The 266,335-nt window shown below is 42.4% G+C and overlaps 3 protein-coding genes and 2 pseudogenes across 9 annotated transcripts; 1 reads left to right on the top strand and 4 right to left on the bottom strand.

Moving 5' to 3' along the window:
• The first annotated feature begins 1,522 nt into the window (after positions 1 to 1,522).
• WWC2 (WW and C2 domain containing 2) lies at positions 1,523 to 218,700 on the top strand. Of its 7 annotated transcripts, none has more exons than XM_073341736.1 (23): positions 1,523 to 2,271; positions 74,037 to 74,146; positions 103,789 to 103,992; positions 105,754 to 105,830; positions 109,794 to 109,873; positions 117,560 to 117,689; positions 119,465 to 119,611; positions 120,897 to 120,970; positions 126,420 to 126,662; positions 134,488 to 134,577; positions 135,416 to 136,038; positions 143,748 to 143,871; positions 151,082 to 151,162; positions 151,250 to 151,336; positions 154,123 to 154,315; positions 156,956 to 157,120; positions 157,949 to 158,061; positions 163,732 to 163,930; positions 165,512 to 165,676; positions 169,348 to 169,440; positions 171,119 to 171,361; positions 206,856 to 206,983; positions 218,609 to 218,700. In XM_073341736.1, exons 1-23 carry the CDS (start codon positions 2,141 to 2,143, stop codon positions 218,673 to 218,675), a joined length of 3,567 nt encoding a protein of 1,188 aa, XP_073197837.1. In that variant the 5' UTR covers positions 1,523 to 2,140; the 3' UTR covers positions 218,676 to 218,700. The 7 variants fall into 7 exon arrangements, with proteins under 7 accessions (XP_073197837.1, XP_073197839.1, XP_073197836.1 ...); XM_073341738.1 differs by lacking the exon at positions 218,609 to 218,700 and adding an exon at positions 207,447 to 207,514; XM_073341735.1 differs by lacking the exons at positions 206,856 to 206,983; positions 218,609 to 218,700 and adding exons at positions 181,653 to 181,780; positions 190,181 to 192,988.
• Positions 194,403 to 194,941, bottom strand: LOC140910779 (claudin-22-like; annotated as a pseudogene).
• On the bottom strand, positions 196,439 to 197,107 carry LOC140909986 (claudin-22-like). Its single transcript, XM_073340083.1, has one exon. The coding sequence runs from the start codon at positions 197,105 to 197,107 to the stop codon at positions 196,439 to 196,441; it is 669 nt and encodes a 222-aa protein (XP_073196184.1).
• Positions 218,701 to 222,829: 4,129 nt separating the features above from the next.
• Positions 222,830 to 223,368, bottom strand: LOC140910978 (claudin-22-like; annotated as a pseudogene).
• Positions 223,369 to 224,865: 1,497 nt separating this feature from the next.
• LOC140909987 (claudin-22-like) lies at positions 224,866 to 225,534 on the bottom strand. The gene has a single exon (XM_073340084.1). The coding sequence runs from the start codon at positions 225,532 to 225,534 to the stop codon at positions 224,866 to 224,868; it is 669 nt and encodes a 222-aa protein (XP_073196185.1).
• Positions 225,535 to 266,335: the final 40,801 nt, after the last annotated feature.

Consider the following 266,335-nt stretch of genomic DNA (forward strand, 5'->3'; position numbering starts at 1 on the left):
TTGCCACTGCACATTGAGTGAATGTTTTCAGAGAACTACCCACAATGACTGACTCCAAGGTCTCTTTCTTGAGTGGTAACAGCTAATTTAGACCCCATCATTTTATATGTATAGTTGGGATTGTTTTCCAATGTGCATTACTTTGAATTTATCAACATTGAATTTCTATATACTATACACTGAAATGTAAGTACAATATTTATATTCCAATTGATTTATTTTATAATCCTATGCTAAAAATTAGAATGTAAGTAATATTTCAGTAATAGTGTGCCGTGACACTTTTGTATTTTGATGTCTGATTTTGTAAGCAAGTGGTTTTTAAGGGAGGTGAAACTTGGGGGTACGTGAGACAAATCAGACACCTGAAAGGGGTGCAGTAGCCTGGAAAGATTGAGAGCCTCTGGATAAGATGTTCCAAGTGCCAGAGCAGGACAAAAAGTGGGGGAAACTGAGACAATCGTTGCAGCAGTGCCCCAGGCAGCCAGGAGGGGGCGTACTGGGGCAGCAACTTTGCCACACATTTATTATAAAATAGAAGAAATTGGTGATACTGATTTTAGCAGTGAATGTCTGATACTGTGTTTATAACTTCATACAATCCCGCACCAACCACCTTAAAATTTTTAGGTTGCAAAGCTAAACGCTCAAAAGTCAGGAAACTCCTGGATTCAGGTTGTCTCTGCATCGTCACATGCGGTTTCTTCCACACAGCCCCTGGCCTTATTCAGAGTATAGGCTTGATGATTAAGAGAGATCGGGGTTGCAATGTTGCCCAGTTTTGTGATATCTGAGAATTTATTTACATCCCCAGCTACTGGAGACGATTCACTCGGAGAGCATCTCAGCTTACTGGTTTCCACGATATGCATCTGATGAAGTGAGCTGTAGCTCAGGAAAGCTTATGCTCAAATAAATTGGTTAGTCTCTAAGGTGCCACAAGTCCTCCTTTTCTTTTAACGAATACAGACTAACAGGGCTGTTACTCTGAAATCTGAACTCAGCTGACTGGTGTGTTTAAATGAAAGTTCCTGGCCGTTATGGCTGTGGAGGAAAGCTCGAAAACAAAAGCTGAGTGCAACCTCAAGGTTCAGCAACCTGCAGCCAAATAAAGGGAACCCAATATTTAAAAATAAAATAAAACCGATCTGTTTTAAGAGTCATATCTCAGGGTTTCGGGGGGCCTGGGGCACGACTTTCTGACCATTTGAGGTTGGCAACAGCGGGTTGCGGGTCACTAAGGACGGAGGCCGTTGTCTGCGGCGGGCCCTGAGGCGCAAAGACGAGCGGCAGCCCCGTACGGTGCATGCTAGGCACGCCCCCTCCGTGCCCGGGGCCAGCGCCGAGAGCGCGGGAAGGGCACAGTCCTTCCACCAGCCCCGGGGGGAGGGAGGATTCTCCGCTGGCCGCTTCCACCCGCGACGCAGCTCAGCCCGGGCCCACTTAGCTTAGGGGCGCCCAAAGGAGGGCTGGGGGTCAGGGCTACGTGCCGGCTCTCCGGAGGGGGGGGGGGGGGCGCGGTGACCCTTCCACGCTTCCCCGTGTGCTGCTCAGTTGGGAAGCAGCGCCGGGGCGGGGAAGCCCTTCCAGCTCCTGCCTCCCGCTCTCCTTCCCCCTTTCTGCAGCCCTCTCCTTCTTCTCGCCTGCTGCTGCGGGCCCCACCGCGCCGATCGCCCCTTCCCCCTCTCGGCGGGGTCTGTCAGGCCCGGGTCGCCCCCCCCCCCCTCCCGCGCGCTTGCTGTGGGCGGCGGCAGCGGCAGGGTTAAGGCTGAGGAATGCGGCGGCGGCGGCGGCGAGGAATGTGCATGCAGATGAGATGGATGTTAATCTCATGCTAATGAGCGGCGGCGACTGCTGCCCGGGGCTGAGCCGGGCTCCCCCGTTCCGAACCCAGACAGCGGCGGGGCTCAGCCCGGGACCTTGCCCTGGTGGTGCTGCTGCAGCAGGCGGCGGCAGCCTAGACATGGTGGATTGAACCGGAGGAGGGTTTCCTGAGCGATTGCACGAGACTCTCTACTCCCCCCCGCCCCAGGCCCGGCTCCGGACCCCCCCGCCGCCGTCCCCCGGCTCTACTGGGGGCTTTTCCCGCTTCCCTTCTTTCTTCCTGGCCCTATGGAGCAGCTACCCCCGGCGCCCGACCATGCCTAGGAAAGAGGGGAATGGGCAGCTCCCCTTACCCGATGGCTGGGAGGAGGCGAGGGATTACGACGGTAAAGTCTTCTACATTGACCACAACACCAAGCAGACCAGCTGGATCGACCCCCGGGACAGGTGGGCGCGGACGGAGGGAGGGGAGGACCGCAGGGGATGGGATGGGGGCAAGGGCAGGCGTGGGGGAGACCCGGCAGCCGCAGTGTGAACCCGGCTGAGAAGCGGCAGCCGGAGCCCTTCCTGGGGGGAGGCGGGAGGGTCCCTTCCCGTTATATAATGGGAGAGACAAAGAGGGGGGCAGCCCCGTGGCAGGGGATGAGGGTGGGGATGTGCTGGGACTGGGGGGAGTCCTGCTCTCGCTCAGATGGGAAGCGGACTGAAGAGGAGTGGGGAAGGGAGAGCGCCTTGGAAACTGAGGCAACCCCCCCACAAACAAACGCTGGAAAGGGGGTGGGGTGGAGGGCGTGTGCCTGTTTATCAAGGGAATCAGCCTGATCCTGTTGGCAGTTCAGTATTTATTGTGTCTCTATTTTGTGATTTTTTTTTGTGACCCCCCACCCTTAATCTTATTAAAAACTAGCTTTCATGCTCTTTATGGTTAATCTATGCAGCCTGTGTGTGTTTATATAGTTGTAGTCTTATGAAATCTTTCCTTAATGTAGTCTGATATTGGGGACCCATAGATCCCAGGAAAGAAGGAGATTTAAAGATAGAAAGTAGTTAGGATTTACTTGCCTGTCCTGTACCAACTTTTATAACAGTCTTTCCAGAGACAACCCAGAGAAGCAAATGCTAGGCGTCCCGCTGACTCCTGAGTATGGTGTACTTGGGTCTGAATCCCTCAGTTTGTGAAAGTGCAGGGCTGTGGCATTTAACTCTCCTTTACTGTGAAACCTTATATCAGGAAACTGCCTGTCTCTTTGCCCCAAGCTCCATGAACTTGCCTGATATTCATAGCCCAAAATATAGTTTTTATTTCTTCTTGTGAAGAAGCTAAGGCTGCAAGAGCTCTACAGGCCTCATCTATTAAGTAGGCCTCAGCCAGGCTAAATCCTTTCAGTCCCCCACCTAGAGACTGGGATGTTCCCTGCATTTTTCAGTCCTATGTATTTAAACAAGAGCCACAAAAGACAAAACTTGGGGGTGGGGGAAGTAAAACCAACTCAGACCCTTCTAAGGCACCAACTACTTTATGTAAATCTTTCAGTTTTGAAGAGGCTTTTACTTTATAAAACACTTTTTAAACCTGAGATCTGTTTTAATTTGTGGCCTAAAAAGTTCAGAAATAAAGATTATTCTTTACTTTGTGCATAGTGCAAGCTATAGTATTCTTGTTAAGCCTATTGTAATCCAATGATCAAAAACTTATAAGTGACATTATAAATTTATGGCACAAACCATGATGAATTATCCATGAAGGTCTCGGTTTATATTTCCCTGCAGAAGTTAGAAAAGGCAGTTGTGATGAAGCTAGCTAGTGTCAGAGCCTTGCTGCTTGTTAGATGCATAGTGAAAGTTTTGACAAGCATCATACACAGTCAGACCTACTTTCCTGATATACATGATATTGGAATTAAGTGTTCTAACACTGGTAGCCCTGTTGTTTGACTTCTTTGCACTTTGAAACATCTTAAATATATTGTAAATGTCAGTAACATGGTGGTGGTCACAGGACAGTGATATTTGTTGGAGCTGTTTAAATATTTAGCTTCTGCAGATGTTTTGGTAAATATTTTTGACTTCTGATAGTTAAAATGGAGAGTTTTTCAATGTTCCTTGAAATTAGTGTTTTCAGTTCAGTTTTGTTCTAGATTTGTGTTTACAAAACAGATGACAAGAAAATAGCGTAAAGTAAATAGAAAGTAAAATTATGATTGCGCTTATCTATCTTGCCTTCTGAACAAATTAACACTTTCAAACAAAAGAAACATTTGACACTTATTGTGGATTCTATTGTCCTTAAAATGTTCAGTCATATTTATTCTGTATGTGTGTGATTGGTCTCCTAGTACATTTGAGTCTTTACTCCAATTACTACAGAGGTTTTTGTTTTTTTTTAAATATGAACTAGGAGAATTACACTTTGTATTTCTCTCATCATGCAGGTATTAGTATAAATTAATTGCTTGATTTTTTTTTTTTTTTGAGGCGAGAGGATTTAAAACACAATCAAGCTCTGGGCTAGATGTATTTTCTTTAATGAGGACTAATGGAGTGAAGTCCTTGTTAAACAGTGTAGGAGACAGTGTTTGGAGTAACTCCATTAACTCTTGTCAATCTTGTTTCTTACTGTTACAAAACAAACAGAAAGAGGTATGTTGCACGAGGCACTTGAGATAATCCATAAAATAGTGGCTATGGCTCAGCTGAAACTGAATTACCTGCACGGAAAAGAGGCTGATTGTCCATGTATGATAAAATTTTAGTATCTACACATACAATCAATATTTAGATTGCTGACTAGATTTGGAATAGTAGAAATAACTTTTTTGAAATGCCTGTGATTAGTTAACTGTGGGCTACATTATGTTGAAAATATAAGTATATTAGAAAAATGCACGTTGATATCCCATACAGGACAGAATAGATAGCTGTCAGAGGAACTAGAAAGTGAGCCTTCAGGTTTTTGTCAATACAGCAATGTCTGGGTTCTGAATGATCTTGGAATGTATCTAAAACTGTCAAGATGAAGTGTTGAGGTACTGTGGTGATGGTGTACTGGAGAGTCTGAGACTGACTTGACAACATACTTGTATCTATTCAGCTAGTTATTTTCAACTTTTATTTTATTCAGTTCCCTGATGTAAATCATAACAGTTGCATAATGTACTTTTGGAATACACTAATACAGGGATTCTCAAATTATTTCATAACTTTGACTAAATCTTAATAAGATACTGTCTTGTGGGCAGCTTCCTTCCCATTTGCAATTCTATAACAGCCCCATGGAAACCACAGCAATTGCTTAAAGGTAAAAGCAATATTTGGAAAAAATTTAATAGATTTTTAGCTTCTTTGAACTTGATTCAGCAGATGAGAATAGTGGGGGATCCAGCATCTTGTGACTAGGCGGCTCTCTGGACCATCAGCTAATGCTCCCTGGATCACAGTTTGGGAAACTCTTTATTAACAGAGAAAAGACTAGATGTATGAAGCTTCTTTTTGTGTGGAAACTGACCTGGCAATTGAAAATGTTGATGATCCTTCAAAGCTTTGGTGAAACTTGCTTGCATAGGAATATATGAAACTTATAGTACCAAATTTGTGCTAAGCACATTAGACACTCCTAGGACAAGATCCCTGCCCCCCCAAAAGTTTCCAATTTAAAGCCATGTTGCTGAGTATATGGATCAGGCCTGCTGATATAGTGATTGTACTCTACACTACAAAGAAGAAGACCTGGAGTCGATTCATGGACTGGGGCTCAGTTTTGCTCACCTTGCCTGCGTGAGTAATCCTGTTGATTTTAATGGTGCTCATATTTGTCGGTGAGAATGATTTGGCCCCTGTTTTTTGTACTCTCTAAGTCCATGCATGCTGGAAGTGCTGTAGAGGTACTGTAATACACTCAGCTGCTAAGGGGTTTGGAGTGCTTTGCATTGCTTGGCAGCGACCCCCTCCAAACGCTTCAGGAGCTGTGTTGACTGGGCTAAAGGAGACTGGTGGCTTAAAAAGCAGGGCCTCTAAGGTATGGACTGTACAGAGAAGAGAAACTGAGTTGAATTCAAACAGGAATGCAAAGAGGCTGGAGATATTTTTAGTGTTTAAATCTACAGACTTGACTCCCTTACCTATACTTTTGCTGTTTTGCTAAGCTACAGCAGACTGAAAACTGACAAGTTTTGTCAGTTCCACTGCTGCTATTTAGAACCAATTAGGCAACAGTGAAATAAACACAAACCATGTCAGTTTCACTCTGCCTCAGCTTGGAAAGATATGAAAAGCTGCAGAGACCAGCTGTTGACTGGAGAGGAAGACCAAAGTAAGAGGTGGGAGAGGGATAGAAGAACGCACATTTCCCTCCTTGTCCCTTTGTATTAGTTAAGAGACTGAGGCAAGGGCAGAGTAGAATAGCCTAGAGTAGAAGAGAAGGAAACGGTGAAAATATGCTTCTCTTCTGCAGCAGCCAACAGATGTTGGAAGGGCTTCACATTTATTAGACACCTCATTGGAGGCTAGCATGAATGGTGGTGCTGCAATCAGGGTTTAGAAACAGAAGCTAGATAGGAATCTCAGCTCCCTCCAGTTTCCGGAAATTGGATGGTGCTGGATTTCTCGCCAGGGCAGTGGGTCTCCTTGTGTTTTGTGTTGGCTTCTGGGCAGCTAAGTGTCAGATAAATTTTGTATACCCTTGTAATGACTGCCAGTCACCTATAATAGATATCCTTCTAGTCATTTCCATATCATAAAATCTGCTGTCACAGTTGGCCCTGATAGACACACTTATCAACAACCTCAGCAGAGTTTCAGGGAATGAATTAGCATGGGACTGAACTCCCCCTTCCTTCTTTTCTTTGCCTCTTGTAGAGCTGGTAAAATGTATCTCTAGAGAATTTACAGATTACTTTATCAAAGCAGTGATAGATTTATCGTGTTGTGGTGTTTGCCTTTAGAGACTGCCCTAGAAATACCCTGTCTGAATAACCAAAACAAGGGTTTGAAAAATTTACCAGACAGCTAGTAGCTAGAGGACTAAACCTGCTAGTTAGAGGTAGGTGTGAAATATAGTTATCTTGTGAACCTCTGAAGTGGAGAAGAAGTCCAGTTCGCCTTGCTACTTCCAGCTTCTAGGGTGGAGAGGGTACTGGGATTTTTACTGGGGATCCCCACATCCTCCAATGGTGCCGTTCTGGCTAGGAGACACTGTGGACATTAAAAGCTCTATTCCCTCCCCTTATGGAAGGGACAAGGAGCTTTATTATTTCTTGTATTACCTAGAGGCCCTTATTGTAGACCAGGACCCCATTGTGTCAGGTGCGCTACAAACATAGAACAAAAAGACGATCCCTGCCCCAATCTTTTTGTCTCTTCTCCATCCCTCTGGAGATTCCTGGTTGCTATCCTATGAATAGCAGGGGGCATAGAAGGGACAGGAGATGGGGAGACTTGAATCTGCAGCTGCTTGAGGAGTGGAGCTTGCTGCTCAGACATATGTTGCAGGAAGGCTGGGAAGGAGGCATGATTAGAGATGGAAGGGGAGGCAGGGGCATAGAGGAAGCTGGGGTACAGTGCAGGCAAGGGCTTTTGGGGAAGATCCAAGTATGGACCCCAGGCAAGAGAGCTAGTTGGATAGCGGGCAGCATCAGAGGACAGAAGTAACTAGTGGATCTGCTCTTCACAGAACTAAACAATGTTGTCACAGATAAATAAAATGACTTTCTGTTCACATGTGAAGAGTTCAGTATCTGAGGTGCTATGAAAATGTATTTGCATGTGAAACTTGGGGGTTGTGGTAGTAATTTTTTTTTTTAGCTGCAAGGCCTGAAATTTTTTTAAAAAGTGTAAGTTTTAACTTTGACTAAAAAAAAGATGGAAAGTTCAGTTATCTTTTGAAGAGTTGTGGTGTAACATTTGGAGACTAATTGAGTCATTAAACTATGAAATATAGGGATTTTAATACTGTGTTAAGTACAGATCTCAACATGACCTTAACCATGGAGTCACTAGAGTAACTCTATTAAATAAATCCTCTGTATAGTAAGGTACAAATTACCTTTTCTGTTCTGGTAGTGAAGAGGAGGAGTATGCAGCAGATCATCTGACACACCAAGTTGTACAACTTTTCTATAAACAATTCCACTAAGACAGATCATTTGGCATCTATGCCTGTTAGTGTAGTTCCTGACTTGCTTTGGTTTACATGCTAGCACTCCATCTTCCTTTACTCTCACCCCAAATAACTAGGTTCCATCTGTTCCTGCATAGCCTCTCCTGTTCATGACCAGTGTAGTGTGCTCCTTGTGAAACTCCCTGGTTCCTCACTCTGGTTTCAGTGGTAGTTTGGGAATTCCTTTCTCTGTCTGATTGCAGGGTTTTTCTTTAAAATAAACATGCCTGGTGCAGGAATTGAATCCACAATAAAATGCTAAAGGTCCCTGAACTCCTGGCACCAGACCTTCAGCTGCGTATCCTGCCTTCTGCAGGATTATGAAATGGAATGCAAGGCAGAATTCTAATATTATGTGGTGTATGGTACTATGATAGCATCAGCAAGTATGGCAGAACAGCAGTGTTTGTGTTTTTTAACAAAATTCAGACTTGTTCCATATGTGTGGTATAGACACTTCTAAAATAAAATATTGACTTTTTTTTAACTATAATTGAAATGCTATGGTGACTCTTGCCTAGGAGTGTTACCCTTATATCTTTAGGGATGATAGAACTCAACTTTTCTCTGATCAAAACAGCTAAAGTTGACTAATCAAAAGATGCTGGAGTAAGTCCACTTATGTATGCAAGGTAAATATATTCTAGTGGCTAGGGCAGAGGATTGTCAGGGTTCTATCCCTGGCCCTACCACTGACTTCCTATGTGACTTTGAGCAAGTTATGTCAAAAAGTAATTGCACGATTTAAAAAAAGAAATAGAATACCATTCATTTTAGTATTTTTGAATGTTTTTTCTATATTTTCAAATATATTGATTTCAATTACAACACAGAATACCAAGTGTACAGTGCTCACTTTATATTTATTTTTGATTACGAGTATTTGCACTGTAAAAAAAACAAATACATTTTTCAATTCACCTAATAAAGACATTGCATTACAGTACTTTTATTCATTAAAGTTGCACTTACAAATGTAGAATTGTGTACAAAAAAAATGCATTCAAAAATAAAACAACATAAAGCTTCAGAGCTTGCAAGTCCACTCAGTCCTACTTCTTGTTCAGCCAATCGCTCGATAACAATCCAAAGCAGTGTGGACTGACGCCTGTTCATTTACATTATCTGAGTCAGATGCCACCAGCAGAAGGTTGATTTTTCTTTTTTTGGTGGTTTGGGTTCTGTAGTTTCCACATCAAAGTATTGCTCTTTTAAGACTTCTGAAAGCATGCTCCAAACTTCATCCCTCTCAGATTTTGGAAGGCACTTCAGATTCTTAAACCTTAGGTCCAGAGCTGTAGCTATCTTTAGAAATCTCACATTGGTACCTTTTTTGCATTTTGTGAAATCTGCACTGAAAGTGTTCTTAAAATGAACAACGTGTGCTGGGTCATCATCTGAGACTGCTATAACATGAAATATATGGCAGAATGCGGATAAAACAGAGAGGGGATGTACAATTCTCCCCCAAGAAGTTCAGTCAGAAATTTAATTATCACATTATTTTTTTAACAATCCTCAGCATGGAAGCATATCTTCTGGAATGGTGGCTGAAGCATGAAGGGGCATATGAATGTTTAGCATATCTGGCACGTAAATATCTTGCAATGCCAGCCACAGAATCATAGAATCATAGAATCATAGAATATCAGGGTTGGAAGGGACCCCAGAAGGTCATCTAGTCCAACCCCCTGCTCAAAGCAGGACCAATTCCCAGTTAAATCATCCCAGCCAGGGCTTTGTCAAGCCTGACCTTAAAAACCTCTAAGGAAGGAGATTCTACCACCTCCCTAGGTAACGCATTCCAGTGTTTCACCACCCTCTTAGTGAAAAAGTTTTTCCTAATATCCAATCTAAACCTCCCCCACTGCAACTTGAGACCATTACTCCTCGTTCTGTCATCTGCTACCATTGAGAACAGTCTAGAGCCATCCTCTTTGGAACCCCCTTTCAGGTAGTTGAAAGCAGCTATCAAATCCCCCCTCATTCTTCTCTTCTGCAGGCTAAACAATCCCAGCTCCCTCAGCCTCTCCTCATAACTCATGTGTTCCAGTCCCCTAATCATTTTTGTTGCCCTTCGCTGGACTCTCTCCAATTTATCCACATCCTTCTTGAAGTGTGGGGCCCAAAACTGGACACAGTACTCCAGATGAGGCCTCACCAATGTCGAATAGAGGGGAACGATCACGTCCCTCGATCTGCTCGCTATGCCCCTACTTATACATCCCAAAATGCCATTGGCCTTCTTGGCAACAAGGGCACACTGCTGACTCATATCCAGCTTCTCGTCCACTGTCACCCCTAGGTCCTTTTCTGCAGAACTGCTGCCTAGCCATTCGGTCCCTAGTCTGTAGCTGTGCATTGGGTTCTTCCGTCCTAAGTGCAGGACCCTGCACTTATCCTTATTGAACCTCATCAGATTCCTTTTGGCCCAATCTTCCAATTGGTCTAGGTCCTTCTGTATCCTATCCCTCCCCTCCAGCGTATCTACCACTCCTCCCAGTTTAGTATCATCCGCAAATTTGCTGAGAGTGCAATCCACACCATCTTCCAGATCATTTATGAAGATATTGAATAAAACTGGCCCCAGGACCGACCCTTGGGGCACTCCACTTGATACCGGCTGCCAACTAGACATGGAGCCATTGATCACTACCCGTTGAGCCCGACAATTTAGCCAGCTTTCTACCCACCTTATAGTGCATTCATCCAGCCCATACTTCCTTAACTTGCTGACAAGAATACTATGGGAGACCGTGTCAAAAGCTTTGCTAAAGTCAAGAAACAATACATCCACTGCTTTCCCTTCATCCACAGAACCAGTAATCTCATCATAAAAGGCGATTAGATTAGTCAGGCATGACCTTCCTTTGGTGAATCCATGCTGGCTGTTCCTGATCACTTTCCTCTCATGCAAGTGCTTCAGGATTGATTCTTTGAGGACCTGCTCCATGATTTTTCCAGGGACTGAGGTGAGGCTGACTGGCCTGTAGTTCCCAGGATCTTCCTTCTTCCCTTTTTTAAAGATTGGCACTACATTAGCCTTTTTCCAGTCATCCGGGACTTCCCCGGTTCGCCACGAGTTTTCAAAGATAATGGCCAGTGGCTCTGCAATCACAGCCGCCAATTCCTTCAGCACTCTCGGATGCAACTCGTCCGGCCCCATGGACTTGTGCACGTCCAGCTTTTCTAAATAGTCCCTAACCGCCTCTATCTCCACAGAGGGCTGGCCATCTCTTCCGCATTTTGTGATGCCCAGCGCAGCAGTCTGGGAGCTGACCTTGTTAGTGAAGACAGAGGCAAAAAAAGCATTGAGTACATTAGCTTTTTCCACATCCTCTGTCACTAGGTTGCCTCCCTCATTCAGTAAGGGGCCCACACATTCCTTGGCTTTCTTCTTGTTGCCAACATACCTGAAGAAACCCTTCTTGTTACTCTTGACATCTCTGGCTAGCTGCAGCTCCAGGTGCGATTTGGCCCTCCTGATAACATTCCTACATGCCCGAGCAATATTTTTATACTCTTCCCTGGTCATATGTCCAACCTTCCACTTCTTGTAAGCTTCTTTTTTATGTTTAAGATCCGCTAGGATTTCACCATTAAGCCAAGTTGGTCGCCTGCCATATTTACTATTCTTTCGACTCATCGGGATGGTTTGTCCCTGTAACCTCAACAGGGATTCCTTGAAATACAGCCAGCTCTCCTGGACTCCTTTCCCCTTCAAGTTAGTCCCCCAGGGGATCCTGGCCATCCGTTCCCTGAGGGAGTCGAAGTCTGCTTTCCTGAAGTCCAGGGTCCGTATCCTGCTGCTTACCTTTGTTCCCTGCGTCAGGATCCTGAACTCAACCAACTCATGGTCACTGCCTCCCAGATTCCCATCCACTTTTGCTTCCCCCACTAATTCTACCCGGTTTGTGAGCAGCAGGTCAAGAAAAGCACCCCCCCTAGTTGGCTCCTCTAGCACGTGCGCCAGGAAATTGTCCCCTACGCTTTCCAAAAACTTCCTGGATTGTCTATGCACCGCTGTATTGCTCTCCCAGCAGATATCAGGAAAATTGAAGTCACCCATGAGAATCAGGGCATGCGATCTAGTAGCTTCCGTGAGCTGCCGGAAGAAAGCCTCATCCACCTCATCCCCCTGGTCCGGTGGTCTATAGCAGACTCCCACCACTACATCACTCTTGTTGCACACACTTCTAAACTTAATCCAGAGACACTCAGGTTTTTCTGCAGTTTCGTACCGGAGCTCTGAGCAGTCATACTGCTCCCTTACATACAGTGCTACTCCCCCACCTTTTCTGCCCTGCCTGTCCTTCCTGAACAGTTTATAACCATCCATGACAGTACTCCAGTCATATGAGTGCCATGCAAATGCCTGTTCTCACTTTCTGATGATATTGTAAATAAGAAGAGGGCAGCATTATCTCCCTTAATGTAAACTAACTTGTTTGTCTTAGCGGTTGGCTGAACAAGAAGTAAGACTGAGTGAACTTGTAGGCTCTGAAGCTTTACATTGTTTTGTTTTTGAGTACAGTTATGTAACAAAAAAAAAATCTACATTTGTAAGTTGCACTTTGATGACTGGGGTTGTACTACAGTACTTGTATGAGGTGAATTGAAAAATACTATTTCTTCTGTTTCATTTTTGCAGTGCAAATATTTGTAAGCAAACATAATATGCACTTTGATTTCAATTACAACACAGAATATGATATATATGAAATGTAGAAAATCATCCAAAATATTTAATACATTTCAATTAGTATTCTATTGTTTAACAGTGTGGTTAATCAAGAGCCCAATTCAGAAATATAAATTACAATTATTAATAGCTGTGTATAATGTCTGTTTAAAGTTGACATCAATAAGAGATGTGAGTCTGATTTTCATAAACAGGGTTTTCAAACAAATATTGATATCATAGCAAGAGAGTAAGGCCCTGGCAATGTGGTTTGTACAGGTGGGCCTCTATGCACATGCAGTATGCCTCCACAAGGCTAGCAGGGTTCTGCCTGTGCCAATTAGACTGCATGATCATGGCCCAAATTATGTAGGGCTCAACTCAAGGGATATTGAGTTTGGTTTTCATATTACACAGGTTCAGTAGGAAGAAGTTCATTTGTGAAAAATGTTTTACTAAGCAAGGAGTGTGAAATAGTTGGGACTGGATGAAATGTAACTTTCTGTGATGGAGGGAGTGGTACCTCTAATGAACTTACAGATTTTGAATAAAGGGTTTTATAACTAATAAACTAGTTTTATAACCATTGATAACAACAGAACACAGCCTCGCAGAGGGAGTGTACTGCATTTTTATTTGAGGTGCATGAAGTATGAAACGTCCTTATTGAAAACAAACATGCCGTTTAGTTCACAGTTTGCTGTTACCCAAAGTTGTTAAAGGAGAAATCCATAAGTCATGTGTCATTCCTTTTTGTTAAATGTGTGTTATCAATTGCGTTTTGATCTAATTTTTAAAACATTTCACTTGCTACCACAGATTGTATTATGTGCTCTATGCTAGGCACTTCTTTGTTTATACACATTCTTACTTAGTACAAGATCCAGTAGCTTGATTTAAAACACTTTTTTTTTTAAAGATATGACAAAAATGCACTGACTCATGAATATTGAGGAATCTTTGGATTATAGAAGTAGTTTTTCAGGATATAATGAGTGGATGTGGATGCATAATTACTACATTACTGTGTTTTTTTTTTTTATATTTAGACATTTTAAAAAGAAATGTTTAGGCTTTGAGCCTGTGTCGAGAGCATGGGCTTTTGCTTATGCCTGTGTGATTCTCAATACAGTTTTAGGTTCTGAGATGACAAAAACCAAACAACCCCAGGGTGCCTAGACTTGCCTGTGGACATAGTGCAGTCAATGTTTTTCAAGACCAGTTTTGTTTCTCATCCAACACGTCTGACAACTCCAAAAATCAATCCTCTTCAAACTCCATTCTGGTTGTACCTCCTCTATTGTATTTCCGTTAATCCTGTAAAGCACCTTTGGGTACAGTTTGTAGGATCTGGGCCTTATTTTCCTGCGACCATTCATACAGACCACTTGATCATGTATATGCAAAAAGAAAAGGAGTACTTGTGGCACATTAGAGACTAACAAATTTATTTGAGCATAAGCTTTTGTGAGCTACAGCTCACTTCATCGGATGCACGAAAACTTATACTCAAATAAATTTGTTGGTCTCTAAGGTGTCACAAGTACTCCTTTTCTTTTTGCGAATACAGACTAACACGGCTGCTACTCTGAAACTTGATCATGTATGTAACTTAACTCACACAAGTTCTTCCATAGAAGTCAATGAGACTACTTATGTGAGTAAATTATGCACATGCTTTAATGTTTGCAGGATCAGGCCTAACTTGTATTGTATTTTTAATTGTTTATGCAGATTAGACACTTTTGTATAAAAAAATTATTTTCTCTAACAAGAGAGAGTGGCTTGATGGTGAAAGATTAGACATGTTCAGATCTTCAGAGGTTTGACTCAAGATTTCAGCTTTGTAAAGTAAATGAATGAGTTAAATTTACTGAGTATGAATGCGGAACTCAGATGAGAATCCAAAAACTGAGGTCCTTCCTGGTTGTTCTGCATGAACATTAGATTTAAACTTTTTTATTAAAGCCAATGTTAAAATTGTCTCCTACACAGGTTAAGAAAGAGTGTCAGTACATCTGGGTATAGTGCTTAAATTTGTACAAAGGTTGGTTTGAAAGTCATAAAATACATAGAGTACAAAATCAGCAACATTCCAAATTAAGGTTAATAAATTTAACTACTAAGGTACTCTGTAAGTACAAGGGCTTGCCCTGGTGTCCTTGAACAGAAGTGCCCCCCAATCCTCCCTCTCCTTATGTTGTTGTTAAGTGTATCAAATGACTTCCTCTTGCCCCAATGTGACTGCCTCCAACAGTGATGTTTATATGGCTTGTGAAGTGAGCTTAGATCCATTGGGATGGAAAGCGCTTCCTGAATACATTTTACACCACTGTAACTGAAGCAAATGACTGCACACAAGGCTATGTGAATTAGGTAACAATCTGGCATGAAGTGAAGACCTTTTTAACCTCTGTATTGCGAGCATTGCAAAGTATAAAATGAACTGTTTATACATTTACAGTTGTCCTAGTGAATGGTGGAATGTTGTGGAAATAATCATATGACATGTTTACAGAACATTCCTCACATAGTATTCAAATGATTAGAGAAATTATGCGATGCAGCCAAGCATTGAGTCGTTCTAGTCAGATGTGATTTACTATTGTGGTAAGTGAGAGATGATACATAGCAGCTCAGATTTAATAATTTTATTAAGATAATGTTGAAATAAGAAACGGTACAGAGTTCAAGCATAGAAGTTTCTGGTTGTTAGGGGATAAGGTACAGATTATCAAGGGGTGTAAAATTCGATTTAGGAGCTGGTGGAGTAAGGATCACATAATAATCTGCAATCTCCCCGACTGGGGGAAAAGTTTAACCGGTCAGAGTACAGACATTGAGATATGGGGTAAGTTATCCACACAACGGCTATGTTCAGTATGCGGAGTATAGTGAGTGGATACGATGGTGGGGATGGGTCTACCCTCATTTGGTGGGGTTTAATGTTCAATGGGTTTATGGTTCCAGTTCATACGGTCCGATGGGGAAGGCCTCTCAGTCTCTTTCCCATAGTGTGTGCACAATGTCGTACCGGCTCACTCCTCCTGGTACTGTCGGTGGCCGGTAATGTGCTCGATGTAGATGTCCCTGGACCATCGGATGGTGTCCGAGACCATGAGGCGCCGCATCAGCCATGCATAGCGTCTACCAATCCCGCAGGTGTGCAGCACACGCTCGTTGCAGGGGTCCCAAGCGCCCAGGGCTCCGACGATCAGGGCTTCCAGCTGCACCTCGTAGCCCTTTGCTCTCAGGGTGTCGGCCAGAGGGGCGTATTTTTCCAGTTTCCGAGCTCGGGCTTCTCGGAAGCCCGGGGTCCTGTTCTCGAAGGGGACCGTGATGTCGATGAGGATGATCTTTTTCTGGGTTTCGTTGGTGACAACCACGTTGGGTTGCAGCGGGCTGTCAGTACCGGGGATGGCGCAGTTCACGGCGACCTCCCCCAGGCACGGTGAGATGGCTTTCACCAGGCAGTTCTGGATGGCGTTGTGGCGCAGCTGCCAGGCTCTGGAGTGGGGCTTGCAGCTGCACAGGACGTGGGGCAGGGTCTCATTGGAGTAGCCGCACTTCCTGCAATGCTTATCTCTGTTCCCGTGGCGGACGGCTCCGTTGAGCGGGACGCAGTTGAGCCGGGCGCGGTGGATGAACCGCCAGTCGGCGAAGCGGGTGAAGCCGCCCCCGGCGAGGAAGTGGTTGCTGGCGTCCCACTTGCTGGTCAGTTCGAAGGCTTTTCCCTGGTCCAGCTTATGCTTCAGGGCTTCTATGTACAGTGAGTGGGTGGCTGCCTTCAGGGTCCTCTCCAGTAGGCCCCTGGTGCTCGGGGTGACGATGGTGTTGCCCTCAGACCTGATCTGTGGCACCAGGACTCCCAGCTCCTGGCGCTCCTCGCACCACTCCCAGCGGCAGCCAATGCGCTTCCCCAGGTGGTGCGTGGCATTGCGGGCGCGGGACCACAGTGAAGCGATGTCGCCCACATCTTGGCCAAATTCGCCATCCAGGGAACTGCTCAGGAAGCTGGCGGTGTCTTGGCTGAAGGGGGCTCTACCGATCCGCTTTTGTGTTGCGTCATGGAGGGCTTTTGCTGCGATGCTCCTTACCATGGCGTCGGGACACGTCAGCAGGCGGAAGACGTGGGTGGTCACCATGATGTCACACAGGTCACCCATGCGGGGGACATTGGCACCATCATGCCTGTGGGTGATATAGACCAGCTCGTTGCTGGCTCTCTGGGGAAGGAATAACCACTTCTTCACCAGCTGACGGATGATCTTGTCTGCCTTGTTGAGGGGTACCTTTGCCACAGCGGATCCCCTCAGGACGAATGAGATGCGGGGGATCAGGAAGGTGTTCAGGGCGTTTATCTTTTGCCACGGTGCTAGCAGTGAGGTGTCGATCTTGGCGGCATCCTGTAGGATCTCTTGGGTGTCTGTCAGACACGGAAACCCGTCGGTGTGCCGAGGTGTCGGTAGGCCTGCCCCTCTGCCGGGGGATGACGGGCTCGCCCTGGATCTGGAATTCTGTCTCCTGCACGGAGTCCCTTTTGCTGCCATCTATGTGGAGGGATGTGCACTTCTTTGCATTGAAGCGGAGCCCCATCCAGTCGGCAACTCGACTGGTGGCATCTAGCATACGCTGGAGGTTCTCTGGGTTGTCTGTGGTCAGGACCAGGTCATCCGTGTAAGCCAGGATGCTCACCCTCTCACTGTGGAGGTTGAAGCCGTCTGCACCCTTGGAAATCGCTCGCAGCAACGGCTCCATGGTGAGGTTAAAGATGATGGGGCTGAGGGGACAGCCCTGCTTAACTCCGCTCCGGATCGGGATCTCAGCGGTCTCCCCTTCGACCGAGCGAATGGTGGTGCTGCATCCCTCGTACATCTCTTGAATCACACGGCAGAAGTTGTTCTTTGTGCCCAGGGCCCCAATAAATCTTAATCCACCTCTGCCTACGCTACGGGTACTACAGCAGTACAGCTGCATCTATGCCACTGTAGTGTAAATACTTGCTACAGCAATGGAAGGGTTTTTTCTATTTCTGTAGTAAATCCACCCCCTCTGAGGCAGTAGGTAGCTAGGTTGACCTAGTGGTGTCTGTACTGGGGCTTAGGTTGTCTTAAAGTCATACCCTTGAGAGATGCAGTTTTTACACCCCTGAGTCACATAGCTAGGTTGACCTAAGTTTTAGCTGTAGATCAGGCCTTAGGTTATCTGCTGAGACTGCCAACCATAATGTAATTGTAATGGTGTGTTTTGAGGCTTGGATGCTTGTCAGTTAGGAAGTGGGTAAACTATCTGCTTGTTTTTATGGTGGTCTCCAAACAGTTTTGGATAATGACTTTTGGTTGGAAAGGTGGATTTGAACCTGTGATCTAGAGAGACTGTTCCAGATCCTATTACTAATGCCTTAAACCAGTGCTACTCAAAGTGCTGGTCCGCGGACCGGTGCTGATCCGCGAGCCATCGGCTGTCGGTCTGCATGCACATTGGAAAAAAAAATTGCCGGTCCCCCACATCAGATAGCTTGAGAAGCACTGCCTTAAACAATTCAGTCCACCTGGGAATAGGCTTTCTGTCTGAATGAGTTTGCAGTATCATAGATAACAGCAGTTCATTTTAGTAGTGTGGCATGGTATTTTTGTCATATCCATAGATGTGTGTTAAAACCGAAGTGGGGAGGGGATTGCTGAGCTGGAGTGGATTTTTTTTTTCTGTCTGTCTGTCTCTTTCTGTCTTTCTTTCAAGAAGTGATAGAATATATTCAGAAAGTCTGCTTGGTGATTGTCTGAAGGTTTTTATGCACCTGGGCATCCTTAGTGTGCCACAGACCTGAAATGAAGTTGAATAGAGTCAATATCATGAAATTTAATTTATGATGATATGCCACTTGTGTACTGACAGACTAAGGTAGTGTAAAGCTAAGCTCTGGTTTTAAATAACACCAAATGCAAACAGTGTTAGAAAGGTACTTGCATAGAATGTACTGTTGAAATAATGGTCAATTAGTATCTGTGCTGGGTGTTTCGATGATAGATGAAATGTCAAATATCCAGAAACAATATCCATTGTGCAATAAGGGCAGCTATTGAACAGAAAATGTTTTAATTAGAGAGAATCATCTTTAGTCTATTCAGGAGTTATTAATGTTAAAAAGTTGTTTGTTTTTTGCTGACTTCTCTTGAAGATATTATAATAAAGGTGAAAGTACGTCTATGTGGCATATCTTTCAGGAATATGGCTCTATTGGCAGACTTGGGTCAGTCTGCAAAAAGTCAGTTAGCTCTTGTGTGATCAAGTGTCAACCTCAAATCTCACCACTCTTGTATACAAATGCAAAGCTCTTCTTCAACCTTGACTTCCCAAGTAACACAGTCTACCATCTTAATAAATTAAGAAAACACAATTTTACCATAGGGAGGGGAATAAGGTAAACAGCATATGATAGATGTTAACCATCTGTTTTTCTCATTGGAAGGCTTTCTGAAAACACAAGCTAAGACCCTGAATGGAAAAAAATACAGTAGGCATAAGAGACTTAATTGTGATATTTGGAATTGTTCATTTAGCAATTTATGGACCAAGTGAAATCCTGTTAGGACTTTCAGAGCTTGAGGCTGAAAAAACATTTTCTCTTTAACTTTATTTTGGTTGCAGGTTAATTAAATTGACTGATTAAAAAAATAAACAGTGAGTGATCCATTTGGGAAGTGTCCATTTAAAACTGCTTTTAGGCAGGATGAGAGCAAAAGAGAAATTTTGTTTGGAAATCTCTTTCAATGAGTCAGTTACCTTGCTTCAGCCAACTAAACTTTGTAAGGTGGAAATTTTGGGGGAGTATAATATCTGCCATAACATGTTGAAATTGAGCATTGGAAAGGTTTCAGATCACTATTGAACAGGTTAACAGAGTGTACCATGTAGGTAGCATTTCAGTCTGGCCACAATCCCTGGAAATTGTACAGAGGTATACAGAAGAAAATGCAGCCTAAAAGAGGCCATGGAAGAGGGAATTGCCAGAGGGACTTCATATACAGTGTGCCCTGTGTAAAATGATGGCAGCTGATCACTAGCTAACTTCTAATGTGAAGAAATGGGCTTTGGGAGAGGAATCCCAAAAGACGCTTCTCTTCTGTATGAATTAAACAACTTCAAATAATGGTGACCTACACAGGCGCGGGAAGTAGGGATGCAGGGGGGTGCTGAAGCACCCCTTAGATTTTATGCGGGGTGCTGACTGTGCATGTGGGGTCCCAGCTCCCAGTCCTGCTCCGAGCTGCGCCTGCTGGCTCCACGCCCAGGGGTACATGTGGGGTCCCAACTGCCAGCTCTGCCTCAGCTTTGGTGGTGGTGGTGGGGAGGGAGGCAGCACGAAAAGTTTGGGGATAGTTTTTGCTGGCTCTCAGCACCCTCACTATAAAAAGTGTTCCAGCACCACTGGTGAGCTCTGATAGCTGTGAGGGAGCAGCATGTTCACTATAGCTTTCCCGTTTTAAAATCTGCAAGCAGTTATGTGGGCCCAGTGTCTCCACCTGTTGCTGGACTGCTCTCACTGGATCATTTTGAGCACTGGCAATGTGTTTGGTATTTCACAACACATAGAAGACATGGCTGTTGCTCGAAGAATCTTAGTCTTCAGAGCTGATAGGGAAGTCATACATAGCACTTGGTGACCAAGAAGTAGAAAGGTCACGTAACAGAGCAGCATTTAAACAAAATTAAAAGTAGTACTTATGCTGGTGACACGCTAAAGGCATATTGGATGCCTTTCTGGGAAAACTCTTTAAATGAGAGCGTGCCAAAAAGAGTATCAGTTTGGCTCTCAAAGTTCATGCTGTGAACATAGTGAAATGCAAAATGCAACTGCAAAATGCAATGTTTGACTTCTTTTAATCAGACATGCAGCTTATGATGATGCTCTATTAAAACCAACTTCTCTACAAAACAAGCTCTTGTTTAATTAGAAGCTGGCTAGCCATTTTAAAATCTTCAGTATAGGGAAAGGAAGGTTGTCCCAGTGGTTACGACTTGGGGAACATCTGTTTTGCCACAGGCTTCCTATATGACTGTAGGCAAGTCATTGAATATTTGTGTTTTAGTTCCCATCCGTAAAGTGGGGATGATAACCCTGCTTTACAGGGGTGTGATGGGTGGGGCAGGTAGGTACAAATATGTAAGATATTTTGCCACTGTGCCCAAGCTAAGTTGCAAATGGGAAATGAGGTGGTTTTTTTGTGAACCAGCTGACTCTCAAAATGGAACTGTACCTATTTTGGGTCAAAAAAATCTGGTGGAGAAACACATGGGTTATGATCACTGATGAGTTAAGGAGTCTGTCTGTATACAGTGTATGAATTCTGGTTGACATTATGAAGTTGCTATATCATGGAATGTTTTTATGTGGACATGGCAGCCACCATTTGCTTGTGTCTGCCAGACTAGGGACAATAGTTGATCATTAAACTTTAAATAGTCAACTGTTCAGATGGAAACACCCTGGGTCAATGGATTGACTAAAGATGGGAGAAGCTTGTCCGTTCAATTAATGTGCACTGAGGGAGAGTGGAAAATCCTCAGTAGCAGAGTCCAGGTGTTGGTAGGGGGAGAAATTCACAGAGCAAGAGTCAGGAAGCTTTGGGCAGGAGAGAGGCATGTTTTCATAGCAGGGAGTTTGGTTAAACCAGGGAACCAGCTAAAGTAAGAGAAGGTTAGTTGGCTGAGGGAGGTGCTGTGAGCTGCAGAGAACTATTCCCAAGCCCAAAAAACTCTCCAGAGTGGCAGGGAAAATGCCTACACCCGTGTTTATTTTGTCTAGATCTATCTGTGTATCTTTCATGATAAGTAAAGGGTAATGGTTTTACAGTCCTGTGCAAAGTATCTGTTCGCTTTCATTGTCTTGTGCCCCTGAAGAGTTTAAACAATAAATTCAGAGTGGTGGGAGGAGGTATATTGTAAGCTGCAGAAAGGAAAGTCTAAGGGGCCAGCACTAGTATCAGGGGCTGAGCAATTGGACTTCTGGGTCCCAGCTCTCAGAAGTAGGTGCTAGACAGGATCTACACCCTTGGAATGTGTCTAGAGATCCTAGCCAGGGACAGTGCCTGGAGCCTGATCAGATTCGAGGCTTAAAGAGCACACAGGGTCCATTGAGCTGAGTCCCAAACACAACAGCCTGGAGAGTGTCCAGCCATAGGGGGAGCTCGCACGTGTGTGCACGTGAGAGAGAACATAGCTTTGTTCTGGCACAGGAGAGCCTGGTAAACTGTAATCCACATTCTTCAGTCTGTTCAAGAGTTAATCTGTGAAAGAAGCATGATAGGCAGCTTGTCTGTCAGTGGTGGTTCCAGCTGCCAGGGCTCTGTGGCATGCAAGTGACATATCAACGCCATGACAGAGGGAAAAGAATTTATCCGGTATTGTTTTCAGCAGGGAGCAATCTGCAGAATGATGAGGGGAAGGATAGTCTTGTGGGCAGGTGTTGGATTGGGACTCAGTTTTGGGTTCAGTTCCTAATTTTACCATCAGCTTCTTTTGTGACCTTTGTACAAATAATTTACTCATCTGTAATATAAGGACTATATCCCCCCCTGCACACATGCATGCACACACACAATCTCTCACCCTTTGTCAGGCTCATAGTCATAGATTTTAAGTGTTTTGGGGCAGGGACTGTCTCTTACTATGTGTTTGTACAGCACCATGCATACGAGGGCCCCAACCTTGGTTGGTGCTTCTTGGTGCTCCTGTAATGTTACTACAGTATTAAATATTTATTAAACCTATGATGGGGATTTCCTGGTGAGACCACATTTCTAGGTGATCCGTCCTTTCAGCGTTGACGCTCATAGAAGCCGTAGACCAAATGTCACGGATAGGCTTGCTGATTAATTCCAGAAAAGAAATATTGGCGGTGAAAGAATACCAAAGAAACTTGTGTTCCAGTCTATGATGAAGATAACTTACTTGGATACCTCTATTGGTAACCTGTTTCTGGGGAAAAGACATTTAGCTGATGCTCTGGTAACCGCAAATATGAATGTGGCAAGTTAGTGCTGTTTCTCAGTGAGTCTCCTGTTCTATGTACAGGAGACAGTGAAAGTTCTTGCAAACCTAGGTTTCATCGAATCCTCGTAGAGCAGCATTCTCTTTGAGAGGCAAGTAAAATTAACTATGCCATCCTTGCTATGTAGAGATTGAAAATTATTATATTCATTCCGATTGTGATGATGCTATAGTTGGGACTCAAAAGGGAAGTTCTTTACAATACAAATAAAAGATGCTATTCCTGTGTACTTTGCTTATTAGGTTTGGTAAACTATGTGGTGGTGGTTTGTATTGCGATAACATATATGGATCCCAGCCATGGATCAGGACCCCCTTGTGCTAGGCACTGTACAGTTAGTAATTTGATTATTTATAATAACATGTCCTTCAAGTATGAAGGCACTCAAAGAAACAAGGGAACAATAAAATACACAATTAATGAATGGGGAGAAAAAACCATAAGACTAGCTTGTAAAGAAAATTAAATTAATACATGACCACACTGGAATTGGTACTCCATTCAACCAGATGGAATTAAATGAAAGATTGCTTTATATTTGGGACAGTTTTGCTGGGTCTGAAAGGGGATTGTGATGTCTAGAGTTGGATGAGTCCTGAGAGGGATGAAAATGCAAATAAAATCAGATGAACATAGTGGAAGCACAGAATGGAGAACTTTATATGTAGAAATGATTTAAACCTCTCAAAATAAGTAATCATTTAAATCCAATATAGTAAATAGTGATATGAGATATAGTGCCTAGCAGAGAAGGAGAAAAATATATATTCTGCTGCATTTTGAACTGTCTTTGCAAGAAATCAGTAGAATCAGTCAGGAAGAGCAGCTAAGAATGGCAACTGAAGTAGATGAATGAAATGAATTATTTCTTCCGGTTAGATTTGTTGGAAATTACTGTACGTGTATATGCATACCAATTAAATTTCCATTGCCTTCACTATTTTTCTTTAATCTATGACTCTTCCCTCCTCTCCACCCCCCATCAGCAGTTCTGTGTTTTGGGTTAGTAGGGGATCTTTTTGGTATTGTGATGGGGCAAGGCCAGATGGCTATGGAAAAGTAGTGGGAGATAGATAGATTAGCTCCAGGCTAAACAAATCCCTGGTACCAGGATAAGTGAAATGGAACTGCTCCAGGTCAATTAAGACACCTGGGGCCAATTAAGAACTTTCCAGAAGGCAGGGAGAAGGCTAGGTTGATTGGGACACCTGAAGCCAATCAGGGGCTGGCTGAAGCTAGTTAAAAGCATCCCAGTTAGTCAGGTGGGTGTGCATGTCAGGAGCTGTGGGAGGAAGTTGTGCTGTTGGAGAGGCTGAGTAGTACATACTATATCAGGCAAAAGGAAGGAGGTACCCTGAGGTAAGGGTGAAGTGGAGCTTGAGGAAGTGAGGGCTGCTGTGGGGGAAGTAGCCCAGGGAATTGTACATGTTATGTTTCTAAAAGGTCAGCTACATAGCTGATACTATTAGGGTCCCTGGGCTGGAGCCCGAAGTAGAAGGTGGGCCCAGGCTCCCCCCCCACCTTTGCCCCCGATTAATCACTGAGACTGGGAGACAACAGAGACTGTGCAAGGAAGGAAAACTTCTCCTCACCTCCCTCTCTGGCTTATGATGAAAATGGCTCAGTAGATTGTGACCCTTGTCTCTAGAGAGAGAAGGGTTACGTGGAGGGTCACAGTGAGCCTCTGAGGCTAGCGCAATCCGCCAGGAAACACGGGACCCACGGAGGCAAGGACAGAGCTTTGTCACAGTATATAACCAGAATTTGCTCCCTTCGTGGCATTAGTTAAAAACACTGGGGCAAGTTAATCCCTTCTGAATCTAGATGGACCTTGGGAGTTGCAGTGGGATGAATCTGGGATGCTGTGTTGTATGTTAGCCTGTAACTCGGCAAGTGCATTTTGTACAAGGGGATAGTGAGGGTTTGCATGATAAAATTGGTGTTAGAATTACAGGATAGCTGATCAATTTTAGTTCAACAGTTTGTAATCCATTTCCATATAATAATGAAGATCTTAACTTTTTAACTGTGTTAAATACCAAGATAAAATTCTCTTTACTAAAGGATTCTCTTCTTACAACCAAAGAAGATACAGAGTGCTGAGCCTTTTAAGCTTCATGATGATCATGGTCTTCCAATTATGTATATCCTAGTGTTGTCTGATTATCAGATATTTTTCAGCTTCAAGTTCCATTATGGGATTTTTTACGTTCTAAAGAATTAAATCCATTTTACACTTTGGCTATCCCCACTAACGCTAATATAATCCAAGTTTTGTAATAACGGTATTATGAACCCTGCTTTTGAAGGGTAGTAATAATATGTATCTGGCAAACATTGCAACAAGAGTATATGATTTTATATATAATTAAAATTTGATTGAGTTCTTGGTTCTGTATATAAAATCTAAATTTTGTGTTGGTTTGGTTCTTGTGCAATCTCTTAGTTGAAAAAGAAAAATGAACACTTGCAAAATGCTGAATACAGTTTCTGGCTCCCATTAGCTTAACCCTTGGGACTGAAGCATTCCAAGCATAGTTGTGGTGGGGTATTGCAAGACTGGGTAGGGGAGAAGTTGAAAGTTGGGGCCTACATCATAGAGGGCTCTAAAAGATAATAAGCAGTATGTTGAATTTCACCCTGAAATAAAGCAGTCACTGTAAAGCACAAAGCAGGAGTGATCTATTTAAAATGTGAACTAATAGCTGCTGTGGTAGTGGGTAATGCTACTGAAAGCCACAAGCTGGCCATCCAGTTTAACTTAAGGGGCATTCTTCTGCTTTTTGCAGGCTTTTGTAAAAAGAAAAGGAGTACTTGTGGCACCTTAGAGACTAACAAATTTATTAGAGCATAAGCTTTCGTGAGCTACAGCTCACTTCATCGGATGCATACAGTGGAAAATATAGTGGGGAGATTTTATATACTCAGAGAACATGAAACAATGGGTGTTACCAAACAGACTGTAACAAGAGTGATCAGGAAAGGTGAACTATTACCAGCAGGAGAGCTGGGGGGGGTGGGGGGGAGGAGACAGGACGCGGGGGACGGACACCTTTTGTAGGGATAATCAAGGTGGGCCATTTCTAGCACTTTACAAGAACAGTAGGAGAGGAAATAAACAAGGGGAAATAGTTTTACTTTGTGTAATGACACATCCATTCCCAGTCTTTAGTCAAGCCTAAGTTAATTGTATCCAGTTTGCAAATTAATACCGATTCAGCAGTCTCTTGTTGGAGTCTGTTTTTGAAGTTTTTTTGGTGAAGAATTGCCACTTTTAGGTCTGTAATCGAATGACCAAAGAGATTGAAGTGTTCTCCGACTGGTTTTTGAATGTTATAATTCTTGACGTCTGATTTGTGTCCATTTATTTTTTTACGTAGAGACTGTCCAGTTTGGCCAACGTACATGGCAGAGGGGCATTGCTGGCACATGATAGCATATATCACATTGGTAGATGCACAGGTGAACGAGCCTCTGATAGTGTGGCTGATGTGATTAGGTCCTATGATAGTGTCCCCTGAATAGATATGGGGACACAGTTGGCAGTGGGCTTTGTTGCAGGCTTTTGTGTGACCATTGCTTCTAATCTGGATTTTACCTGTGGCTAAACTAGGGATTTTATATTTAAGATTTTTAGGGGAAAAAACCACTCACAAATCCCAAAGCTGTAGTGACCACAGTTGAGCATGATCAACAACTGTGTTTGACTGATATATCCATGTTTTTAGCTGATACTGCAATGGCTAGAGGCATGGTGATGCTTGTGTACCAAGAGAGGTTTCAAAAATTAAGTTTCAATTAGCCTTGACAGTAATTGGCAAGGAGAACCTGACTGAAGTTTTCAAATTTATGAAGGGCAGTGTGAAAACTGATTATTTACACGACAAGGTAAATAATCACAAGGACAAGGAGATGCTTGCTGAAATGGAAAAGGTAGTAAAATTAGCCTTCATTAAAGGAAATAATGTTTATAGTCAGTGTGTGGAATTCATCATTGCAGGAGGTTATCAAGGCAAATACTTTTTAAGGTGGATTTAACAACAACAACAACAAAAAAAGCCTTGATGACTTTGACCATTAATGTTTTTCCTTATTGTATCTATGCTAAGACAATCTAACCTTATATTTTATGGTATAAGGAGATTGCCCTCTGGATGACTGAAGAAATTCACCTTCCCCACAAATATAAGCCTGTACAATTGCCTAGATGCATTTTTTAGATTTTTTTACCTCCCTTCAAAGCAATCCGATGTTGGTTACTGCTGGAAATAGACAGACAAGTGGTCTCAGCTGGTATAATAAACATTCATAGTAATGTATTGTTAGGATGACTAACATGGTATCAACATGAACCACTAATATATTGGAATGAAAGGTGCTCAGTCTTAAACAAATACTTACCGTCTTTGCTCAGTTTGGTACTGAAACGTCCATTATCTCTGCGCGGTGCACAGCCCCACGTAGTAATAGTTTGACAAGATGTGAAAAATACCACTTTATCTAACTGAAACATTTAAGAACTTTGTTTATTACTTAATTTGCCTTTTCTTGGACACATTGGCTAATTTCCCTAATCTTATAAAAGAAAAAGTAATAGTACCTTCCTTGACCACCAGGAGAAAGAAAGAAAGGCTTTACATCTCATGCAGTAAACAGCATCTTCAGTAATACAGGGACCACTAACACCATGATGAGGTTCAGTAATGGCTCGTAAGAAGGAATGCTACCTCTCACATTGCCTTCACCATTCTCTGAAACACCTTCTCCTTGAGGTCTCTCATTTGGTTATTGACCAGCCTGATCATGCTCAGCTTACAAGATTTAAAGAAATTTTTAATTTAAATATTTAAAGGGGTTAGTCAAAATAATAATTTTCTAACTGTCCTTTACTATAACTAAGGATATGATTCCATCATACGGGTCATGTATTTTGTGACTTTCTGGGACCTCTGTGATTACTTCTGGGGCAGGACTGGAGTGGTGGCCAGCCCTGGTGCAGTGGCTGGGGTTGGATCAGCCCCAATGGGGCTGGAGCAGCTGCAAGCCCCAGCAGCGTTCTGTTTGTCGTCCTCCCTCCTCCCCCAAGTTTATTTTTAGTAGAAGTGAGGGACAGCTTGAGGGTTTCTGTGAATTTTTGTTTATTGCCTGCAAACTGTCCCTGACTTTTACTAAAAATACCTGTGTCAAAGTTCCTCTCCCACCCTGAACTCTAGGGTACAGATGTGGGGACCTGCATGAAAAACTCCTAAGCTTACTTTTACCAGCTTAGGTTAAAACTTCCCCAAGGTACAAATTAATTTTATCTTTTGTCCTTGGAATAACCACTGCCACTACCAAACTCTAACTGGGTAACGTAGTTTGGACACGTCTTTCCCCCCAAAATCCTCCCAACCCTTGCACCCCACTTCCTGGGAAAGGTTTGGTAAAAATCCTCACCAATTTGCATAGGTGACCACAGACCCAAACCCTTGGATCTGAGAACAATGAAAAAGCATTCAGTTTTCTTACAAGAAGACTTTTAATAGAAATAGAAGTAAGTAAGAGTAAAGGAATCACCCCTGTAAAATCAGGATGGTAGGTACCTTACAGGGTAATTAGATTCAAAACATAGAGAATCCCTCTAGGCAAAACCTTAAGTTACAAAAAAGTCACACAGACAGAAATAGTCATTCTATTCAGCACAATTCTTTTCTCAGCCATTTAAAGAAATCCTAATCTAACGTATACTTAGCTAGATTACTTACTAAAAGTTCTAAGACTCCATTCCTGTTCTATCCCTGGCAAAAACAGCATACCAACAGACACAGACCCTTTGTTTCTCTCCCTCCTCCCAGCTTTTGAAAGTATCTTGTCTCCTCATTGGTCATTTTGGTCAGGTGCCAGCGAGGTTACCTTTAGCTTCTTAACCTTTTACAGGTGAGAGGATTTTTCCTCTGGCCAGGAGGGATTTTAAAGGGGTTTACCCTTCCCTTTACATTTATGACATCCTGTCACAGAATCTTAAAGTTAACTATAATGTAAGGACCATTCCATTTTAAAACATAATATTGGAAGTAAACATGAGGCAGGAAGAGAGAGGAGTTGGGGGAGAACTTAAATAGCCATAGCCAACAGGTCTTGTAAAAAAGAAATCTGAAGAGAAGCAAAGCCATAATTTTATGAATTTCCATATCATTTGTGATTGGTTCTAGAGAAAATGGTTACTACAACACTATATTTCAGTGCTCAGTGTTGTATTGAGAGAAATTTCTTTCAGGGAAGAAAAATCTCATGGTGTAATTTGATAAATAACAATCCAGAGATACCATTCAGCAAATACCGATCAGTAAAAAGTAACAAGGAAGTTTACTCAAAAACATTTTAGTAATTTAGAAAATATTTAATACAGAGAACTCTGAGAATTGCTGTACTCAATATGTTTCCCAGAATATGGAAAATTGATTCCATAGTAAAGAAGCACATTCCATCCCATCTGCCCCTCCTGTTTGTTTTCCTCTGTGCCCATCTATTTTCCATCTGGCATTCCTTCACTAGTCCTGTGCAGATTGCTTTTGAGCTAAAATTTCTCATGCTTGATCTCAACCCAAAGATGACTTGGGGGAAAAAAAAAAGTTCAGATAAGCTAATTTTGAGTTCTGCAGCAGTTAAAGGTGAAAGCATTTCTGATTTTGAAATATCCAATCTTAGATTTTGTTTGGGATTTTGGGGGGCAGCCGATAACTGCGGCTTCATTTTAGGACTTGTTTATGTGCCTAGCCTTCAAAGCGGAAACCTACCTTTAAAAGCTTGCAAAGGTGATGAATCGGATCTTTGCATCTTCTAATCTTGATACGGATGCATTCGAAGGTATGACAAACCTTTCCGCTTTTCATTCCCAGGAGTGGAGGGGAGAAGTGGTGACCATCTTCAGTGTATACCTTATAAATTACTCTAGTCTCCCTTGGTATCCTGCTGTTAATTGATTTATCTTGTTAGACTGACCTCACACTTGGTAAAGCAACCCCCATCCTTTCACGTAATTATACCTTCTCCTGTATTTTCACTCCATGCATCTGATGAAGTGGGTTCTAACCCATGAAAGCTTATACCCAAATAAATTTGTTAGTGTCTAAGGTACCACAAGGACTGCTCATTATTTTTGCTGATACAGATTAACACAGCTACCACTCTAAAACCTATTCACCTTGTAGGTTCTCGTGCTTCAAGTCACCTTTGCCAACTGCTAAAAACTGCCCAAATCTTCCTTTTCCTACATCCGAGTGATTCCTCTAAAGCAGTGGTTCCCAAACTTGTTCCGCCGCTTGTGCAGGGAAAGCCCCTGGCGGGCTGGGCCGGTTTGTTTAGCTGCTGTGACCGCAGGTTTGGCTGATCGCGGCTTCCGGTGGCCGCGGTTCGCTGCTCCAGGCCAATGGGAGCTGCTGGAAGTACGTCCCTCGGCCCGTGCCGCTTCCAGCAGCTCCCATTAGCCTGGAGCAGCGAACCGTGGCCACTGGGAGCCGCGATCGGCCAAACCTGCGGACACGGCAGGTAAACAAACCAGCCCGGCCTGCCAGGGGCTTTCCCTGCACAAGCAGCGGAACAGGTTTGGGAACCACTGCTGTAATGTAAGCAAATGTTGTAAATTTCCGTGTGTGAAATCCAGCTATAGCTGGAGATTGTCCGAACGCCTGCTGACCTTCTGGATGATGACGATTATGATCCCTTTCTCTTGCCCTCTCCTTATAGCAAATTTTATGTCTACACTGCAGTTAACCCACCACTGGCCTGTAACTCAGGTTTGCAGGGCTCAGTCTAAGGCGCTCTTTAACTGTGGTGTAGATGTTCGGGCTGGAGATGCCACCCTGGGACCCTCTCACCTTGCAGGGTCCTAGAGCCTAGACTGCAGCCTGAGCCTGAATGCCTACACCACAGTTACACAGCCCTTTAGCCCAAGTCCTTTAGCCCAAGTCAGCTGGCACGGGCCAATCATGGGTTTTTAATTGCGGTGTAGACATACTCTTAGTGTCATTCCACAAGGTATAACTAGTTTCAGCACTTTCAAGGTGGACCAAGGCAGGATGCTGTCCTAAGGAATCTGAAGACTAAAGGGTGAAGCAATCAGACAACTCTTCATTTTATCACCAAGGGCACTGAAGGCTGTTGTCTGGACCTTTTAGGATGTTTCTTGGAGACCTAAGGGTTAGAGGTCCTCTTTGCTATATGATCTGATCTTATGTGGGTGTCTATCACTCTACCCTTCACCCAGTCAATTTTTTTTGGGCAGGGGTCATTGTCTTCCTCCAATATACTTCCTATTGCTTGGAGTTTTCCTGAACAGCATTTTGAAATTCATCTGATTCTTATTAGTTTCACTGGTGCCCACTTCTTCTATTCAGAAGTTTGTGAAACCTGACAAGACCCTGTTCAGTGTTACCGTATGGCAGTCTGGGGAAATCTCTGAGCAGCAGTACAGAAACTGGCCCTTTCTCTCTGAAGATGTAGGAAGACAACAGTGCATCAGTTTACCCTTAGTGTACATTTGAAAGTGTCTCCCATCCATAAGGGATATTTTTATTAAAGCTTTAGATTTTGCTTATGTTGATAGCATTTACCTGGCAAAGATTTCTGTTGCCACATAGGAGTGGCTCTTTCGAGCCCTGCATTTAGGTGCTAAATTAATTTATGGTGGAGCAATAAGGTTAATGTTCCTGGTTTTTTCTTACTAAATTAGTGTAGTCATAACATGAAAAACATTTTATCTGTCTTTTCCAAACTCAGAACTCTTGGAAGGGACTGCATTTTAAAACCTGATGTCCAGCAGTTCTCCCCTGAAAGTGCTCAGGAGTAGAAGACTGAGTATAACTCTTCTGAATGGCATCTTGCTGTACTCAATAAATCATAGCAGTTCCTGTCCAACAATCCAGTTGTTTTAAACAAGTAAGTGTGAAGAGCACCTAACTTAATTCCATCCCCCAGCTTCAAAAATTATGTCATAAATGGTGAGCCAATTTATGAAAGACTGATATGTTTGGTAATGAGCAAAGTGGAATTTCTTGTGGAATAGCTGTTTTCACCGTCTCCCGTTTAGATTCTAAACTTACGTTTGTGCAAAGGTCTTGGCTTTTCATTGCTTAGCAATCTAGCTTCTAGTCACAAGGCACAGAGTACTCCAAAGTGCTCTACCCTGGGGTTCCAGATTTGTATATAGGGGCCTGATGATATTTTTTAAATATCATCTTTAAAATTACTATTCAGAGAGGAGAGATCTGCAGAGGTTCTTGTCTTTTATGAAGTCTCAAGTTTTAAAATGCTTTTCCTCATTATTCCTGTGACAAGTTCAATATGAAAGATTGATTCAGGTTTTTTATTATTTTTTTTAATATTACTCTACTTTTCTACATACGCTCTGTCTGGATGACACTAATAAATATTGGAGAAATAGTTCTGTGACATGAAATTTGGTCTCCTAACTGAGTTTGGTGAATTCCACTTAAAATAAAGTTTTTGTATTTGGTTTTCATTTCTTACTGACATTTGTGGACTGCAGGTTGCATACTTGATTGGATGGATGTGTTCTGTCTTGAAGTTGTCATGCATTTAAATTACCTGAGGCTGTCAATTTATAGTAGTCTCTTTGAACCCTACTTGTCATATGGCACAATTAGATTTTAAGAAGCTCTTGCAGTGATGAATAATAGGAATATTTTCAATTTTGCAGCTAGAAAATGTGAAGTATTTCAAGTTATGATATATTGCATTTAGAGATGCTTCTGTTTTAAACGTAACTGTATGCTTATAATAGATGTATCTTCTGCTATTCCTCCTTGTGGAATGTTGTTGTTCATTGTATATTCTGTTAAACTGGTTACTGCTTTCATTTGGGCTGTTTTATTTATAAGGGAACACATGCCTTCTGGGGAGCACTTCCACCATGATCCGTAGGAGTTATACTTACATACTGTATATAGTACTGTATTAATATGTTTGTATATTCATGTTGCACTAGTGCCCCAAAATGTGCTATAGTAGAACCTCAGATTTACAAACACCAGAGTTGCGAACTGACCTGTCAACCACACACCTCATTGGGAACTAGAAGTGTGTGGTCAGACAGCAGTAGATACACACCCTCCCAAAAGGCAAATACAATACTGTGTTAAATGTAAACTACTAAAAAAATTAAGGGGAAGCTTAAAAAAAAAATTTGTCAAGGTAAGGAAACTGTTTCTATGCTTGTTTAAATTAAGATGGTTCAAAGCAAGCTTTTTCTTCTACGTAGTAAAGTTTCAAAGCTGCGTTAAGTCAAAGTTCATCTGTAAACTCTGAAAGAATAACCATAACGTTTTGTTCAGAGTTACGATCATTTCAGAGTGACAACTTCCATTTCTGAGGAGTTCATGACTCTGAGGTTCTACTGTTTCTGCTTTTCAGATGCAGCGGTGGACATAGTCCTCGGCCCTAAGTATGAACAATCTAAAAAGACAATGGTAAATTAAAGTGGTATAAGCAAACTGATTGGGGTAATAGGTAAAGCTGGTCAGAAAACTCTCAACACAATGAAATTAGACAAAATAGGCTATTTCATCACATCCAAAATGTTTTGCTCAAATGTAGCTGTTTCAATAAAGTTTTGTCAAGAAGATTTTTTTTTTTTTTTTTTTTTGAGAGAGAGAGAGAGAGAGAGAGAAACTGACCCACAGTCTGGAGCCTGGTGGTTAGGACCCTGTCCTGAAATGTGGGAGACCCGTGTCCAAATCCTGCTCTGCCTGATCACTGGGCAGACCTGGGGATGAAGAAAAACTCTGCTTTGAATAAGGCAGAGCTAGGACTTGAGCCTGGGTCTCCCACATCCTAGACCTGGGCCCTAAACACCAGGACATTTAGATAGAGGCAGAAAAGCTTACGTTTCGATCTGATAACTGACATTTCAACAACTCCGTTTTCTCAAAAACTCCTGAAAGGTCTTACTTTTGTAGCAATGTGGAATAAAAATATGTCAAAACCTCAAAAGTTGCTGAGAAATGGCATTGTAGTTTTCCAGACAGCTCTCGTGATGTGCTTCTCTGACTAGTTACAGATCATTGCTTAGCTTATCACAATAAATGCCTCATAACTTTAACCACAGCAACTGCTAATTTCAGTTTCGGTGTCCTCCGTGTTCTCCCCTCCCCACATTGGATCCTTCCTTTTGAATAAATGAATTCACAAGACAGATTAAATAAGTAGACAACGGTAGGGTCATGGAAAAAGTGGGTCTGCAGGAAGGAATTAAAGAGGGTAGTGGCTTTGTGGTCCCCCTCAGGGAATTCTATGTGTATGAATATTGTGGAATAAACACAGAGGTGGTTAAGGGTGACTAGGTGTGGGAGAACACACAATTTTTCATTGTGTTAATGTCCACATTCCGATGGGTCTTTAGCCTGCTTGTAGCTTGAGGCCAGTATCTGACTTGTCAGTTACTGGCAGCTGGAGAATTCAAAGGGAAGGCAGTTCCTGCCAGTTTTATTCTGCCTCCATACCGGCAGCCAAGTTCAACAAGACCTCCCGGCTGTAGAGCTCTTCTGATGAAAATTTCAGACTAACAGTTGAGTTTAGGGATTTGGCCACCTGAATTCCAGCTTTGTCCTGCGGCTACTTTTGTGTTTTGGGACTTTATTTTTCCTCTTCAATTCTGCTCTCTCCTTCAGTGGTGCTATGGTGACTGGTACCTCTCTGCAGCTGCTTGAGGAGCAAGCAAGACTGAAGAAGATATGAGGGGTGAGGGTAGGAACAAGATCTCCTGCTTCAATCCCCTTCAAGTATCTTAATGGGGAGTTTGACCTCTTCTATAGGCAGAATGTAGGTTGTGCCCCCGCCGCCCCCCCCAGCAGGTCATTCCAGGCTTGGCTTTTCTTTGACCTCCTTCCATAGGCGGAAAAAGAGGCAGGCAGGATTGCTCTGCTACCACATGGAGCCACCATTCCTTCTCCATAAGGCAAATCTCACCTGTCCCCCTGGAGTCTGCAGCCACTTCTCCAGACTGTGGAGCTCGGCCATCTCCACACCTCTACTATGTCTTGGGGCACACCTGGGGGACATTTGAGATAGCTCAAACATTATTGGGGCCAGAGAATGCAGGAAGACTTATCCCCTCTGCTTCCACTGGGCCTCCAAGGAGGTGCGAGACGGATTTTTCAGTGAGTGTTTTGAAGCTGTGCTCAGAATGTCTGGTTAAAAGAAAGAAAGCACCAGGCTAATGTCCCTAGCTGCCACTGCAGGTCACCATGCTCCACCAACCAGATTAATGTCCTCAGCTGCCAGTGAGTGTCACCAAGCACCACTGCTTCCTTCCACTTCTCCCAGCAGCTGGTTGTGGAGAGGGGAGAGCAGCCCAGCACAGGAGAACAAGTAGGCCATAAAGGGCCTCTCAGCCCATTGTTCGTTGCTTTTGAGCCCCCTCAGTGTCAGTTATATAAGGCCATAAACTTCCTCATTGTGCACTTATCCAAATCCAACCAGATATCACTATCAAAGGTAGATGTGGTAATTTCCCCTGGTGCCTGTGGACTCCATGCTTCCTACAAGAGGAGATTTTTTTTTTTTTTTTTTTGCCTATGTGGTTGGAATGCTGGAGGCACAAAACATGTCCGGACAATGTCTCTCACACTTCATGGTTGTGTTGCATAATATGTGATGATGCTGAGTTGCAGCGATGTGAAGTCAAGAAATAAGTAGTACAGTAAATTGTCAAGACGTCGCATGACAATGAATTTGTGGCTGCTTTGGAGCCATTGGATGAGTTCTCTTGTTCTTCAAGGTGGTATATCTGTTTGTTAAAGGAGCCTGTATACCAAATCAGAAGCCTGGCTCATGATATCAGTTTATGACGATGAAACAACTTTAACCCAGACAATGTAGCAGTGTATAAAGAAAGAGAATATGACAGGGCAGTGCTCTTTGTGTGTCCTTGGCGTATAGCAGTGATATCAGTAAGGGGTGGAGCTTAAGACCCTCTTTTGAATTTCTCCGGAAAGGTAGAGGTAAGGCACAACTATTTTTTATTTAAAAATGTATTTGAGAACAGAGGTTTTGACAAAAATAAAGCAGAAGTAGATCTTCATGGACCATGAGTCACGGGCTGAAAGTCAACAAACTCGAGTCACGTTTAAGAAACAACTTAAACTACTACTTTTTCTGTTTGTTTCAAAGCTCTGCTTTTATTCTGTTTAATTATGAAAGTGCTGGGCAGCTTGGCACAAATAAACACAGTTCACTGAGAACTGGAAATTTTAAGTGATTTCAACTTGCAAATGTGTATTGCTTTTGGAATCCTGTGGTGAAATAATTGTTTTTTCATTGCAAAGATCATTCAAAACTATTTTTTCCCTTTTAAACTTAAAAAAAAAAAACTGACAGAAAAGCAGATTTCGCTTTCTAACTGATTTTAAATCAGTCCTTCTTCAGTTCAAAGACAACATTTCAAAACTCCTTTTAAGATTTATTTTTCTCCCCTCTCGCTAGTTATATCTGCTAAGCCAGAAAATTCTTGCTTCTCTTCAACATGCAAGAGAATTCCCAGAGTCTAAAACAAGGAAAACAGAATTATGTCGGAGTGTAGATAATTGTAGTGTCTCTTCTTTCCTGCACCTCTCCTCTTGCAAAGGTTCTAAAATAGAATGATAGCCACATTTGAGCTCATTCCCAGACACTCAAAAGTAAGTTCATCCACCACTACCAGTTTGCAGGCAGTCTGTTCCCTCATTAGGCCAAATTCTGTGTCCATATACGTATGTTTAACTCCCACTTAAGCTATTGTGCCTTATATCCAGGAGTAGAATAAGGCTCCAGGAACCAGATTTTCAAGTGTATTTAGGTATGTAAAGATACAGGTGCCTAGTAGGATTTTTTTTTAAAGCACCTTAACAGATTAGGCCCCTAACTCCAATTAATTTAAATGGGAGATAGATGCTTATCTGTATCTTTAAACAAATAAATACCTTTGAAAATCTGACCCTGGATGACTAACCCCAGCAAGGGGAAAATCTGAAGCCAAGCCTCTCTGTATGTAAAGCCTGATCTTTTAAAGGCTTGAACACAGCATGAAGTAAACTGTTTCCCAAAGGAAGGAGGCATATAGCATAGAAAACTGGAGAAGGTAATACTAGCTAAAGTGTGTTAATTTTGTATTACTGCACTATGTACAGAATATTTATGTAGCTAGTAATATGCTTTCATTGAGATTTGTACAGAAACATTATACAGGTTATTTTATGATAGAGGTCTGTATCTGGGGCATCTCATAAGTAAATCTTCACTAGTTAGCTTAAAAGAATAATAAATGGCAAATGGAGACAATCATCTTTTGCCAAGGCAAGTGTTATCACATATTTCAAGTGTATACAAGCTCATATTTTGGTCTTGCATTGCTCAAACTGAATGGGAACTGTACTCTTAGACAAATACTCAGTGATCTTACCAAATAATCCTTTAAAACATGTAGTTTATAAGAAATTCTAGAAGTATGTGAAATTGCAGCTTTTCAGTCTTCTGAAACCTTGCTTTAATGGCATCGTGTCTCATCCAGTACAGAAAATATGTACAGTGTGTGAGATTACTGTTCAATCAATGCTTTATGCTTAGGCACCATGTTTTTGTAAAAGTGCCTCTGTTTAAATTAAGGCAGCATTGTAGCTTTCAGTGCTATCAGCAATTACTTTACTAAGGTCTAAGACTGTGAACTTTTAAAGGAGAGAAGTTCTGGCTTGAAGCAACAGCCTAGTCCAACTTAAAGCCGCTGAAATCCTGAAGCCTCTCACAGGTAGACTTAATGTTTCTTCAACTTGACTTCAATTAGCTCAGCAATCGTCATCAGTTAGCTGAAGTTAATGGCAAAGCTTCCATTGACTTTAGTGGTGCAGGGTGAGGACCGAAGTTTTACGTGCCCTCAACTCTCATTCTAGAGGTGTTCAGTCCTCTCAGGATCGTGCTCTTTGGCATAAATTTTGACTCTCAGGAATTCAAATGGCCATTAGAATGATCTGCTACAGTAACTGACTGAGAAGCTGTTGCCATTCTTTATATTGCAGCAGAAAATGCATGTTCTCAAAATTCTTCCCGTCATATAACCTTCGCTTTGTAACAATTAAAGGTTGTTGTCCACCTGCCTCTGGTTGTTTTAAAAAAAAATTATGATAATAATAAAAAAAAAAATCTAGAATCGGGGTGAGATCAAAAGCACATTTTTTTGGCCACCATGAGTTTAGCCTGGACATCCACAAGGAGATACCTGAAAGATAGAATAAGATGCAAGATTGGATGATGAAGAAACAAGAAGAGAAACAGATTTGTCAGGTGTCTGTGTAAAGGTGGTGTGTACTGCCATGCTTCTGGATAAGAGCACCTAGGAACAGTCTTTGGAGAGAGAAGAGCAGGGGTTCAAGGCAGGAGCTTTTGGGAACGTTCTATGAAGGTATCTGGAGTACAGGAGTATACACCAAGTGAGACTCTGAAGATGCAATTAGAGAGGTAGGAGGAGGACCGTGAAAAGATATTGAAAGAGCAATGAAAGACAGTGGAGGACAAGGGAGTTTTTGACTCAAACTGTTGAAAGATCAAGGAAACGAAAAAGACTTAGGCTATATCTACACTGTGCACCTTACAACGGAGCAGCTGTGCTGCTACAGCTCTGCTTTTATAAGGTTCGCAGTGTAGCCGCTCTTTGTGATCATCAGGAAAGCTCTCTCCTGCTTAAAATAAAACCACCCCCAACAAAGAGTGGTAGCTTCATCAAAAGCACTATCCACGCCGGTGCTTTTCGTTGTTAAAACTTTTGTTGTTCAGTGGTGTGGTTTTTTCACACCCCTGAGTGACAAAAATTTTAATGATGAAAGTTAGATGTAGCCTTAATGTATTTTTGATGCAGATAAAGCTAAATTCTAATTTTGTACCAAATTAGTTTTTCATAGTAATATTAAAAATAATAGTAAAATTTAATATTAAACATTAATATTGGCTATTTATTAGCTCTAAATGGGGTTAACAACATAAATTCAGAGATGTCAGTTTAAAAAGAATAGCTTGTATTAAATTAGAAACCCTTGTGGGGGCTGGCCTGGGGGCCCCTGCCCCCCCTTCCCCGGATGTTCCTCTGTGCCCTTATAGGGGTGTGCCCCACAGTTTAGGGGACCACTGCTCTAATGTGTCACTGTTTCAGTATCTCCTTTAAATGAATAAATGTTGTCCATAGTAGGGGATACAATCTTAAGGATACTTCCTAACAGGCTCAGTTTTCTGATGTCGTCATCATCATCGGCAACTGTCAATCCAAACTGGATCATGGTATACACATAAGAGGCCTAATCAGGTGCCTGATGAATCAGCTTATGGTTGATAAGCCTAATTTGAGAGCGACATAGCTTGTTACAAATTTCACAGTTCCATGTGTTGTCTGAGTTAGAGTCCAAGGTTACAGCATGCTGTTTTTTTCTTTCTCGCTTTGCTTCCATCTTATGGATCAAAACCACTTCACGTTGAGCTGCACCCAAAGTTCCAGATAATCCCTCCAAATTGAATGGCATTCTGTATGCTTCTCCCAGCTTTCTACATTCAACAGCAATGACTTCATATGATGTTTGCACACATTGTGGTACCACTAAAAGGGCCACCCCACTTTCTAGAGCTATCCTGAATCTCGCTATACAAAATATTCTTGTCGATATGTTCTTCTCCCATTCTCCTGACATCACTGAACCATCGCAACCTCCTCTTCTCGTTATTGATTTTGAAGAGTGTCAGTCCTGTGCGCCCCAGCACCTCTGTGTTTGGTATTTTTGTCTTCCCACTTTATTTTCAGGATCTTATGTAAGCCTCTCATGTGGAAACTGTTCAGTCTCCTGATGTGCCTAGCATATGTAGTCCAGGTTTCTGAACCATAAAGCAGGAATGACCGCACACAAATCTTGTAGATTTGTATCTTCACCTTAGTTGATAGTTTGCTGTTATTTCATGCACGTTTCTGTAATAGCCTGAAATTCTTAGCTGCTTTTCTAATTCTATTAGTCATTTCAGTCTGAAGATCAAGATTCCTGCTGATCGTAGAACACAAGTAGCAAAACATGTTGATGACGCCAAGAGATTTACCCTCCCGAGTGACATCAGGCACAGGTTCTTCCACCCCTAGGTACCTGATCACCGCCTTCTTGAAACTAATTGTCAGTCCAAAGCTCTTGCATAAAGCAGAAAATCTACCCAAGAGATTTTTGCAGGGAAGATTCCCTATAGGCAACCAAGGCTGCATTATCTGCAAACAGGAAATCTCTCAGAACCAGCTCTTTCACCTTGGTTTTCCCTCTAAACTTTGCGATGTTTTCCCAGAATACCAGGCCAGTTCTCAAAACTACATCCAACTCTTGTATTGAAGTTGCCAAGTCACCATTATAATCATCTAAGTTCTAAGAGTTTTCTCAATCTCTTCTTCAAGTTGATGGTAGAAAACATTCTTGTCTTCATCGCTAGCTTGACGGGTAGGCACATATACACTAAACGCTATGAATCCGTTCTGGGTGTGCACCCTGAGCGTCATGAGTCTAATAAATACAGCAGTGGGGCTTTCACAAGAAGATAGTAAGCGGTTTCTAATAGCAAAGCCTACTTTTCTCTCCTTTCTCCTGCTGGCTTCCCATGCCAGAATATAGCATAATCATTCTCTTGGATAGAAACTGTATCTAAGAGCTGAGTTTCTTATAATGCAGCAATGTCAATTCCAAGTTTAACCAATTCATAGTTTTAGTAATGCCGTTTTCCATAAATTAGAGTCTGAATCGAATCCAGGAGTCGAAGTCCGAACATTCCAACATAAAAGTCACTTTATTTCATTTCAGCCAGGATGGGTTGGATTGGAGCATGGCGCTTTTGGCCCACCTTTTCTAGGGCCTACTTAAAGAGGCAAGCAGGCCACTCCTGAAAAGGATTGCTTAGATGTCTTGGTAGCTGCCTCAGGTTCCTTATGTCTCTTATGGAATTGTGCAACCATCACACCAAGACCTTTGACGCGTACACCTAATCAAGAGCATGGAAGAGTGGAGGCTGCCCTAGATCTACTGTCCGCCCTTTTAGATCATTGAGACAGGGTTCTAAGACCAGACCGAGTCCAGATGTTCAGTACCTCAAAGGTTGTAGCTTCTGTCAGGCAGCAACAGATTAGAGCTGCTGCTGATAGCGAGGACACATTTCTGTCAGGGTGATGTCCCTTAGCTTTATTCCAACCAAGGAATACCCACAAGGCAGTGGGAGCTAGGGTTTTGAGGTGCCCTATATATGCCTTACTCTGAAGGTTGCAACATTGTGGTATTTTATAGGAGCTACCCTGCCACGTTGCCATCAGGCTCTCTAGTTGGATGCAGTTTACCAGGAGGTATGTAATGTAGGAATAAAGTCACATTCTTTGCCACAGGAAAGCATTGAAAATCGGTTTCATCCATGTGAATTAACTTCTATAGTTTGGAGATGTTGTGGGGATAATTAGCCTAAACATCAACTTCAGGTAAGGAATATTAAACTAACTCATTTGTAAATATATTGTAGCTAAGGCTACGATTTAATCACAGATATTTTTAGTGTAAGTCAGACAGGTCACGGGCAAGAAACAAAAAATCACAGCCCATGACCTGTCCATGACTTATACCATAAATTGAACCGTGGCGGGGGAGCCCAGAGGGGCCCGCAGCATGAGTTGCAGGGGGGGGGCAACCGCGGTGTGTGTGTGGAATTTTAAAATTCAAAAAGTCATGAGCTGCAGAGGGAGCAACCCCGGAGGGGGAGGGGGGTGGGCTGCTGCCACTCCAGTTGCCTCAGGACCACTGCTGGGAGCTGTCAAACTGTGGTTGTTCCCACCAGCCCCAGGAACACTGCTCAGGTGGTCCCCAGGGCCAGCCGCATTGGCCCACTCCTCAGGTGGTCCCTGGGGCCAGCTGCCCATGGCCACCAGAGCAGCGGCTGATGTGGCTGGCCCCAGGGCCGGGGCCATTCTAGCAGTAGCTGGCTGTGGGGAAACCTGAGTAGCTGGCTCCAGAGCTGCTCCAGCAGTGGCTGGTGTGGCTGTCTGCAAGGCCGACTGAACAGCTAGCCCCGGAGCAAGTCAGCTCTGGTGTCAGCCTCACTGGCCGCTGCAGAAGTCACAGGGGTCATAGGAAGTCATGGAGTCCTAATTAGAGAACCTACTTTACATGCACACTGAAATTTTGATTTCCAACATTTTCTAAATAAAATTTTTTTTTGGGTGCTACTTTGCATCATCACACAGTCAAGATGGCAGCATCCTGTTTAGCTATCTCATTGTTTTTAATATACTTAATTTTACATGTTTTAGTTAATGTCTTGTCTTAGTCATTACTGTGAGGATCAGTGCAGCTTTTGGAAAACACTCCAGAGTTGAAGTATACTTTATTTTGTTATGACCAGAATTGCAGCTGGTATGATTACTTTTCTATTACCAAGGCATAACAGCATCAGTAAAGGAAGGAGTGGCAAATTTAACTCTGTATTCCCTTGCATTTTTGTAGGCTCTTAAAAGAAAAAAGTGAGGGCACACAAACAGTTATCTATGTATGCATGGCAAATTTGTTATCTTTCTCCAGTCAAGAACAGAAAATTAGTGAATCATGTTCCATAGCTGAACTTGTGATCGTATCCAATGGTGAAACTGTCATATTTCTAGAATTACTGAGTCAGAGAAACATAGGGCTGGAAGAGACCTCAAAGTCGTCAGGTCCAGCCCCTTCACACCGTGACAGATGTTTTTCCAGTCTGTTTTTAAATACCCTTAATAATGGGGATTCCACAAACTTCTGGGAAGCCTGTTCATCACTGTGAATTAATTTCTATAGTTTGGAGAGGTTGGGGTTAATCAGCCTAAATATTATTAACTATAGTTATTAGCACAAATGTTCTAAGTATGTCTAACCTAAATGTGCCTTGCTGCTAATTTAAGCCCATTACTACTTGTCGTACCTCCGGTGGCCATGGAGAACAATTGGTCACTGTCTCCTTTATAACAGCCCTTAACATAATTGAAGAATAGCCATTCCCCTCCTTAGTTGTCTTTTCTCAAGACTAAACGTGCCCAGTGTTTTAACTTTTCCTCATAGGTCAGATTTTCTAAGCCTTTTATAATTTGGTCTCTTCGGGACTCTCTCCAATTTATCCACATCTTTCTTGAAGTGTTACACCCAGAACTGGATAGTACTCCAGTACTCAGAGTAACAGCCGTGTTAGTCTGTATTCGCAAAAAGAAAAGGAGTACTTGTGGCACCTTAAAGACTAACCAATTTATTTGAGCATAAGCTTTCGTGAGCTACAGCTCACTTCATTGGATGCATACTGTGGAAAGTACAGAAGATCTTTTTATACACACAAACCATGAAAAAATGGGTGTTTACTGGTAAACACCCAGTTTTTCCGATGAAGTGAGCTGTAGCTCATGAAAGCTTATGCTCAAATAAATTGGTTAGTCTCTAAGGTGCCACAAGTACTCCTTTTCTTTTTACTCCAGTACTGAGGCATCACCAATGCCAAGTAGTATGGAATAATTACCTCCCATATCCTACATATGAACACTCCAGTTAATATACCCCAGAATATTAGATTGGTTGCAGGTGCGTCATATTGTTAACTCATATTGTTAACTCACTCATTCCATTTGTGATCCATTATAACACCCAGATCCTTTTCAGCAGTACTATCACGGATGCTGAACTATCTGACGTTTCTTTCTGTTATTGTCTTAATATGTCTTATTGCCTTAGAGATTATGCACAGCATCTTGATACAAGTGAAAGATGCTATATGAATTAACTTCTTTATTAGTATGGTGGATTATTCTTTTGAATAAGAAATCAAAACAAGATTCTTTTGGCCCTCTTCTTTTGACTAACTTGTTGGAAGTTAAAGTGTCCCATTGCACTTTATCTATGATTGTTTGTGATGTAAAGGCTTAATGTTTGCAATTTGTTTGTATATGGAATCAAATTATGTAAGAAGATATGCATGGAGGGTGGTTCATTTTCAACATGGTAGTAGTCCTAGATGAAATGAAATTGGCACTGCTTCAGTTCTGGCCAGGCTATGCAAAATAATTATATATGAGGAGATCCAATAAATCACAACTAGCAGCCACAACTTTAGATGTCATGAAAGGATCTGTTCTTGACTTCAGTGGAAGCAGGTGAGGGCTCAAGGAGCTATTTTTTTAATCTCCATAGCAGAAGTGTGATTCCTGTGTATCATAGTTTCGACTAGAGCATGTTTAGAAGGCTTTTCTTTTTTCCATTGAATTTTATTTACAAAAATGAACAGGATTCTAGTGTTATCTGCTCTGTAACAGTTTATAAATCAAATATTGCCAGCGCAGCTGTAAGATTAGGAAGGATAAGAACATAACAGTGGCCATTCTGGATCTGACCAATGGTCCGTCTAGCCCAGTATCCTGTCCTGCGACAGTGGTCGGTACCAGTTTCTGGAAATTAGAGGTTTAGGGACACCCAGAGCATGGGGTTGCATCCCTGACATTATTGGCTAATAGCTGTTAATGGACCTATCCTCCATGAACTTATCTAATTCTTTTTTGAACCCCGTTATGCTTTTTGCCTTCACAACATCCGCTGGCAATGAGTTCCACCGGCTAACTTCCTTGTGTTTGTTTTAAATCTGCTGCCTTTTAATGTCACTGGGTGATGCCTGCTTCTTGCGTTATATGAAGGGGTAAATAACATTTACTTTCTCTGCACCATTCATGATTTTATAGACTTCCATCATGTCCCTACTTAGTCATCTCTTTTCTAAACTGAACAGTCCCAGTCCTTTTAATTGCCATACCCCTAATGTTCCATGCCCCTAATCATTGTTGTTGCCCTTCTCTGTACTTTTTCCAATTCTAACATCTTTTCTTTCTTTTTTTTTTTTTTTGAGCTTGGACAAATGGTGGCTGGCTGACAGGACAAATACTGTATCTGAAAATGTTTGAATTAATACGTTTGCATATAATAGTGAATATGCAAAAAAACCCCTAAAAGAATCCTAACCCCTTGTGCCCCCTCCCCCCCCCAATGAAAAAGAACTACATGGGTTACTGCACTGAAGGACTTGATCACTTTCACTAACAGGTCTTGTAGGCAACTGATCATTACAATGCTACTTTATATTAAATAGTCATTTACATAAGCTTTATTTTCTTGGGGGTAAGCACTTGCAAGCTAGCAAATGCTCTATATTTTAGTTTTCAACTCTATTAGGAAAAATAAAACCTAGTTTTTTAGAAAACTCACTTGAGTTATGTGTTTTGGTGAAGTATTATGTTCACGAATGGGAGAGATTAATGGTCCTGGTTACAGATAAGCATAATGGTCAGAGCCATTTTCAAACAGCTTCTTGCACAGCAATGCTAATGTACTTCAATCCTTTCCAGATATAATCTCCCCCTGTGATTACTTGTATGGCACTTGTTTGCATAGAAATGTCCTGTATTGTACTTTTCCAATTTGTACCTTTTAGCAGCACATTCTGTGCGAGACACTGACCAATTGTGAACAGCCATGTACTGCTTTTGGTGCTGTAAAGATGAATAATGATCCTGACTGCAACAGGATCATACTATTCGAACATTAAAGCCTAGTCTACACTTAAAATGTATACCAGTGTGGTTATGTTGGTCAGGGGTGTGAAAAAACCACTTCCTTAGAGACATGGCTATGGCAACAAAACCCCCAGAGTTGATACAGCTACGCGAACAGAACTGTTTGAGGTGGTGTTCCTATACTGGAACTCCTGTCGATGTCTGGTGCGTCTATACTAAGTGACTATGCTGGAGTAACTATGCTGATATAAGCTCTGGAGTGTAGATTCAGCCTTGAGCCGCTTCTGAGCAAAAACACAATCTGCTAAACTCATTTTATTTGAGAGATTTGAGCCTGGCTTGCACAGTTTGGTGCCATATCACGTTTTTTGGAGCTAATGTAAAACAGACAGCATGTTTTTCTGTATAAAACAGCAGCTGATTTTTTCTTTTTTGATTGCTACATACTGAAGTTTTAATTTCAGATGTGACAAGGCATATCAAACTGTAGCTCTGCTTATTAATTTTAACGTGTGGAAGATTGGACCTGGCAGCCAGGATTATTCCTGAATTCTGTTCTTGCTTCTTGGCCACAGACTTATTGTGTGAGCTTTTTTAAAACCTATATTTTGGGAGGCAGGAACTGTCTTCCTCTGTTCGTAAAGCGTCAGAAACGGTTTTGAGTACTTCTGCAATATAAATGAGTGGTCTTTGGTCACTTGCCCAACTTTTCAAATTTAGGTGACTAATGTTAGGCATCTAAGGGCTTGTTTACACTGGCAAGTTTTGTCGCCAAAACTGGCTTTTGGTGACAAAACAGCGATAGCGTACGCGCTGCAATGTGACTTTTTCAAAAAGAAACCCCAAAACCACCTAGTTTTGGTGACAAAAAACTTCCACCCCTGCGAGAAACTTTTGTCTTTTTCCCTCCCTTTATTGTCGACAAACATGCAGTGTAGACACCACAGGGTTTTTTTCAATTTTATTGGCCTCCAGAAAGTATCCCACAATTCCCATGCTGCTGCTCTGGTCAACAGTTCGAACTCCGCTGCCCTGCAGCCAACCTGCTCCTCCCCCCCCCCCCTTTGCAAACCCCAGGAATTTTAAATCTCATTTCCTGTTTGCTGGCTTCCCCGTGGAGCTTCCCAGGTGGCTTCCCAGGTCAGCATGGCTGGCTATCGCACCGAACGCTCTCCCGCTTCGACCACCGCTGAATTGTTGGGGGCGGGAGAGGGATAGCTCAGTGGTTTGAGCTTTGGCCTGCTAAACCCAGGGTTGTGAGTTCAATCCTTGAGGGGGCCATTTAGGGATCTGGGGCAAAAATTGGGGATTGGTTCTGCTTTGAGCAGGGGGTTGGACTAGATGACCTCCTGAGGTCCCTTCCAACCCTGATATTCTCTTATTCTGATCAGTGTATGGGGAGAGGGGTCTGTTCAGTTGCAGCTGCGAGTGACCCGTAGGAATTGGGACACATATGGGCAAATTTCTCAAGGCTTGTGCGAAAAGGGCTATGATCGGGACATGCAGCAGTGCAGAGCGAAGATAAAGGAGCTGAGGCAGGCATACCATAAGGTGCGGGAGGTGAACCATCGCTCTGGTACTGAACCTAAGACCTGCCGCTTCTATAAAGAGCTGAATGCTATCCTCAGTGGTGACCCCGCCTCCATCGCCGATTGCCCCGTGGATACTTTGGAGACAGCAGAAAGAGGGGGTAACCCGCAGGCTGAAATTCTGGATGAAGAGGTCGAGCCAGAAGAGGATGTGGAACTCCCAGCGGGGTCGCCCAGTGGGGCTGGCAGCCAGGAACTTTTCTCCACTCCAGAAGTGCTCAGCGGGGAACAGGAAGCAGATGAGATGCCTGGTAATTTGCTGTGGCTTGTGTAGGGAATTGAAAAGTGGGAGGCAGTCAGTGTTTTCTGTGAGCTGGACATTGCCCTGTGTAGCTAATCTGCATGGCCAAGCAGGGTGTTAATGGACATCGAGACCTGCAGGGAATTCTCCAGAAAAAGGCTCTGGAAAGTTTCCAAGAGGTACTTGTTAATCCTCTGCCGCGAATTCCAAGGGATTACAGCCTTGTTAGTTCCTTAGTTGTAGGAAACTGCACCATGCCATTTATCAATCACTGGTGCTGGGACCAAGTGACACATAGCTGAGGGATTGTCTACACTTACATTTTATAGCGCTCTAACTTGCTGGCTCAGGGGTGTGAAAAATCACCCCCATGAGCACAGCAAGTCTGAGCGCTTTAAAGCGCTAGTGTAGACAGGCTCCTATTCCAGCGCTCGGAGCTAATTCCCTCATGGAGGTGGATTACAAGGAGCACTGGGAGAGCTGTCTCCCAACGCTTGCGTGCGACCACACTCGCACTTCAAAGCGCTGCCACGGGAGCGCTCCTGCGACAGTGCTTTGAAGTTTCCAGTGTAGCCATGCTCTGAGCTGCATATAGACTGGGTTGAAAGCCGCAAGCATTCAGCAGCTGTGCCGTGGTTTCTCTGGTCATCCTCAGCAGCAAGATGTCAGTCAGCAGGTTGGCCACCTGTGGAAAAAGTGTGGGATAATTTTAGAATGACTTCCCTGCAAAGCTGCCCTGCAAGCCGTGACCTTTTTGTCCATATGCACAACCGCCTTCCCCCAGCTCCCGACTCTCACCATGACTGGGGTGCTTGCAGAGCTGTGTGCCTGCCTAGAGTCTGAGAGAAAGTGATTTTTACTAGAAAAAGGCCCTTTTTACTAAAATGTTTCAATCATTTGCTGGAATGTAACAATCCCCCTTGTGTTTAGCACAGACCTTGGGGAACACACCACACACCCCCACGGACTGGCTTCAGCAGATAAGGAAGAACCCTAGGCGCAGCAAAGAAGACCTGTTCCGGGAGGTGCTGCAGCGTGATGAGAGAGAGACCAGGGCACGGAAAGAGTGCTGGGAAGCCGAAAGGGAGGACAGAAAAGAGAGTGCTGCTTTTGCTAGGCAAGCGACGGAGCAGATGATAAAAGTGATGGAGGATCAGACGGAGCTGCTCAAGCCTTTGACACGCAGCTGCAGACTGAGCAGATCCGTGGTCGGCCTCCACTGCACCACATGCACGTGCACAATTCTTTGCCAACCCCACCCCCCTCTATGCCCACACATTCCTTTTCACGGCCCTCCTGAGCCTCCCCATCACTCCACCCCCTCTCACAGCTTGCACAATGATCGCTGGAGCTACACACAGTTGTGAGGTTTTACCCTTTTTTAACAATAAATAAAGGCTAAGGTATTTAATGGTACAGCGTTTTTATTCTGTGTTCTACAGAAGCGTACAGCAATCAATTCACTCTTGGGAACAGGCTTCTAAATCATTGTGTTGCATGGATCTTGGACCCCAAAATTGTACACAGATGCACCAGGGAAGCAGCTCCAAAGCAGACGTGTTACTGCCCTCATTGTCAAAGTGGTTCCTCAAAGCCTCTCTGATGTTAATAGCAGCCCTGTGGGCTCCTCTGACAGCCCTAGCATCTGGCTGTTCAAACTGTGCAGCCAATCGCTCTGCCTCAGTGCTCCACACCTGAGCAAATTTTTCACCCTTAGATTCACACAGATTATGCAAGGTGCAGCACATGGCTATGACCACGGGAATATTATCCTCTGTTAGGTCTAGCCTGCCATTTAAACATCTCCAGTGAGCTTTCAAACGGCCAAGGGCACATTTGACTACCATGCGGTACCTGCTCAGCCTGTTGTTAAAACACTCCTTGTTGCTGTCCAGGTGCCCTGTGTAAGGTTTCATGAGCAGGGGCTGTAAGGGGTAAGCCGGATCTCCCAGGATTATTATGCGCATTTCCACATCCCCCACTGTGAACTTGTGGTCTGGAAAGAAAGTCCCCGCCTGCAGCTTTCTGTACAGGCCTCTGTTTCTGAAGATGTGTGCGTCATGCACCTTTCCAGACCAGCCTGCACTGATGTCCGTGAAACGCCCCCGGTGATCCACAAGTGTCTGCAACACCATGGAGAAGTATCCCTTCCTATTTATGTATTCAGAGGCAAGGTGGTCTGGCACTAAAATTGGAATGTGTGCCATCAATCGCTCCGCCACAGTTAGGGAAACCCATCTCTGCAAAGCTATCTACTATTTCATGCACATTTCCCAGAGTCACGGTCCTATGCAGCAGGATACGATTTATTGCTGTACATGCTTGGAGTAATATAGTCCCAACAGTGGACTTTCCTACTCCAAATTGATTTGCGGCTGACCGGTAGCAGTCTGAATTCGCCAGCTTCCACACAGTGATTACAACGCGCTTCTCTACCGAAAGGGCAGCTCTCAATCTGCCATCCTTGCACCGCAGGTCAGGGGGCAGCTAAGCACGTAGTTCCATGAAGGTTGTTTCATGCAGCCTAAAGTTCCATACCCACTGGTCGTCATCCCACACCTGCATGACAATGCGATCCCACCAAACCAATGTTTCCCTCGTCCAAAAGTGACGGTCTACTGTATGCAGCTTCTCTGTGAATGCAGAAAGTGCTGACAACTTGCTGCCATCCATATCACGCTCGGGTGCCTGCGATTCATCCTCTGCGAGTAACTGTTGCCATGCGCAATGTCCTCACGACAGCTAACCGCACATAGGAGATAAGTGTGGGATCCATCCTCTCTTACTGCAGATGCTGGCACACACTACAAAAGACTGACAGCTGGAAAAACGGCGCGAAAGGAAGCCAGAAAGCATTGGAGGGCTGGAACACAAAGTGGTGCACGATGGTACACTTTGCACATCCCAGGATGCGCCACGCTCTATTTCCACATTCCCGCAACACCTAGCCAGGCACTATGGGATACATACCCCCAGTCCATTGCTCTCATTGACAAAGGTGCCCTGAAAGTGGACATGATCTGTCGACAGAGGGAGCAAATGTTGACATGCTTTGGTGACTTTGCTTTTCTCAATTTTTCCTTGTCAACGTTAGTTTCGTTGACAAAACTTGCCAATGTAGACAAGCCCTGAGTAAGTGGCCTGACTTTCAGAGGTTCTGAGTGCCCCCTGCTCCCACTGAAATAATTTACCCACTCTGAAAATCTCTTTACTTTTAGATGCCTACATATGTTTCTATGTGCCTAACTTTAGGCAACTAAGCTTGAAAATGTGGGCCTTAACCTCTTTCTGTTTTTTCCATCTGTAAAATGATGGTGGCGGTGATTGATTACCTACCTCAGAGGGGTATTATGAAGGTTAACATTTTGTACAATTCTTTGAAGATTTGAAGTGCTGCTACTGATTTTATTAGACTGTTGATAACGGTATTGGTGTACTATGTTTCATAAAGCCATTTTTCTTTACACTGGGCTATGTTTGCCTTCTAAGCCAGTGGTACCAGCTACTGGTAAACTATAAGCAAAAAGATGTGATCATGCATTTTTTTATATGTGAGAGTGTGGGCACCAGAATTGTGTATATACAAGAATCTAGAGAGCTAGGGGTTAGCAAAGCCTTAAAGAAGGAAGTCGTAATAGTGAAGGTGCAAAAGGAATGAAGGTATGAATGGTGACTGCCATGCAGTTGGACTTGAGACAGTGGCATCCATATAGTGTTACCAATGTCATGATAGATTTAGAAAGATAATATGCTCATGTCTTGTGGTCTAGACTTGCCACAGTGATGAGCCTCTATGATAGGTTTGCATAGCACTATTCTCAGCTTCCCATTTATTTATGCGCACACTAACCTGGAACAGAATTGAGTTGCTCCAAACACCAGTTTTGTGACTGGGGGCAGTACCAGGTTTACCATGGTGCCAGTGGCACCATGGCACCGGGCCCAGAGTCAGGAGGGGCCCCAGCCAGCCCGATCCCCTGGCTCGGAGCTGCCCTTACCCCCACTCTGCCCCCTCCCCTGTTCTGCCCCAGCCCCACCCCTGCTCACCAGAACCGCCCCGCACCTCTTGAGCTGGTGGCCATGGCATCCACCTGTAGGGTTTCAGGCTCCACTCCGGCCACAGCAGCCATCAGGTGACCCAGGTGAGCCCAGCTAGCCTAGGGCTGGTGGGTACGTGGCGGTTTAGGGGGAGGAGAAGCCCTGACCCCGGCAGGAGCTGCGCTGCAGGGAGGAGGAGGAGAAGCCCTGACCTCGGCAGGACCTGTGCTGGAGGGGAGGAGGAGAAGCCCTGACCCTGGCAGGAGCTGCGGCGCTGAAGCCCCCAGCTGCCCTAGTGCAGAGCTGGCCTGAGCCCCTCTATCTCCTGTTTTCCCCCTGCGTGGAGCTGGCTCTCATTCTCAGGCTGTGGAGAAATTCAGCCCAAATCTACCAACCTTGGTATGTTCATTTCCCTCATCGTGACACAGCCATGGATGGATTTACTCTAGGAGGCAGGGTCAGCATTAGCCCCATTTGGCAGGTGGGATCTAGGGCTGGGGATCTAGGGTGGGATCCGGAGGTGAAGTGACTTTCCCAAGGCTAAGCAGGGAGTCTGTGGCAGAGCAGAGAACCAAACCCAGAACACCTGGCCCCCAGGCCTGTTCCTTAACCACACCCTGGCAAAACCAAAAGTCAGCACTTATGATGGGATGGGGAAGAGAAGGGGATAGGGCAGGGGTCTCAAACACGTGGCCTGTGGGGCTATTTCCTGTGGCCTGCCAAGCAGCCCGCCCCTGGCCTACATGCAGGCCAGGGGTGGGCAAACTATAGCCCATGGGCTGCATCCAGCCTGCGGGATTGCCCCCCGTGGCTCTGCCAGCCCTGCGCCGCTCCCTGAAGTGGCTGGAACAATGTCCTTGCAGCAGGGGGGGAGGGCAGAGGGCTCAGTGCGTTGCCATGGCTTCCAGGCACCGTCTCCCGCATCTCCCATTGGCCGGGAACGCACCCCTCACCCCTCCTGCACCCCAACCCCCTGCCCTGAGCCCCCTGCCGCACCCCTCCTGCACCTCCTGGGGGCGGAGTTGGGGTGGGGACTTTGGGGAAGGGGTGGGAGGAGGCGGCGCAGGGGTGGGGCCTCATGGAAGGGGTGGAGTGGGGGCAGGGGCAGGGCCAGGGGAAGCGAGGGGGGTGGTGTTAGTGATGTGGCCCTCAGGCCAATGCACTAGTCCTCATGTGGCCCTCGTGGTCACTGAGTTTGAGACCCCTGGGATAGGGGAAGTGGGGGCCCAGCATGCGGATCCCCTTGGCAGCAGCTGGGGCTCCCCTGTTAAGCAGGCCCATCAAACCCTCACCCTGACAAGCCCCACCTCCTCTGCAGCTGTACCACCCTGATGAGCCCCCCCCAGATGCCCTCCCCACTGAGCCCCAACCACCTACACCTGGACTCCCACGTAAATGAACTCCACTTCCCCTGCCCAGAGACCCTCCCCCCGCGAGCTCCAACCACTTTCACTTGGCACCGCTGCAGACTCCCATTGCCCCTGCACCTGGAACCTCGCTGTGTATCCAGATCCCCCACTGAGCTACCCTCACCCAGACTACCCTACACAGAACCCTCTTACCCCCATCTGGATCCCCCCACACTAAGTCCCTCTGAACTTGGATCCTGCTGCCAGGCGGAGCCTCCCTGCCCCCATCTGGTGTGCCTGGCGCAAAAGGAGCAAGGGCCCCAGGATGTTTCTGTGGCAGGCGTGGCCCTTGTGCTATGTCAGGGCCAGGTTCAGCCTCACTGCCAAGTCCCGGGGGCAGGGGAGGCTACAGGGTATTCTCCCACCGCAGTGGCCTGTGCTCCCCACTGCCATGGTGGAGCTTCCACATGTATTCATTGTAAAGTAAATAAAATTGCAGACTTTTAAAATATTATGCACAGCATTTGATGCAGAATTCCCTCAGGAATATGGGGCGCTGTACAGCTGTGATGGTGGGACTATGAAGGGAGTGCTGGACAGTAGGGGATCTGTGGGTGAGGGAGCTGGGCAGGGGGTGTGGTGGGAGGTCAGCGGGAGGGGTCTCTGGGCAGGCGGCTCTGACATAGCAGGTCCAGGGGCATTGGGCATAGGGATCCATGGGGGAAGTCTCTGGGTGAGGGGGTGCTGGGCATAAGGGCAGGGCACTGGGCAGGGGGGCAGTGTGGAAGGGGCATGCTGGCAGCACAGGGCTGGGTGGGCCAGTATGTGTCTAGCAGTTGTTGGTTTGTAAACAGTGCCCTTGTTCTGGGCTGAGTGGGGCCACTCCCACTGCGCTGCGCCTCATTGCCCCTAACCGGCCCCTTGCTTTGTGGACCGCCCCCCATCACATGCCCTATTTCCCTAATGGGGGCCCACAAATATGTTTGGCTCCGTGCCCACAAAAAGTTAATCTGGCCCTGATTGGGGGTTGGGGTAGTCCGTGCTCTGAGTAAAAGAGTATGGAATTGCTTGGGTGGAGAGAGCAGACACTGGCTAGTACAAAGGATGTTTCAGTCTGACAAGCTGGTATCGTTGGCTGAAAAAGTTGGGGAGCAATTATTCTCAGTGTGTGTAATATATATTCTCTCCAATAAAATAACTGTTTAATTTTGAATGTTTATGTTCTAAATACATTGACTTGATGGATATATAAACTTTTTCACGGGTTCAATGACTTGTTTCTGCTCCTGAAGTGAAAGTTTACAAGAGAGAGTTAAGCAGCTGGGAACTAGGAATAATTTGGGGAAAGTACTCCTACTTTGAGTAATTGTCATGCCAAGTGTTGCTCATTAAAGAGGAACTCTTGATCAGTGATTGGTATGTTGAGAATAAAAAAGGGTTTATAATCTTTATAACCACCCCCTTCTGAATTCCATCCTGATAACAGCAGAAAAACACATTTGACCAACAAATTGTTAAATCAGCTTGGACAGCAGGGTTGAGTGGTGGAATGAGCAAGAGAAATGTAATTCAATATAGTGTCCTTGCCTAAACAAATTAAAGAATATGTGCAGTGTTCCTTTTAGTCACTAAGAGTACCAATGCTTGCTTTGCTGTATTAGTTAAAGCTTTTGAAGGAGAGGGTGTGTGTGTTTGAACTCTCAGTGAACACTTGGATATTTACTGTTAGATAATTGTTGCATACCTCAAACTTTATTACCAATGGGAGTAAATCCCATCTAAGACTTAAATTCAATTAATATTGCAAGTAAAGAATGTAAAAACATTGGAGGTGCTAGAGGGACTCAATACTGAAATCAGCGGAAACAATACTGTTTTTAATAGGGTGTATGAATGTTACGGATCGGTCTTGAACTGCACATAGAAAAGCATTTTCATTTTACCTAATGCACTGAAAGATGGAATTTTAAATATTCAAGGAATCTGATTCTGTGTGTGTGGAGGTGGGGTTAACAAATCCAAATTGGCACACTCTTATATTACAACAACCACAACAAGTTTTCAGATGTGTGGTTTTAAAGTACTTTGAGATTTCAGTATTAGTGATTTTTAGCTTAATGTTAGACTTTTATGTGGAGTGACTATCTTTGATAAGAAGTTATTTGTTAAACTATAAAAGTTTTTTATGTCTGTTTTCTGTGTTTTTCACTAGTCCTCAAGTCAGCCTGATATTTCCAGGACATTTCACTTTAGTGGGTGGTCTGATGGACTCTGCAAAAGTGTAGTTTCTCTAGAGATTGCTGCTCTTACATGCAATTGCAGGTGAAGTAGTTTGAAGGAACCCCTTGTGTTATCTAGTCTAAGGGTTGTCCAACTTTTTGTGGTTATATCTTAATACAAAGATTGTCTCCAACTCGCTGTCTCATGGACTTAGTCTTTGCAATCACACAAAATCCATGTGCCAACTATATTTTCCATTTAAGCAATTCATAATGTAGTTTTAGTTGTCTTTAATGCAGTTTAGCGGCTGGAAATGGGGAGAACCAGCACCATGTGACCTGCCAGGTCTCTGATGACCACCAGCAAGGACTTGCTGAACCACTTCTTGGGAACCTCTGATCTAGTCCATCCATCTGCTGCACAGGAGGAGAACTGGGCTATATGCCACGTAGTATAGAAACATGTATTAAGAAATGTTGGGAAACAAGTGATTGGCAGTCTAGGCCCCTCAAGAGCCAATCCTACTGCTGCCACTGAAGTACTGTGAGTCTGATCCAAAGACTTCCTTTGGCTTCAGTGGGGCCCTCTGTTAAGGCTGAATGTGACCTTGGACAGTTCACGTAAGTTCTTTCTTACCTGTTTTAAAATGATTATACTTCATTACAGTAGTTCACAGGAGTATTCCTGGAATTAAATGTTTGTAAAGCTCTTTGAGATGCTAATATGGGTGGGACTCTTCAAAGGTGCTTGGCATTGACCTAGGTCATTTTCCATTGAAATCAGTGTTAAAATTCCCATTGACTTCAGTGGGAGCAGGGTTAGATGAACAATGAGTGCTTTTGAAAATGCCACTTACAAATATTATTTACTATAGTGGAAGCTTCAGGGGAGGGGAATTCTGCACATGAAATTTTGAATAATTTTCTGTGGATGTTGAGGTGAGCAGGATGAATTGTAGAAATGGTATATAAAGTCACAAAAAGGGAAGAAAAAGGAAGAGTGAAAGGTTCTAACTCTCATGTGTGATGGTGGTGGTTTTCAAATCAGGTTCCTATTCAGATGTTCTGTTTGGGTTAAAAGTACACTCAGACATATCTTTTCTCCAGTTCCAAAATTAAACTTGGAAGGAAAAAAAATAAAATTTTCTCTGTCTACAACTTTGAAACTGGAGAAAAAGTATGTCTGAGTGTACTTTTAACCCAAACAGAACATCTGAATAGGAACCTGAATTGAAAACCACCGTCATATTTATACAACAAAGGGCTGCCCAAACTGCTGCTGCTGCCAGAGCCACCGTTTCCTCCCCTTCACCGTATGTTTGGTGGCTAAATATTCCTTGGATCAGTGTCTAAACCAATTTTAAACATCAGTACATGCTCTATGGAGATATAGAAGAGGTTCAGAATGTGAACAGTACATTAAAGAAAAAAAGCAAATGTTCAAAGATAATGGCCAGTGTCTCCAAACCCGGCTGCCTAAAATTTAGGCTCCTGGGTAAAAGTGATCTGATTTCCCGTATAGCGATTCTATAGGAACTTCAGGTGCTATCTTTGGAAAACCCAGGTTCCTCTTATTTTTCCTCTTTCCCAGCAATCATTCAGAGCAATGAAACTTCTTCCTCTGCTACATGTGAACTGAGCTGGAAGAAAATTGCTTTTTAGTCAACAATACAACCAGGGGAAAGATGCTATATTTTAAAATACACTAGTACAATACATTTAAATCAATAATATTAAAGCCAGATTTTAGAAGTTTTCACACATAATTACTGCATTTACATGTGCAGTCGCAGTTGTTGTGCAGGTCCAGCTTATTTCCCAGAGCAAATGCAGTGGATATCATCAGCCTGGTCTGTTCTCTAGATGTCAGGAAAGTCACTTTTATTATTTACTTTCTGAAAACATATAAGGTACAGTATTTTCCCTCTAAGCTGTCGAACTTTTCAAAATATTGGGATAAAAGACTTGATCCCTATAATAAGCTTGTCATTTATGATTATTTCCCTTTCTAAAGCCTCTCATGCAGTATTTCCACTGTAATGTCACTTTGTCCCTCATTATTTGTTGCATCATGTCTGAAATAAGGTTGTAAGCTCTTTGGAACAGACTTTCTCTTATTTGCCTTTGAAATGCCTAACATTCTTGAGCTGTTCAAATAATGCTGCTTGCAAAATCCAGTTGTCTCTGCCTTTGTGTTAAAGGCCTTAAAACCAATACTTCAGTATTCTTTATTTCTCAGTGAAATAGCTGCCCAGCACACAAGAGCAACCCTGTAATAAACAGTGCCTAAAACAAGAAGGAAGGAAGGAAAATTGGTAAGACAAACATTTCCATGTTTAGTTTACAGGTAGTGATTGAACAGAGAGAGGAGAGTTGCAGGGGAGGGAGGGAGGAAGAGAGGATTTAAAAAAAAATATGGAAGTACTTCAACAATAACACATGGACTAATTAAAGTTAGGAATATGTTTTCTTAAAACTTTAATGTACTTAAAGATGATAGTTTCTGTGTTTATCAACATGCACAACTATATTTTAAAATAACCTATAATAGCACCCAACATAATGGCCTTTTTATAATTCTGCTGCTTCTTCGTTTCCTCTGGAAAGCTCAAAGGTCATATCATTTGGTTTATTGCCATGGAATGATCCTTGCACAGGGAATGAGTATCAGACATTCCTAACATTCCATGTGTCTAATATTAAGGTTTTACACGCTAGTGCAGGGCCTACTGCTGTGTGAAAGAAAAATGCAGGAGAAAACTGTCATAGCACCAAAAAGCCCCATAATACGCTTTCAAAATATTCTGCATTGAACATGGTGCCATAGAGTGGCATGCACTACAGTACCCCAGTTTTTTATAGTATAGCATACCTGTGTGAGAAACTGAAAATGCTACTTTGTAACTCTTTTTCTTTCTGCATTTAGTTACTTGATATTTCCAACATTGTGAGCTGATGGAATGATGTTGCAGAAAATATTGCTGCATTCAGCAGGGCCTTTTCTCCAGGGACGATGATTAAACTAAATTAGTTTTCTGCTTACAACATAAGCAGGAACTTGTCAGCATGCAGTTCAACCTAGTCCCATTGACCTGTAGGTGTGGATCTCTTCCTTACCAAAGGTTTCAGAGTAGCAGCCGTGTTAGTCTGTATCCACAAAAAGAAAAGGAGGACTTGTGGCACCTTAGAGACTAACAAATTTATTTGAGCATCAGGTTTCGTGAGCTACAGCTCACTTCATCGGATGCATTCGATGAAGTGAGCTGTAGCTCATGAAAGCTTATGCTCAAATAAATTCCTTAGTCTCTAAGGTGCCACAAGTACTCCTTTTCTTTTTACTTGCTTAGTGTGTGCTACCATTAAAATGAATGGAGGCCATAATGTTCTGCAGAGATATCTTATGTGAAACTGGAACATGCTTATTGTTTTTTAATGGACAAAATTCTTTACACCATAAAACACATGGCCTGAATGAAGTACCTACTTGAATGATGAGATGAATAGTAAATTTTGAATTAAGCAAGTTTTGGAAAGAACATTTTCTGTAATAAGGCTGAAAACAACTTTGTCCAATTGATGCTAGCAGTTAAATCCTGTTCAAAACTGACTCAAGCGGACCAGTTATTGAAAAACATTTGGAGGAATGGGACATCATTTTCTACTGTAGACAGAAACTGAATGTTCAAATAAACCACTCTCCAATGAGACACAGTCAGTTCTGTTGCCAGTTATGACTGTTCAGGAATGTGTGTAGTCTGGTACAATGCGTGCAGTTCTATGTAGGTCAGCATTAAGCAATAATACAGTGATACTGCCATTTCACATGGCAATACTGAGGTACCAGTGGCTGAACAGAGTTCTCTAGATGAGAACTAAAGACCCCAATTCAGCAAACCGCCCCGTTCAGCATAGTACCAAGTTGGGGCTTAAATTCCCGAGAAGAGGCACTTATGTAGAGTAAGAAACTAACAGAGCAGATAAATAATCCCTCTCTCTTCTCCCATTTCAAAATCCCATCACGTATCCAGTCTCAAGACTGCAAATGCTCCTTCCCTAAACCTTGTTGCTTGTTTTCAAACCTAGTTTAGAAAAAAATATCCATTAAATAGAGTGAAACTAGTCACCTCTTTGGTTGCTTCTTCTCCCTGACACTTTTTTTAGTTGATGGTGACAACAATACTAGGTGGCTCAGAGCTGTGCTTAAAACTTTTAAGAGGAAGAAATATTTTTTCCAGCTTCAATCACATTTTCTAAAATGGGATTCAACATAGTCTGAACTTCCCTCTAAGTTGCGCGGCCACGCAGGCGGGGAGAGGTGCCTCTCGCCCAGCCCTAACCCTGGAGCTGCCGTGGCCGGCGAGAGGCACCTCTCTCCCAGCCCCAGCCCCAGGGCAGCCTGCACCCCAAACCTCTTATCCCCAGCCCCGCCACAGAGCCTGCACTTCCAGCCGGAGCCCTCACCCCCCTGCACCCCAGCCCTTAGCCCCCTCCTGTACCCCTCATCCCCAGTCCTACCCCAGAGCCCGCAACCTCAGCCAGAGCCCCTGTGTTGTACCAATAAAATAAAAACCAGCAGGATCTTATTAAAGGGAAAAAGGCAAAATACCACATTTATTGTGAATACAGAAAGGATCATAGTAAGCAGTTAGTTATAGTTATAACATTCCATTCAATCTCAAATTTATTCTCACATTCATTCATTCATACAAACATACACACACACACACACACACAGGTTCTGCAAGGTTGTTATCATAGTTACCAGCCTTAGAGTTGCTCATGCCAAGTCACTGGCCAGGTGGCCTGGACATGAGGAGGGAGCAGGGCCTTGTCAGATGCTCATCTGATGCTCCTGGAAGTTGGTTTGCAGAATCAGACCCCAAAGTTCTCACTTTTTAGAGTCTATTTTTATAGGAATTTCTTCCTATGCCAGTCTATGGGAATTGCTTCATCATGCTGTTGCTGAATCAATCAGCAGATAGCACATTCCTGACGGCTCCAAGATGTTATCTTGTTCTTTGGTTCTCCCATTCTTGAGGCTGTTGGGTGGATTCCAGTCTGCCCTCCGGGTGGGGTCCTCTGGTTATTTCCACTTGACACCTTCTTCAGCCGATGGACACTGGATTCTTAGGCTGGCACCTCCCTGATCATTCAGTTATTATCCACACCAAGCATCCATCCACATACATCCTCTATCTCTATTTTAATCACAATGGTTAATACAACAAAAGGGTGGGGAGTCTCTGGGTGCTGTTTCTGTTGTTAGAGTATTGCTTTGAGTCTCTCTCTCTTGTGAATTGCTTTGAGAACAGACTCTGTCTTAGAATGTACTAACACAGTTAGCAGCTTGCAAGTTTCACACATAGAGGGAGAGAAACAATACCAAAAACCAAGAGACCTCTTAATTAGTAATACCCTGGAATTTAAACTCTGGGGAATCAAACTCATTTGTGATTTTAATACAGAACTTCTTTAATATGATCCAACATAATCCCCCTTTTGACACTAAGATTTATAATCGTCAGTGTCACTTTCTATGTAACCTATTCAAGAGAAAGTACTGTGAGTTTGTGATTCCAATTCATGCCACATACATGATCCTAGTGATGTATCTTTACTATAAGGTTCTGGGGCAACAGGCAAGGTGAGGCACACCCACTTTTGAGGAGTCCATTCGGTACAACCTCTAGTGTCCAATAGCTTCCCTCCCTCCCCAGCCCACTGGCTCAAGGTCCAGGGTAGCCAAAAGGATCCCATGTGTAATATGGGGAGTGGGTTAACCTTCAATACCTTTGCCTCCAGGGACTGTTGGTGTGCAATTTTGACAACAATTTCTCCCATTAATAAGTCTGCTTTACAATAGTGGAAACATATTGCATCCATTCATATTGATAAGTGTCAACAATGATCTCTTTCTTTTTTAACAAATGCATCAAACCCTTAATATTTCCCAATATGACCCAGAACATTTTGTGTTCCAAAGTAGCTAGTGCAAGTATCTGCATTTCAGTGCATCCCATAGCTATGGCTGTGTAGTTTCCTATTTCTAATATTTTTTTTTTTTCTTATGGATAAGCCATGTGGTAGTATTAAGCCATTACTAAAGATTCCATTGGCCGTTTAGGTTACCCAGACCAATTTGGACCAAGTCTACATTGGCATGTACTTGTTTTTGTATCAGGCTGTCCTGTAGCTGGGACAGAAAGCTTAATTTATTTTTAAGTTCCTGCAGGTCTTCAGTATTTTTTTTTTTAAACACACAACAGTGCTAGCAACAACACAAAACACAAGACAAAACATAGAACACAGAACACAGAACACAATTTCTATTGTGACAGTAGATTCATGGTATTGGGTTGCTTTTCAGCTGGCATCAGCTTTTCCTGATTTTCTGAAAGACAAAAAGGACATGTTTCTACCCCTTTTGGGGTGGCAGATTATTGCTTAAAATATTTCTTTTACAAATACCCTTGCTGATTGCAGGCAAAACAGAGAAATTGCCCCCATATTTTCCTGTTTTTGTTCTATAGGCAGGCCAGGTTTCAAAGGCTTTTATCTTTTAAGGGTTATGGGGAAATTATCCCACTGTTTAGTCATTAAATCCCTGAGTTTTCCTTCTTATACAGCAGACCAAGTTTATAATGTTTTTCCTGCTGTGTTAAGCTTTAAGTTTTATTTACAGGTAATAACTGAGAAGCATCATTACCATACGACCTTAAAGGATTTTTTGTTACAGGGATACTTATTATCATTATTATCCCATGCCTTTTATTTAGACAATTTGTTTGCTGACCAGGTATGTCCTTTATCTGCAGCTCCTTTGTGCTGCTAGTTCTTTCCTTCCTTTATCATTTAGGTCATTTGCATTTTCACAGAAACTTCCTGCTTTTGGATTTAAAGCCATCAGCAGCTCAGAGACTCTATCTTAAAAGGGACACAATCAACTTTCACCAGAGTTTTGATTACTTTTAACTTCTGCTTCCAAAACACACAGCAATCTGAAAAAGAAAACCCAACCTATTGTGGCTCCCTTTGGAGCCCTAATAGCATTTTAATTAAGTAGCATGGTATGTTTGCATTTCTTTTGCCCCTTCTACAATATACCCTGCACATGTTCTGGGGCAAATGCACATTTCTTCCATAGTTTAACTTCTATAACATTATCCAGATCCATTTTTACATAAGGTGTCACTATTTCTTTTTTTGCTTACAGAGTTTTCATGTACCTTTATCGAAGTGACAGTCTGATTACTCAGAGCCATTTTAAGACTCAGTGTTTCTAACATTGCTTCTTTTTGTTTTGTGCACCTCACCCCTGCTGTTGCTTCAGAGAGGCACTGTCTTTTTTAATTTTTTTTTTTACTACAACTCTCATCTGCTATTTTGTTACAAAAACAAACAAACAAAAAACAAACAAAAAGAATCCAAAATTTTTTTTTTTTATATTCTCCTGATTTTGACTGCCCTGCTGCAGCCACAACTTAAAAACATTTTAAATTTTGTAAAGCATTGAGTTACCTTTTAAGGGTTAAATGCCAAATCCCAAAGCCAAACAACACTAATTACCTGTGTCTAGCAAAAAGGTCTGTCAGTTTTGCAACTTTGAATTAAAGAGTCAAATGGATTTTTAGTGGCATTATTTAAAACAAAAACAAAACTAACTGGTCCTTAGAACTTTACATATTTACACACACTCAGACAGATACATACACATTTTCTTTTCCTTAACATCCCTTCCACACTGCTCTGTTTTTTACATCTTACATTCCCTTTATACATTTGAGGCAGTTAAGTTCCAATAGAACCCTCTTATGTTCTTTTAGCAAATTTGACTAAATTGTCCAGTCAAATGATTTTAATCAGATAGTTTATTTTTGCCTGGCTAATTTACGGACATTCCTTTGGAAAAGGGCCCATTTTTCTTTCAGAATGGCTGCAAAGAAACCAAGAGTGCTCTAACACTTTTCCTTTTTAACATTTTTGGTTAAAAGTTGTTTGGGTGAAATACAAAGTTTAACTGCTTAATTCCCTCCAGCCTCTGCAGAGTTAACTTTTTTTTTTTTTTTTTTTTTACTCTCTTTTCTCTTTGTAATTATGCCTGGGGGTGCCGTACATAGGACCTTCTCCCCCTTTACCTGCCTCCCTCCAGCCTCTGCAGAGTTAACTTTTTCACTCTTTTTGTATTCCTGGAGTGCCTCTTTCACTATTTTCAGCTGGCTTTGGATATTTGTAGCCAGCACCTTCCAATTGTCTGCTCCCTTTTCCATTTGTGCCTTTTCCTCTTTACATGAAGACAAGCGGAGGGAAGAATCCTTACATGCCTCCCACAACAACCAAATTGCTGCTGCATCTCTTTTGGCAGCACTAGAAGGTTTGTATATGAGGATATACTGAGCCAATCTATCCTCTAGGTCCGAAATAGTGCAGACATCAGCTAGGGCTTGTTTAGTCCAAGGACTGTGCCCAAATTTTTGAAGGATTTGTTTAAAAGGTGTAATTTCTTTAACAAAAGGTGAGGTTGGAGTTCCTTCTGACTCCATTCCTCCCTCTAGTACTGGCTTACCCTGTTTTCTTTTAAACATCTTAACATGGATATTTCAATCTCTTTGTCACTGCTGGTATTACTTAGCAAGTGACACAGCCTAGATTCTGAAATCATAGCTTAATCTATGCGTTTTTCCCCTGCTACCTTCCCGGAGGCCAGCAGGTCCCCTGCTACCTTCTCGGAGGCCAGCAGGTCTGGTTAACCTGTTTCTCCCTGCTACCTTCTCGGAGGCCAGCAGGTCCGGTTAACCTGTTCTTCCCTGCTACCTTCTCGGAGGCCAGCAGGTCCCCTGCTACCTTCTCGGAGGCCAGCAGGTCTGGTTTAATCTGTTTTCCCTACTACCTTCTCGGAGGCCAGCAGGTCCCCTGCTACCTTCTCGGAGGCCAGCAGGTCTGGTTTAATCTGTTTTTCCTGCTACCTTCTCGGAGGCCAGCAGGTCCCCTGCTACCTTCTCGGAGGCCAGCAGGTCTGGTTTAATCTGTTTTCCCTACTACCTTCTCGGAGGCCAGCAGGTCTCCTGCTACCTTCTCGGAGGCCAGCAGGTCTGGTTTAATCTGTTTTTCCTGCTACCTTCTCGGAGGCCAGCAGGTCCCCTGCTACCTTCTCGGAGGCCAGCAGGTCTGGTTTAATCTGTTTTTCCTGCTACCTTCTCGGAGGCCAGCAGGTCCCCTGCTACCTTCTCGGAGGCCAGCAGGTCTGGTTTAATCTGTTTTTCCTGCTACCTTCTCGGAGGCCAGCAGGTCCCCTGCTACCTTCTCGGAGGCCAGCAGGTCTGGTTAACCTAATAGAAATGCCTAGCTCACTAGAGCTGGCGGTGTGCACACCAATATTTACAATAACTGAGGTTTTTTACCAATATTCCCCCTTTCGCAATTCTCCACCAAAATGTTGTACCAATAAAATAAAAACCAGCAGGATCTTATTAAAGGGAAAAAGGCAAAATACCACATTTATTGTGAATACAGAAAGGATCATAGTAAGCAGTTAGTTATAGTTATAACATTCCATTCAATCTCAAATTTATTCTCACATTCATTCATTCATACAAACATACACACACACACACAGGTTCTGCAAGGTTGTTATCATAGTTACCAGCCTTAGAGTTGCTCATGCCAAGTCACTGGCCAGGTGGCCTGGACACGAGGAGGGAGCAGGGCCTTGTCAGATGCTCATCTGATGCTCCTGGAAGTTGGTTTGCAGAATCAGACCCCAAAGTTCTCACTTTTTAGAGTCTATTTTTATAGGAATTTCTTCCTATGCCAGTCTATGGGAATTGCTTCATCATGCTGTTGCTGAATCAATCAGCAGATAGCACATTCCTGACGGCTCCAAGATGTTATCTTGTTCTTTGGTTCTCCCATTCTTGAGGCTGTTGGGTGGATTCCAGTCTGCCCTCCGGGTGGGGTCCTCTGGTTATTTCCACTTGACACCTTCTTCAGCCGATGGACACTGGATTCTTAGGCTGGCACCTCCCTGATCATTCAGTTATTATCCACACCAAGCATCCATCCACATACATCCTCTATCTCTATTTTAATCACAATGGTTAATACAACAAAAGGGTGGGGAGTCTCTGGGTGCTGTTTCTGTTGTTAGAGTATTGCTTTGAGTCTCTCTCTCTTGTGAATTGCTTTGAGAACAGACTCTGTCTTAGAATGTACTAACACAGTTAGCAGCTTGCAAGTTTCACACATAGAGGGAGAGAAACAATACCAAAAACCAAGAGACCTCTTAATTAGTAATACCCTGGAATTTAAACTCTGGGGAATCAAACTCATTTGTGATTTTAATACAGAACTTCTTTAATATGATCCAACACCTGCACTCCAAACCCCTCATTGCCAGCCCCACCCCAGAGCCTGCCCTCACAGCCACCTCCTCCCAACACACTGCACCAGCCCTGAGCCCGCTCCCATACTCCAAACCTCTCTGCCCCATGCCCACCAAACGTCACCTCCATATTGATGCACATAACAAAATTCATTCCGCACATGGATGTAAAAAATTAGAGGGAACATTGGTTTGTCCTTTTTATGCTAGCACTTAAGCTATTTTTAATGCTGATGCAGGGAGATATCACTGAAAATCACTGAGACTTGGTTTCATTAAGTCTTAAGAACCCTTTGTGTCCTTGCCTTGTTCAGCAACACTGGGTTCTACTGCCGTTATGATAATGAGGGCACTATTCTTTTGTCCCTTAATGTGGGCAATAGTCTGTATATTTCTGCATTGCACTTCACCAAAAAACCTGAAATTTATTTTCTTCAAACCCATTGACTTGCATAAGCACCTTTTGGTATTTAAAAGGCCTTAGCTTATCATACAAAGCTATTAAAAGAGCAGGAATAATCCAGGACCATGTCAGAATTTTAGAAAACTTCCCAACCTGGACTCAGCAGGGTCCAGTTAGCCTGAGGTTTCAGTGTGTTTGTTAAAAGTTTCTAACAGTTTAGTTTGATCTTCTACCAATAGGATATGCTCCAAACTTTGTAAAGAAAACAAAACTATATAAAATGTAGCCAAGAGGTGTTTATTGATAGAACTATTAAACCTGCTTCCTTTTAAATGTGCATCCTTCCTTTAACTATTTATATCTTATCAACAGTAGACTTCTAAAATGAGGATCCAGTTCAGATCTCAGAATACTTAGCACCACAAATATTGTGTCATCTCCCATGCATGAACATCAAGACTATCGTCATCAGAGTATGTTCCCAAATTGTGGCACCTCAGCCTCAAAGCTGGATCAGATTATTTATATTGCATGTGCATGCACATGAGCAGATCTAATTAATAATATATTTAAGATTACCAGTGATTCTGGGCACCAGCAACATTACTTGATATAACTGAGGATTTTCACATTTTTAAAAATTTGAGTGACATTTAGTTTGAACTACTCCCAGTAACTTTACATTGGCATAGCTAAAACAACTGGCACACCTTATTTAAAAAGAAAAGAAGAAAAAACCACAGCCAAACAAAAAAAAAAAATTCCTGTGTGAATAGAGTACCACATTACGGCAGTGGTTCAGTGTGCAATGCAAAATGACCTTGCAAATCTAATAATGCTGGTCTTAGGACCAAGATAAACACATAGGTACCTAGCCTGCTACATCTAGAGCCACTACTGGAATAGGACAGGGTTCACCACCAAGCCATTCTTGGCTTGTTCTTCTCTGACTGTGGAGTTCCTGCCCACCAAGTGGCCCTTCCAAAAGGGTATCCCTATCTTTTCTCAGTTGTATGCAGTGGGTACCTACGCAGTCCACCTTTTGCATACAGTGAGGTGGGTATCAGTGCCATGACTTTCAGAGATTCCTTTTTAAAGCACTGCCAGGTGTGCAAAGGGTTCACAATGTTTAGACGTTGTAGTTGCTGGCCAGTTGCAGTCAGGAAAGGCAAGGATAACAAAGGCTTTTTTGGACAAGGAAATAATACCAAGGACCAGCTGATTTACAGAACTGGGTGGGTGAAGGAGAACGTGAATGAATAGTTTGGTGTGGGAATGCAAATTCTGTCATTCTCTAGGGCTAGGCAGGTGATAAATATTGTGCCATCTCTCTTTCGTAATTAAAAAAAAAAAGAGAATTGACAGCCATTCTAATAGGCAAGGTTGTCGCAAACAGGTTCAGATGGTCTGAACAGGTGAGATTTTTGTAGAGTAGCTTAGATGATTGGCTTACGCGGATATCCATAACTGCAAGTCAGTGTGACAGGAGTATCCTCTTTTTCTAACCGTGATCTGTGTCATGGAAATTAAGTTCTCTCTCTCCCAGCCCTCCTGTGTGTTGCGCCTTTTATTGGATGATGTCAGAAGCAAACATACTCTGACAAATATGGACCAAATGAACTCACTGACTCTCTTTTGGAAGGGAGTCTGGCAGAGAGTTAGAAGTACTGGTCATAGTGCTGCCAAATTTACTACAACTGTAACTTTTGAGAACTAAGTAAGTGATTTAAAGCACATGAAGATCCACCTCAAGATAGAGTACTAATGAATCCTATAGAACTTCTTCCTCCCCTTCTTTTAATACCACCCTTTTTCCTGGTACAATAACTGAAAGCTTACTTTGGGTTGGCCTACTTCCTGTTTCAGGCAGCGAGTTCACGAATACAGTGTCTTTTCTTTTGAGTATTTGGCATCTTCTGTCTAGCACTTTATAGGCTCGTATAATATGAAGTAACAATATAATCTGGTGCCAAAGAACAAGAAATACCATGCTTGTGTTTACAATTCATATATACACTTTTGCTAATCATTTCAATGAATGACCAGCATTTCCTTTCCTTTTAATTTTTATATTATAAACTTGAGTTCAAAGGACATGAGTACTGTAAGCAGAGAGCAGAAATTTATGCAACCTAGCATGAAGGATCATATCTGTTAATTTCATGCTTTATATTTAACCTGCTCTGTCAAATCAATAGGAGGCAAACCATTACAAAAATACCGTGCTTGACTGGTAGGCATGCAGTTCTGACCTACTTAGACCATTAGGCATGCTGGTCTCTGAACTCCTAACTACAGTAATAATTAGGAACAAAGAAAGGATTTAACATTTTATATCTCCCTTGTGCAAAACAAGATGAAATGGTTGAAGCTGATCGTACATTTCTGTCCATGGTATTTGTCATAATTAAAGTTGTTTGAGATTGGGAAACACCAGGAGGTTAAACAAAAATATATTAGCATTGTATTGTGTCATTGTAAAGTCTTTTGTATGTCATAGAAACCTTTCCTCTGTCCTCATTATGCACCACTGTGAGAAAGTGCATAGTCAAGTGAGTCAGATTGCAGTTAGGTGGTCCTGTGACCTTATTCTGTCACTGGATTGTTGCAGTTATGTTCTAATAAATGCTCATTCTGTGAAGTTTAAGTGATAATATATGCATGCTTTGCCTTGCTAATTGCTAGAGCATGGAGTAAAGAGAGATGTGCATTTCTCAGAACACTCGGATATCTATCTACAAAGGTAGTAGCAAAATTTGCATCGTAGGACACAATGGACCGTGCAATACTTTATGGAAAGCTAAAGATATACAGTGAACCCTCACTTATTTAAATGAAATGGACATGAAATTTAATTTGTGCAATACATTTAAAGCTTGACACTTAATGTGCAGCAGGGGATATCGGTTCATTTATGGTAAACTTTTGGGGGGTTGTACTAGGAGTAAAAATGCAGAGATGGTAGCTGAATTTGTGTTTGCAGAAGGCATTACATAGAGAAAAGGTGTAGAGGGAGAAGGGAAGGGGACTAAGGACGGAACCTTGTGGAACCCCCACAGAAAGCTGAAGGGGGGCTGAGCAGAATCCTGTGAAGGATGTAGTAGAGGACGGAGGAGAACCAGAAGAAGACTTCTCATGGAATCCAAGGGAGGACTAGATTTCAAGAAGAGCATGATCTACTGTCAAAGGCATCTTGATAGGTCAAGGAGATTAAGGATGGAGTACTGATTCAGACTCTAGCAAGTATGGTTTCTGTTGAGTGCAAGGGGTGGAAGCCAGATTGGAAGGAATCTAGGGTGGGTTAAGAGGAGAACAACTGCAAACAGTGATTGTAAACAATGCATTTAATGATCTTAGGGATAAAGGGAGATGGGGTAATAGTTGGAGAGGCATGTAAGGTCAAGGGTACATTTTTTAAGATGGAAGAGACTTAAGTATGTTTGTACTGATGGGGAAAGCATCTGAAGAGTGAAGGGTTGAGGAGGAGAGTAAGGGAGGGGGTGGGAGAGTGCAAGAGAGATCGGGATGGGATGGGGTTGCTGGGGGTAAGTGGAGGGGTTAGAGGATAAGGACAGACAAGAAACTTCTGCACCTGTGACAAGGGAGGAGGAAAGAGTTGTCGGAGGGAACGGTAATACAAGCTAAAGGGAGGGGGGCATCATATTTTTTCAATTTTCTCTTGAAATAAATAGGCAAGATAGTTTTCAGCGAGAAAAATGGAGGTAGGAGGACATCTGAGGAGTGAGTGGCAGGAAGGTGGGTGTGAGATTCCATTAAGTTGGAGAAGTAGAGTTGTTTAGCTAGGAAGATGGCAGTACTGAAAGAGGAGAACAAATTTGTAATGGAGGAGACACTCTGCAGTGCGAGAATAGGAGCACAGGAAGTGGATGTTGCAGATGAGCTAGAGCTGAAGGTTGGTAGGGTGGACCTGGCGATTGGAGAGAGAGGCAAAGAGTCAAGGGTGGAGGAGAGTGAGAATGGAGAGAATCAGCGACCATGTTGATGGAAGAGAGGTAGCTGAGAGCGATGAGACGTCATCAGTGCTGAAGGATGAAGTCCATAGGAAGGCTGAATGCTAGGGCATGAGGGAGGTTTTAATGTGTGATGTTGAACGAGAGCAAGTGAGGGTTGGAGAGGGAACAGAGAGATCAGAGAATGAGCAGTGCTTGGTGAAGACCAAATCAAGTAAACAGCTCTTTGGCAAGTGGAAGGTGTTGTTAGAGGAGGTTTTGGAACAAATTGGTAAATTAAACAGTAATAAATTGCCAGGATCAGATGGTATTCACTCAAGTGTAATGAAGGAACTCAAATATGAAATTGCAGAACTATTAACTGTGGTATGTAATCTATCATTTCAATCAGCTTCTGTACCAGATAACTCAAGGATACATAATATGACACCAATTTTTAAAATAGGCTCCAAAGGCGATCCTGGGAATTAGAGGCCGGTAAGCCTAACTTCAGTACCAAGCAAATTGGTTGAAACTATAGTAAAGAACAGAATTATCAGACACATAGAGGAACATGATTCGTTGAGGAAGAGTCAAAATGTTTTTTGTCAAAGGAAATCATGCTTCCCCAATCTATTAGTGGTGAGGGGGTCAACAAACATGGACAAGGGTGATCCAGTGGATATAGTGTACTTAGACTTTCAGAAAGCCTTTTCTGGGTCCTTCACCAAAGGCTCTTAAGCAAAGTAAGCAGTCATGGGATAAAAGAGAAGGTCCTCTTGTCTATCAGTAACTGGTTAAAAGATAGGAAATAAAGGATAGGAATAAATGGTCAGTTTTCAGAATGGAGAGAGGTAAATAGTGATGTCCGCCAGGGCCTGTAGTGGGACCAGTACTGTTCAACATATTCATAAATGATCCAGGAAAAGGGGTAAGCAAGGAGGTGGCAAAATTTGCAGATGATGCAAAACTACTCAAGATAGTTAAGTCCGAAGCAGACTGCGAAGAGTTACAAAGGAATCTCACAAAACTGGGTGACTGGGCAACAAAATGGCAGATGAAATTGTGTTGATAACTGCACCAACTATACATACAAAATGATGGGGTCTAAATTAGCTGTTACCACTTGAGAGAGATCTTGGAGTCATTGTGGATAGTTCTCAGAAAACATCCACTCAGCTTTTTTTGACTGCCAGAGCACAGTAACAGAATGTTAGGAACCATTAAGAAAGGGATAGATAACAGGACAGAAAATATCATATTGCCTATATATAAATCCATGGTATGCCCACATCTTGAATACCATGTGCAGATCTGGTTGCTCCATCTCAAAAAAGATCTATTGTAATTGGAAAAGGTACAAAGAAAGGCAACTACAATGATTAGAGGTATGGAACAGCTTCCATATGAGGAGAGATTAAAAAGACTGGGACTTTTGAGCTTGGAAAAGAGGTTACCTCTGGGGGGATATGATAGAGGTCTATAAAGTCTTGACTGGTGTGGAGAAAGTAAATAAGGAAGTGCTGTTTACTCCTTCACATAACACATGAACTGGGGGTCACCCAATGAAATTAATAGGCAGCAGGGTTTAAAACAAACAAAAGGAAGTGCTTCTTCAAACAATGCACAGTCAGCCTGTGAAACTCTTTGCCAGGGGATGTTGTGAAGGCCAAAACTATGACAGGGGTCAAAAAAGAACTATATAAGTTCATGGAGGATAGGTACATCAATGGCTATCAGCCAGGATGGGCAGAGTTGCAACTCCATGCTCTGAGTGTCCCTAGCCTCCATTCACCAGAAGCTGGGAGTGGGTGAAAGGGAATGGATCACCTGATTGCCTGTTCTAACAGTTCATTCCCTCTGAAGCCCTTGGCATTGGCCACTGTCAGAGCACAGGATACTGGGATAGATGGACCATTGGTCTGACCCAGTATGGCCGTTCTTATGGGAGAGTTGAACCAGGACTGCAGGTGTTTTTAAGATTCAGTTCCTATAATTCTTATAGTGGTTTTGTTTGTGGACCAATTGTTTCTACACCAAACCTGTGCTCTAGTTGCTAGGAGAATCGAACTGCATGAAAAGTTTGGCTTCCTAAAATGAAACTGGGTTTGAGTTACAAAAGAACAACAAAAAGCTTTACCAAAAGTAAAACATTCTAAATTTGTCGCAGCCTTATAATTCCATCCTTTGCCTCAAAAACCAAAACAAACTTCCTTTGACTCAAATTGTAAGAAATAATAATAATAAAAGGGTGGGATGGGGGGAGTAGAGGGGAGAATGGGACAATGTGTGCTTTTTTGTGATAAAGGTGTGTGTCAAACCAAATTTATAGTATGATGATAGTAAAAGTTACAGTGGACTCTTCACTAAGTGCTTTATAATAAAGTGAGTTGAACTAAAGCTGAAATGAGCATGGTCAACACAGTTGTGGGAATTCTACTATAGTATCCCATTATCTTCTCTCATCAAGGTCACTTTATGATGCAACCTCCAATCTTATTGATACTTAGACAGTAAATCCCCAAATCTTTCCTTTTCTTAAAATATATCCGTATTCTGTAAAGCTTCTGGTCTTTCAGCTGGAAAACCAGTACTCATTTTGTTCCAAATGAAATAAAAGTATAATACTGGAAGGCTTTATTCAACCTTAGCTATGGAAGACACTGTCTCTTTCTGATGTGACACAGATGTAACCAATTATGGTTATAGTCTGTTTCATTGTGCCTTGTTAGTAATAGTGGTTCCTATAAAACCTTTTGTTAACCATTCTAAAAAAAAAGTGTTACTGCCTTCTCCCAAAACCATGTATATACATATATATACATACACAAAACAGATAAAATCCATCCAAAGAGAATTCACACTGAGGGGTCTCTCTCTAACACACACCATATGGGAATCTCCACAGGGAAATGTTCAGAGTTGCAGTTTGGCTAGAAGTGATTGTCATTGTTTAGTCATCAAATAAAAAATTAACATGCCTACAGACATTGATTAGGGATAACCATTGAACACTTTAATTTTTTAATGTGGAATGAAGCTTGAAAAGGAGAAAGGAATGAGGGAAGCAAAGACGTAAGCAATGCACAGAAAGGAAAGGAAGTCAGAGATGAGTGAGGAAGAGTGAGACGTGAAGATGTAGACTCTCAAAATGTAATCCTACCAGGGCTTTGATGATGTAATGTCATCCTATAGAGTTCCTCAGGCCTTCTGTTGTGGGTCTAGGTACAAGGTTCAAGGCTGCTGCATCTTGAGAAGAACATTTTTCACATTCCAGTCATGTCTACGCTAACAATTTTTACCTGTTAGCAGTGGATGCAGCTTCACTGATGCTCTAACCAATGAAAGGGCTAATGCATTCAGGACACGTTTGTTCCTACCGCTGTGACATGAAACCCTAGGATTTATGATGGTAAAACTGTTTGTGCCTTGCCTACGCTAGCATTTAAGCAGCTGCTAGCACCAGTGCAGCTGCACCTGCCACTAATAAAGGATTTTAAAAACAACACTAGTGTAGACTCTATTTGGGCTTGATCAGACTTGCACTGAAGTCAGTGGCTACTGGATCAGGCCCCTTTGGCACTAGATAAGTCCCATTTCCTCTCTGAGACGGGGAAAGGGTGTGAATTGTTTCAGTAAAATCTCATTGGTGAATACATGCCCCCTTCCTAGGGTGACCAGATGCTCTGATTTTATAGGGACAGTCCTGATTTTTAGGTCTTTTTCTTATATAGGCTCTTATTACCCCCAACCCCCATCCCGATTTTTCACATTTGCTGTCTCGTCACCCTGCTTCCCCCACCCCCTTTTTTTTTTTTTTGATAGGCTGGTATAGTCATCTTGCTTTGACTGCTGATACATACACAATATACTGACTTCAGTATTCTTCAGTAAGAAGTCTTATCTTGGTGTACTTATGGCCCCCCATCACTGCAGCATGAATTGTGAGCTTCTGAGAAATTTTAATTTTGTGAGCTGCATGCACTCACTCTTACAATTTAGACATTTCTTCTAAGATTTAGTAGTCTTACTTCAGCTGCCACTCATGCTTCCAAGGATAAATGTCCATCAGAATAGGATTACCTGTATGGTACACCATGGGAAGTTATTTTCTGTTCTCTGAATTTTCTGTGTTGACACTGCGGAGGAAGGATGATTTCATGATTAAAGCAGAGGACTGATACTTTGGAAATCAAGGTTGAAACTGTAGGTCCTCCCACTTACAAGAGTCAAGTAGGAGAGTAGATTTTTCAAGCTGTTGTCTGCTGCTATTGTTTAATTACTGGAGAGTTTGAGGATAGCATTACAGTAGATTTCTCAATCGAATGTCTAGGCTAGGCAAATTTGGGGAATAATTTATCTAACTTTTGAGTTAATATAGTCAGGATATCCTTGGAAAGTCATTCAAGAGCTTGAGGTTATTTTTCCATGTCATTTGGCAACTTTTCTTCTCCTTTCCTCCTGCTAGCCCTCTATAGCAATCCCTCGCTTCTAATTATGAACAAGAGGACAGGTCCAGAATTTTTCAAGAAAAACCCCATTGCTTTAATTGCATTACTTTAATTTGTTTTTAGGTTAACAAAGCCTTTGTCATTCGCGGATTGTGTGGGGGATGAACTACCATGGGGATGGGAAGCTGCATATGATCCTCAGATTGGTGTCTACTATATCGATCACATAAACAGTAAGTGGTTTTGGTTTGTTTTATGGATTATATAAGAAGGCTTAGCTGCATTAGACTTTCTTCTCCTAAAGGAGGAGTAAGAGTGGGGAAGGATTTTTTTTTTGAGACCTGTAATTCGTAGAAAGCCTGTTCAGTGCCTTGCTTAAAAAAACAGGTCCCTCCCTCACCCCAAAAACAGGTCCCTCACTCACTTTCCTGTGAGTATATATTTTTTCTGAGAGTGAAACTGGCTCAGAACTAACCAAAAGGCTCAGTCTTCTAAGAACTGCTGTGGAAGAAGTATACTGCTCAGAAGTGTACAGTAAGTAGAGAAGGCTTAGTGTTCTTAAATAAGCATTTGCTATAGGACTCAAATAATTGCCAATCGGAGGCATAATGTTAGGACATTTTGAGTCTTTTGAACATTCAGTAATTCACAGTAACAGAGGCAATCTTAGAAGAAGAATGAAATATCAGCTTCAATCTAATGGCAGATAGAACCAGTGAAGATTAGCTGGTGTTGGGTAGGAGTGCTTACTTGGTATAATTTCCAAATGAGGACTGGCAAACGTACTGTAGTTTTAAGAACAGCATTCTTTTAGAATAGATTCTGCGCTGCAAATTATTTCATCTACAGTAATTCAGAAAAATAAAGCCAGTGGAACAAATTCATCCTTCGTGTGACTCCACTGGCTGCAATAGCCTTACAGTAGGGACCTATGTTGGTATAATAGGACAGTTCTCCCTGCCCCTTACGTTTTCAGAGTTGCATTGGGTTTTGTGTCTAGATCCCAAACAACTCTTAGAAAATTTAGGACTCTAATGTATATTAGATTTGTGTAGGTAAATATTTTCCCATAAGCATTTTTGTCTTCTGTGCTTTTCCATGCCTATCTGTTAAATACTGAATGATGCCTTTAGCATTTTCACAAAAAGGCTCCTTAGCATCTAAAATGTGCATATTGTGCTGTTTTAAAAGTCTCGTGTGTAACCGAGTAAAAGAGAGCAGAAATTTCTCACTTGTCTTTTATTATGGTTTGAATATTTCTAAATTAATATGTTTCTATAAAAGTAGGGAAGTATTTTACCAAATCTGCTCTAGAAGCAAGGAAGGAAAAAAATATGCTTCTAAAACTAGAGCAACACTGTCAGAGCAAATTTGTCTTTTTCTCATTCATTTCTCTCTCTATCAGACTTTTTGCTTTGGTTGTTCATGTAATTAAAAAAATCAGAATATGGAATTGTCATAAATATAAAGGGAAGGGTAAACACCTTTTAAATCCCTCCTGGGCAGGGGAAAAACCCTTTCACCTGTAAAGGGTTAAGAAGCTAAGATAACCTCGCTAGCACCTGACAAAAATGGCCAATGAGGAGACAAGATACTTTCAAAGCTGGAGGGCGGGGGGGAGAACAAAGGGTCCTCTCTGTCTGTGTGATGCTTTTGCCGGGGCCAGATCAGGCATGCAGGTCAGAACTCTTGTGAAGAGTTAGTAAGCAATCTAGTTAGATATGCATAAGATTCTGTTTTGTTTAAATGGCTGATAAAATAAGTTGTGCTGAATGGGATGTATATTCCTGTGTTTGTGTCTTTTTGTAAATTAAGGTGTTGCCTAGAGGGATTCTCTATGTTTTGAATCTGATTACCCTGTAAGGTATTTACCATCCTGATTTTACAGAGGTTTTTCTTTTACTTTTTCTTTAATTAAAATTCTCTTTTAAGATCCTGATTGCTTTTTCATTGTTAAGATCCAAGGGTTTGCGTCTGTGTTCACCTATGCAAATTGTTGAGGATTTTTATCAAGCCTTCCCCAGGAAAGGGGGTGTAGTGCTTGGGGGGATATTTTTGGGGGGAGACGTTTCCAAGTGGGCACTTCCCCTGTTATTTTTGTTAGACACTTTGGTGGTGGCAGCATAAGGTCCAGAGACAAAAGGTAAAACAGTTTGTACCTTGCGAAGTTTTAACCTAAGCTGGTAAAAATAAGCTTAGGGGGTCTTTCACACAGGTCCCCACATCTGTACCCTAGAGTTCAGAGTGGGGAAGGAACCTTGACAGGAATTGTTAATGATTTTAAAAAAAACAGTGCCACTGAATCTGAATTAAATATTCTTTGAGGGAATGCAAAATATTACTACTACAAATCCCGTTATACAGCCCAGTGTACAGACTTGTGGTGCATGTCAGTGCTGACACATGATTATAAACTTGGATTTTCAAAAATGACTCATGAGATTTTGAGTGCTTTAGGTTTCTGGGTGCCTAATTTTCAAAAAGCTTGAATACCACCACTCTGAAAAACATGCCCCTTTAAGGTGTTTCAGGTTGGACACCAACTAACAATTGAGGCATTCAGAATTACAAGACACTATTTAAAAATCTTGACCTTTTTTTTAAAAAAAGTTGTTTTCTTTTTATAATCTCTTTCTATACATGGATATGTTCTGTACATGTTGTCTATAAGTGTTACTTTGCACTTCCATGGGAACTTAGATGTGCAAGGTTTTGCTTTAAAATTGTCACTGTAAGACTTCCTAGACAAGAATATTCCCACTTGCCAATTATAACAGGTTATAGAAGAATTGTGTGTGCTTCAGCTGTGTACATGCTTATACTTTCCTGTGACTGCAACAGAATAGAAGTATTTTTAGCTAACTTCCCTTTTTTGTAAGTGTGTTTGATGGATGGTAATGGAATGCAGATAGGTTTGTTGGGTTTTTGTTTAGTTAAACTTTTTTTTTTTTTACCCATTGTTTGGGAGTGAGAGATCTGACATGTACAGCTCTGTTGTATTAATCTATGTTGCCTTGTTGCAATTTCGGTGAAATTTATCAACTTCTATTTTATTTTGGAGGGCAGTAGATGTTAGCTATGTGGCATGTATGAGGTGGTGTTCTGAAGAGAGCACTCTTTGTCTGAGTCGCTGGGAGGCAAGCAGCCTGTGATAAGGGTCAGAGGCAGGTCATTTGTCTAACATGCCAAACGTTGAGATTATAGCTTTAATTCACCTGACTGGAATGAATGTGTTACTCTGATGCTTTTGAAATAAACATCAGTATGGGGTGGTTAATTGCAAAAAGTACCAGCATCTTTCTAAAAAACAATGTTTGCTCCTGTTTGCTACATCATTGACCGCATTGACTGCATCATTGACTGCCCAGAGTAGAATTCTTGAGTCTGTCTTAGAATGGTGGATAAACTAGAACTACAAGGAAGGTTATTGTCTATTCTTTCTTACGTAGTAGTCATGGATTTTGTTTTCATCATTCTCCGAGTGTCATATGATAAAAGAAATACATTTTATGAATTCCGGGGTGGGGGGGGAATCAGACACTGGCTAGTTGGGAGTACAATTTGTCTCTGGCTAATAAGTGTAATAAACTGGGGGATAAGGACCCACCAATGACAATACCATGGGGCAATGCCTTGGTAAAATTCCACGGGGGGTGGGGAAAGTCACTGGGATTCCTACCAAGCTGCTGGCTGTGGATTTTGTTTTGAAGTTCCACTTTAAGTATTGGCCACTGAGTAGGAGGTGTCTGTTAAATGTGAATCCCCCAGCAGCTGATAGAAGGCGCAATCTCGCCTATCCTGTCCCCTCTTGCTTCCTGCATTCTGCAGGCAGGAGGGAGTTGTCCACTGTTCTATTCCCACTGATTTCAGTGGAAACAGTGCTAGGTCAGTGTTGAACATTTATTAAAAAAATGTCATGGGATTTTCAGAAGAACAGTTTAAATGCTACAAAAATCGATGGCTTAGACCAGGAGTGGCCGGCCTGAGAAGGAGCCAGATTTTACCAATCTGCATTGCCAAAGAGCCACAGTAATATATCGGCAGCCCCCTACCAGCTCCCTCCCCTCCCCCGCTCCCAGTGCCTCCCGGCAGCCCGGCCAATCAGCGCCTCCCGCTCCCTCCCTGCACCTCGCGATCAGCTGTTTCATGGCGTGCAGGAAGCTTGGGGGGTGGGGGGAGAGGAGCGAGGCACTGCAGGCTCAGGGGAGGGGGCGGGAAGGGGTGGAGTGGGGGCAGGGCCTGTGGCAGATTGGAAAGTTGACGCCTGTAGCTCTAGCCCCAGAGTCAGTGCCTATATACAAGGAGCCTCATATTAACTTCTGAAGAGTCACAGGTTGGCCACTCTGGCTGAGATTGTTGTCTGCCCTGCACTATAAATCTACTAGCTAGGAAGTATTGGGAAGCAGGAAATATTCGATAGCAGTGGTGGGCAACCTGCGGGCCGCCCGTGGGCTGCCGGTTGCCCACCACTGCTCCTGCTTTTAAATGGTAACAGTTTTCGCCAAAGTGTATGTGGAGTGTGTGGTTTTTTTTTTTAATCGAAATTATTATTGAAATGGGTGAGATCGGGTTGGGAATATGTCATACTGTGTTTTTCTTTCGTGTGTGTGTGTGTGTGTGTGTGTTTTGTTTGCACACCCCTGACTGATGTGGCTATGCCAATATAACTTTTCAGTTATTTTCAGACCAGGCCTCAGATGTTATGTACAATTGTAATAAGTATAATAAAGTCAGGTAGAAATAAGATTTCCAATTTGTGTGCCCTTTTAACACCCAAAATTAAACACTGACATTGCCATAAACAGTGATGGATATGTGTGGGGTCTTTTTGCCTCTTGTTTTCTACATCTACCTACTCAAATTTTGGTATTAAAAGTGATTTTTCAGTTATCCTAACAGAAGGGTCCTCATTTCCTTCTTTCTTCCTGAAGCGACTGTATAAAGCATATTCCCTGAACTGAGTAGAAGTCAATTATTCCTGGGGGAATTCTGCACCAAAAAATTAAAAAGTCTGTGTTAAAAAAAAAAGAATTCTGCACACAATGTTTTAAAATTTACAAAATTCTGCATATTTTATTTGTTAAAATAACACAATGTAACATTCCAGTTTAAATTATTTTGGTAATTTTATTTCAAAATATCTGTTAGCAAGTACGTCTGTAACAATACAGACCAAAAAAAGAGATTCTGTTTTTTGTTTTGGTTTGGTTTGGTTTGGTTTTTTTGGACAAATAGATTCCTTACTGGGCATGTTAATACAGAACTTTGAGTAATTCATTTAATTTACAACACAGAACTGTATTTCCTGTACCCGTCAGAAGCAATGCAAAGGTTTGTGAGTGTCAGGAGTAATGGAGGAGCTAAGGGAGAGGGAAGGAGCCTGGAGTGAACCTGAAGGGTTGCTGAGTGTGGGTAGAAAAATATGGAACAGGTTTTTTTTGCGGGGGAGAGGTAGGATTGTTGGGGAGCCTCCCCCATGCAGACCCTGGCTGATCCCAAGCCTCTCCCATTCAGTCAGGCACATCTTCCCACCCCGCATCCCAATGGGTCCCTGCAACCTCCTCCTCCATCCCCATGTGTCCCTGCAGCCCCCCTTGCCTGTTCCCATGTGGCCATGCACCCGACTCCCATTCAGCCTCTGGCTCAATGCTGTCACCCCACTAGCTTCTGAGCCCACATCCCAGTCTGTGCCCCCAACTAGCCATTCTGAGCCCCAGTCTGTGACCTTCCCAGCAGCCCCATATGCCCACTCTGTCCTAACCTGGCTCCACGGGCAGGTGCTGTGATGAGCTTCTACTCTTGGGGGAATTCTGTGCCATTGCGCACACGCAGAATTTTTTTCCCCACAGAAAATACATTCTGCCCCAGAAGTTCTGCAGGTCCATCTTTTGCCAACCAGAGGCCACTGTGGCACCAGAACAGCCTGCTGCATTAATGCTGTTGGTTGTTCTGGCACCACAGTGGTCTCTTGTGGGAGAAAGGCAGAACTGCAGCACTTCTGGGGCAGAATGTATTTTCTGCAGAAAAAAATAAAATTCTGCGGGACACATGAATTCTGTGCACACACAGTGGTGCAGAATTCCCCCAGGAGTAGAATAAAATGGATTTCACCCCAAATAATCTAAAAAATCATTGAGTCTGTTTTGAATGCTCAAAACCCCTCAAACGTGTTAGATTAGGAAACCAGTTAAATCCCAGGAATATGATCAACACCAGGGAACTGGCTAAATTGCCTTGGGTTTTCTGGGGCCACTGTGAATTATATGCTGTGCAGAGACTCTGGAGTCGAGCAACTTCTGCCTTGCCTTCATGCTACCTGGAACCTCCCTTTACTCCATATCCTGCGCTCCCTAAATAATCCACTTCCCCTGCTGGGAATTTGACTGTACCCCTGGGTCAGGAGCCAGCAGGGGGGAAAGAGTTTGCAAGAGGAAGTCAGGCTGGTACTGTAAAACAAGCAGTGTCGGACTGGGCACTATTTGATGGGACAGGACTATGGGGAAGGTAGGGAGGTTGGAATAGCTTTGTATGTTAAATTTTGGGAGAGCAGGAATTGGGGAATGGGAAGTAGGAGAAGCTGAGGAATATATTCTGTGTTGCTCTGAGGATCAAATCTCTATTATCTAGCCCCAGTGGTAATCCAGTCCTTAATGTTGCTCCCACTTTCCCCAATCTGTTTATAGATAGAAACTTTAATCTTTTAAACTGTCTCCATGCTTTTCATGGTTTAAATTAGGACATCATGTTTTCTCAGTGCATCTTTGCTTGCATAGTGTAGGTTATTTGCTGTGTTCAGAATTTGATAGCTGTTTTCCCCCCAAAGTGTCTTTTACTTTCAAATAGATGTAGAGTGTTTCATCCACCTTTTATTTTCTTCCTTTCCCATTTATAGTTTCCAACTCTTCCCTAATTCTCTAAAAACTAGAACTGGGTAGAGAGAGGCATTCCATTTCATGGGGGATTTTGATACTTTGAAAATTTTTTGTTTCTTTTCAATTTGGAAATAAAACAAAAGTTCAGAATTTTCCACAATAGGGGATGGAGCCCATGCCCTGAGGGGCAGTCCACCTGGAGAGCTGCCATAGACCCCTGGAAGCCTAGACTCCCTAGTAGCCCTCAGGAACTATCCCTGGTTTCTGGAAAAAAGTTGTCAAAATCAAAGTCTCCAAAATCTTTAGATTTTGACAAATAACCTTGTCCTGTCCATTCATGTGTGTGATTAAGTGATTGTAGCTAGACTGTCTATGCCATATGCAAAGCTAAAGATTATCTACTATATTTTCTTCTACCTTTTGGCTTTGAAATATGTGCTTACCATCTCAGTGTTTGTGTGTAGTTGATTGTAATAGTGGGTATTACTGAATTAAAGAAAGGAAACCCTCTTTTAAGAAGAAAATAAAAGGCTTTTTTTTTTTAATCTGGAAAAGTAATAAATATTTTAAAGCAATTTAAAAAATCCCTTCCACTCTGAGCTTGGAGAAGAGCAAATATTTGATGTATAAATAATCACTGTAATATGCAATACCACAAGCCTGGGACAGCTTCACAACACAAGAGAGGTGGATACCAGGCAGAATTGTTAGTTTATCGCTTACAAGTTGAATGGAAAGCAGTCCATTATACATGCTTAGAGTATTGTGTAATATAAGTTCCAATCCACTGTATGTCTTCCTCTTCTCTCAGAATTCCCTACACAGATTTGTTACACCTCTACATGCCAAAAAGTATTTCTATCTAAGTCACTTTTTTGTCTCCTACTCTGGAAGCATGTAACGTGCACCTCATGGGTTGCTTTCAGTCTCAATTCATCGATAGGGAATAAGAGAATAAAAAGAGTAAGGCAGAAGGGACATAGAGAGGAAGAAGACAGACAAGGATGGTGCCCCTACTCCGGATCCCTTGCACTCTGAATGTAAAACTCAGTGGAGGTGCTCATTCCATCCCCCTGCTGCCTCCTTCATGTAGTTTCAGTCCCTGGTGGTTTGGCTAAACTGCTCGACAGCAGTAACTCAGTCTGCAATGTCATGGCAACAGGATCTCCACTCCTGTCACATTTTTGCAGGCCTTAGCACCAGCTTATGCCTGTGACTGATTTGCCCACTGTATGGAGCCTTGCTGATAGGATCACTTTTCTCTCTCCACCAGCCTGGTGCTAATGCATCCACTTCAGGGGAAGGGTATTGGGGGACAGAGGCAGGAATCTTGGGAAGTGAAAAAATACACATATCCTATAATGCGTCTTCAGGTTTTCACATCTTTTATTTCTGGCAGTCCTAGTGAAAGAATCCTCTGTTGCTTGAAGTGTGTGTTCTTGTTTTGAGACCCCACCAAGGGCTGAATCCTGTAAAGCCTAGTGCTTGAAATGTCTGTAGTGCTTGCCTCTGAACTCGCGTTCCCTAGAGCTCTGTTACCAGATATGGAGAGAGACTGGCGCGCCACAAGCTCAGTGACGTGATTACAGGTTTGTTCCATCATTCCTAGTAGAAATCTTTGAGTATAAACTTCTTGAGGAAAGGGGGGTGTGAGTGAATTATTTTAAGTTTATGGGAAGTTGAAGGAAGTGGCTGGAGGAGAGGAGGCTTGTTTTATCTGCAGGTGCCTAACAGAATGAAGAGGACAAAGTGTTCAGAGCATTTCCCCCTTTCTCTGCAATCTAGTGCTCCATGCTGTCCTTATAACTCATAAACTTCCCCATCCATAAAACTGGTGGAATGTGAATTTCTGTGTGTGTGTGACATTTTTATCATTGAGGGATATATACTCCACTACTTCATCTTCTGTATTTTAGATAACTTTGAAACCATGTTATGTGTTATAACTGTGATTTTGAAGGGCCACAGGGTTTTGTCAAACCCACTGTCTTTGTAACATACTCTGTTTATCTTATTCTTCAGATACCCATTGAGCAAATGTATCAAATGGAAATGTGACACTATTTCTTTTGAATCCTTTCTCAGATATGTAGTTGGGAATCTTCTTTTGTGGCTCAAGTTTGAATTGTGCAGTATTTCACAATGTAAATGTTCCTTACAGAAAGCTTTTGGAATGTAAACTATAGCATCCAGTATTGTCTTGTTGCATGTTTTTACTTTTGCTGATCTACCTGAAACTAATGCAGGTGTATTTTTTTTTTTTAACTATTCATTAAGGCTTCCATTCAGTTACATGTAATGTTTATTTTGTCAGTTTAGATGATTTGAGAAATACTTGCATACTATTTTTAAAAAAGATACTATGTATTTTTGTCTGATAAACAAATCTACCAGAAATGTTAATTACAGAATGGGTACACCCTTTTTAAAATTCATACATCAAAATAAATAGTAATTACGGTAACATTTATAAATGAGTATTACAACTACTAGACACCATTAAGGCCAAATTGTTTTATCTTGCGATAGTTGACACCAGTTCTTCTTTGAGTGCTTGCTCATGTAGATTCTTTTCTAGATGTCCGTGTGCCCACATGTGCGGTCATTGGAAATTTTTGTCTTAACAGCCTTCATAGGGCTGGCTGTGGTGTCCCCTTGAGTGCTGTGCTCATGTGTCGGTACATCAGGTGCGGCCGGCCCTACGCTCTCTCAGTTCCTTCTTACCACCCGTGGTGGTTAGTCAGAGTTCCTTTTCTTGCATAGCAAGGGCTAGCGGTTTCGTCTCTACTGACTTAGAGCCCCAGGGCCTTGTAAATAGTTTGTTTGTAGTGGTTAGTGTTAAGTAGTTGTTAAGTGTACTTAGAAGTTAGAGTCCCAGTGTGGACTTCGCCCCAGGCGGGGCATGCCCTGATCTCCCGGGTTTAAGCCCTGAGTGGACTGTAACAGGTCTATACCTGTAAGTGACCCCCATAGCACCTGCCTCAAGTGCTTGGGGAAATCGCACGCGAAGAACAAGCGCCGTATTTGTAAAAACTTTCAGCCCAGGACTCAGAGGGAGCGGGATAGTCATTTCCGGGCTCTGCGCATGAAGTCTGCCCTTCATCTGGCTTCCAAGCAGTTCCGCCAAGACTTGCCGAGTACCTCAATCTCTGTGCGCAGTACGCCTCCGGCATTGGGCTCCATCTGGCATCGATCCCTGTCGCTGGTGCCCAAAAAGAAACCAATGAAGCACGACTCCCTGGCAGCAGGCAAGAAGAGCCATGTGTCATCGGGCAAGAGACCCAGTTCAGACCGCTCGGCCACTCCATAGCCACGTGTACGTGCCTTCCTGGTTGGGGCTCTTAGCCCTTTAAAAAGTCCACCACCAACTCCCGGGAGCAGTATGGGACCCAAACCCCTGATGGCACAGACTCATTCCCAAGCTCCCCTGGAGCCGAGAAAGCAGAGGCCTCCGCCGCCAACACAGCACATGCCGCAGGAAATGGCAAAGGTTCCCCACAGGGGCAAGCCAGCTGCTAAGACCCTTCAGGGGGCAGGAGAGCACCGCCGATTCCCCGAGCCACGACCGCGCTCTCCATCTCTGTGCCGCAGATCGCCAGAGACTCAGCCCAGATCCTCTGCGGCTTGCCCTCAGTCACCGGCACTGCAATCGCGGTCTCCACCATCTCGATGCGGATTGCCGAGAGCAGGAGCGGGCAAACTTTTTGGCCTGAGGGCCACATCGGGTTTCCGAAATTGTATGGAGGGCCGGTTAGGGGAGGCCGTGCCTCCCCAAACAGCCAGGCGTGGCCCGGCCCCCACCCCCATCCGACCCCCCCGCTTCTCGCCTCCTGACGGCCCCCCCGGGGCTCCTGCCCCATCCAACTCCCCTGGACCCCCTCCCCGACTGCCACCCGCCGCCCCATCCAACCCCCCCTCTCCTTCCTGACTGCCCCCTGGGACCCCTGCCCCCATTCAACCCCCCTATTTCCCGCCCTCTGACTGCCCTGATTCCTATCCACACCCCCGCCCCCTGACCCACCACCCTGAACTCCCCTGCCCTCTGTCCAACCCCCGTGCCACCCAGCTGAGCTAGACATGCCAGCGCGCAGCACAGAGCACTGGCTCAGGCCGCGGCTCTGCAGCTGCGCTGCCTGGCAAGAGCTCGCAGCCTCGCTGCCCAGAGCATTGCGCCGGGGGCGCAGTGAGCTGAGGCTGCGGGGTAGAAGGAACAGCAAGGGAGAGGCCAGGGGCTAGCCGGCCAGGCAGGAGGGTCCCCTTTGACCTAGAGGGAGGTGCCGGTCTCCGTACTACCGGCACCGTTTGCCCTGCCACCAGTCATCCTCTTGGCGCAGATCTCAGCCACCTGCTCCTTGTGGGAATGCTCCCCATCACGTCTCCGGCACTGGTCCCCTCAATACCGGCACCGATCCTCTTGCTCATGTATCCAGTGGCGACGGTCAGCAGCAGACTCAGGCATCGACAACCCCACCATGGTCACCAGAAGGGGATTCCTCCGGCACAGGAGGGCAGTTCAGTCCCTCACCCAGACTCCACTGGCGCGATTGGGCCCCCAAGGCCACGTCAACATCGACAGCAACGCTTTGGCAGCATGAGCAGTGGCCAGTGCAGTGGCCTTATTGGAGCGCATGGGGAGTGCTGGTCATGGTGATGCCCCCTTCACACGGCTCATCTGCCACCACCTTGGAGCAACAGTTGGCGGCACTGACGGCACCAGACTTGAAGCATGAGGCATGCTCGGAGGTCGAGGCAGAGGAGACTGCACACACCCTTAAACCTCCCCCCCTCACAGGGGAAGATGCCCCAGGCCTCCCCTGGCGGTACAGTCTTCATCTTCATCCCCGGGCGAGGCAGTTACCGGACCCTCCAGGGCCAGCCCGCTGGACAATTTTAAAGAACACCAGGCCTTGCTTTGATGAGTGGTTGAGAACTTGGGCCTTGAGGTGGAGGAGATGGCCGAGCAGGTGGACATCTTGTTCAGCGTCCTCTCAGCCTCTACCCCTGTCTATGTTGCACTACCAGTGCACGATGGAGTCCTCAAAATTGCCAGGGCCCTCTGGTAAACCCTATCGTCCATCCCTCCCACCTCCAAAAGGGCCGAAAAGAAGTACTTTGTCCCTGCCAAACGGTTTGAGTATCTTTATACCCGCCCTCCCTCAGGCTCACTGGTTGTCTCTGCGGCCAATGAAAAAGACAAGCAGGGGGCACTCCAGCTCAACTCCCAGAAACAAAGAGGGCAAAAGACTGGACTTGTTTGGGAGGAAAATTTATTCAGCAGCCAGCCTGCAATTCCGGGTGGCGAACCATCAGGCCTTCCTAGGCAGATACAATTTTAACTTATGGGATTCCCTCTGTAAGTTCAAGGAGTCCTTCCCACAGCGTTTAGCCCAAGAATTCAGTACTCCTGGTGCAGCACCATGGCAACTAGGTGCTCCCTCCAAATGGCGTGGGATGTGGCTGACTCGGCAGCTAGGGTGGTCGTGTTGATGGTGGTTATGAGGTGCAGCTCCTGGCTTCAGACTGCCAGCCTCTCCCAAGGGATGCAGACCTCGATCCAGGACCTCCCATTCGATGGGAATAGTATTTTTTCAGAACAGACTGATGCAAAGCTGCATGGGTTAAAGGACACTCTACTGGACCTTTCGGTAGCCTGCTGCGGCTACCTCTCTTGCCTGACCTGCTGTCCCAGAACCACGGCAGTCTGCTGCACCCAAACCCAGCAGCATTGCATTTGACTGCATGGCTGAATGTGGTCGAGCAGGAATGCTTGGTCTGGGTTCAACAGGTCTTGTTGGGTAGCAGAAAGCCCTCTACCAGAGCGACTTACTTAACCAAGTGGAAAAGGTTCATGTGCTGGGCTTCAGAATGACATATTCGGGCTGACCAGGCCTTGCTGCAGATGATCCTGGATTATTTTCTGCACCTCAAGCTCCAGGGCTTGTCCCGGTCATCGATCAGGGTCCATCTGGCTGCTATTTTGGCTTTCCACCCTCTGTTCCAAGGTAGGTCGATCTTCATTCACAACATGACGGCTTGGTTTTTGAAAGGTCTGGAGCATCTCTACCCTCACGTCCAGGACCCTCTCCCGCCCTGGGACTTGAACTTTGTGCTGTCGAGGCTCATGGGGTCTCCCTTTGAACATCTGGCTTGCTGCTCTCTTCTCCTTCTCTCCTGGAAGATCTTGTTCCTGGTTGTGATAACGTCTGCCCACAGGGTGTCTTGAGATCAGGGTGCTTACTTCAGAACTGCCCTGTACGGTATCCTACAAGGATACAGTCCAGCTGCAGCCTCATCCAGTGTTCCTCCCAAGGTAGTTTCCCAGTTTCATACTGGCCAGAACATACACTTACCCATCTTCTTCCAGAAGCCTCATACATTGGAAGATGAATGCAGGCTGCACGCCCTGGACGTCAGGAGGGTACTGGCCTTCTGTGTTGGCAGGACAAAGCCATTTCGTAAGTCAACATAGATGTTTGTTGCGGTGGTTGACAGGATGAAGATCACCCAGTGTCTGCTCAAAGGATTTCGTCCCGGATCACAGCCTGCATCCGCTACTGCTATGAGCTGGCAAAAGTGCCTTCACCAGCAGTAGTCATGGTGCACTCAACTAGAGTGCAAGTCTCATCAGCAGCCTTCCTGGCTCAGGTGCTGATCCAAGAAATCTGTAGAGCTGGTACCTGGTCATCTGTCCACATGTTTACGTCCCATTATGCACTTACCTGGCAGGCCGGCAACGATGCTGGCTTCAGCAGAGCAGTGCTGCACACCGCAAGACCATGAACTCCGAGCCCACCTCCATCAAAACTACTTGTGAGTCACCTAGAGTGGAATCGACATGAGCAAGCATTCAAAGAAGGAAAAACGGTTACCTACCTTTTCACAACCGCAGTTCTTTGAGATATGTTGCTCATGTCCATTCTATTAGCTGACCTCCTTCCCCTCTGTTGGAGTTGTCAGCAAGTAGGACCTGAGAGGGCATAGGGCCGGCAGTGCTTGATATACGTATGCATGAGCACAGCACTCAAGGGGGCGCCACTGCTGATAACTGTTTATTTTTCCTCCTCTGATCTAGATATAAAAGCGGTGCTGTCTGCATTAATAGCCTAGAAATAGCAAAAGCTAAGATGTTAATAAAAAGTTAAACCCTGAAATGTTGTTGTTTCAAATCCTGATTGTCCTTCTCCACTCTTTTTTTTTTGGATGTGGTGGGTGGGAGAGGAGTTTGATGTGGGTGGGTGAGGTTCTGTGGCATGCAAAGTGCAGGAGGTCAGACTAGATGATCATGATAGTCCCTTCTGGCCTTAAAGTCTGAGTCCCTTCTGGCCTTAAAGTCTGTTTCCAGATGCTGGCGCAACAGTTTCCCCAAGCCTGTTGTTCTAAAATCCTTCTGTTCCGACTGCAATCAGGTTGGAGCTAGTGGCTGAAAATCTTCCTGGATTTAGTTTGGATCTTTTTTTAGTTAATTTTTTATCCTTGTATACCAGCCCCTGGGATGAATCAGCTGAAGGAGAAGCCCCTGGGGAGAAGGTGTGCTGTGAGTGGGCAGTTTTTGTTGAACTTTTGTGGCCAGACTGGAGGCTTGTTGTTTTCAGCTTCTGTTACCCTGGAAGAGCTGGCACTCAGTTTGGCTGGGAGGGTTAAATCACTTTCACCAAAAAGTGAAATTGAGGCAGTGACTGTATAACTATGGGATGAGTTAAGAGATCTATGATGTCAGATGAAATAAAGCTTCCCCCTGTCACTGATTCAGTATTTGAGCAAGAGCAACTGCAGAGAGAAAACATCTATTGGTGGTTGTTCCAGAGCATGCCCCTCTTTGGCATGATCCTGCCGTCACTTTGCCTCCGTTTCCGTTGGTCTCTGATGGTTCTCTGTGTCTTCAGCATAGCTTGGTTGACGAGGTAGCTTAGTCAGAGGACTAAGTTACAAAAATCTACACCTTCCGGGGTAATCAAAGTCTAAAGGAAAACACCAATACCAATCTTTTGCCCTAGGCCCATGCTGAGCTCAGCCCTTCCTCTGAGGTTCTGTCCTGTTGCACACAAGTCTTGGGTCCCTCTCTTCCTGGGCTCAACTCCCAATCCTCTTGGCCTCTGGTCAGTCCCTTCTCCCTCTTCTTAACAGCCGGTGTTGCCGCAGCCCCTCACTGTCCTGAAAGAGGACAGGCCACCCTGTTACAGTTATAAAGTAATATACTAGAGTGACTTAATCTTCAGGTGACATTTTTTCTCCTAGGTGACCTGTATAATCCCATGAGTCTGTACTTTTCTCTTGGTATTCATGTTCCCCTGAAACAACAATCTAGCATCTCTTTGGTATTTTTTTCTGGGAGCCCTAAAAATCTCTCATCTCCCAGCTACACGCCTTCCCTCCCATCCCTCCTCCATGCCTGATTGCTATATCGTTGGCCAAGGAGAGCTGCAAGTGATTCACGCTGGAGCAAGTCAACAGTGCTACTTGAGTCTACCAGGGGAGATGCTGAACATTTATTGCTTCCATAGCATTGCTGTCCCTGGAATAAAAATGTCCAACTCTCTCCTGGTTCATAGAATCATAGAATATCAGGGTTAGGAGGGACCTCAGGAGGTCATCTTGTCCAACCCCCTGCTCAAAGCAGGACCAATCCTCAATTTTTGCCCCATCCCTAAATGGCCCCCTCAAGGATTGAACTCACAACCCTGGGTTTAGCAGGCCAATGCTCAAACCACTGAGCTATCCCTCCCCCGTTCTGGTTCTGGTAGGTTGTAAGGTTTTAGTATTATTTATTTTATAGAAGTATGATCTACTGAAGATAAGGTAATTTCCTTTTGTTAAAGACTTTTTTTTTTAAACCAAGACTTGGCAGAGTTACTTTGTAGCAAACAAGAACATAAACGGCTGAAATGAACTCATGAAAAATTGAAATACCTCATGTCCTATGAGGCATTTTGTTTCCCATGCACATGTAATGTGTTGTACTGAAGGTTTTCTGTTTTCCTTCTGGTTACAACTTTCTTCAAGGGCAGTTTAATATAATTTAAAAAAATCCTAGTGTGTTGGCACTGAATTATTATTTGGCCCAAATTCTTATCCCAAGTTAAGTGTTTTGAACCTTGACTGCGGTTGGCCATGAATCCTGGTGTCCCCACTTTGGCATTAGCACTAAAAGTTATAGTAAGAAACAAAACTGTCCATAAGAGGTATAATAATTCTAGTGCTCAGGAATTTTCTTGGGCAAAATGTGGCATCTTGCTGTTTGTGTAATTCTCCCAGTAGAAGCCATAAGTGTTGGTTTTTCATTTTATAGAATTTCCTGGAAGTATCTCACAGATCTTGAAAATTGGAGGAAGTAAGATTCCCCAGTTGTTCTTGTTTTTAAATAAATAAAAACCTCCAGTGACGGGGATTCTACAGCCTCCCTAGGAAGCCTATTCCAGACTTAGCCCTGGTCTACACTGGATTTACATCAGTATAGCTATGTCTCTCAGGGATGTGGAAAAACCACACCTTTGAGACATAGCTACATCGATCTAACCCCCAGTGTATACAATGCTGGATGGACAGAACAATTCTCCCTTTGACCTAGCTACTGCCTCTTGGAGAGGTGGATTACCTATGCTGACAGAGAAGCCCTCCTGTTGGCATGGGTACTGTCTGCACTGACGTGCTACAGCTGTGCAGCTGCAGTGGTGCAGGTGCTCTGCAGTAGCGTTTTAAGTGCAGGCACATCCTTAACTACTCTTAAAATAAGTTTTTCCTACTATCTAACCTAAATCTCCCTTGCTGCAGAATAAGCCCATTGTGTCTTGTCCTACCTTCAGTGGACCTGTAAAATAGTTGATAACTGTCCTCCTTATAATAGGTCTTAACATATTTAGAGATTGTCTTAGTCTTCTCTTAAGACTAATTATACCCAGTTTTTAACCTTTCTTCATAGGTCAGGTTTTCTAAACCTTTTGTCATGTTTGTTGCTGTCCTCTGAAGTCTCCAGTTTGTCTACGTCTGGTCCCCACACTGTGGGGCGTGCCCCTGTAGGGGGGTGCGGAGGAACATTCGAGGGGGCGTGGTGGGGTCTGGGCCAGCCCCCGGGGGGTGGTGAGGAAAGGAAGCACTACCTAGCCCTGCTCTGCCCTCAGCTTCACTTTGGCCATGCCCTCGGCTGCAGCACCAGCCCTGACCTTGACCCCTTTCTCCCTGCCGCAGCTCCAGCTCCAGCTCTGGCTCCTGGCCGAAGCTCCTGGCTGTGGCTCTGCTTCCCGGGAAGCGCAGACCGGATAAGGGTGGGACCATTGGTCTACATCTTTCTTAAAGTCTGGTGCTCAAAACTTGAAACAATACTCTAACTGAGGCCTCACTAGTGCCGAGTAGAGCAGCACCATTTCCTCCAATGTCTTACATGGGACAGTCCTGTTAGTATTCCCCAGAACATGAGCCTTTTTCACAACGATTTGACATTGTTGACTCTTATTCCATATGTGATCATTATAATCCCTGAATCTTTTCAACAATATTAACCATCTAGACAGTTATTCCCCATTTTATAGCTGTGCATCTGATTTTTCCTTCCTAACTGATGTACTTTTGCACTTGTCTTCAAATCTCCTCCCCCGGCCCTTCTGCAGACTAAACAAGCCCCGTTCCCTTAGCTTCTCCTCGTAAGTCATGTGCCCCAGCCCCATGATCATTTTTGTTGCCCTCCACTGGACTTTCTCCACTTTGTCTACATACTTTCTGTAGTGGTGGGCCCAAAACTGGACTCACTACTCCAGATGTGGCTTCACCAGTGCCGAATAGAGGGGAATAATCACTTCCCTCAATCTGCTGGCAATGCTCCTACTAATGCAGTCCAATATGCCGTGAGTCTTCTTGGCAACAAGGGCACACTGCTGACTCTCATCCAGCTTCTCATCCACTGTAATCCCCAGGTCCTTTTTGCAGAACTGCTGCTTAGCCAGTTGGTCCCCAGCCTGTAGCAGTCCCCAGCACTTGTCCTTGTTGAACCTCATCAGATTTCTTTTGGACCAATCCTCCAATTTGTCTAGGTCCCTACCCTCCAGCGTATCTACCTCTTTCCCTCTCCCCCTCCCCCCAACTTAGTGTCATTTGAGACTGCAATCCATCCCCATCCAGATCATTAATAAAGATGTTGAACAAAACTGGCCCAGGACCGACCCCTGGGGCACTCCGCTTGATACCGGCTGCCAACTAGACATTGAGCCGTTGATCGCTACCTGTTGAGCCTGACAATCTAGCCAGATTTCTATCCACCTTATAGCCCATTCATCCAGCCCATACTTTTTTTTAACTTGCAGGCCATATGAAACGCTTTGCTAAAGTCAAGATATATCATGTCCACGGCTTTCCCCATATTCACAGAGCCAGTTATCTCATCATAGAGAGCAATCAGGTTGGTCAGGCATGACTTTCCCTTGGTGAATCCATGTTGACTGTTCCTGATCACCTTCCTTTCCTCCAAGTGCTTCAAAATGGTTTCCTTGAGGACCTGCTCCATGACTTTTCAGGGACTGAGGTCAAGATTGTTTGTCAAGGTTGTTTTGAATTTTGTTTTGAATCTTGAGTGTTTGCAGATGACACCAATATGGGAGTGGTTGCAATTTTATAAGCGTGCTCTCCACTCCATTATCTCAGTTATGAATGAAATATTGAATACTACCAGATCCAGAACAGATCCCTGTATGACCCCACTAGATATATCCTCCCAGTTTGACCAAGAATTGTTGATAACTACTCTTGAATTTATGGTCTTGAAACCAGTTATGCACCCACCATATAATAATTTAATCTAGACCGTGTTTCCCTAGTTTGCATATGAGAATGTAAAAAGCCTTACTAAAATCAAGATATGTAACATCTACTGCTTTCCTCCCCATTCACTAGGTTGGCCAATAACCATGTCAAAAAGAAATTAGGTTGGTTTGGCATGATTTGTTCTTGACAAATCTATTCTGGCTATTATCACAGTATTATCCTCTAGCTGCTTACAAATTGATTATTTGTTTGCTCCGGTATCTTTTCAGGTATCAGATTTGAGCTGACTTGTCTATAATTCCATGGGTCATCTTTGTTTCCCTTTTTAAAGATAGGTACTATATTTGCCCTTCTTCAGTCATCTGGGACCTCACCTGCTCTCCATGAGTTCTCGAAGATGATTGCTAACTGTTCTGAGATTGCTTCAGCTAGTTCCTTTAAATAACCTAGAATTAATTTCTTGAGGCACTACAGACTTGCTTTAACTACTACTTTTCCTATTATGGCTTGCATTCCTTCCCCCTTGTTGTTAATATCAATTGTGTTAGGCATCTAATCAGCTGTAGTCTATTTAATGAAGACTGAAGCAAAATAGGCATTCAGTACCTCAGGCTTCTTTGTCATCCAGTAATAGCAAAATCCCCTCCTTGTGCACCAAAGATAAAGTTGAGGAACTGGTATCTAGCCCACCAGAGTCAGATCTCAGCCATTTACCTTCCAGGAGTCCAGAATGTTACAGCTGATATGCTCATCAGGCACTTCTCCCAGGGCTACTAATAGGATTTGAATGTTCAAATACTTTGTGGGATATTCCAGAGGTGTGAACTTCCTGCTGCTGGATGTGGCAAATAGGTCCACCTCTGGAAGTGCTGCCTATTCTGCTCAAGAGGAGCCTCTCTTTTTGGGAGATGCCTTTCTCTTTCCTTGGACAAAGGGCCTGTCCTACTAATTTCTTCCAACACCACTCATTATAAGAGTGATGAATAAGAACCCTGACCTCAACCGCCTGATATCCTCTTAATACTTACCTGGCCGAGGTAAGCTTATATCTTTACCTGCTTCACCGGTGTGTCCAACAAGTGCTCAAGTTTCTGACCGCCCCCTATCTCCTCTCCCAGGACACAGGTAATGTCCTTCACCCCAATTTAGGGGTCCTTTGTTTCCGAGCATGGCTCATAGATGGTTCATGGGATTAGACTCCACCTGCTTTACAGGAATACAGGTATTACTAAACAGTAGAAGGGAGCCAACTTCAATTATTTACTTTCAGAAATAGAAAAGGTTTAATCACTTTTATCACCATCACCGCCTTGTGCATGAATCTTCTCCGTTTAGAGACATCTTGGATTATCTGATGGATTTTTTTTAAAAAAATCTGGTTTATCAATTAGCTCTATTAAGGTTCATCTAGTTGCAATATCAGCATTTCATTTCCCACTAGAGAGGTTTTTTCTTTGCTCCCCCTATGTCCTTGAGATTTATTAAGGGTCTGAATAATCTTTACCACCAGGTTAAGGATCCTATTTGACTCTTGATGGCAGCCTACTACTTAAATGTCTTTATGGGACCTCCATTTGAAACTATGGTGACCTGCTCCTTATTTCACTTACCTATGTAGATGACCTTTCTAGTAGCTATCACCTCAGTCCGCAGGGTTGGAGAAATTGGAGCATTGATGATAGACCCCCACTTCCCCCCAATTCCAGAGTGTGAGATATGAGGAGCTGCTACATGGGCTTCAGTAAGTACCTTTTCTAAACATTTTTTGGTCCATGCCATCCGTTTTAGTGCAGTACTTGGTTCTGCTGTACTGTCTTGGACTTGGACTTGATTCTGAAACTGCCTCTTTTCTGGGAGGATATTTCTCGGGAGTCACCTGAAGTGGAGCACCCCAGGGACGCGACTTGAAGAAGAAGAAGAAGAAAAGGTTGCTCACCTGGTGCAGTAACTGTGGTACTTGGAGAGAGATCCCTATGAGTGCTCCTCTACCTGCCCTCTTTCTCCTCTGCTTTGGACTGTTTTTGTTGCACATACAGATAGAAAAGGAACTGAGGGTGGTTCTCCAGCACAGCGCTGTATACCTTCAGAGCACGGCATGAGGCTGTATAGAGCATATGAGTGGGCCAAATGGACGCTGCTAATGGAAAATGTCTGATCAAGGACTTGAGGGGCACATGCACACCTGGAGTGGAGCACCTACAGGGTCGTGCAAGTCTAAGAACCACAGTTCCTGTACAAGGTGAGTGACCTTTTTTCTTTTCTATTCATCCTTAGCAACATGTCCACGTTACCACAATTTACCCGTGGCTCCACTGGTGATTCCTTTTTTATTTTGGGGGGTCATTAAATAGCTCCTGATTGAGCTGTATTGGTCTCTTACTATTCTTCCTAGCTTTCCTTTGCATTGGGATAGTTGGTAGTTGAGCATTTTAATATTGTCTGAGAAATGGCTCCCTCTCCTGAACTCCTTTTTCTGTTAGATTTTCTTCCTGTAGGACCTTACCTGCCAGTTCTGAGTTTGCTAAAGTCTACTTATTTGATGTCCATTGTCCTTATTCTGCTGTTCTCACTCCTTCCTTTCCTTAGAACCATCAAATTTGTCATTTTATGATCACTTTCACCCAAACTGCCTTCCATCTTCAGATTTGTTAGCAATTCCTTCCTGTTAGTCAGAATCAAGTCTAAAATCGCTTTTCCCTAGTTACTTCCTCCACCTTTTGGAACAAGAAATTATCCCCAATACATTCTATGAACTTATTGGAGATTTTTTTGGGTTTTCCATATTGTTTTTCCAACAGGTGTCCGGCTAGTTCAAGTCTCCCATTATTACCTCGTCTTGTGTTTTTAGATATTTCTGTTTTGTTCTAGAAATACCTGATCCTCCTCCACCACCTCCTGATTTGGTGGTTTTTAGCAGACCCCCTACCATGATGCTGCGCCTATCTATCTTCCCCTCCCCTTCTCCCCCATCATCACCACCTTTTATCTTTACCCAATGACTTTCAGCTGATCTGCCTCTCACCTCTTTTTGGACCTCAGAACAATAGTATATATTGATGTATAGTGCAACACTTGCTTCCTTTTTTCCCCTATCTGTCTCCTTCCTGAATAAGCAGTACCCCTCTACACCAGTAATCCAGGCATGTGAATTGTTCCACCAAGTCTCTGTAATGCCAACTATGTCTTAATTTGGTTTGTGTATTAGGACTTACAGTTCTTACTGTTTGTTCTGCATACTCCTTACATTAGTGTATGCACTGCTAAGATGTTGAGTAAATTCCTCCACTCATTGTCCTCTTGTTGGTCCAATGACACTGTTGTAACTTTACTTACATGCGTGCACACACGTCTCCAACTTCTAGCTCTTAAGTCTTCTTTTTTATACCTGCTGGTGGGCTTTGGTCACCTGCCAGAGGGATGGATGAGCCTCCTCAATCTTCCCATAATGTCACTGATGTGGGCTCCAGGCAGGCAGCACACCTCTCAGGACATCAGTCAAGTCGATAGATGGATGCCTCTTTTCCCCCTAGAAGGGATTCTGCAACACTAGCATCCTACATTCCCTCCTCTTATGTGTGGTGAATGTGATACCCTCTCACCCTTGAGGGTAGGTGGCTCCCCTTTCTCCAGTCTGCTCCTTATTGCCTGTTGCCCGTACTGCATGCTGATTCTGGACCTTGAAAGATGGGTCTCTGGTGATACAGAAAGTGTTGATATGAAAAGGTAATGACAAGGTATTTTTTTAAGTTGTGGGGATTAAAGTTCTCTTCAGTAGAACAGATCCTTCCCCAGATGTGCTGGATTCCCTTCCATTCTCTGCCAATACGTCTTCATGCTGAGCTGGAGGAATAGCCTGTAATGGTAAGAGTATAGTTCACTATCCATACTCATTAAGTGCTTGTCTCTGACACAGCCAACAAGATTGCTGTTTGTGGTGGAGTGTCTTATGATATAGACTCTTATTCACTGGAAGCTGGACTGAAACCCCCAAACTCATTTCACATAAGCTATTGAACAGCTATTGGATGGAAATGCATTTTTTTGTTGTGCTGGGCTGAATTTCAACTAGTGACTTGGAGAGAAAAGGTTCCATATGCCATTACCACTTCTGAGCAATCCAACCCATTAGTGGCATACCTTTAACTGTCTTGATAAAATTCCCATGTAAAACTTTAAGAACCGGAAGTCAGGTATGACAAAACCAATTCTCATTCAAACAAAAACCTTAGAAGGGCATTGTGGGTCATCTTAGTGTGAAATTCGCTTTGAAAAAAATGAACCCTTAATTTTGAATGTCCCGTGAACATTAGAAAGTATGAAAAAGCAGAGTAAGTCACCCAAATGATCACTGCTTCTAGAACTTTAGCATTACATTATCAGGAAAGGGCAATAAACTTTGTTCTGTCTATGACTCCCATGTAGAAACTGGTAAACTGTTAGATCAGTAATGTGGCTCTGAATTTTTACGTAAACATACATTTAGCAATGTAACTTCACATAAATATATTTCTTTATCAAATGAGTTGTTTTTCACTCCTTTCTAAAAAGCCATATAGTGAAAACTAGCCTTTATTTCGAAAAACATCTGTTGAGGGGATTTTAAATCCTTATCTACACATGAAGGCTATTCTGGGATAGCTTTGAGTGGAGTAACTATTTCTGAATAAAATCACATTTATAGTGAAATAGAGTTTCCACTCTAGAATAGCAGTGCTGGCCAATTTCCCTGTGTAAATAAGTATCTAGTCCCTTAATCCTGAAGTCACAGAAGGGACCATATTAACAACTTTCCAGGAGGCAGAGGGGTGCTTATGAATGCACATATTCTAAAATAAGCTCACATAACCATAATATTAATTTGTATATGCAGTTTTGAGAGGCAAAAAGAAATTGCTTTATTAAGTTTGTCAGCAATAAAAATCTGCCACTGATCAGCTTTGTCCTTGCCCTGCAGTCACAAGGACGGGGTAGGCTACATTTTTTTAGGACTCTGTAGGCTACAACTGGCCTTGAGGCCACATATTGAGCAATCCTTACTTAAACCTACAGAGCAAGTACCTACAATATGCTTGAAGACAAGACCTTCCAATCTTGTAAAATTATTCTCCATTGTTACTAGTCACTCTTAAAATACAACTACATCATTGTATCCTTTCAAAATCCAACACTACTGCATTTATCTTATTTGATCGCTGACCCATTCAAATCCTGTTCTGCATCTTCCTTCACAAGAATCATAGAATATCAGGGTTGGAAGGGACCTCAGGAGGTCATCTAGTCCAACCTGCTGCTCAAAGGAGGACCAATCCCCAACTAAATCATCCCAGCCAGGCCTTTGTCAAGCCTCACCTTAAAAACTTCTAAGAAAGGAGATTCCACCACCTCCCTAGGTAACGCATTCCAGTGTTTCACCACCCTCCTAGTGAAAAAGTTTTTCCTAATATCCAACCTAAACCTCCCCCACTGCAACTTGAGACCACTAGTCCTCATTCTGTCATCTGCTACCACTGAGAACAGTCTAGATCCATCCTCTTTGGAACCCCCTTTCAGGTAGTTGAAAGCAACTATCAAATCCCCCCTCATTTTTCTTTTCAGCAGACTAAACAATCCCAGTTCCCTCAGCCTCTCTTCATAAGTCATGTGTTCCAGTCCCCTGATCATTTTTGTTGCCTTCTGCTGGACGTTTTCCAATTTTTCCACATCCTTCTTGTAGTGTGGGGCCCAAAACTGGACACAGTACTCCAGATGAGGCCTCACCAATGTCGAATAGAGGGGAACTATCACGTCCCTCGATCTGCTGGCAATGCCCCTACTTATACATCCCAAAATGCCATTGGCCTTCTTGGCAACAAGGGCATACTGTTGACTCCTATCCAGCTTCTTGTCCACTGTAACCCCTAGGTCGTTTTCTGCAGAACTGCTGCCTAGCCATTCGGTCCCTAGTCTGTAGCAGTGCATGGGATTCTTCCATCCTAAGTGCAGGACTCTGCACTGGTCCTTGTTGAACCACATCAGATTTCTTTTGGCCCAATCCTCTAATTTGTCTAGGACTCTCTGTATCTCTACCCTTCAGCGTATCTACCTCTCTTCCCAGTTTAGTGTCATCTGCGAAATTGCTGAGGGTGCAATCCACACCATCCTCCAGATCATTGATGAAGATATTGAACAAAACCAGCCCCAGGACCGACCCCTAGGGCACTCCACTTGATACTGGTTGCCAACTAGACATGGAGCCATTGATCACTACCCGTTGAGCCCGACAATCTAGCCAGATTTCTATCCACCTTATAGTCCATTTATCTAGCCCATACTTCTTTAACTTGCTGGCAAGAATACTGTGGGAGACCGTGTTAAAAGCTTTGCTAAAGTCAAGGAATAACATGTCCACTGCTTTCCCCTCATCCACAGAGCCAGTTATCTCGTCATAGAAGGCAATTAGATTAGTCAGGCATGACTTTCTCTTGGTGAATCCATGCTGACTGTTCCTGATCACTTTCCTCTTCTCTAAGTGCTTCAGAATTGATTCCTTGAGGACTTGCTCCATGATTTTTCCAAGGACTGAGGTGAGGCTGACTGGCCTGTAGTTCCCCAGATCTTCCTCCTTCCCTTTTTTAAAGATAGGCACTACATTAGCCTTTTTCCAGTCGTCCGGGACCTCCCCAGATTGCCATGAGTTTTCAAAGATAATGGCCAATGGCTGCAGTCACATCCACCAACTCCTTTAGCACTCTCGGATGCAGCGCATCCGGCCACATGGACTTGTGCTCGTCCAGGTTTTCAAAATAGTCCCGAACCACTTCTTTCTCCACAGAGGGCTGATCACCTCCTCCTCATGCTGTGGTGCCCAGTGCAGTAGTCTGGGAGCTGACCTTGTTTGTGAAGACAGAGGCAAAAAAAGCATTGAGTACATTAGCTTTTCCCACATCCTCTGTCACTAGGTTGCCTCTCTCCTTCAGTAAGGGGCCCACACTTTCCTTGACTTTCTTCTTGTTGCTAACATACTGGAAGAAACCCTTTTTGTTACTCGTGACATCTCTGGCTAGCTGCAACTCCAGGTATGATTTGGCCTTCCTGATTTCATTCCTGCATGCCCGAGTAACATTTTTATACTCTTCCCTGGTCATTTGTCCAATCTTCCACTTCTTGTAAGCTTCTTTTTTGAGTTTAAGATCAGCAAGGATTTTACTGTTAAGCCAAGCTGATCGCCTGCCATATTTACTATTCTTTCTACACATCGGGATGGTTTGTCCCTGTAACCTCAATAAGGATTCTTTAAAATACAGCCAGCTCTCCTGGACTCCTTTCCCCCTCATGTTATTCTCCCAGGGGATCCTGCCCATCAGTTCCTGAGGGAGTCAAAATCTGCTTTTCTGAAGTTCAGGGTCCGTATTCTGAAGGAACACCTCTGAAAACGCAGCACTCGGTATTTTGTGTAAATAGCTGTGGAGGTGTTTTAAAGCACAATAGCAATAATAAATGTACTGGTTGGGACATGTGTTGCCCATTTGAGGGTAAAAACGTGTTGATTGGCTTCTTTGTGTGTGTCGGCTGTCTCTGTGGAAAAGAGCAGGTGACTGTAAACATGGATTTTGTGTGTGTGTAGCTAAAGTTAGTTTAGAGACAGTTTCCGTGTTGAGCTTGTTGGAAAGCCAACTGTGAATGAAGCTGCCCTGCTTTAATCTTTTATGTACTGCACTTAAGTTTTATATGATGGGTCCTCTCTCTCCCTATGCTTGTGTGATATATACTTTTCCAGTAGAAGTGCACTACACTGTCATGTATCTGTATTTGGAGAAAAGTCACCAACATTATATTCTCAAACCTCTCATTAATTGGGCATCTTGTTGTTTTTGTGAATTTATTTAATGAACTGTCTTATTTTTCTGCCTCCCAGGTATGCCTAATGTTAGCACCAAAAAAGATAAAATTTGAAAGACTATCAAGTATTATTGGTAATTATTATCACCAGGGATCTTGCCTTGGAACAGAAGAAGCTTAAGGTCCTTTACACTAAAAACTTCAGTCAGTACAAATTACTTTGGTGTACAGCTGCTGAAGTCCGTGTATCACTCAGGCATCTGTGCACGATGCTTGCGTCAGCACTGCACCTACTCATCAGGAGTGCTTCTACTGATGCAAGGTACGGTACACCATGATTAGGTATCCCTATGTGCCATGCGCCACTGTCCAGTGATACCTTTGGGGAAATTTTCACAGTGTGTTGTGGGGTTGAAATGGCTGGTGGGATTGCATCATAATGTCATTTTTGAGATGATGAGCAGTGTCTGCAGAACTTTCAAATGTGAAAGGTCTCGTTCCTGGATCTGTGTGCCAAGCTCGCCCCAGCCCTTCAATGCATGATACTAGAATGACAGCGGAGAAGCGTGTTGTGATTGCACTCTAAAATCTTGCAAAGCCATATTGCTTCTGGTCTGCGGGAAGTCATTTTGGAGTTGGAAAATCCACAGTGGGAGCCATTGCCAGGCAAGTGTGTAGGGCTATTAATTATCTCTGCCTATGGAGGGCTGAGACTCTCGACAATATACCAGATACTCTGGATGGATTTGCATCACGGTCTCTGTTTTGGCACCAGCCCACCTCGCCATAGAGTATATCAACAGAAAGGGCTATTCTTTGATTATGCAAGTGCTGGTGGATCACTGGGGATGCTTCACCAGTATCGATGAGGGCTGGTCAGGGAAGATGCATGAAGCTCACATCTTTAAGAAGGCAGGAATGTTCAGAAAGGTGTGGGTACAGACATTCTTTCCTGACTGGAAACGCCAATTGTGATTCTGCGGGACCCCGCCTACCCCTTGGTCCCCTGGCTTGTGAAGCTGTAAACTGGCCACCTTGATAGCACCAAGGAAAGATCCAACTACTGGGTCAACAGGTGCAAAATGAATGTGCTTTTGATAGATTGAATGGACACTGGTGATGGTGTTCACTCACTAGTTGGGATCTCAGTGATTATTCTCAGTGATATCCCAGTGATTATTGCTGCTTGTTGTGTTTTGAATAATATCTGTGAGGCAAAGGGGGAAAAGCTGCCTCCAGGTTGGAGGACAGAGGTGGAGCGGCATTTAAAGTCAGAGTAAGTGGTTGCAGGAGGCTTTGAAAGAACACTTTAACGGTCAGCCACAATAGTGTTCTGTAGGCCGGGAGCTTTGGGTGTTGCTCAGAATTGAGTAGTGTTTGCTGTACGCTTATAAATGCAGGTGTTGTCCTGAAGCCATTAACTATGTGGGGTGTGCCGTATGTACATTTAAAAGTACTGTTTGCTTTAAGTACCGCTATGCATTCTGCAGTATGTATTGAGAAGTAATAAAGATGATTTTATTCTCCAAAAATAGAACATTGCCTGTGGTTTTTTGCCTATTGTTTTTCTGCCCTGCTTTTCCCACTCAATGCAATATAAATTAACAGCATGGAACTTTAAAACTGGAAAGTCAGTAAACGTTTCTGTCCATTTCAGTGCACACACGTAGTTTGTTATGGCTACACGTACACCAGCAATGGTTCTCACAGGTTAATATATGTGAAACTGTGGTTCTCCTTGCTGTTCCTAGCATAGAGTGATGGGGTAATTATGTGCCCTGTGATGTCACATGGTATGTTGGAGGGTGTTGGTAGGTAGCAGTGACCATGGAGTTCTTCAAGGGCTGCACAGGGTGGAAGTCTGGGATTTTTGGACCTGTAGGTCAACCTGCCTTTGGGTTTGCAGCCTGAGGGGACCTGAAGGTGGCAAAGTAGGAAAATGTCTTTAGTGAGGGGCATGGTAATATCAGGAAGTGGAGTGAAACAGGACACTTGCTTATAATAGAGCAGTTTGTATTCTGTGGGATTAATGTTTTTGAAGTGATCAACATTTATTATTGAATATTCCCTTTTGTCATTTGATATGGAGTTATTGTACCTTTGTCATTTGATATGGAGTTATTGTACCTTTAACTGATAAATCTTTAGCTGATAAAACTTTAATTTTGAAGTGAGCCAAGAGTTTTAATGATTTTCTTGTATGTATAATGGAATTGCAGTGTTTAGGTTTCAGATTGGATAGCTTTGCCATGGGGAAGAGAACATCAGCTTTCCTCTCCTTTATTATTATAACTTGGTGCAAGCTAACATGGCATTAAGCAGCCAGGAAGTGCTAAAGTTAAGGTTGAAAATGCTGCTGTAATTCTGCCCCCTTACATATCTGCATTAAGGCAATCTTATATCATGTGAATCACACTTCTTTCTTGCAATATAATAACCTTTCTACAATCTTGCCTCTCAAAGCCCATGTAAGTATGACTTTAAAGAGTGTTTACCTTGTGCATTTAACAGCATTTTTTGTAGTCAGGTTCACTTTTTCCCATGTTGTTTGTGTGGATAAACATTCCTCCATTAGATTGCTAATGGCAGAAAAAACACAAATACACATTAAGAAAAATAATTTAACATTTTACTCAGCAGAGGTGGGGAGAAAACCCTTTTAAAACATTAGGAAAATGTGATTGTAAAACCACAAAAAAAATGGTAGAGGGACCCCAGAACAGGTGTAATGCTGGTGCCTGAAAGTGCTTTTAATTAACTTTTTTGAAATAAACTAGATTTCAAGTGGTCTGTGCTCCTTTAAGGGCTTTATATGGACCCAGTTATTTATAACAGAACCTTAGCTGTAATTCAGGTGGAAGGCTTTTCCTAAAACGTCAAGGTATTTTATCAGTTCAGAAGACAATGCCAACTGTTTAGAAACTTTTAGAATGTATACTACTATATTACCTACTGTGCATTAGTTGCTCATTTTGAAGTTGGTCTGTTAAACAATATTTAATACACCCTAAAATAATGAAGAAATGCTTTTATAAAAATAAACTACTCCACATGCATACTAGTCAAAGCTTAGTTGTCATTTTAAGTTAACAAGGTAATAAAATGAACTCTTTAAAAAAAGAGAAAAAAAAAAAAAAAAGCATGTAGTACCAAAGCTGCAACATTGGATCCCTTTTAATTTCTTTGAGACAGCTAAACCAACTGAAGAAACTGTGGAGTATCCAGGCTATTTATACTGGCTTCCCAGCTTCTTCCTCCTGACTTATCTTTTTGTGGAGGGACTAGCCCTACCGTCTAGACTTAAACTAGAACTCTGAATTACAAATAAAACCAAAATTGTAGACACACCAAAAGTGACTAGCACACTGAAGTCTATTCACTTGGCAAATTTAATTCATTTAACTAAGCTGAAGCTTTTAAAACTATATATTTTTAAGAAACCACACAGATAGAAGATCCCCGAAAACAATGGAGGCAAGAACAAGAGCGAATGCTAAAAGACTATCTCATGGTAGCGCAGGATGCGCTCAGTACCCAGAAGGAGTTGTACCAGGTGAAAGAACAGAGATTGGCACTTGCCCTGGATGAGTATGTACGTCTGAATGATGCCTACAAAGAAAAATCAAGCTCTCGTACAAGCTGTAAGTACATTAGAAATGTGTACGCTGTAACTCCTTTGATCGTGTTCTGTAATGGCTCTTGTTCTGCAATTCAAGATTAGTCCTCAGTGTTTTGGGCCCCTGGCTGTTTTTCTGACAGCCTTTCCACTTTTTGCTCCTCAAGGCAACTGTGTTCTGCTGCAGAAAGCTCTGGTCTGTCCAATGCAGTTGAACTCCTGCAGAAATTTGGGCCAGGCATTTGGCTCTGGAATCTGTTCCTTCACATGGTTTGCTGGAATCTAGATTAGGTGGGTTGGTGTTCTAAGGATACAGGATCACTTGTTCCTTTTTGGCATGCAGCCACCAGGTACTCAGTATGTAAACAGGTGGCAATGATAGATGGAGCAGTAGATTTCACTGCTTGCTGTTGGTAACAGTTTATTTTAATTTTTGCAAAAAATGTGCCGATATAAGGCATGGGGCTCAATAAAAATAAGTGAGATCATTTTGGTTTAAATCCTCAGAACAAAGGAGGGAACCTGGTGGCCAGTATAGTGTTTTTGAGAGATCTGTGTTTGGGTTGGTTGACCAAATATCTTACTCTAGGGTGGGTAGTGTTTAAAAAGCAGCAAACTCAACTCCTGAAGAGAAGAGTAGGGGGTCTCGGGCTGTAGGGTTGCCAGGCATCCAGTTTTCGACCGGAATGTTAGAAGTCTGGTTGGCCACCCACAGCAGGCTCTGTGCGGCTCCCATGAAGCTGCCGGCATCTCCCTCTGGCTCCTAAGTGTAGGGGCAGCCAGGGAGGAACCACGGCCAATGGGAACTGCAGTGGTGACGCCTGTATGCAGGGGCAGCATGCAGAGCTGCCTGGCCATGCCCCTGCCTAGGAGCAAGAGGGAGATACCTGCAGCTTTTTGGGAGCTGCCTGAGGTAAATGCCACCCAGAACCTGAACCCCCTCTGGTGCCCCAACCCCCTGCCCCAGCCCTGAGCCCCCCCTGCACCCTAAATCCCTCATCCCACACCCCCAGCCCAGAGCCCCTTCCTGCACCCTTAACCCCTCATTTCTGGCCCCCACTGAGGGGGGCCAAAACGCCCAGCCCAAAGCCCATACCCCCTCCCACACCCTGGCCCCATCCTGGAGCCTCCTCCCACACTCCAACCCCCTCAGCCCCAGCCAGGAGCCCCCTCCTGCACCCCAGAGCCTGCACCCCCACCCCCATCATCCCAACCCTGTGCCCCAGCCCGGGGAAAATGAGTGAGTGAGGGTGGGGGAGAGCGAAGAACAGAGGGAGTGGGAATGGAGTGAGTGGGGGGTGGGGCCTTGGGGAAGGGTGGGGCAAGGGTATTCAGTTTTCTGCAAATAGAAAGTGGGCAACCCTAGTCTCAGCCAGCTGAATAAACCCATCTTCCAGAAAACCTATTTGTTGTGAGAGCTCCTTGAGCTCTGAAGATTCCCTCCCCAACAAAGTGTGCTGCCCAGCTAGAAGATTGGTGGCCAGGTGTTGAAAGCAGGGGGAAATGAGGACTTGCCTTGGGTTCCATCCTAGAGGAAGAGTTTCTCCTCCCTTAAATTTTTGAACTCACCCAAATGATGTTAGCAAAAGTAGACGAAAATGTGTTGAGAATTCATTAATTATTGTCACACAGAGATGCTGACTGTACTGTAATAAGAGGTACACCTTAAAAAATGAATATCTATTTTATCTGCACTATTACGTTAACCTCACAGTTTTGGCGCTAAATGAACTCTTCAAGATTTAATGGTTGAAAGTAGTTAAATTTTTTTTTTTTTTTAAATAAGTATTCTCAGGCTCCTCATCCAGCACAAAATATGACCCTGACATTCTGAAGGCGGAAATCTCCACTACAAGATTAAGGGTAAGAATACTTAATTTAGTTCTACTGGAATTCTGCTCATAAGGTTCGTGACTGCAGTGTGCTGAGCTTGGGCTAGCAGAGATTCAGATTGAGGTCTTTTGCACCCAGACATTGAAACCACCCAGCATTCTGGCTAAATGCTACTCAAGCATTTAATTAAACTGTTAGCCAAATCATCCTAAAAATCAATCCAATTAATTTTTAAAGGGAACACACTTAACTTTGAGAAATATATTCATTGGTTTAAATATGCCTCATAATTTATTTCACCTAGAAAATAATTCAGTAATTGATTGATTCCTTTTTAAAGGCGAAAGCTGGGAAAGGAGAGGGAAAAATCCTTTAAAAGTGCCTAGTATGTGGAGCAACACCCAGTGCTTAATTTAAAATGAGATCCTTTTATTTCTAAAATCAACTTTGGGGCTCTCACAGCAGAATTGGTTTTAAAGTTGTAATGACCAGGATAATTTGGGACTTGTTTTAATCTGCAGATACAAAGTAGTGAACATAAGTGTGCTTCTGTACACAACTACTAAAAGATTTCTGCATATTATAGGCATTGGATTTGGTTATCTTTTTAATAATATGAAAAATAAATAGTTTGATTTATATTTTACACTCTCATGAATTAACCTTAAATAAGGGGGAAATGGTATAGAATAAATTTAAAATCTAAGTAGGAGGAGGGAGTTCCGTTATGTGAACTGTGGCAAACACTGCATTTTGGACAATTTGCGTTGTCCATTTGGTACTGAATTTTTTCTCTTGTCAAAACTTGGTGCTTGAATCGGTGCTAAGGATACATAGTTCTGTATGCATAGAATTTACACAAGGGGTGCCAGTTATAGAGCTTTCAGTGTCCCCTGCTGGACAATTCCCAGCATTTACAGCAGCCCCAAAGTTATGTCTCCTCTTTATATGTAGTCAAAATCACAATTTAGTGTTATCAACAGCCAATATTTGGAAAAATTATGACATCACGTTTAACTTATTTTTTCACATTAACATTTAACACACACACCATACTGCAGTAAATTTGCTTCCCAGATCATGCGCACCCTTCCCACTCTTCTACCAGGTTCATTATTGCCAGTTACTTAATTTTTAGGGAGTGGCTAGCCAGCAGATTACAGAACATATTTCAGCAGCAAGTTTCAGGAACCCTTGAAGAGGTGGGAGCCCTCTGGGAAGAGGGATTTAAGCCTGTAGGAGAGTCTGACAGGACAACAAGGCCAGGGTTGGGAGAAGAACAAGAGCTTCTAAAATAAATATGATGGGGAGGGCAAATGATTGCCTCTACATGTGGATGGCTCCCTTTAGGAATGGCTAAGGCATTTAACCATATTTATTTCCAGAAAACTGGCAGAAAGCTAATGTTTGTACCAATATTTAAAAAGGGTAAACAGGATGACCTGGGTAATTATAGGTCTGTCGGTCTGATGATTCCAAGCAAGATAATGGAGCAGCTGATACGGGACTGGATTAATAGAGAATTAGAGGAGGGTAACATAATTATATGTCAGTCACCATGGGAAAACAGATCTGTCAAACTAATGTGAGATCTTTTTTGATGTGAACACAGGTTTGGTTGATAAAGGTAATAGTGTTGATGTAATGTACTTGGACTTCTGTGAGGTGTTTGACTTGTACTGCATGACATTTTTGAGTAAAAAAAAAACCTTTGATATAAAATTTACATGGCACACATTAAATGGAGTAAAAGCTGGCTGACTGATAGGTCTCAAAATGTAATTGTAACAAAACCCATAGTTAATCATCAAAATTATATTAAAAGTAACTAGAAATTTTGACACAACCAAGTTTTTACCATTTTCTCCTGGCAAAGAAGCGAACCCCACTACTTTTGTCTACCACCACTTTCCCAGTACCCTTCTTGTGACTTACATCGGTCTAATCTCACATTGTAAATTCCTTGGAGTAAGGGCCTTGTCTTTTTCATTTTCCTTGTAAAGCAGCAACTCTACCTGTGGTACCATATATAAAGAATAGACAATGGTGGTATAGAAAGACTATATCTGCATTAGTTTAGGATGTCTGTGCTACTTACTTCAGAGTAGCAGCCGTATTAGTCTGTATTCGCAAAAAGAAAAGGAGTACTTGTGGCACCTTAGAGACTAACCAATTTATTTGAGCATAAGCTTTCGTGAGCTACAGCTCACTTCATTGGATGCATCCGAAAGCTTATGCTCAAATAAATTGGTTAGTCTCTAAGGTGCCACAAGTACTCCTTTTCTTTTTGTGCTACTTATGAGTGCTAAAGCCATGATTTATAGAGGTCATTCTAACTTAATGAGTGCCAAAAAACCTTAATATGAAACCATCCTGTATTCTATTTGCCCTGATACAAAGCCCATTGCAATAAATGGAAAGAATTGATTTTCATGAGTTTTGAATCAGACTCTATTTGCTACACTTCACAGAAAAGAAAATTAAGGCTGTTTTGAGGGGCAAAAAATGTAATGGGTTTTTTTTTTTATATTGCTTATGAGTCAACTATATGGTTCATAGTAGATGAAGAAGAGAAATGTTATTGAATACAGTTTTTGAAAGCTTTAAAAGTTACATAAATAACACATAAATACAAAATAATGTTGTAATTTTAAATATCCTCTATCTCATGACTTTCCAGGGCTGGGAGCAAGTGCTGTGTGTTTCACTGGAAAGGGGAGAAGCTCCATTTTCCAAATGAGACAGCACTGATTTCTAGCCCTTCTGATTTGTATATTGAACCTTAAACTGGTCACTGGTGCAAGACTGAATATTGTATATCCTGGGCTTCTGGCAAATGTAATATTGAAGCTTAAAGTCCATCATGGCAGGGGAAGGTAGGAAATATTTGGCAGGGTTTTCATTTTCAAATAACAATTTTTTAAAAAGTTAAAAGTAGTCCCAAGGCAGATTGGCTAGTGTGCAGAGTGGAAGTAAGGCTGTCAGAGGTGTCATAAGTGCAATTTATCACAAGACTCCACAATTTCATGTGGGTATTACTGCCACAATGACATCTGTAATGTGTTAAGTAATTATTACTTACTTTAAAGGGACACTGTCCCATAGCTGGCCTCCACAGTTAAGTTTAGTTTATTTGAAAAGTTTTGACATGACATTTAAAAACCGTTCCAACAGAGCTTTTTGTTGTCACTGACAGACATTTTTGGATGGCACATCCCAATCTGTCTGTATTTGAAATAGCAACATTAGGGTGAAAAAATAGGAATATTCCTTTAATCCCCATTGGACTGAGGAGATTTTTTTTTTTTTTTGGTTAGAGTAGGAAAAGTGTTCTCCTCAAATGTTCCTCCTAAATAAATATAGTTGGTGTGTATGCGTTTGTAGCCAAAACAGACCAGCCTTGTGATTGAGAATCTAGAAACTGATTTGTTTAGAAACAAAAGTGAAATTGACTATTCTGTTCTTGTTTCCAGGCTGAGTGAAATGCAAAAAGTAAACAAACAGCCTAAACAGACAAGCCAACATACTAGTTTTATAAAAAGGAACAGTTCATGAGGAGACTAGGAACACTTTCTCTTCTGACTCTATTGAAATATAACCAGCTGAGAGCTTCTTGGAATGACCAAGTGAAAATATTATAATAGAAAACTTAAAAAAATCTGACTGGCTCTCTAAAATAGTTACCATGCATGCTTAACTGGAGAAAAGTAAATTACATTTTAAAATTCTCTCAGGTTTAGTAACCTAGTGTCAATGCTAATAAGAAATGTGTTTTAATCTGATGTTGTCCCTTTAACACAGAGGTAAATTGCACACAGACATCAAGAGGATAACAGAATGCCTTTTTTTTATATAACTGCTAAAAAGCATCACACACAGCAATTTACCTTTTTTTCTTATCTAATGTAGAGTCTGTATTAATTGTTGGAAACCATGTGTTACACTATTTAAAAAGAGGAATTTTCTAATTCTTGCTTTGATTTCACACAAAAGGTTAAGAAGCTGAAGAGGGAGCTCTTTCATATGAAGCAAGAACTGCTCTATAAAGAACAGGGCTTTGAAACATTGCAACAGTAAGTATAAGAAAATAATTGAAATTAACTTAAATAATTCATTCTACTTGTTAGGCTAAACCGAATACAATTATGATTGCACAGATTTGCAGTGAAAAGACTAGGAATAAGAAAATGGCTGGAAAGAATCCACCAAAAATAAACTGTTTCCAAAGGGCTAAAGCTTTTTTTATTAGGCTCCAGAGAATCGATAGAAACCATAAACCTGCTTTGGGAGTAAAAAAAAAAAAATCAGTAAAACAAGTTCCATCGCATATATAACTTGCCCATTACACCAGAGAGTGTTGGAAGAGGGTGGGAAGGAGGCTTTGTCGTAAGTCCCATAAGAAGTGCAGTTAGATCCTGGCTGCCCCTTCAGCTGGAATGGAGAGAGAGGTCTGCTACTATAAGGAGGTATGAACAGTGCACAGCAGAGAAAAGATCAAAATGAGTTGCAGTTTTGGGAGTTAAGGGAGATCTCGCCTTTTTAAACTGATCACTCTTGAGCCCTGCACCATGAATCTTCTCAGGCTTGATCTACACTACAGAGTTTGGTTGCTGTAAGGCAGCTTACGTTGACCTAATTATGTCAGCGTCTCCACTATAGTGCTGCTTCCACTGAAGTAAGCGGCCCACTGCACCGACATAACTCCACCTCCACGAGAGGTATAGTGCTTATGTCGATGTAGTTAGGGCAACACTGTGTCTCTGTAGACATGGGGTTACTTATATCGGCTGTTATATTGGGCACTGGCAGCCTGAGCTGTCAGGGAGTGTAGGCTCACTCCTCCTGCTGCCGCCTCCCAGTGAGGGATTGCAGGGGTCGGAAGCTGGGGGATCTCCAGCTGTGAGGCCCCTGCCGGAGTCTAAACATGAAATTATAGTAGCCAGGAAACAGACAAAAATGGCAATTTCGCTGCTGCTAGGCTTCCTGCTGTGAAATTGCAGCCTGCTCCGGCTCACAGATATGAACCCGGTACCCTGCTGACAGCTCGGGCTGTCAGGTTGGGGTATCCCAGTGGTGAGCCTAACAGCTGGAGACGGGGGAAACCTCTGTGAGCCCCATGCCTACGGCTGAGGATGTCAGCCAGAGGGTTTCAGGGCTCCAGCTGTCAGTGTCCCACAATGCCTGACTTTAGTCAGTGGAAGTGCTCCTGGCTAGACTAACCTCACTAACTAGCGATGTGTTATTTTCCTTTAAAGTCAAGAATGTTACACGGGGTCTAAACCCTAAAATATATATGTTTACACCTTTATAAAATAAATACAAGGATTGGGACTTCTGCTTTCACGTGGGCTCATCCTGGGTATTATATTGATAAAACATCCAGTTGCACCACATAACCAGTTGTGTACCTGCTCAGTATTGTGGATGTTGAAACAATTTCAGATGAGAAAAACTGACCGTTACTGTAGCTGTTAGGTACACATGGTGTCTTTGGTTCAATTATGTAACACACTTCACTGAGACATTGGACCTCCAGTCTACTTTGTGGTTTTTTCCCAGCCTCAATTCCACTGACTTCTATAAAATTACAAAAAACTGTATCGAGACTCAGACTCAGCCTCAGACACTGAGACCACAGACTCAGCCTGGGTTACCCCTAGCAGCTCTATCTTCTCCCTGCAGACTTGGGCTGGATCTGACTGATGTTCAAAATGTCTGCCAGTTTTACCCCTGGTGGAACTCACTACTGGTTGGTCAGGAGTTTCCAGCTGCTAGCTAAAGGTGTATGTACATGCAGGAAAGTCTGTTGTTATGAACGAAGCCTTCCATGCCGGCTTCAACACAGCTACTTAGCAGATTAACTTCCTGCACTCCCTCAAGTGTGTTAAATTGTAACTACTTGTTCGCAGTTACTCACAGCACTATACTGCCACCTTGTCTGGGAATGTTTCCATATCAACTCAGAGCAGAGCAGAGACAGCAGCTATAATTACAGCTGCTAAGGTTTTTGGAGGATCACCAGACAATAAGACAAAATGTGGAGAAGCGAGTTAATAACCATACTCTAAAACAGCTCTATAAACTACCTAGGAGCAGGAAGTGGCATAGTTAGGCTAGTACCATGCACAGGAAAACAATGCAACTTTGTATGTGTCATGGAAATGTAAAGCAGTAATTGGAAAACATGTTAACGTGTAGGTTAGCAAGGCCTCAGCCATAGATTGCATCAGTAAATAAAATAGTGCAACTTCTGAGCTGCCTGATGGGCTCTAAAGGTCTCATACTGCAAGGAGTTGATTTAATTCCATGGGAGTTGAGGATGCTCAGCACCTTGCATAGTCGAGCGGTAACAGCCTGGTTTTCAGAGGCTCGGAGCACTGGCGGCTGTGCTTCACTCCTGCAGGTCAGGCCCTAAGTGACTAAGCATTGCTTAGAACTATTACTAAAGAAACTGACAGCATGTTGTGACCCGGTACATACTGTAGCTGTCACCTTGCTAACAAACACGTTTTTCCTGTCTAGTCTGAATAGCATTTTATTAATACCATTATTTGTATTATGGTAATACTTAATGGTCCCGACTGAAACCAGGGATCCTATGGCTCTGAGTCAGGGGTGAAAATAATTTAAAGGACTTACCAGGACGCCGGAGTCCTAAGCAGGGGGCGTGGCCTCAACCGGAAGAGGCAGGGCCTTTAAATACCCAGGCCCTTTAAATCAAGATTTAAAGGCCCTGGGGCTCTGGCTGCGGCTGGGAGACCCAGGGCCTTTAAATCACCCCTGGAGCTAACAGATGCAGAGGCGGCTGGGGGCTCCGGGGCAATTTAAAGGGCCCAGGGCTCCAGCCGCTGCTACTGCAGTGGAACTCCGGGCCCTTTAAATCTCTGATGCCGCTACCCCAGGGCTCCAGCAGCAGGGTTTGGTCGGCAATTTAAAGGGCCCAGGGCTCCAGCTGCTGCACGGAGCCCTGGGCTCTTTAAATCGCCAGCCTGCGGAAGTTGGTCCGGTGCGGCATGGCATACTGGACCGAACCAGCTTAGTTTCACCTCTGCTCTGAATACAGGACAGTCACATAATAATAGATAGTCTTTGTCCTGAAGAACTTACAAAGGCACTGGAGAAGAGAATTATTATCCCTCGTTCACTGATAGTGAACTGAGGCACAGAGAGTGTGACTTGTTTAAGTTCACACACAAACTGGAAGAGCTGAGAATTGAACCTAGATCTCTCTGCTCCCCTGTGCAGTGTCAGGCTATCGTTGTGGCTTATTCTCCAAAGGTATCTTAACTTGTTTTAACTAAAACATACTATAAACTACGTCCTGTGTAGTTTAATAGAACACTTTTACACAACCTGATTCTCTGAGATGGAAGAAATTCCTGGTTCAGGAAACTGCTAGCAAAAAAAAGTGAACACAACTGTTGCTGCTTCAGTCATAGTGCGATGAGAACAAAGGATGGGGATGTAGCTCTAAAGAGAAACTAAATTATTTTCCTTCGTGTTGGCATATAGAGACCAAAGTCAAAGTAGGAGTGGAAGGCATTCAGCAGCTCATAATATCAGCTCCTTGAACTCTTTAATTGTGAATAAAAATGAGATATTAATTATTTAAATCTATAATAGGATGAGAGGAGGGAAAGGGAAAAGATAATTGCCCGGATTTATTTAACTATAAATTAAACTTCACTGGAGGGGCACTTTAAAAAAAAAATAAAAAAAATTCTGAAGCTTAAAGTAATAAAAACTCATGCCACTGTCTCTGGATTAAAGGTTAGCCAAGCATGCTGGCTTTATTATATTAATGCAACAATGAAGTATTGTTTTAAAGCAGTTTGCTTGCAAGTAATTCTGATAGGACTCCAAAGCATGTTTGAGAAACTGTCAGCAGCATACCACAGGAAAACAATGGACATTTGTTGTAGAAATTCAGGCAGTCCCTTCTGAACAGCACTAATCCATTAATTTAAAACAGGAAGACAGAATATTTTATGTGTCCGAGACTCTTCATGTCCATCTTAATTATATACAGAATAAAGAAGTTGCAGTTTGAATGTGGCACATCATTCTATTAAGCAGCATGCAGTTTATTACCTGACCACTCATTATGGCATGTCCTATAGCTATTTGACCTTAGAAATGAGGTAATTCATGAAAAGTCAAGTGACAACTGGCAGTAAATGTCCCCCTGCTCATAAGAGTTTCTGATGTAAATTGGAACCCAGTTTATTTTGTCTGTATAAAACGAGTGCTGAGTGGAAATGTTTCACAACCTCTTATCTTTATTTCTAAAGCCTATTCTTCCATCACCTCTCTGTTGGGTTATGGTCTCAGTGCTGTGGCACTGTATTCGAATCATGTGGGCTAATAACTAGGTTGGGCCAAAACAAACATATATTTCCACTTCTGTAATGTGCACCCATTGCAATTTCCATGTGTGATAACTGCCTTTGTTTTATGGTGTAAGTGCTCTGGACAAAAAGAGCATTTTTCTGCTGTGAAATAAAAATGAGTCAAAAGGTAAATGTCATGTTTGGTTTGCTGTGGGTATTCATCTTTTGTTTACAGCTACGGAACAAAATTTTCAAAAAGATACACCCAAGTTTCTGTGCAGAATGTGTTATGCACACAGCTGTCAATTAAACAATTTGTGCAGCACTTGCGGATAAAACTGAATATTTGGCTTTGGCAATCCTTTCAGAAAATATGGTCTACCTTATTCCAGCATTTATAATCGTTGGCACTGGTTTTGTTTTGTTTTTTTCATTACCAAACGTTTTCACATGGGGGACAAAAACTTAGATTTGTGTGTGCAGACTACATTTCTGCACACACATAGCCGATTTGCTTAGAATCATAGGACTGGACGGGACCTCAAGAGGTCATCTAGTTCAGTCCCCTGCGCTCATGGCAGGACTAAGTATTATCTAGACCATCCCTGACAGGTATTTGTTTAACCTGCTCTTAAAAATCTCCAGTGATGGAGAGTTTTTCCTAATGTCCACCCGAAACCTCCCTTGCTGCAACATAAGCCTATTGCTTCTTGTCCTGTCCTCAGAGGTAAAGAGGAACAATTTTTTTCCCTCCTCATCCTAACAACCTTTTATGTACTTGAAAACTGTTACCATGTCTCCTCTCAGTCTTCTCTTTTCCAGACTACACAAACCCAATTTTTTCAATCTTCCGTTATAGGTCATGTTTACTAGACCTTTAAATCATTATTCTTGCTCTTCTCTGGACTTTCTCCAATTTGTCTACATCTTTCCTGAAATGTGGTGCCCAGAACTGGACACAATACTCCAGCTGAGGCCTAATACACAATACTAGGACACAATACTCCAGTGGGCACGGAGTAAAGCGGAAGAATTACTTCTCGTGTGTTGCTTACAACACTCCTGCCAATACATCCCAGAATGATGTTTGCCTTTTTTGCAACAGTGTTATACTATTGACTCATATTTAGCTTGTGGTCCACTATGACCCCCAGATCCCTTTGCACAGTACTCCTTCTTAGGCAGTCATTTCCCATTGTGTATGTATGCAACTGATTGTTCCTTCCTAAGAGGAGTTCTTTGCATTTATCCAGATTATTTTGAATTATACTCCTATCCTCCAAAGCACTTGCAACCCGTCCCAGATTGGTATCGTCCGCAAACTTTATAAGTGTACTCTCCTTGCCATTATCTAAATCATTGATGAAGATATTGAACAGAACCGGACCAAGAACTGATCCCTGCAGGGCCCCACTCGTTATGCCCTTCCAGCATGACTGTGAACCACTGATGACTACTCTCTGTGAACGGTTTTCCAATCAGTTATGCACCCACCTTATAGTAGCTCCTTCTAGGTTTCTTTTGCCTAGTTTGTTTATGAGAAGGTCATACGAGACAGTATCAAAAGCTTTACTAAAGTCAAGATGTGCCACGTCTACTGCTTCCCCCCATTAGCAAGGCTTGTTAATCTGTCAGAGAAAGCTGTCAGGTTGCTTTGACACGATTTTTTCTTGACAAATCCATGCTGACTGTTACTTATCACCTTATTATCTTCTAGATGTTTGCAAATTGATTGCTTTATTATTTGCTCGATTTATCTTTCTGGGTACAGAAATTAAGCTGACGGGTCTGTAATTCCCTGGGTTGTACTTATTTTCCTTTTTATAGGTTGGCGCTATATTTGCCTTTTTCTAGTCTTCTGGAATGTCTCCCATCTTCCATGACTTTTCAAAGATAATCGCTAATGGCTCAGATATCTCCCCAGTCAGCTTCTTGAGTATTCTAGGATGCATTTCATCAGGCCCTGGTGGCTTGAAGACCTCTAACTTGTCTAAGTAATTTTAAACTTGTACAAATGCAGTTCCTTACACAAAATCTTGAACATGAAAAATTATGGCTGCAATTCTAGCACCTACTTTTGAAAACTGGATCTTAATGTCCAAAGTCAGAGGGAAAAATATAGTTCTCTAATATAAGTATTCTTGTAAGTAACTGTGCATGCACTGGATGCTCAGTATGACTTCTGATCATGGAAGTGTTTATGCATTCCTCACTCACAAGATTAACATCTTCAAGTGAAGATGGTGGACGATGAAAGAAGCAGAAAATGAATTGCATAAAAATGTATTCTCTACTAGGTGCTGATCTTTGTGAAGATGCCTGTTTCTGTTTAAATTCTGCAAGGCACAGCTGTAATAGTTTGCACAATACTATGAAATATTCAGTAAAATAGTACTAGATAGGAGAAATGTGTTTATAAATGGCACTTGTTAAAGTAAACATGGCAAGACCAGATGAAATACTTTTTGTCTTTATGTTCTACGGAGTAAACATCTAAAATGAAAATAAACAAAAAAAACCCCACCAACTTTTAAAAATCATTGATATTCCAAGAATTGTTTACTCTGTAAATTACCTACTCTATGGCATATGATGTCAATTCTCCAGAGATTCTGTGGGTAAAAGAGAGCCTGGAGATTGTCTGTGTGAACAGAACTGCTGCTGTTAACCATAGAATGCCTAAGAATAGGATGGATCAAGGGACGCTGAGCCAAGCTTGGTGCTGTTGTTTTCTGCTTACCTGTCAAAGTGCCACAGCATGGATCTGGATATGTGGGGGAGATGAGCGGGAGTGTGTAAAGTAACAAAACAAAAAATTCAGACTATACTGTGATCATTGACAGCAGCAAGAATTCATAATTCCTTCCCCTCCCTCCCCACAATTAAATATTCAGAAGTTAGTATTTTATTTAAATTGCACCCAAAGGCTGTGTCTACACTAACAGAATTTAGAAAAAAAATGTCATCAGTGCTACCACCAGTTCAGCTGTATTCATGTTAATATCTGTAGGCGTCCTACTTTTATAGAAGACTCCAACAGCTTCTGATCTCTTTACTGTTGAGTCATTAACCTTGCTGCTGAAGTCTTGTCTGCACTGAGGATTCCAGTGCTATTGCTGAATTGGTGGTGCCACTGGGCATTTTTTCCCAAATTTGTCTAATGGGTACATAGCTATAGAAACTCTCCAGCTTGGAACTGGATGTGGGATGGATTGATTTTTTTTTTTCAGTGCATAAACTAAGGCTTACATGATAAACATTTTAATGAAAACTTCCTTTCCCTTTTTCTGTTAAGGTAAGTAGTTATTTAAATAAGGAAGCTGTCTGTCTCATCCCCCATTCTCTAGAAATGAACTGTTCCTAAAATGGACCAGCAAGGATCATTGTTTTCTTTTCTGTGTCAAGCATTCCCAATCTGTCTTTTTACAGAATTGATCAAAAAATGTCTGGAGGTCAGAGTGGGTATGAACTGAGTGAAGCCAAAGCCATTCTGAGCGAGCTGAAGTCTATCAGAAAGGCCATAAGCTCAGGAGAAAGAGAAAAACAAGATTTAATGCAGGTATTTGTACTGATTGATTGACATCAACCCCTCAAGATAACAATTTTTTTTTAAATCCTAACCTGATTTAGTGGTGTTAACTACTCTTCACTTGTACAATGTCTTTAATCAGAGGAACTCAAATAATTTTGCAACACTACATATACCAACTTAGATGAAGAAACTGAGGCATTTAAAGATTACATGATTTGCCCACGGTCACACAGCAAGTTGCTGGCAGCGTCAGGACGAGAACATAAATATCCTGGCTCTGACCAGAAGTTCCTGTGGTGGTAATCGCTTTAAAAGAGCCAAGCATTAACCATACAAATCATAGCTCAGAGAGAGAGAGAGAGAATGCATGTTAAATATTTTTCCTCCTGTACTTAAGAAACCTGGGGGAAATCCTGGCCACATTAAAGTCAATGGAAGTCTTGCTGTTGATTTCGGTGGAGCCAGGATTTCACCCTGAGTCTAACTTCCACTATACCCATTCCGGAAAACATGTTTTGGCATAAGTAGCTAATTAGTCAGTTAGTTGACTCACTTAACAATAACAACAAAAGCGTCTTTCTTGTCATTACACAAAGGGTCATAATGTACCCTTTACTTTGTCTGAGAAGTCTACTTGTCTTAAGCATTTGATTTATTATCTTTTTATCTTCTGCATTTGTGTCATATATTGATTTGATTTAATATTATAAAAATGAACCTGTTGTGAATGCAAGGTCCAAGATTAAATTAGCATTTTCTGCCTTTTTATTTTGAAATGGTTACACTGTTTACTTGGATCAGCAATTCTTTATAAAATATTAGGACATGGAAAGGTTGACTTTCCATCTGCATATGGAATACAAAGGGTTGAAAGATAACAGAGCTCTCTTTCCTTTATTTCATCCTGTCCAGCAGATCACTGAACTTTACTGTGTATTGTGCCATGAAGTTCGATGGACAAATTTGTTTAATTCATGGCACTGCCTGAACAGTAATTTGCCAATATAAGCAAACTAGTTTCATAGGTTGGGACTGGAATCAGGAGACCGTGGTTCTATTCTTGTTTCTGCCTCTCTCTTGCTGTGTGACCTTGAGCAAATCACCCTCTTCAAGACTCAGTTTCTCCATCTATAAAAACAGAAAAGACCATTTATTATTTATATTGAAGTAGTCCACAAAATCTTCTCAAGGTGTTCCAAGTACAGGGGAAGATGTAGTGTCTTCCCCAAAGACAGCATACTTCATCTTGAGCAGCTTTATAATGGAGATGTGTTTCTGGGTATAAATAAACCAGTAGAGCTATTTGGATGGCTGGATAACTTAGTGCTAAATGAAAACTGAATGTTTATTCTTTTGGGATTTTTGATTAAATATCTCAGATACAATTTATGTATGGGATCCTTTTCAGATTACATTGTGGTCCTTCTGCTCCTGAAGACTCTATTGTGCCTTTTAGAAACAGCTTTCTTAAGGGGTCTCCCATGCATTCCCCTCTGCAGCTGGCCAGCTGTGCTGGCTGGTGCAAAAAGGACATGAGGTCAAGGCTCTGATTCTTCTCTTGGAACTTTTGCGGTGGCAGGTGGTACTAGGCTCATGCAGTCCTGGCATTCATCTGAATGCAGCCTGAGTGGACATGTAAAAGGAAGAGAGACACTCAACTGTACACCTCCCCAGGTCTAATCTGGAGCTGAATGAGGAAATAAGCTTCACACTATAGTGCTTAAACTATACATTGATATGTAGCAGTGGTGAAATGTTCCTGAAGTGCGAAGATGTAATAGTAAAGCATTCTCTGATTTCAGAGCCTTGCAAAGTTGAGAGAGCGATTTCACGTTGACCAGACCGTTGGGAGATCTGAACCAGATTTGAGGTCCAGCTCTGTAAACTCTCATTTGTCTCTCTCTAGACAGACTCTGGATGCAGGGTCTCAGACAGACATTTCTGGCGATGTAAGTCCTTTTTATTTTGGCAAGGGTAAAGGGAGAATGATGGTAGAATGCTGCTGTTGATGGGATTGGAATCTTTACTCTTATTGCTGTGTGTGTAACTAGGTGTAAGGGAAAATTACCTACCCCGGTACCGGGTAAATTTTTTTTTACTTTCCCCTTAAAAATTTAATCTGAATTTTTATTTCAAATTAAATAAATAATTTGCCATGAAGCCTTTGTATAGTAATCTGATTTTATCAAACAATTCTTACATAATATAGATGAACAGTTCTATAACTGGGAAGTATTTTTTATTTATTTATATGAGCCGTTTTATCTTAAAACATATTATGAAAGCCAAGTAACATAGAGGTTAAGTTTAAAGCTGATCTCTTTGAAAAACAGGATTTCAAAATTACCTAATAATTTAATTTTTGTCCAGCTGAAAACCAGTTGGTGAATTAGCCTTTCAGTGATTGTCATTAAAAAAATCTTCTGTATGTAGCTAACCTAGACACCTGTCATGAGTTTGCATTCAGAAATGTTTATCAAACATTGGCATTTTCCTGGGCGTTCATGAGCTAAATGTATAAAGAAAAGATTGTATTAGATTTTCAAGACATAGGCGTTGTCTATACTACTCTGGTAAATCGACCTAAATTACGCTACTCCAGCTACATGAATAACATAGCTAGAGTCAGTGTAGCTTAGGTCGACTTACTGCCGTGTCTACTCTGTGCTGTGTTGATGGGAGACGCTCTCCCATCGACGTACCTTACTCTTCTTGTTCTGGTGGAGTACCAGAGTCAACCGGAGAATGCTCTGTGGTCAATTTAGCGGGTCTTCACTCGACCCACTAAATTGACCCCACTGCATCGATCGCAGCAGCGTGGATTCCTGATAAGTGTAGACATGGCCTCAGGGCGTAACTTAGGTGTGGTTTTAGCAAATGCTATTCCATTGAAGTTCTACTTTGAATTCCATTGAAGTCAGAACTTTGGATGAAACCAATGTGGTTCAAAGTAGGATTTCAGTGGTGTCACAGCTGCTTACACCACATCTGAATGTGGCCCTAATGTCAATTTAGCAGTTGAAAACAAAAATAAACAGAAGAAAAAAATCACGAAACATTATGAATTTGAGTAGTGTATTAATTAGACCTTGTACTGAAAAACAGTTGGCAGACTGTGTTGCTACTACTGGGCATGTTTTCCATTTTAAGTAAGTAATTTCTGTAGTACATGCATTTGCTTTGTGTTGTGGATGTGTCTTGTATAATAATAAAGTTGATTTTTTTTCTCGACAGATTGGAGTGAAAAGTAGATCAAATTTAGCTGAAAAAGTCAGACTAAGTCTTCAATATGAAGAGGCAAAAAGAAGGTAATAGGGTTAGTTGCTTTGTTAAATTAAGTAGAATGTGAACTGGAACATGTTTCAGCATATAATGCATTCTGTAGCAGTACAACTAATCTTGTGCTTGCCATGCCATGACATCTAGTGGAGGGTATTTTTGGACAAATTGCAGCCAATGCATTCATTTCAAGGCTGTTCTCCTGTTTCTTACTTCTGTCAGAGACTTGAGTACTGGTTTATTCTTACTATAAAGTACAAGTTCTAGTTTAATATTAGTTCATGTTTAGAAACAAAAATACAGACGTACAATACAGAAATACAATAATTTGACTGCAGTTCACAGGATTAAGGAAGTGGAGTAAATTAAGTGTTAATTCCCAATCTCACAGAAAGTACTGGCAAACCCTTATGCCCATGTACATCCCACTGCAGGATCAGGGCTTCAGTTTACTATGGCACAAGTGGCTTTTTGGTTTTACAGAGTTGCTTCTCAGCGTGCGAGTTCCAGTATAGTCTCTGATTGGCTTAATGATCTCATTTCCGTTGGGAGCCTGGATAAATTAACCAATTGTAACCTTTTGAATGCTTTGCCCCGGGAGAAAGGAAATCAATATCTCCACAACTGATGAATGTGGGATGTCCTTCAGAGAAAATGCTGCAGTGACTGCTCAGAAAAGTAATGAAATTTTGATTAAAGGCTGCCACAACACCTGTGTAAACCGGTTTTGCAGGGCAGAGTTGTCCTAAATTGTCGGTTGCACTTGATTCTTCTTGACCACCAGAAAATATTATGTAGCACTGGGAAGAGATTTACTATGCCTATTTATCAGAGGGGTAGCCATGTTAGTCTGGATCTGTAAAAGCGGCAAAGAGTCCTGTGGCACCTTATAGACTAACAGACGTATTTGAGTATAAGCTTTCGTGGGTGAATACCCACTTTGTCAGATGCACGTCAGATGCATATTATGTCTAAATATGTTTATTTAGACATAATATGTGCATAGGTCACTTGTAACTAGTGTTCCAGTTGTGCTATGTTGATACTATTTCTGGTACTTCTTCATAAAATAGGTGTGTTGAAGTAAGGCTTTTATCAGAAACCAATCTTATTAACCTCACCCAATGAAGGGACTTTTTTCCTTTCATTATAGAGACACAGAAGCCTAGAGGGGCTTTTCACATTGAAGTTTCAATTTCTAAAGAACTAAGGAAATTCCCAGACAAAAATGAGATCTGAGATACTATTAAAGTTGTAAGTAGTGTGATACAGCATGGCCAGAGGGCAGCAGGAGAGTGTTAGAAGGGAGCCTTATGCCCTGTAGAGGGAAGAAAGTTTGCTATAAATTAATTAAAGCACCTGAAGCCAGTCACATGATAAAAAACCCCTGCTTCAATCAGACAAGAGGAGGAGTTGAAGTAGAGTGGATTGGCATTGGAGCGAAGAGCAGTTTGGAGGAGTTGAAACAGAGTGGATTGGTGTTGGAGCAGAGAGCAGTTTGGAGGGAAGCAAAGAAGAGTTTGGAGAAGTGCTGTGGTGGGCTAAGAAGACCAAGACCCTAGGTAAAGTGACACCTGGTTTGTGCAGAGAGACGGCAGGAAGCCGCAGAAGCTGAAGGGCAGGAGAGGGAAGTAGCCCAGGGGAGGGAACCGCTAGTTCTAGTGGTTTACTGCTATCCCTAGGGCCCCTGGGCTGGGCCCCGGAGTAGAGGGCGGGCCCAGGTCCCTCCCTGTCCACTCCCCTCCTCTAGGACACTAGTGGGACAGTTAATACCCCAGTTCAGAGGCAAGAAACGGTGCCCTGAACCCCCACCCAAGAAGAGAAAGCGCAAGACCCATCATAGTAGTGCCGGTAATTTGCCACAGTAGATATCAATTTAATGAGAACATTATAACTTTGGCAGTCAGGGATGGAAGAGGAGACATTTGAAGTCCTAGAAATTAAAACGTAACTTTTTTTAAAAGTAAAAGGCAGGAGATTACACAAACAACCTTTATTGTTCCCCATATAAGCACCTAACAGCTAGTCATCTTATTGGGAAACTGTACCTCAACCACATCTCCCATATAGACCATAATACTTGGTTTTGCCAGTAAATCAGTACTGTCTGCAAAAATGTAAAGACACAGGGCTATGGAGGTTATCTCAGTATCAAAAGTTGTATGATTTTTTTGGCTCTGGTTCATAATGTAAATAACATCAACTACCATCCAGTACTGTAGATACTAACAGACAGCACCTTTCCATAAGGACCGTTAATTTAAACATATGCCGTCCTCCATTTCAACGATGTGTTGGTGTCAAGAAACACGGCATCTCACATCTTCTCTCTATCCATGTAGACCAAAAACACTGACTGCGTCAGTCTACCAAACCCACCGTATAAAGTATATGTTAATACGAATACATAATACTGCACCATCAGATCTAGCTCTCTCCTCCATTACATATGGGATTTGGGTCAGATTTAAGGTTTTTATGAAACCTTAACTTTGAACTTCCAAGTATTTCTTCTTTATAACTAGAACATTTTAGTAATGTCATTTTAATTGAACGGATCTCTGTTTAGAATTTGGGCTGTAGCTTAATGGAGACATTCTGGAAATAACCCAGTAATGTGCATCCTTTTCAGTTCTAACAGGAAGCAAATGAGACTTCCTGAAAGACAGAACACATTTAAAGGCTTCCTTTTAAGGGAAGGGACATTCTGGTTTTATCAGTGACTAGAGAATGCTTTTGATAAAATTCCTGTATCTTGAAATAATGAACGAAGGTAACCAGTTTGTCCTCAGTCTCAATGCATAATCATATCACAGCATCTCCCATGCCAATTACTGTAGCCATAATCATTATTATAAAAGTAGTAAGTATGACCCTTCTTTCTGAAGTGTCAAATGTGTGAGATTCACTTGTCTTGTATTAGAAGAGTCAAGCAAGGGAAAAAACACTTTTTCAAATGGGTTTCCCAATTTGGAAAGTATAAGAAAATATTTTCTTTTTCAAAAGGCTACTTGCTTTTTTTTTAAATTAAATTAATTAATTCATATTGTTTAGCCAGAAAAATCTCTCTTAAACAGATGGAACTTTGGCTTTAAATACACTTGGGCATTTAGGGAAAACAGCAAATCCTGTGGGACAAACTCAGATGTTGCTACAAAAAGTCAGCTTTACTGGCCTCAACTACAGCAGATAAACACTTTTAAACTATTGTACAATGCTTCAAGTGAATTTTGGTGCTCACAAATTGGGCCCGGCTTTGAATCTTTATTTACAGAGGACAGGTACTGCATGAGCAATGCTATCTGTGGTGAAGCTCTTACTAATGTGCCTTGACCCGGTTAAGTGGGGAATGCCTCAGAGGGTGAGAGGGTAATTCAGTTTTCATGTCCATTTAATCCCTTTCCCCTCTGATGAGACGGTTAACAAGGTGCCAATTATGATAGTGGATAGCTGGCTACATCAGAGAAAGCTCTGAGACCACCAACTCATCCCATAAGCCATTAAACAGCTGTCAGCAGCATCTATTTTCAGACACGACCAAGGTTAGCTAGATTTGAACCAGTGACTTGGAGATGAAAGTCTCTACATCCCATTCTCAATGTGAAACCAATCAGTTGGTTTCCCTACAAGTCTCTCCTCCCTAACAGAATGTTAAATATAAATAATTGATATATTGAGCAGCTCCAAAATATGTTTACGTATAAATTAAACAGTTTATTTTTTCAGTCTCCCCAGTTGTTTGGTTACTGACTTCGTACTGCAGCTTAAAGTACTGTGTTCAACTTTGGTTTCATTGTTGTTTTATAAAATATCATGCTTCTGACTTGTGGGGTTTTTTTAAGCTGCTGGTATAGAGGTTGGAGTGGGGAGGAAATCTCCAAGATCTCAGTTTGTGATTCAACCACGTTTGTCCTTCTGATTTCTGAATTAAGTAATGGGGCGGACAGGTTATTGAGAGACCTGTTTTTTGTGATCAGTGACGCTAATAATATCATGCTTATTTAGCATTTTGATTATTAATTTTCCAGTACATCGAGGCAGTTGTTTATGGCTTTTCTGGTTGAAGCTAAAGAACAGCTGATGTTGGGTCTTTCCAGACTGCAGAGAGATTGTGAATAACAAATTTACTCTTGTTTGTGAAATATTATATGGGCCAGATCCTCAGATGATGTAAATTGGCATTGAAGTCAGTGTAGTTACACTGATACACCAGCTGAGGATCTGACCCACATTTATTTAACAATGACAAGACACTCACTGCTTCTTACCCTGAGCTATCCTGCAATGTGCTTCTCTCTCACCTTCCCTTGCTCTGACCTTCTCCCAGTCTAGAAGAGGAGAGGTGCTGAATGGCTCTGGGAAATGTTAATGGGTGAGATAAACAGCTTTTGAACTAGGTGGTCTGTTGAAATCCAGCTCATGTTGGTAGTTACTGAAAGTTCCCATCCAGTAATTATGTGGTATATGTGATGTAAGTTTGATGGTCTTTGAAGCTCCCAGTGGGCTTCTGTATCTATGTAACGAAAAGCCACAATACAAATTTGTGCCCGTTAGTTTCAGCAGAGAGGTTGAGGACTGAATGGTTATGGAGAGGGAGCTACTAGAAGTAGTCCTTCCTAGTCAGGGTTGAGTCATGTTAGCCGGATAATGTTGGGAAGCTTCGACCCGCCCTTAGACATACTACAGTATATCTGTTCTGTCAATAAGCAGAAGACTTGCAGTCTAGCACCTCTGACAATTCACCCAGCCTTTAAAATGTTATCTCCCTTTCCTTTTTGCTTGCAACTGTTAATGGTACCTTACCTTTCAGAAGGGTGATAAGACTTCCTTCATCCTTTGAGACTCATTCATCTATTTGCCACTAGAGTTTGTGCCCAGATATCACGCTCGTTATGTCACAAAGTTGTACAAATATTCCATTACTGCAATTCAACCAGCCTCTAGCACTTTAGGGTAGCTGGGTACCTCTCTTGGTTCCATGGTCTACCCAGTGCTTCTACAGTGTCAGCAGACTGATGTTTTTAAAACATTCTAGCCGTAAACTGTATTTTTAAGTCAGCGTTTGGACTTTAGGAGAAAGAGGTTCACATTTTAAATACATAAATCTTCACATTTTAGTATGCCTCCATATATGAATAAAAAAAAATAAATGTGTAAGGGAGCACATTTTGGGGCATAAGCCAGTCATTAACTGCCTGGTGTTTGAAAGAAACTTCCCCATATTGGCAAGGAATGGGGTTCGTTGTACCTTCTGATGCATCTGGTACAAATACAGGCTACTGATCTGATGCAGTGTGAAAACTCCTTTTTCGTGAAGCAACATTAATTGTAAGCATAACTTTTTGTGCAAAATCTATATCCTGGTATGTACATGTCACGCACCTTTGTTGGTAGTTATAAAGTCTCCATTTTGCACTCCCAATTCTTTGGAACTGTTCAGTATGCCAGACCCAAATACATGTATCTCTTTTGTTTTAGCATGGCAAACTTAAAGATTGAACTATCTAAATTAGATAGTGAGACCTGGCCTGGAGCACTGGATATTGAGAAGGAAAAACTGATGCTGATCAATGAAAAGGAAGAGCTTTTAAAAGAACTGCAATTTGTCACACCGCGCAAACGCACTCAAGATGAGCTAGAGCACCTGGAAGCCGAAAGAAAGAGGCTGGAAGAAGAGCTGCTATCTGTGAAAAGCACTCCTAATCAAGCACTTGCTGAGAGGTACGTTTTCATCTTTTGCTAATGTTAAGTACTGTTATCTGCAGTTTAACCTTTGTACTTGTTGCAGGTCTGTGCTGTGCCTTGATGGACCATTTTCCTTCAGTAACTGTTCTGTGCAGATCATAATTACATTTATTATTATTCCACTAAGAGTAACACAGAGGATCCTGTTGTATCATGAAAGAAAACACACACCCTGTATCGGTTGTGCAGTATCGGTTGCTCTGCATTTGTTACCAGCATTAAAATGCCTATGAAAGATGTTGGATAATTGAGGAATGTCAACATACCATCAGGAGGGCAATATATCATTCACTGGTTTCAGATAATAGCTGTAAGCTGTTTGAACTCTGGCTATTTGATTGTTGCAACATCTGAAATCTCTCGCTGGGTTTCATTACACAAATAATGCAGATGTGTCACTGCTTTAAGCTCAGAAGAAGGCAATTGCAGCAGAACTTCACTAATTTGCACTAGTAAATAAGATGCCCACTGCAACATACTGAGTTTTGCCAGCTAGAGAAAGAGCTTGAAAAAATTAATGGAAACTTTGTCACAAAATACGACTTACGTTAAACAATGGTGGATGTAAATTTTATTGGGGATTTTTTTCGCGTTAGTAAATACACTGTAGTATGTCTGGTAGAAATAAAGAAGTCAATATTCAGACTTTCACTATTGCACTCTGTCAAAGGTCTGATCCTGCTCAGAGTCCCATTAAAGTGAATGGCAATGGGAGCTAGATTGATTTGAGCCCTAAATCATTGAGTAGAGAAGACACTTCCCATTTCTGTGTGCAAATTATGTCAATTGTATATTAGCAAAGGGTAGATTAAGCAAGGTTTGATTTACACCCTTTTCAATCCTTTAAATTGTGGTTTGTTTCAGTTATCCACAGAAGCAGGTTAGGGGTGATCTCAGCCTTATGAAACTACTGAAAAAATTTCCTCTTGACTTTTTGAATAGGAAGATTTGATTTGATGTTTTAAAATGTTAAAACTTTGTCGTCTTTATACAGTTCACCCTTCAATGGAGGGAGCAGGCAAAGACTATCTGTTCTGCACTCAGGAAGTCTAGTTTTGCGAAGGGGACTAGGTTTGAGGATAGGATGTAGGGAGACTTGTGCGAAGGGGCTGGCAGGAAAAATAAGGCAATTTGGAAGGAAGTATAGCAGAGCGGGATTACCTCAGAAGAGAGCCAGCATGCTGGGTGTGTTTAGTAATATTTACAGTCTCAAGAATAATTCCTGAATCATGTGAGAATTAGAAGTGCATAGAGCCTTATAGATGTAGAGATGTGTTTGAATGGAACTAAATTTCCAAGGAAGAAATTAACCAGCTGTGTTAGTAATCTCTCTGATTAAGTTACCAGAGATGTGTTGCCCTCTAACATCCATTGATGAAGTAATAAATAGAAAAAAGAAGAATCATAAAATCACATTTATAACAAATTAAAGAGTGTAAACCAAGGGTTTGATAAGTAGGCTAACTAGTAACAACTGGATCCTGGTTCTTATGCTACGATTTAGCAGTTGATTTATTAGTCTGTGTCTGAATTTGCATGTTTATCACTAAAGATAATTTTGTGCTTATAGGTGTGTGCACATATAAGACAGATTCTTAATTTACATGAGTATAATAAAAAAGTAAGTTACATTTTTTTTCTGCTATCAAGAAGAGATGTGATGATGATATTTTCCAGGACTCTGTTTACTGTGTGGCTGGCTGGTGACCCATTCTGGACTAACATTTCCCTCTGTCCCTCCACAAACTGTCCTCTAACTAGAATGGCAGAATGCTGTGTCTCTTCCGAGGCCGTCAGCAGTTCTGGTATTCTGTCTTCTGACCAGCAGGTGGTACTTGAAGATAGGGTGCTCATGCTTGACTGAACATTATAATGAATCTCAACCTGTAACCTTTATAACTTAACTACATCCCATACCTCCAAAGTAAATATGCTCTTTTCACACTAAGCTTGATTTGTTGCATCTCTTGCTGACTCAGAGGTACTCTAAATTTTGTAAAAAGATTCAAAGGTGAACCTTTCCTGAATTTTTAAACTCTTTTAATTAATGGTCAAACCTCCGAATGTTACTTCCCAGAGGACAAAAGAATCACCCCTGCAGTGATTGTGGGAGCAGCCAGTTCAGAAAACCCATCTTTTCTTCAACAAATGGCAGTGTGGCTGTATTGCAGTCTTCTTTTATAATCTTCAGTGAATACGGTAGGTTTCTGTCTGGTTTGCACGGAAATAGCATTCCATTTTTCCTAGTTATGGAACTATCAAAAGGGCCCCCTGCTGTTTCTCCTTGATTTCCATTTATGGTAGTGAGTTCCTTTATTTCTTTGGCCATAGGAAAGGTCCCCTGATTGATTGTAGGCTGTCTGGTCTTTGAGGGAGTTATCTAGTGAATTGTTTTTCTGTGTCCTTGTCCTTTCATTACTGCTTCCAAAATGGTGGTAAGGTCTTGTGTTTGGCATCGACAACCATGTCCAGATCACGTTGGGAGAAGAAGGTGGCGTGGGGGGCAGAAGAAGTGAAGCTGCTACATTTTGAGGTATTGCCCACTCAATTAGAAAACTTTCTCACGTGAAGGAACTGTCCTTAGTCTAGAAAAATGGCTCTTTAATAATTTTTTTTCACATTTCTGCTCTGTTGTGGAAAAGGACTAAGAAAATTCTCTGAAGTTTTTCAGAAGTTCTCCTGATAATTCAGTTGCATTCCTTTAAATCACACTAAATATTTTTGTTCTTTGTGGGGTTTGTTGTTGTTGTTGTTTTGGTTTTTTTTACAAAGGGTCAGATCCTTATCTGATGTAAACTGGTATAGTACCATTTACTTCACTAGAACTATATCAATTTATTAGCAGCTGAAGATCAGGCCTAAAATATTTTTCTTAATGCTATTTTAAGTCTCTTCTAAATCTCTTTATTTTATTTATACATTTGTAGAAATTACAGATTGTGTAATTAACTTCTGAAAATAAGTTGTTGTTTTTTAAAGTACAACCTATCAGACTGTCTCAAAAACACATATATAATTAAGAACATAAGAATGGACATATTGGGTCAGACCAAATGTCCATCCAGCCTAGTATTCTGTCTGACAGTGGCCAGTTCCATGTGCCCCAGAGGGAGTGAACCTAACAGGTAATGATCAAGTGATCTCTCTCCTGCCATCCATCTCCACCCTCTGACAAACAGAGCCTAGGAACACAATTCCTTACCCATTCTGGCTAATAGCCATTAATGGACTTAGCCTCCATGAATTTATCCAGTTCTCTTTTAATCCCTGTTATAGTCCTAGCCTTCACAACCTCCTCCGGCAAGGAGTTGCACAGGTTGACTGTGCGCTGAGTGAAGAAGAACTTCCTTTGATTTGTTTTAAACCCGCTGCCCATTAATTTCATTTGGTGGCCCCTAGTTCTTATATTATGGGAACAAGTAAATAACTTTTCCTTATTCACTTTCTCCACACCACTCATGATTTTTTATACCTCTGTCCTATCCCCCCTTAGTCTCCTCTTTTCCAGTCTGAAAAGTCCTAGCCTCTTTAATCTCTCCTCATATGGGACCAGTTCCAAACCCCTAATCATTTTAGTTGCCCTTTTCTGAACCTTTTCTAATGCCAGTATATCTTTTTTGAGATGAGGGGACCACATTTCTAGGCAGTATTCAAGATGTGGGCGTACCATGGATTTCTATAAGGGCAATAAGATATTCCCCATCTTATTCTCTATCCCTTTTTTAATGATTCCTAACATCCTGTTTGCTTTTTTGACTGCCGCAGCACACTGCGTGGACATCTTCAGAGAATTATCCACGATGACTCCCAAGATCTTTCTCCTGACTAGTTGTAGCTAAATTAGCCCCCATCATATTGTGTGTGTATAGCTGGGGTTATTTTTTCCAGTGAGCATTACTTTACATTTATCCACATTACATTCCATTTGCCATTTTGTTGCCCAATCACTTAGTTTTGTGAGATCTTTCTGAACTTCTTCACAGTCTGCTTTGGTCTTAACTATCTTGAGCAGTTTAGTATTGTCTGCAAACTTTGCCACCTCACTGTTTACCCCTTTCTCCAGACAATTTATGAATAAATTGGATAGGATTGGTGCTAGGACTGACTCTTGGGGAACACCACTAGTTACCTTCTCCATTCTGAAAATTTACCATTTATTCCTACCCTTTGTTCCCTTTCTTTTAATCCGTTCTCAGTCCATAAGAGGATCTTCCCTCTTATCCCATGACAACTTAATGTACGTAAGATTGAGGGACCTTTGTTGAGGGACCTTGTCAAAGTCTTTCTGGAAATCTAAGTACACTGTGTCCACTGGATCCTCCGTGTCCACGTGTTTGTTGACCCCCCTCAAAGAACTCTGATAGAATAATAAGACATGATCTCCCTTTACAGAAACCAGGCTGACTTTTGCGCAACAATTTATGTTCTTCTATGTGTCTGACAATTTTATTCTTTACTATTGTTTCAACTAATTTGCCTGGTACCAATGTTAGACTTACTAGTCTGTAATTGCCAGGATCACCTCTAGAGCCCTTTTTTAAATATTGGTATTACATTAGCTATCTTCCAGTCATTGGGTACAGCAGTTGATTTAAAGGACAGGTTACAAACCATAGTTAATAGTTCTGCAATTTCACATTTGAGTTCTTTTAGAACTCTTAGGTGAATGCCATCTGGTCCCAGTGACTTGTTACTGTTAAGTTTCTCAATTAATTCCAAGACCTCCTTCAATCTGTGACAATTCCTCAGATTCGTCACCTACAAAAGTTGGCTCAGGTTTGGGAATCTCCCTAACATCCTCAGATGTGAAGACTGAAGCAAACAATTCATTTAGTTTCTCTGCGATGACTTTATCATCTTTAAGTGCTCCTTTTGTATCTCGATTTCCTAACACTTTGGCAATGAGCTTTAACAATACATGATCTATTAATAATCACAAAATAAATATTTTTAAAATAGTGCAAATCATTCAGGTAGGATGCTAATGCTTTCCCCTTTACTACTTTTGCAAATTGGCCATCATTTTATGTAACTAGGGCTACAGAAAATCCTTGGCCTAATCATAGTCCGAAACCAAAACCTTCTTGTCTTTAAACTATTATACATTTAGCAGGAAATACAGCATGCAGAAAATACAGCATGTTCTTAAAACAAGAAATACCTTTCTTTTGACTATGCTTACTTTATTTGCATCAGACTTGGGATGAAATCCTAGCTCCACTGAGGTCATGGGTTAAACTTCTGTTGACTTCATTTATCACTGAAAAGAATATTCCCTTTAGATTTCCAGACTTGACTCGAGATTTGTTTACCATCATTGCTGAAACAATGGCAGAGCATATGGTACCAGTAGCAAGGAATATTTAAAGATTACTTAATAGGAAATGAAAAAGTTTAGAAATAGTGACTAGGAGGATTAAATCCAGTAAATGAATTAAATAAACATGAAGCATTATCAGTTAGTCGATTTCCCTTTGATGTAAATAATACCTAAAATATAAATATTGCATGACTTCAAAAAATTTCCCAAAGTCTCAGATTTTTTAGTTTATATTCTATTGCAGTCTTGTACTCCTGATAGTGATTTTATGCTGTCAACTTCTATTTGTGACTCAGCCATCTTATCATTGAAACCTTTGAGATTTAGCGACAGAATTGACATAGCATTCTAAATTAGATGTAATTTCACTTAACATTAACATTAAATCAGAATAATCAAATGTTATTTCCAGTGACTGAACTACATTAAATATAATAGAGAAATCTTAGAAGTACCAGTAGATTGATTTAGAGGAAATTTCATTTTCAACTGATTGTACAGCTTGCTAACAGAAATATAGGTATATGAGTAAGGGACACTGATAAGAGCAAAAGGCTTCTTATCACATATTCTCTAGTCTTCATTGTTTCTGGTAACTCAGAAGTTACAAATTTTTGCACCTCCTTCCTTACCTAGTTGCTGCTTCCACAAGGGAAGGTGAAAAGATACCTTTAAAAAGTCACAAAAATATTAATAGAAGATTAACATTGCCTGGGGGAGAAAAACAGGAGAAACTGTAGTTCAATAACTGTAGAAAGAACTGAAAAATTACAAAATGGCTGAAATGGGGGAAAGAGTCTGAAATCATAGATTATAACAAGCAGCAGAAAAAGTAAAAGGGTTTAACTTGGGAGCCTTGAGAGACTATCAACAGCAATATCAAGACACTAAATGGGACCATCCCTACCCAGCATCTGCTTAAGGTTAGGCTTCTCCTTAAGTGCTTTGCTGAGCAAGGATGTGCTTAAACACTCTGCTGAATTGGGGCCTTAACCCCTCCCTAAGGTATTGGTGCCACTAAAGAGGCTTAGTCCTGGGACCCTCTGAGTGTAATAATCTGTTTTTCATGCAGGTATAGTATCTTTGAATGTGTATGCTATATTTGCATATGAACGTTGGTTTGTTCCTGCTGGTACTGAGTGAGGAGTCTAAAGGGAAAGTTTCTGAAATAAGCCTAAAACTTCTTTTTTTAAAATGGCTAATACTTGTGATTCAGATCAAGTGCTTGAGAAATATTGTGTGTAACTTGACTGAGCAACGGCTAATGGGGAACATAATAATCCACAACTATGGGAAGAGAATTAGTTAACTCCAGCAAGAGATAACAATGTATTTAGCATTATGTCTGAAGAGATCAATAAATGGTATGCTAAGGTAAAATTCTGAACAGGAGTCTAACTGTCAGAAGAGCTTTTCTGACAGATCTGCCGGACTGTTGAATTGTCAGCCAAAAGAAACCAACACATTTCACCACTTGGATCTTTAGAGCTAGACTGGACAAATGTACAGGAGGGAACAGTCCTACGTTGGGATTAAGATGAGCTGGATGATGCGGTGGGGTCTCATCTCTAACTTCTGTGACTCTATGAAGCAAAGACTGGAATGTTTGGGATGCAGTACTGTGTGTCCTGGACTCCTAGATACTATCCAACATCTCTGAATTCTAAACCTACTTGTTAACTTGGATCCTGTTTGGGGTATCAGATATTTTTCTATATCCATATATGAAGCATCTGATGTACAAAGGGACTCTCTCTTGACTCCTGTTTCAAACAGCAGTAGTCAAAGTGCACTACGGAACTTACTGTACCCAGTAGCAGTGTTCACGCAGCAGGTTGCTGCACAAAGCTGGTGAGCTGTTAGATTTACTCCCTGGCCTGCTGCTTGCTAAGTCTCCATGCAGACAAACACTAGTGATTTTGCTTCCATTTTTATTTTTTTTCCACAGTATTCCCCAGAGTTCTTAAATTTTCAGAATTTACACTAATATTTGCTTTCCTGTTTCCTGGGGTTTGTTTGGTTTTTTTGGTGGAACTGTATTAGATAAGTAGCCAATATACAGCTTGCTAAAATGCAATAGATACAGCTTTTACACTTTTTAAGTTATGGATGTTTTCCAAACTCCTATCCCCATTCTTTTTCTTTCTCTTTGCATGCATGACATTTCTCTCTGTATAGTGTGTATACAGATCTTATTTATTACTTGTATGATGACTCAAGTTTGTGTGGTGCCTTAAATTTCACAGTCCCTTTTCTAAATTGCTTAGAATCTTAGCCTGTACAATGTAGTTGAAAGCTAGGGCGAGACCAAGTAGAGTCAGAACTGATTAGCAATGACAAGCAAGGGGAAGGAAATGGTTATAAGGAGGAGTGGGAGGCCTTAGCTTTGTTTCCTAGCTATAAAATATTCTTCCATATTTACTTTGTGTCTTGTATATTTTATAATGTCTTTATATACTTGAATATAGTTTTTTTTTCCAGGTTGAAATTGGAAGAGAGAAGAAAAGAGTTGGTTCAGAAACTTGAAGAAACTACAAAGTTAACTACTTATTTGTATTCGCAGCTTAAAAGGTAAGGCTGCATTTTACATTATGTTTTAACAAGAAAAAAATAAAGACCGGTTTTCAGCTGTGGTGCAGTAGAACTGAATATGTCTGAACTTCATTTTTAGGTATTCTGCTAGCTGGAGACTGAAACAAGTTTGTTTGATAATTGTGGCAAGACACATAGGTGCAGTTGCTTCTAGCATTCTCTGTGCAAATCTGCTGTATCTATATAACTTTAGTAAGTGTACAAGAATGGATTTTTGCACGTTTTATAATTAAGCAGAGAGCAAAGCATCTTCTTGCTTAGATTAAAAAATGGTTGGCAACCATCTTTTAGTACATGAGATGTCTCCAAAAAACCCTTGTTCCTAATGAAAATCCTTGGGGTTTTTTTTGAGTATGACTATATCTATAAGTTTGACTGCACGACCGTCAGCTTTTATTACCGACTGAGCCTCATTGCATGGACATCTTCATAAACATTAATGTAAACCGTTTGTTCTGGTTTTCTTTTTTTCAGTTAACTTATTTTTTCCAGAAATAAAATATTTGTTGCAATGATAATCACAGTGACATTTTCCCCTGTAATTCATTATTTTAAAGTCTGACTTTATGAAATTACATTATTGTTGTTAATTTTATAGTCATGACAGAGGGCTGCCTACTGTACAGAGGATTTAAAGACCCATTCACTGCCCTGACAGGATTATAATTTAAATACCTCATGTCACTGTTATAGGGATAGCATCCCCTTTGTGGTCCAGGAGTGCACCCCTTCAGACCTCATCTTTTACTATTGTGTGCTGGTGGTCAGGTCTATAGTAGATTAATAACATAAATGGTTGTTTGTCCTGTCTTTGCAGTCTCTCCGCCAGTACATTATCTGTCTCTTCAGGGAGCAGCCTGGGATCCCTGGCATCCAGTCGGGGGTCTCTGAACACATCCAGCAGGGGGTCACTAAACTCCCTCAACTCCACGGATCTCTATTATAACCAAGGCGATCAAATAACAGACTTGGACTATCAGTATAAACTTGACTTCATATTGCAAGAAAAGAGTGGTTACATTCCTTCTGGGCCTATCACTACTATTCATGAAAATGAGGTGGTCAATTCCCATGGGAGATTGGGATACAGTGACTCTTCTGGATCTCTGGCAGTAGGCCACCCTCCAAAATTGACTGAGCCGCCCAAATCTGTGACATCACTGTCTTCAAGATCCTCCCTTTCTTCCTTGTCCCCTCCAGGGTCTCCTTTGGTTTTGGAAGGTGCATTTTCAGTGTCTGCCCAAGATTCCCCCCTGCACCACCTCATCACAGACTTTGAAGACTGTGAATTGCCTGGTGATTTTGCAGGTATTAGTCTCTGTGAGAATCAAATGTCATTGGACTCTGAAGCCAGAGCAACCTCACAAGCTCTTACAGATGATAAAGATCACAATGAAAGTGTTCGGCAGCCTTTGTCACCTTTACGTGAAGGAAATGCAGGTAAAGAAATAATTGTAATCTGAAACCTCTATGGAATGGATAAAAATTATTAACTAGGGTCCTGACTTTTAAGTATAGGTCTGCCTCTAATATGATCAATAACCAATTTGGGCAGGCTACACCTGCGCTTGTGGGCAATCAGTAGATATTAGGAACAACATGTACATTTTTAAATTTAGGGTTCTGTCCTACAAAGTGTGGTGTCTGCAACTTAGATTGAAATCAATCCAATGAACTTTACAGGATGAGTGAGGTCTTTAGTAAGTAGTCAACTATCTTCTTTATTACCTTAGAATATAATTTGTTGTTGGTTTTCCAAAATAGTATCTCAGCATTGGTCGAACTCTTCTCCCATTGAAGTCAGCGGTACAACTCCCATTCAGTTAATTTAAACTGAAGACATTCAAATATTCTTTTTTGGTTAGTTAAATAACTGAGCTGTGCATATGTACTCTAAAAATGTCCAGGCTGAGCTATCCAGATACTTGATGTATTCATGCACTCTATGAGGATTTTTTACAAGCACCAAGATATATAATCTTCTTTGGTTCTTAGGCCCAGAAAGATGTGTTTTCTTTGAAAATTTGCCCAAGAAGGATGAAAACAACAGAAAACAGAGAGAGGCAATTAACATGCAGTTGCACTACTGAGCTAATTAATAGTTGGGATTCAGTAACCACTGTATTGGCTGTTTAGGGAATCCTGTACTAATATGCTTCTTTTCAGTTCTGTATGAAGAACTCTGCTTGTTTAAGTTTTACGGTGGAGAGAGATGTTCAGACCCTGATTTGGGGGAAGAGGAAAGGGGGAGTTGCTTTTGTGTACAGTATTGCACTGCCATCTTCTGGCCAAGATGATAAGTTGCTGTCCAGCCTTGGTTTCTTTCTTATTGCTCTTGTTACTACGTACTCTGTGACTTACGAGAAGAGCTCATACACATCTAATTTTTCAAAAAACAGATTCTGAAATCTGGTTAGCATGGTCACTCTGACCTCATCAGACTGTAGAACTCTGTACGGCACAGTGGTGGTGATAGCCAAATCTGGTGGAACAATAATCCTTGTCAAAGGCTGACTTTTTCAAAGTTGAAAGTCTATGTGATGCATGATCCTCTACCATTTAGTTTCCAACATTTTTTTAAAAAAGTCATTCTCGGGCAGTTGTGAGGAATAACAGGGAATCTGGGCACTACCTAAAGGGCACAAGAAGGTTGCATGAGCATCCTGTGGAACTGTAAGTGACTTCAGAATGAATACCTCAGTTCTCAATAACTAGCAGGTCAAAAGGCAGGAATCCTGAGTAGCAATAGAGCAATGGCCAAATCTCTCATGCCCTGCCATAGCTATCCCTCCTTCTTCTTTGCAGTAATCCCACTAAGGGGAAGGAGGTGGGAGGAATCTATCCGACAGTCGTGGCAAAGTGAGTCTTTCTCTGATGCTTGTAGTTTGTAAGGCCCAAGGAAGGCGTTACTGTCTCCATTCTAGAATCAGCAAAAAATGTGCAGAGGAGATGCCACTAAGGATGCCAACAAATGGAGGATTACATCAATATAGATGCAAAAAAACCCCAACAATTGTTGAATGTTGGAAGGATATTTTCCTCATTCAAGCTATGCAAAGAAGAAGCATCCATATAGATTTGCTGCATGCAATGTAAGAGAGACTTTCATTTGATTACAGTCTTCTGTAATAATATATATTTGTAATTCCCCTGTCAGTGAGATACCTAATGCCTCCTAAGTGACAGTCGTAACATTATTAAAATCCCAGTTGCCAAGATGTGACCAGTCATTACCAAATCTAAGGTGCTGGCTTTGTTGCAATTGTTGAGATGTATGTTGTGTTATGCCATCCCTGCACGTTTATTATAAGAACATAAAAATGGCCATACTGTGTCAGACCAAATGTCCATCCAGCCTAGTATTCTGTCTGACAGTGGCCAATTCCAGGTGCCCCAGAGGGAGTGAACCTAACAGGTAATGATCAAATGATCTCTCTCCTGCCATCCATCTCCACCCTCTTGCAAACAGAGCCTAGGAACACCATTCTGTACCCATTCTGGCTAATAGCCATTAATGGACTTAGCCTCCATGAATTTATCCAGTTCTCTTTTAATCCCTGTTATAGTCCTAGCCTTCACAACCTCCTCCAGCAAGGAGTTGCACAGGTTGACTGTGCGCTGAGTGAAGAAGAACTTCCTTTGATTTGTTTTAAACCCGCTGCCCATTAATTTCATTTGGTGGCCCCTAGTTCTTATATTATGGGAACAAGTAAATAACTTTTCCTTATTCACTTTCTCCACACCACTCATGATTTTATATACCTCTATCCTATCCCCCCTTAGTCTCCTCTTTTCCAGTCTGAAAAGTCCTAGCCTCTTTAATTTCTCCTCATATGGGACCCGTTCCAAACCCCTAATCATTTTAGTTGGCCCTTTCTGTACCTTTTCTAATGCCAGTATATCTTTTTTGAGATGAGGGGACCACATTTCTAGGCAGTATTCAAGATGTGGGCGTACCATGGATTTCTATAAGGGCAATAAGATATTCTCCATCTTATTCTCTATCCCTTTTTTAATGATTCCTAACATCCCGTTTGCTTTTTTGACTGCCGCACCACACTGCGTGGACATCTTCAGAGAACTATCCACGATGACTCCAAGATATTTCTCCTGACTAGTTGTAGCTAAATTAGCCCCCATCATTGTTGTGTGTGTATAGTTGGGGTTATTTTTTCCAATGTGCATTACTTTACATTTATCCACATTACATTCCATTTGCCATTTTGTTGCCCAATCACTTAGTTTTGTGAGATCTTTTTGAAGTTCTTCACAGTCTGCTTTGGTCTTAACTATCTTGAGTAGTTTAGTATCATCTGCAAACTTTGCCACCTCACTTCTGGCTTTTCTTATGGCACTCCTGGTTGGAGGAGTAATGGATTTATCTTTTCTCATACTATGTCCATTTTTCCATTGAGGAACTGAGGCACAGAGATTAAAGAGCCTAATTCTCAAAGTGCTGAGCCCCTGCTGCCCTATTTGAAGGCTGTGAGAGAACTGAGTTCTCAGCACTTCTAAAAATTGTGACTTGCCTTAGTTCATACGACGACTGTGTGGCAGAGCTAGGAACACAACCTAGATTCTCTTGAGTCCTAGGCCTTAATCACAAGATCATCTGTTATCTTTTTGAATCACCTGTAACAATTATTCCTCAGTATCTGTGGGTACATCCACACTTGGAGCTGGAGGTGTAATTTCCAGCTTGGGGTCATAGCTGTGGTGATGCACCTGGGCAGTGGGGTAGATTAGCCGGCCTGAATGAAGTCCCACCCCAGACTCTAGTTGGACAGGTAGCCCCTTATGCCACCTAGGTCACCACAGCTACCCTGCTATTTTTAGCATGCTAGCTCAATCAAAGCTAATGCATGTGCATTTATTCTAATTGGAAATTACAGCTCCAGGTCAAAGTGTGGGCGGGCCCTGTGTGTCTTGTGTTACTTGGCTTTAGTTGTCCACAACACACTTTCCTTGGGAGAGGGTCCTCCCGTCCTTGCCTTTTAGACCAGAACAAGAGCAGTACCTTTAGATTTAGAGACTTGTGTGTCTTGCAGGCCCCATTGTGTGAGGGCACCTGCAGTCTGAGTCTCCTCTGAGCTGGAAGACAGCGTGCAATCTTTGAATGGGCAGCATTTTTCTCCTTAAAAACCAGTTTTATTAATGAAAAATATAGAAAAATAAATTATAGAAAAACAAACAAATTCCTCAGCATACCTAAGGTTTACATTGCCAAAAGTCTACCTAGGGAGGCTATGGTCAGTTGCATTCATATGCTTCCAAGAGATCAAATCCTTGTGTTGGACCGTCTTGTCTGGCACAACAGAATGTCTCGCCAGAAAGTGTATTTTATTTATTTATTTTATGTTAGGCTGCTTCTCTTTCCTTTAAATAAAAAAATCCTCCGCCTTTCCAGTGATGTCCAGGTAGGAAGAAATAAACACACACTCAATGTCCTTTGTGTACTGGGGATGTAATTTCCAGGACACACATCCTGCTTTCTGTCCAAGCAATTATAGTAGTCTGTGTGTGTGGATTTGCTCTAGTGATCAAAGGTGAAAAGTTGTTGTGTCGGAATTGCCATATTTCAGGGCTCTCACTACCCATTCAGTGTTGCAGGAGAAGATATTACCCTAATTGTTTGGCATTACCTGTTAACTCTTTCTCTTTTCCATGAATCCTCAAATACAGTTTCAGAAGTTAGTTACATAAATCCCATTTCATTACATATGTTGGGTCTATAAATGCTATTTTCATACTATTCTTCATCTCCCAGCTGCAGAGTTATTGTGAACCAAAATAATGATGTAAATTTTTCAATAATTTGTATTTTTCTAAAAGAACATGTAGCCAACATGGTGATCCAGTTGATTCTTAATTAAGCATTTCAGGGTCTACATTGTCATTTAATTGCCTGACATAGGTATTTGAGCATCTAAGTACTAATTTGATTGTCTAGGTGCATAATGTGGGGGTGCCCAATTTATATGCCCAACTGTGAAAATTGGGGCCACAGACTCAGTCATTTGTGGCTAGAATTTACCAGCAAGGAGCACCTGGAAAAAACAGCCCCAAAAAGGTAAATTTTAAAGGAAAGCTAGAATTAAAATATCTGAATATTAAATGAATATATTGCAGCGTCTTTTTTAGTGGTTTTATCATGCTAAGTGTTTCAATACTTTCCAGTTCATAGCATGGGGAGCCATCAGGGATTGCATGAGGCACTTGGGACTTCCTTTTGTCTCCTTCAGTTATGTACAGAAAGAGATATCAGAAGTTGACTAAGGACTTGTCTACCCAGAGAAATAGCTATTGCAGAATTAGTGGACTAAGCTAAGGGTGCCCACATAGGGAGCTAGTACAGTACTTGCTTTATGGCGCTTTAAACTCGCACCCTGGCTTTTTTTGCAACAGTTTTCCTGTGTAGACACGCTCTAAAGCACAAGTGTTCTGAATCTGTGAAGTGCAAAATTAGAGCTTTACTTTACCTTTACTTCTTGCTGTTCTTTTGTCTTTTCAGTGTAATGGAATTTAGTGTTTTGTCTGCTTTAGAAGCCTCACAGAATCTGATATAAGATGCTGGAGGAATGATTCAATTCAGTTCTTCAGTGGCCAGTTGAGTCACAACCAGTTTTCAAAAAATACAGCTTAGTTTCAACAACTAACTTTATGCTATTTTCGATACTCTAGCTGTTCACAATGTCCAAGTGGGCAGGGCGAATAAAGAGACAGATGTGAAAGGGAGGCATAAGGTGGCCAATGAGAAATCCAGGTCCCTGGTTTTGCTGATTTGAAGGAATATAGCTTTAAATGTTTTGAAGGGATGATACAGAGAAGAGAGGTATAGGTCAGCAAAAAAAGCCCTAAATTGTAGCTCTCGTTCTTGACAGTGCCACTGTATCTTTAATTCTAAAAGCACTTATATTTTTTAAAAAGCTATAAATAGAGTTAATCCTTATGCTGAGATTTCCTATTATTAATATATGTAGTGCCGTGTGTGTATAAATATAAAACACAAAAAAATTAAAAAGCCTACATTAAAAGTACATTAAGGTTGCAAAGTCAAGAACTCAAAAGTTAGGAAATGCAAAAAACAATTTAACCCCACCCCTTTGTAAGCCTGCATTATGATAGTCTAGTCTTTCATTACATGATACGTACAATTTTTTCCACAGGACCCCTGCCTCATTCAGTGCGCAGGATGAATGGTGCTCAGGGAGTGCATTGGGTTGTGTAATGAATGAGGCTGTTTTCTGTGGGACACTTGCAGCTGGCAGGAGCAATTGTAGGAAGCATTCTGCTTAGCCCTGGGATGGAGCATGTTAAGTAGCTGTGTGGATGGTGCATGCATAGTCTGATCAACTGCTAGGCATCTAGGGCATAGAGCTTGCTCAGTGCAGGTGGAATAGTATGAGGCCAGGTCTAAAGTAAAACTTACATTGGTATAACCCTGTTGCTCAGGGGTGTGAAAAATACACACACACACACGCGCGTGCATGCCCCCCCCAAGCAATGCACTTCTACTGACCTAACCATGGGTTTGAACAGCATTGTGTCGACAGGAGAAGGCCTCCCATCGACGTAGCTACTGTTTCTCATGGAGTTGGATTAATTATGTCAACGGGAAAACTCCCATCGGCGCTGCAGCATTTTAAGGATAGACCTGACTTGACAATTTAGCTGCCAAATTTTAAAAAGCTTTTATGGGTCATGTGCAAACTGCAGGGTTTTTTTTTAATAGGCTTATAATTTGGTCTAATTTATGTGGATTTTCACAAAGCAGCAAAAGGCACATGCCTGACACCAGGGCACTCACCCTACACCACACCAAATTCAAGTTCATGCACCAAAGCGTCAGAGTGTTAGAGCACCTCAGTGAAATGATTATAAGAGTTCTTTGAATGTGGGCAAAACCTGGTTTTCCCTAATCTCGCTCTTGGAAATGGCTGTCCTGTTTTAGCTGAAACTTTCAAAAACTAATTCAGTCTCCGGCAGACCTCTTGCATGGAAAATGTCAGCCGGGATGGTTAAAGTTTGGCAAAGTATTATAAGCAGCTAAAAACAAGGTTCGGTAATGGGAAGCAGATAAATTTAACTACAGGTGGTGCTTCCAGTGCCACCTATTACAGTACAAAACTCCCCGGCAGATAAAGTGTTTCTGTACTTGACTCTTGTAGGCACTTCTGTGTGTAGGGGAAGTACATATAGATTTACTGTTCTGTACAGATCCCTGCCGGCAGCAACCATGAAGTTCTTCCACAGTCAGTCTCTGTCATTGTCAAAGTCAATTGCAGGCTTCTGTAGTTATTCCTGGGGGTAATCAATAAATCGTGTCATCACCTTCATCCCTCGCATGAATCGAGGGGGGAGCACTTTATCATCAAGGAAAAAACATCCGTACTGCTACAAATAAAAGCAGAAATGTAGCAATCAGTCCTCTAATCAGAAGCCTTAAAATTTTAACATCTTAACAAGATGTAAAGTCATGACTCAGGAGGTGTGCATAACACATACCAATATCCTCACTCCTTTGCAAATTAAAAAACAAACAAACGCCATAGGCCTGCAACTTACTGCATGGTAAAATGATGCTTTCAATGAATGCTGTGTGTTCGTTGCAGGACACTAGCATATGAATATTACTTGGAGGTTAAAATTAAGTAGTAGCTGGTGCTAAAGGTTCTCTAGCGTAAAAAGTTTTTGATGATAGTGTTAGGCATTCCTTTGCTAAACCAAACGGGAGTTTGCATTCTTAGGAGGGAAAACCTGAAGCTTCTATATCACTTCTATATTTTTAATAAAGCGTAGTTGTCAGGACTGGTTTTGTGTGCTGCTGAAATGTTATTACAGTGAGAATTTAAAATTGGAAATGTAGGTTCAAAGCTCAAGATAAAGATGAATAAGGGTGAGAGAAGCTTGTGATAGGAAAGGGAATAATAGTCATACATTTTCAAGCTCATCAGTTGAGATATGTAAACCCCTAACTAGAATATGCGACAATAGTAATACATCCTCTATCTGTTCAGTGGCGTGGAACAGAATTACTCCATGAAATTGAGCTACAGGTCATCACTTTCAACTTGGCAGTGTTCTAAGCTGTGCAGGTACCTTGCTGATAATTGTCTAGAACTAATGTTTATTCTTCCTCCCTTGCTTAGGTGTCAACTTACCAAGAAGAGCGGTAAGTCAGCTGCTTGAGGAGAAAGCAACTTGTGTATCTGCTGCAGTGTCTGATGAGTCTGTGGCTGGAGACAGTGGTGTATATGAAGCTTCTGTAAAACAGTAGGTTTAAGAAACTATGTGACTTTTTGACTGAAATTAGTGCACTTTGGTCCCAGGAGATGATCTGTCCTGCCCACCCACCCATTTGCAGCTTAATTTATAAAGAAAAGTATATTAACAAAATATTTACTTTTTTATAAACTAGGAAACATGCACATTATAGTGGACTACCAGTGCTACTATAGTTAAGGTTTAGATTAAAATTGTTTTAGGCACCTTAATTTGGCCATGTTGCTCTAATATAATGTTTTCTATTCCCATTTCTCTTGCTAAAAGTATGTCCTAGGCAGAAATGTAATATGTAAACTATAGGTTTCTTAGAACAATAAACAAACTTTAGCACAGATAATAGAATTTTAAGAATATTACAAACAAAAACAAACTAAAGGGAGTCTCTAGGATCTTCTGTGTTCACCAACTTTTGCGTGTACCTGATATTAAGAGATCTGGGGAGAGAGGTTTGAGGACTTCAGGATGCGTGTGTTAATGAGATGCTTACCTAATATCCCTCTTTCAAATGTTCCAGCAGCAGCCACAATAACCTTCCTTGATGGGCAAATGAAGGTACATTATGGCAGGGGTTCTCAACCTTTTTCTTTGACCCCTGGTTGAGAACCACTGCATTATGGTATCGTAGAGGGAGTGGGCCTTCATTAAGTTCTGGTAAAACTTTTAGTAGGTTCAAAATTTCTCAAATTAAAAAGACAAAACAAAACCATTCAGATGAAACCTAGCATAGAAGGTCTTGTGAGATTTCTACCATTCTGAACTAAAAGCTTACCAGAACATCTCAGGAGCATCCACTCAGTCCTGTCCTAAAGCTGTGGATCTGTACTTCAGCCTGAACTCTAAGGCCTAACCTAAGCCTATTCCTCATCAGATCTTATCACTACTTCCTTGGTCCCTCTCTAATGTAAGGTTTGGGTGGAATTAGACTTACACAGGTAATTCTTAGCTTGTGCATAAAGTAGTGCTGTCGATTAATCGCAGTTAACTCACATGATTAACTCACGTGATTAACTCAAAAAATTAATTGTGATTAAAAAAATTAATTGCAATTAATCACAGTTTTAATCACACTGTTAAACAATAGAATACCAATTTACATTTATTAAATATTTTTGGATGTTCTACATTTTCAAATATATTACTTTTGATTACAAATATTTGCACTGTAAAAATGGCAAACAAAAGAAATAGTATTTTTCAATTCACCTCATACAAGTACTGTGGTGCAATCTTTGTCGTGAAAATGCAACTTACAAATGTAAATTTTTTTATTTTTTTTTAACTTAACTGCACTCCACAACAAAACAATGTAAAACATTAAAGCCTACAAGTCCACTCAATCCTACTACTTATTCAGCCAATCGCTAAGAGAAACAAGTTTGTTTACATTTATGGGAGATAATGTTACACCAATAAAATAAAAACCAGCAGGAGCTTATGAAAGGGGATAAGGCAAAATGCCACATTTATTGTGAATACAGAAAGAATCATAGTAAGCAGTTAGTTATAGCTATAACATTCCATTCAATTTATATTTATTTCACACATTCATTCATACACTCACACAGGTTCTGCAAGGTTGTTATCATAGTTACCGGCCTTAGAGTTGCTCGTGCCAAGCCACTGGCCAGGTGGCCTGGACACGAGGAGGGAGCAGGGCCTTGTCAGATGCACATCTGATGCTCCTGGAAGTTGATTTGCAGAATCAGACCCTAAAGTTCTCAGTTTTTAGAGTCCATTTTTATAGGAATTTATTCCTATGCCAGTCTATGGGAATTGCTTCATCATGCTGTTGCTAAGTCAGTCAGCAGATGGCACATTCCTGATGGCTCCGTGCTGCCAGATGTTATCTTGTTCTTTGGTTCTCCCATCCTTGAGGCTGTTGGGTGGATTCCAGTCTGCCCTCTGGGAGTCCTCTGGTTGTTTCCAATTGACACCTTCAGCCAATCAACACTGGATTCTTAGGCTGGCACCTCCCTGATCATTCATTTATTATCCACACCAAGCATCCATCCACATACATCCTCTATCTCTATTTTAATCGCAATTGTTAACAAAGCGAGATAAATACAACAAAAGGGCAGGCAGTCTGTGTGTGCTGTTTCTGTTACAAAGTATGGCTTTGAGAACAGACTCTGTCTTAGGATGCACTAATGCAATTAGCAGCTTGCAAGTTTCACACAGAGAGGGAGAGAAACAGTAAAAACAAGAGACCAAAAACCAAGAGACCTCTTAATTAGTAATACCCTGGAATTTAAACTATGGGGAATCAAACTCATTTGTGATTTTAATACAGAACTTCTTTAATATGATCCAACAATAATGCTCCCCGCTTCTTATTTACAATGTCTCCTAAAAGTGAGAACAGGTGTTTGCATGGCATTGTTGTAGCCAGTGTCACAAGATATTTATGTGCCAGATATGCTAAAGATTCATATGTCCCTTCATGCTTCAACCACCATTCCAGAGGACGTGCTTCCATTCTGATGATGCTTGTTAAAAAAAAAAATGTGTTTGAACTCCTTGGAGGAGAATTGTATGTCTCCTGCTCCATGGTTTTACCTGCACTCTGCCATATATTTTGTGTTATGGTAGTCTTGGATGACAACCCAGCATAAGTTGTTTGATTTAAGAATACTTTCACTACAGATTTGACAAAACACAAAGACGGTTCTAATATCAGATTTCTAAAGATAGCTACAGCACTCGACCCGAGGTTTAAGAATCTGAAGTGCCTTCCAATATCTGACAGGGATGAGATGTGCAGCATGCTTTCAGAAGTCTTAAAAGAGCAACACTCTGATGCAGAAACTACAGAACCCAAACCATCAAAAAAGAGGATCAACCTTCTGCTAGTGGCATCTGATTCAGATGATGAAAATGAACATGCATCCTTCCACACGCTGGCTTTGGATTGTTATTGAGCAGAACCCATCATCGGCATGGATGCATGTCTTCTGGAATGGTAGTTGAAGCAGGAAGGGACCTATGAATCTTTAGCATATCATAAATATCTTGCGAATCTGGCTACAACAGTGCCATACAAACGCCTGTACTCATTTTCAGGTGACATTGTAAACAAGAAACAGGCAGCATTATCTCCTGCAAATGTAAACAAGCTTGTTTGTCTGAGCGCTTGGCTGAACAAGAAGTAGGACTGAGTGGACTTGTAGGTTCTAAAGTTTTACATTGTTTTGTTTTTGAATGCAGTTTTTTTTTTACATAATTCTACATTTGTAAGTTCAACTTTCATGATAAAGAGATTGCACTTGAATTAGGTGAATTGAAATATACTATTTCTTTTGTTTTTTTCCGTGCAAATATTTGGAAAAAAAAAAATAAAGTGAGCACTGTACACTTTGTATTCTGTGTTGTAACTGAAATCAATATATTTGAAAATGTAGAAAACACCCAAAAATATTTGAATAAATGTATTCTATTTTTGTTTTCAGAGAATCATAGAATCATAGAATATCAGGGTTGGAAGGGACCTCAGGAGGTCATCTAGTCCAACCCCCTGCTCAAAAGTAGGACCAATCCCCAATTAAATCATCCCAGCCAGGGCTTTGTCAAGCCTGACCTTAAAAACTTCTAAGGAAGAAGATTCCACCACCTCCCTAGGCAACGCATTCCAGTGTTTCACCACCCTCCTAGTGAAAAAGTTTTTCCTAATATCCAACCTAAACCTCCCCCACTGCAACTTGAGACCATTACTCCTTGTCCTGTCCTCTTCCACCACTGAGAATAGTCTAGAACCATCCTCTCTGGAACTACCTCTCAGGTAGTTGAAAGCAGCTATCAAATCCCCTCTCATTCTTCTCTTCTGCAGACTAAACAATCCCAGTTCCCTCAGCCTCTCCTCATAAGTCATGTGTTCCAGACCCCTAATCATTTTTGTTGCCCTTCGCTGGACTCTCTCCAATTTTTCCACATCCTTCTTGTAGTGTGGGGCCCAAAACTGGACACAGTACTCCAGATGAGGCCTCACCAATGTCGAATAGAGGGGGACGATCATGTCCTTCGATCTGCTCGCTATGCCCCTACTTATACATCCCAAAATGCCATTGGCCTTTTGGCAACAAGGGCACACTGCTGGCTCATATCCAGCTTCTCGTCCACTGTCACCCCTAGGTCCTTTTCCACAGAACTGCTGCCTAACCGTTCGGTCCCTAGTCTGTAGCTGTGCATTGGGTTCTTCCGTCCTAAGTGCAGGACCCTGCACTTATCCTTATTGAACCTCATCAGATTTCTTTTGGCCCAATCCTCCAATTTGTCTAGGGCCCTCTGTATCCTATCCCTGCCCTCCAGCGTATCTACCACTCCTCCCAGTTTAGTATCATCCGCAAATTTGCTGAGAGTGCAATCCACACCATCCTCCAGATCATTTATGAAGATATTGAACAAAACCGGCCCCAGGACCGACCCCTGGGGCACTCCACTTGACACCGGCTGCCAACTAGACATGGAGCCATTGATCACTACCCGTTGAGCCCGACAATCTATCCGACAAGTCATCCGGGACTTCCCCCATTCGCCACGAGTTTTCAATGATAATGGCCAATGGCTTTGCAATCACAGCCGCCAATTCCTTTAGCACTCTCAGATGCAACTCGTCCGGCCCCAGGGACTTGTGCACGTCCAGCTTTTCTAAATAGTCCCTAACCACCTCTTTCTCCACAGAGGGCTGGCCATCTATTCCCCATGTTGTGATGCCCAGCGCAGTAGTCTGGGAGCTGACCTTGTTCGTGAAGACAGAGGCAAAAAAAGCATTGAGTACATTAGCTTTTTCCACATCCTCTGTCACTAGGTTGCCTCCCTCATTCATTAAGGGGCCCACACTTTCCTTGGCTTTCTTCTTGTTGCCAACATACCTGAAGAAACCCTTCTTGTTACTCTTGACATCTCTCGCTAGCTGCAGCTCCAGGTGCGATTTGGCCCTCCTGATTTCATTCCTACATGCCCGAGCAATATTTTTATAATCTTCCCTGGTCATATGTCCAACCTTCCACTTCTTGTAAGCTTCTTTTTTATGTTTAAGATCCGCTAGGATTTCACCGTTAAGCCAAGCTGATCGCCTGCCATATTTACTATTCTTTCTACACATCGGGATGGTTTGTCCCTGTAACCTCAACAGGGATTCCTTGAAATACTGCCAGCTCTCCTGGACTCCTTTCCCCTTCATGTTAGTCCCCCAGGGGATCCTACCCATCTGTTCCCTGAGGGAGTCGAAGTCTGCTTTCCTGAAGTCCAGGGTCCGTATCCTGCTGCTTACCTTTCTTCCCTGTGTCAGGATCCTGAACTCAACCAACTCATGGTCACTGCCTCCCAGATTCCCACCCACTTTTGCTTCCCCCACTAATTCTTCCCGGTTTGTGAGCAGCAGGTCAAGAAAAGCTCCCCCCCTAGTTGGCTCCTCTAGCACTTGCACAAGGAAATTGTCCCCTACGCTTTCTAAAAACTTCCTGGATTGTGTATGCACCGCTGTATTGCTCTCCTAGCCGATATCAGGAAAATTAAAGTCACCCATGAGAACCAGGGTGTGCGATCTAGTAGCTTCTGTGAGCTGCCGGAAGAAAGCCTCATCCACCTCATCCCCCTGGTCCGGTGGTCTATAGCAGGCTCCCACCACTATATCACTCTTGTTGCTCACACTTCTAAACTTAATCCAGAGACACTCAGGTTTTTCTGCAGTTTCGTACCGGAGCTCTGAGCAGTCATACTGCTCCCTACTCCCCCACCTTTTCTGCCCTGCCTGTCCTTCCTGAACAGTTTATAACCATCCATGACAGTACTCCAGTCATGTGAGTTATCCCACCAAGTCTCTGTTATTCCAATCACGTCATAATTCCTTGACATCACCAGGACCTCCAGTTCTCCCTGCTTGTTTCCAAGGCTTTGTGCATTCGTATATAAGCACTTGAGATAACCTGCTGATTGCCCCTCATTCTCAGTATGAGGCAGGAGCCCTCCCCTCACAGACATTCCTGCCTGTGCTTCCTCCCGGTATCCCGCTTTCCCACTTACCTCAGGGCTTTGGTCTCCTTCCCCCGATGAACCTAGTTTAAAGCCCTCCTCACTAGGTTAGCTAGCCTGCTTGCAAAGATGCTCTTCCCTCTCTTCGTAAGGTGGAGCCTGTCTCTGCCCAGCACTCCTCCTTCATGGAACACCATCCCATGGTCAAAGAATCGAAAGCCTTCTCTCCGACACCACCTGCGTAGCCATTCGTTGACTTCCACGATTCGACGGTCCCTACCCAGGCCTTTTCCTTCCACGGGGAGGATAGACGAGAACACCACTTGCGCCTCAAACTCCTTTATCCTTCTTCCCAGAGCCACGTAGTCCGTTTTACAGCACGATTAATCATGCAATTAATTGCGATTAATTTTTTTTATCGCGATTAAGTTTTTTTTATTGCTTGACAGCCCTAGATTAAAGTCATGTGCAGTGATTTGTGCTGCTGCATGTGGCGGTCATGAAGACTGTCTGTTGGATCTCAGTCCATCTTGGTCACAAGAGCACACCTCATGCTGCTTGTGACAATTGCAGCAAGCAGAATATGAATAGGTAGGATCTATGGGGATCTTTCCTGTCCCTCCAAAAAGCTAAGAATGGTGGGGTAGATGGAAGAGAGAAGAAATCCCCTTCCTATCTACTATTCACCAGGAGATGGTGGAAGGAAAGAGGAGAGAGACTTCCTTTGTTTCCAGCAACAAAAGGTGGGGAGAAAGAGTGGGTGTTTTCTCTCTTTTGCTTGCAATCAAGAAGTGATTGGGCAGCTATGAGAAGAGAGAGCTATAAACGTAGATTGGAGTCCCAATCACAAAATAATCATGGCATGATGTCTTGACACTATATTGACTGTGTGCATTGTTCTTTGCATCAGTAAGTGATGTATTTGGCCTGTGTTATCCAGAAGATTAGACTAGATAGTCACAATGGTCACTCCTGGCCTTAAAATCAATGAATCTTGTTAATGCCATGTCCTTCCTCAAACAACCAATCAATTTCCAGTGGCTGGTTTTTAAAACCTATGCTGTTGCAGTACAAACACTGAAATTTTCAGTTGTGCTACAGATAAGTGATTCAATTAAATCTGTCTGTTGGGAGGCTTATGGGGGTTTTTTTGTATTCTTCTATGATAATTGAAAGTTAACTATGATTTTCTCACCCTTGTATCCAATTATTTACTTACCTGATCTAGACCAAATGAAACCGAAGATGCTGTATATAGTGAAGATGACACAACGATTCTAGAGGCTGCCCAAGTGCAAATAGGACTTAGGTAAGTAATAAGCAAATGGGAAACATCTGTTCATATTTAGGGAATCTTGTGGCAAAACTGCCTCACATTGTCTTCTTATCTTAACAGATATGACCGAAGCAGTTCAAGTTTTGTGGTAATTGTAATGCAGCTCAGAAATCTTCATGCCTTCTCTGTCCCCTTTGGTTCCAGAGTGTAAGTAAAATAATCCTTGAGTAGTAATGCTGAAGTGTACATTGCACGATTTCTGTGATTATGCTTTACTCATTCCTTTTGGAAGGTACTGTAGCTTTAAATACTGTATAATTATAAGTTATAGTTTTTAAAAAATAGTAGGTAAAAAATCATTGTTACTATAATCTTTCCAACAATCTCTCAGAAGGTTGTGTATATATGTGGTCTTACGTGTGTATAAAATTTTAAATAATTTTAAAATAGTGTATATTAGTTTTAAACAAGGGCCTGTCATAAGTTTAAGGGGCAATTTCATAAACTCTAAGTGGCTCAGCAAAAATGCTAGACACATCACCTCTAACAAGTGATGTTTGAGGGCTTCTCAAAAATTAGACTCTGTGTTGTGCTGTATAGACAGCAGACATATCAAAACAATAAAAGTGGAAAACAGGTTGATGAAAATATTGAAAAATGGCTGATGTAGGAAGTAATGAAAGAAACAAGAGGGAGTGTTCTTAGTGAACATAAGAATGGCCATACTGGGTCAGACTAGTGGTCCATCTAACCTAGTATCCTGTCTTCTGACAGTGGCTGATGCCAGATGCTCCAGAGGGAATGAAGAAAACAGGGCAGTTATCATGTGATCCATTCCCTGTCATTCAGTCCCAGCTTCTGGCAGTCAGAGATTTAGGGACATGGGATTGCATCCCTGACCATCTTGGCTAACAGCCATTGATGGACCTTACAGTGGTTAGAGTAGGAAACTGGGATTAAAGATGTCTGAGTTCTACACCTAGATCTGTAAATTAACTTGCTGTGTGGCTTTGGGCAAACAACTGCTTAAATTTTCCAGGCTGTAAAATAGGTACAGTAATATTTGAGTATCTCAACAGGCTGTTACCGAGGCTTAATATGATTAGAGGTAGGATGGAGCCAGTCCATGGAGAGATGGTATTTTTAAGGCTATTTTGAACTTGGTTCATTGACCAATAGGAAGCCAGTGAACATGAAGGATGTGTGTGACACAATCTTGTTTTCTGGAGTTAATAGTTTTGTGTGTCTCTCACTATTATACCCCCCCTAAAATTTATAGTGCAGGAATTTAGAAAGACCGTGAAAATGGAAAGTTGAGATGAGATATGGCTAATATAAGCATGAAGAAGGCTATCAAAGTTAAAGCGTTAAAGATCAAGTGGAGTACAAATATTAGCAATGGTCTGAAAATATAGTAAGAAAAACAAGTTGATTCCCAATATTTTTGGCCTTGGGACGAAAGTAGAGGGTTGAAGTCAGAGATCTGGGGCAAAGAATTGTTTACTCCACAAAAAGGACTCAAAGGTATACTGTTAATTTCAAAAACATGAGCTGCTTTCTTCTGATATAAAGCCATAGCTGTTAGAAGTGAAAGAATTTTTAAAATCCAGTGTACTTGTCTGTATTTGTAAGCTGTTTACATTTTTCTTAGCTTGTACAATGACAATCAATGAAGTCCGTTTCACTTTTGTTCACTTAGTACTGCCATCTTTGAAACATGCAGGAGAATGAACATTTGTGGAAAAAACACCTGTTTTCATTGATCCCTTATTAAAAAAAATTGTGTTGTGCTGTTGATGGTAGGTTTTATGAAACCTTGTTTTCACAATTTGGAATTTAAGACATTCAGTTGTCAGTGTCTTTCAGAGTATTCAGCAGTGGAAAGCTTATGCTCAAATAAATTGGTTAGTCTCTAAGGTGCCACAAGTACTCCTTTTCTTTTTGCGAATACAGACTAACACGACTGCTACTCTGAAACCTGACATAGCTGTGACCTGATACAGTCAATAAAAGCAGATACTTGGGAGTCGTAGTTAGAGGACTTCAGTATAGAAGAGAAGTCCAAGGTGGTTGATAATGAGGTGAAAATGAAGCTAGCTAAAGTGAGAAGGTGCATAAAAGAGGGTTAAGGAAAGATCCTTGGAACACTTGATGCATATGTAAAGGCAGGATTCAAATATGGAAACCACACGATTGGCCAGGGTGTTCAATAGGAGTACAGAGACTCTTGAATTTAGGCTACCATATACACGTGGGAGTAGGGGTGTGATTATTAAATACTAGCATAATCTTAATCTCCTTCAAGTACTGCTTCTCATCTTTCCTAGCTGTTTTCTTTCTCTTTTACTAGTTTTCCATTTTTCCTTTTTCTCAGAAATATGAGGTACAATGCATTTCACCATGTGACTGAATTCATTTCTAAGTGTTTAACTTTTCTCTCTCAATTTTCCAACTCTCTCTGTTCCAAAAGGATCTTTCAACTTCCTAGGATTTCTTGTTTCCATTAGGATAATGTATCCCACTGTCTGTGACATGATCTTCAGCGTCTCTCACTTAATACTAAAGCAAAGGATTCATTTGGATAGAGTCAGCAATGCCTACCTCATCTGTCACTACCTTCCCAAGGCACAGAAATAACTTTTGGGGAAATGGCTGTGCAAGGGACAGGTGGGAAGTTAAACTTATCAGCCCCTTCTTTCTCCTTCCTCCCAACTGAATTGTTGCCTGTCCATTTCCCTGGCATGCACTTTTCCTTCAAACCTTGTGGTCAGTTTCCCTCCACAGTGGAAGGCTGGCTGCAGTGATTCACTTTTCCCCTCAGCAGCTGGCACATGATAAGCATAGTGCACATGCAGCTGAGCACGAGACAATTACAGGGGTAAAATGTTAAGCCATTCATTTTGGATTTAGTGAATGATCTTAAATTGTAATTGTGCTTGTACAATAGGTGCTATTTGCTACACATGTACATCATTTTATTTTGCTCCCTTCAGTTATTTTAGGGTAGCAGTACTTCCATCTTCAGTTGATATCAGCTGTCTATTCCGCACTAAAGTCCATCCTGCTATGGAAACCATTTTATTCAATGAGATATTCAGAGTAGCCATTTCCCAAGACGCTTTGCAGCAGAAGACGTTACGTGTAGATGTCTGTTCTGTCAGTAAAATTCGACGGGAAGAATGCCTGGTATGCATTTTTTTTATTAGCTTTGCTTGGCATGCATTTGTTTGTTTTATTCCCCACTGATGAATATGGGTTCTAGAATTCTGCAACGCTCGCAGAAGAATTCAGTACCACATCTGAGTTGTCTTAATAGCACTGATGATTAAATTTCTCTGCAATTCCACATGTATACAATACAGTGTTGGATGGAGACAGATTTAAAAGCTCTATCTTGCCATGATATTTCACAGTGACAGTTGATGTGTAGCACACAGATGTAGATCATGAGTAATTTCATCTAAACTTCATTGGAGTTACATCCTTGTAACACTGATGCAAGTCAGAGTAGAATTGGGTCTCCAAAGTGTAAAATACAATATGTAAAACAAAGTGATGCGAACTTGTGTTGTAACAAAACACTGCCTGGAATGCAAATCTTTTGTACAACACTGTAGATTGCATTAAGCTACATGTTTTGAGACTAGTATACTTCATTGTAATAATATGTGACATTAACAATCTAGGATACTGTAGACTGTGACATTATCCATTTATTCTGGCTTCTGACATCATTAACTGTGTCATCATCACATAACTAATAACTTGCTTCCATTTACCATTAAGCTTACCATCATGTGAAAAAGACAAAAGGAAATTTCCCTTCCAGGATACTGTCATGGGGAGAGATAATTGGTTTATTTTAAAGTCTTTCCATATTTTGTATTTGTTATCACTGTCATCACATATTGTTGCCCAGCGGCAGTGGTGATGCATATGAGGCACATTGATTAATAATCAAGGACTCTTTAAAATATAAACTGCGAACCATGAACAATGCCTATAGCTCTGAGGAGGAGTCCAAGGAGCCAGTGAACACTGCCCAGAGGAACTCTGCACAGGTATATGAGACAAATAAGGTCCACAAGTAGGCCCCACATTTGTAAAGAACCTCCCCTCGAGCTTCCTCCTCCTGGACCGATGGATGGTTATCTTGGCCAGCGGCAGGAGCTTGATGAGGTGGCCAGCAACTTTGTGGAGTTATAGTCGGGGACTGCGTACAGGCGAGTCGCATCTTAAGCGGGGGTTAGTTTCTAAAGTCAGCGTGTAAGGCGAAAATCGCATATAGTCAAAATTGCCCTTGAAAATCCCTTAAATAGCCCATAAAGTATACTGTACATGGTTTTGTGTATACTGCACAACCCTGTACAGCAGGGGTCGGCAACCTGCAGCACGCGTGCCAAAGGCGGCACACGAGCTGATTTTCGGTGGCACTCTGCTGCCAGCCGGGGTCCCAGTCGCCGGCGCCGCTCAGCCCGCTGCCAGTCTGGGGTTCCAGCCGCTGGCCCCTTTAAATGTAAAATGTATTATTGGCATGCCAAACCTTAAATTAATGAAGACTTGGCACGCCACTTCTCAAAGGTTGCCAACCCCTGCACTAGAATCCACTCAGCGCAGCAAGATGCTCACACACCGGATTGGCAGGCAGCGATCAATCCAGCGGGGATTGACTTATAGCGTCTAGCCTAGGCGCAGTAAATCGACCCCTGAGCGCTCTCCCGTCGACTCCTGTACTCCACTACCGCAAGTGGGAACTGAGACCGACTGAGGGAACAGCAGATTCCCATCTCACGTCTCCCATCTCACGCTCGCTCCAGGGCATACACTCATTGAGTGGAATGGTGGGCAGAATTGTTATTTTTCTTTTTTATTCATTTTTCTTTTTTTTGCCAGGCGCATATAGTTGAATTCGCGTAAGTTAAATGCGTGTATGATGCAACTCGCCTGTACAGGAAAAGATGTGGGGGAAAATGCACTGGAACCTCAGCAGGAGGTTTTGGAGGAGCCAGAAGAGGGGCTGCCATTTAGTGCCTTCCAGGTAGATGTGCACCAGGGTCTCCCTCGCTGCAGAAGGGACACATGTCAGGGCTGTCAGTGAACTTTGCCAACCAGGCACCCAGACTGACAGCCATGGAGAATGAAATCCTCTTTTTAGCTACAAAACAGAGAATTTAAATCTCCAGGGTATAGCCCTGGCAGCAATAGTGCAAATTTCCCCATAGTTCCCAACCAGTAAGCCTCAAACCTCACCTGAAGGCCTCCCTTCCCTGAATGAAAAGGTAGCTTAATCTCCCATACTATTCACTCTTGTTCTTCTTCGCTGATACTGCCAGGAAGGTTCCAGTTAGTATTGGTGGTTGTGGGTGATTTTTGTGATGGGCCAACTGTCTGCTGAGAAGTGGACTGAGATCAACCAGAATTGGTATTGTGGCTTTGTCTCTCCAGAACCCAAGCTGTGCACTCTGCAGTGGACTCCAACAGTTGTTCATTATTTAATGCTAGAGAATACCAGAGAAGCATTTTGGGGGTTTTCAGGGGTCTCATTTTTTTGTAACAGGTAAATGCTCAGCTTGGTATTTAATTTAAAAAAAAAAAAAAGGGGTATATGCAATATTGAGTAGCTTGTACAGATTTCCATTTGCTCTTTAAACTCTGTTACATCGCTGGAAAAAAACAATGCTTTTTGTGCTGTAAAATGCCCAGAAATGCTCGTCAAGTTTGTGGTGCCCTTTGTACAGTGAAAAATACTGTAGAATGAGAGCTCAGCTCTCATAAAGGAAAAATGACCAATTTTAACTTTTTCCTTCCATCTGTCATTCCATGTAGGCTGGAACTCAGCTCAGCCTTGCAGATTTATCATTTTCTAATGAGACCTATACTCTGTGGTATAATCTGCTGCCCTGCAAGCAAATTCCAGGCAAAAAGAACAAGGAACAAAATGAGGAATCGGTGTTTCTGCCTTACAAGCAATTGTCAGGCTCGTATGACTTGGTGAGCAGTGTGCATTGGCTACGCCAGTAAAAGCAAGAAAAAAGGCATTGACCCCTACTCCCTCACCCCACTGAGGCAGTTGCACTAATGTTACATGCACCAAACTGCAGTTCTTATTCATTGACTTTACTAGGGGCTCGGGTCCCGATCCTGCAAGCACTCATGTGCATGCTTAACTTGACTAGTCCCACATGGGTTTGTAAATATTAAGCATGTGCATAGACCCTCATTCTACAAACACTTAACTATGGGTTGTAGGATTGGGTCCTATGTTTCAATCTCTCCTTCCCCTGACCTACCTTACATTGTTTTTAAAATAAGAGTCTCCCTAGCTTCCCTGTTAGTTAATTTGGTTTCTTATTTTCATGTGTATATTTTGGAAACAGCTTTGTTTTTTGTTCTTTGCACTCACATGTTAAAATATTTTCATTGCATTTAAAAATACTTTTTATGCAAATTGTACCTTAATCATTCCAGCTAAAACAAACTTTTCTGCTTTGTGCTTCCATCACAAGAACAGCATGAGACATATGTGATTTTAAGAAATAATCTTTTCTTCCTATTTAGGTGATACTATAATCACCCCTCATTAGAGAAGAAATATACTTCATGGTATCTCCCTTTGAATGTTTTCACACAACTAATTAGTATGTAGCATGTCTGGAATTCTGATTCCTGGCATAAACTTCCATACTTTGCCTTTTTATTATCACTTAATCACATTTTCCTGGTGTAAGGGAATGCCAGGGAAACACAACTCTTGTAAGCATTGTCATTTCTTGCCTAATATACTGTGCCTAGTTTCATTCTATTTATTTACGCCATCAGGATGCTGTTTCGGCTCTGTTGGAGAGGACATCTGCTGAGTTGGAAGCGGTAGAGCAAGAGCTGGCGGAGGAGGAGGAAGAGGGGCAGGAGCACAGGTGTGCTGATGAAGACTGGTAAAGTTGTTCTTTCCATTGACCCTCACTGTAGGCTTAGGAAAAGTGCTTTACCTGCCAGGGGAAAAAAATTAGTTCTTCTGCAGGGACAATCCATTATCTTCACTTAAGTTTACCAAATATACTGAGGCTATGTCTACACTACGAAATTAGGTCGAATTTATAGAAGTCGTTTTTTTAGAAATCGGTTTTATATATTCGAGTGTGTGTGTCCCCACAGAAAATGCTCTAAGTGCATTAACTCGGCGAAGCGCTTCCACAGTACCGAGGCTAGAGTCGACTTCCGGAGCGTTGCACTGTGGGTAGCTATCCCACAGTTCCCGCAGTCTCCGCTGCCCATTGGAATTCTGGGTTGAGATCCCAATGCCTGATGGGGCTAAAACATTGTCGCGGGTGGTTCTGGGTACATATCGTCAGGCCCCCGTTCCCTCCCTCCCCCCGTGAAAGCAAGGGCAGACAATCATTTCGCGCCTTTTTTCCTGAGTTACCTGTGCAGACGCCATACCACGGCAAGCATGGAGCCCGCTCAGGTAACCGTCACCCTATGTCTCCTGGGTGCTGGCAGACGCGGTACGGCTTTGCTGCACAGCAGCAGCAACCCATTGCCTTCTGGCAGCAGACGGTGCAATACGACTGGTAGTCGTCCTCGTCGTGTCCGAGGTGCTCCTGGCCACGTCGGCTGGGAGCGCCTGGGCAGACATGGGCGCAGGGACTAAATTTGGAGTGACTTGACCAGGTCATTCTCTTTAGTCCTGCAGTCCTATTGAACCGTCTTATGGTGAGCGGGCAGGCAATACGGACTGCTAGCAGTCATACTGTACCATCTTCTGCCAGGCAGGCAAGAGATGAGGATTGCTAGCAGTCGTATTGTACCATCTTATGCCAGGCAGGCAAGAGATGAAGATGGCTAGCAGTCGTACTGTACCATCTTCTGCCGAGCAGCCATGAGATGTGGATGGCATGCAGTCCTTCTGCACCGTCTGCTGCCAGCCAAAGATGTAAAAGATAGATGGAGTGGGTCAGAACAAGAAATAGACCAGATTTGTTTTGTACTCATTTGCCTCCTCCCCTGTCTAGATCACACTGCAGTCACTCACAGAGAAGGTGCAGCGAGGTAAATCTAGCCATGTATCAATCAGAGGCCAGGCTAACCTCCTTGTTCCAATAACAACGATAACTTAGGTGCACCATTTCTCATTGGAACCCTCCGTGCACTCCTGCCTGAGATACTCCTTGATGTACAGGCACACCCTTTGTTGATTTTAGCTCCCTGAAGCCAACCCTGTAAGCCATGTCGTCAGTCGCCCCTCCCTCCGTCAGAGCAACGGCAGACAATCGTTCCGCGCCTTTTTTCTGTGCGGACGCCATACCAAGGCAAGCATGGAGGCCGCTCAGCTCACTTTGGCAATTAGGAGCACATTAACCACCACACGCATTATCTAGCAGTATATGCAGCACCAGAACATGGCAACGCGATACCGGGCGAGGAGGTGACGTCAGCGCGGTCCCGTGAGTGATCAGGACATGGACACAGATTTCTCTGAAAGCATGGGCCCTGACAATGCATGCATCATGGTGCTAATGGGGCAGGTTCATGCTGTGGAACGCCGATTCTGGGCTCGGGAAACAAGCACAGACTGGTGGGACCGCATAGTGTTGCAGGTCTGGGACGATTCCCAGTGGCTGCGAAACTTTCATATGCGTAGGGGCACTTTCATAGAACTTTGTGACTTGCTTTCCCCTGCCCTGAAGCGCATGAATACCAAGATGAGAGCAGCCCTCACAGTTGAGAAGCGAGTGGCGATAGCCCTGTGGAAGCTTGCAACGCCAGACAGCTACCGGTCAGTTGGGAATCAATTTGGAGTGGGCAAATCTACTGTGGGGGCTGCTGTGATGCAAGTAGCTCACGCAATCAAAGATCTGCTGATATCAAGGGTAGTGACCCTGGGAAATGTGCAGGTCATAGTGGATGGCTTTGCTGCAATGGGATTCCCTAACTGTGGTGGGGCTATAGACGGAACCCATATCCCTATCTTGGCACCGGAGCACCAAGCCGCCGAGTACATAAACTGCAAGGGGTACTTTTCGATAGTGCTGCAAGCACTGGTGGATCACAAGGGACATTTCACCAACATCAACGTGGGATGGCCGGGAAAGGTACATGACGCTCGCATCTTCAGGAACTCTGGTCTGTTTCAAAAGCTGCAGGAAGGGACTTTATTCCCAGACCAGAAAATAACTGTTGGGGATGTTGAAATGCCTATAGGTATCCTTGGGGACCCAGCCTACCCCTTAATGCCATGGCTCATGAAGCCGTACACAGGCAGCCTGGACAGTAGTCAGGAGCTGTTCAACTACAGGCTGAGCAAGTGCAGAATGGTGGTAGAATGTGCATTTGGACGTTTAAAGGCGCGCTGGCGCAGTTTACTGACTCGCTTAGACCTCAGCGAAACCAATATTCCCACTGTTATTACTGCTTGCTGTGTGCTCCACAATATCTGAGAGAGTAAGGGGGAGACGTTTATGGCGGGGTGGGAGTTTGAGGCAAATCGCCTAGCTGCTGGTTACGCGCAGCCAGACACCAGGGCGGTTAGAAGAGCACAGGAGGGCGCGGTACGCATCAGAGAAGCTTTGAAAACCAGTTTCATGACTGGCCAGGCTACGGTGTGAAAGTTCTGTTTGTTTCTCCTTGATGAAACCCCCCGCCCCTTGGTTCACTCTACTTCCCTGTAAGCTAACCACCCTCCCCTCCTCCCTTTAATCATTGCTTGCAGAGGCAATAAAGTCATTGCTGCTTCACAGTCATGCATTCGTTATTCATTCGTCACACAAATAGGGAGATGACTACCAAGGTAGCCCAGGAGGGGTGGTGGAGGAGGGAAGGAAAATGCCACACAGCACTTTAAGCACAGCACTTTAAAAGTTTACAACTTTAAAATTTATTGAATGACAGCCTTCTTTTTTTTGGGCAATCCTCTGTGGTGGAGTGGCTGGTTGGCCGGAGGCCCCCCCACCACGTTCTTGGGCGTCTGGGTGTGGAGGCTATGGAACTTGGGGAGGAGGGCGGTTGGTTACAGAGGGGCAGCAGTGGCAGTCTGTGCTCCAGCTGCCTTTGCTGCAGCTCAACCATACACTGGAGCATACTGGTTTGGTCCTGCAGCAGCCTCAGCATTGAATCCTGCCTCCTCTCATCACGCTGCCGCCACATTTGAGCTTCAGCCCTGTCTTCAGCCCGCCACTTACTCTCTTCAGCCCGCCACTTACTCTCTTCAGCTCTCCACCTCTCCTCCCGGTCATTTTGTGCTTTCCTGCACTCTGACATTATTTGCCTCCACGCATTCGTCTGTGCTCTGTCAGTGTGGGAGGACAGCATGAGCTCGGAGAACATTTCATCGCGAGTGCGTTTTTTTTTCTTTCTAAGCGTCACTAGCCTCTGGGAAGGAGAAGATCCTGTGATCATTGAAACACATGCAGCTGGTGGAGAAAAAAAAAGGGACAGCGGTATTTAAAAAGATACATTTTATAAAACAGTCGCTACACTCTTTCAGGGTAAACCTTGCTGTTAACATTACATACATAGCACATGTGCTTTTGTTACAAGGTCGCATTTTGCCTCCTCCCACCGCGTGACTACCCCCTCAACCTTCCCCCCTCCCTGTGGCTAACAGCGGGGAACATTTCTGTTTAGCCACAGGCAAACAGCCCAGCAGGAATGGGCTCCTCTGAGTGTCCCCTGAAGAAAAGCACTCTATTTCAACCAGGTGACCATGAATTATATCTCACTCTCCTGAGGATAACACAGAGAGATAAAGAACGGATTTTGGTTGAATGCCAGCAAACATACACTGCAATGCTTTGTTCTACAGTGATTCCCGAGTACGTGTTACTGGCCTGGAGTGGTAAAGTGTCCTACCATGAAGGATGAAATAAGGCTGCCCTCCCCAGAAACCTTTTGCAAAGGCTTTAGGACTACATCTAGGAGAACCGCAAATGCCAGGGCAAAGTAATCCTTTCACATGCTTGCTTTTAAACCATGTGTAGCATTTTAAAAGGTACACGCACCAGAGGTCCCTTCTCCGCCTGCTGGGTCCAGGAGGCAGCCTTGGGTGGGTTCGGGGGGTACTGGCTCCAGGTCTAGGGTGAGAAACAGTTCCTGGCTGTCGGGAAAACCGGTTTCTCCGCTTGCTTGCTGTGAGCTATCTACAACCTCCTCATCATCATCATCTTCTTCGTCCCCAAAACCTACTTCCGTATTGCCTCCATCTCCATTGAAGGAGTCAAACAACACGGCTGGGGTAGTGGTGGCTGAACCCCCTAAAATGGCATGCAGCTCATCATAGAAGCGGCATGTTTGGGGCTCTGACCCAGAGCGGCTGTTCGCCTCTCTGGTTTTCTGGTAGGCTTGCCTCAGCTCCTTCAGTTTCACGCGGCACTGCTTCATGCCCTGGGAGATTTTCATAAAGGTTTTGGCATTTCGAAAACTGGAACGGAGTTCTGATAGCACGGATTCCTCTCCCCATACAGCGATCAGATCCCGTACCTCCCGTTCGGTCCATGCTGGAGCTCTTTTGCGATTCTGGGACTCCATCATGGTCACCTGTGCTGATGAGCTCTGCATGGTCACCTGCAGCTTGCCACGCTGGCCAAACAGGAAATGAGATTCAAAAGTTCGCGGTTCTTTTCCTGTCTACCTGGCCAGTGCATCTGAGTTGAGAGCGCTGTCCAGAGCGGTCAGAATGGAGCACTCTGGGATAGCTCCCGGAGGCCAATACCATCGAATTGTGTCCACAGTACCCCAAATTCGAGCCGGCAACGTCGATTTAAGCGCTAATCCACTTGTCAGGGGTGGAGTAAGGAAATCGATTTTAAGAGCCCTTTAAGTCGAAATAAAGGGCTTCATTGTGTGGACGGGTGCAGGTTTAAATCGATTTAACGCTGCTAAATTCAACCTAAAGTCCTAGTGTAGACCAGGGCTGAATGTTCTAATGCCCCACCCCACCCTGCCCTTCTGTGTAATCCACTCAGTTCTTCCTGACTCACTGACAGTTTCCCAAAATGCCACATCACAAATGCTACTTGTCCCATCTTATTGCAATCCATACAACCCATTAACTTTAATGAGAGATTAATAGGATTTAGGGTGAGAGGGCTGCTGCGTGTCATAGACAGGATATGTGCTGTTTGTTCTTGTTCTGGAGGGGCTGTGAACTTTCTTCATGAGTGGGACGGGTTCAGTTGCTAAATTACTGTATCTTGTTGTGTATGTTAAGGAACAGTATTTCCCAGTACTCCTTTTCTGTAGTTATCATACAGAAATGTGTGATCACGTGCAGGAAGCTTTAATAAGGCTTTTTCATAGCATTAAATTTCTCATGTACGTTCTCACCAGAGCAGCATGGTGCTATCAAATTTAGTGTGCTTTGTTAAAATGTTCTCGAAGGTGAATTATAACAGAGCTTTCTGTTTTTTCTTGGAGCATATAATTAAAAATGCATTCACATGAGTAATTTGGAAGCATTTGGTGAGACTATAATCATCCTGTTCTTATCAAGATAACATGTTGATAACAATACACCTCTTGTACAAGGTGCAGGATTTAGGCATTCCAGTACTTTTCTTTTGTGGGTCTTGTCAGTTCAAGGGTAACTTGGGTTACTTTTGTTCTTGCAGGTTAGAAATGCTAGAAGAGGCATCTGATGAAATTGTGGATGAAGAGGAGGATGGAGTTGAATTGGCAGAGGAAGGAGGATATACAGATAACTTGAGATTATGCACCGATACAGCAGAGACAGACGAAAAGAAGGGTGGGGAAGAAAGTGACCATGCTGATGCCCCTGGCAATCAGTTAGCTGCTGTAGTGCCAACTCTGGTGAGTATTTTAGATTGTGCTTCCCTAAAGCATATGGCATGTTTGAAGACACCACTTAGTCTTATGAAATATTTATTTGCTTCTTACCCTAGGAGTATGCCATAATATTATATCGGGTCTGAAAGCTTAAAGATTATCATGACATTTTATTATAGCAATTGTTTGTACAGTAAGTTTGAGAAAAATCAGATTGGTCATTTTTGAGTTAGGCAAGCGTGAACTTCTAACATTCATTCTAGTTGAAAATTTTGCATGCTTTTAACTAAAAAACTACCACCTTAAAACTCCAGTCTGTACTTGGTCTCTGAGTAAGGAAAAAATTCAAGCTGAAAGAAAATCCGTTTAGTAGCTTGAAGGTTATGAATGTGTAAGTTATTTTTTGCTTATGTATGTCATGATTTCATCTTTAGTTTTTTCTTATTTCTCTTAAGATTGTGTTTCAAAAAAAATTAAGATCTTTGAAATTAGCGCAGGGAATTTAAACATAAATCTTCCATCTGAACTTGGAAAAGTTCAATGCCTGGTCTAGTGACTCATTGGGGATTGTAATTAGCTCTCAGTTAGTGCAGGGAGTGGCCAAATGGACTGAGGGTCTTTTGGGGACCAGGCTGGCAGGCACAGATGATAGTCCTGATTCAGCAAGCTGCTTAAGCACATGCCCAGGACAACTCACCTGCTTAAAGTTAGACACATGCTTAAGTAGTTTTCTGAATCATGGCCGAAAGCTGCGATCTAGGCCTTGTTAAGAAGACCTGCATTCAGCAGTGAGTCAGAGGCCTAGCAGCAGGTGGCAGTGCAATGTCTGATTGCAATACTGATTGAAATGTGATCTACTAGTGCCAAATCCTCCTACAGTTGCTGTGCTGCTGCTTAAAATATTCTCTGATCTGTATGGACAACTAGATACGTGAAAACTTCAACCAACAATCAACTTGGCTGTAGAAAAAGGAGAAAAGATACCTAAATGCTTACTTCAGTGGGCACAGTAAATAAAGTAGGACCCAATTAATATTGTATGAATTAGTTGAGTGGGAAGCCCCAGTTCAGATTAGTGAGGTTGGCAGATTAGCAGTTGCCATGGGGTGGGCAAGGAAGAACAACAGCAGTCAGTGATGGAGCCCTGTTTCAAGGTGTTTGCTGCAGGGAGGGAGTCGAGGGGCAATACGAAATGCCCAGTTAATCCTTTAGGCATGTGGCATCACTTCTCAGCCCTGCCCCCAGCACAGCATCAGAGCCTCGCTGTGTAGCCGTAAACTGCAAACCCAACTGTTTGTTCTGAGTACAGACTTTCCGGATTGTGGTTTACAGATTAGTGAGGCCCCTGCTGTAGAAGTTTCAGATGGAAGTGGCAATCGTATTGGGCACAGGGAACACTTGGCAAGGTTTTTCTTACACTTTGCAACTGATTTTTTTTTTTTATTGAATACTGCTGCACTTAGTTATGGGTAAGATTCTTTGCTTTCTGTGTTGGCTTTCAACTTAAATGGTCTTGGGAGGGTAATAAACAGTGCTTGCAAGGTATACCGCTGGCAGGGGAGTGTATGTGTCTATGTATTTTTTATTTTAAATTCCTCTTGACAGGTTGATAAAGAGACTAATACTGAGGAAGCCGTTAATGAGAATATGGCAGTCCGGCCCAAGGACAGAGCCAGCTTGAGCTCTAGACAGCGTCCCTTTGTCAGGAACAGCATGATCGTGCGGTCGCAAACCTTCTCTCCAGGAGAGCGGAACCAGTACATCTGTAGGGTAAGAGGAAAAGCACTCTCAATAAGATGCTATTAACTAAATAGTCATTTAATTCCTTGGCAATGGCACATTATTGGCAATGAGTCGTGTACTGGGAAAACCCACTTTTCACCTGCAAGAGTCTAAATTGTGCTTTTCTTGGATTTTCAAAAGAACATATTGATGCCCAGTGGAACAGGCTTACAGTGAAGTCATATATTGTCACAAAACACTTTTACTATGGATGAAAAGCAACCCTTTGCAGAGGGCTTGTATGTATGAAGTGTCTTGTGCTGGACCTCTGCAAAGGGGTGGGTTTCACTGTATAAACAGAATAGTAATTCACACATAGCAATGCACTGAAATAATCTGGCATCTTTGATCTGTTGAAAATGTGTTAGAATAAAGCTCACAATAAGCAAACACTGCATTAGCATTTTTTAATAACGTACAGTGTGAGGGCAACATAGCCTGGAAAAAGCTGTTTGAAGCTTAACCAAACTATCCAATTTGAAATCATGGTAGCATCTACATGATGCAGTTCTGAAACCCTGCTGCAGCTGTGTCCCTGAGCTCTGCCTTGGGCGTTAGTCTCAAATTTGGTTCTGACAATACAGTTTTAGTCCCCCTTTGAACAGTGATAATATGGAGACTGTCTTAGTTTATCAGCAATAGGTATAAGTGTTTGGTATTTAAACGATAAAAACATTAGTTTTAAGATCTAAGAAGTGACCACAAGCTGAGTTACACAAATTTTAATTTAAAAACAAATTGAATGCTTTTTTAAAAAAAAATTGGATATTTGCTTTGATCCCAGTATGGCTTCAGTGGCAAGTATGTAATTTTTTTTCTCAGCATTTTAATTCCTTATCAATCCCACTGCTCAACTGGTCAGAAGTTTCCATTTTAAATATGAAATTTTCAAAGTTGGTCCCAACTTTGTGATGATTTATCTGATTAAAAAATGAAAATAATTGGTATCAAAACACTTAGCAGTAAGCCATATTTATCCTGTCACAAGGTGAATCTCCTCTGAAATGACCTTTCACTTCCTCTTGCACTCACTAAGCATATTCGGTACTGATAGAATACTATTCTACAAGCTTTCCAAAGTTTGGCTGAATCCAGGGCCCACTGTGTGGTGTTTAACCCCTATGCATTGAGACCTCGTTTACACTGGTGAACCTTGCAGCCCTAATGCTGTTACTTGTGCAGCTCCTCCAGAGGAAATAATGGTGGATGGTGTGATGTAGAGAGGGCCCTGATGGTTTTAGCTACTGTTGTGTAAACTTGGGCATGGCAGTATAAACACCTTAACTTCCACCCATCCTACCAGCAGTGGAGCTGAACTGGTGGTAAATTATGGCTATGAAGTTTGCTGGTATAGATGTAACTAGAGTATGAAACCAAGGTACCATTCTCAGATTGTGACTGTGGCAGGGCCAGGATGCAGAGATTATGACTTGCCAGAAGGTCATATAGGAAGCCACTATTGGAGCTGGTGACAGAATCCAGACCTTCTGGGTCCCATTCCATTCCCTGAACCACAAGACCATCCTTCCTCCCCCACTGTGCAGCACGTCCTGGGCAGAAAACATTTGATGGATATGCACTTCAAGGCCAGAAGGGACCATTGTGATCATCTAGTCTGACCTCCTGAATATTGCAGGTCACAGAACTTGACCCACCACTCCTGTAATAGACCATTGACCTCTTTCAGAGTTTCTGAAGTCCTCAAATTGTGGTTTAAAGACTTCAAGTTACAGACCATTCACTCCAGCTAGCTACCTGCTGATGTCTGCTCCCTTATAGTGAAGCACCTCTTCTCACATGATGATTTGAAAGTGACTCTCATGAAGTATATATAGTCAGAGATTGTAGGGGGAGATTCTCAAAGACACAAAGGACAAGTAGGGACCCAAATCCCATTTGTTCCTTTGAAAAGTGTTTAACAAAAATGTAGATGCTAATGTCTGATCATTAGCATTGATGAGTTAACAGCTGAATTTGTATAGGAGAAGACTGATTTCTCTCTAGGGATATATACCCATGTCACAAGGTTCTTCTTTTTCACATAAATGCTGCATTAGAATGCTGTAGGGCTCTGACTTTGTCAGTCATTGAAATTTCAGCAGCAAAATTCCTGTAGTCCATGTTAATTTTTTCAGCTGTTCAGAAAAGAGTACTAATAATCTTTCAGATAACTGTATAAGACTTTAAACCAGCTTTCTTTTAATTCAGCTACTATATACATTGATATACTTAATAGATATTCAGTTTGAGAACAATCTGTCAACTCATGTACTTTTATAATATAACTAAGGCTATGTCTACAGGGCACTTTCGTCGGTAAACTTTTGTCTGTCAGACGTGTGAAAAAACACACACCCCTGACTGACAAAAGTTTGACTGACGAAAAGCTCCAGTGGGGACAACACTTTGTCGTGGGGAGACGGTCTCCCGCTGACAAAGCTACTGCCGCTCGTTGGGTGGTGTTATTTCCCCAGCAGGAGAGCTCTCGCCTGCTGGCATACAGTAGCTACACGGTGGACCTTACAGTGGCAGAACTGTAGAGGCGCAGCTGTGCCGCGTGTAAGGTACTCAGTGTAGACAAAGCCTAAGAGTCACTGTTGTTGTTTTGTCTGTGGTACTGATTTCTGAGAAGCAGTAATGTTCTTGTAGGAGGATCTGCACATACATACATTCAATCCAGATAAGACTGAGATTGAGGTTGCTGCTTGTTGGCCAGGTGAATGTGTAGAGTAATTTGCTTTTCCCTTTGCAGCTCTGTTGATAATGGTCTACCCCAGGCAGGTGAATAGTATTCACAACCTTGGAAGTAAGAGGACTGTAAAACAACCAATGCTTTGGCAGTATGCCCTGTGCTAAGCTAATTAAACTTCTTAAACAATCCACAATGCATTTTCAGTAAAATATTGTAATTTTTTACTGAAATATTAAAATCCTATTTTAATTTAACCATAATTGATGACTAATGCAACAGTCAATTTCAAGCCATGAGTATCTTCCATCACCTGTGGGTCGTCATTATGCTGTGACGGTAGCATGCTCTAGGAGGAAGAGAATGTGATTGACTAAGCCAGAGTTAGGCATAACTCCCCCAGGGGGGCATATAAGATTGATACATTAAGGTGAGTGGGCCTTTAACAGTACATGAGGTAACAGGGGATTCCCTTCCCTCAAAGGGGGGCTTCACTTTCAAAAGTTTGGGAAATGGGGTCTCAGCTAAGAAGTTAGGTTGCCGACCTACTGGCTGAATCATCGTTTTGCTTGCAAGTAAAAATTGCTGAAATGTCTTGATATGTGTGTGGGGATGCATATATTCATGTTATAGAACCACTGATATTGTCTGGATTGGCAATGTAAATTGAAGAACAAAAATAGCGTCAAATTACCTACTGTTATCCTTCACCACCCCTTAAATAGCCTAGGTTTCAGTATGTGGCTTCAGATTGCTTTCATGAAGTAAATGCCTCTGTGCTCTTTAAGATGCTAACTCTGGACATTTATTTTATCTGACTGAGAGGTTTTATTGAACCGCAAGAATGACCCACCAGCACATCAACATCCTTGAGTTTTTCCTAAATGTTTCTAACTTAAAACCAGAACAAGCCTTGTATTAAAATATACTGCTGTTTTATATCAGAGTGTTTATATCCATATTTTGACAGCTGAATCGAAGTGACAGTGACAGCTCAACACTGGCCAAAAAGTCTCTCTTTGTGAGAAATGCCACAGAACGACGGAGCCTGAGAGTTAAAAGGGTACGTGCCGTCTCACCTGAACAGTGATCCACATATTTGCTATTTCATTTTATACCATCAGCTTGATTCTAGGCATCTTGAGTCTATAGAGTGATCTCTTTGAAACACCCAGACTCCCTGGGATCCCAGATCCAAATCTTTACACAAGTGTGACTTGTCCCATCATCTTCCCAAAGCAGATAAACAGAGTTCCATTAATTGTGTCTAGGTCCTTTGAATGAGACCTTTAACAACAAAATTCTCTCCCCTATGGATGGATAGTAATGATCCCATGGCATTTCTTGTGAGAGTAGAGGTTTGCCCTGGTAGCCTGGGGCAGAATTGCACCTTCCTCACTATTAGGATGTGTGTTAGATAGTTGCCACTCTCACATTTAGAGTTAGTTATTTCAGAGATATGCTGTACAGTATATAAAAGTCATCAGGATCCTTCAATAATGCAACACACTATTTAAATAAAAAATAGTATGCATGTTTATATACTGTATACATAAAGAACATTCATCCTAAACATAGTTTTGGTGGAAGGGTTGAGAAAATCCCATACTTTCAAGGGTTCAGCCATACTTAAGTTTTTTTCAAATGAATTTTCTCCAAGAACATTTGTGAATAATGAAGGGATTTGAAGGAGAAAAGGATATTGTGACAATATATAAAATGAAATATACACTCTCACCTAGGGGGCTGTGTCCATTTTTGATTAGTAGGCTTCAGAGATGCAACAAGCATTGAAAGGGTCTAAGGAAGGCTGACTGTACTTAGGATGGCAGAGTTGATGTGGGAGAAGAGATTGCAAAGTCTGGGGGGCTTTACTCGGACCATCTTGTGAGAAAACTCAATTAAATTAAAGGAAGTAAATTTGAAGCACTGAAAGGGAAATACTTGTTTACAGACTATGGTCAATCTCTGGCATTCACTGAGGTCCCAAATCAGCAAGGTACTTCAGAAAATTAATAGTCATGCTGAAATCAATGGGACTACTTGCGCTTAAAGTTAGACATGTATTTGAGTGCCTTGCTGGATTAAGGCCTGCTAGAGGAGGTCATTGAATCAAATGCTACGTCTGGAAAATTAGAAGTCCTGGATAATTTTATGACCATTAATGACACATGCAGAGCTAGGAAAGCTAAAGACTATTAAATCTCATACTTCATAATTGTATTGCTGTGAGGGTCAGAAAGCAGTTTCTCTAAGGCTTTTGATCTACACATAAATTATGTCAGCATAGCTACATCAGTCAAGGGAGTGAAAAAAACACACCCCAACCGACATAGTTATGCCAACAAAACCCCCACTGTAGATGCAGTTGTCTTCACAGGAGAGGGCTTCTGGCAACATAGCTAACATCATTCAGGGAGGTAGCATTCTGATGGACAGAAAAACTCCTGGAAGTGAAGGCTTCATATACATGAAGGGTCTATGCAGGCATAGCCATATGGCATCTGTAATGTATGAACTACAGGAGTTTTACAGCATCTTGTGAAGCTTCAGGCACTGACTGCTGCCAGAAGCAGAGTTCCAGAGTAGATGGCCTATGGACTTTGACCTGATCTGGTATGGCAACTTATGCTCAGAAAAAATAAATGTGAAAATTCCATACTCAACTGGCAACTCATCTCACCTTTGTATATTAAATGTACTCTTACTTTTTATTACATTATCATTCCTGAACAATTCAGGCTGCATGCCAGTCGATCATGCGAAGAGCTACGCAAGAGCACCCTGTACGCACTTCTCTTGACTTGGAGCTGGACCTCCAGGCATCTCGGACCCGACAGAGTCGGCTGAACGATGAACTTCAGGCACTGCGCAATCTTAAACAGAAGCTTGAGGAGATGAAAGCCAGAGCAGAGACTGACCTTCCCCAGTGTGTGTTGGAGGATGAGCGATTCCAAAAGCTCTTGAAACAAGCTGAAAAGCAGGTATAAAGAGTGAACAAAACTCCCCATCATTGTGTGATAAGCACTCATTTATTTCCAGGGAGGGCTGTGCTTAAAAACTTAATAGTTATAGTCTGGTTGTGAAGGAAGCACAAATGAAAAAATGTCCTGTAATGTGCCTATAGATGGAATGGGTCCATAGCAGTGTTAAACAAAGAAAATTAAAAATCCCTTACTATAGGTTCTTGGGTAGATTTGGTTTAGATGTTTTTAGAAGATATTTATAGGAGTATCAAGCTTAGCTAATTACAAAGTTGAATTATGTAGCATGAGTAAAAGATCATGGGAAATCTAAAGAAAAAATCTATTAAAGAATTAATCCAGACTCAATTATTTATTTAAACCTAGAATTCGCTAAACACCAAAAGTAATGTTGTTCTAGAGTTGCACATCAGATTGAGTAGCCAATTAATTTGGAGGTAGAACGCTCTTTTTCATTTGGAGGCGGAGTTTGTGTTCTGAAACAATATAGAAATCCATTTAAAGGTTTAATAATCTTAAATCCCAGTCCTACTCCCATTGAAGTCAATGTTTTTGTTTTGTTGGAGGGAGGGGGGGCGGTTCTATTCAGTGGTAGCTGTCTAGAAACCTCAACGAAGAGGGCACAGAGAGGCAGAGGCCATGATTTGAGACTATAGGCTGTAATAATATCTGCGGCGAGGCTGTGCAACAGCCTCACAGGACCCCCACTCCCACCCCATCTTAGTTTGTCCTTCAGAACACCCTTCTTCTGACTTTGGCCAGGGAGAGCTGAGTTTCACCCACCAAGAGGTAGGTGCATTTCAGAAAAGATTAAAATAAGTAAGAAACTGTATGTAAAATAGTCTACTGATTAGAGCAATGTAGGGGCTCACATTGCCTGGATCAATTACTGGGTCTACCACAGACTCTCTGTATGCAAGGCACATATCCTCTCTGTCCATCAGTTCCTTGTTTTCCAAAATGGTTCTGTAATACTAGCACACAGTAGTGTGGAGAGCTCTGTGTTGGGAAAAGTTTTTGGAGATTCTTGGGTAAAATGTGCTGACAGTGCAAAGTTTGTTGTTTTTATCCACTTGGGTTCTTTGTGTATGTTTAAGCTCCCTCTGGTTGCTTTGTACTTGAAAAGTTTGATTATTTAAGAAAAAGATAAATTTTGTTAAGCAATTAAGTATTATACCTTATTTCTACCTCCACACTTTAGACAAATATGAAGCGATTACCTTATTAAAAACTAAGGGATTACTCCAGTCCATAGTTATCCCCATTACCATGTACATGCTTCTGAATTAGTTAGTACTGTAAAGGTTCCTGTCATGGGGCACAGACTCACCGGCGGTGCCTCCTGCTGGTCATTTTAGGTAATTAGCGTTCCAGCTTCTGGAGTGCCCTCTTCAGGCCGGTTTCTCACCTTGCTGCTGGCTCCCATGTCCCTCCCAGGACCCCGGTGCCCATTTCACTGGGTGCTGCCCCCTGGCAGTACCCCACAGTTCTGGGTCTCCCACTCCCAGGGGAACCCCCCACCCACTATCCCTACGTTGCCTCAGTTGTAGGCTCCTGCCAGTCACCAGCTAGCCCCCGCACCCTGGGGCAGACTGCAGTATGAGCCACTCATCACAAGCAAGGTTGGGTTTGGGCCTGCTGCCTCTGTTTAACCTTGGGCTGTCCCCTGCAACCCCAGTACCTGTTGGACCTAATGCTAGGCCGCAGCCTGGGGCTTTCCTGGCTGGAGCGCCCCAGCTCCTCAGGCCCTTCCCCAGCCCTGCTCCAATCTAGGTACTCTGCTTAGGTCCCTACAGCGAGGTCCCTCCTTCTCAGAAGCTAGAGAGAGAGTGCTCTTCTGCTCCTGGCTTCCCTGGCTTTTATAAGGCCCACTGGGTCTGTTTGGGGCGTGGCCCCAGCTGCGGCTGCTCTGCCAATCAGCCCAGCTCTTCCCCTGCCCCAGCCCTCTCCCAGGGCTATCTTAAACCTCTCTGGGCCTGAGCAGGTGTCCACCCCGCTACAGTCCCTTAATACTTATTTTATATTTACTATCTAAATTTAGCCAGTCCCTCGAGGAAGTACCAAAATATTCAATATTTACATCTCTAGTGTCAGGGGACCAGTGGCTGAAGTTCTCATCCCCCCCAGTGCAAAGCCTAGGCTTTTTTGGAGAATTAAGGAGAATGCCATCCACCCCCAAGTTGCATTCAGGTTGTAATGCTACAGTACAGTCCCCTCTAATGCCTCCTGTTCCAGGCTATGAATCAGTCTCTCGGCACCTTCTACAGCTGTCTACACTCAGAGCTGGTAGGATACCCTCCCACGGTTGGGTTGGGTGGTTGTGGTTGGTTGTTTTAGTACTGATGCAGTCCCCAACAGTGCTAGCAATGTTGAGAATGCTATTGTAGACTGGCTGCTGGTGCCACTTTACCACTGTGTTGGCGAAACAGGCTAGTCTACTCAACATGGTCGTATTTCTTTACAAAGCCTGTGAGTCCCATCATAGTTAGGACCGATACGGCTACAGCAAGTGTAGGAGAATTTTAGATAATCTTCTGTGGAAAACAAAACCTGAAGGCGTGGGGGATTTCCCACCAGTGTAAACAAAAATTCAGTGGTCCCTTTGTGGCCTGCTACAACAGTCCCACCACAGCAACCTATTTGGAGCCAATGTGGAGACCTCCCCTGTGCATACAGGGCATATAGCCCCCACTCCAACAGGGCTAGTGTGAGCATCCATAGTGCAGAGAACCTTGTATAGTTCCTCTGCAATAGGATGTATTTCTTCTGGTTTGAATAGGGTTAAGGAGACGGAAGAGATTTAAAAAAAAAAAAAAAAAATAGAAACATTATCCAGCATTTCAAAACAAGTTTTAGGCGTCTTAATAATTTAATAATAAATCAAATGAGTTCCCCAAAACAACTATCATCACATGCTCAGTATTTACATATCTAGAGTATAGTCCTCTAAAGTTCTGATCCACTGTACAGTTCTGGGAAAGATTTCCATATTTCATTTTGAAAAAAAAAAAGCCCATTCTGTTTCCGTTTGGTAAATTAACCTCTTCATATGGAAATAATCTGTAATTATGAGGTTAATGCCACATAGACAAGTCTTTGGTTTTAGCACCCTTTTTATATTTTATGCTTGGAGAATTTATTTTTAAAGTGCAATTGCAGAAATAAAGAAATATACCTTACCAACTGTATATTACAACAAAACTGTCACCCCAGATGTTTCTTTTTAGGCAGTATAAAAACTGATATATATGTTGGGCATGAATTAAAACCTCAGATCTTAAACATCCCCAGACTGAGTTAGTTCAGATTTATGTTTTGGGTGTCTCTCATTTTTAAGAAGTCTTTAACTGGTATCCTGTGCGCTTTCATACTGTAATTCAATGTAGGAAATTAGAACAGGTGTTCAGAAATGAATTGTTGCATTGGATCAATATGAAATTTACTCACCCCAGGTATTTATCTGCTCAGAGGTTGCCAAACTGTGCTCTGTAGAGCACTTTTTAATGGTGTGCAGAGAGTTGGGTGATACTGTTCACCTGGTTTTCAGCTGAGAAAATTGAAGCAAGTGGGAAGGAGAAGTGGAAAGAACAGCAAAAGTTAGATATTTTTATCTTTTTTTCCAAAAGATCTTAACACTTGTATTAAAGACAGCTATTGATGTAAAAATACTTTCCTTATATTATTTTTCTGTGTAAGCAAATGCTGTACTTGCCACAGGGATGTTGCCTGATGATTGTAAGGATGTTTTTAGGACCACCAGACAGGCCCACAGGTTACCTTATGAACCTAGCAAAGCAGACAATCACTGCTTGCTGTAACAGACAAAACCACTGCTAACTCCAGTGTTGAGATCCAAGGAACAGGTTTATTTCAGCATAGGTACAAAGTGCCACACCCCAGGGATCAATTGAGGGTGACGGGCCAATGAACAGGCTGTACACACACTAGGCAAAGACTTAATGTCTCAGTACAGTCTTTTATACCCAAGATGATTCTGTACCTTTATCAATACCCCTCTCCTCTGATTCATTGCATAATAATAATAAAGTTTTCTGAACAAATATAACATTCTGCATTGTGCCCTAAATTGTATAACTTGTTTACTTGTAAAAAGAACAGGAGTACTTGTGGCACCTTAGAGACTAACAAATGTATCTGTCAATTCAGTGTCTTTCTGGGTAGACCCAGGGTCTCTGGCTTCAGTTTGGTTTCTCTAGCCCTGTGAGAGTTTGGCAAAGAGCATTGACAGATAAATTTGTTAGTCTCTAAGGTGCCACAAGTACTCCTGTTCTTTTTGCAGATACAAACTAACACGGCTGCTACTCTGAAACCTTGTTTACTTGTATAACTTGTGTATTTGTCTGGGACTTTGGGGACTTTCTTTATTTCTGATTATATTTGGCTGGGTCATTGTAACTTCATCCTTGTTGTGTACCCAAATATCAGGGACATTTCAAGAGTTGAATAAGAAAATACACAGTAAGCTATATCTGAATTAGCCAAATGGCTTTGTTTTGCACTCCTTCCCAAAAAGGGTTATTTACTGGTAACCCTACAAACTAGCCAACTCATTGTATGGATTATATTGGTTATGCACTTGTTTATATATCACTAGCCAATGTGTGGCACGCACGTGTGTGTGTATGTGTGTATATGATTGATTAAGTACACTTAAGCCCTTGCCACTTTACATGAGGTAAATTCACCTAATCACTGTCTCAACTCCTTACACTGATGAAGGGATGATCTCCACATTTATGAATGGGAAAGGGAGGTGGTCCATTCCGTTGGTAATGGGAGAAGAGAAAACATCTATCATCAAGTGGGTCTGTTCTGTAAAATGTTTGAGAACTCATACGCTTAGACGGGGAGAGCTTTCCTGTGCTCAGTTGTCCTGAGGCTCACTCACCTCTTCATCTACAGTGTGCGATGTGGTAGCCTGGTGATGCTGCACTGAGCTTTAATAATACTGGAGTTAGCCAGAGCCAAATGATGTGCGTTGCTTTTTCCAGGGCATCCTTGTCCCCTCCACATCTGCAGGTGAAAGAACCCAGGAGATAGGGGAGAAGCAGTAAAAGCAGAGCGCAGCTTCTGTGGCATCTTTCACTAACCCCATGGAGTCTGCGTTGTGTGTCCTGGGCAGGGTTGGGATAAGGACTGTGTGTGGGTTCTACTGTCAGTGGCAACATTCCTTCATGTAACCCTCTTGTCACCAAAGGGTCTCCAAGAGCAAAGTGTTAGTGGGGGATCCCGATCAGAAACCATACTGTTGTGGGTTCGGAAGAGGCTGGAGGTGAGGGAGGGGCTTGGGAGCCAGTACAGAGGCACAGGGCCTGTTTACTGAGATATCTGCCTCCATGGATTTCCCAAGATCAGTTGAAGCGCCTGCTGCTTCCATTGGGGGAAGGTACAACTCAGCCCCTTCCCGATTAAATATGAGAGTGCAGGCTCATGGTGCCTCCAGTACCTGATGTAGGAATTGCTCAGGTAGGGGAAACAGGGTCTGCAACTCAGTTATTGAAAGTGCTCTGAAAACACACTTCTCTGCTATTATTTTGTTCAGGTTTTGAAATGGGAGCTGCAAGCACTTTGATGAGTGGATTGATGGGCAGGGGTATAACAGGCCATCTCAGGTCTGGCAGAGTGGCCAGTCTGTTGCCCCTGCCTGTAGTGCTAGCACAAACTCCTTGGGTGCTGTTAAGTACTGAAGTGAGTTAATTCAAGGCTTTGAATAACAAAAGCCCTACCAGTCACTCTTTCAAGTGCTGTCCCCAGATAATTACAAACTGTAAGCTGTGGCATGATCATGATGTACTATATTGCTCCCTACATCCATACTAAAAGGTTACCTCGTGTCACCGGAACTTTTGTAAATGCCTCTCTGTCCTTTATTAAAACGATTTTGTAACATTTTGCAGAAGCATTCAGGTGAAACACTGAGACCCACACCTGTCTTACCAGGAAGGGAGAGAATTGGGGCTATTTTATCTTTCTTGAACTGTAGAAGAAAACCATTTACCATGTGGCTGTGACCTTTTCTGCCCTGTGCTGAAAATGCAGATCTGACCCAGAGAGAGCTTTTTCCAGATCTGCAAATTTTCTCTTGACAATCTGTCTTTCTCACTGTAGGTGTTTTGTTTCTGCATTTATCAGAGGCAGCACGTTCCTTTCCTGCTATTTACTCTTAAATGTGGTACAATTTCCAGAAATATCATAGATCTGTGAAGTGAAAATAAAAGTAGAAAACTTGAAATAGTGGATGCTTACATATTCTGATAATCAATATTAGCTGGGAATGCTTGTGATTTTAACACATGGCCACTGACAAAACATGTATTAATTTTCCAAGTGTTACTTTACTTGCCAGCAGTAAGTTGCAGATTGCTATTCTTACTGTGTATATACCATGCCTGCTAGTGTCCAAGAACTAATGGGGAAAATATTTCTGTATTAACCTCAATTTTAAAATCTGACTCGATATTTTGAGGGAAGAGAGGGATTTCCAGGGGGATGGGTGAGTGGTTTCTGCAGTGATACTAATAAACACTGACCATAGCTTTATTCGGGGTGGTAACTTTTCTATAATCACTGGTGCAGAGACACTATGCAAGTATAGTAGAACAATTTTTTACTATAATGGTCGCTTACGTACAAGAAAAACAGCTATTTTTGCTGCTTTCTTTTTCCTTCTCTCACCTTTAAAATGTGTGGTTCAGCATTAATGTTCTGAAGTGGATATTTTCTCTTGTATTATTGCAAAATTGCTTCTATTTAAAAAAATGAAGTGAAAGAAATAGGAGGGTATTAAAAATGTTAGTACAATAGACTTTGTTGTTGAAGGCAAATTAGAGATGTTCATTTTCAACAGGTTGCAGGTGTGCTGCTTTTTGTAGCCTATACATTCAGGGTATGCCTTCATAGAATTTTGGAGCAAGCAGGAGCGAGCCTCCCAGTGTGTGTTGACAGACTTGGGCTAGCAGGGTTCACACTAGCACTTTGAAGCTGTGGCTGAGGCTGGAACTTGGCCTCTGAAGCCTAAGGAGGGGGATGGGCTCTCACTTGCTCCAAAATGCTGTGTGGCACCCCAACTCCACAGTGCAATTTGGTGACTGCCATAGAAATACTATTTTCTAGGGCTGTCAAGTGATTAAAATTAATCACAGTTAATTGTGCAATTAAAAAAATAATAGAATACCATTTATTTAACTATTTTTGGATTTTTCTCCATTTTCAAATATATTGATTTCAATTACAACACAGAATACAATGTACAGTGCTCACTTTATTTTTTATTACAAGTTTTGCACTGTAAAAAAACCAAAAGAAATAATATTTTTCAGTTCACCTAATACAAATACTGTAGTGCAATCTCTTTGTCATGAAAGTTGAAATTACAAATGTAGAATTATGTACAAAAGTAACTGCATTCAAAAATAAAACAATGTAAAATTTTAGAGCCTGCAAGTCCACTCAGTCTTACTTCTTGTTCAGCCAATCACTCAGACAAACAAGTTTGTTTATGTTTGCAGAAGATAATGCTGCCTGCTTCTCATTTACAATGTCACCTGAAAGTGAGAACAGGCGTTCTCATAGCACTGTCGTAGCTGGCATCACAAGATATTTACGTGCCAGATGTGTTAAAGATTCATATGTCCCTTCATGCTTCAACCACCGTTCCAGGGGGCATGTGTCCATGCTGATGACAGGTTCTGCTTGATAATAATCCAAAATAATGCGGACCGACGCATGTTCATTTTCATCATCTGAGTCAGATGCCACCAGCAGAAGGTAGATTTTCTTTTTTTGGTGGTTCGGGTCTGTAGCTTTCGGGTTCTGGTGTGTTGCTCTTTTAAGACTTCTGAAAGCATGCTCCACACCTCATCCCTCTCAGATTTTGGAAGGCACTTCAGATTCTTAAACCTTGGGTCAAGTGCTATAGCTATTTTTAGAAATATCACATTGGTACCTTCTTTGTGTTTTGTCAAATCTGCAGTGAAAGTGTTCTTAAAACAAACGTGCTGGACATCATCTGAGACTGCTATACCATGAAATATATGGCAGAATGCAGGTAAAACAGAGCCAGGAACATAAAATTCTCCCCTAAGAAGTTGTCACAAATTTAATTAACACGTTATTTTTTTAAAGAGCGTCATCAGCATGGAAGCATATCCTCTGGAATGGTGACCGAAGCATGAAGGAACATACAGATGTTTTGTAGCTGGCATTGCAAGGTATTTACATGCCAGATATGCTAAAGTGCCATGCGAATGCCTGTTCTCACTTTCTGGTGAAACTGTAAATAAGAGGAGGGCAGCATTATCTCCTGTAAATGTAAACAAACTTGTTTGCAATTGGCTGAACAAGAAGTAGGACTGAGTTGACTTGTAGGCTCTAACATTTTACAGTGTTTTGTTTTTGAGTGCAGTTATGTATCCAAGAAAAATGTACATTTATAAGTTGCACTTTCATGACAAAGTGATTGCACTACAGTACTTGTATGAAGTGAATTGAAAAATACTATTTCTTTTGTTTATCATTTTTACAGTGCAAATATTTGTATTTAAAAATAATGTACACTTTGATTTCAATTACAACACAGAATACAGTATATATGAAATTGTAGAAAAACATCCAAAATATTTAATAAATGTCAATTGGTATTCCATTGTTTAACAGTACAATTAAAACTGCGATTAATCGCAATTAATTTTTTTGAGTTAATCACGTGAGTTAACTGTGATTAATCGACAGCCCTACTATTTTCCTTAGCAATCCTAAAGCAAATGGTCATTTGTAAGTAATCGATCTAAAATAGTTAACATAAGAGGGGCTAAGCTCTAATGCCAAGCTGGTCTCTTTTTAAGAAGCTGGTAAGAACAGCATTGTAGAGAAGTATAAATGGGCAGAAGTATTTTAAATATTAGGAAGGCACCTTCTCTTTCCTTTTTGTAACTAAACACTTGGCCAGGCAATGACTGGTACAGTAACTCCTCACTTAGTCGTCCCAGTTAACATTGTCTCATTGTTACGTTGCTGATCAATTAGGGAACATGCTGGTTTAAAGTTGTGCAGTGCTCCCTTATAAGGTTTGGCAGCCGCCTGCTTTGTCCACGGCTTGCAGGAAGAGCAGCCCGTTGGAGCTAGCTGGTGGGAGCTTGGAACCAGGGTGGACCGGCAGCCCCCCATCAGCTCCCTGCTCCCCTAAGTTCCCTGTGCAGCAGCTGCCCAGCAGGCTACCAATTGCCAGCGGTTCAGCTGTCCCTCCCCCCACTGCCATGTGCTGCTCCTGCCCTCTGCCTTGGAGCTGCTCCTGGGAGCCTCCTGCTTGCTGTGCAGGGAAGGGGGGGCTAATATCAGGGTGTCCCCCTCTCCCCTACTCCTGCCCCCCTTACCCCTTCTCCATATAAAGCAGGGTGGGGACAGGACAGGGCTCAGGACAGAGAGAGCTGGCCGCAGCTGCTGTCTCAACTTCCTGATTTTTTTAAAGGCAATGTACTTAGAATGGGGTCAGTGTACTTAAAGGGGCAATACGCATCTCTCTCTCTCCCTCACACAGGGTGTGTGTCGCTGTCTCTCTCTGCCATGCTGTCTTCCCCTCCCTCCATTCATGCTGCCTTGTAGAGTGTGAGGCTACATTAACAACAATGTGTTAACCCTTGAGGGCTCAGCCGAGTGCTAGTTCATCATTTAGCAGTAAGGCGTTCCCTGGGAAATATCCCACCCTCTTCCACCCTCTAACTTCACCACCTCATCCAAACTTCACACTCATCATTGCTGTGCACAGTATTAAACTGTTTGTTTAAAACTCTGTGTGTGTGTGTGTGTGTGTGTGTGTGTGTGTGTGTGTGTGTGTGTGTGTATATATATATATAGTTTTTTGTCTGGTGAAAAAAATTTCCCTGGAACCTAACCCCCCCATTTACATTAAGCGAATCCAATTTCCCCATAAGAATTAAAATGATTTAGCTTAAAGTCGCATTTTTCAGGAACATAACTACAACAAACTGACATAGCCCTGGTCTGTTATAAACCCAGGAAATAAATTATCTCACCTCAGGCATCTAGCTAGCAGATGTGCTGGTGCATTCTTTCCATTTCTAAAGTAACGCTCAGCTCCCTATTGAAGCGATGTACACCACTTCTACTTGAGTTCTCGGTAACTTTGTGCTATGTTCCATAAACTCCCTTGTATAAAGAGATTTTGCCTGATGGATTTAACTCCACATTCTTCCTCCTACAGCCTCTTTTGAAATTGTCAATTGCTGGATGTTGTAATTTTCCCCCTCTACAGGCTGAACAATCAAAGGAGGAACAGAAACAGGGTTTAAGTGCTGAAAAATTGATGAGAAAAGCTTCCAAGGATGTGTGTCGGTTACGGGAACAGAGCCAGAAAGTGCCAGTGGAAGTGCAGTCGTTCAGGTACAGCATGTTCTGGTTGGTCTTCTGGCTCTTCTAAATCTGTAGAGTTGGTCAGTCTAAGCTCTCATTTTAAGAACATCCTTTTATTTAGAATTGGTCAATTTGCTGTAGTGTTGGAACATGAATTATCTGAGCGTAAGCCAATATGCCAGTGCAGTATTAGTCAAAACCTACATCTTCTCTTAATCCAGTATGTCCTCACTAAGAGCATTAAATCGGCAGAGTGCGTCCTCACTACCGTGGCTAGCATAGACTCACGGAGCGGTGCACTGTGGGAAGCTATCCCACAGTTCCCTCAGTCTCCGCTGCCCATTGGAATTCTGGGTTAAGCTCCTAATGCCTGAAGGGGCAAAAGCATTGTCGTGGGTGGTTTTGAGTACATGTTATCAGTCTCCCCTCCTTCCTCCATGAAAGCAACTGCAGACAATCATTTTGCACCTTTTTTCCTGGGTTACCTGTGCAGACGCCATTTAGCACAGCAAGCATGGAGCCCGCTCAGCTCACCGCTGCTGTTGTGAGCATTGTAAACACCTCGCGCATTATACTGCAGTATGTGCAGAATCTGGCTAAGAGACAGCAGCACGATTGTGTGAGGACGATTGTGAGGAGGACATGGACACAGACGTTACTGAAAGCATGGGATGTGGCAATTGGGACATCATGGCGGCAGTGGGGCTGGTTGATACAGTGGAACGACAATTCTGGGCCCAGCAAACAATCATAGACTGGTGGGACCACATAGTCTTGGAGGTAGGGGATGATTCCCAGTGGCTGCGAAACTTTCACATGTGTGAGGCCACTTTCCTGGAGTTCTGTGAGTTGCTTTTCCCCGCCTTGAAGCGCAGGAATACTAAGATGAGAGCTTCCCTGACAGTTGAGAAGCGAGTGGCGATAGCCCTGTGGAAGCTTGCAACACCTGACTGCTATCGGTCAGTCGGGAATCAATTGGAATGGGCAAATCTACTGTTGAGACTGCTGTGATTCAAGTAGCCAGTGCAATCACTGACATTCTGCTATCAAGGGTAGTCACTCTGGGAAATGTTGTGTGTGTTTCTCCTTGAGGCAAACCCGCCTCCTTTCTTGATTTTAATTCCCTGTAAGCCAACCACCTTCGATCACAGCTGGCAAAGGAAATAAAGTCACTATTGTTTTGAAACCATGCATTCTTTATGTATTAATTTTTTTAAAAAGGGCGATAACTGATAAGGTAGCCTGGGTGAGGTGGGGGAGGAGGGGAGAAGGAGACTACAAGGGCACATTGCTTATTGTAGCCACACTAAAAATCAAAACTGTTTGAATGACAGCCTTCTGTTGCTTAGGCCATCCCCTGGAGTTGAGTGGCTGGGTGCCCGGAGCCGCCTTCCCCAACCCGTCTGCGTTCTTGGGCGTGTGGGTGAGGAGAATATGGAACTTGGGGGGGAGGAGGTCAGGAGCTTTTACAGTGGATGCCACGGCAGTTTGTGCTCTTGTTGGCTTTCCTGCAGCTCCACCAGACATCTGAGCATGTCCGTTTGCTCCCCCGTTTGGCTGAGCATTGCATCCTGCCTCTTCTCATTGCACTCACTTAATGCTTTCCTGGACTCTGCCACTGAATGCCTCCACGCATTCAGCTGTGCTCTATCAGTGCGGGAGGACCGCATGAGCTCGGAAAACATGTCATTGCAAGTGCATTTTTTTCGCCTTCTGATCTATGATAATCTCAGGGACGGAGATGATAGGGGGAACATAGAAACACTTGCACCTGTGGGGGGATAAAAAGGGAGAGTAAAATTTAAGATGATACATTTCTGAGAACAAAAGGGAGACTCTTTCCCAGTGAATCAAGCAATTCACAGCAGACAGCACATGTGCTTTAGGTACAAGGTCGCATTTTGCCTTTTATATTGAGCGCCTGCTGGTGTGGTGACACATCACACATGGCTGGCTGGTCAACAGAATTTGGTTTCCAGGCAGCCATGGTAAGCCAAAGGGTGAGCGGGTTTGGCTTCTTACGCCTTCATAACGTGGGAATGTTTTCAAACTGCGGCACCCTCCTTCCCCATAGCAAGCAATGCCGGTTGGGTTTGCCATTTAAAAGGAGGGGCTGCGGTTTTCGTGTGGATGTGCAGCACACACCTCCCTCTACCCCTCCGCGTGGCTATTTGGGATAATTCCTTCACCCCTCCCCCCTCAGTGTGGCTGTGGGATGATCCCTTTTAGCCGAGCACACACAGCCCAGCATAAACGGGGTCCTTTTACTGTTCCCTTACAAAAATTCCCCTATTTCAACCAGGTGACCATGAATGATATCACCCTCCTGAGGCTAACACAGAAAGATAAAAACCAAATGTTTCTTGAATGTGACCAAATCCCTGGACCATTCGCTGCCATGCTTTGTGCTGCAGTGATTCCAGACTACTTGCTACTGGCTTGGCGTAATAAAGTGTCCTACCGTGAAGATTGAAATAAGGCAGCCCTCCGCAGAAACCTTCTGCAAAGGCTTTCAGAGTACCTCTAGGAGAGCTTCATGGAGATCTCCCTGGAGGATTCCTGCTCCATCCCCAGACACATTAACAGACTTTTCCAGCAGCTATACTGACCGCAAATGCATCCCAAGTCTTCAGGGCAAATCAAACATTAAACACTGTTGCTTTTAAACCCTGTACTGTAGTTACAAATGTGCACTCACCAGAGGTGCCTTCTCCACCTTCAGGGTCGGGGATCCTGCCTTGGGAGGGTATTGGCTCCAGGATGATGAAAAGGTCTTGGCTGCCGGGAAGAACGGATTCACCGCTTGCCTGCTGCTCATTCTCCTCCTCCTCCATAAAATCCTCCTCCATATCGCATGAGACTCCCCACTTGCAGGTGTCCACGGACAGTGGTGGGGTAGTGGTATGGTCCCCTCCTAGAATGCCATGCAGCTGATCACAGAAGTGGCATGTATGGGGCTCTGACCCAGAGCAACCATTTGCCTCCTTTGTCTTTTGGTAGGCTTGCCTGAGCTCCTTGACTTTCACGTGGCACTGCTGTGGGTCCCTGTTGTAGCCTCTGTCCATTATGACCTGTGCCATTTGGCATATATATTAGCATTTCTTCTTTTTGATCAGAGCTCTGCCTGCACAGATTCCTCTACCCATACGGCAATCAGTTCCAGTGTCTCCCCTTCGCTGCATGCTGGAGTTTGTTTGCGATTCTGAGGAGACTGCATGGTCACCTGTGCTGCTGAGCTCGCCACGCTGACCAAATGGGAAATGAAATTCAAAAGTTGCCAGGGCTTTTCCTGTGTACCTGGCTAGTGCATCGGAGTTGAAAGTGCTGTCCAAAGCGGTCACATTGGAGCACTCTAGGATAGCTCCCGGAGGCCAGTAACATAGATTTGCATCCGTACTACCCCAAATTTGACCCAGCAAGGTCAATTTTAGCGCTCCTCCCCTCGCCAGGGAGAAGTACAGAAGTCGATTTTAAGAACCCTGGATGGAACGGGGTTTCTAGTGTAGACGCATTCATTATAAAATCGACCTAACCCTGGAGTGTAGACCAGGGCTAACAGAGATTCTTTGGCATAATTTTAGTAAATCTCCCTGATGCCAATCTAGGACACATAATAGTGAGTTAAGTTAGTGTTAAGGCAATATCTATTTGATCAGGAAATCCTCACAACTGGCACCATAATTGGATGGCGGGCTGGGAGGCTTTGGCCCTCTCCAGTCCCTTTTGACAGCCACAAGGGAGAAACAAGGCAGGTAGAGATTGTTTATGGGTTTTGTTCAGCGTAAAGCAGAAATGATATCTTATAAATTTCATTTCTGTTGGTTTTGCCTGTCATTAACTCTTAAGAGGCTGTGGTTCTAGCCTTAGGCTCATGCTGTTAAATGCAAGATTGGTGGTGAATAGTGTCACCTGTGGTGACTGAAGGATGAAGTACCTGATCTTGCTTGCATCACCAAAAGCTGGTAGGATAATACTGATGGATCCATTCTGATGCAGCAGCCAGCTATTTAGTACAGAATCATCCTAAGGAGAATGATCAGGGAGGTAGTATGGCCATGCTGTTTGCCTCCAACTCAGAATACAGCAGTCACTCACTGCAAAATTGGATAAAATATATTGTCTTTATCTTCTGTGTGTGTGTGTGTGTCTTGGAATGGAGTTAATTTGTGACTAATTTTTGGGTGCTGTGACAGGGTCAGGGCAGATGGCTACAAGAGAGTGCTAGAAGGCAGATATATTAGCCCCAGGTTAAGGAGGTCCCTTTTCCCTGGGTAAGGTAATAGGGAAGTTTCCAGAACAATCAGGAACTTTCTGGAAACAATTAAGGCAGACAGGCTGATTAGAACACCTGCAGCCAATCAAGAAGCTGCCAGCATCAATTAAGACAGGCAGGCTAATCAGGGCACCTGGGTTTTTTAAAAAAGGAGCTCACTTCAGTTTGTGGTGTGTGTGCGAGGAGCTGGGAGCAAGAGGCACAAGAAGCCGAGAGTGAGAAGGCATACTACTGGAAGACTGAGCAGTACAGGCATTATCAGACATCAGGAGGAAGGTCCTGGGGTGAGAATAGAGAAGGTGTTGGGAGGAGGCCATGGGGAAGTAGCTCAGGGAGTTGTAGCTGTCACACAGCTGTTACAGGAGACACTGAAGACAGCTGCAATCCACAGGGCCCTGGGCTGGAACCCGGAGTAGAGGGCGGGCCCGGGTTCCCCCCATCCCTCCATTCTCCCAACTTGATACCGGAGGAGTTGACCTGGACTATGGGTTCCAACAGAGGGGAAGGTCTCTGGCCTGTTCCCCAATCCACTAGGTGGATCAGCAGAGACTGAAGGGATTGTTGATCTTCCTTTTCCCCATGCTGGCCAGTGATGAGGCTAACTGAATGAACAGCAGATTTGAGCCTTGAAAGTGGCCAAACTGAGGGCTGCCGTGAACCTCTGAGGCGAGCAAATCCGCCAATAAGCGCAGGACCCACCAAGGCAGAGGAGGAACTTTGTCAGAGTGCTAATCAACCCATTGCTCTCCCAGATCTTGGCATGAGCTATGGAAGCTCCTAACCGTAGTGTTGTTGGAGGAATTGAGGCAGATAGTTACACAATGACTTCAACATCCATCGGGACGATAAAACCTTGGTATCATCTCCGTAGTTCCTGATGGCCATGTAACTATGTGAACTGGTAGCTACTGGCTCAGTTCAGATAGTTGCACTCTTGACCGAGTGTTTTGAACTGGAGCTCAAGCTTAGGCAGTTGGAATCCAGGCTCCATGTACTGGGGAAATAGCCCCCTATAGTTTGAGTTTAGGGCACGCCTATCCTGTCAGGCGATGGACCTGTTTTAATGGTCCCCACTCAAAAACTAATGAAAGTAGAGCACCTCTAGGAGGCTCTGTGGGAAGATATTCCTGTGAAAGATCACTATTGAGGGGTTGGTAGAATATTGTAAACTTTTATCATCCATAATCTATATGTAAGCAGAGTCAGGATGAGCTCCACCCTGACATCTGGTGGTGAGGTGTGGCAAGTTGTGGAAAAGAACTTCAGGGGCCAATCTCATTTGCATAGGCACACCCACCCCGCCTAGCATGAGCCAATTGCTGCCAAAATGGTCACTTTGGCTGCCGTGGGATCCCCAGTGTCTCTGTTATTGGGGCAGGAATAATAAATTGTTATTACCCTGATTATGGGTATCAAGGACAGTGGACCTGTACTTGGCCTTTTGTTATGACGGAGGGACTCGCCGTCAACTAAGGAGCACTTGCTAGGCAAGGGATATGGGTTCCAAAACTCTGTGACTTGAGAGAGGCTGGGGACAGGTATTAATACTTGGTGGCATGGGCCCCCTCGTGAGGGCCTTACATGCTAATTGCACTGCCTCCTCTCTCCACTGTGGAATATTAGAGCTAATTTTGATTCCATTAGGAGCCTAGTTACAGGCTGCTGAGCTGAATTCACTTTGGGCCAATGGTGCACGAGCACTGAGGCTCCCCTACTACAAGCTGAAGTCACAAAAGAGCTAAACTTACTAAGAGCTGAAATCACTGAGTGTTGTGTTAAGTAGTGGGGGAGCCTGAAGCTATACTGCAGAGCAGTTTGCGGGATGGCGACCAGAGCGGCTGGTGGAGCAGAGCAGTTTGTCAGATGCCTAGAGCAGCTCATGGGGCAGCTGGCAGAGCGGAGCCCCAGGGAGAGGTGGGGCCATCAGCTTGGACCACGTAAGGTGCCCCTTCACCTCCTCCTCCCCCAATCTTCACCCAGGTTGGAAGGTAAAACTCTGCAGATAAACTTTTGAACTCTGATCAGGGACAGAGACTTTTGGGTCGTTGGACTTTTGGGACTTTGGGTGATTTTGGGTTGCTGGACTCAAGAACCAAAGGGAAAGGACACGCCCCAATTTGCTTGGGGTGGATTTTTGCTCATGGGTTGTGTTATGAATCCCGTTGGTGGTGTTTCCCCAACATAATGCCACATTGTTTCTCTCTGTTATTAAAAGGCTTTTTGCTGCATTCAGACTATGCGCTTGTGAGAGGGGAAGTACTGCCTCTTGGAGGCGCCCAGCGGGGGTGGTATAAATTTGTCCCAGGTCACTGGGTGGGGGCTCGAGCCGGTTTGCATTATGTTATTGGAATGGAACCCCTAGATACTGAACCCGGCCCTTGTTGCTGCCAACTCTGACAGGCAGAAGGTTACATATACGTTGTGTCCTATGCACCATCTTATCTGGCTTTGCCCTCATGGATTTCCTTCGTCTGTAGATAACCTATCATGGGTGAAGTGAGAATGAAGACAGCAAAGTCTCCAGAGACGGAAATCTGGGGCTGATGTTCAGAGATTGAGTCATAAAGAGTCTTTAAATTCTTATGCCATGGTTATGTGGGAGGCAAAGTAAAGATTCTTTGCCTCTGCCATATCATCCAAAACGTCTCAATCAATAGATTAGGTTTGGGTGACAGAGAGCTTGTTGATCAGAGCTGCCTTCCTGGGGTAGTTGATAAAGTTCCTCTAGTTATGAGGGATATGTTGTGAATAAAAGTGAGCAGATTTGGGCTTGGCTGCCTGCTACTGTGAATGAGTGGCAGGAACTGGAGTCAAGTTCAGTCCAATTCAATGAGAGAGATTAGAGGTGTTTTGCTGTCTCTTTGAATTCACTTCCTTCTTGGCTGGTAAGGGTCAGCAGGAGAGTAGTCGGTCTGTTGTTAGTGGAGCTTGTCAACCCCCTCCTTCCGACAGGTCATGTAGGTGGTATCTGTTCAGGGAGCTGGAAACCAATATGTAACATTGGCAATATGGTTAAATGCCACCGGCTGTCTAGTCTCCCATTTTTGGTTAAGGTGATAGAGACAATTAAGAGTATCTAGATGCACCAGATCTGCTTGAAACTTTTCAATCTGGTACAAACGTGGGTACAGGGCTGGCATTGGTAGTAACGGTGGATGATCTCCTACTGAAGTGTGAAGATCCTGGTGCCTGTGCTGATAAATCTGCTGTTTTCAATGCTGTTCATTATGAAATGTTACAGATTTGCTGTAGACTGTAGCAAGAGTAGGCACAACTGCTCTTTGGTGCCACTGTTCCTTCCTTTGCCAAGTACTCCCCAAGAGTAGTGTGGCTCTTTATCTCCTAGGGGCAATGGCTTGTGGAGTTCAAGGCTCTCTTTTGTCCCTATCTCATTCATCGTGTCCATTGGGCTACTGAGAGGGCTAATGGGGAGGTACTTTCTGCATGCTGATGACATTGAGCTCTGTATCTTTCCCTTATAAGCCATGCAGTGCTGTTGAAAGCCAGTTCAGTATCTGGGTGAGACTGGTACATGCATGAGAGCTAGCTAGCTAGCTAACTGAAGTGTAATCCAGATAAGGCTGAGGTGATGATGATAGGCCTGGGGAAGCAACTGGAACATATAGTGACAATTCTACCTACCTCTTTTTGAGGGAATTCATGCAGCTTGTTACTCCTGCCCTGTTTTTCCCTTCCACTAATTTTCTTTCTCAAAGTCTGGATCAGATGTCAAACGCTCTTTTAGCAGTGACTGTTCCCCTTTTAATGCCATATTAGGATATATGGTTACCATGATCGCAATGTTATGATTACGAGTTTTTGTTGCTGCCGCTGCTGTACTGAGAAGCTTCATTTTTTGTTCCCACTGGAGCTTCTCTCTCTTTTGATAAGTGTGCATAATATAGGCCCTTCATTTCAGACTTCTCTGGCAACAGCGTTCTCTGCAAGCATATTCATTGGATACCTTGAAAGCACTGACCCTAAGGATTTTAGTCAATAGAATAAATTATTTGTACTTGAAATTTTTGCATAAAACCGATAGTTTAAAGAGCTGTTCTCTTACGTTATTCATCACATACTGAAGCTGTTGGAGTTCTTGTGGTATTTTAGCTGCTGATCACTTTAAAGGTTTCCTTAAACTTATTTTCTAATTCTAGGGAGAAGATCGCTTACTTCACAAGAGCGAAGATCAACATACCATCCCTACCAGCAGATGATGTATAATTACATTTTTCACTGAAGTATTTTTCCACTCGCTCATCTTTTTAGATGAACGTTTTGTAGTTAGAACCTCCTGCTTTTAAAGATCTTCTATTTTACATCCGACTATAAAGATGTTCATTTGTAAAATACAGCGAACTGAGTTCTTGTCTGTTAAAAGGCAACAAACAAACAAACAAACAAACCACAACTAGCAGAAAACCAAAGTGGAACACTTCTGGTACATGGATGCTAATTTTGTACAGTTTGTATGTATCGCATGTGTGCTCTTATTTTGTAAAGATGGAACAAAGGAAAGTGTGTATCCTGTTGAACCGCACTGTGTTGAGAAATATTACGTTCAACAGAAGATTGTTTGTCTTTTCACTATTTTCACGTGAGCAGACTGTGAAGATGGCTGTTATGCCATGCAATATTTTTGTACAAGTGTGACTTTTATAGTTTGAAATTAACCATGAATGCAAGCTCCTTTCCAAAACAGCAAGGCTGCCTCGTAACAGGTGCAGTTTAGATTTCCATCACCTACGTTGGGATTTTGTTTCTGAAAACCATTTCCTGACTGTCCTTTTTATTTCTGTGAAGAAAGAAGGTGGAGTACTGAGTGCAGGAGTATAATTTTGTGAATGTACAGTACTTTGGGCTGCACTGTACAGTACTTTGCATCTGCAAGGTGGGGAGGGGAAAGGGCAGACCAGTAACCCTAAAACCTCTTAACAGTGACACTACCAAAAGGGCAGCTGCTTTCTGAAACTGAAGCTGAATCAAATTCACATCAAAGTGTTTATAGATGAGTAGTCATACCACTGCGCTGTCAAATCTTACGTTTAAATGTAACCTTTTGACCTAAATGTTGTCTACTTTTGTCAACAAGCAGTATGTCAAAAAGATCAGGTTCATGAAAAATTAAACCCGTGCTGTTGTCAGAAGAGGAAAAACTACCCATCAAATTCAAATTGAATCCACTGACGCTAGTACCGGAAGTATTGTTGGTGTAGAAATCCATGCTGGAAAAATCTGTGACCTAGAAACCATAAACTATTTCAGTTGGGTATGTACTCCAGTTCTCATTACCTTTTTTTAAGTAAATGAAACACAAGCTGTTTTTCAGAATAATGATGGTTCAAGTTGAACAAACTTAAGGAGTAAATGTGCACAAGATATCTATCAAAATAGAATTTTCACTTATCTGACCAGACCTTTTTGTTTCACAATGTGGATGTGCTTGTCATCGTCCCTGGGGAAGCATGCGACTGCATCAGATCTGGAATAAAGCATCTACAACATGCTGTTGGGTAAAACAAAACTTTGTGGTTGATCTTATAGCCAAAACAATGTAACTCAACTTGTATCTGCAGTACCTAATCTCTGAAGGTTTTTGAAAAAAATGTTAAATTCAAAGGTTTTTTTTTATTCTATGGATAGAATCTTTGTCCTTAACCTACAGATTATATTGACAAGCCACCTATACATAGCACTTCACTTTTCCAGAAAGTAATTAGCCTTGTTGAAAGATGAAGAGAACATAGCTACAATATGTTTGCGAATGTCAAGGTAAGAAAATTCTGTGCCTAGAATCTTTTTTGTTAAACACACCAAGGATTTTCTTGTGATACACAAATACATTTAAAGGATTTGAAATAATAAATGTATAACTGGAGGCCACACAGTTCTGAACAAGTGCCAGTCAGGCCAACTGGCTGAGCATCATTCTTCATGGATATCCATTTATTGCTGTTCTTTTAACACACACACACACACACACACACACACACACACACACACACACACGACTACTAGAAACAAGAAGATATGATTCATGCTTGTGAGGTCAAACTTTAAAAACAGAAGTTTGACATTTACTGTAGAGGTGAAACGAAGGTTGACTGTTTCAGCTTCTCAGTTTGATTATATAAAGTGTTGGTAGGATGTGTAGAATTGTACCGTATGATTTATTTTTTTATTTATTTACAGTCTTATTTATGTTCTGTTAAATATAGTTCAGTTCTGGCCATTTAAAATGTTTGATGTTAAACTATTGTGGGAAATATTTACAGCTTTCTAAATTCTTGCCAGACTAGCTGCTGTTTGTGTATATGTTGAATAACCTTCAGAGGAGTATAAAAAAATAAATTCTGATTGGGTGTGGCCAAGACGGTCAAGTTCTGATGGCTTTAGTTTGCAAAATTTGCTCATTTTTAAAATGAGACAGACTTAAACATATCAGCTCTTTCTCCTCACTTTCCAACTCATTAGTAGCGTTACAAACTTATTTATAGGCAGCTTTTAACAGTTGTGGGGGTTTTGTTTTTTACTAATTCAAATTATTCACACTGCTGAAACATTCAATAGACTGAACTAAAAGTGGGTATGAACAAACCATGAAGTTCAGATTTATAAATCTCACTCTTGAAGAATTAGAGTTTACCCTGTACAGGGAATAACAAATGGAGTAATTAGTTCTCGTGTTTCAGTTATCAGTATGTAATTGCAATTGTGTAATCAAAATTAAGTATTACAGGTACAAAACAATATTATGAATGAAGTTCAGCAGAAATTGTTCTAGGATACAAATCAAATAATTTTAAAATCTTTTTTACTGTTGCTATGTTTATACTGTATTAAGCATCGAATGCTCAGGACTGAACTAAATATTTAATCAGGTTATACTCCGAATGTGTTTCTGTTCTAATTTTGTCTGTAAAAGTATGCAAATACATCACATAGATTAACTTTTGTCTCTGCACTTTCAATGTGTTTCAGTGATTTGAAAAAAAATAAAAAACGTTAACAAAGCCGTTTTGTAGACTAGTGTTTAATTTTAGTGAAATCTTTGATTCCTGGGCTGTTTCTGAGCTCTTTGCAAAAGTAGATGTTCACTTACTATTTTTGTTGTCTTCAGAAAGTCACTGCAGTGTTAACGTCAATCACTGCTAGTCCTTAGGATCGTGGTATATCATGCTAATGGAAGTGCTCTCATCGGTTTTCACTTAAACTCCAGTGTTAATGTCCAAGTAGATTCACTGCTCATTAAAGTGGTGTATAATAGCTATGACCACAACCATCCAAAGTGCAAACTTCCACATGCAGGCAACACAGCTCTGTATTGTCCTGGAATGTATTCTAGGCCTGAGGCTCTTATGAGCTACAGTTTGTGCCAATGCGTGTGGTGCTTTAGTGATAGAGAAAATTGAGGTCTGTATAAACTGATAGTACAAAAAATATATTTACATGTGACATGAGATAGGCATGGAACTCTGGACTCCACTTTCCCACATTAACCTCCCTCCTCTGCTCTCTGTCACCCTAGCACATGAGAGAACAGAGAGACTGAGGTAGAGCGTCAGACGGTGTAAATGGCCATAGCTCTGCTGAAGTCAGTGGAGCTATGACTCCTTGCACCACCTGAGGATCTACCCCACTAGGTCTTGCATAAACATTTTTAATGGACACCGAGAACTTTCTTGCCCATTACCTTCTTGTCACAGCAAATCCACCAATGCAAACTATTTAGGCTTCTTAAGTGTTGGAAATACGCAAGTCAAAGAAAAAATTCTTGCTCAGTTAAGTCACTGGGAGGTTTTTTTTCCATTTAATTGAATAGAATCAAGCCTATATTCCATAATAGAAAATCCAGAACTCATACTTTAGATCCATAGTAAGTTATTTTTATATGACAGATACATTGATCAACACGTGAAAATGTGTGGTAACTTTTTAAACTAAACATCCATATATTATGATTTTGTATTTTATTTACCAGATATGTACAGTCATAAACTGTATTATCATATCGGCAGATACAACCAAAGTAATTAGTCTAATCACTGTTAAGTCTCAATTGTTTTTTCTCTCCACAGTGAACATGAAAATGGTTTACCGGACTTGCAGGAAGGGTGCAGTGTTCTAACTTGGTGATTAAAGGGAATAACAAAGTTTTTTAAAAATCTAACACCTTGTAGGTGAGGTGGTTCGTCTGTGTCAGATAAACCTACAAATCCTCAACTGAAAAGTTTGATTCTTCTCGTCGAGTTTGAAAGGAAACGGGTATCTGCCCTTCTTAAAGTCTCTTAAATGTTCAGATCTATATTTCCGATTTACAAAAGTTGATTGTTATGCAGTGGCAGAAATTCAAGATACCTAACTGACTATTCGCGATCTTTAGCTGAACAAGCTGTGCATATAAGTAATGATTCCTTGTATCACAAAGAATCTACCAAACCAGCCAGAAAATAGTGCACCCCCGAATTCCCATCTGGGACAATCTCCAGAATAGCCTCATTCCAAAATGTTTGTGCCATAACATGGGTAACGCAAGAAACTGGGGGTAAGGTTCAGATTCCAGATATCCATAAAAGTATTCCTTTATGCAGTAAACAGTCATTTCTTTTAGTTCATGTTGCGAAGCTCCCATTTTCAGGCAGTCCAAAAACTAGAGATCAGGAGACTCAAAAGCCCAAGCCCATTCGATGTAGACACTAAAATCCTGAACTCTGCAGGCAAAACTAATAAAGAATCAAAGTCCTTACACTGTGTTCCTCTTGATTCGTCTTGAACAGTACGGGTTTGCCAGAGTCCCAAGTCCCAGGTCTCCAGTTCATTTACATCCAAATTGAGATTTTTTTCCAGTCTGACAAATTATTATAAGCACCAGTAAAAACCTATCCTAACAAAAATAATAAAATTCCAGCTAATTGCATCCTACTTATGTGGGCTAAATCCATTTTAATAATAGAGTCCAAACGCTTCAGGAATATCTCTACCAACTACTACAGATACATTTTCTGTTTAGTGCTTGTTGCGCTAAACATAAACTTTGTAAGCTGTGAAATAATTCCCTCCTTTTATATGCTATTTCGTAAAAGGACTTTTGACAGATTTCCTTTGATCTGGTTTCTTGTGGATTTGCTTTGAGTATAGAGAAATAACGTGATAAATCAGTAATTCAAAGATGTGGCTGCAGCTGGGCTCATATTCCATTGGTTTTGCTTTTCAGAAAATAGCTGGTCTTTGAACAGAAAAGCATACACTCAATAATAGTGCCCTTTCTATCGCTATTGGGGTAACAATACTCCAACCCTTTTCACTAAGTAGTTTTAATAGTTCTGGATGTTTTTAATTAGCTCATTGTTTGGGATGATAATTCATAACCTGAATAATTCACATTCTGTATATTTGGATAAGCCCATGCAAACTTTATATAGTTTAACAAATAAGGTGGTCTGCCTGTGAGAAATACTGCATTTATTTTACGAAGTTTTAAGAAGTATGTTTGTTTAAAATCAGACTAATTACATGTACAAGAACTGCTATATATGATAAAAGTTTCACCGAATGCCGTTCAAGTATTCATGATTAAAAACTCAGTTCCTATACTCTATAAAATAGCAAATGCTTATGAGCAGATTAACTCTTTCAACTAGGTATTTTTCAGCCACCCCTGGCTCTTTAATTTTTTTCTTTGTATCTGAAATATGCAGGTGCCAGAACATCCAGGTTAACTTTTGTGTCTTGTTTTCCCCATAGTAGGTTGGGATAACAAACGACTAGCTGTTTTGGGACACTGGCCTGTGATGCTGGTGAATTACATGCAGCATTTTTCAGAAACTAAGAGTGCTTTAAAAAAAACGAGATCTCTGCCAGTCTTTTTAGAGTTTTGGGAATTTTCCTGGATAAAGAAACACAGTTCTTACACAGAGATCTCCTTCTCTCTGTAGCAAAAGTCTATACCCGGAACACAAGTATTTTGAGGGTATTTGTAGAGGTGGGAAATACTCTAGATCATGAAAATGTTACTGGATCAGATAGGTGGATGGTTGTGCCATAGGGAGTCAAAGCCTTTGAATTCCACTTAATTGGCTTCGCATGAAAAGGAAACTTAACATTTTTGGCTCTTAAGCAACATACGAGAGAGCAACCTTATACATTTTGGGGGTCTACAGTTCAGCTTTAATAGCAAAACAAAGTAGTGGTTCTTCCATACAGTCATGATAGCTTTAATGTCCTGCTGCAAAACAAAACAGTTTTGCCCCCCGGAGCGACGACACTACGTTGAAAGAACAATTACAGGAAGAAAGAATTAGACACACAACTTTAATGAATCAGCTAAGTAACAAAGGGTCCTTTGAATCATTATTGGAACAAGCTTCTGCCTTGTGCTAGAGTTCTGAAAAGAAAGAGAAGACTGTCTGTACTACTTAAACTCCTAGATTTTCAGGACTATTTTCAGTTTCCAAGTGTTGACAGTGATCTTGCATTTCTGTTACTGTGTAATGGACTGAGGATGGATGGACTTCCGATGAACAGACAGTGCAATTAAGTAGTGACCCTCCTAGTATAAGACATATTCCAGCAAACCAGCCAACAAACAGTGCTTCCCCCAAGTCCCACTTGGGAATAATCTCTGGGATATTCTCATCCATATTTTCCTCGACTACAGTGTGAGCAACCCAAGAAACTGGGGCCATGACTGTAATTGCTGATATCCAGAAGAGTATTCCTCCAAGCAGTAATAGCCGTTTCTTTAGTTCCTGTTGTCTTTCACCGATCTTCAAACAGTCCAACCCAAAACCTGAAAGCAAGAAGCCCAAAAGTCCTAATCCATTTGAAACAAACATCAAAATCCTAGAAATCCTAAACTCTGGAGGCAAAGCCAAGAAAGAATCAAAATCCTTACATTGAATTCCCCCTTCCTCTTGGGAAACACAAACTTGCCAGAGTCCCATGGTCCAGGTCTCGAATTCATTTAACTCTAAAGCAAGATTTTTCCAGTCAGGTAAATAGGTAGTGAGACAGGATAGAAACCATCCAAACAGAGAGAAAAAAATGCCATTTAATTGCATCACAGTTCTGTAGACTAAAGCCATTAGAAGAGCACAGTCCAGAAAGCTTTAGGAGGAATGTCTCTCTAAGGGCTGATACCTTTTGTGGTGGTTGGAGCTATGATGATCTTAGTTCTTTGTGCCCTGAATATAAGCTTAGATATTAACCCTTTGAAAACTCTGAAACACTTTTTTGTTCTTCATGAATATAATGTTTCATGTAAAGGACGAAGGACTCTGCTAAACCATGGGTTAGGCTTTCTGATCAAGATTTGATCTGTTACCTTCCAGTGCCTGATGATTACAAGTCTGCGGATGAACAAAGAAGGCTCTATGACCCCTCACCCTAAATACAACAGAAATCTTTGTGCTTCAATACGGATTAATTAGATTTTAAGTGGTGATAAAAAGCCAGCTCTGTCCTCAACAGGACTTCATTGTAATAGCAAAACTTGACATTTCAGGGATGTAAATCGAGGCCTTGTAAAGAAAGGTAGACTGTTTCCCTATAATCTTTATTCTTAGACTTCCTCAACATACACAGTGGCTTATTCTCCACTCTCTTGTTCTATGTCACAAGCACTGGGAAGACTCTCTGTAAAAGGTCCTTGTATGTTTCATTTTTTCTATGTTTGTTTCTCTTAAAATGGGCTTCTTTTAAGGTCTGACCCATTTAAGGGGCAAAGGAGAAGTGAGTAAATAATCAAAGTGCCATAAAGAAAGCAATCCTTTACAATTCTAGACTCCCACCCATCATAATGAATTCAGAGCAGAAATTCAGTTGTTGTAAACTGAAGAAAATGCAGCTGTGACCATTTTAAATCAGTTGAAGTTGTCCCCTGTACTCTCTGGGCCTAGTCCTGCAAGGTGCTGAGTATTTGCTCAACTCCAATTTCAGTTAGTGGGTGCTGAGGTTGTTTCCTATTCCTGGTGGTAGGAAATGCTCATCACCTTCCCATATGAGGCCCTAAATAAGCAGGGTCAGTGGGAAATCATGGAACCCAGATATAGCATCATGCTTTTGCCCTGGTATGTGCTTCTCTGAAATCTATTTTTTCTCATCCTGACTGAGGGCTGTTCTGCATAGCGTTCCTCCTGGCACAGTACAGCTACTCATGGACACACCACTGCAATGTACTATATCAACACACAGGGAGGAACGTGCTCGTTGCTGCTGTGTCAGGAAGTGATCCCCCTTGAGGAAAAGTGCATCAGTCAGTGTCACACCGATGGCAAGAGCTACCAGCCAGAGTGGGAACCCAGGCCCAGCCCAGCAGGTCAGGAGCCTCTGCTCTGGGGTGAGTGCACGGTGGACTCGCTCGCCAACTTCCTCCTCTCCACACCAGGCCATGACATACGCAGTGATCTCGTGCACTGGAGAGCACGGCCTGACAGTTTTACACAAACCCCACAAAGAATATTTTCACCAGCCGCCTGTGCATCCAAGCCTTGCTGAGAAGGCAGCCAAGCTCAAGGAGTCCAGCTGAGCCCATGGGTGTACCTGGACCCCAGTAAGGGGGAGATGAGTTCAGGGAGCCCACAGAGCATGTGTGATCATATTTTCTGCAACAGCACAATCTATTGTGAGTCCTGTCTCCTGTGGCGAGAGCTTATTCTGTGGGCAGAGCTTGGAAGAGTGCCATCACTGCCCACCCCACTCCCACCCCAGGAGCCCAGCTGACACGGTCAGATCTTTGGGATGAGAGCTGTCTGTCTCATTATACCAGCTCATTTTTAAGTAAAACAAAAGCTGAGACCACACTTCTGTAACGAGTGGTGGCCTGACATAAACACGTCAGAGTTCTTGGGGGTTTCTCAGAGAACTCAGGTTATGTGAGAGATTTTTGGAAAGAGACTTTTTGAATGTAAGGAAGGCCTGTTCAATGCAAAGCCCAGGGGGACTTTCCCACTCTGATTTTGTTACTGGTCCACCATGACACTCTTACTGAATTCTTCCCTGCAACAGCGGGACAGTAGGAATTGCCATACTGGGTCAGACCCATGGTCTCTCGAGTCCAGTGTCCCGTCTCTGACAGTGCCCAACACCTGACACAGAACTGGAACCTATGATTTTAAAAATAACGTGAGAGAATATTTTGAGAGCGTATCACTCATTTTAAATAGCTCCAAGTATCAGTCTGCAAACTGATGTCTCCAGTTCTTTCCAGCGTGACAAGTCTTAAGTGGGGTGGGGGGGGGGGGGCGGTTTAAACTCTAGTCTGTCTACATAGCATCCTGTTCAAACAAATACATTAACTTTTCCCTCATTACTTATAAAACCGTTTCCATCTGGATTCTGAATCTTACTCTAATGCGATTTATTTTTCTTCAGAGGTTTTAGAATTACATCATTTCTCCTGGAAATCTTGATGGCCAGAGCTGGTCTCATTAGTATCGAAACCCAATATACATATATTTTCTTCCAAAGAACATTAGGAAGCCGTTGGTTGCTGAAAAACATGAAAACTAAAACAGATCTGTATCCAACAGAAATATTCAGCTTAAGTCCAAGTAGTGAATTTTACTACTCTGATAGCAGGAGTAAGCTGTGTGCCTGGTATTTCCATGAAGTGACTAGGCTATTTATTCTTTGAATAGTGGTCAGTGCATCTCTAACCTATGTGAATATCTTATTTTGTGCCATATAAAGGAATCTTTGTGAGGAAGTAACCTGAGGCAAGCGCTGCAAGGGGAAATTTGATGAAAGTACATTATAATCAGTGCTGAACAGAACCACCAGTCCTTGGTTTTCTGGAGATATTGAAGGTTTAAGTTTTCATCACCTCACTTTTTCATTAATCACTTGACTTTTTCTGTGCTTTCCGGTAAGTGTTTGGGGGTTTCAGCAGAGTGCAGTACACTGCATTGAATTGTTTCCTCCTGTGAACGCTTCATGCACAGAGCAGGAAATCGTGTGCTTAGAGAAATACTATTTTTCAAAATACCCTCCATGTTCTCACCCCCTCCCAAATGTTCTTTATTTAAACATTATCAACTTAGTTTGGACATTAGGTAGAGCTGGACTAGCAGCCGGGGGGGCGGGTGCACAAAAGTTGCCAGTGGTCCATAGTAACTGATGCAATCTGAACACTGACCTGACAAATTGGGGGGGGTGGAGGAGGGGAGGAGAAAATCCCTAATTATAAATACATATTCTATTAGACCTTGTCATGATAGTGAATTGGAAAAGGGAATTTAGGGACCATGCGGAGGGGTGGGGTATAGGGGCAAGCTATACAGATTGTTTTCTTCTCCTTTCAAAACAAAAACATATCAGTGGTTTACTTAATCAAACACATAAATCAGTTCAAGGATCATTACTTTTTCATAAAACATCCATTCAAAATTTAGATGAGATCATTTATAAAAAGGGCCAAAAAGTAAGTGACTTCATTTTGGTATAATTTCTAAAGAATTTGTTTCGGTTTTTTAAAGTCCCCTGTGTTGAGAAGTAGGATTGTTTTGGATGCTGTTAAAGTTAGCAGACAATGGAATAAATGTGAGCATGTTGTGTACGGAGGTTACAAGAGAAAAGGATAGACGCAATTACATTTAATGCCATGGAATTGAATAGAAGCCAGACAAATAACATTGGACCACATTCTCTTGTCCAATCTGGCCCCTTTGCATTGCTTGGCAGCACAAAGAGGGATGGATAGTGGCTGCCTCTGGCCATCTGAAAATTCCCCTCCCCTGGAGGAATTCTCAGGCAGAATAAAATGAATGTAATTGGTTCCTGTGCCACCTCCATCTTCTGTGGCGTGTGTGTATGGTGTGAGGCTGGAGTAGGGTAGGGTATGGCCAAAGCACCAATGTACTCCTGTAGTTGTTAGCTGATGGTCCTTTGGCATACGCTAAGGAATGGTCTGGAGCTGCACAAGGAAAGAATCAGGGAGCTGTAACCAACTGTATAATGGTTTGCCCCCATCTCCAGCATCCAGCACACCTTAACACAGCAGAGGATTTGGCCCATTATATTGCGTGTTCTGTGTTAAAGTGTATACACAATTTCTTTAAGAAAAGAGAAATATTAGCAGCCACTTGGAACGTTCTTAAATCTAATCTGAAGTAGATCATTTATATCTAATTAAATCTCTTGTATCTTATGATAATGAAGGAACCTGTTGGCTTATTCAGACTTTTGGAAGAAAAGGTGCAACTTGCTTCCTACTGAAACCACCACAGCAGAATTATCCATGTCTCTTACATGGATAGATGAGAGAGAATCTGTTTTACCAACTATTGAAAAGGAAGCAACCAGGCATTTACAGCAGTGTGATATAATGTGATATGTTTTAAAAAGCCCTTGTGAGTATGTAAAAGAAACTGTGAGATCCCTTAAGACTCTAAGATTAGAATATACAAATCTAGTTAGAAGAAATGAAACTCATTCTCTGAAAGCAAGACCTTTCACTCCTATGAAACACCTTATTTCAGATTTTTGACTAATGGGAATTGAACAAGAAGATCTAGGAGGAAAGGGAATAGGAAGAGATAAGTACAAGGTAAAACTTTTCTGTTTCTCCTTTACAGACTTAGTCCAAAGATCAAAATGAAACATGGATTTGCCATCCTTTTTAATAGAAGAATAAAGAATATTCCAAGATTAACTGCACAAGCCTCACAAAACACCTTACTATCACCATCCCAATCCAAAATTAAAAATTAGGGTTAACTAGATTATCTGAACAATAAGGATTTTTAATCTAGAACACAGTAGTTCTGATCTACTGCAAGTATGAAATCTTGTTACTTGACTATTGATGGAGATGTGATTTCCTTGAATGATGTACCTCTTTCCAAGAAAATAATTTGTCTGAGTTGTCAGAAGTGTAATCTTCTCTAGCATTACCCATCACTCATTATAACACTTTGGTTTAACATGGCTGTTATGTTGTCTATATGTCTCCTGTGCTCTTCATATATATACATCGATTTAATATGGGTGTAATATGCAGACACACACTATTCCTGACCCCTGCAGGCAAGCAGCTGAAGCCCTGAAGCATGAGATTTGATTACAATAATTTTCTTAAGGCAGAGATGCAAGTGTTTTGAGCATGCTGAGGGCAATGCAGAGCTTTCTGTTCTCATGGCCATGAAAGGAGGGAATAAACAGGTGCATGTCACAGATTCATAGACCCCAAAGCCAGAAGCAACAAACATCCAGCCTGCCCCCACCATACACACAGGCCATAGAACGTTCTCCAGAAACTGGATGAAAGCATTTCGTTTCGACAGTTATCTAATCTCATTTTAAAAGCTCCAAGTGATGGTGAGTCCGCCACCTCCCCTGGTAAGATGGTCCAATGTTTGGTGTTTTCCCCTTACATATTAAAACTGAGAAAACTTTCAATTAAAAACCATAATTACAAATAAATTTTAAAAATTAAAAATGCATCAGTTATTCACTAAAACCCATTCATGTTCTTCTCTCCTTTTGTTCCCCCCATCATGACCTCCCCTGCCTCTTTTCTCTCCAGCTTGCTCCACCCCTTTTCCTCCATCCCCTGTCACAAGCAGACAAAACCAAATAGGAAGCAGCTCTGCCTAACCAATTCAGGGTATGGCAGGCCAGTGGCTCCTCTCTTTCTCTCAGCAGCTGCCAGCTTGCCTTTCACTGGCAGAGGGAGCTGGAGTCAGATGGAGGCTCCAACCTTGAGTCCTCAGCTGTAGCAGCTCCCTGAGGGGGAAAAGGATGGCAGTCATGTTCTTCCTGCTCCAGGGTCTGGGCTGCTGGGGGTGGGGCAGAGGGGGCGGGGGAGAGTATAGCAGCTGTGGGAGCCCACAGTTCACTCTGTGTGCCAAGCTAGTGTCAGAGAGGGCACCATGCACACAGGCACTGCTCTTCCGCCTCCGTCTCTCAGCTGACCCCTGACATTGCATGTGTGGGGTGGAAATGAGAGGCAGGGAGCAGAATCAACGTTAAAGCATGATGTAAAAGATGGTACTGCTGAGTGGTTTGAGATTGCAGGAGTCCTGGTTAATTCTGCTTCACGGGATAGGGATAATGTCATGGCTATATTCATAGAAACCAGGAGAGAGAGAATGTAATGAAAATGGTTGATTGTTTTAAGATCTATATTATTTCATCCCAAGGAATACTTACCTGATGTCATCTCTGGCATTTTAGCCCATTGCCAAGTACTGTCAAGTGCTAAGTGCCTTTTTCTTGTATTCTGGGCATTCAGGATAGTTCGTTTAGAATAGGCCATAGACATGTACTCTGTGGTGGGGAGTTTAGCCTGGTCCTTACGGGCCATTTTGTGTGTTCATAGAATCATAGAATATCAGGGTTGGAAGGGACCCCAGAAGGTCATCTAGTCCAACCCCCTGCTCGAAGCAGGACCAATTCCCAGTTAAATCATCCCAGCCAGGGCTTTGTCAAGCCTGACCTTAAAAACCTCTAAGGAAGGAGATTCTACCACCTCCCTAGGTAACGCACTCCAGTGTTTCACCACCCTCTTAGTGAAAAAGTTTTTCCTAATAATTAATGTTAATAATTAATAAAGAAGCGTTAATAAAGAAGCATTTGTTGAGACCAGGCCTGGAGTGTTGTGCTCCATGCACACCCTCTGAGCAGCTGTAGCATTGGCAATGAGGGTATACTGACTGACAGGTGCAAAACACTGTTCCTGGACTGTGGTGCTCCTGAAAAGCTGGGACGGCTGTTTTCCTGAGAGGAGAGAAGGGGCCTTGCTGACCTGAAAAGCCAGAGTGAGACTCCAAGGAAGCGTGGAGGTGCAGATTCTGGGTTCTTCAGCCACACAAGGGAATGGCATACCACAGCAGGGTGGGGAATTTGAACCCAGTCAGAAGGAAACATGGACATGTTATGTAGAATGCATCTGCTGTTACCTATTGGCTAATGGTGTAATGGGCAAAACAAATCCTCCTCAGTGTTGTGGGTTGAGCGACTTATGGACTGATTATTGATTTCCTGGAGCCAAGAAGTCCTGGAATGGTGACATCTGACGCAGTGACAGATCATTATGAACCAAAACCATCTGTTAGTGTCTTGTGGTTTAAATTTAACTCCTGCCTCAGGGTGCCTTATTAATCTGTCTCGCAGTTTATGGCTCCTCTACGCCAGCTGGCAGCCCAAAGTTTGGAATTTGGAAATGGTTTGGAGGATACGTTGTGCAACTGCATTGTTTCTGGCATCAACAATGAAGGTATGCAGTGAAGGATTCTGGCAAAGCCCACCCTAAAACTCCAAAAGGCCATGAATATTGCTGTGGCACTAGAGATGGCCACCAGAGGCAGCCACGCTCTTTCACAAATCCCGGCCAAGTGGATCAACAGGTTGGGGGATAGGAAAGGGAGAGTCAAGCCACACCGTGAAGGTGACCTGCTATTGCTAGAGGGAATAGGGAATGCTACCGATGTGTGGGGTGGGGGATCATTGTCATACAGTGTGCAGGCATAAAGCCTCAGTGGTGGTGGTGTAACAAGAAGGGACATTTGGCTAGGTGCTGCAGAACTAGAGGCACAGAATATGGGGATACCCGGAACAAAACGGGGGGAATAGGACGTGCCGTGTGAAAGAAGCATCAGCTGGGGACTTTGAATCAGAGGAGGAGGAGTAAGATGAGGTATAGGCTATCTTGAATCAGACTGACTCCTGTAAGAAACCAATCCTAATCGAGCTTCAGTTGAATGGGCAGAATGTGAAAATGGAGTTTGGCACAGGGCTACAGTTTTGGAGGCGAGTGACCTACAAAATTACCTCTGATGTATGCCCCAGCTTGACTTTTTTATCCCCTAACTAAGCAATACTCAAGTCCTTCAAAGGGAAGGGTGGAAGTCAAGGTAAGGTATGGACCGCAGAGGGCTTGTCTACCTCTCTTTGTAGTAGCTGGGACAGGGCCAAACCTTTTTGGATGGAACTGAATCTCCATCTTGAACCTGGACTGGAAAAGACTTCTGGGACCTTCATATCACATAAGCACAAAATCAATCATTGACCTTTTGGAAAAACATGAGCAAGTATTTATAGAGGAGGTGAGAGAGCTCTAGAATCTCCCGGTGAAAATACAGGTAGATACCACTGCATGCTCTCGATTTTGCAAGGCCACCCCATTCCTTATGCTCTACAAGCCAGGGTAGAAGAGAAACTGTGGCATTTAGACACTGTGGGGATTATCTGGCCAGTGACATTCTCTGAATGGGCTGCTCCGGGAGTACCTGTAGTAAAAGCTGACAGCTCCATACCTATCTGCGGCAATTACAAACAAACTGCAAACCAGGCTATCCACTTGCAGCACTATCCCATTCCTCATATTAGATAGAAGATCTTTACAACAAGCTGGCAGGTGGAGTCTTGTTCTACCAAATTAGATATGCTTGCTTACCAACAGTTAGTCTTGAATGAAGATTCGAAAACTGTGGTTGCTATCGATAAACATAAGGGACTCTACTGGTACACCTGCTTACCATTCAGAATTTACAGAATTGCTTGTCCTATCTTCCAAAGGGTCATGGAAGGTTTATTGGCTGCATTGCTCCATATCGTGGTATATCTAGACCATGTTCTTGCAACATGACAGTCAGTAGAACATCTCCAGAACCTAGATGAAGTCCTACGAGGGTTAAGGGAAGTCAGGTTGCAACTCAAGTGCTGAAAGTATGTTTTTATGGCCAAGAAGGTGGGTTATTTAGGGCATTATGTTTTAGGGAAAGGACTGCAACCATTAAAAGAGAAGATTTAAAGCCATCAAAGTAGCCCTGATTCCAGAAAATGTGAATGAGCTCCAGGCATACCTTGGCCTTTAAAACTACTATGGATGATTCATTGCAAATCTGTTCACATAGCTTTCCCCCCTTCATGCATTGCTCAGAAAAGGGGCAGAGTGGCACTGGAATAAGGATTAGGAGATTGCCTTCAAAGAAATCAAAGAGCTTCTGAAGTCAGTCAAACTCCTGGTGCATTTTGACCCCAAGTGTGCCCTGGTACTTACTTGACACTTCACCCTAAAGTGTGGGCACAGTAATTTTGCACTGAATGGAAGAAGGGACTGGCAGGCCAGTCTGTTATGCCTCACGCTCCTTACCATCTGCAGAACAACAGTGTTCCCTATTAGATAAGGAAAGCTTGGCTATTGTCTTTTCAGTCAGAAGTTCCACCAGTATCTCTTATTCACTGTAATAAGTGACCATAAGACACTTTTAGGACTTCTGGGGGAGGCCAAAGCTATTACCCCTTTGGCTTCTGCATGCCTGCAATGTTGGGCATTATTGCTAACAGCCTATTAGTATCAGCTTATCGCTAAGCCTAGACAAGCAATTGGTGATGTGGACAGCCGCAAATTGGCTGCTGGGGGATTAAGCACCAGAGGACAACCCTGTATCTCAAGAAGTACTTCTAGCTTTAGGCAGAGAAGGAGAAGCTCCACTAACAGCTAAGCAGATTGCTCAGTGGACTAACTGAGATCCTGTTCTGTCCCAAGTCTCATTTTGTACAACATGGATGGCCCAAGTTGATGGTATCTTCAGACATTCATCCTTAGTCTCACAGGCATTGGGAACTAAGTTTCCAAAGTGGGGGCTCTACTCTGGAGATCATGAATCCTAACACCTCCCAAGGAAAGAAAGTTAATACTGGAGGAACTGCACGGAACTCACTGTGGGGCAACCCAAATGAAATCTCTGGACAGAAGTTACACCAGGCAGCCAAGCCTAGAGAGACAGATAGCAAGTGGTACTGGACTGTGGGTTTAACTCCACATTCTTCCTCCTACAGCCTCTTTTGAAATTGTCAATTGCTGGATGTTGTAATTTTCCCCCTCTACAGGCTGAACAATCAAAGGAGGAACAGAAACAGGGTGTAAGTGCTGAAAAATTGATGAGAAAAGCTTCCAAGGATGTGTGTCGGTTACGGGAACAGAGCCAGAAAGTGCCAGTGGAAGTGCAGTCGTTCAGGTACAGCATGTTCTGGTTGGTCTTCTGGCTCTTCTAAATCTGTAGAGTTGGTCAGTCTAAGCTCTCATTTTAAGAACATCCTTTTATTTAGAATTGGTCAATTTGCTGTAGTGTTGGAACATGAATTATCTGAGCGTAAGCCAATATGCCAGTGCAGTATTAGTCAAAACCTACATCTTCTCTTAATCCAGTATGTCCTCACTAAGAGCATTAAATCGGCAGAGTGCGTCCTCACTACCGTGGCTAGCATAGACTCACGGAGCGGTGCACTGTGGGAAGCTATCCCACAGTTCCCTCAGTCTCCGCTGCCCATTGGAATTCTGGGTTAAGCTCCTAATGCCTGAAGGGGCAGAAACATTGTCGTGGGTGGTTTTGAGTACATGTTGTCAGTCTCCCCTCCTTCCTCCGTGAAAGCAACTGCAGACAATCATTTTGTACCTTTTCTTCTGGGTTACCTGTGCAGACGCCATTTAGCACGGCAAGCATGGAGCCCGCTCAGCTCACCGCTGCTGTTGTGAGCATTGTAAACACCTCATGCATTATACTGCAGTATGTGCAGAACCTGGCTAAGAGACAGCAGCACGAGGACGATTGTGAGGAGGACGTGGACACAGACGTTCCTGAAAGAATGGGATGTGGCAATTGGGACATCATGGCGGCAGTGGGGCTGGTTGATACAGTGGAATGCCGATTCTGGGCCCAGCAAACAAGCACATACTGGTGGGACCGCATAGTCTTGCAGGTAGGGGATGATTCCCAGTGGCTGCAAAACTTTCACATGTGTAAGGTAACTTTCCTGAAACTCTGTGAGTTGCTTTCCCCTGCCCTGAAGCACAAGAATACCAAGATGAGAGCTGCCCTGACAGTTGAGAAGTGAGTGGCTATAGCCCTGTGAAAGCTTGCAACACCTGACTGTTACCAGTCAGTCGGGAATCCGTTTGGAGTGGGCAAATCTACTGTGGGGACTGCTGTGATTCAAGTAGCCAATGCAATCACTGACATTCTGCTATCAAGGGTAGTCACTCTGGGAAATGGGCAGGTCATAGTGGATGGCTTTGCAATGGGTTTCCCTAACTGTGGTGGGGCAATAGATGGAATGCATATCCCTATCTTGGCACCGGACCACCTTGCCAACCAGTACATAAACCACAAGGGATACTTCTCAATGGTGCTGCAAGCACTGGTGGATCACAAGGGACGTTTCACCGACATCAGCGTGGGATGGCCAGGAAAGGTGCATGATGCTTGCATCTTTAGGTACTCTGGGCTGTTTGAGAGCTGCAAGAAGGGACTTATTTCCAGACCATAAAATTACTTTTGGGGATGTTGAAATGCCAATAGTTATCCTTGGGGACCCAGCCTACCCCTTGCTCCCATGGCTCATGAAGCTATACACAGGCAGCCTGGACAGTAGCAAGGAGCAGCTCAACTATAGGCTGAGCAAGTGCAGAATGGTGGTAGAGTGTGCCTTTAGACATTAAAAAGCTTACTGGCGCTGTTTGCTGATTAGGTTAGAGCTTCATGGAGATGTCCCTGGAGGATTCCCGTTCCATCCCCAGACACGTGAACAGACTTTTCCAGCAGCTGTACTGACCGCGAATGCATCCCAAGTCTTCAGGGCAAATCAAACATTAAACACTGTTGCTTTTAAACCCTGTACTGTAGTTACAAATGTGCACTCACCAGAGGTGCCTTCTCTGCCTTCAGGGTCGGGGATCTCGCCTTGGGAGGGTATTGGCTCCAGGGTGATGAAAAGGTCCTGGCTTCTGGGGAGAATGGATTCACCACTTGCCTGCTATGCATTCTCCTCCTCCTCCTCCTCCATGTTGCATGAGACTCCCCCCTTGCAGGTGTCCACAGACAGTGGTGGGGTAGTGGTAGGGTCCCCTCCTAGAATGCCATGCAGCTGCTCACAGAAGCGGCATGTATGGGGCTCTGACCCAGAGCAACCATTTGCCTCCTTTGTCTTTTGGTAGGTTTGCCTGAGCTCCTTGACTTTCACGCGGCACTGCTGTGTGTCCCTGTTGTAGCCTCTGTCCATCAGGCCCTGTGCGATTTGGCATATATATTAGCATTTCTTCTTTTTGATCGGAGCTCTGTCTGCACAGATTCTTCTCCCCATACGGCAATCAGATCCAGTGTCTCCCCTTCACTGCATGCTGGAGTTTGTTTGCGATTCTGAGGAGACTGCATGGTCACCTGTGCTGCTGAGCTCGCCATGCTGACCAAATGGGAAATGAAATTCAAAAGTTCCCAGGGCTTTTCCTGTGTACCTGGCTAGTGCATCAGAGTTGAAAGTGCTGTCCAAAACTGTCACATTGGAGCACTCTAGGATAGCTCCTGGAGGCCAATAACGTAGATTTGCATCCATACTACCCAAATTCGACCCAGCAAGGTCAATTTTAGTGCTACTTCCCTCGCCAGGGAGGAGTACAGAAGTCAATTTTAAGAGCCCTTTAGGTCGATGGAACGGGGTTTCTTGTGTAGATGCATTCATTATAAAATCGACCTAACCCTGGAGTGTAGACCAGGGCTAACAGAGATTCTTTGGCATAATTTTAAGAAATCTCCCAGATGCCAATCAATCTAGGACACATAATAGTGAATTAAGTTAGTGTTTCATAGATTCATAGATATTTAGGTCAGAAGGGACCATTATGATCATCTAGTCTGACCTCCTGCACAATGCAGGCCACAGAATTTCACCCACCACTCCTGCAAAAAAAACCCTCACACCTATATTTGTGCTATTGAAGTCTTCAAATCGTAGTTTAAAGACTTCAAGGAGCAGAGAATCCTCCAGCAAGTGACCCGTGCCCATGCTACAGAGGAAGGTGAAAAACCTTCCAATCTGCCCTGGAGGAAAATTCCTTCCCGACCCCAAATATGGTGATCAGCTAAACCCTGAGCATATGGGCAAGATTCATCAGCCAGATACTACAGAAAATTCTTTCCTGGGTAACTCAGATCCCACCCCATCTGATATCCCATCACAGGCCATTGGGCCTATTTACCGTGAATATTTAATTACCAAAACCATGTTATCCCATCATACCATCTCCTCCATAAACTTATCGAGTTTAATCTTAAAGCCAGATAGATCTTTTGCCCCCACTGCTTCCCCTGGAAGGCTATTCCAAAACTTCACTCCTCTGATGGTTAGAAACCTTCATCTAATTTCTAGTCTAAATTTCCTGGTGGCCAGTTTATATCCATTTGTTCTTGTGTCCACATTGGTACTGAGATTAAATAATTCCTCTCCCTCTCTGGTATTTATCCCTCTGATATATTTATAGAGAGCAATCATATCTCCCCTCAACCTTCTTTTAGTTAGGCTAAACAAGCCAAGCTCCTTGAGTCTCCTTTCATAAGACAGGTTTTCCATTCCTCGGATCATCCTAGTAGCCCTTCTCTGTACCTGCTCCAGTTTGAATTCATCCTCCTTAAACATGGGAGACCAGAACTGCACACAGTATTCCAGGTGAGGTCTCACCAGTGCCTTGTATAATGGTACTAAAACCTTCTTATCCCTACTGGAAATACCTCTCCTGATGCATCCCAAGACCGCATTAGCTTTTTTCACGGCCATATCACATTGGCGGCTCATAGTCATTCTATGATCAACCAATACTCCAAGGTCCTTCTCCTGGTCCGTTACTTCTAATTCATGCGCCCCTAGCTTATAACTAAAATTCTTGTTATTAATCCCTAAATGCATGACCTTACACTTCTCACTATTAAATTTCATCCTATTACTATTACTCCAGTTTACAAGGTCATCCAGATCCTCCTGTAGGATATCCCTGTCCTTCTCTAAATTGGCAATACCTCCCAGCTTTGTATCATCCGCAAACTTGATTAGCACACTCCCACTTTTTGTGCCAAGGTCAGTAATAAAAAGATTAAATAAGATTGGTCCCAAAACCGATCCTTGAGGAACTCCACTGGTAACCTCCCTCCAGCCTGACAGTTCACCTTTCAGTAGTACCCGTTGTAGTCTCCCCTTTAACCAATTCCTTATCCACCTTTCAATTTTCCTATTGATCCCCATCTTATCCAATTTAACTAATAATTCCCCATGTGGCACGGTATCAAATGCCTTACTGAAATCTAGGTAAATTAGATCCACTGCGTTTCCTTTATCTAAAAAATCTGTTACTTTCTCAAAGAAGGAGATCAAGTGAGCTGTAGCTCACGAAAGCTCATGCTCAAATAAATTGGTTAGTCTCTAAGGTGCCACAAGTACTCCTTTTCTTTTTGAGATCAGGTTGGTTTGGCACGATCTTCCTTTTGTAAAACCATGTTGTATTTTGTCCCATTTACCATTGACTTCAATGTCCTTAACTACCTTCTCCTTCAAAATTTTTTCCAAGACCTTGCATACTACAGATGTCAAACTAACAGGCCTATAATTACACGGATCACTTTTTTTCCCCTTTCTTAAAAATAGGAACTATGTTAGCAATTCTCCAATCATACGGTACAGCCCCTGAGTTTACAGATTCATTAAAAATTCTTGCTAATGGGCTTGCAATTTCTTGTGCCAATTCCTTTAATATTATTGGATGAAGATTATCTGGGCCCCCCAATTTAGTCCCATTAAGCTGTTTGAGTTTTGCTTCTACCTCAAATATGGTAATGTCTACCTCCATATCCTCATTCCCATTTGTCATGCTACCATTATCCCTAAGATCCTCTTTAGTCTTATTAAAGACTGAGGCAAAGTATTTGTTTAGATATTGGGCCATGTCTAGATTATCCTTGACCTCCACTCCATCCTCAGTGTTTAGCGGTCCCCCTTCTTCTTTCCTTGTTTTCTTCTTATTTATATGGCTAATGAACCTTTTACTATTGGTTTTAATTCCCTTTGCAAGTTCCAACTCTACTTGACTTTTAGCCTGTCTCACTTTATCCCTACATGTTCTGACCTCAATAAGGTAGCTTTCCTTGCTGATCCCTCCCTTCTTCCACTCCCTGTATGCTTTCTGCTTTTTCTTAATCACCTCTCTGAGATGCTTGCTCATCCAGCTTGGTCTACAACTCCTATGAATTTTTTCCCCTTTCTTGGGATGCAGGCTTCCGATAGCTTCTGCAGCTTTGATCTAAAATAATCCCAGGCCTCCTCTACCTTTAGATCCATAAATTCTTCAGTCCAATCCACTTCCCTAACTAATTTCCTTAATTTTTGAAAGTCAGCCCTTTTGAAATCAAAAACCCTAGTTGCAGATTTATTTTCATTAATCCTTCCGTTCCGTTGAACTGAATTAGCTCATGATCACTTGAGCCAAGATTATCCCCTACAACCATTTCTTCTATGAGGTCCTCACTACTCACCAAAACCAAATCTAAAATGGCATCCCCTCTAGTCGGTTCAGCAACTACTTGCTGAAGGAATCCATCAGCTATCACATCTAGGAAAATCTGAGCCCTATTATTATTACTAGCACTCATCCTCCAGTCTCTATCTGGGAAGTTAAAGTCTCCCATGATCACACAGTTTCCTTTAGTATTTACTTTATTGAACACATTAAAAAGGGCTCTATCCATATCCAAATTAGATCCTGGCGGTCTACAGCACACCCCAAGCACTATCCCAGGGAAGGCTCTAATGGTTTTCTTCCCCAATGTAATTTTTGCCCAGATGGACTCAGTCTTATCCATTTCATCGCTTCTTATTTCTTTACATTCTACCTCATCATTGATATACAATGCTACTCCACCACCTTTACCTTTATTTCGGTCTTTCCTAAACAGCACATACCCTTCAATACCTGTAGCCCAGTCATGACTACTATTCCACCATGTTTCTGTTATCCCTATAATATCTGCTTTCACTTCCTGCACCAGTAGCTCTAGTTCCTCCATTTTGTTACCTAGGCTCCTCACATTGGTGTACAAACATCTTAATTTTTGCTGTTTGGCCTCACTCACATTCTGTACCCTATTAGGCCCGGTCATTCTACAGCCAGTATAACCTATTAGACTGGTATCTACACTGCCCTTCCTCCTACCCATGGCTGTATCCTCTCTTACTTCGTTTTCTTTCCTCCCAATGCTAAAATCCGGCATGGAGATTACCTGGACATCTCCCAACCATCTCCCCCAAATTCCTAGTTTAAAGCTCTCTTAATCAGTTGTGCCACCCTCCATCCTAGAAGTCTATTTCCTTCCCTACTCAGATGAAGTCCATCCCGAGAGAACTGTCCTCTGTCCATGAATGCCTCCCAGTGGCCATACATCCCAAAGCCCTCCTTATAGCACCACTGCCTAAGCCATCTGTTGATAGTCATAATCTTGTCACACATTTGTTGCCCTTCTCTAGGAACAGGCAGAATCCCACTAAAGATCTCCTGAGCCTCAATTTCCTTAAGCATCTTCCCCAGCCTAGCATAGTGTCCCTTAATACTTTCCAGCGAGACTCTAGCCGTATCATTTGTTTCACATGAAGGATAATTAGGGGATTCTTTCCTGCTCCCTTTAGAATCCTTTTCAACCTCAGGTCTACATCCCGTATTTTAGCACCTGGAAGACAGCACACCCTCCTATTCTCTGGATCAGCTCTGGTTACAGACCTATCTATTCTTCTCAGTAAAGAGTCCCCAATCACATAGACCTGCCTTTTCCTGGTGACGGTGCTATTCTCCAGTCTATCCCCTGTTCCCTCTGGCTGCAAGATCTTTCCATTCCTATTCTCCCTTGTAATCCTCTTTAACCCATCCTGTATCCTCCTGGGGCTCATAGTTGGTGTAGTCTCCATTAACTCTTCCTCTTTTCCTACAGGACTAGCCGCTCTTCTCTTCTTCTCTCTGTTAAGGCAGTATCTGTTTGATCAGGAAATCCTCACAACTGACATCATAATTGGATGGCTGGCTGGGAGGCTTTGGCCCGCTCTAGTCCCTTTTGACAGTCACAAGGGAGAAACAAGGCAGATAGAGATTGTTTATGGGTTTTGTTCAGCGTAAAGCAGAAATGAAATCTTATAAATTTCATTTCTGTTGGTTTTGCCTTTCATTAGCTCTTAAGAGGCTGTGGTTCTAGCCTTAGGCTCATGCTGTTAAATGCAAGATTGGTGGTGAATAGTGTCACCTGTGGTGACTGAAGGATGAAGTACCTGATCTTGCTTGCATCACCAAAAGCTGGTAGGATAATACTGATGGATCCATTCTGATGCAGCAGCCAGCTATTTAGTACAGAATCAACCTAAGAAGAATGATCAGGGAGGTAGTATGGCCATGCTGTTTGCCTCCAACTCAGAATACAGCAGTCACTCACTGCAAAATTGGATAAAATATATTGTCTTTATCTTCTGTGTGTGTGTGTGTGTGTCTTGGAATGGAGTTAATTTGTGACTAATTTTTGGGTGCTGTGACAGGGTCAGGGCAGATGGCTACAAGAGAGTGCTAGAAGGCAGATATATTAGCCCCAGGTTAAGGAGGTCCCTTTTCCCTGGGTAAGGTAACAGGGAAGTTTCCAGAACAATCAGGAACTTTCTGGAAACAATTAAGGCAGACAGGCTGATTAGAACACCTGCAGCCAATCAAGAAGCTGCCAGCATCAATTAAGACAGGCAGGCTAATCAGGGCACCTGGGTTTTTTAAAAAAAGAGCTCACTTCAGTTTGTGTGTGTGCAAGGAGCTGGGAGCAAGAGGCACAAGGAGCCGAGAGTGAGAGGGCATACTACTGGAAGACTGAGCAGTACAGGCATTATCAGACATCAGAAGGAAGGTCCTATGGTGAGGATAAAGAAGGTGTTGGGAGGAGGCCATGGGGAAGTAGCCCAGGGAGTTATAGCTGTCACGCAGCTGTTACAGGAGCCACTGTAGACAGCTGCAATCCACAGGGCCCTGGGCTGGAACCCGGAGTAGAGGGCGGGCCCGGGTTCCCCCCATCCCTCCATTCTCCCAACTTGATACCGGAGGAGTTGACCTGGACTGTGGGTTCCAACAGAGGGGAAGGTCTCTGGCCTGTTCCCCAATCCATTAGGTGGATCAGCAGAGACTGAAGGGATTGTTGTTCTTCCTTTTCCCCATGCTGGCCAGTGATGAGGCTAACTGAATGAACGGCAGATTTGAGCCTTGAAAGTGTCCAAACTGAGGGCTGCCGTGAACCTCTGAGGTGAGCAAATCCACCAATAAGCGCAGGACCCACCAAGGCAGAGGAGGAACTTTGTCAGAGTGCTAATCAACCCATTGCTCTCCCAGATCTTGGCATGAACTATGGAAGCTCCTAACCGTAGTGTTGTTGGAGGAATTGAGGCAGATAGTTACACAATGACTTCAACATCCATCGGGACGATAAAACCTTGGTATCATCTCCGAAGTTCCTGATGGCCATGTAACTATGTGAACTGGTAGCTACTGGCTCAGTTCAGATAGTTGCACTCTTGACCGAGTGTTTTGAACTGGAGCTCAAGCTTAGGCAGTTGGAATCCAGGCTCCATGTACTGGGGAAATAGCCCCCTATAGTTTGAGTTTAGGGCACGCCTATCCTGTCAGGCGATGGACCTGTTTTAATGGTCCCCACTCAAAAACTAATGAAAGTAGAGCACCTCTAGGAGGCTCTGTGGGAAGATATTCCTGTGAAAGATCACTATTGAGGGGTTGGTAGAATATTGTAAACTTTTATCATCCATAATCTATATGTAAGCAGAGTCAGGATGAGCTCCACCCTGACATCTGGTGGTGAGGTGTGGCAAGTTGTGGAAAAGAACTTCAGGGGCCAATCTCATTTGCATAGGCACACCCACCCCGCCTAGCATGAGCCAATTGCTGCCAAAATGGTCACTTTGGCTGCCGTGGGATCCCCAGTGTCTCTGTTATTGGGGCAGGAATAATAAATTGTTATTACCCTGATTATGGGTATCAAGGACAGTGGACCTGTACTTGGCCTTTTGTTATGACGGAGGGACTCGCCGTCAACTAAGGAGCACTTGCTAGGCAAGGGATATGGGTTCCAAAACTCTGTGACTTGAGAGAGGCTGGGGACAGGTATTAATACTTGGTGGCATGGGCCCCCTCGTGAGGGCCTTACATGCTAATTGCACTGCCTCCTCTCTCCACTGTGGAATATTAGAGCTAATTTTGATTCCATTAGGAGCCTAGTTACAGGCTGCTGAGCTGAATTCACTTTGGGCCAATGGTGCACGAGCACTGAGGCTCCCCTACTACAAGCTGAAGTCACAAAAGAGCTAAACTTACTAAGAGCTGAAATCACTGAGTGTTGTGTTAAGTAGTGGGGGAGCCTGAAGCTATACTGCAGAGCAGTTTGCGGGATGGCGACCAGAGCGGCTGGTGGAGCAGAGCAGTTTGTCAGATGCCTAGAGCAGCTCATGGGGCAGCTGGCAGAGCGGAGCCCCAGGGAGAGGTGGGGCCATCAGCTTGGACCACGTAAGGTGCCCCTTCACCTCCTCCTCCCCCAATCTTCACCCAGGTTGGAAGGTAAAACTCTGCAGATAAACTTTTGAACTCTGATCAGGGACAGAGACTTTTGGGTCGTTGGACTTTTGGGACTTTGGGTGATTTTGGGTTGCTGGACTCAAGAACCAAAGGGAAAGGACACGCCCCAATTTGCTTGGGGTGGATTTTTGCTCATGGGTTGTGTTATGAATCCCGTTGGTGGTGTTTCCCCAACATAATGCCACATTGTTTCTCTCTGTTATTAAAAGGCTTTTTGCTGCATTCAGACTATGCGCTTGTGAGAGGGGAAGTACTGCCTCTTGGAGGCGCCCAGCGGGGGTGGTATAAATTTGTCCCAGGTCACTGGGTGGGGGCTCGAGCCGGTTTGCATTATGTTATTGGAATGGAACCCCTAGATACTGAACCCGGCCCTTGTTGCTGCCAACTCTGACAGGCAGAAGGTTACATATACGTTGTGTCCTATGCACCATCTTATCTGGCTTTGCCCTCATGGATTTCCTTCGTCTGTAGATAACCTATCATGGGTGAAGTGAGAATGAAGACAGCAAAGTCTCCAGAGACGGAAATCTGGGGCTGATGTTCAGAGATAGAGTCATAAAGAGTCTTTAAATTCTTATGCCATGGTTATGTGGGAGGCAAAGTAAAGATTCTTTGCCTCTGCCATATCATCCAAAACGTCTCAATCAATAGATTAGGTTTGGGTGACAGAGAGCTTGTTGATCAGAGCTGCCTTCCTGGGGTAGTTGATAAAGTTCCTCTAGTTATGAGGGATATGTTGTGAATAAAAGTGAGCAGATTTGGGCTTGGCTGCCTGCTACTGTGAATGAGTGGCAGGAACTGGAGTCAAGTTCAGTCCAATTCAATGAGAGAGATTAGAGGTGTTTTGCTGTCTCTTTGAATTCACTTCCTTCTTGGCTGGTAAGGGTCAGCAGGAGAGTAGTCGGTCTGTTGTTAGTGGAGCTTGTCAACCCCCTCCTTCCGACAGGTCATGTAGGTGGTATCTGTTCAGGGAGCTGTTGCGCAACCTTTGCTCAGGAAACCAATATGCAACATTGGCAATATGGTTAAATGCCACCGGCTGTCTAGTCTCCCATTTTTGGTTAAGGTGATAGAGACAATTAAGAGTATCTAGATGCCCCAGATCTGCTTGAAACTTTTCAATCTGGTACAAACGTGGGTACAGGGCTGGCATTGGTAGTAACGGTGGATGATCTCCTACTGAAGTGTGAAGATCCTGGTGCCTGAGCTGATAAATCTGCTGTTTTCAATGCTGTTCATTATGAAATGTTACAGATTTGCTGTAGACTGTAGCAAGAGTAGGCACAACTGCTCTTTGGTGCCGCTGTTCCTTCCTTTGCCAAGTACTCCCCAAGAGTAGTGTGGCTCTTTATCTCCTAGGGGCAATGGCTTGTGGAGTTCAAGGCTCTCTTTTGTCCCTATCTCATTCATCGTGTCCATTGGACTACTGAGAGGGCTAATGGGGAGGTTCTTTCTGCATGCTGATGACATTGAGCTCTGTATCTTTCCCTTATAAGCCATGCAGTGCTGTTGAAAGCCGGTTCAGTATCTGGGTGAGACTGGTACATGCATGAGAGCTAGCTAGCTAGCTAACTGAAGCGTAATCCAGATAAGGCTGAGGTGATGATGATAGGCCTGGGGAAGCAACTGGAACATATAGTGACAATTCTACCTACCTCTTTTTGAGGGAATTCATGCAGCTTGTTACTCCTGCCCTGTTTTTCCCTTCCACTAATTTTCTTTCTCAAAGTCTGGATCAGATGTCAAACGCTCTTTTAGCAGTGACTGTTCCCCTTTTAATGCCATATTAGGATATATGGTTACCATGATCGCAATGTTATGATTACGAGTTTTTGTTGCTGCCGCTGCTGTACTGAGAAGCTTCATTTTTTGTTCCCACTGGAGCTTCTCTCTCTTTTGATAAGTGTGCATAATATAGGCCCTTCATTTCAGACTTCTCTGGCAACAGCGTTCTCTGCAAGCATATTCATTGGATACCTTGAAAGCACTGACCCTAAGGATTTTAGTCAATAGAATAAATTATTTGTACTTGAAATTTTTGCATAAAACCGATAGTTTAAAGAGCTGTTCTCTTACGTTATTCATCACATACTGAAGCTGTTGGAGTTCTTGTGGTATTTTAGCTGCTGATCACTTTAAAGGTTTCCTTAAACTTATTTTCTAATTCTAGGGAGAAGATAGCTTACTTCACAAGAGCGAAGATCAACATACCATCCCTACCAGGAGATGATATATAATTACATTTTTCACTGAAGTATTTTTCCACTCGCTCATCTTTTTAGATGAATGTTTTGTAGTTAGAACCTCTTGCTTTTACAGATCTTCTATTTTACATCCGACTATAAAGATGTTCATTTGTAAAATACAGCGAACTGAGTTCTTGTCTGTTAAAAGGCACCAAACAAACAAACAAACAAACCACAACTAGCAGAAAACCAAAGTGGAACACTTCTGGTACATGGATGCTAATTTTGTACAGTTTGTATGTATCGCATGTGTGCTCTTATTTTGTAAAGATGGAACAAAGGAAAGTGTGTATCCTGTTGAACCGCACTGTGTTGAGAAATATTACGTTCAACAGAAGATTGTTTGTCTTTTCACTATTTTCACGTGAGCAGACTGTGAAGATGGCTGTTATGCCATGCAATATTTTTGTACAAGTGTGACTTTTATAGTTTGAAATTAACCATGAATGCAAGCTCCTTTCCAAAACAGCAAGGCTGCCTCGTAACAGGTGCAGTTTAGATTTCCATCACCTACGTTGGGATTTTGTTTCTGAAAACCATTTCCTGACTGTCCTTTTTATTTCTGTGAAGAAAGAAAGGTGGAGTACTGAGTGCAGGAGTATAATTTTGTGAATGTACAGTACTTTGGGCTGCACTGTACAGTACTTTGCATCTGCAAGGTGGGGAGGGGAAAGGGCAGACCAGTAACCCTAAAACCTCTTAACAGTGACACTACCAAAAGGGCAGCTGCTTTCTGAAACTGAAGCTGAATCAAATTCACATCAAAGTGTTTATAGATGAGTAGTCATACCACTGCGCTGTCAAATCTTACGTTTAAATGTAACCTTTTGACCTAAATGTTGTCTACTTTTGTCAACAAGCAGTATGTCAAAAAGATCAGGTTCATGAAAAATTAAACCCGTGCTGTTGTCAGAAGAGGAAAAACTACCCATCAAATTCAAATTGAATCCACTGACGCTAGTACCGGAAGTATTGTTGGTGTAGAAATCCATGCTGGAAAAATCTGTGACCTAGAAACCATAAACTATTTCAGTTGGGTATGTACTCCAGTTCTCATTACCTTTTTTTAAGTAAATGAAACACAAGCTGTTTTTCAGAATAATGATGGTTCAAGTTGAACAAACTTAAGGAGTAAATGTGCACAAGATATCTATCAAAATAGAATTTTCACTTATCTGACCAGACCTTTTTGTTTCACAATGTGGATGTGCTTGTCATCGTCCCTGGGGAAGCATGCGACTGCATCAGATCTGGAATAAAGCATCTACAACATGCTGTTGGGTAAAACAAAACTTTGTGGTTGATCTTATAGCCAAAACAATGTAACTCAACTTGTATCTGCAGTACCTAATCTCTGAAGGTTTTTGAAAAAAATGTTAAATTCAAAGGTTTTTTTTTATTCTATGGATAGAATCTTTGTCCTTAACCTACAGATTATATTGACAAGCCACCTATACATAGCACTTCACTTTTCCAGAAAGTAATTAGCCTTGTTGAAAGATGAAGAGAACATAGCTACAATATGTTTGCGAATGTCAAGGTAAGAAAATTCTGTGCCTAGAATCTTTTTTGTTAAACACACCAAGGATTTTCTTGTGATACACAAATACATTTAAAGGATTTGAAATAATAAATGTATAACTGGAGGCCACACAGTTCTGAACAAGTGCCAGTCAGGCCAACTGGCTGAGCATCATTCTTCATGGATATCCATTTATTGCTGTTCTTTTAACACACACACACACACACACACACACACACACACACACACACACGACTACTAGAAACAAGAAGATATGATTCATGCTTGTGAGGTCAAACTTTAAAAACAGAAGTTTGACATTTACTGTAGAGGTGAAACGAAGGTTGACTGTTTCAGCTTCTCAGTTTGATTATATAAAGTGTTGGTAGGATGTGTAGAATTGTACCGTATGATTTATTTTTTTATTTATTTACAGTCTTATTTATGTTCTGTTAAATATAGTTCAGTTCTGGCCATTTAAAATGTTTGATGTTAAACTATTGTGGGAAATATTTACAGCTTTCTAAATTCTTGCCAGACTAGCTGCTGTTTGTGTATATGTTGAATAACCTTCAGAGGAGTATAAAAAAATAAATTCTGATTGGGTGTGGCCAAGACGGTCAAGTTCTGATGGCTTTAGTTTGCAAAATTTGCTCATTTTTAAAATGAGACAGACTTAAACATATCAGCTCTTTCTCCTCACTTTCCAACTCATTAGTAGCGTTACAAACTTATTTATAGGCAGCTTTTAACAGTTGTGGGGGTTTTGTTTTTTACTAATTCAAATTATTCACACTGCTGAAACATTCAATAGACTGAACTAAAAGTGGGTATGAACAAACCATGAAGTTCAGATTTATAAATCTCACTCTTGAAGAATTAGAGTTTACCCTGTACAGGGAATAACAAATGGAGTAATTAGTTCTCGTGTTTCAGTTATCAGTATGTAATTGCAATTGTGTAATCAAAATTAAGTATTACAGGTACAAAACAATATTATGAATGAAGTTCAGCAGAAATTGTTCTAGGATACAAATCAAATAATTTTAAAATCTTTTTTACTGTTGCTATGTTTATACTGTATTAAGCATCGAATGCTCAGGACTGAACTAAATATTTAATCAGGTTATACTCCGAATGTGTTTCTGTTCTAATTTTGTCTGTAAAAGTATGCAAATACATCACATAGATTAACTTTTGTCTCTGCACTTTCAATGTGTTTCAGTGATTTGAAAAAAAATAAAAAACGTTAACAAAGCCGTTTTGTAGACTAGTGTTTAATTTTAGTGAAATCTTTGATTCCTGGGCTGTTTCTGAGCTCTTTGCAAAAGTAGATGTTCACTTACTATTTTTGTTGTCTTCAGAAAGTCACTGCAGTGTTAACGTCAATCACTGCTAGTCCTTAGGATCGTGGCATATCATGCTAATGGAAGTGCTCTCATCGGTTTTCACTTAAACTCCAGTGTTAATGTCCAAGTAGATTCACTGCTCATTAAAGTGGTGTATAATAGCTATGACCACAACCATCCAAAGTGCAAACTTCCACATGCAGGCAACACAGCTCTGTATTGTCCTGGAATGTATTCTAGGCCTGAGGCTCTTATGAGCTACAGTTTGTGCCAATGCGTGTGGTGCTTTAGTGATAGAGAAAATTGAGGTCTGTATAAACTGATAGTACAAAAAATATATTTACATGTGACATGAGATAGGCATGGAACTCTGGACTCCACTTTCCCACATTAACCTCCCTCCTCTGCTCTCTGTCACCCTAGCACATGAGAGAACAGAGAAACTGAGGTAGAGCGTCAGACGGTGTAAATGGCCATAGCTCTGCTGAAGTCAGTGGAGCTATGACTCCTTGCACCACCTGAGGATCTACCCCACTAGGTCTTGCATAAACATTTTTAATGGACACCGAGAACTTTCTTGCCCATTACCTTCTTGTCACAGCAAATCCACCAATGCAAACTATTTAGGCTTCTTAAGTGTTGGAAATACGCAAGTCAAAGAAAAAATTCTTGCTCAGTTAAGTCACTGGGAGGTTTTTTTTCCATTTAATTGAATAGAATCAAGCCTATATTCCATAATAGAAAATCCAGAACTCATACTTTAGATCCATAGTAAGTTATTTTTATATGACAGATACATTGATCAACACGTGAAAATGTGTGGTAACTTTTTAAACTAAACATCCATATATTATGATTTTGTATTTTATTTACCAGATATGTACAGTCATAAACTGTATTATCATATCGGCAGATACAACCAAAGTAATTAGTCTAATCACTGTTAAGTCTCAATTGTTTTTTCTCTCCACAGTGAACATGAAAATGGTTTACCGGACTTGCAGGAAGGGTGCAGTGTTCTAACTTGGTGATTAAAGGGAATAACAAAGTTTTTTAAAAATCTAACACCTTGTAGGTGAGGTGGTTCGTCTGTGTCAGATAAACCTACAAATCCTCAACTGAAAAGTTTGATTCTTCTCGTCGAGTTTGAAAGGAAACGGGTATCTGCCCTTCTTAAAGTCTCTTAAATGTTCAGATCTATATTTCCGATTTACAAAAGTTGATTGTTATGCAGTGGCAGAAATTCAAGATACCTAACTGACTATTCGCGATCTTTAGCTGAACAAGCTGTGCATATAAGTAATGATTCCTTGTATCACAAAGAATCTACCAAACCAGCCAGAAAATAGTGCACCCCCGAATTCCCATCTGGGACAATCTCCAGAATAGCCTCATTCCAAAATGTTTGTGCCATAACATGGGTAACGCAAGAAACTGGGGGTAAGGTTCAGATTCCAGATATCCATAAAAGTATTCCTTTATGCAGTAAACAGTCATTTCTTTTAGTTCATGTTGCGAAGCTCCCATTTTCAGGCAGTCCAAAAACTAGAGATCAGGAGACTCAAAAGCCCAAGCCCATTCGATGTAGACACTAAAATCCTGAACTCTGCAGGCAAAACTAATAAAGAATCAAAGTCCTTACACTGTGTTCCTCTTGATTCGTCTTGAACAGTACGGGTTTGCCAGAGTCCCAAGTCCCAGGTCTCCAGTTCATTTACATCCAAATTGAGATTTTTTTCCAGTCTGACAAATTATTATAAGCACCAGTAAAAACCTATCCTAACAAAAATAATAAAATTCCAGCTAATTGCATCCTACTTATGTGGGCTAAATCCATTTTAATAATAGAGTCCAAACGCTTCAGGAATATCTCTACCAACTACTACAGATACATTTTCTGTTTAGTGCTTGTTGCGCTAAACATAAACTTTGTAAGCTGTGAAATAATTCCCTCCTTTTATATGCTATTTCGTAAAAGGACTTTTGACAGATTTCCTTTGATCTGGTTTCTTGTGGATTTGCTTTGAGTATAGAGAAATAACGTGATAAATCAGTAATTCAAAGATGTGGCTGCAGCTGGGCTCATATTCCATTGGTTTTGCTTTTCAGAAAATAGCTGGTCTTTGAACAGAAAAGCATACACTCAATAATAGTGCCCTTTCTATCGCTATTGGGGTAACAATACTCCAACCCTTTTCACTAAGTAGTTTTAATAGTTCTGGATGTTTTTAATTAGCTCATTGTTTGGGATGATAATTCATAACCTGAATAATTCACATTCTGTATATTTGGATAAGCCCATGCAAACTTTATATAGTTTAACAAATAAGGTGGTCTGCCTGTGAGAAATACTGCATTTATTTTACGAAGTTTTAAGAAGTATGTTTGTTTAAAATCAGACTAATTACATGTACAAGAACTGCTATATATGATAAAAGTTTCACCGAATGCCGTTCAAGTATTCATGATTAAAAACTCAGTTCCTATACTCTATAAAATAGCAAATGCTTATGAGCAGATTAACTCTTTCAACTAGGTATTTTTCAGCCACCCCTGGCTCTTTAATTTTTTTCTTTGTATCTGAAATATGCAGGTGCCAGAACATCCAGGTTAACTTTTGTGTCTTGTTTTCCCCATAGTAGGTTGGGATAACAAACGACTAGCTGTTTTGGGACACTGGCCTGTGATGCTGGTGAATTACATGCAGCATTTTTCAGAAACTAAGAGTGCTTTAAAAAAAACGAGATCTCTGCCAGTCTTTTTAGAGTTTTGGGAATTTTCCTGGATAAAGAAACACAGTTCTTACACAGAGATCTCCTTCTCTCTGTAGCAAAAGTCTATACCCGGAACACAAGTATTTTGAGGGTATTTGTAGAGGTGGGAAATACTCTAGATCATGAAAATGTTACTGGATCAGATAGGTGGATGGTTGTGCCATAGGGAGTCAAAGCCTTTGAATTCCACTTAATTGGCTTCGCATGAAAAGGAAACTTAACATTTTTGGCTCTTAAGCAACATACGAGAGAGCAACCTTATACATTTTGGGGGTCTACAGTTCAGCTTTAATAGCAAAACAAAGTAGTGGTTCTTCCATACAGTCATGATAGCTTTAATGTCCTGCTGCAAAACAAAACAGTTTTGCCCCCCGGAGCGACGACACTACGTTGAAAGAACAATTACAGGAAGAAAGAATTAGACACACAACTTTAATGAATCAGCTAAGTAACAAAGGGTCCTTTGAATCATTATTGGAACAAGCTTCTGCCTTGTGCTAGAGTTCTGAAAAGAAAGAGAAGACTGTCTGTACTACTTAAACTCCTAGATTTTCAGGACTATTTTCAGTTTCCAAGTGTTGACAGTGATCTTGCATTTCTGTTACTGTGTAATGGACTGAGGATGGATGGACTTCCGATGAACAGACAGTGCAATTAAGTAGTGACCCTCCTAGTATAAGACATATTCCAGCAAACCAGCCAACAAACAGTGCTTCCCCCAAGTCCCACTTGGGAATAATCTCTGGGATATTCTCATCCATATTTTCCTCGACTACAGTGTGAGCAACCCAAGAAACTGGGGCCATGACTGTAATTGCTGATATCCAGAAGAGTATTCCTCCAAGCAGTAATAGCCGTTTCTTTAGTTCCTGTTGTCTTTCACCGATCTTCAAACAGTCCAACCCAAAACCTGAAAGCAAGAAGCCCAAAAGTCCTAATCCATTTGAAACAAACATCAAAATCCTAGAAATCCTAAACTCTGGAGGCAAAGCCAAGAAAGAATCAAAATCCTTACATTGAATTCCCCCTTCCTCTTGGGAAACACAAACTTGCCAGAGTCCCATGGTCCAGGTCTCGAATTCATTTAACTCTAAAGCGAGATTTTTCCAGTCAGGTAAATAGGTAGTGAGACAGGATAGAAACCATCCAAACAGAGAGAAAAAAATGCCATTTAATTGCATCACAGTTCTGTAGACTAAAGCCATTAGAAGAGCACAGTCCAGAAAGCTTTAGGAGGAATGTCTCTCTAAGGGCTGATACCTTTTGTGGTGGTTGGAGCTATGATGATCTTAGTTCTTTGTGCCCTGAATATAAGCTTAGATATTAACCCTTTGAAAACTCTGAAACACTTTTTTGTTCTTCATGAATATAATGTTTCATGTAAAGGACGAAGGACTCTGCTAAACCATGGGTTAGGCTTTCTGATCAAGATTTGATCTGTTACCTTCCAGTGCCTGATGATTACAAGTCTGCGGATGAACAAAGAAGGCTCTATGACCCCTCACCCTAAATACAACAGAAATCTTTGTGCTTCAATACGGATTAATTAGATTTTAAGTGGTGATAAAAAGCCAGCTCTGTCCTCAACAGGACTTCATTGTAATAGCAAAACTTGACATTTCAGGGATGTAAATCGAGGCCTTGTAAAGAAAGGTAGACTGTTTCCCTATAATCTTTATTCTTAGACTTCCTCAACATACACAGTGGCTTATTCTCCACTCTCTTGTTCTATGTCACAAGCACTGGGAAGACTCTCTGTAAAAGGTCCTTGTATGTTTCATTTTTTCTATGTTTGTTTCTCTTAAAATGGGCTTCTTTTAAGGTCTGACCCATTTAAGGGGCAAAGGAGAAGTGAGTAAATAATCAAAGTGCCATAAAGAAAGCAATCCTTTACAATTCTAGACTCCCACCCATCATAATGAATTCAGAGCAGAAATTCAGTTGTTGTAAACTGAAGAAAATGCAGCTGTGACCATTTTAAATCAGTTGAAGTTGTCCCCTGTACTCTCTGGGCCTAGTCCTGCAAGGTGCTGAGTATTTGCTCAACTCCAATTTCAGTTAGTGGGTGCTGAGGTTGTTTCCTATTCCTGGTGGTAGGAAATGCTCATCACCTTCCCATATGAGGCCCTAAATAAGCAGGGTCAGTGGGAAATCATGGAACCCAGATATAGCATCATGCTTTTGCCCTGGTATGTGCTTCTCTGAAATCTATTTTTTCTCATCCTGACTGAGGGCTGTTCTGCATAGCGTTCCTCCTGGCACAGTACAGCTACTCATGGACACACCACTGCAATGTACTATATCAACACACAGGGAGGAACGTGCTCGTTGCTGCTGTGTCAGGAAGTGATCCCCCTTGAGGAAAAGTGCATCAGTCAGTGTCACACCGATGGCAAGAGCTACCAGCCAGAGTGGGAACCCAGGCCCAGCCCAGCAGGTCAGGAGCCTCTGCTCTGGGGTGAGTGCACGGTGGACTCGCTCGCCAACTTCCTCCTCTCCACACCAGGCCATGACATACGCAGTGATCTCGTGCACTGGAGAGCACGGCCTGACAGTTTTACACAAACCCCACAAAGAATATTTTCACCAGCCGCCTGTGCATCCAAGCCTTGCTGAGAAGGCAGCCAAGCTCAAGGAGTCCAGCTGAGCCCATGGGTGTACCTTGACCCCAGTAATGAGCTCAGGGAGCCCACAGAGCATGTGTGATCATATTTTCTGCAACAGCACAATCTATTGTGAGTCCTGTCTCCTGTGGCGAGAGCTTATTCTGTGGGCAGAGCTTGGAAGAGTGCCATCACTGCCCACCCCACTCCCACCCCAGGAGCCCAGCTGACACGGTCAGATCTTTGGGATGAGAGCTGTCTGTCTCATTATACCAGCTCATTTTTAAGTAAAACAAAAGCTGAGACCACACTTCTGTAACGAGTGGTGGCCTGACATAAACACGTCAGAGTTCTTGGGGGTTTCTCAGAGAACTCAGGTTATGTGAGAGATTTTTGGAAAGAGACTTTTTGAATGTAAGGAAGGCCTGTTCAATGCAAAGCCCAGGGGGACTTTCCCACTCTGATTTTGTTACTGGTCCACCATGACACTCTTACTGAATTCTTCCCTGCAACAGCGGGACAGTAGGAATTGCCATACTGGGTCAGACCCATGGTCTCTCGAGTCCAGTGTCCCGTCTCTGACAGTGCCCAACACCTGACACAGAACTGGAACCTATGATTTTAAAAATAACGTGAGAGAATATTTTGAGAGCGTATCACTCATTTTAAATAGCTCCAAGTATCAGTCTGCAAACTGATGTCTCCAGTTCTTTCCAGCGTGACAAGTCTTAAGTGGGGTGGGGGGGGGCGGTTTAAACTCTAGTCTGTCTACATAGCATCCTGTTCAAACAAATACATTAACTTTTCCCTCATTACTTATAAAACCGTTTCCATCTGGATTCTGAATCTTACTCTAATGCGATTTATTTTTCTTCAGAGGTTTTAGAATTACATCATTTCTCCTGGAAATCTTGATGGCCAGAGCTGGTCTCATTAGTATCGAAACCCAATATACATATATTTTCTTCCAAAGAACATTAGGAAGCCGTTGGTTGTTGAAAAACATGAAAACTAAAACAGATCTGTATCCAACAGAAATATTCAGCTTAAGTCCAAGTAGTGAATTTTACTACTCTGATAGCAGGAGTAAGCTGTGTGCCTGGTATTTCCATGAAGTGACTAGGCTATTAATTCTTTGAATAGTGGTCAGTGCATCTCTAACCTATGTGAATATCTTATTTTGTGCCATATAAAGGAATCTTTGTGAGGAAGTAACCTGAGGCAAGCGCTGCAAGGGGAAATTTGATGAAAGTACATTATAATCAGTGCTGAACAGAACCACCAGTCCTTGGTTTTCTGGAGATATTGAAGGTTTAAGTTTTCATCACCTCACTTTTTCATTAATCACTTGACTTTTTCTGTGCTTTCCGGTAAGTGTTTGGGGGTTTCAGCAGAGTGCAGTACACTGCATTGAATTGTTTCCTCCTGTGAACGCTTCATGCACAGAGCAGGAAATCGTGTGCTTAGAGAAATACTATTTTTCAAAATACCCTCCATGTTCTCACCCCCTCCCAAATGTTCTTTATTTAAACATTATCAACTTAGTTTGGACATTAGGTAGAGCTGGACTAGCAGCTGGGGGGGGGGGTGCACAAAAGTTGCCAGTGGTCCATAGTAACTGATGCAATCTGAACACTGACCTGACAAATGGGGGGCGGGAGGAGGGGAGGAGAGAATCCCTAATTATAAATACATATTCTATTAGACCTTGTCATGATAGTGAATTGGAAAAGGGAATTTAGGGACCATGCGGAGGGGTGGGGGTATAGGGGCAAGCTATACAGATTGTTTTCTTCCCCTTTCAAAACAAAAACATATCAGTGGTTTACTTAATCAAACACATAAATCAGTTCAAGGATCATTACTTTTTCATAAAACATCCATTCAAAATTTAGATGAGATCATTTATAAAAAGGGCCAAAAAGTAAGTGACTTCATTTTGGTATAAGTTCTAAAGAATTTGTTTCGGTTTTTTAAAGTCCCCTGTGTTGAGAAGTAGGATTGTTTTGGATGCTGTTAAAGTTAGCAGACAATGGAATAAATGTGAGCATGTTGTGTACGGAGGTTACAAGAGAAAAGGATAGACGCAATTACATTTAATGCCATGGAATTGAATAGAAGCCAGACAAATAACATTGGACCACATTCTCTTGTCCAATCTGGCCCCTTTGCATTGCTCGGCAGCACAAAGAGGGATGGATAGTGGCTGCCTCTGGCCATCTGAAAATTCCCCTCCCCTGGAGGAATTCTCAGGCAGAATAAAATGAATGTAATTGGTTCCTGTGCCACCTCCGTCTTCTGTGGCGTGTGTGTATGGTGTGAGGCTGGAGTAGGGTAGGGTATGGCCAAAGCACCAATGTACTCCTGTAGTTGTTAGCTGATGGTCCTTTGGCATACGCTAAGGAATGGTCTGGAGCTGCACAAGGAAAGAATCAGGGAGCTGTAACCAACTGTATAATGGTTTGCCCCCATCTCCAGCATCCAGCACACCTTAACACAGCAGAGGATTTGGCCCATTATATTGCGTGTTCTGTGTTAAAGTGTATACACAATTTCTTTAAGAAAGGAGAAATATTAGCAGCCACTTGGAACGTTCTTAAATCTAATCTGAAGTAGATCATTTATATCTAAATTATCTAATTAAATCTCTTGTATCTTATGATAATGAAGGAACCTGTTGGCTTATTCAGACTTTTGGAAGAAAAGGTGCAACTTGCTTCCTACTGAAACCACCACAGCAGAATTATCCATGTCTCTTACATGGATAGATGAGAGAGAATCTGTTTTACCAACTATTGAAAAGGAAGCAACCAGGCATTTACAGCAGTGTGATATAATGTGATAGATATGTTTTAAAAAGCCCTTGTGAGTATGTAAAGGAAACTGTGAGATCCCTTAAGACTCTAAGATTAGAATATACAAGTCTAGTTAGAAGAAATGAAACTCATTCTCTGAAAGCAAGACCTTTCACTCCTATGAAACACCTTATTTCAGATTTTTGACTAATGGGAATTGAACAAGAAGATCTAGGAGGAAAGGGAATAGGAAGAGATAAGTACAAGGTAAAACTTTTCTGTTTGTACTTTACAGACTTAGTCCAAAGATCAAAATGAAACATGGATTTGCCATCCTTTTTAATAGAAGAATAAAGAATATTCCAAGATTAACTGCACAAGCCTCACAAAACACCTTACTATCACCATCCCAATCCAAAATTAAAAATTAGGGTTAACTAGATTATCTGAACAATAAGGATTTTTTAATCTAGAACACAGTAGTTCTGATCTACTGCAAGTATGAAATCTTGTTACTTGACTATTGATGGAGATGTGATTTCCTTGAATGATGTACCTCTTTCCAAGAAAATAATTTGTCTGAGTTGTCAGAAGTGTAATTGTTGGATCATATTAAAGAAGTTCTGTATTAAAATCACAAATGAGTTTGATTCCCCAGAGTTTAAATTCCAGGGTATTACTAATTAAGAGGTCTCTTGGTTTTTGGTACTGTTTCTCTCCCTCTATGTATGAAACTTGCAAGCTGCTAATTGTGTTAGTACATTCTAAGACAGAGTCTGTTCTCAAAGCAATTCACAGAGAGAGAGAGACTCAAAGCAATACTCTAACAACAGAAACAGCACCCAGAGACTCCCCGCCCTTTTGTTGTATTAACAATTGTGATTAAAATAGAGATAGAGGATGTATGCGGATAGATGCTCGGTGTGGATAATAACTGAATGATCAGGGAGGTGCCAGCCTAAGAATCCAGTGTCCATCGGCTGAAGAAGGCGTCAAGTGGAAATAACCAGAGGACCCCACCCGGAGGGCAGACTGGAATCCACCCAACAGCCTCAAGAATGGGAGAACCAAAGAACAAGATAACATCTTGGAGCCGTCAGGAATGTGCTATCTGCTGATTGATTCAGCAACAGCATGATGAAGCAATTCCCATAGACTGGCATAGGAAGAAATTCCTATAAAAATAGACTCTCTAAAAAGTGAGAATTTTGGGGTCTGATTCTGCAAACCAACTTCCAGGAGCATCAGATGAGCATCTGACAAGGCCCTGCTCCCTCCTCATGTCCAGGCCACCTGGCCAGTGGCTTGGCATGAGCAACTCTAAGGCTGGTAACTATGATAACAACCTTGCAGAACGTGTGTGTGTGGGTGTGTATGTGTGTGTGGGTGTGTTTGTATGAATGAATGTGTGAATAAATATGAGATTGAATGGAATGTTATAGCTATAACTAACTGCTTCCTATGATTCTTTCTGTATTCACAATAAATGTGGTATTTTGCCTTTTTCCCTTTAATAAGATCCTGCTGGTTTTTATTTTATTGGTACAACATAATCTTCTCTAGCATTACCCATCACTCATTATAACACTTTGGTTTAACATGGGTGTTATGTTGTCTATATGTCTCCTGTGCTCTTCATATATATACATCGATTTAATATGGGTGTAATATGCAGACACACACTATTCCTGACCCCTGCAGGCAAGCAGCTGAAGCCCTGAAGCATGAGATTTGATTACAATAATTTTCTTAAGACAGAGATGCAAGTGTTTTGAGCATGCTGAGGGCAATGCAGAGCTTTCTGTTCTCCTCATGGCCCATGAAAGGAGGGAATGAACAGGTGCATGTCACAGATTAACAGATTCATAGACCCCAAAGCCAGAAGCAACAAACATCCAGCCTGCCCCCACCATACACACAGGCCATAGAACGTTCTCCAGAAACTGGATGAAAGCATTTAGTTTCGACAGTTATCTAATCTCATTTTAAAAGCTCCAAGTGATGGTGAGTCCGCCACCTCCCCTGGTAAGATGGTCCAATGTTTGGTGTTTTCCCCTTACATATTAAAACTGAGAAAACTTTCAATTAAAAACCATAATTACAAATAAAATTTAAAAATTAAAAATGCACCAATGTGATATATGCCATCATGTGCCAGCAATGCCCCTGTCATTGTTCCTTAGAATGAAGAAAAGGAGTACTTGTGGCACCTTAGAGACTAACCAATTTATTTGAGCACAAGCTTTCATGAGCTACAGCTCACTTCATCGGATGCATACTGTGGAAAGTATAGAAGATCCTTTTATACACACAAAGCATGAAAAAATGGGTGTTTACCACTACAAAAGGTTTTCTCTCCCCACACCCACTCTCCTGCTGGTAATAACTTATCTAAAGTGATCACTCTCCTTACAGTGTGTATGATAATCAAGGTGGGCCATTTCCAGCACAAATCCAGGGTTTAACAAGAACGTCTGAGGAGGGGGGGAAGGTCGGAAAAAACAAGGGGAGATAGGTTACCTTGCAGAATGACTTAGCCACTCCCAGTCTCTATTCAAGCCTAAGTTAGTTGTATCCAATTTGCAAATGAATTCCAATTCAACAGTCTCTCGCTGGAGTCTGATTTTGAAGTTTTTTTGTTGTAATATCGCAACTTTCATGTCTGTAATCGCGTGACCAGAGAGATTGAAGTGTTCTCTGACTGGTTTATGAATGTTATAATTCTTGACATCTGATTTGTGTCCATTTATTCTTTTACGTAGAGACTGTCCAGTTTGACCAATGTACATGGCAGAGGGGCATTGCTGGCACATGATGGCATATATCACATTGGTGGATGTGCAGGTGAACGAGCCTCTGATAGTGTGGCTGATGTTATTAGGCCCTGTGATGGTGTCCCCTGAATAGATATGTGGGCACAGTTGGCAACGGGCTTTGTTGCAAGGATAGGTTCCTGGGTTAGTGGTTCTGTTGTGTGGTATGTGGTTGCTGGTGAGTATTTGCTTCAGGTTGGGGGGCTGCCTGTAGGCAAGGACTGGCCTGTCTCCCAAGATTTGTGAGAGTGTTGGGTCATCCTTCAGGATAGGTTGTAGATCCTTAATAATGCGTTGGAGGGGTTTAGTTGGGGGCTTCATAAACCAGTCGGAGAACACTTCAATCTCTCTGGTCACGCGATTACAGACATGAAAGTTGCAATATTACAACAAAAAAAACTTCAAAACCAGACTCCAGCGAGAGACTGTTTAATTGGAATTCATTTGCAAATTGGATACAATTAACTTAGACTTGAATAGAGACTGGGAGTGGCAAAGTCATTATGCAAGGTAACCTATTTCCCCTTGTTTTTTCCTACCCCTCCCCCCCCCCAGATGTTCTTGTTAAACCCTGGATTTGTGCTGGAAATGGCCCACCTTGACTATCATACACATTGTAAGGAGAGTGGTCACTTTAGATAAGCTATTACCAGCAGGAGAGTGGGGTGGGGGGGAGAGAAAACCTTTTGTAGTGGTAAACGCCCATTTTTTCATGCTTTGTGTGTATAAAAAGATCTTCTATACTTTCCACAGTATGCATCCGATGAAGTGAGCTGTAGCTCACGAAAGCTTATGCTCAAATAAATTGGTTAGTCTCTAAGGTGCCACAAGTCCTCCTTTTCTTTTTGCGAATACAGACTAACACGGCTGTTACTCTGAAACTGTTCCTTAGAATGTGCATCCACCACAAGTGTATGGAAGTCATGCCAGTCAGAGTCACTACCTTATCTATATCTATTGAGGGGCTTCGGTTCATATTTAGCACACATGGACTGCCTGAGACCGTGGTCTCAGACAATGCTAGTGCCTTTACCAGTGAGGAATTCCAGGACTTTTTGTTCAAATTATAACTTCTGCTTCCTACCACCTATCCACAAATGGTTGGTAAAGGACTAACAGCACTCTCTAAGAATGGACTCAGGAATGTCACTGAGGGGTCACTGCAGACTAGGGTATCTTGGTTTTTAAGTAATTTTAGAACAATCCCTCATGGCACAACAGGTGTATCGCCTGTGGAACTGCTGATGAGGTGGCCAATACTGGAGTTTCTTGAAACCTTGCCTGGAGAAACAAGTGTGTCAACATCAAGAAAACTTGAAACACAATCATGACTGTCAACAGGGTACTCGCGTTTTGTCTCCTGGAATACATGTTTGGATTTGCAATTTTGTGGGAATGCCCAAGTAGTTTTCTGGCATGATCTTAAAAGCTACTGGCCCACTTTCCTATCACTTTGCTTAGGAGATTCCCTCGTGAGATGGCATATATAGATCTTCTGCAAGCACAAGGAGGAGGCGAGGAACCTGAGTCAGGTTCAAAGGACTCCTCATCTCTGGATCAGTAGATGCTTCTGTTCCTGTTGTTCACCCATGTTCAGAGTTGGGGGAGGTAGGGTCTGGTCCTATTAGGGAAGGTACTGGAGGGCACCTCTCAAGGGACTCTGTCTCTTAGTACTGGGAGGGTCTGTGGAACTTCTACCTTTCCTGGCTATGCTGGGACCATCTACTCCAGTCTGCGGCCATTCCATGAGACATCACAAACCCCTCTGTCCACTTGAATCTGTAAGTAGATAGAGTGGGGGGAGTGAGTTGGGGCAGAATAATCCCTTTTTTTTCTTTTTTACCGCACAAGGTTGGGTAGTCTGCCCTGCATCTCTAGTTAGAGTTCTAGTTACTATACTGAGCTGTGGATTTTCCTATCAAGGAATTTTTCTTGAACTTTGACAGGGAGGATGTTGTGTTCTGGGGGTTCAGGATAGTTATTTTAGTATCCTGCCCAAACATGTATTCCAGTGTGGGGAGTTGTGCCTAGTCCCTGGGGTTGAGATCAGACTTGGTGTGTTGTGTTCCCTACATCTCTTGAAAGGATGTATCACTTTTGCAAAGTACAGAACGCATTCTGCAGTCACTAGCTTTAGTGAGAGCTGTGAACGCTCAGCACATTGTCAGATCAGGCCCTTAAACAGAGAAACTTTTAATGCAGATGTAAGCACTTGAGCCAGCATCCCTCTGGTCTGAGGAAAAATAATTGTCAAGGTACTGCCTGAGTGCAGTTGATGTTTTGATATGTTCTTGACTTACACACCATGTTTGCTCACTTCAGACAGACAAAATCTTCTTTATTTCTGGGTCAGGTCAGTCTAGCAGAAGAGTCTACTTTCTACTTCACATACTGCTCAGCAGGAGCTGCTGAAAAATGAGCATTCCAGGATCTGCTTAGAGCTGGGGATTTTGTACAGAGTACAAAAATAAATAAAAACCTAAGATAAAAAAGTGAAGTGGACTTTCCAGGCTGAGACTAACAAACTAATAATGTGAAAGTCAAATTTTAGCAACTAGATTGAGTAAAATGAGTGTAAAGAAAGTGAAAAATATGGCAATTTCATACATAAAGATACAGAAAGTCAATCAGATGTTTAAGTAACATAGTAGCATGCACACTATGTCTAACAGAGTATGGTAATGAAATTACTAGGCAGCAGGTTTAAAACAAATAAAAGGAAGTACTTCACACAAAGCACAGTCAACCTGTGGAAGTTTTTGCCAGAGGATGTTGTGAAGGCCAAGACCATAGCAGGGTTCAAAAAAGAACTAGATAAATTCATGGAGGATAGGTCCATCAATGGCAATTCTCCAGGATGGGCAGGAATGGTGTCCCTAGCCTCTGTTTGCCAGAAGCTTAGAATGAGATACAGGGGATGGATCACTGGATGATTATCTGTTCTGTTCATTCCCTCTGGGGCACCTGGCACTGCCCACTGTCAGAAGACAGGATACTGAGCTAGATGGACCCTTGGTCTGACCCAGTAGGGCCATTTTTATATTCTTATGCTATACATACATCCCCACACACTTATGGGGTTGGGATGTGATTAAATTGCATTTAGTATGCATATTTGATCACCTAGGCCCCTCTCTGCCCAGTAATCCATTTACCTTGGGACTGCTCTCGTGACCAGACTGAGAACTTGAGTTGGTTCAAAAATGGGGAGATATTTCATTAAAAGTTTCATGAAACATTGTCCCTTTTCTTGTTAAAATTTTTTGAAATGTTTTGACCAGTTGTGCTGAGAACCTTCCAACTGATACCTTAAAAACAAAACAACCTGCAGAGAAGTGATTCCCTAAAATGACCTAGTCTGAGACCCAAAATGGGGACAATATTCCTTCCTGGGACAGTGACTTATTTAAGAACCAGGATCTTGTAACATATGGATGCTGGTGTATTTAACAGAAAGGAGCAACCTGCAAGTGGACACACAGCATTTGTTTCTAGCCTTGGAACGTGCCAGCATATCAGAATGTAATATTGTTTGTGACAATATGTACAGAAAAACTATTTTAAGTAACTTTTAGTGGGTTCTAAAGTCTATCCATTTTCTACTTGTTCTACCTATCTGTCAGTCTATCTTAGGTATAGACAGAGTGCCGATCCCCCTTCCAAAGCCTGTACATTAGGACTATTCAGTGCTAAGTGACCCGGGCTTTATTGGTGGAGGAATAAAATGTTGGCACCAGTAATGCTTTTAATAAACTCAAACATTCCTAAAATATTTTTCTGTAAAATGTATGTACTGTTCACAGATGGTAGAGTAAAATTTTATTTTTAAGTTTTATTGGCTCCAGCTTGGGATGATCTTCATAACTTGTAGCTTTACCAGTTGGGAATAATGCAGCCCATCCAAATTCATGTTGTTAAAGCCTTTATCATCATCATGTTTTCTCTCAATCCATTCAGGGACTTATTTTCCAGATTACACATGCATGGAATCTACTGCTGCCCCACGACTGTGCTCCCTGATCCATGTTTTTCCGCCCCACAAAAATTAGGCTTGTCGGGCTTTATGGCTGTGAAGAAAATATTGACATAGTGAACTCAGTGTAACCGCATACAGTGATGTCTTCCTGAGTTTGTAGATAGCCTGAAACAATAGTTCTGAAAGAACTGCCCACCGTCTTCTAAATGGGGCTAACTTTGAAGCCCCATGATGACAATTTAGTAGGGCTGTCAATTAATTGACGTTACCTCATGCAAGTAACTCAAAAATATTAATTATAATTAAAAAGATTAATCATGATTAATCGCACTGTTAAGCAATAGAATAACAATTTAAATTTATTAAATATTTAGTTTTTCTACATTTTCAAATATATCGATTTCAATTACAACACAGAATACAAAGTATCCGGTGCTCACTTTATATTATTTTTATGACAAATATTTTCACTGTAAAATGATAAACAAAAGAAATAATATTTTTCAATTCACCTCATACAAGTATTGTAGTGCAATCTCTTTATTATGAAAGTGCAACTTACAAATGTAGTTTTTTGTTACATAACTGCACTCAAAAACAAAATAATGTAAAACTTTACAGCCTATAAGTCCACTCAGTCCTACTTCTTGTTCAGCCAATCACTAAGAGAAATAAGTTTGTTTACATTTACGGGAGATAATGCTGCCTACTTCTTGTTTACAATATCACCTGAAAGTGAGAACAGACGTTCACCTGACACTGTTGTAGCTGGCATCGCAAGATATTTATGTGCTTGATGCGTTAAAGATTCATATGCCTCTTTATACGTTGGCCATCATTCCAGAGGACATTCTTCCATGCTGATGATGCTTGTTAAAAAAAATAATGCATAAATTACATTTGTGACAACTCCTTGGGGGAGAATTGTATGTCTTCTCCTCTGTTTTATCTGCATTCTGCCATATATCTCATGTTCTAGCAGTCTCGGCTGATGACTCAGAACATGTTGTTTGTTTTAAGAACACTTTCACTGCAGATCTGACAAAATGCAAAGAAGATACCAATGTGAAATTTCTAAAGATAGCTACAGCACTCAACCCAAGATTTAAGAATCTGAAATGCTTTCCAAAAGCTGAGAGAGGGATGAGGTGTGGAGCATGCTTTCAGAAGTCTTAACAGAGCGACACTCTGATGTGGAAACTACAGAACCCAAACAACCAAAAAAGAAAATCAACCTTCTGCTGGTGGCATCTGACTCAGATGATGAAAATGAACATAAGTCGATCCACACTGCTTTGGATTGTTATTGAGCAAAACCTGTCATCAGCATGGATGTATGTGTTCTGGAATGGTGGTTGAAGCATCAAAGGATATATGAATATTTAGCACATCTGGCATGTCAATATCTTGCGATGCCGGCTACAACAGTGCCATGCAAACACTTGTTCTCATTTTCAGGTGACATAAAGAAGAAGCAGGCAGCATTATCTTCTGCAAATGTAAACAAACTTGTTTGTCTGAGTGATTGGCTGATTAAGAAGTAGGACTGATTGGACTTGTAGGCTCTAAAGTTTTACATTTTTATTTTTGAATGCAGGTTTTTTGTACATAATTCTACATTTGTAAGTTCAACTTTCATTATAAAGAGATTGCACTATAGCACTTGTATTAGGTAAATTGAAAAATACTATTTCTTTTGTTTTTTACAGTGCAAATATTCGTAATAAAAATAAATATAAAGTGAGCACTGTACACTTTGTATTGTGTTGTAAATGAAATTAATGCATTTTTAAATGTAGAAAATATCCAAAAATATTTAAAGATATGGTATTCTACTATTGTTTAAAGGAAAGGAGTACTTGTGGCACTTTAGAGACTAACACATTTATTTATAATATATAACATCAAACTGTCAGTTTTGTAACTTATAAATAGTAACATTAATCCAACTGTTTAACTGTCCCTTCTTTAGCTGTGAAACCCTGGGCTAAGGGGACAAGTCATTCTGTTTACCTACTATGTTATAACAGGACTCCAGATTCTTAAAGGCTCTTAATTAAGGTAAGTTGTCATGAGATAAGAAGGAAGGCCTTCATGTGGATCGGTAACTGGTTAAAAGATAGGAAACAAAAGGTAGGAATAAATGGTCAGTTTTCAGAATGGAGAAAGGTAAATAGTGGTGTCCCCCAGCAGTCTGTACTGGGACTAATACTACTCAACATATTCATAAATGATCTGGAAAAAGGGGTAAACAGTGAGGTGGCAAAATTTGCAGATGATGCAAAACTAGTCAAGATAGTTAAGAACCAAGCAGACTCCGAAGAGCTACAAAAGGATCTCACAAAATGGCAGATGAAATTCAGTGTGGATAAATGCAAAGTAATGCACACTGGAAAACATAATCTCAACTATACATATAAAATAATGGAGTCTAAATTAGCTGTTACCACACAAAAAAGAGATCTTGGAATCATTGTGGATAGTTCTCTGAAAAATTCAATGTCCAGCGGCAGTCAAAAAAGTGAACAGAATGTTAGGAACCTTTAGGAAAGGGACAGATAATAAGACAGAAAATATCATATTGCCTCTATATAAATCCATGGTATACCTACATTTTGAATATTGCGCACTAATGTGGTTGCCCCATCTCAAAAAAGATATATTGGAATTGGAAAAGGTTCAGAAAAGGGCAACAAAAATTATTAGGGGTATGGAAGAGCTTCCATATGAGGAGAGATTAATAAGGCTGGGCCTTTTCAGCTTGGAAAAGAGACAACGAAGGGCGGGTGGAGCTATGATAGAGATCTAGAGAATCATGACGAGTGTGAAGAAAGTAAATAAGGAAGTGTTATTTACTCCTCATAACACAAGAACTAGGGGTCACCAAATGAAATTAATAGTCAGCAGGTTTAAAACAAACAAAAGGAAGTATTTCTTCACACAACACACAGTCAACCTGTGGAACTCTTTGCCAGAGGATGTTGTGAAGGCCAAGACCATAACAGGGTTCAAAAAAGAACTAGATAAATTCATGGAGGATAGGTCCATCAATGGCTATTAGCCAGGATGGGCAGGGATGGTGTCCCTAGCCTCTGTTTGCCAGCAGCTGGGAATGGGTGACAGGATGGATCACTTGATGATTATCTGTTCTATTCATTCCCTCTGTGGCATCTGGCATTGGCCACTGTCAGAAAACAAGACACTGGGCTAGATGGACCTTTGCTCTGGTCTGACTCAGTATGGCTGTTCTTATGTTCAGACTAAAGTGAGCATTCTTTGGATTTTCTCCAATGGCACAGAAAACATTTTCTTAGCTTGCTCATGTTGCCTTGCATCATTCTTCAGTAACTAACTCTGATTGCCACTCAGAGCAGACATTTCCCTGCTATCTGTACATCCACCTTTCCTGTCTTCAGACTGTCTTCCATAAAACAAGATGTAAATCAATCTCTATCTGAATGTGTTTTAGAAAACTTAGTTCTGTGTGCTGCTGACCTGGAGGCTCAAGAAGCTCAAAGCTGGCATTGTTTCCTGGGACTAATATGCCATTCAGAACCAGACAGCCATTAGAAATTGATAGAAGTGGGACACAGTTTTTAGCTTCTCATCAAAGTGATGCACCTTTAATAGTGCATCACCTTCCTGCTACAGCACTGCAGTAAACTGACCATCTGGCACACTGTCTGAGTCCATTGAACCATGCAAATGGTCTTGTCTGTGTATGACACACAGAGAGCCATTAACTAGTTAGCCAAATTTCAGGAGCTGGTGTGACCAAAAGCCTAAAGAGTCTACAAAGTTATAGCTTCTTTGTCTTATCTCTATGGAATCTTTTTATACCACAAAACAGCAAAAATGGGAAGCTATGAGAGACCAATGAACAATGGGACACCAGGGTCTTGTTGACAAGTGATGGAATGAAAATTTGAATGGTTCAGCTGCAGGACTGAGATTGTCAAATACATCAGTGTAACTGGGATTATTTGTCAAGATCTGAGAAGACTGAGGCTAGTTGAAATAACGAACAACCAATAAAGCCAGCAGCAAAAATGCATAATGTATCATGTGAGAGGGAAACAATGGTTTTAAATTTCTGACATGAAAGATTCCAAAAGCTCAGCCAAGAAATATGAAGGTTAAAAGATAAAGCCAGTATTTCAGTGGCAGAAGAAAAAAGATTATTTATGGTCTGCTGGGCAAATGAACTCATGGACATTTCTTTGAAAAAATGCCTTGCAGAAATGTTGCAAATTGAAACACAAAAAGATTTTTGAAATTCTAGATACAGTTTGTATTATATAATTAATATTGCATACTTGAAACACTGCATGACCATGGGCATCTGATAATATAAATGAGCTATTTTATAAGGACAGCAGTAAGATCTATAAGGAAAAAGGAGGGGGAAAAGAATTTCTGATCCCAAAGGAAAGATGAGCTGTTTCAATATTTTACATAAACAATACCCTAGAAAGGTGGGGCAAAGCAGGAGTCAGAAGAAAGTTTGGCTTCTCAGAATATCTAAATGTGTCTTGAAACATCTTAAAGTTTGATCTCTGCATTTTACAGGGGATTAGTTTCTCTCTGTGACTCCTCAACACTACCAAATAGAGAGCTGCAAGTGAGGCATTTAAACTATTGCCCATAACAGTAATAAGAGGGCTCCCTTGCCAAGTCTCCTTTATATAATACCATGTAAAAGCCAAGCAAATTTTTCTATTCTGCTGGGAAAAAAAGCTGCTTCTGACCTCTGAAGGCTTAGGTCTACATGTAAAACTTTTGGTGATATAGCAATGACAGTTAGGGGTGTTTTACAACATTTTTATACTGTAAAAGCCCAAGTCTAGATGCAGTTATTCTGGCAAAAAAAGTGTTTTCCCCATATAGCTTATTTTGTTCAGGGAATTGGTATAAACTTCTTTAGCACAAAACACTTTTTTGCTGATATAATCTGCATCTAAACTAGGAGGGTCTGCCAGTAGAGTTGTACCTATATCATTATACCAGCAAACATTTTCTAGTGTAGACTTAGACTTTAGAAAATTTACACCAATTCCTGGAGCAAATTATCTAGCCGATGGCAAAGAAGGGAACAAGTTTTATACACATAATTTTTACAAGTTCATCAATCACATTAATAGCTGAGCTATACATTTTTATATGTCACTATGCAAAAGTGATCCCGTACCTGTTCCTGGTTTTATTTTTCATGAATTGAAGCTTGTTTTTTATTTATTTTATTTTATTTCTTACAACTAATCTTTCTTCATTTTGATAGCCTGGCCTCTCCCATTTGTCAGGTTAATTCTTACAGTCCACGGGTTTTGCATATTTATGAGACACTCATTTCACAGTCTTGAAAGAAAAAACAAACCTAAAAGGCTGGGTCAACATTTTTCTGTACAGTACATTTAGGAATAAATCTAGTGGAGTTAGTATTCTGATGAGGACAGTGGTCCTGAGGATTGATACATCCCATGACTGTAGAAGAGTTGACAGCAGAAATGGATTCTTTGATGTTTTCTTTAAAAGTTTTGCTCAGTAATTCAATAAAGAGATCCATTGTAATAATCAAACAGTAAGAATGTGCCATGAATACACTAAAATAATAAGTAAAACAAACTAGTGCAACTTTAGCAAACATTTACAGTTCAAGGGGTGTGTTGTTCAATGAGTTACAACTGATGCACTACTGATGTCACAAGTACTGGGATGTAAGTCAGCACAGATTTTTTTTGGCCCTAAGTAACTGACCCCATTGCAATTTTCTCATCCCTGGTAGAGTGAAAGAATAAAAACCAAAGATAAGTGTATGTTTTTATTAGCAGAAATGGAATTCTCTTGCTGACATGATCATCTAATGACACCAGACATGTTTCCTCAATAAAAGCTGAAGATCAAAGTTAAAAAGAAAAACAGGCTTCCAGTAAATATTTGGTTTTCCTTGCATCTTTGTCAGCTATTCAAGCATGTGCAGTGGGTATCATAGGCTGGGGGAGGCTGTCCCTCCCCTAACAGCCAGGTGTGGCCTTGCCCACGCTCTTCCCCCAGGCCTCCTTCTAAATCCCACTCTCCAGCTCCCCCTGTGTGGTGGCCCTGGGTCGGGCTGGGGCCACGCTGCTTGCCCTCCTGGTGCTCCGGGATTGGGAGGGTCTGTTGCTGCACCCTCCTGGCACTCTGGGGCTGTGGCTGCACCACCCAGCCTCCCAGCACCCAGGGGTGGGGGCTGGGGCCATGCCATCCGCCCTCCTAGCATTCCGGGGCTGGGAGCGCTAACCTGGAGTGGGGGCCCAGTGGCCACGGTGGAGGAGCTCTGGGCTCTGGTGGGGGGGTGCAGAAGGGGCAGGGCCTCAAGCAGAAGGGGTGGGGTTCGGGGCTAACTTCCCACAGCCAGTGCTTCATGCACCGCCCACATATTCAAATACTGCCAGGTCAGTCTCTAATACTCCCAAGACAATAATTATTTGTATTGCTGTAGCACCTAAGAGCCCCAGTCCTGGGACAAGATCCCATTGTGCTAGGTGCTGTACAAACACACAACAAAGAGAAGGCTGAGACATGCCAGGTCAAAATCATTAATGAGTCCCATTAAATAAGGTAAGTGTTTCCATTAAGCAGACATATTTATAAAAAAGCTTAATTGGGCATTGCATTGCCTTTGGGCTTAAACTGGTTACCCCAGAGATGACTCAATTAACTGGATTTCCTGATTAAAGCTTTCCCAATTAATGTGTTTAAATGTGTATGAAAAAGAAAGTAAAAAAATCTGCATTTTCAGTAATATGCGTGCCTTTCTTCATGTTCTTTTGTAGCAGTTGAGACCAATGTGTGAACTTTCAGCTATTTAATGGCCCCTAGACTTGAACATGTGAGGCTGGATGCAGTGAATTCTTCACTGAATGAATTCTTCATCCTCTGGACAGCTGACTTTGTGATGGGATCCCTAGGGGACAATCTGGAACTGGGGTACTGCTGTGTCCTTTTAACTCTCCAGCCTAGGCTGTCTCTCACAAAGCTTTGCTAGAACTGTACCATCTTGCCCTGGTCAGAAGCTTGATCACTGTAAGTTCATTACCCAGTCTGCCCCTCCCTCACTGTGGAGAGGATATGCACTAAACTTTGTGAACTCAGCTGAGATTTCCCAAGCACTTCAACCAAACCACACTGTTTTAGGTAAAATATAAAACACATCTATTAAGTACAGAAAGATAGATTTTAAGTGATTATAAGTGGTAGGCACAAAAAGTCAGAGATAGTCACCAAAAAAAAAAAAGTAAGCATATAGTCTAATCTTAAACTTTATTACGCTAGGCACTATTTGTATCATAGAATCATAGAAGATTAGGGTTGGAAGAGACCTCAGGAGGTCATCTAGTCCAACACCCTGCTCAAAGCAGGACCAACCCCAACTAACTCAAGCTGGATCAAGCCATTTTTCTCACTTCATTGGATGTTGCCAGTATGTTACAGTACACACGGGCTCCCCCTTTAAGCCTGCATGATCTTCTCAAAACATGATCTTCTTGCAGCACTTCTCAAAACATGTCCTTACTCCTCCTCATTCATCTCCTTACCTGAAGGAGGCACTCTGCTGATGTGTAGGAGCCTCGGGCACATCTGCAGAAGCAAAAATAAATACATAAAAAATAGAGAGTCAATATTGTGAGGGTACTCAGTCTTGAATCATAAAAGTTACATACACTTCTTTCTCATTTTCCCTTGGCAAGAACGCAGCCTAGCCAGAGCACTAAACATGGTGAGTTCGGCCATGGGGGGAAAGTTGCAAGATGGGACAAAGGGTCTGCGTGTTTAAGAAGGGGGATCACTACAAGCACATAGGGACTACTCTGAATATTGGCACCATTTTCCACAGGCAGGTGTGATCAAAGCTGATATCTCACTGCTGAGAGTAACCCAGGATGCAAGGGTGCATCTCCTACATGCATGCGGCTTCAGACTGGGTCCGTATGCTGCTCGCCCGTGTACTGCTTTAGTTCCTACAGAAGTAATTTCCAATTGGTGCAGCAAAGTTTCCTAAAACAGGGGAAGAAACAAAGCAGTTCTGCCAAGGAACCTTTGGCACAGGATTGCAGAGTATCTGCAGGAAAGTTTCCTAGAGCTCTCTATGGAGGATTCCTGGGAGATCCCACTTTGCATTAACAAACTTTTCCATGGGACCCCCACTGAGTAGCTGCACATGGGAATGAGAAGCAAATGCAACATATCCACTGTTGATAATTTCTATCCCTTCTCCCACATGCACCATGTTACAAAATAAAGGACACCTCTACCTCATGTCACTGGGCAGTATCAAAGCAAAATGAATACTTACCGGCACTCCCCTCTCCTGCTTCAGGCATGCCAGAGCCAGACCACTGGAACTGACTAGACCCCCTCTCCAGAGTCAAAAAGAGGTCCTGAATCACCACGCTACTGGACAAGCCTGTTGCCTGTCCCACATCCTCCTCCAGCTCGACCTCCTCATCCACCACTTCATCCCTGGGGCTGACTCCGCTGCCTCCACTCCCCCTGAAGCATCCACGGGGCTCTTGGCAGTGGAGGAGGAGGTCACTGCTAGGATGGCATGCAGCTCCTTGAAGAAGCGGCATGTTTTTGGTGCTGCAGACCAACAATTGGCCTCTCTTTTCCTTCTGAAAAGCTGACCATATAAAGCAGTAGCAAGCAAAAAAGAACCCATGTTCCTGGAGCCCAACTCCATAGCACAGGAAAAATGAGGGGGGGGGGGGCTGGCCAATTCTCCATGCAGTTCCCCCTTCAGCTGATCATACTACTTTTGTGGTGCTTGAGCTCTACCTAGATGGTGTTGCAACAAAATCCTGTTTCCTGTTGCAATGTAAACAGGTTTTGAATAACAGGTTTTGATTCAGATTCACCACACCTGTAACAGATAGTGTAAGCCTTAACATGTAGCCGGCATGCAACAGCTGTGCGGTCATTCATCACTTGTATAGTTCTGTCATGTAACCGCATGTGAATGACTCAGGCTGGCCTGTTACCACTGTCTAGGTTTTTGTGCTCAGCACCTTAAAATGACACCAAATTAAGCAATCAATGGCCCACAGATTGAGAAACTCTGGGAAAGAGTATAATAATCACAGGTATGATAATAATCAGTCAGCATTGTAAGGGGAAACTTCTTGGTCATGTTATGTGCAATTCCCGTCTGCATTCACTTAACCAAGGACAAAATTTAGTGTTCAGTGCTCAAAAAATGGAAAGTAAAGAAAATAAAACTTCTCTTTAATTGTTTAGCATTTCCAAATAATTAGGAAGGAACAGCCCTAGAGTTCTGTGGGTTCATGCTATTAAGAAGAGATTATGCTCTCAATAAACTTTGCCAGATATTTGACCCTTCAGAATGTAGTCAGTTCTGGTTAATAGTCTGCAAATGCCATTTTCATTTGGATTATACATTATTTAATCTAAAATGCATCCTGCAAAATGGGCTTTGACTTAAATCATTCAGATAACCAAGACACACGGTATGAATAAACCAAGAAAAAATAAATGCTAGCTGACTGTAAGTAACAAGGATAGTTCCCCCTCCCAATGCCCTTCTTTGAAAAGACCAGTGCCTACAATTTATAAAGAGGTAAGTGTGCTGAGAGGTAGGCCTCTGACTAATTGTCTGATATGTATGTTAGAAGATCACATGGTATGGAAATGACTTAGTATAAAATCAGTTCTATTGTAATCATCCAAAACATTTTATTTTCTTGAAAGTCTATTTTGAGTTTCCTGGAAAATTAATAGGATGGAGACAGACTCATTCTTTCTTCTAACTTTATTAAATCTAAACTGTCTGGTTTACAACCATATATTAAGCAGCCACAGCATGTGCTATGACAGATACAAAATTTAATATATTTTACTATACTTTTTCAGCTGCCTTTTATGAACTGATTTCTTCTAAATTAACAAAGAAAGTACTTTTTAAAAACCTGGCAAAGGTCTCTGCCTCAGACTTTTAGACATCACGGTAACAAATTACTATTGTTATCTATAGACTCAGATTTTAAATCCAGAAGACTACTATGATCATCTACTCTGACCTTCTGAATAATTACAGGAGTCTTTGAATTTCATCTAGTAATTCCTGCAGAGGAGGAAATTACCCTCCTCCCAGGCCACTGATAAAAATATATCAGCACCTGGCTGGGAACCAATCTTCATAGAACCCCACCAGAAATACCCCACACTAGTTGATTCCCCATTAACAGTTACACGTTGAGATCTATCAGTTAGCCAATTTTCAATCCACTTAATACTGGACACTTTGATTTTGTTCTAATTTTTTAAGCAGATTGTCATGTGACTAAGTTCAAATGCCTTCCAAAAATGCAAGTGTATTATGTCAACACAATTATCTCTATCTGATAGACTAGTAATCTTGCTAAGACAAATATCAAATTTGTTTGACAAAATCTATTTTCCCTTTATAAAGGACACAGAGCTCCATTTTAACTCCATGATAAACACAGACAGAGATCACATAGTTCTCCCTCGCTCTCTAACTCTCAGACTGCCTGTGATGTCTAAAGCCAACATAGATGGTCTCTGTAAACTCTTACTTGGATAAAGCAGTTATTAGGCCAAATTCTGCTCTGATCCCACCGATTCCAGTTAATTTGCATAGTGAGAATGGTACACTTGGTTCTTTCTGACTTAACAACAGGTGATGGCAAACCTTAAAATACTTGGGAAATGTGATCTAAATGAAATTACTCTACAGTGCAGTGCACAACTGATTGAAAGACTGTACTCAAAGAATACTTAAAAGTGGCTCACTGTCTAATTGGGAGGATATATCTACGGCAGTCCCGCAGAAGACAGTCCTGGGACTGGTACTATTCAATATTTCCATTAATGACTTGGATAATGGGGAAGAGAATATTCTTATAAAATTTGCAGATGACGCCAAGCTGGGAGGGGTTGCAAGCACTTTGGAGGACAGGATTATAATTCAAAATGACCTTGACAAATTGGACAGCTGGTCTGAATTCAACTAGATGAAGTTCAGTAAAGACAAATGCAAAGTACTTCCACTTAGGAAGGAGAAATCAAGTGTACAACTACAAAACTGTGAATAACTGGCTAGGTGGCAGTACTGCTGAAAAGGATCTGCGGATTATAGTGGATCACAAACTGAACATGAATCAACCATGTGATGCAGTTGCAAAAAAGTCTAATATCATTTTGGGATGTACCAATAGGAATGTTGTATGTAAGGCACAGGAGGTAATTGGTCTGTGATACTTGACACAGGTCAGGCCTCAGCTGGAGTATTGTGTCCAGTTTGAGGCACTGTCATGAATTCAGCTGCTTCTGAGCTAAGTTGCCGAAAAACCCGATGAGCTCAGCGAGGCCCAATAAACCAGCACGAAGTGACTGTGCTCCCTGATTTGTCAGAAGAGCCAACAGATCATCATTTAAACTCTGTAGCAACTGCAGCAAAGCAGCTGCTCAGTGCTTTCCATGCCCTCAGCTGTGCCAGACCTGCTACCTGCCCAGCCTTTGCTCCAGCCCCAGTTTCTGACTGCCTCTCAACTCCTGATTCCTAACTCTCTTTCTCTGTCTGCCCTTTGGGTCTGTTCTGGCTCCTGACCCCTGCCTCCAGTTCTGCCTTCTGATTCTGCTCTGACCAGTAGGCCAGATTCCTCCTCAGACAACTGAGTCACACCATCTACCCCTCAGGGTGTGACAGGCAGCAAACTTTAAGAAAGATGTGGACAAATTGGAGAGAGTCCAGTGGGAAAAAAATGATAAAACCTGTAACACATGAGAAAAGGTTAATAAACCCAAGTGTGTTTAGTCTTGAGAAAAGAAGACTGAGGCGGGATCTGATAGCAGTCTTCAAATATGTTAAGGGTCATTATAAAGAGGACAGTGCTCAATTGTTCTCCATGTCCCCTGAAGATAGGAGAAGAAATAATGAGCTCCATTTGCAGCACGGGAGATTTAGGTTAGATATTTAGGTTAGATTAAAAACTTTCTGACTGTGAGGATAGTTAAGTACTTGAACTGGTTACCAAGGGAGGTTGCAGAATCCTTGTCATTGGAGGTTTTTAAGAACGGGTTAGACAAACACTGTCCGGGATGGTCTAAGATATAATTGCATAGGGGGAGTCCCCGGGTAACACAGAGCTTGTGTAGTGGCTTTGCACCTCCCACACTTGTAGCCTTTGGCAAAGAGGCCAACCAATACTTCTGCCTCTCTTTTCCCATCCTGACCGAGTCCTTTGGCTGTGGAAAGTGATTTGCTGACAGCATTAACCTTCTTTTAGTCCGTTTTAATGTATGTTGCACTGACTGATTCCTGGTCAAAAAGCTGATGTGCACAAGGCAGAAAACAATACGCATTTCATACAAAAAAACCCAGGAGGCCCAAACACAATACAAGTTGTGCTTCATTCATCAGCTTTTCAGAGTTAGAAAGCAGGACCTCACATTTGTGGTTTTATATTTTTATCTATCTGTCCGTCCTAAGTCTGAGTTTCTTCTCAGAACCCACAACCTTTAAACTTTCACAAGCAAACTTCTTGGGAAATTCTGATCATGCGTTCAGAACTTCAGTAGTTAGCTACCAATGACATGTGCCTAAACCATCCTTTCAAAAGATCTCTTCCTCTGCCAATGTAGCTCTGTAGTCTTTGTAAAACTTCTGTGGAGCCTATCTGTTTGGGGTGCTGTAACTTCCTTGGCTAATCTTGCAGAGCTCCGTGTTCTTTCTCAGGCTGAAGTTTCTCTATCAGAGATTTTATTTATTTGCAGAAATCTTCATTTTGAAGATTTCTGGTCTTTACGTAGAGTATTTCCATATTCTGTGATGTTTTTATAAACATATTTAATCAGTCCACTACTCAGCAAATAATAACCATTTGAGTTATATGTTAGCATGTCACTACCCCAGCAGGATGAAATAGCTGAATCAGTCTTTAACCCCCCATGACAGTGCTGTTCTTTTTATTCTTCCCATCTAAAACTGGAATTGATTGTGTGTACTTCTGATCTGTGTGACTGTGAACTTCCAAACAAGCACTTATCAGGCATTGTGAACACTCAGTTCTTATAACTCTTTGTCTGTGTTTGCTTTGCAGACTTTCACTTCACATTGACTTCTCAACATATCAATTAAATGTTTCACCCAGTCTTATATGGAACGTAGATAATTTTGAAACTGTTGTTCGTTATCTGCTAAGAATGTCCATTAAGCAATGTTTCTTGTTTAAATAAGAAACATCTTGACATTTGGTGATTAGTCTCCCAGCAAAAGAATTTTCTACTGAATCTTGTCATTGTAATGAGTCCGCATCCAAACGATGGGGGATACAGTGCCCATGCTGACTAGGAGGGATTAATGAGAGCCTGTCAGCCCAGGCAGCTCCACCCCATTACACCTTTTCAAGGTGTCAAGCCTGGAAGGAGGAGGTAAAAGAAGAAAAGTCTAGCTCAGTGGTTGTTGACTGAGAAAGGGAGTAGACTTCTTGAGCTAGCCCAGTGAAGGCCTGGCTAGGGCCAGAGTCTAATTGGAGACTGTCTTGCAGCTGCCTGGAACGAAGGATCAGCTGGGGCTAGAACCCAACTGGAGACACATGAGAGTCAGATCCTCTTTAGGACAGGTAGGCCTGGTGCAGGACTTCTTTGTTTCTCATTAAAAGTTCAGCTCCGCTTTGTTTTGGGACCTGCAGAAAAGTCAGCTGGGGAAGAGAGTCCAGGGAAGGCCTAGCTACAGCCCATGGTAGGAAGCAGCTCAGGGAAACAGCAGGTGGTCCGAAAAAACAGGCCTCCTCTTCTTTATACAGGGTCCCTGGGCTGGAACCTGAATAGACGAGTCTGCATTCCCCTTTTGGTCTATGAAGGTAAGGGAGTGAAGACCCTGGAGCCAAGGACAGCAGGCCCCAAAAGCCTGAAACTGGACTGAACCCGTGGTATGATGCTGCCAGACAATTGGCGTGCTGACTTGGGCTTCCCAGGAAAGGGCAGGACTAAAAGTGAGTTGGCTGGAAGGCCAAGTCACAGGAAGAGGTAGACCACTGCAGGACTAAAGCAGCTGTCATCAGGAGGCAGATGCCTTAAATAATCTTAATTATATGTATAGTTTCTCAAAAATAGTCCTTTTCTTTTACCTTGTTTTTTATTAAAAAAAAAGGGTTGTTGTTTTTTTCCTCAGTCTTAGCTACAGTATCAAAATGATCACTTTAAACCATCATCTGACATTTAATAGTAAACCAAATCCCAAAGTGAAAAAAGCAAAGCTCTTCTTTACAAATTCAGAAGTTTGTGGTTAGGAGACTTGTTATTTCTCAAGTTGAAAACTCAAAATTTTTACTAGTAATTCATATTTTATGGGTATGAGGGAGGGTGCTCAGAGGGCCGGGTGGCCTAGCTGTTAGTGCATCTGACCTCCAGCCCCTTGTCTGTCTGTCTGTCTGGGGCAGTAGAGATGTCTGGTTTTTGACCCCAGGACAGGAGTGCGTAGAGTCAACACCTGCCTCTGGGCCTTTTCCCTTATGTGGGGTGTGATGGGGAACCTGGGTCTTTCCTTTCCACAGGGTCCCACCCAGGGCCCTGTGGAAAGTAACATCAGCAAACTTCTCTCTGTAGAGATCTAAGCCTGCCACCCTGGCCTACTTACTAACTATGTGCTGGCTCCCTTAGTTTGGGGCATGGCCCCTATTGTTCAAACAATCAATTGCTTAACAAAAAGTCCAAATGATCAGGCTCTGCAGAATCTCAAAGGGGGTGGTTGGAGAAGGCTCTGCCTGTGGGCCTGACCCACTCTGTGATCCCCTCTCAAGCTCAACCTTCTGTCTGGATTCCCAGAGAAAGTGACATTTCTCCGGCAGCCTGTCGACCACCCCGTGTCTGGGCTCCTGAGCAACTTTCAACCCACTCCTCCAGGCACAGCATGCTTGGCAGGCCAGAAGAGCAGGGCTACCTGGGTCCACTATTGCCTTTTAACCCCTTCAGGCCCAGTGTGAGGTTTGTAGCTAATATAGAGCGTTATCATCACATCTGTTTTGTTTTACAAGTGATCCATATACAAACATGGTTGCAAACCCCACCCTTATGGCACCAGAATGGCATTCTATTTTTGCAACCATGTTACATTTTGAGCTTCTATCCACAGTAATTAATCTGCTCTTGCTTGCAAGCCTTTCCTCCCATGACTGTTTTCTAAACAGCAGCCTCCCATTTTGATTATTATTTCTTCCTCGGTGTACTACCTTACATTTATCTATATTAAATCTCATTCCTTTTTCTTCTGGCCATCTCTCAACGTTTGTCCCCTAGCTCTACTCTCCAGTGAGGACAGAGCCCTACTCAGGGCTGCTTTGCATACATGATGCATTGCTACTAGGGTGTTACATCTAAAAGAACTGGTGAGCTCTTCTGGAGTTCTCATTTCCTCTGTTGTAGGTCTTGATTCTGCTCATTCTGATCTGGTCATTTACTTCAGTGTGATCAAGAATGGACATTTAAAGAGCTGGCTCATTGTCTGGATGCTGGCATTGTTCCAGATATTAAATTTTCCTAAGCCTTTGTATTGATTAAACTTCCTGTTCTCACCAGAAACAGGCATAGGAGAGGCGAGAGAGTAATTTATGTTCTGCTACATCTCAAATCTGCAAAAAGATTTTTTGCAAAGGCTGGCTATCGGTAATCTGGGTGTCTTTAATATTTATTCTTCCAAAGCAGGTTGTTCAATTTCACACACAAAACATTTGGTCTATTTAGATCTATTTGTTTTTGCACTGGACCCACTTTTGATTTTTAATTGACATGTTTTTGTTTTATATTTTACGTCTGGCACGGCGAATCCAGTGCTGTAGTCATCATTAATTTTCATCTTGATCTCTTTAATCTATTAAGATTCCTTGAGTGTGTCAACAAAACCGTGGATGAAGGAAAAGCAACTGATATAATTTATTTGGCCTTTAGAAAGTCTTTGACAAACTTTGCGTATGCCATGGATTTGCCCTGATTCCAGCCATTGGTGGCCAGCCTCCAGAACCAGTGCAAACCCCTAGTATGGATGGGGAAAGCTACTATTTCAGTTGTTGACCCTTACTCTTTGAAACCAGGATATGCTGCACTGGCAGAAATAACTGTTTTGCCAGTCTACACTGGGTGTTACACTGGTGCAGCTAAACTAGAGGCCTCCAATGTCTGTAATAGGGGCAAATCCCCAGTCTAGGTAAGACCAAAATCCCTCACAATAGGCTATCAAAGAAACTAAGTCATCAAGGAATGAAAGATGACATTGGTCATGAATTAGAAAGTGTCTGAGGGAGAAAATAGGGTAGGGAAAAAATATCAATTTACCACAGATTAACAATATGGTGCCCCTAGGAGTGAGACTAGGACCAATGTGTTTAACATATTCATTTAGGATCTTGGAAAGAGTGGCAAAACAATGGCTGACAATTATTTAGAATAGTCAAGACTAAGGAAACTCGAAGGAACTTGAGTCAGATGTAATGTAGCTGGGTGGTGAGGCATCACAAAAGGAAATAACATTCAGTCTTGACAGATGCAAGGTAATGCACATTGGATGAAAAAACATGAACTACTCACACAAACTGCTGAGTTTGAAATTAATCATAACCATTCAGGAAAAAGATGTGGGCTTCAGGGTGGACAGCTGAGGCTTTGTTCTGACTAGCCTTTAAAGGTGTGATAATAGATCACGTTAGCTAGTTAAATCTAACATCTCCTACAGCTCTAGTCAAAACATAGCAATTTGTTCTTTAACATGTTCTTGTTAAGGAAGAAGTGGGATAAGAAGTGCGGATGTGGGATACCGGGACGAAGCACGAGCAGGAGAGCGCAAGAGGGCAGGACTCCTGCCTCATACTGAGAAAGCAGGACAATCAGCGAGTTATCTCAGGTGCCTATACACAAATGCAAGAAGCCTGGGAAACAAGCAAGGAGAACTGGAAGTCCTGGCACAGTCAAGGAATTATGATGTGATTGGAATAACAGAGACTTGGTGGGATAACTCACATGACTGCAGTACTGTCACAGGTGGATATAAACTGTTCAGGAAGGACAGGCAAGGCAGAAAAGGTGGGGGAGTTGCATTGTATGTAAGAGAGCAGTATGACTGCTCAGAGCTCCGGTATGAAACTGCAGCAAAAACCTGAGTGTCTCTGGATTAGGTTTAGAAGTGTGAGCAACAAGGGTGATGTCATGGTGGGGGTCTGCTCTCCCCCATTCCCCTTCATCCTCACTCAATCCTCTCCACCTCCCTCCCCCCTGCTGGGCTCCCTCTGCTCTGGGGCTGGGACAGGAGCTGCAGGCTGATGCAGAGCCTTCCTGCCTGGAGGTAGGAGGTGACCCCAGCTGAGCAGGGGCTGGTGAGGGTTGATGACTGGCACCTCCCACACCTGCAGGAACCAGACTTTTGGTGTCCAGTCAGTACATCTGACTGGACACTGCTCCAGACACATGGCAATTCTAAGTTACAAGAATGGACCATGTTCGGAACAAATGAATTAAAAGAACTGTGACAGTGATACCAAGTATAGAAAAGCTGAGGCTTATATGGCTTGAGCATGTGACAAGAAGATTGGAATAATATATAGGAAATAGGGTGTTACCCTCTACCTCTAAGTTTAAGAGAAGAGTTTGGGAGATCCAAAACTACATAGATTCGTAGACTTAAAGGCCAGAAGGGACGATCAAGATCACATTGCAGGCCACAGAACTTCACCCACCCACTCCTGAAATAGACCCTTAATCTCTGGCTGAGTTACCAAAGTCCTCAAAATTATTTAAAGACTTAAGGTTACAGAGAATTCACCACTGACACTCGTTTAAACCTGCAAGTGATTCAGGCCCCAAGCTGCAGAGGAAGACAAAAAACCTCCAGGGTCTCTGTCAATCTGACACAGGGGAAAATTCCTTCCCAACCCCAGATATAATGATCAGTTAAACCCTGAGCATGTGGACAAGACCCACCAGCCAGATACCTGGGAAATAATTCTCTGTAGTAACTCAGAGCCCTCCCATCTAGTGCCCCATCTCTAGCTGTTGGAGATATTTGCTTCTAGCAGTCACAGATCGGCTACATGCCATTGTAGGCAGTCTCCTCATTGTAGGCAGTCCCCTCCATAAACTTATCAAGCTCAGTCTTGAAGCCAGTTAGGTTTTTTGCCCCCACTGCTCCCCTTGGAAGGCTGTTTCAGAACTTCACTCCTCTGGTGGTTAGAAACCTTCTTCTAATTTCAAGCCTAAATTTGTTGATGGCCAGTTTATATCCATTTGTTCTTGTGTCCACAATGTTGCTTAACTTAAATAACTCCTCTCCCTTCCTAGTATTTATCCCTCTGATGCATTTATAGATGGACTCATATCTCCCCTCAGCCTTTGTTTGGTTTTGGATTGATGGATGGATGTCATACAAAAGGATTTGATTAGCTGTGGCGTTTCCAAGGAACTGCTTCAAGACAGACTGGAATGGAAGACAAGGACTCAAAGTGCAAACCCTATATTGATGAGACTAAGGCTATAAGAAGAAGAAGATGTTTGTAATACATATCTGTTATAAGGTTAAAGAGGAGACAACACAGATAAGAACTAGGTGAAAGGAAACCCTGTAGTTGGTGTACTATGCCACTGACGCCCCATTTCCCTGCCCCTTGTATAGTCATTTAAACTTAATCATAAAATCATAGAATCGTAGGCCTGGACGGACCTCAAGAGGTCATCTAGTCCAGTCCCCTGCACTCATGGCAGGACTTGTGCAAATTTGGTGCAAGATGCTACCATTTTTTTCTGGTGGCATGTTATGCCCACTTTTGCGTTGATGCGAATGACTACACATGGTGCAAGGCACTGGATAATCAAGTCTGTGATATTCATGAGTGATTTTCTTGGGCAGTTCAATTCCCCCCAGTTCCTAGCTTTTGGGAGTGTTTTGTTTCCCAAAGCCCAGATTCTGTATCACCTCATCATTGTATACACATAAACTTGAGGTTTCAAATTGACACACATAGATATATACACATAAAGGATGCCATTTGCCATAGGTAACATGGTAGAAGTAGGTCTTGAGGAGAGATCTGACGGACAGAGTAGTGGAATAGTTCAGTGAGGGCATTGTGTGTGTGAGGGGTGGCCTATTGGGAAGCATGACCATGCTTATGAAGATGACATAAGATTTGGGTGAGGTCAGGATGTGCAGGTTAAGAGAGAGTGAGGAGCCAAAAATGACTCCCAGGTTATGGGCTGGAGTGACTGGGAAGGATTGTGTACCTTCAAGGCATGATGTTGTAGTTCCTAAACAGAGAGGCCCTATGTAGGAAATTGTAGTACAAGGTCCCAAATGTGGATGTTCTCCTAAACACTGCACTACTTATCAGATTGCAGGTCAAAGTTTTTAATTCAAGGAGATTCATAGCTGCAAACTCTTATGTATTTGTGAAAAAGATGTGATTACCAGCTAATATCCTTTAAAATTAGTCAGTTTGTAAGTATAAGAGTTACTAATTTTTACATCTTTCCTAAGTGTCATGAAAGACATCTTAAGTTTTCAGTGCAAAATCTTGAAATCTGAACCTAGGAGTGGGTCAAAATCAAATCCTTACATCTGCATGCATTGGGGGAGGAGTATGCTTAGATTCAGGGTCCCAGTCTCAGGCTCAACTCTGCAACTTTCCTTCTTCCACAAACTTACTTGTAACCACAGTTAACAATGCTTAAGAGAGAGCTTTGATTACAAATATATCAGAATTGAAAACTATGCCAGCATTTGCCTGATATTTCAGCAGTAGCTTGAACAAGGAAGCCATTGTCACTTTAAAAAGTTATATTGAACTTCTGGAACTGCTTACATGCCATCTTGTCTCCTTCAGTGCCATCCAGTGGAATTAATGTGAAATATCACTGTTATACGGAAGCTAGAAAGAAATATTATAGTATACAAAACAACCCTTTATCTTCAGGATGTACTGTTCATGGCAGGTAAATTGCAGGTTGTTGGGCTATTGGTATAAATAACACTGAAAAACAGAACCATGATTTTCTATAACAATAAATCACATTACACTTGACATCTTTGCCTGGAGTCCCAATAAAACTCTCTATAGCATTTCTAAAGTAGCTATGTGTGTCCACAAAATATGTGGCATATACAAAATTCATGATGGTGCAGTGTGGTATAAAGATTTAATAGCATCCATTTGTGTAATGCAGCCATCCCCAGCTCTTGCCAACAAAATATTAGTTATTTTTCTCTCCTTCCAAGATCTGGGCAGTTTGACTCAAGGAACTAAGGGATCCAGATTTACGGGTACTCTTAACCTCATACACTATATGTATGAAGCAAGTACAAGAAGGTATGGTGTTGTATTACTGTGATAACCAGGGTCCACACACCCCATGTGGAGAACTTGGAGTCTAAACCCCAAAGTATAAGAGACTGAATCAACAGATTGTATACAATATTATTGTACTATTAAAATGTATCGAGTAAGGTATCATACAAAAATTGGTAACACACTGGTCATGAAAATCATTGAGTAATGTAGTAACTCCTTGCTTTATGTTGTAGTTACGTTCCTGAAAAATGCTACTTTAAGCGAAACGATATTAAGCAAATCCAATTTCCCCATAAGAATTAATCTGAATAGGGAAGTTTAGGTTACAGGGAAATGTTTTTCGCCAGACAAAGGACATTATATACATATACATTATAAGTTTTAAATAATTTTGAACCAATAGTTTAATACTGTACTCACCAATGATAACTGTAAAGCTTGGTTGAGGCAGGGGCATAGTGGGGTCAGTGTACGGGAGCTTGTCCTGCTCTGCCTGCCCGGTGCTCCTGCTGGGGAGAAGAGTGGGGGCGTGGGGGCTTGCCCCATTCCACCTGCTTGGCACTCCTGTCAGGAAGCAGGGTCGGGGGCTTGTCTGCTCCGCAGCTGGAATGCTGGGTGGGTGGAGTGGGGTAGGCCCCCAGCCCCAACCCCGCTTCCCAGCTGGAACGCCAGACAGGTGGAATGCGGCAAGCCCCCACTCCCCGACCCTGCTCCCCATCTGGAACACCAGATCGGCGGAGCAGGGCAAGCCCCTGCAACCCGACCCCACTCCACAGCAGGAGTGCCACGTGGGTGGAATGGGGCAGGCCCTCACATCCCAACTCCACTCCCTGGCAGGAGTGCCGGGCGGGCATGCGGAGTGGGGTGAGCCAAACAACCCTATAACAGAACATTGCAAGAATTTAAATGAGTATGTTCTCTAATAGATCAGCAACCTAATAATGAAACAATGTTAACCTGGACGACTTTAAATGAGGAGTTACTGTATGTATGGGTTGTGAATAAAGAGTTATATATGTGTCTTGCAAATATGTTCTTAAAATGTGTTTGGGAGGCCATGCATATATCAACTCTGCCCCAGACAAAGGAAAGTGGATTCCTCTATCTGACTGGCTTGATTACAGCAGAGGCTAATGAAAGTATATGTACATGTAACTTAAACAAAGCAATCAAGTTAAGAAGCAACAGAGGAAGAAGCTTAGTGAGCTCACTTCAGGGGTCAGAGTCTGCACCCCAGGAAGTCTTCCCAGCTCTTGAGGCAGAGACAATGGGCTTTGGTAACATAAGAGGAGCAAAAAGATGTTTCAGTTATCCATCACTTAGGAGACATTGGGTACAGCACTCCCTGAGCCTGTGAAAGTTGGATCCTCTTGCCTGGAAAGTTAGAGATGTAGATAACTTGCTGTAAGTAAGAAAACTGCTTAAGCAAAGATTGTAACTTACTAAAATTAAGTTTTAGACACTAGAAAAACTGTTTAATTTTCATTTGTAAGTATTGTAAGTATCATTTAAGTGATAATTTTCTCTTGCTTATTATCACTTAAATCTCTGGTCTTTGTTAACATACTTATTCTTGTTTTATTACAAAACCTTCTGAGTGCTGTGTATCAAGCTGAAGTGTGAGTCTTCAGCTAGCCAACAGGCTGGAGTATACACAGTCTCTTTGGATGTACCAGAGAATAATTAGTGAGTGTCACAGTGAGAGGGACTGGACAATGCAGTCCAGATGTCCCTCAGGAACTAGGGTTCACTGTATGTTACGGCAATGCAAGGTTTAGCCTGGAAGAGTCTCAAGGAGTTTGTTGGTGAAGCAGACAGATTGGTGTGGCAGGGAGCTGATGCAATCTAATTATCAGTAAAGCTCTCACCTGCTAAGGCAAAGGTGTGACAGGGATGTATGTCTACACTGCAATAAAGAAACCTGCTGCACCAAGTGTCAGAGCTCAGGTTAATTGACTTGGTCTTGTGGGGCTTGGGCTTTGGGACTAAAAGTTGTAGTGTAGATGTTTGGGCTCAAGCTGGAGTCTGGGCTCTGAGACTCTCCCCCCACCGGGGTTTCACAGCCTGGGCTCCAGCCCAAGCCTGAACATCTTTGGGTCTTCTCATCTATTTCTTGGATTCTCTGGTTCTGGTATACAGCTGTCATATGAAACCCTAACATTATATCCGCAAACCCTTTAAAGGTGACCTGCAAGAAAAAACATTGGGCTTGATCAATTTTTTGTTTCTTTATGATGTACAAAGACTTTTATAGATAGAATATAAACTCTTATATAAAAAGTATCTTCTCCTTATTTTTGTACCATACAGATTCAGGTCTTGTTGACTCTAAAAGAAATTATGGCCCTAAACTCTTTGTTTACTTTTGCTAACTCTATTAACTCAAATGCCAAATGAGCATTGGGAAGAAGGGATGTCTTTGTAGATTGAGCTCCCTTTTCCCAACTCGCTGGGGAGTGGTACTCTGCCAGGCTCTGTCTACAAATAAGTTATGCATGTGGATTGCCAAGATAAGACTGCTCACAATAGACAGTGCAATGTTCAGAATATGATTGTGCTGCCACTTGGTTCCACTGGGCTCCATTAGCTTGGCTTCCTTTTGGTGGGGCTTCAATAAGCCCCTGAGCTCAAGTAGGCTCCTTGGGGTTGGCTTTGCCTTGATTGGTGAAAAACAAGAGTTGTGGAATTTTCCAAACACCCCTCACTTCAGGCACCAAAATGAGACCTCACTCAGTGTAAACAGGGCAGCTCCATAGCCTCCCTCTGCTAGTAACTTGGCATGTAAGATCACACCTCATTGAGATGAATTGGTACTTCACACCTCTCAAAACTATTGTTCCAGACTTTTTTTAATTTTTTATGTTTTTTTCATAACCATAATGGCAACAGACTTGTTTTCAAAAACAAAAACAAAAAACAAACAAAACAAAATCTGAGCTTCTAAAGGACAAGTTCTGGTGCAGTAATGGTAATCGTTGCCATCATTCTTCATATCTGTAAGTTTCTCCATCAGCAGAGACTTAAGAAAAATGTTCTACTTCAGAGAATTCCACAAAGAACTGCCTTTTTTCAAAATGGCCACTATCTCCTATTATTCTCCGTGACACAGAGGCCACAGCTTGTCTTTAGAAAAGATAGCTACTGCTTCCGCTTACCTGCTCCTTCCAGTGTCCCCTCTGACTCCTGACAGCATAGGAGGCCATCATCTTCCCTGAGGGCAGCTTGACTTCACTCTCATTGTAAACAATGGAAGACTGGTCGTTTTGAAAGAGGGCATTTTAACTGAGGGCCATCTGTAGCTTCAGTCTCATTGAGAATGCATTTTTGGTATTTAATTTCCTAGGTTTTTCAAAAAGAGAAAACTGAAAAAAAGAAAAGAAAAGAAATGTCATCATGTGGCATCATATTGACACCTACACAGGTCATCAGTAGGGTTGGAACTTGAGATCCACCTCATGGATCTCTGCCACTTGAGCTAGTGGAATAACTGACAGGAATAGTAGGTTGTCATATCTATGTGTTCCAGCACTGGAGGGAGATAGGACACATTTTGCCAGTGAGTTTCACAGGTACCTACTGATGGCAGAGGAATGATGAAACTCAGCAATCTTGGGTTCCATTCCATGCTCTGGAGGGGACTGTTCTCTAATGGGCATAGACTCTTCTGCCCATTTCCCCCAAAGTTGACACCTGCCCTCTCCACAGCTGGCTCTTCGCCCCAGTCACAATCTCCTTGCCAATGCAGTACCAGCCATCACTCCTCAGGCTTCTCGCCTCCGTCCCAGACTTCTTGCCCAGCCAGTCCCAGTTCCCCAGTCCCAGCTTCTCATTTGACTTGTCTCGCCTCTCCTCCACTCACTGGCTCCCAATACCAGTCTCTCTCCCCAAGCTCCTCATCCAATCCCGGTCTTCCCTCCCTGACTCTTTGTCCCAGTGCCTTTGCCCAGCCAGTCCCAGTTCTCCCCCTACATCCCACCTCCTTGGCAGATCTGGCTCTCCTCCCCCTGTTTCATTCATCCCTCCCTTGCTGGCTTGTCCAGCCAGCCCCAGTATCCACCCTTCCCACCAGCTCTTCATTCACTGTGTTCCCCTCCCTCAGCGGACTCGTTGCCAGTCCAACCGGCCCCCATGCATTTCCTTCACCAGCTGCCAGTCCCAGCCTCCCCTGGCTCACAGTTTCCTTGCTCAGTCAGTTCCAGTTCTCTCCTGCTAACTCTTCATCCAATCTGTCTCCCTAGTCCCACTCCCACACTGGCTCCAATTCCCAATCTTGTCATTCAATCTCAGTCTCTCTCCTATCCCCCTCTTCCACTCCCTGCCGGCTTCTTCTCACATTCTCTTTGCTCAGCCAGTCCCGGTTCTCCCCCCACACCTCAGCTCCTTGGCAGATCTGTCTCTCCTCTTCTCTTGCCCCAGTTTCCCCCACCCCAGCAATATTAGTTCCTATCTCCAGTCTCTTTCTCCAGTAAGTCCGTCTCCCCCTCCATTCATGCAATTTCAGTATTCTCCCTGTGTCCCAGGGACTTCTTGATGCCAGCTGGCAGTGGACATAAGAGATGAATAAGGGTTACAGGATCCACCTCATAATTACATTCTAGTTCACCAAAAACTGTCATATGAGACCTCTAATAAAAGCCTGAGTCACACTGGTCATCAATATCATTGCAAAATGCATGTACAGATGTTATCTAAGGAGCTATGTACATACACTGAAAATTATGTTCTGAAGTCTGTGTCTAGGCTCTGATTACCAACAAAGGTGAAAAACAAGTTTTCTTTCCGACAAGAGATGTTTCTGCCATCTAACTGTTTACATGTAAACTGAGTATTTCCTGGTTCACAATGGGCCTCCAGTCTTAGCCAAATGCTAATAAAGCATTGTGAAAACTTCAGCGAGAGGATAACTAACAGGAAGAAGTAAACAGCACCGGGTGGTACCCTGTCCTGAGATGCACATCAAAGGTTTGTTCTGGTATATTTATGGGCCAAAGACTTCAGCTAGGAAATAATTGGACAGCAAGTTTGCTTCATGAAAGAAGGATCTCAGCCAGCCTTGATTGAAAATGCTGGGGAGAACTTTGGGAGAGAGAGAAGCTTCTTTAGACAGGAGGATAACTTGTTATTTAAATTGAGTCTCTAGAAAGCATGTTATGATTTTGTGTTATATGTAACATTTAGTTCCCAATATTCTTACTCGCTGTCACTTCAGTGTCTGTTCTTTGATAATAAACTTATTCTTGTTTTCACTATAAATAATCTAAGTGCTGTGGTGTTAAGCAAAGTGGTGATCTGAGTTGAGTCATACAAACTGGTGTGTACTGTTCCTTTGGGACTAGTGGATCTAAGAGTTCTGTGAGTGCTTAGTGGCGCAGGGACTAAGCACTCTAGAGGGATGTTTGGAGGACTCAGGGGTTGGCATGTACCTATTGCTTACTTGGACAGAGTGAGGCCTGTGGAGGCCTGGAAGGAAGTGCTTGTGTTGCCAAAGACAGGTGGTTTCAGGGAGCTGATCCACAGCAAACACATACAAGACTTCTTCACACCTTCAAGTCAGGCGGTTGTGAGGTGCGTCACAACCCTGGGTGATCCTGGGAAGCATTACACTTCCCCCAACCATCTCCTAGTCCCCATTTCACTTGGTGGCTCCTAACCCCAGTCTTCTTCCTCAGTGAGTCCCAATCCCAGTTTCCTGGCCCAACCAGCCCCAACTTTGTTCTCTCTCCCTGCTCCAACACCCAGTCACAGTTTCCCTCTTGTCCCTTCCAATCTCATTCTCATCAGACTCCTTGTCCCAGTCTAATCCTTTCCTTCCACCTGGTCTGGCTTTTGTCCCCTCCGTATTTGAATCAGTCAGCACCCTCCTCTGTTCTATTCAGGTTTATATACTGTTTTCATCACCTCCATGCTGCCTGTGTGCCAGCAACATTGAGAGCACAGGAGAGAGAGGCTCCCAAGCTCTCAGTTCCAATGGCTGGCCCCACCATGGCCTGGTGCAGTAATTACAGTGAACGCCCTTCTTAGCCCCATTGCTCTGCACTGGAGCATGCTCTGTAGGGATTGTGCATGTGCAGTCCTGACACACTGGAGTGGTGAGGGGATGGTGCATGGACAGTTGTTTTGTGGGGATAGCATGTGCACAATTTGCTCAGCACTAGGAGCTGTGAGAACCTTCAGAGACTTTAGCTACTAATATCGAAGACATGTCTATTGAGAATTTGCAAACTGCAATTTTTCAGAGGCTGATAACTTGGCCACATAATGCAGATTTTCACAAGGATGCACAAGACACATCCCTGACAAAAAGGCCAACCCTCCTGCCAAATGTCAAACCCCCGCTTCAAACCAGGTTGGCAATGGAGCTTTCCAAAAGAAGGGTCTCAAGAATTTAAGATGGGCAAAATATATTTTTCCCTAGTTTCATTCTCAGAAACAAATGTTTTAAAAAAATCATACTGAGGCAGACCCCCAGTATGGAAATTTTCAGCCCGAATAGTGGAAGTTTAGCAAAGTTATAAACAGCTGGAAACAGGGTCATATAATGGGAAGTGTCAGGTAGCCTTAGTAACAGGTGGTGTTACCAGCCCTACATATAAATTTGTTATTATTAACAAAAGAATATTTAAAGCAACCATGAAGGTGTTGAGAACACACACATATGCACATAGGGAAGAGATTCAGTTAAGACCTTCATTTCTCTCTGTAATTTTACTCTCTAAGCTTACACTACATGGTTCTTGATTATGATGAAGTCTCACAACAGAGGGTGATGTTACACTGCAGAGCTGTTTACAGTGGCACAACAGAGGGAAGTAAGAATTTAATAAAAAGAAAAGGAGTACTTCTGGCACCTTAGAGACTAACCAATTTATTTGAGCATAAGCTTTCGTGAGCTACAGCTCACTTCATCGGATGCATCCGATGAAGTGAGCTGTAGCTCACGAAAGCTTATGCTCAAATAAATTGGTTAGTTGCTAAGGTGCCACAAGTCCTCCTTTTCTTTTTGTGAATACAGACTAACACGGCTGTTACTCTGAAACCTAAGAATTTAATAGTAGTCTTCATCCTGAATTTCCATCTGCTGATGGAATTAAATAAAGTCCTTGATGCTGTTTTAACAAGCATTTCCTTTTTGTATTGAGGATTCTTTGAAGACGTGGTATCTAATAAAATTCCATGGTCTGAGACAATTAGATTGGAAACAGTCATTTGCATTCTCCCATGTTTTCTGGTCCATTGGCTGGGAGACAGTGGGAAGGGGTACACACCCACACATGCATCAGTAGAATTGAAATACATTGATGTCCCTTGCTTGACTGTGAGGATTTTGGTGTGCTGCACTAGTGGAACATGAATGCCATCTTGTGTGATGGTGAGAGGTCGGTTGCAATTTTGTTTTCCTGGTGACGGTGTCAAGATGCTTTTTTAACACAGTCCAATCTGGAGCTTTCATTGTAAGTGCCTGATGATAATTACTTCTTCTTTCAAGGATCCACCCATGGATGGCGCTCTAAGAATTTATTACAGTGTGGTGATAAGAGCCCTTAGTTCTCACCCTACTCTGATAATAACTCTGAGCTCTCTTTACTTTGCTGTGCTCTTAGGTGCAGACTGCTCATATTAAGCTGTGTAAATAGTATCACGGCATATTATCCTTATAGCACAAAATATAATTGAACTCACTGGGGAAACTGCCCTATTCATTTCAGTGGGACTTTGCTTCACAGAAATAATTGGATCTGGCTACACTAGTTTCAGGAGCAGAAATAAACCTTCCTAATATAGCAAGTGAGGGTGCACTGGTGTGACAATAGCCATTGGAGGGTTTCACCTGGAGATTTTAGGTTTTTTTACCAAGAGAAGCTATTATGGAGCCCCAAATGACTAACAATACCACCATCAATGAGGTGTTTAAAACTGCTTTGCCTAGTGGGAACAAAAACACCTCTCTTTTTTGTTCCTATCTTGAAAATTAAATGCACAGTATTAGCACCATCAATGAGGTGTTTAGAAGTGCCTTCCCTGGTGAGAATGAAAGCATTGCTTCTTTCTTTCTTTTTTCTACCTCTTTTTTTTTTTTTAAATTAACAGCACATTCTCTTTCTTTTCTCTTCTACGAACACTTCCTTAATCACCCTACCTACACGCCTATGTGACACTGTATGGATTCTGGGGGACACTTTGGGATATTATGAGTACCAATATTGTAAAATTGCAATGAGTTATGCCAGATATGTTATTTAAGGTATCTGCAAAAATGTTATAATTTGCCAGGTATGATAATCTTGTTTATGTGTTTGTATCACCTTTGTATTGTAAGTTATATGTATGGTATGTCTGTACTTCCAAACTTGTGCTGTGCATCTGGATGGCATCCCCAGACAGTTTGGCATCAGCACTGCCTAGCCTGCTTGACTTCCCATCCAGGGACATTAGCTATACAACTGACCCATTGAAAGAAGGCAAGGGCTACACCTTATGACTCAGCAAGGCATGCAGGGGCATGCCTATGGCCAGAACTCTAAGGCTGCCTGGCCATATGCTGGGCAGCTTGTGTTTGGAACAAAGGAAATACAAGCTGCATGGCAAAAGACTGAAAAAGGCAGCCGCATCTTCTCCATTTTGTCTTCATTCCTGCTTCCACTGGAGTAACCTTTCTACAGACGAACCTCTGAACAAAGGACTGAATGACCCATCCAAGCTGTGGATGTGTTCCAGAGGGACTTTCAAGCCAGCAAACTCACCAATACGGATAGGAACCTGATATATGGACTTAGAAATCTTTGTATGTATGTGACTGCTTTACCATTTAACATCTCTCTTCTTGTTCTTTCTTTTTTCTCCATAATAAACCTTTAGTTTTAGACACTAAAGGATTGGCCGGCAGCGTGGTATTTTGAGTAAGATCCAAACCTATACTGACCTGGTAATGTGGCTGACCCTTTGGGGTCAGAAGAACATTTTGTATTATGTGAGCAGTGTTTTTTAAACAGCTTCTCACTGTGTGGGACCTAGGTGCTGATTGGGGACCAGAGAACTGGAATGCAATAAAGGGGGCTGTGTGATTTCTTTTTTGCTTCTTGATAACCAGTATGGGGGATCAGAAGCACAGTTCGTGACTGATTGGGGAGTTTAACTTCAGCATTATCCACCAGTCTTGGGAGTATCTGCTCTCCCTTTTGCAGCTTGCCTCTGACCTTGGCCTTTCCAGGGAGGGCTGCCCCAGGCACACCAGGTCACAAGCTATATAAGGCCCAATTCATCATTACCCTCAGTCACTTTGTACCAAAGAAGAGGCTATGCTCAGTACTTAATTTGTGCCAGGGCTTCCTAGAGCTGAGCCCCAACACCTCTAGGCTTGACAGTTCATAGCCCTGGCACCTCTGGGCTTGTCACATCAGTTATGAAAGTAAAAAAATTGTTTGAACCACACCACAACTTTCATTACAAATTAAGCACTGGCTGTGCTGGTGCAAA

This window comes from Lepidochelys kempii, chromosome 4, assembly GCF_965140265.1.
Source record: "Lepidochelys kempii isolate rLepKem1 chromosome 4, rLepKem1.hap2, whole genome shotgun sequence".
In the NCBI taxonomy this organism is placed as follows: domain Eukaryota; kingdom Metazoa; phylum Chordata; order Testudines; family Cheloniidae; genus Lepidochelys; species Lepidochelys kempii.

Coding starts and splice junctions, on each gene's coding strand:
- WWC2 (XM_073341736.1), top strand. CDS start 2,141: ATGCCTAGGAAAGAGGGGAATGGGCAGCTCCCCTTACCCGATGGCTGG. Junction 103,993..105,753: donor ATCAAGCTCTCGTACAAGCT/GTAAGTACATTA, acceptor TTTTTAAATAAG/TATTCTCAGGCTCCTCATCC. Junction 105,831..109,793: donor TCTCCACTACAAGATTAAGG/GTAAGAATACTT, acceptor TTCACACAAAAG/GTTAAGAAGCTGAAGAGGGA.
- LOC140909986 (XM_073340083.1), bottom strand. CDS start 197,107: ATGGCTTTAGTCTACAGAACTGTGATGCAATTAAATGGCATTTTTTTC.
- LOC140909987 (XM_073340084.1), bottom strand. CDS start 225,534: ATGGCTTTAGTCTACAGAACTGTGATGCAATTAAATGGCATTTTTTTC.